At 36.0% G+C, this 288,358-nt stretch overlaps 8 protein-coding genes and 1 long non-coding RNA gene across 12 annotated transcripts in view; 5 read left to right on the top strand and 4 right to left on the bottom strand.

Annotated features, from left to right (window-relative positions):
- Positions 1–2,315, top strand: part of LOC137392834 (nose resistant to fluoxetine protein 6-like) — a 20,396-nt gene extending 18,081 nt beyond the window's left edge. Inside the window, 1 exon segment of the mRNA XM_068079168.1 lies at positions 1,518–2,315. Coding sequence (XP_067935269.1) covers positions 1,518–1,649 — 132 coding nt within the window. The 3' untranslated portion in view covers positions 1,650–2,315.
- Positions 2,316–9,049: 6,734 nt separating this feature from the next.
- On the top strand, positions 9,050–34,243 carry LOC137392833 (nose resistant to fluoxetine protein 6-like). 2 transcript variants are annotated; one of them, XM_068079166.1, is made up of 14 exons: positions 9,050–9,177; positions 9,369–9,719; positions 9,826–10,002; positions 10,474–10,627; positions 12,215–12,414; positions 16,004–16,171; positions 19,215–19,416; positions 20,439–20,607; positions 21,801–21,880; positions 22,259–22,384; positions 25,087–25,219; positions 27,604–27,793; positions 31,867–32,009; positions 33,350–34,243. In XM_068079166.1, exons 2-14 carry the CDS (start codon positions 9,404–9,406, stop codon positions 33,479–33,481), a joined length of 2,190 nt encoding a protein of 729 aa, XP_067935267.1. In that variant the 5' UTR covers positions 9,050–9,177; positions 9,369–9,403; the 3' UTR covers positions 33,482–34,243. The 2 variants fall into 2 exon arrangements, with proteins under 2 accessions (XP_067935267.1, XP_067935268.1); XM_068079167.1 differs by having other exon boundaries at positions 9,062–9,173.
- A 1,772-nt stretch (positions 34,244–36,015) lies between these two features.
- Positions 36,016–50,442, bottom strand: LOC137392797 (pre-mRNA-splicing factor 18-like). Its single transcript, XM_068079127.1, has 10 exons — positions 50,352–50,442; positions 45,801–45,908; positions 45,340–45,430; positions 44,634–44,858; positions 43,786–43,899; positions 42,754–42,897; positions 41,574–41,642; positions 41,336–41,476; positions 38,772–38,999; positions 36,016–36,532 (listed from the first exon to the last, which is right to left on the bottom strand). Exons 3-10 carry the CDS (start codon positions 45,400–45,402, stop codon positions 36,440–36,442), a joined length of 1,077 nt encoding a protein of 358 aa, XP_067935228.1. The 5' UTR covers positions 45,403–45,430; positions 45,801–45,908; positions 50,352–50,442; the 3' UTR covers positions 36,016–36,439.
- Positions 50,443–50,797: 355 nt separating this feature from the next.
- LOC137394668 (etoposide-induced protein 2.4 homolog) lies at positions 50,798–67,347 on the top strand. The gene is made up of 10 exons (XM_068081425.1): positions 50,798–50,915; positions 55,122–55,335; positions 57,503–57,560; positions 58,029–58,098; positions 59,088–59,209; positions 59,414–59,530; positions 61,464–61,575; positions 62,839–62,950; positions 63,745–63,819; positions 66,863–67,347. The coding sequence occupies exons 2-10, from the start codon at positions 55,130–55,132 to the stop codon at positions 66,963–66,965; spliced, it is 975 nt and encodes a 324-aa protein (XP_067937526.1). The 5' UTR covers positions 50,798–50,915; positions 55,122–55,129; the 3' UTR covers positions 66,966–67,347.
- Positions 67,348–78,697: 11,350 nt separating this feature from the next.
- LOC137393254 (WASH complex subunit 1-like) lies at positions 78,698–90,191 on the top strand. Of its 3 annotated transcripts, none has more exons than XM_068079715.1 (9): positions 78,698–78,792; positions 80,123–80,392; positions 82,392–82,568; positions 83,954–84,060; positions 85,109–85,320; positions 86,515–86,787; positions 87,702–87,898; positions 89,577–89,691; positions 89,849–90,191. In XM_068079715.1, exons 2-9 carry the CDS (start codon positions 80,144–80,146, stop codon positions 89,983–89,985), a joined length of 1,467 nt encoding a protein of 488 aa, XP_067935816.1. In that variant the 5' UTR covers positions 78,698–78,792; positions 80,123–80,143; the 3' UTR covers positions 89,986–90,191. The 3 variants fall into 3 exon arrangements, with proteins under 3 accessions (XP_067935816.1, XP_067935818.1, XP_067935817.1); XM_068079717.1 differs by having other exon boundaries at positions 78,710–78,792; positions 80,130–80,392; XM_068079716.1 differs by having other exon boundaries at positions 78,738–78,810.
- Positions 90,192–97,109: 6,918 nt separating this feature from the next.
- LOC137394404 (mucin-1-like) lies at positions 97,110–122,772 on the bottom strand. The gene is made up of 6 exons (XM_068081120.1): positions 122,704–122,772; positions 119,237–119,452; positions 107,376–107,498; positions 104,422–105,427; positions 98,058–98,183; positions 97,110–97,693 (listed from the first exon to the last, which is right to left on the bottom strand). Exons 1-6 carry the CDS (start codon positions 122,770–122,772, stop codon positions 97,110–97,112), a joined length of 2,124 nt encoding a protein of 707 aa, XP_067937221.1.
- Positions 122,773–146,511: 23,739 nt separating this feature from the next.
- LOC137394865 (uncharacterized) lies at positions 146,512–150,180 on the bottom strand. Its single transcript, XM_068081638.1, has 4 exons — positions 149,963–150,180; positions 149,134–149,261; positions 148,730–148,873; positions 146,512–146,991 (listed from the first exon to the last, which is right to left on the bottom strand). The coding sequence occupies exons 1-4, from the start codon at positions 150,098–150,100 to the stop codon at positions 146,916–146,918; spliced, it is 486 nt and encodes a 161-aa protein (XP_067937739.1). The 5' UTR covers positions 150,101–150,180; the 3' UTR covers positions 146,512–146,915.
- Positions 150,181–223,356: 73,176 nt separating this feature from the next.
- LOC137394405 (uncharacterized) lies at positions 223,357–224,283 on the bottom strand. The gene has a single exon (XM_068081122.1). The coding sequence runs from the start codon at positions 224,281–224,283 to the stop codon at positions 223,357–223,359; it is 927 nt and encodes a 308-aa protein (XP_067937223.1).
- Positions 224,284–263,630: 39,347 nt separating this feature from the next.
- On the top strand, positions 263,631–267,821 carry LOC137394851 (uncharacterized). Its single transcript, XR_010978393.1, has 3 exons — positions 263,631–264,155; positions 266,405–266,525; positions 267,176–267,821. It is a non-coding gene; the product is annotated as an uncharacterized lncRNA (long non-coding RNA).
- Positions 267,822–288,358: the final 20,537 nt, after the last annotated feature.

Here is a 288,358-nt window from a genome sequence, read left to right on the forward strand (position 1 = left end):
GCGAGCATCTATGTTTGATACGGGGTCTTCGGCAAAACCCGAAGTGTTTGTCATAAACTAGTACTACGATAAGTTTTATATTGAGCTTTGTATTGGCCTTTCAATTCACGTGAGAACATCACGTGACAAGACGATAACCAAATTTCGTGGTTGCGTCATCGAAATAAAGAGATTCCAATCTACGGCGGCTTTTCGTTTTTGAGCTTTTAAGAGCTTTTAATCACATTTCCACATATTTGGCACTTACAACACAACAGAGTAAAACATGGTGAATCTTTTGATACCAGATAACTGTAATATGAATTTTGTTGCAAATCAACCATTAACCTTTTAGATAGTCGATTGTAGCTGTTTGCAGCTCGTGTATTTCTGTTCGAAATGAAATGCTTCCGACTATTAATTAGCAGTACAATAATAGCAATATTAAAACTTTATATTTTACTAATGTTTATTATAGACAGCATATAACTCTGAACTTCACATAACATTTTGCCAGTCAAAACCATGTAAATAACACTCTTTCTCGAGTTCAAAACTTTATAATTTTCTTCAAATATTTTTTTTCTTCTAAAATGCTTATACTCAGTTACTGGAAACGAAGTTGAAAATTGATGTCGCTGTTTATATTTGTGCACTGCTCTCAGTTGTCTACAGTTCATAGCAGTATTAATAATAGCATCAAACAATACCTCGTATGTTGATTACATATAATGCTAAGGATACTACCAGTGAACTTCTGACCTGTTCTGTGTGTGACCTTGATCAGTACGGAGTGGAACCTTTTTATTACAAAATGCCTTAAAGGAGAGTAAATAAGGTTCGACCTTCAGGGGGTTCACTCTCAACTTTCATCCCAAAGGGCATGACAAAAAAAGCTCTTTTAAGGGGTGTTTTTTGGTGGCCAGACACTCTAGAGTGTTTTCATAAAAAGGTGTTTTTTAGCTTGGTGCAGTGGATAGGGGTCAAACGTGTCTCATTGATTTCCACACAGTGGAAAGGGGTATTCATGAACAAAAAAAGGGGCAATTAGTCTGTGGTGATGAAGTGATAAGGGGTAGTCTTTATTAATGCGTAAGTCAGTGGAAAGGGTGCATTTTATAAGATCTCAGACTAGCCCTTGAGGATGAATAAAAGAGAGCGAAACCCCTGGGGTTCGACCATTGTAAGAATGCAGTATTTGCATGGTGTAATCTGACAATATTGATGTAAACTTCACTGAATTTTTATCAACTCTACATTCCATAATAGTGGAATGAAATGATAGATATGATACATCTGGTCTACTTGTTGGCATTTTATGGCTCTATAACACCTTGTACTACCTGTTATCTGTTTAGCCTGTTTAGTCTGTTTATGTAACACTACAGGGATGTTTTGTGATCGGATTAAGCTGTTATTCTCTCTGGTTAAGCTCTCCAGCAAGCAGAACTTCTACTATGAAAGCGTGTAGAGGAAGAGAGACCTGTTTAATTGTCATTTGATTCTTTGATCTATCAGATATTGTTTGTTTATTGTAGATCTACATGTTTGCTGGCTACCTAACTCTCTCATATGCAGTTGGCTTCCTTTTTTCTCTCGTCTTTGAAGCTCCCTTCATGCTGATAGACAAAAAGTACCTGACTGGAAAACTATCTAAATCTATCAAGTGAAGACAACTATGAAACATGATGAGTCTATGAACAGTGTCAGCATTTCTTTTGTAAAATGAATGAATAGATAATTTATGAAATGCCTAGTCATCTCTAACTTAGTTCACAATGAATTACTCTCCGTTTACAGCCGTTAGCTCAGAACCAGCCACCAACTTGTATTTTTAGTCAACTTTAATGAAGATTCACTAACAAAACAAACATCTGTTGAAATCTCTGGAGTTGTGTGCTCTCAATTACTTTGGCTAAATAAAAATGCATACCATAAGATGAGCATTAGCTTATTTGCATCACCCTTCTCTAAAGAATTATTTTTCATAGCTTTATCCAATGTTTTACCTCAATAGTTTTGCTCAATGGTGTTGACTGGCATTGTTTTACCAGACTAGGGGATGAATAGTTGGTTATTAACAAATCCTTTGAATATCGTTAAGAGTTACGTTATGTAAATCCTCTGTGCTGTCAATACTTAGATGTATTAAGATTGATCTATTTTCCGAGCGTGTGTAACCCTGTTCTGCGGCCAGATTTTGCTATATTTTTATATAGCAGTTCTTAATTTTCTTCCATGATTTCAAACAATTTCTAGTTTCTTGAACATTTATGGATTATATTTCCTTTGCGACTTCAACTAGGCTTTATTAAAATATAATATATGTAGTATGTGATAGTAACAATGGCAGTATTTGTCATAATTGCTATACACGTCATGAAGTTAGCATACAAATAATCTTAGCAAACGGCTTTGCGAAGGCAAGGGTAGATAACTTCAACTACCTACCAGAGCTCACTCTCCAGCTACTTCCTGCCCAAAGCTACCTGACCTTTTACTTATGAAGAGTCTGTCTAGCTGATCACAACATTGGTTGTTAATTAGAATCTGAAAAGTCAACATTCGGCTATCTGGCAGAAAATCAGATGCAATGCATGCTGGGCCCTTACTAGCGTAACAATTTCCAGAATGAGTGAGCAAAAACTCAACTTCTAAAATTATTGTGATAATTTTTGTTTTTGTGATTTGTGATAGCTGCAGTGCATAGTGCAAAGCTGCCTATGCCAAACTACAAAATACCCAAAATATTACATTGCGGTGTTAAGACCTTGAACAATCCTACATGGGCTAGAGAGCTATTTATTTAACAATAGAACTAAATACTAGTAGATAACAATATAAATAAAGTGTACCAGGTACCTTTTCAGTCAGTGTAGATACATCTGAGCCTGTGCCGAAGGTAAAAATAACTTCTCTCTCATTAAACTTGAGGTTTCTAACTATTGTCTCATCTAGTCATTCATTGTCAGATTCTGAAAATCTAACCCTCCTGCTAGGACCTCTATAACAACTACTTACCCATTCCCTGCTACCTTTGTCAGTATCGCTACTATAGCTACTGCAGTTACTCCTGCTACTAGGTCTAGTACGTCTGTTGTACTTGCAGTCCTGTGTGATATGCCCTTTCTTACTACATATATAACACTTAGCTTCAGAGCAATCACGTACCCTATGACCCGATTCTTTGCACTGATAGCAAGCAGGCTCACTCATAGGGGAGGATTGTCTATCAAGTTTCATGCTAAGGTGCTTATGCTTATATTTATGGCTATGCCTATTCCTATAGTCATACAGATCAGCAAACCTATCTTTTCAAAGCCATCTTGGTGTACACCTACGTCACCAGAATCCCCTGATGATCAACTACAGTCCCTAGAAAATGTTTCTTACCAAGCTTTATTCTCCTTTGTCTATCTTTGTTTCCTTTTAATCTTATTAACCTCCTTTGGATTCTCAGAACCACAACTATTAGTATCATTGGACTCTATAGCTGCAGTACTTTTATTCAAAGTCATTCCCTTTGCTCTTTCTAAAATACCTTCTGAATCTTGGGCAAGTTGTCTAGCTCTAATAATGCAAGAAGTTTAATGCGACCGCAAAAATTATCTTGACATTCAGGTTTACCCATTTGTAGAATGGTAAGTTCCACACATAAACCAAATTCTGATAGCCAAGACTTAGAAGAATTAGCCGCATCACTAGAGTTAATAATTAACCTGGGAAAGTCATTCACATCAAACCTAAATGCGGCCGTCGAACGCCGCATTCTCTATTGCTTATCAAAAGTAATTAAAACACTTACCCTCACTCTTCACAAAAAAAAAACAAACAATCATCAACCCTTCTACCTCAAATGCTCACGTGAAAATGTAATCACTAATCACTGTCAACACTCTCACTGAATCTACCGTCCTCCGCAAACCAAGTTTGCCTACGACGCCATGATGCATCCTATTGGTCACTTACCGCTAGGTTTTTAAATTTTAGTCCTAATTTTTTAACTGATTCGGCCAATTCGGCAGAATTAGCCGAATCGGTTAAAAAATTACTCATATTTCCAAAATATGAGTCGTAACACTTACTGAACATTAATTAACAAATAAGGTGTTATATATGCGTCTATGCACATTATAGGTTCCGAGGCTACAGAGGCTTGTCAGAACCCGGATTAGGATGTCGTCTGACGTAAAAAAGCTAGATCCCACTATATATTGGGAGATCAGGCAGAGCGCTTTCTTTTATACATGATTCTGCTGAATTTGCCAAATTGGCTGTATTGGCTGGCATTTGCTGATATCGGCCGACATCTGTCAATATCGGTCGGCATCTGCTGTTTTTATAATATAATAGCATATTACCCGGAGTTGCATGGGTATTAAAAATCAGCTTATAAACAATAAACGGAATGTAGTTGCCTGCTACTTGCCATTAACCTGGCACATTGTCAATAGCAAATTTGAGTAAGTTTACTAATAAGAGCTAACTACTTGCGCTCACGGTTGAGCGCGCATAAAATTGCGCTATTACTCTCCATGACGTTGCGCTGTAACGGAAAGCGGCCGGTATTTGCACCCATATAACGACATATTGCCTAATGAATCTATCACGCTTGTGTAGCTTAATTGGTAAGAGATTGGCCTGGCCAGAGGGAGAGTCCGAGATCAGATCTTCTGCGATACAGACTTTTAAATCCAAGATGTTCATAGCTTTAGCCAAACATCCCGAAGGACATACAGACAGATCAAATTTGAGATTTATATATATAGATAAGGACACCCCAATTTTAGAGGAGAACAAAATCGGTAGCAAAGTCAGTCAGAGATTTAGATCTGATATACACGTATTTATAATGATACTCTATGAATTGGAGATTATTTTATTTTATGTCGGTAATAAATGAACTTGTGTAAGTGCACAGTTGAATAGAAGTCAAGCAGTGTCACCTTCAATATAGATATGAACTAGTGCCTCCACTCTTTCACCATGTTACAACTTAATATAAATTATGAGGGTGCAGCTGCAATCTTACTGTTCACATACTCCTCTAACACATACATTTATATACGTACATGTATTATGATGGTTGCTACACTAATTGGCATTTCACCTTTGACTACTATAGGTTGCAGACTCATATGAATGAGAGTTGTAAATTTTGATCGATACGCATGGGGTAGTTGGTAAGCTTCTCATCCTGCTACAATATGACCAAAGTATAATACTAAAACAGCCATTACCATATCTCTATAAAGAGCCAAAAAAAAACATAAGTCAAGATGTACATGTAACATACTTTTATAAGCAAATATTTATATCAGACACCAAATATATATATTCAGATGGTTGATAATATCAGGTACCTTTACAAGCATTATTATTTATTTTCAGCTTTTCATGCTAAAAGTCAAACTACACAATCACAAAAAGTAACTTCTAACAAAAGTTCAATATTGATATTTCAATTTGTTTCATATTATATTACATTATCATATTATATTTTATAATTATAATTTGCTTCATACACCTTATTCTATATTTTATTAGCTGCATTTTCTGTGAACCAGATTGTTACAAAAAAGTTTACTGGATGTCTTGATACAAAAATTGTTTTAAAAACCTTAAGATGCCTTATTTGTATTTAGCATTTCAAAACAAACATATTGATATAAATAGATTTTGGTATGAGTGCAAATGTGTATAAAACATCGCTGCGAGAACCATGAGGTCAGATCATGAAGTCGAGTGCTAGAACAGAGTGTGAGTCAACTAGAAACTGAAGGTGTGATAACTAAACAGTTTGATAGTTTTCTAAAGAAATGAAGAAGTATTGATATTTCACGAGTGGTCTTCAATTGAAAACAAAATCACGTCAAAAGAAAAAAACTAAAACAAATTCACAAGCTGTTTCTCTTTGAGTCCATCAACAGAGGCTTTGGAATACTGTTAGCTCAACACCAACTAGTGACTATTAACTTGTATAACACAACACCAACTAGTGACTATTAACTTGTATAACACAACAGCAACTAGTGACTATTAACTTGTATAACACAACAGCGACTAGTGACTATTAACTTGTATAACACAACAACAACTAGTGACTATTAACTTGTATAACACAACAGCGACTAGTGACTATTAACTTGTATAACACAACAGCAACTAGTGACTATTAACTTGTATAACACAACAGCAACTAGTGACTATTAACTTGTATAACACAACAGCAACTAGTGACAATTAACTTGAATAACACAACAGCAACTAGTGACTATTAACTTGTATAACACAACAGCAAACTAGTGACTATTAACTTGTATAACACAACAGCAACTAGTGACTATTAACTTGTATAACACAACACCAACTAGTGACTATTAACTTGTATAACACAACAGCAACTAGTGACTATTAACTTGTATAACACAACACCAACTAGTGACTATTAACTTGTATAACACAACAGCGACTAGTGACTATTAACTTGTATAACACAACACCAACTAGTGACTATTAACTTGTATAACACAACAGCAACTAGTGACTATTAACTTGTATAACACAACAGCAACTAGTGACTATTAACTTGTATAACACAACAGCAACTAGTGACTATTAACTTGTATAACACAACAGCAACTAGTGACTATTAACTTGTATAACACAACAGCAACTAGTGACTATTAACTTGTATAACACAACAGCAACTAGTGACTATTAACTTGTATAACACAACAGCAACTAGTGACTATTAACTTGTATAACACAACAGCAACTAGTGACTATTAACTTGTATAACACAACAGCAACTAGTGACTATTAACTTGTATAACACAACAGCGACTAGTGACTATTAACTTGTATAACACAACAGCGACTAGTGACTATTAACTTGTATAACACAACAGCAACTAGTGACTATTAACTTGTATAACACAACAGCAACTAGTGACTATTAACTTGTATAACACAACAGCAACTAGTGACTATTAACTTGTATAACACAACAGCAACTAGTGACTATTAACTTGTATAACACAACAGCGACTAGTGACTATTAACTTGTATAACACAACAGCGACTAGTGACTATTAACTTGTATAACACAACAGCGACTAGTGACTATTAACTTGTATAACACAACAGCGACTAGTGACTATTAACTTGTGTAGCTGGAGGAATACATTCACCATCAAATGCTGCTGATTGGTAATAATTTTATTTCAATTTTCTCGTTAAGAGCCTCAAATTAAATGAAAGGAGCCTGAAAACTTTCTTTTTGTTTCTTTTTGTTATAATATTTACATGTGTCACCAGGTTGATAAAATTAACAAGATTGATCTGTTGTTGGAAATAACCAACTTTATTTACATGTAGTATCTGTAAGTATAATGTAGTACCCCATCAAAACATGAAGTAATCTGGTTGAATAACTTGTAGATTAGGATTATTTCTTGCTGCAGGGCACTGCCTGCTAATGTACAAAAACAAAACTTCTAAACAATTCTAAAATAGACATCTGCACTCCACACTAGTTGCACAATCATGAAAAACTTCATAATGAGTCATGCATTTATGATCAAGTAGAGAACATAATCAAATAAATTATGCGGTAGTCAAAGCAAACCATGCTATAGACCCACAAACAACAAAAAGTCTACACGTAACAAAATTATCAGGAACAAAAGCAAAGGTAAGTAATAATTAAGCCATGCATACATTTATATGTGCTAAACACGTACAGCTACACCTAAAATTTGGGACAATATTGATGAAATCTATTAATTTTTTTAGTTTTACTTTTTTTGAATCTCATTTGCAACTAAATGATCGAAACTACATGAACATATTTTGTTCCCCTTTTATTTGACCTTTGACCTGCGTTTGAACTTTCCATCCTACTCCATACAATCTCTAAGGTCTCTGAGTAGGGCGAGGCCACAGAGAGTTGAAAAGGAAATGAGTTTTAATTGCAGGCACAAACAGGCACGATGCACACACAGATTCAGAGTTCAAAAGCTATTTTAATGCTACCTGATTATTTTAATATTTGGTAATGCTGCAGACCTTAGCTGCCTCTCATAGTTATAACATAAATGTCCCTCATATTTCTACTGATTTCACTTAGAAAAATATTTGTCTACAAAGCTTTTTAGGTGCTGAGGCTATCATCAAGGTTCATAACGTGTGCAGCAGCGCTTGTTAACAAATAAACAGCTGCTCTCATAAATATGTTTTGTTTTCTGTTAATAGTTTTACTGAAAACTCATTGTTTAAATATGGTTAACTTAATCAATTGCAATACAATAAACATTTGGCTAACTGCTTGAGAACAAAGACAAAAAGTAATGCTGTTAGTTATTTAAAAGAAAATTAAAATGCTTGTTTTTTGTTGTTTTTATTTTCAGTTGAAACTTGTCACAAAATTTTGGTTATATCTATTTTCGACGCATCATGAAATGAACTTAAGATTAAAAAATGGTTATATGTCTTTTAGGTCATCTTCATTTGAAACAGTCGTTGGCCAAGCTTAACTGGTCAACTTATTTGCATCAAAAACAGATAATTAGAAGAGCATTGGGAAAAAAGTTTTGAAAGAACATTAGGAATCATAAATTTGAGTTTCTATGTGCAGTTTAGTGTTCACTTTGTGCTTCATTTTTGCGGAGCACCAATTTTAGCTTATACATACATTGCTTGAGTTGAAATTTTTGAAAAAATTCTCCATCAAAGGTAGTAGATTGCATGTGTTCCATATTTTGTTATGTAGATTAGATGTGCACTGTTTTGTTACATAAACTGCAAAATACAAACTCTCCCAACCTCCCTCTTTTGTCTCCCAAAACTGCTTCACATTGTTTCGAGTCAATACATGTAATGTTGAATCTTACTTAAATGAGAAGAGGAGTTGTCTTTTCACGATACATATATTAGGGATGAGCTTATTAAAAGTTTGGTTTTCCCTCTATGAAAAAAATAATTTCTGTAAAGAGTGGGAGCTAAACGATGACTGTGGCTCCGCCCAACTTAGGGTTTTATAATGCTAGTTCTCGAGTTGAACGATTAAACCAATTGAGCTGCCGTGGAGAAAGCCGCAGTTCGGAAAAGGCACCAATATTCGATCAGAGTTTAGTGACTTTTTTACTGCTCGACGTTCATTCCACCAAGTCTGTAAAAGGGATCAGCATATCGTAGGTAGTTATCGTACACGAATCAGTAATTCATTTTAACAACGGCTGAACACTAAAGAAGTTAATAGTTAATTTACTTTAAAACTGAATAATTACATTTGAAGTTATAAGTGTTCAATGTTCAAAATACAGTGCCAGTTACGAGACTATACTGCAATCTGCCTCAATATTTAATAAACGCTCTCTTTGTTGTAGGTTTTCCGCTGCAAAGTCTATCTGTAGATGCCAGAATGATTAACAGATTAAGCCTAATCTCTATAGTCACTCTTTTATTGCCAGTAGCAGTAAGTGCTCAATTTCGGACACACTATGTTCAGCCACATGAAGTGTTTTCCCAACTGCGTGAAGTTGAGGCCAATCTACCATCTCTCACAAGATCATTTAAAGAAGATGAGATGATTATTCGATCAATTGCTGATCCAGAAGCCGTTTTAAGTAGTTGGACTTATTTCAAACATAACATATCTGAAACCTGTGCCAATCAGACGTTGCATCTGTTGAATTCTTTCACAGACCTCGGATTTAATGATTCATGGGGCATACAAAGTAAGCTGTGCTTATTACATCACCGTCTATTGCAACCTTTTACACCATAAAATTTTGCCAAAATATAATATTTTTGGAAAATTTACAAGCAAACTTTGTTTTGCAGTGCTGGACTCGTGGGGCAAGCCAGAAGCAGGTATAACACAGTTGAACATAGTTTGGTTAGGCGACTATGCCGAGTGTGTGGCTGTTGATTCAGGAGGAGACGAATATTCTCGTTTCACTGGGCAATATTGCTCGATTGGCGCTCCTCCAAGCAATGCCATAATGGCTGGGATTCCATGTAAGTGCATCCAATACTCGTTTAATATTCCTGTAATTTTTGCTTTTATTATTGATGACATATTTTCTAACCACTCTTTTTATCCTTTAACTGCTACTGTTTAGGAGCCAGGATATCTACATGTAATCAGTAACAATATGGTCTAAGGTAGCCAATGGTGTAAGCATCTCAAATCTGTTACCAATGTTTAAATTTTGACTTATCATTATTCTTATATGCTTGAATATTCTCTTTTCAAATCAGGCCTTTAAAGAGCCCAAGCTGGATGTATGTACAATAATGTAAAAGATAAAGGGTATAAACTCTTTTACATGACAGAAACCACGGTATATGGCTACACCAGTACATGATTTACAACATCTTTAATTAGACCTGACAATGGTTGACAGAGGGTGAAACTAACAGTAAGAATTCTATTACTATCATGCATTGATGAATAGCTGAAAATATTTTTCCTATTTTGTTTGCTAGCATCAATTAATATTGGTGGATGTTTTCCTTCTGGCTGTTCGGAAAAAGACATACATGAGATGCTAGCGGCACTACCAGGTAACACCACTGCCGGCCTCAGTGTAGACTGCCAGGTGAATGATCTACCTTACTCAACAGGAGCTATAGTAACTATGTAAGTTGTACAATATTTTCATTTGTGATATAATCTTACTGCATCTTACTGGTTCAATGTCCTGCTGAGGGCTCATCACACGGTTAGTATCGCCTGCACTTTGTGTTCTCAACAACAAACTGCTATTGAGAAGAGACTGTCAACTGGAAAGAAAGTAATTTATCTAGAAATGGAGATTAAGTTTGAGGATTGGAAGTAGAAATAGCTGATAGATAACCTTCACACTAACGTGTGCAGGTTATATCGAATGCTAGCAGTGAGCTCTGCGTTGCCTGTAATACCTTTCATTTTCAATCAAATAGCCTGCAGATGGGTCTTGGCTGATAGATAACTTTCACCTTTCAGTAGCGAGATTTTAGGAATTAGAAAGTTTTGAAATCAAATGTCTTTAGCAACCCGGCGGAAGGCGTCTGCATACAAAATGTGCAAACGCATAGCATTCACGTGGACTAACAGACAGACAGATTATGACGGAGTGACCTCAAGAATATTTGTATTATTTGCAGCAGCAGAAAAATGAGGCTAAGAATGGATACCATCTAATTATGGTGATAATCAAAATCTAAATAGGTTACAGCACTTTGAAATAAATGCCAATGTTTTTGTGGAAGACTAACTAGCAATAAGATTTGCCAAATCTGATTAATAGTACCATAGAGGTAGCATAGAGAGGTGTCATGGTAGAGTGGTATCATATAGCTGTAAAAAGGAAGGCATGAAATTAGATGGCTCTTAATAACTGGATGAGTTTTGCAAGTGCCTCTCGTCTGGGCCCATGCGGTGTCCCATCTGGTCACACCAATATCCGTGCTGTATGTTTCAATGGTCTCAAATCTTATCAGGTGGTTTAAGAAATTATCTGTGACCACATTATAGGACAGCAAAGACTTGTATATTCAACGTGGAAGAGATAGCATAGGTGGTGGTTGCATGGACATTGACCTCTCCGCTCACATGACATTACATCACGCTCATATCATGTCCTTGTCATGTTTCGAAGAGGCCAGTGAGTGCTGTTATAGTGGAATGGGTCCTATCAGAGAGATAAGCCAGTTGGCAGATCAAGATTATGACCTCTGTTAGTAATGATGATGAAAGTGTATTTCCGTATTTGAAAGTGTATTCCGTCAATTTTGTCGCGGGAATATTATTGCTGTAGATATGAAGCCAGCCACAGGATTAGCCTAGTGGTGAGACACCATTTAACAGTGTACAACAATCAATAAGTCAGTTGATTGACAGTGTTACATAGATCAGTATTACATAGATCATTGGAACATTTCATAACAGGCAGGGCGCAGTTGTGCAGCTCTGTTTGCTTAACGATATCGTGTTCTGCTTGCTTTCAAGTCTCTCTCCATATGAATCAGTATGTGTCCTGTGTAAGCTGCTGTCCCTCCCTTCTATTGTTCGGCTTTTTAAAATTAGTCTGCGAGGTCCGTCAGTCATGAAAATACGACGCCAATGAAACTCCAACATAGACTGCGGCCTGATGAAATTATATTTCTACCATGTTGACGGCTTCAGTTCAAGGTCAAATTTGATGGGGTCACCTACATGCAATGATCTTCTCATCGCTTTTTGCAGAGTTCTCTACTGCATCATGGGATGTATTTGTATTGCCGGAACCTTCTACGACTTCATGTTCATAATCACTACTGTAACACCGCCGGAGAAGCCTGAAGAGAATGGTCGAGAAGACGAGCATATGGTTAACGGGGTTGCCCAGAATGATGACACTGTAGTACTTGTTCGTTCTACCGAGAAGACCGCTGAGAGAAAACATGGTTAGTGACACATTCCTAAAATTATAATTTTTATAATTATTTCTAAGGTCATTTGCAGGTCATAAGTTTCCAAAAAATTGGTCCAGAGGAGTAGTTTGTTCATCGATCTGCCTATAACCTATAAGTTATAATAATTCTTTAAGGTGATTTTTTTTATCTCAAATAACTGACTGTGAAAGCAAATTTGAATGTCAGTATGCAGCGATCCCAGGCTTTCTAAAATGAAAAAAATTAAATTCATTTATAATAATTAGTCGATTAGTTAATAAAAATATTAATTAATACATCACAATTGTCTTGATTTGTTCAGCTAAGGGCCATGAAAGAAATTCACCTTGACAGGTAAGCATACCAAATTTAGCAATACGCATAGAGAATGTTTTATGAAAATAAGAAATGTGCACATTGGCCCTAAGGCTAGCCTTTTACACAATGAAGAAGTATATGCTTAGCTAAATGAAGTTTCTGATTATATTGTTTACATTTAAGTCCAGGTAATTGAATAAACAAAAACATATCATCTTGTTGCTAATGTTCATAAAATAAACATTTACATTAGAGGTATCATTCTAATGCTGCAGCTAAAGACAGACTTTCCGTGGTTACCCCATTAGTTTTTGTATATTAATAATGTGCTTATTCGACGTGTTTTCTTATTCATATAAAATACGGAATTTGTTTAAAGGTTGACTTGCAACAAAATTCACATTACAGTTATTTGTTATCAAAAGATTCACCATGTCTTACTCTGTTGTGTTGTAAGTGCCAAATATGTGGAAATGTGACTACAAGCTCTTAAAAGCTCAAAAACGAAAAGCCACCCTAGATTGGAATTTCTTTATTTTGATGACATAACCACGAAATTTGGTTATCGTCTTTTCACGTATGTTCTCACGTGAATTGAAAGGCCAATACAAAGCTCAATATAAAACTTATCGTAGTACTAGTTTATGACAAACACTTCGGGTTTTACCGAAAACCCTGTATCAAATATAGATGCTCGCTACTTTACAGTTTCGTTTCGGCCTGGTCTAATCGGCAAGTCGTAATCTGATCATGTGACCCAATACTGCGCAAATAATTTCTGCAGTACTTTTCGATTATCACAAGTGACCAACAGGCTCGTCATGATTATCAGACAATGATATGTACTCCTTCAAGCTAAGGCTAAAAAATTCAACGGATTTTTACTTTAAGTTATAAGATATCACTGCTAAAAGTGACAGCATTACGATGACGATAGAGCAGACGCGCAAGAACAATAGATATAGTTTTATTGAATGCGTGAAGTATATTTGTGAAAATATTTCGACGAATAAGGTTGCAAGAAAGTGTAAACGGAAACCATCTCTCACAACTACATCACATTTGAGCTGTTTTGGAAGGGGAATCCAAACTACGGCGATCTCGTGTGACTGCGATTTTTTGTTCATTTTTTAGCTTTTAAGAGCTTGTAATCACATATTTTGCACCTACAACACAACAGAGTAAGACATGGTGAATCTTTCCATATCAAATAACGGTAATGTGAATTTTGTTGCCAGTCAACCTTTAAGTTTGTCGGTTCTCCTGTATTGTTTAGTACTACTTTTGACTGACAGCGAGTGTTAAATCATATGTGATACATCTATTGATTGTAAGCTGCGCTAATTTTCTCCTTTTGATAGGCAACTCCCTATAAACAACCTGTACCATTTGTGTAACAATAACTGTGAAATGTAAAAGATTTTATAGTCGAAACCAAATAATGTGTTAGTCCGATGAGACATCATATTACTTGTTTTGTCTAGTTTTATTTTATTTTGACCTCATCAAATAATATTGTAACAAATAATGTTGCAGTCAGCGAAGTGGTGTTTTGATTTACCGGTTCATTCTTGATAACATTGATAACCGTAAAACTACAAGTCAAACAATTTACTACAGCAGCATTTCCAACAACATTTAAACGTATCCAAAATTATTTGTCAACAGCAACCTATATTAAACGTTATGTTTCAAAATTTACTCTTTACACAGTAGTACAAATCTGTTGATACACGTACCTGTGTTCAGGTCTTCGCTGAATACGTAGGTAGAATGTCTAAGTGTCTAAGTAGTGTATTGTACGATGTGATAATCTCAAGATTGAGCTAGTTAGCCACTATTTCAGACTATGTTCTTTAATATACCTGTAGCTGCATCCACCATTGACTGACCTCTATCAAATTTTTCGTAATTTATATACTATTTCAAAAAATAGCGTAAGGATTAGCTGTTTGCTTGTTGAAAAATACAAAGGACAACTGTATGTAAACTCCTTGATCATAGCATTCTATTTATAAACGAGAAGCAGAAAGGTTACACAAGTGCACCAGCAGTCGATAGCACGCTCTAGTACCTTTGAACTCTCGCTGCTACAAATAATACAATATAACACAAATAATATTGTTTTATACATTGTACTTTATTAAACCTTTTATAACAAAACACCAGCATTTTGAGCATTTATTGTATCAGACCCATCATACATGTGCTGAGTATGAGTAATTTTAGATAAAGTTTAAATGTTTAACTATGAGACGAAATTTGTTATGATTCCTTTATGGAAACTAGACATATGGTTTGCACTGTGTTTTTTTTTGTTATCATTAAATGCTTAGGTACCGTAGGGTTGTATTGTGAGCTTCTACACCACCAGGAGCACACAACTTCTTAGTGTACATACACTTTCCGGCAGTTACTCACTAGCAGCCGCCATAAAAATCAAACAAACTGATAATTGGTTTAGTGGCTGGTAGTACTTATTCAACACCCTTGTCTCTGATTACGGACCACCCATAGATAATATATCTCTCCAAATACTATGACAAAACTGGATAGTTGGTTATCTCGAATATAAAGATTTGATCGGTTGGGGTGCTTGTTTACTGGAGGTGCTATGTGTCATAGAAAAGCTTTAGAATTTTCAATTCAACTCAGTAAAGGTACTGACCAATACACAAGCACGAAATTTGTGATGGAGATTTTTTGATTTTAGAAAACCAATCATATGATTAATGTAATTACTTACAGCCTTTTCAACTTGCGTTTCAACCGAACAAAAAGAGTTAAAAGAAGCTAAGAATGTTGTCTATTCTCTCGTACATGTGAACAGTTTCTCTATTGTGGCAATTCAGGCAACCGCATCTTGATTAAAGCAAAAAGGTTCCTCAGCTGTGTTGATGTTTATCAGGCTATAGACTTGAAATAAATAATTTACCAGGTCCGGAATTCATTAGGTAAGAGAAAGGAACTCACAGCTGATGATCTTTATTAGTGTAAAATACTGTTTTCTGTTCAGTAGTTGATCTGTAAAAGAGTATATGCAGTTTCAGATTTTTTAAAGAAAAAATTAGCCGATACCGATTCAGGTACTTAACACCCATATCGGCACCGATACCAAAATTGGGGCAACTCTACTTGCAACCCCGTGACAACCCGCAATGACCTTGCGATTGTTAAGCAGGTGTATGATCCTTGTCTAATATCACTAAAGGTGAGATTTACAAAATCAAGTAGCACATCCGTATCTCTATCAGTAGTTCACTAATCACCTGGATTGTTGCAGGACCTTTTGGAGAGTTCCTCATGTGCTTCTCTCTCTACACTAACGGCTACAAACTCCTGAGTACTGCCCAGGGGGCTGGTGCTCTCTCTTCCATCAATGGCATCAGGTTTATCAGCATGACATGGGTAGTGCTTGGCCACACTATCGTCTTTTCCGCCTCATCTATAAGTATGTTTACATGTTTGCACCATACTGCTGCTGATGGACTGATCTTGGTTGTGTTACTGGGTGATCAGCGTTAGTAGCTGAACCAACTTCTTGTTTTTAACGAACTTCGTACTAGTTGTAGCCAATATGAGTCGTTACCCTTTATGCTGTCCTCTCTTTCAGCCAATGTAACATAATTATCGTTTTGAAGAGGTAATGAGCCTCTTGTCTGTCTTACTAGCAGGCAGTCATACATGTGTGATGCACAGAATATTCCAGTTATGTCGTTGTTAAAGATGACCCTATACAAAGTTTATTGAGCGTTTTAACCACGATCAAGTTTTATCGATTTTAATCTTAAAACAACCTGGCAGTCAAATCACCTCAAGCATCAAAAACAATCTACTATATAAACGGCAATCGTTGTGTGTGTGTGTATGTGTCCGCCTTATAGAGTACCGTACTTTTCGCACTAATACTCGCTACTAGGCATCTAGGGGGCATAAACAGGAATCTCTGGTTAGTACATGTCTCTATACATAACCTATTCATTTGCCGTTTTCACACAAAAATGACATAATAATTACAACTCTATGGCTTTCTTTTAGCTTCATGACACCCGATGCTTTTTTGTCCTCGACGTATTAGGGCTAATTTATTTTCGGCAAAACGATATCGAAAATAGACTCTCTCGATATTAGAACTCGGCGATTGAATTTTATTAACTCTATGAAACACGATACCGTTTTTGTAAACCTCTATTTTTGGCTTTTCTCAAGGTTCAATTGCTAAATCACTGTTAATGTCACTACTTTTCACGCGGACAGTTGCATCATCTCGAGTAGGTATAGCATCCAGATTCCCTCACCTTCGATCAGACAAAGACACTACAATATTTTATTTTTTACATAACATATCGTCGTACCAGTATCGTCGTATTCAGAGTTTTGATGGATAGCTGTTGGTGGAACAGTAACATTTTTATACACACACTTCTATGCAAGAATTGTTATTATTAATTCAACATATTCACAAATTTTTTTTTTCTCAGTTCGTATTGATTGTATCATTACCGAGTCATCTCATATTGTAATCGTAGCAGAACAGACTCAATTTAGCTATTACTTGCTAATTATTTCACTGTTACATCTAAACCATTTTATAGTTGTCTTATTCTTAAAATTTATTTGACCTGCACGAAACATTTTTCTCATGATATAAAGTTTGAAAGTTACAGTTGTTTGACAAAGTTTGATAAACTTTACAGTTGGTTTTATTTTCTCTTTATTTCAACTACACAAAACACTTCTTTTATGATACGTAGTTTGAATGTTAGAATGGCAAATGTTGTTATATATGTTAAATACAAATAGATTTTCTGTGAAAAGACTTTTTTATTACCCAGGTACAAGTACAGCTTATGGTGTAAAATGTTGAAAAAATACTTTACCGAAGTTGTTTTCTCGCCTTGGAGTGGATTAAAATTTACATTTTTTTATTTTAATGGGAAAAATTGTTTCGGATCTCGAACCACTCGGTTTTCGAACTACCTTCTGGAACTGAATATGTTCGAGAACTGAGGTTCCACTATACGTTATCAAAAGATATAGGTCGCTGAAAGTTATGAAATTTTAAATTTACATTGGTTTGAAAACCTTTACAGTTGTTTTATTCTCTCTCTTAATTTATTTCAACTACACAAAACACTTCTTTTATGATACGTAGTTTGAAAGTTAGAATGGCAAATGTTGTTATATGTTAAATACAAATCAATTTTCTGTGCAAAGACTCTTTTTACTACCCGGGCAACACCGGGTAGCACAGCTAGCCTTGGGGCTGTGACGTCACTCGGGGATGCGCGGGAGACCTTTTTCGCCCCTTTTTCCAGATGAATGAGTTGGCGAGTGCGAGGCGATTGATTGCAAAGCTATTGAGTGCTAGGTGATTGGTTGCGAGACGATTGGTTGCGAGTGCAAGGTGATTGATTGCAAGGCGAGGGCAAGGCGATTGATCGCTAGGCGAGTGGGAGGTGATTGCAAGGTGAGTGCGAGGCGATTGATTGCGAGGCGATTGATTGCGAGAAGAGTGCTAGGCAATTGATTGCGAGGCGATTGGTTGCGAGACGATTGGTTGCGAGTGCAAGGTGATTGATTGCAAGGCGAGTGCAAGGCGATTGATTGCGAGGCGAGTGGGAGGTGATTGCAAGGTGAGTGCGAGGCGATTGATTGCGAGACGATTGATTGTGAGAAGAGTGTTAGGCAATTGATTGCGAGGCGATTGGTTGCGAGACGATTGGTTGCGAGTGCAAGGTGATTGATTGCAAGGCGAGTGCGAGGCGATTGATTGCAAGGCGAGTGCGAGGCGACTGATTGCGAGGCAACTGATTGCGAGGCAACTGATTGCGAGGCGATTGATTGCGAGGCGAGTGGGAGGTGATTGCAAGGCGGGTGCGGGCCGATTGATTGCAAGGTGATTGATTGCGAGGCGAGCGCAATCAACTGTCAATTGTCAACTGCTCGGCGGGTAAAGACTGGTCAGCCGAGGCAGGGGCTCAGCGGCAGAAGTGCGCGATCGTCAACTGCAAATATAGACGAGGGTGAACGGATGCATGAATCTAGACACATGAATCTAGAATATTTACTAGATTTTACACGCATCTAGCTGTAAGACACATTGCAGATTTCCATTGTTCTCCCCAACATTGACATGTATATGTGCATGCATTCTCTGATCAGGACAACTATTTCAGTAGACTGTATATTTGGAGTTGTTTTACAGTATGAAAGACAACTCTCAATAAACCTTATGTTGCACATGAATCTGTTCCTGTAGACGGGTAATGCAGCTAGTCACAAATAATAGAAAAATTCTGATACTTTCTGATAAAATCTACTAAGATTTTGTGTAAGTTCATCTTTAATCAAAGAGAAGAAAATTTTTAGAACTTGAAAATTACCTGAAATCACTCCTGTAATTGTAGTTCTGTTTGTTTATGGTTGCCATAGTGATGTAAACAGCCATAGCCATACCCAATGTTGATGATTTCTTTATAACATCTTTGTAGGTAATATTTTGGCTGTCTTCGGCTGGTTCCAAGACTGGCCATTTATGGTCATCCTCAACGCAACTGTCTCTGTTGACAGTTTTTTTGTACTGAGCGCTGTACTTACCACTTACCTCTTTCTCAAGGATCTCGAACGTAAGAAGCCTGGAACACTCAAGTTCCTCATATCTGTTCCTGTCATGTACCTGCACAGATACCTCAGGTTCGTGTATTTGTCTTTTACGCACAGACTTATTATCAGACACATCAGACATTATACCATTTTCCATTATACCATTTGATGTCTATTTGTGAATTTAGCTGCTCAGGTTGATCTAGTCATATAAGTTACGAGTATAGAAATAGGCTAGCTTTGCCAGTTTTAGTTGTTGACCGCTCTATAATTGGCTAATATATTTCATCAGCTTGTAAACTCTTTTATTAACCTCAATTGACTCACCCTCATGGACATCTGTTCGTCGATATCCTCAGCCAATCGGCTTGGTCTGGAACCTTCTTACCTTTATGAAAGTAGTTGCAGCAAATATGAGTCGTTTCCCCTTTATGCTGCCCTCTCTTTCAGCCAATTCTAATGTAATTATTGTTTCGAAGATGCAGTGTGCCTCTTGTCTGTCTTATTAGCAGGCAGCCATACATGTGTGATGCACAGAATATTCCAGTTATGTCGTTGTTAAAGATGCACTCACACAAAGTTTATTGAGTATTTTATCTGCGATCAAGTTTTGTTGATTTTAATCTTGAAACATTCTGGCAGTCAGATCACCTCTATCATCAGTAACAATTGCAAATGATGAAAACAATACTGATATTTTCTTATAGAATCTACTGAAACTTTGTATAAGGTTGTCTTTAATCAAGAAGAAGGAAGTTTTTAGAACTTGTGAGTTGTCTGAAATCACTCCTGTAATCTATGATGGTGATGATGATGATAATGATAAAAACAATACTGATACTTTCCTGATAAATTCTCCAAGAATTGTGTGAGTTCATTTTTAAGGACTTGTATGCTGTTATCACATCAGCCTTAGTGGTAGAGAATCTACTGTCTGTTATCACATCAGCCTTAGTGCTAGAGAATCTACTGTCTGTTATCACATCAGCCTTAGTGCTAGAGAATCTACTGTCTGCCATTTCACAGCATAATTATGTTGCGAGATGAAGTAGTTATAAGTTGAAACCTGTGAGTTTCAAACATCGAGGGTATACTTTGGTTTTCTAACACAGGTTGACACCAGCCTATGGATTTATGATTCTACTGTACACGTGCCTCGGGCTTTACATGTTCAACGGGCCGCTCAAGCCACCCCACACTGATGCTACAGATAAGTACTGCGTGACCAACTGGTGGGGTGCCATCTTCTATGTCAACAATGTTATAGAGTCTGATAAAGGGGTGAGCCCTTCATGCTTAATTTCCTATTGCTGGTGAAGATTCCTGTGGAATGTTGTGCAAAGAATAATATTTTCATGAAAGCATCTTTGAATTATAGAACACAATGTTACCTGTATGTGTCAGTTACCTTGTGCATCAGTTACCTTGTATGTCAGTTACTTTGTATGTCAGTTACCTTGTGTGTTAGTTACCTTGTGTGTCAGTTACCTTGTGTGTCAGTTATCTTGTGTGTCAGTTACCTTGTGTGTCAGTTACCTTGTGTGTCAGTTACCTTGTGTGTCAGTTACCTTGTGTGTCAGTTATCTTGTGTGTCAGTTACCTTGTATGTCAGTTACCTTGTGTGTCAGTTACCTTGTGTGTCAGTTACCTTGTGTGTCAGTTACCTTGTGTGTCAGTTATCTTGTGTGTCAGTTACCTTGTGTGTCAGTTACCTTGTGTGTCAGTTACCTTGTGTGTCAGTTACCTTGTGTGTCAGTTACCTTGTGTGTCAGTTATCTTGTGTGTCAGTTACCTTGTGTGTCAGTTACCTTGTGCATCAGTTACCTTGTATGTCAGTTACCTTGTGTGTCAGTTGCCTTGTGTGTCAGTTACCTTGTATGTCAGTTACCTTGTGTGTTAGTTACCTTGGGTGCCAGTTACCTTGTGTGTCAGTTGCCTTGTGTGTCAGTTACCTTGTGTGTCAGTTACCTTGTGTGTTAGTTACCTTGTGTGTCAGTTACCTTGTGTGTCAGTTATCTTGTGTGTCAGTTACCTTGTGTGTCAGTTACCTTGTGCATCAGTTACCTTGTATGTCAGTTACCTTGTGTGTCAGTTACCTTGTGTGCCAGTTACCTTATGTGTCAGTTAGCTTGTGTGTTAGTTAGCTTGTGTGTCAGTTATCTTGTGCTTTGCATCATTGTGGCAGTAATTTTACATTGCGCGCCATGTATAAGCATGCTGAATTTACTAAATTTAAAAAACTGACTCCAAACAAACTGAAGCTCTTGAAGCGATTTAGTATAGTTTCTGTACTGAATTGAACCAGCAGAGGAATTAGAGCAACATCTTCAACGGATTATATTACCTTGTATATATTATATTATATATATTATTATATTACCTTGTATGTGCTGGACGAGCATTTGCTTTCAAATATGTAGCTCTGTATGACTCGCGTCACCCAAACTTTACCCAGACATACCTTGGTTTTGTAGTGCGCTGCTTGGGGGTGGTACCTTTCTAATGACTTCCAGTTCTTCCTCGTCACTCCATTTATCGTTTATCTTATGCACTTGTAAGTAGAAACAACACTTTCTTCTTCATGCTAGCATATCATTGGTCAGTTAATACAAGCATTTGTACATATTTATCAAGCTTATCCCGTTATATTGCTTGCTCCTTGTCATTCAGATTATATTTTGTTTGATATCATCAATTGAAGGTTTAGTTTTTTAATCAGAACCATTGAAAAGTGCCATTGGTATGCCTGTATAATTTTTGACCAAATTTTGAGTCTCTTATGTATGGCTGTTACATTCTTTGGACATCCATATCATGTTTTCATGGGTCATATTTCTTTCGCAGTTCTTGTTATTTTTTACTTTGAAATGATTTGATAACCATTTCAAGTACATGTATGTTGAGTTGAGTCTGACTGCCATGTCTGCTGCAGGGTGCCAGTAGCTGGTTTCATTGTCAGCATAGTACTGGTCATCATAAGTGCCATCACTGCAACCGCTGTCTCCGCTGTGCATGACTTTGGTATGGGTGTGGGCGGAGCTAGAGATCCAAATGCTGGGTAAGCTTAACATAGAGTGTCAAATACTTTTGTTTCCGTAATGATTAACGACTTACTCGAAGGTCCTCTTTAGGTCATGCGCAGGTAAAACTATCTGTTAACACTATATTGTTAACACTATTTTGTTAACACTATATTGTTAATACTATATTGTTAATCAGTCTTTTATATACTAGAAATTCCACTGTCATACAGCCCACGACCAAAGAGATATTGGAAAAAAGAAAGGATACTGATGGTTGAGAAATGCAATATTAGCAGTCAAATGGCACTGCAGTGCAATAGGATAACTGCAATGGTAGCTGTAATGTACTGGGTGTGGGTGTTATTATATACAACAAACAGCAATAATGAAAGGAGAAGATTATATGTTTATATCTCTCCCCCTGCAATAGGAGAAATGCAATATTGTCCAATATTAGAAGTAAAGTGCACTGATATTATTAGAGTAACCAATATTATTAATATAGTTGTAATATAAAACCAATGCACAATTTTGTTTACATTTCAAAACGTCACAGCTAACAATATCAAGAAATGATATTTTTATAGATTTTTAGAAAATCTATTTAAAAAAATGTTTGGTCATGACAAACAGCAATAATGAAAGGAAAAGATTATATGTTTATATCTCTCCCCCTTTGCAATAGGAGAAATGCAATATTAAAATAAAATGCACTGGTATTGTTAGAATAACCAATATTATTAATATAGTAATACAGTAATAATAGAAAACCAATGAACAATTTTGTTTACATTTAAAAACGTCATAGCTAACAATATCAAGATGTATCAAAAAGAATATCCAAACTTAGTAATAGTAATGCAGTAATAATAGAAAACCAATACACAATTTTGTTTACATTTCGAAACATCATAGATAACAATATCAAGAAGTATCAAGAAGAATATCCAAACTTATAATTAAATATCGTAATCTCATAAGAATCGTTAGAAAAAAATATCATCGTCATTTCCTTTACTTACACTGCGTTGGACATCAGTTAGAACACCAAAGTACTCAAATGTGTCTAAAATGTCAGATACTTTGAAATCGGCAAAAATCAAATGATTTCAGTACTCCTACATTAATTACAGAAACCTTCGGCAATTCGACAATGCTATAGACTGGTGAAATGTGCACGTTTTTTTGGTGTGAAATTCGCACGACTTAATCGTTTTATTCCCTGTCGCTCGACGTTTCAATTTCGGGTCTTAACTTTGATAAAAGTGAGGCTTAGCAAGTTTTAATAACGATTTTCGTCCAAATAAATCTGTCTATTTGTGTATAATCCGATCAGATGGGTAAGTTTTAAGATAATGCCGACGGTTTACAAAGACTTGGTAACATATTTAAATAAGTTTGTATGTGTTTTGTATCGTTATTATACTTTAACGACTCTACAAAACGATGGTTAAATTTGTTGATGAAATTTTGATACAAGGGTTTGTCTCATTGTTGATGAATAATTTTCAAGAGTTGTGTGCACATGTGCATTTATAATAAATCTTCCAACCAATCGCTTCGCTCTTGTTTGGTCGTGGGAAAATCACAAAATTTCAGGTCATTTGTAGTATGAGTTTTCTTGTAACTGGCTAAATATGCATGCATATTTAGTGACAGCTCGGAAAATCCCAAAGGTTTTACCAGTCATGTGATGATATATAAATATAACTCTGCGTTATTGTTTACAAAATGTTAGTCCGAGTTCTTAGATATTCAATCAACCACGATCTATTTTCAAAATGAAGATCTTTCGCTAAAAGTTTGTGCAAAACATATCAGTGGTACATTCATGCAGGTATTGATAGCGTGTAGGGAAACTAGCAGGAGATTTGATCTTCAGTGACAAACTCCTTTACACATTGTGAGATTATTTAACTTCTTAGAGGTCTCCAAACTCCTTGAAAGGATGATACTGTTAAAATGACAATGCATATATATATACATGTATGTATACTTGCTGAATATCTGGTGTTGCACGGGTATTGAAAACCAGCTTATAAACAGTGGCAGGCAATGTAGTTGCCATTGGCTAATCGGAATAAGCTAGTATCCGTATCGCTGAAGTTACGAATAAGAGCTGTGAGAGCAAGCTTAAGTTGCTTAAGTAACACGGAGTTGCTATGCTTATTTTAACCCAGATAGTGACTTACATCGCCTGACTAATTCTTTGCATCTCGTGTGGCCTAATGGGTTAGTTTCTCGCCTTGTGAACGGGAGGTTCTGAGATTAACTATTGTGCAATATGAATTTTCATTACTAGATATTAACCAGCTAGAGCTGGATAAATGAATGACAAACTTTAAGGTTAATATATATATAGATGTAATGTTGGAACACTGTTAATTCATTGCTCAGTTACCCTAAACAATAGTGCAAAATTGTAATGTAATGACTGGTAGATGCCTTAGTTGTTTTGAGCATTTCTATTTTAGCCAGTTTAAGAAAACTGATGCTCTAAATGACCTGAATCATTGTTATTCTACATGAGAGACTCTGTTTAAAAACACAGTGTTAACAGTTTGTTTTACCTGAACACATCCTAACAATACATTAAACATGTATAGCTATAGAGCTCCTGCCGCATTATGTAATTATGTTACATTTGTTGTGTGAGTGCCATCTGACAGAGTACCCGGTCTATCTCTTTATCCAGCTACCTAGAGATTGTTAATAATGTTTATACTTACTGTTACAGGGCTGCCACTGCCCAGGCAGACTACATGAGGGATTACTACTTTGCTCCATGGGTTCGATACCAATCTTTTGGGGTCGGTGTTGTCTTTGGATTCCTTCTATGGCGATTCCACGGAAAAATAAAAATTCCAATAGTAGGTTAATCTCAATATTCTGTCTGACTTTACATCCATCGTTAGACAGGAGATTACCCAATTACAAACTTTTTATGTTTTTTTTTCAAGGTCCTGAGCTTTTTAGACCATTTTAGTAGTTCTGCGGATCTTTTCGCTAAATTAGTGGCAGTCATGTTAACCTCCAATGTGAATGTTGGTCACTCTCATATCTCTTTCCTTACTTCGTAATTTTTTAGCTGGGATGTAATTAATTTTCGGACACGGGCCGGCATTTTTTACCATAGTTTCAAAAGTACATATTAATCCAATTTCTACAACATGAAAATGAGCGAGTTCAGTACATTTTTGGCTACTAGTTTTAATGGACTAGATGGACTAGTTTTAACAAGTGTAAATATAGGTACTAATATTTTTAAATTTGATTAAAATTCGAAATAAAATCAGAAATTTTCCGTGAAATATCTCTCTCCACTCTCCTTTCTCTAGAAACATTAGGTACAACTAAATCACAGTCACCATCTAAATCATCAGATTCTCTGCTACTTTTACTACCAAATGAGGTCTCGAAGTCCTACTGAGATCAAATAGTTGCAGCATTTTATGCACAAAGTCGAGACATACTTTTTACACGATTGGCATCCATCTGGTTGAAAAAACACTGTATTAAACCATTTTATTTTTAATATTTTTAGGTTTGAAATGAGTGTAATAAATGGGTCAGATAAAAAGCCATTTTGTTTACACTTGGCAAAAAAGAAATGATAGGTCTACTCCTAGTACAAGTGAAGCATTACCACTTTTTTAAATGACGCATTGAGTGGCTTTTAAAGTGGCATTCTGTGTGGAATAAATCATCTCACATGTCATTGAAGTGGCGCGCCATAGCGAAAGAGTTAACCAATCACAATAAAGTAGCGATTATCTACTTGACACTCCTTGACTGACCGGTATGGCTAAATATTTATGGAGATCCACTCACTCGCAATAAACACGGCACTAGCGAAATCTGTCAAACTTGTTTGCGTAACAGCTGGCAGAAAGTGGCTGCAAGTTGTTGAAGTAGAGGATTTGTGATAAATATTTTGCCATGCCTCTTACCGGGCCACAATGTCCTTTTACCAGGTAGCTTATTGTGTTTAATAGTTGCTTTTGACTCGCAAGGTTTAACTCTTGAAAGTCGGAATTAATTTTCAAATCGATTTCAAGTTGATATGGCCATATATAATCTTTTATAACTTGATAAGTAATTGGTATATCTTCAAACTGAAGCTTGCATCTTATTCAGCACAAAATCTCCTTTCTAATGATACATAAATAGCTAATTTTACTAAATTCTTCCATTCCATAATAATAATTGGAAAAATGATTTATGAGAAATGATTTCTAAATCGCCCCTAAAATGCAGGAGATTATGGGCTATAAGAACAGAAAATAATGTTACGCATGTTTTGTGACCTCTCATTTTAATCATGTACATCCTAGTGAGCACTGAAACCTTGTCATCATAGTAGCTTTATTATTTTACACTACGGAGGACATGTTCCCAAGTTATGAGTAGGATTGTAGAAATTGTGTGATCAATGCTCTTTTGTATTCTTTGAAGCATAGAGTGGGGAGCTTCTTTGTAAGTTTTTTACAAAATAAAAGTGTCAACTTGGGATATTTGTAAGCTATTTAAAAAAATTCGTTTCTAGACATAAAACTTACAGAAAGACTTCCGAAACCAAAAAGGGCCTGTATAAAATTATGACGGGTAAGGGTAACTTACCATTCAGATCGGTTGATCACAAACTTTCTAAAGCGCTTTTGGTTGCAGCAGAATCAGAAAATCTTGAAGATTTCACATAACAACAATCACGTCGACTGTGTCACTCATTTCACAGCAATAAAAACATTAAACTGGATACCTGGCTATGGCAATTAAGCTTTCGTTTTGATTACAGATTTTGGAAAAATAATAAAACCACTTAATTTGCTGATATAAGATTTAAAATAGGGTGTATCCTGTGGAGAACACAACTAAAAAGGTTATTTAGCTACTGTTAGTGGTTGCTATGCGACAAGAAAATGAACTGCGCAACGCCAGAGAGCCGCTGGGAGCGGTTTGCCGACTTTAAAGAGTTAGGAGCTTATGAGAAGTCGTTGTTGAGGGTCAGACTTTCACAGCTTGTACTAATTTGCAGTTGTAGATATATGCTTACAGACGATTAAGTTTAGCTGCAATAAGCAACTCACTCATTTAATAACTAAACTAATTGAAAAAAAACACAACACAGCTTAACTATTTTAAAACAAATAGTCCACCTCCTAGTGGACGAATCAGACAGAGGACTCTACGACTTGTTACTTTATCTGATAGGGTAGTTTGTATGAGTACTGAGTTATGCCATTGCATGTTTTAGATTGTGAACTTGGCCTTGTGGGCAGCCAGTGGGTGTATTATGCTTCTCGTTCTCTATGCTAACTACCCTGTTGTGTCTAACAAGCGAATCGCAACTCCTGCTGAAGCAGCCATCTTTAACGGCTGGTCAAGGACTGCATGGTCAGTAGCGCTCGGTTACATCATTCTTGCCTGCTGCACTGGACACGGAGGTAAGAGTTGTTTTCTCGTTGGTAACTACTGTCAAACTGTGTACCTTGCCTTATTAGGGGCTCTTGATCTGATAGGGCTTCAAAGGTTGGGTTTGACTCTTAATACTCTGAGATATTGCGCTTTTTGGCTATTTCAAATTAGTTCATTCTTAGGTATCGTTCTCAGTTCTGGCTCGACACATAGTAGTTGTTAGCATCTAAGTTCACCATTTCATGAACAGTAGGTAATCATGAGATACCTTGTTAAATATGAACAGTAGGTAATCATGAGATACCTTGTTAAATATGAACAGTAGGTAATCATGAGAAACCTTGTTAAATATGAACAGTAGGTAATCATGAGATACCTTGTTAAATATGAACAGTAGGTAATCATGAGATACCTTGTTAAATATGAACAGTAGGTAATCATGAGATACCTTGTTAAATATGAACAGTAGGTAATCATGAGATACCTTGTTAAATATGAACAGTAGGTAATCATGAGATACCTTGTTAAATATGAACAGTAGGTAATCATGAGATACCTTGTTAAATATGAACAGTAGGTAATCATGAGATACCTTGTTAAATATGAACAGTAGGTAATCATGAGATACCTTGTTAAATATGAACAGTAGGTAATCATGAGATACCTTGTTAAATATGAACAGTAGGTAATCATGAGATACCTTGTTAAATATGAACAGTAGGTAATCATGAGATACCTTGTTAAATATGAACAGTAGGTAATCATGAGATACCTTGTTAAATATGAACAGTAGGTAATCATGAGAAACCTTGTTAAATATGAACAGTAGGTAATCATGAGATACCTTGTTAAATATGAACAGTAGGTAATCATGAGATACCTTGTTAAATATGAACAGTAGGTAATCATGAGATACCTTGTTAAATATGAACAGTAGGTAATCATGAGATACCTTGTTAAATATGAACAGTAGGTAATCATGAGATACCTTGTTAAATATGAACAGTAGGTAATCATGAGATACCTTGTTAAATATGAACAGTAGGTAATCATGAGATACCTTGTTAAATATGAACAGTAGGTAATCATGAGAAACCTTGTTAAATATGAACAGTAGGTAATCATGAGATACCTTGTTAAATATGAACAGTAGGTAATCATGAGATACCTTGTTAAATATGAACAGTAGGTAATCATGAGATACCTTGTTAAATATGAACAGTAGGTAATCATGAGATACCTTGTTAAATATGAACAGTAGGTAATCATGAGATACCTTGTTAAATATGAACAGTAGGTAATCATGAGATACCTTGTTAAATATGAACAGTAGGTAATCATGAGATACCTTGTTAAATATGAACAGTAGGTAATCATGAGATACCTTGTTAAATATGAACAGTAGGTAATCATGAGATACCTTGTTAAATATGAACAGTAGGTAATCATGAGATACCTTGTTAAATATGAACAGTAGGTAATCATGAGAAACCTTGTTAAATATGAACAGTAGGTAATCATGAGATACCTTGTTAAATATGAACAGTAGGTAATCATGAGATACCTTGTTAAATATGAACAGTAGGTAATCATGAGATACCTTGTTAAATATGAACAGTAGGTAATCATGAGATACCTTGTTAAATATGAACAGTAGGTAATCATGAGATACCTTGTTAAATATGAACAGTAGGTAATCATGAGATACCTTGTTAAATATGAACAGTAGGTAATCATGAGATACCTTGTTAAATATGAACAGTAGGTAATCATGAGAAACCTTGTTAAATATGAACAGTAGGTAATCATGAGATACCTTGTTAAATATGAACAGTAGGTAATCATGAGATACCTTGTTAAATATGAACAGTAGGTAATCATGAGATACCTTGTTAAATATGAACAGTAGGTAATCATGAGATACCTTGTTAAATATGAACAGTAGGTAATCATGAGATACCTTGTTAAATATGAACAGTAGGTAATCATGAGATACCTTGTTAAATATGAACAGTAGGTAATCATGAGATACCTTGTTAAATATGAACAGTAGGTAATCATGAGATACCTTGTTAAATATGAACAGTAGGTAATCATGAGATACCTTGTTAAATATGAACAGTAGGTAATCATGAGATACCTTGTTAAATATGAACAGTAGGTAATCATGAGATACCTTGTTAAATATGAACAGTAGGTAATCATGAGAAACCTTGTTAAATATGAACAGTAGGTAATCATGAGATACCTTGTTAAATATGAACAGTAGGTAATCATGAGATACCTTGTTAAATATGAACAGTAGGTAATCATGAGATACCTTGTTAAATATGAACAGTAGGTAATCATGAGATACCTTGTTAAATATGAACAGTAGGTAATCATGAGATACCTTGTTAAATATGAACAGTAGGTAATCATGAGATACCTTGTTAAATATGAACAGTAGGTAATCATGAGATACCTTGTTAAATATGAACAGTAGGTAATCATGAGATACCTTGTTAAATATGAACAGTAGGTAATCATGAGATACCTTGTTAAATATGAACAGTAGGTAATCATGAGATACCTTGTTAAATATGAACAGTAGGTAATCATGAGATACCTTGTTAAATATGAACAGTAGGTAATCATGAGATACCTTGTTAAATATGAACAGTAGGTAATCATGAGATACCTTGTTAAATATGAACAGTAGGTAATCATGAGATACCTTGTTAAATATGAACAGTAGGTAATCATGAGATACCTTGTTAAATATGAACAGTAGGTAATCATGAGAAACCTTGTTAAATATGAACAGTAGGTAATCATGAGATACCTTGTTAAATATGAACAGTAGGTAATCATGAGATACCTTGTTAAATATGAACAGTAGGTAATCATGAGATACCTTGTTAAATATGAACAGTAGGTAATCATGAGATACCTTGTTAAATATGAACAGTAGGTAATCATGAGATACCTTGTTAAATATGAACAGTAGGTAATCATGAGATACCTTGTTAAATATGAACAGTAGGTAATCATGAGATACCTTGTTAAATATGAACAGTAGGTAATCATGAGAAACCTTGTTAAATATGAACAGTAGGTAATCATGAGATACCTTGTTAAATATGAACAGTAGGTAATCATGAGATACCTTGTTAAATATGAACAGTAGGTAATCATGAGATACCTTGTTAAATATGAACAGTAGGTAATCATGAGATACCTTGTTAAATATGAACAGTAGGTAATCATGAGATACCTTGTTAAATATGAACAGTAGGTAATCATGAGATACCTTGTTAAATATGAACAGTAGGTAATCATGAGATACCTTGTTAAATATGAACAGTAGGTAATCATGAGATACCTTGTTAAATATGAACAGTAGGTAATCATGAGATACCTTGTTAAATATGAACAGTAGGTAATCATGAGAAACCTTGTTAAATATGAACAGTAGGTAATCATGAGAAACCTTGTTAAATATGAACAGTAGGTAATCATGAGATACCTTGTTAAATATGAACTTAGACAAATTGTTAGTAGATTTTATCAAAAACCTTTGGTATCTTATTATCATTTGCGATTTTTATGATGTTTGAGGTGATCTGACTGCCAAAATGTTTCAAGATTAAAATCAACCTTGACAAAACTTGAGCAGGTAAAATGCTCAATTTGATCTTTTAATTTTGTGCAAGTTAATCTTTAACAGGAAGTTGTGGAAAATATAATATAATTGTGCTATATAATATAATAAATATAATATAGCTGTGCTATATAATATAATAAATATAATATAATGAATTGGCAAAGTACTCAATAGTTAACTAGACCTTTGAGTAGACTCAACGAAGGTGACACGACTCTTGTTTGTTGAAACCAATAATAAAAGGCTGACTCCAAAACATTGGTATTTTCATGAAAAATAACGCCAGGTGCTCACATCACCAAGTTGATATCTATACATTTTCCAATGCTGGCAGTCGGTGAGACTAGCATCATCTGCTATCTTATGATTGTGTGTAGTGCGCTGATATAACTGTATATAAAGTATACGTTTGTTATCACCCTTGAATAGCCTTAGAACCTTGAACATTTTTTGTAGGATGGGTTAATGAGTTTTTATCTTGGCCTGCCTTTGTCCCCCTCGGCCGCATGACATACTGCGCATATCTTGTTCATCCTGTTATCATGACTGTCATGTCTATGGCTAGTCTTAGTAAAGTCAAGTGGACTCAAATCACCCTTGTAAGTATTAGCAACTTGCTAGTTGTATCACTTTGCCAGTTGTGAGTATTTCATCACTAAGTGTAAATGATACTAAATATTAATAGTTGTTACAGTTACTTTGCTAGTTGTTGCCAGTACAATGCCAATCACTATAGGGTTGTCTATAAGGTACTAAATGCACTGCTTGTAGATACTCGTTGCTTGTTTTTCTAGCTACAGTTTTCTCACATAAGCAGATAGTTGATAGGCAAGCTTGCTGACAGAATATTGTTTACATTCTGTTCAATAACTCCTATTAAAAAGAAACTGCAGACTCCTTCAAGAAATGTGGAGTTGCGAACTCTTTGATTAACTTTAGTTAATCCTGATTACCTCGCTTATTATTGTCAAATTTTCACTATTTGTGTTATAATGTCTATTCAATTTATTTTATTCACGTGTTTACTAAAGTATTTGAGGGATGAAGTCATATCCTTAACTTTTTAGATAGTTGATTGTAGCTGTTTGCAGCTCGTGTATTTCTGTTCGAAATGAAATGCCTCCGGCTATCAATTTGCAGTACAATAATAGCAATATTAAAACTTTTTATATTTTACTAATGTTTATTATAGACAGCATATAACTCTGAACTTCACATAACATATTGCCAGTCAAAACCATGTAAATAACACTCTTTCTCAAGTTCAAAACTACCATGCTCTTTAAATGTTTTTTCTAGAGTGCTTATACTCAGCTACTGGTGTTGGAAACAAAGTTGAAAATTGATGTCGCTGTTTATATTTGTGCACTGCTCTCTGCTGTCTACAGTTCATAGCAGTATAATGACATCAAACAATAGCTCATATATTGATTAGATTGATAGATTGATTAGACTTGTTCTGTCCGTGACCTTGATCAGTGTTTGTTTCCATTACCAGTAACGGAGTAAAACCTTTTTTTATCAAACTTTTTTTATCCTTTTTTTACAAAATATCTTGAAGGAGAGTAAATAATGTTCAACCACTGTAACTATTGTAAGAATGCAGTATTTGCATGGTGTAATCTGACAATATTGATGTAAACTTCATTGAATTTTTATCAACTCTACATTCCATCATGGTGGAATGAAATGATAGGTATGATACGTCTGGTCTACTTGCTGGCATTTTATGGCTCTATAACACCTTGTACTATCTGTTATCTGTTTAGCCTGTTTATGAAACACTACAGGGAAGTTTGTGATTGGATTAAGCTGTTATTCTCTATGTGTAAGCTCCCCAGCAAGCAAAACTTCTACTATGAAAGCGTGCAGAGGGAGAGAGACCTGTTTAATTGTCATTTGATTCTTTGATCTATCAGATATTATTTGTTTATTGTAGATCTACATGTTTGCTGGCTACCTAACTCTTTCGTACGCAGTTGGATTCCTCTTTTCTCTCGTCTTTGAAGCTCCCTTCATGCTGATAGACAAAAAGTACCTGACAGGAAGACTATCTAAATCTATTAAGTGAAGACGACTATGAAACATAACGAGTCTACAGACAGTGTCAGCATTTCTTTTGTAAAATGAATGAATAGATAATTTATGAAATGAGCGATCGACACCATATTTAACATAGATCACTATTAATTACTCTCTGTTGACAGCCGTTAGCTCAAAACCAGCCCTCAACTTGCATTTTTAGTAAACATTAAGATTCAGTAGTAAAGCAAACATTTGTGGAAATCTCTGGAGTTGGGTGCTCTCAATCACTTCTTTATCTAATTAAAAATGCATATCATGAGATGAGCACTAGCTTATTTGCATCATCCTTCCCTTGAAACTTTTTTTTTAGCTTTATTCAATGTTTTACCTCAATAGTTTTGCTCAAAGCATGTACTGTTCATTCGTTATAGATAGTGTTGGTGGTATTATTTTACCAGACTAGGGGATGAATAGTTGGTTATTAACAAATCCTTTGAATATCGTTAAGAGTTACGTTATGTGAATGCTCTGCGCTGCCAATACTTATACATATTAAGATTGATCTATTTTCCAAGTGTGTGTAACCCTGTTCTGCGGCCAGATTTTGCGATATTTTTATATAGCAGTTCTTAATTTTCTTCTATGATTTCAAACAATTTCTAATTTTTTGAACATTTATGGATTATATTTCCTTTGTGACTTCAACTAGGCTCCATTATAATATAATATAGTATGTAATAGTAATAATAGTAATATTTGTCATAATTGCTATATGTGTCATGAGGTTAGCATGCAAATAAACTTAGCATACGGATTTAGTCACTTCACAAAGGCAAGGGTAGATAACTTTACTTACTTACCAGAGCTCACTTTCCACTTTCTCACTTACCAGAGCTCACCAGAGACCACAACTTCAGCTACTTCCTGCCTAAAGCTACACGACCCTCTACTTATGAAGGGAGTTATTCTCTCCCTTACTGGGCCCTTACTATCATAACAATCTCTCAGAATGATGAGTGAGCAAAAACTCAACTTCTAAAGTTATTGTGATGAATTGTCCTTTTGTGATTTGTGATAGCTGCAGTGCATAGTGAAGAGCTGCCTATGCCAAACTACAAAATACATCAAATATTACATTGCAGTGTTAATTAATACCTTGAACAATCCTACATGGGCTAGAGAGCTGTTTATTTAACAATAGAACTAAATACTAGTAGATGAAAATATGAATAAAGTGTACCAGGTACCTTTTCAGTCAGTGTAGATACATCTGAAGAACTAAATACCTCCCATAAAGTTCCTTACAGAGTAATTGTGCTTTGGACAGTACAGCCAAGCCAAAATAAGTGAAATCACTAAATGTTTATAAGATGTGGAATTTACAAAGTTTGCACACGCTATACATTTGGTTATAAATTTTGATAATTTTATGGCGTTCTCGATCATTGCCTCCTAGATGTCTATTTTTTCCATTCTTTAAAACTTGTTTAGTCATTGGTCTTAGTTGTTCAGATAATACAATCTATCGTTTTGTAGTTTTGCCAATTTACCCAATAGGATGACATTATTTTATATCAAGTTATACATGTACATGGCTGGTTGTTGTCCCAAAATCTTTTGAGCTCAGGCAATGATGAAGCATTACAGAATGTCATTGACTTCCTTCCGCAAAAGTTCTTTTCATGAGTAAGATATGAGCTCTATGATCTCCTAATAGCTTGTTAGAGAATTGTAGAGCCTAGCTTGTACTCAACTGGCGGTCAAAATTGGGATTTGAGGTTGTAGGGGTGAGGATTACATGTACTAAATATGAAATGATAAAGTTAGTTACAGAAAACCACTGACTTCCACAACCTAGTGCACCTACGTGTAACTGTTGTAATGAGCATCTAATATTTGCACGTCTCAAAGGTGAGACGACTCATGACTGTATCTTCATAGATGGTGCTTAATTTTCACCTACATTAGCTTTGCGCAAGATGAATAAGTGATGATATTAGAAAAACTGAGCAGTTGTATTTGTGTCTGAAATTTTTTTGAACATTAAATCTTGTGATCTTTTACTATTAAAAAAATAAAGCTACCGTCTCAGCTAAATACGTATCTTACAAAACCTAGTAACTGTAAAATACAAACACCAAATTTTCTATTAATATTTATGTCACAGGTTTGTTTGTAGCGGGAGTATCATTATTCCAAATGATTAAAAATGACATTTTAGCGCGAATAGCATTCAAGTTGTGTGGTTAGTTTTTACCTATAACTACTCTCATGAAAGAATATTCTAATCTACATGTAGACGTGGGGAGTAAAACACTGTTAGGTTGTGTGTATAAATACTTGTTCAATCTATGTGGAGTTTCTCATATAATTTGATATAATAGTTTTTGTTAAAATGATCTGTTTTAACCAGACGTTTATGCTAGTTTAACACTAAACTTTTCTAGCACAGCTTTAAACTGTTTAAACAATAACATTTTTTTCATATGATTCATGTGACCACGGTAACATGGTGACACTTGTAATGACAAGTCCATAGAGTAATGTAAATTTAATAAATCACCGTCATGATTGGCTACATAATACTATTTACAGTGTTTATTCAACCATAACTGACCAACCAATTGGCACCAACGATGAGAAAGCACCAATGAGAACGCTTAATACGTTTAATAAAAAGTGGGAAAGTAGATAATGAACTTCTGATCGTACCATGGAAATTCCACCAGTCACATTCAGCATGAGGAGAAACACAGCTACTGTACAAAGCTGAAGTTTATTCTGTATAATATACATGTTTTGATGACTACACATCTATAAGTATACACAAACAGTTGTATATGATGAATGGAGACTGTAACAAGTAAGAAAGTTTAAAACGCTACAAGCTTTACATTATTCAATGGAGACTATATGTAAATGATGACAGAATAGGCTGATACTAGCAAAATAAAGGAAAAAAGCATTTTGATCAACAGAAAGTCAGCTTGAATTGGAAGTGGTGTCAGGTGGTGGCAGGTGGCCTCTCATAATTGACCATACGAGAGAGATTTCCAGGGAAATATTTTTGTGCTTTTGTCATCAATCTTTTGACAGCCTATCAAAGAGTTAGATAAAATACTAAAATTGAGTGTGAAACTGCAACATCATGTAAATATATATTTTACGTACACACTATATGCTTGCAAAATATATACTGTATATATACATGCAGTATGAATATCCTATACACGCATGGTATTACTAGAAATTTCACTATCATACAGCCCACGACCAAAGTGATATTGGAAAAAAGAAAGGGTACTGATGGTTGAGAAATGCAATACTTACTATATACATATACATACACATACATTGTATATAAATAAAAGGTATAACTTATATATAAATATGTATGGTGAATGTATATATTATGTAAGATAAGTATATATAGTTATTTATCGTACTTTTATGTTCAGAAGTAATTCTACTACTAAATCTAAATAGGATAAAGTAAAATTTAAAACTACAAAAATAATTGTTTACTTTTGTAAAGTAAAAAAATTACTGCTCTACGTAATTTCTGGAGTCTAATTTTTCTTCACTAGAAAAAAGGCCACCTGACGAGCTACACTGCGAAACAAATTTGTAGCAAATAAAAATTTGACTTCCCAGATACGTAAGTATTATGTAAGATATATTATATCTGAATTTGTATAGAGCAAGTCCAGGCAGATACAAACAGCATATTAACAAACATCACTAATGAGTAACCAAACACAGTTGAATAACTCAATTGTTTTGGGAAGTATAAATATGGCGCTGTATTTGGCTCAGTACACATAATAGATTGGAATGTTCTGGTTATTCTGAAAACATGTGATGCACCAAGTTACTTGTTTACGTGTCACACGACTACACGGATATGGCTAGTGAAAGCTAGCGAACAGTGATGATACCGATGCTGGCGACACAGCATCCTACAGTGTGCAAGTTTTATAAGAATATAATAAATAATGATAGAGTTGGTAAAGAAAGACTAGCTAAATGACTCCTTAGATTGATTAGATGATGACTTCATTTATCTGTTATACAGAGAGTGAGAGAACACATACCAGTTAGCTCTAATACTGAACAATGACCATAAAGGCTGGTTCACACTATGTCGCTGTATCTCGGTGTTGATGCCACAATACTTTGGTGATTGTCGATGATAACAATGTTCACACTATCACAAACCCATCCGTGTTTACATCAGGAAATACTCCGTGACTTAGTGTTCTCATTTTCTTCACAACTAACCACAGCAGAGTTTAGGCATCAGATGAATAATTACAAGTTGCCATAGTACACATCTGCTGACTGAGATTTGGTTAGAAAAGGAAGACACTCTGGTAGTCATTCAACCATTGTATCTGCCTCTAACCATCTTAACACGTCTCACTCGGTAGATGTGGCCTTCATCAGTGGCTTTTGAATGTTAATAACCATAGATCTGTCGCTTTGGTCCAGGAATGAATTACTGAATTAACCAAATACTTTAAACTAAATTATGTGTTCACTTTAATTATCTTGTTAAAAATGACCTCTAGTTGGAGGGCTTTTGACTAAAGAAAACACAGCGGTCGGGTTATTTCTCAAAATCTTTAAGGCTGGTTCAGACTATATCGCCGTATCTTGGTGTTGATATATTGATGCCACAATACTTGGTGATCGTCGATGATAGCGATGTTCACACTATCACAAACCCATCCGTGTTTACATCAGCAAATACTCCGTGACGTAGTGTTCTCATTTTTCTTTTTAAGTTTTCCTGAAGAAACATCTTTGTTTTCGCATGACTGAAATCAAATACTAGTCCTGCAGCAGCCGTCATAAATGGAAAAAAATAATATGCCATCGCCGAAATGGTTCACATTTGAAAGGCGGTCGTCGATACTCGGTGAAAGATCGGGAAAGTTTGACAGCTGCTTCATCGATACCATCGGTTTATGGTTCACATAATCGACGATGAGCGCCAAAAGGAAAACGCTGACATACGGCGATATAGTGTGAACCAGCCTTTCGAGTTTCTGGTTAGAACTTTGTGTAATACACCTGTACTCTTATTTATTCACTTTCTGAAGCCATTATTTCTAGAGACATTGAACTCTGGTGACATTGAGTTCAAGTGAAAATATGTCCTAGAGATACCTAATTCTATAAATGCACGCTATACACGCTGAGCTGTGGAGATATGGAGTTGTAGAAACAAAGAGTTCTAGTGCCAATCAGTTCTCAAAACTATGAGCTCCAGAGTCAATCAGTTCTTAAAACTATGAGCTCTAGAGACGATGAATTCTGGAAACGGCGACTACCTGGATATATTTTCTTTGAGTTTCATCGTTTAGCACATGAGCAACATTCTTGTCATTGATCTTCTCTCGGCCCTTTCTAGCGTGAATGCCGACCATGGTAACACCGATTGGCCACGGAGCATTGCCTATAGCCATCTCCATGTACGCCTCATTTGCGGCTATGTAGTCACGTACCAATAGATGTTTGCACACATCTACCAGTCGGGCTAAGATATCAGGAGAGCATGACTACAACAAAGTGACCAGTAGCAATGGATGATCATTTCTGTGAAACAAATATTTACACGTATAGAGTGTAAATAATCTTCACTAGTGCTTCGTTGTGTATAATGACTAAAGTGTGAAAGTAATGGTGAAATTAATGGAAAAGTGCTCAGACCAATCGCGTGTGTGACAAACATCCTTCCATAGCTGCTGAATGATTTGCAGAAACAAATGGTGCATTCAATGTACTAGAGAACTAATTAAAGATGATAAACCATAAAAGGTTTTATTTTGAGGTGAATAATAGTATTTTCCCATGTTGACAAGCCCAATAGTACTAAAACCAATGTGTAATGGATTGATCTACTTAACTGTGTTGCTTATAAACAGGAAAAATTAATGAAAATGAAGCATAAATAGAATTGAAGCATGAAATATCATGCATGATCTTAAAAATAGAGAAAATAAAAGCGCAATAACAACGCTATTTTGTGATAAAATCGCGCTTTTTTGAGTTCACCTTTCTCGGCGTTCAACCTATTAAACATTCGGTAACAAGCTACGAACAACTTTAAATAACTTATCTACCTTTCATAAAAAACTGAAATTATTTTGAAGGCTGAATTTAGATAACAATGGGTTTTAAGACACTATCTCTATCATTCTAAATCGTTCTAAACATCCCTAACTTCCATTCCTAAAAAGCTAGGCTACGTCACATATTTATGGACGGAGCTTTTTGTGCCAATCGTGCTGTTTTCGAGACCGACATTGAAATGCTGTAAAAAAGCCTTCATGGCTTTGAAAGTTACTTGACCAATCTTTATTATGAGTACAAAATTGGAATCAGCGTGTCTGATTTACCTCGCAAATATGATAAAAGTTGTATGTGACAGTTATGGTTTAAATAGAATCAAAGCGTGAAATATCATAAGCATAAATAATTAAAAATGACATTTCAACACGCATGACATGCAAGATGTGTGGTTAGTTTCTTCATCTATAACTATGACCACTCTTATATGAGGATATTCTAAACTAGACATGTGGGGAGTAGCCCACTGTAGGTGAGACAGTGTGCATATATACCTGTTCCTTTCATGTGGAACTTTGCAGATAATTTGGTAGACTAAGGTTTTTCTGTAAAAGTCATCTGTTTTAGCAGAGCCATGAGTTAGTTTAACACCAAACTTGTTATTATACATCTTCAAGTTATTCAAGCAATGATACAATTTTTCTTATGATTCATGTGGCCATAGTAAATGATTCAGTCTTGGTATATCATAGACATCTATAATGACAAGCACATAGATTAATTCAAGGTAGAGCTTTTCACATAATAACGTTGTAGAATAGAGTTTTGCTGTTAGAACAATCAATTTTTATCGGAGTGAGCAATCCACAGACATGAAAAAGAATGTATCTTTTAAATGTTAGAAATCAGTAAGAGTAGAGAAATTACAGGCAGTTAAGTTAGTAGGTTATACTGTGGCTGAACTAGTAGCCTGGGAGTAAAAGAAACCGGTTTACATGCAATAATAGAGATTTGTGTCTATCTTAACAACTACACCTTGTATCAAGCGGATACAATGGACCCTCGCCATACGATTATAATTTGTGTTGGCATCGTAAGGTGAAAATGTCGTATACAGTGGTATAAAAACCCATAGTAATCATCTAATGCAAACAAGGTAAAACCATAAAACTTTATATAAGTGCTGTACATATTACAAATTAATAACAAAATAGTATATTAACCTTAGTAACTATAGTTACTGACAGTAACTTTAGTGTATTTAATACATGTAGTTATGATCTACAATAAAGTTTTTATTGCAATAGAATCATTTTTTTCCTTTAACATCATTATTATTCTTAGGACCCATGGCTAATGAATTAAAATTATATATGTAGCTATATACGTATAATGAATTAAAGTTATAGTAAATATTATATTAAACGATAAAATGCACAATAAATCTTCACTTCGCTCACTTTTTATTAATTTCCATTTCACTCACGCAATATCAAGTATTTACGCAACATGAAAACATGAAGAATGCTGAACAAAAAGAAATTGAGTATGGCATAAAGTAATTGAGTATTGAGTATATTTTTCAGATTTCTGGTATCTTTTTCAGGCGTTGGGAAAAGGATTCCGGCTAATAGCATTTGGGCATAGGCGTGATTCCAACGTATTCAACACCCCGACTGCCAAACTCAAATTTCAAGAGACATTTTTGTTGATGTCGTATAGCGAAAAAAATGACGCAATGAAGAATCGAAAAAACAATGTGTTTCACATTGTAAGGCAGAAAAGCCATAAAACGAGGAGGTCGTAACCCGGGGGTGCACTGTACCTTATTCTTAAAGCTTCTCATGAGAGGCTTGAGGTAGGAAACAGTCTGCGAGTGAGTGGCTGTGTCTATCTTTCCCTGCCGACTCCTTTTGGCTTCTTCCTCTCGAGAGTTCAAATCTTCACCCCATTTTTGGAGAATGAACTGTCAGAAGAAAAATTAAACGCTCTTAATGAAAAAAATCCCTTAAAACTAGAGGCATTCATGGGAACTTTAAGGTCACGTACTGCAGACAACCAACCTTAAAGAACATCATGATACGTTCCTGTTCATTTTCGGAATTATGTTCTTCCAGCTCTTCCGCCATGCGCTGTAACATGGTAAAACATATAGGAGCTCTTGACGTTGCATGTACTCAACTTAACGATGAGTTGCATGTACTCAACTTAACGATGAGTGAAAGCTAAGAAAATCCCAAAAACTACAAACTATTCAGAATACAACTACAACAAACAGTTCTATTATATAACAATTTCAAAAAGATTTGACTGCACCATCAGGGTCAGCGGGATAAAAACGATAAGGCATATCTATGGCTCGATAGTTTTAATCTCTAAATACACGATTCACAGTCGATATGATGCTACTAATATACAGTCGATATGATGCTACTAATATACAGTCGATATGATGCTACTAATATACAGTCGATATGATGCTACTAGTATACAGTCGATATGATGCTACTAGTATACAGTCGATATGATGCTACTAGTATACAGTCGATATGATGCTACTAGTATACAGTCGATATGATGCTACTAATATCTTAAACTGTTAGAAGAGCCTTACAACAAACCAGATCAAATCTGCTGAAGCGAAAGCAGTAAGACGATCGATAGCGGTAAGCATGACTAACTTCTTCTTTAGCTGACTTCATAGTCATCAAAGAACACAATTCCGACATGTTGTGTAATAAATGCAAATCTATTTGCATCCAAAAAACGAAATGTTTCAAAAACACTTACAAAAAGGACATTTTGTCTAACAAATACTTATGCGTTTCTGCTAGGAACAAAAGATCTCACAATATCAGACTAAGAAATCAATACAAAATTGAACTATAGCATTTGATTTTTTCTTCAAAGCAATGATTGGCAGGCTACGAGATATAAAGACTGAGATCTAGTCAAGTACAATTGGCTGCCATTGTGGTTATACAAGACTTACCCTACCATAGAAATAGACAAACAATCACTCATATATATTATATATATATATATATAGTAGGATACTAACCCTACGAAGTTAGCTAAAATTCAATACGCTTAAAATAAATAACAAGATCTTTAGCCACTGCGACGCCCATAAGCGAGGCCCGTAAGCGAGTAAATGGTAAGTTGCAATATTAAAGCTAACCAGACCAATTAAAATGTGCAACCAATTCATAACGCAATACATGTGTATATCAAGGAACATACTGGCATGTCCTCTTCAACCATGCCTGAGTCCCTAAAGTGCACATTGTAGGCATTGCGGGCGGCCTGCTCCGAGCCCATTGACATTTCATTCAAGTACTGCTGGTCAACTTTGTCCAAAGCTGCTTTAAAATCATTTTTAAGACCCTGAAAAAACAAAAACAAATACCGATAATATATAATATAAGCAGTACATATATATTAAATTATTAATTGTATATTAATTGTAAAAAAAATTCCCTAGCCACCCAGAGTATATAATGTACACAATACATAAGCTACAACAATGAACCTTTACCAACAATACACACTCACTGACCAATTGTAACATCGAAGGGCTGAGCAAAACCAAAACACACATATACTGGAGCAACACAAGACCAAATTTCGTTAGCCAAATAATCCAGTTAATTGATTCCTATTTTTTCATTTGTGATCGCTCTGCTAAAACTTTATTATCCCTCAGAGCCAGTGTATTAACTACTTTTACTCAATTATAAAAATTCCAACAAACTGTCTCAGCTTGTATTGAAGACACTAGTAAGAGAAGTTATGGAACTGTAAATAAGCTTACAAAAATTTACTGACCTGCATTTGTTTTTATTTATTTTCTAAACTTAGAGGCTAATATCTCGTGTGAGAATTTCACGTATAAAAATTTAATTTATAGGAAATAGATATGTCATGCTTTGTTTTTCATTAATTTAAATAAAATATAATTTTTTATACGGGATAACAAGCTAAAAAATTATATTTTGGATGTAAAACATCGTTTACTTAAATTTTTTTGTTTATCACTGATTTTACGCAAAATTATTATGAAAGGAAAGGCAACTCTTAGTAAATCGCCAAAATAATACAAAATATCAAAATTACAACAAAAAAGCATCAAAACTATTATATTTTGGAAGGAATAACTCAAGGATACAACTGCACTAGGCAAGTAAAATGTGAAGCAATGAGATCCTTGTTTAACACACTCTAGCCTAAGAGCACTAGAGAATATAATAAAATTAGGAGGCGTAGGTTAAATACCTTATTAACTTCAGGTTCAAGCAACTCAAGTTTTTTGATACGCAGGTAAGCTTCATGTTCATTCTCACCAAACAATAAGATTGGCTCATTCCTTTCTCTGAGTCGGCGAATCACCTGCCATGACATAAAGAATACTACCTTGTATGCATAAAAGTTCTACATATGGCTGCACGACTGATTCTACCTCCTATGAATGTAAACAACACTATTCTAGTATCAAGCAACTGTCCTAGCTCCGACATGCTTGTCAGTCAGTAAGTTTCCATAGACAGTGGCACTTTGAATATTGCTACGTCATAATTGTTATATCAGCTGACTCTTCCTGAGAATGCAATATTTGAGGGTCTCTAAAAATGAAGTTGTTAACTTAAAAATATGCTTCACACTTTCATGTTCCAGGCCTTTCAAGGCCTGAAATTTGTCTGACATTTGTCAATCGTGACTTTACCAATGTCAACGAAAGCTCACAAACTAGAGATTTGGAGGCTAGCTTTTTGAGACAGAACTACCATTACAGTAGAAAATTTGAATGTCACCAATTTGATACGAAAATGTGTTCAAAAGATGTTTTCAAGAAAACAAAAATCACATAGGAGTAAAATTTCGTACTTCCATCATTGACTTATTTTAAAAATCTTGAATAATTCAACACCAGATCATAGACAGTTGGCAGAAGTTAGATATAGAATATGTATGGCTACAAGTGCTTCGATTGTCTGAATGTCTCACGAGCCATTGAACAAAACATTGTTAGTCGAATGTACATAATAGGTTTTCATAACTGCTAACTTTCAAAACGTTTGCCAACCTTACAAGCAAATTTTTGACTAGAATTTAAAGGTAGGTACCTCCTTTCTTGACAGAACGGGCTTTGATGTGAATGATTCCTGTTCCTCCCCAGCAACTGCCTCCGCCTGCTGTTTCTCATTAGCCTTACCAGGTGAGCCTACAGGGACAGGAGAAGCTGTGAGACGAGCTCTCTTCGCTTGAAATTCTTCCTGACGTTTTTCAGCGAGCTCTCCTCTCTTAAAATATTTCTTGGTTCCCTGTTGCGGGGCCGTATTGTCAGCTAGCTAACATGAAGATAGGTAATACAAGAATATGAAGAATGTAGGTACAAAAGGTAAAGAACGTGAGAAAGGACCTTCAACTAATTCCCGCAATGCCAATAAAGTAATACAAACCAAGTTTCTATCATGTTTCCATTGATCAACATACCATATTACAATAACTCATAAAACCAGCAGCAGAGAGTTGTAACGTATATCTCTACAGAAACTCCGTTCATTAACTTTTAATCTACTACATACAAAAGTAACTTGATTTTCTGTAAACTTACATTAGTAAATTTACAACAAATCACATCATTGAAAAGGTCAATCCCTTGATGAATATATATGAAGGTAACACCAAAGGGATATAATTTGAATATGTTACTAGTAATATAGCAAAATATTAGGCCGAGAGATACAGCAAAATTTCTAAAATTATTAATAAGATGAAATTTCGGAACTCCTCCTTTGTCAGATCTACAGGCGAACAAGTTGTTCTTACCAAGCTATTGTCTTTTGCCAGCTGCTTTTTTTTCCTCTCAAGCTCTGCTTTCAGGATGTCCATGTTAGCCTTGACTCCAATAGCCTACAATCTGTACACAAAAACCTCGGTTAATTCATCAACCAACAGCCGACTACCAGTGAAAGGTTTAGATAACAAGAATACTTGCCAGTATGAACGTGTGCCTTATTTTTATAGATGATTAGAGAACGTATGACAGTCAGCTGAAGGTAATTATGCTAAAAAGTTGACTAGGTTGAGTATGTACTCCGAGTACATGATTCTTGAACTAAATAGCTTCGTTGATATTGGTCAGCAAAAGATAGTCCATAAGTTTTTTACAACTTTTTTTTATAACTTTTTTACAATAGTTTTTTACAAGGTGCAACAGTTTTTTACACAATTTGATTGCGCACTAGGTTATCAAAATAAAACATATCAGAATGAAAAATTCTGCATACCTTTAACTAGAGCAAAAACCGAATGTCTCCATTCAGTTACCAGTTACTAGATGATTGCTTAGACTGATCACAAGATGACCAACAACTTCCCAGAGTAGAGAGCTTTTCCTGCAATATTGCAATATTACATCTACAAGCTATAATAGACAGCAACAGATATCCCATGCGATGTTTGTACAGCAAGCAAGTGTCATATAACTAGAAGACTAAAACAAAAACCTGTTTGAATGAGAGGAACACCGTTGATATTTACTGATATCTCAGCCATACACACTAGCACACTATACCACACTATTTTCCAGTAAATTGAGGAGCAGATCGAAGACACCCTAAGCAACCTGGTACAATAGATACTCCCATAACGTATACCTTTTATAACAAAATTCCACATACTTTAAAGAATTTATGTGAAGTTTTTGCTTTGTACAAACGTAAAGAATCTCATATAACATAAAGTGTCAAGTTGGTGCAAATTCCCAAAATGGATTTCAATCTTGTGATTAGAAAAAATCTCATGATTAGCCTTAAAATGTCGCTTCCTCTCTTGCCGCACTTGAGAGAAAAAACAACGTATAGGGCGTGCTATCATATACCAGTGCTCTGCCAATCTAGTTCGCCATTACAGATCGTCTGGTGTGTCGACAAAGCACAAAAAATAAGTAGTTGCAGAATAATGCAGAAAGACGATCTAGCAGTGTAGGAGTGTCGATATAGCAAGCTGAGCGTCATGAGTTTTAGTCTCATCGAAAGCAATCTTATATCCTAACATCGAACCCTCGCGACGAATGATCAGAAGTTCCCGGAACAGATCATTAACGTTGAGGGACAATCTGCTGTTTATGATTTATTTGAAAAATATCTTCTTATTGATAAAAATTGTAATCATTTAATTGAAGAATAGTTGAGATAATATATTAAAATAATATTCTGAAAAGAAAGACTGGATAATCAGTCTTTCGGGGAATATATAACTTGAATGTGCATCTTCTAAATCTTATTACAAAAAATGTATATTTATGTATTTTTCATCTGTCATGAAAACAGAACTTACTCAAGAATTCTATGATACTTTTATAAACTATCATAGCTAACACTTGAGTGCCCCACAGTACACACCATCAACAGAATACAATACATTTCTAACATTGGTAAATGTAGGCGTGAAGAAGCCTCACCCATACTAACAGTTCTAGATGGCTACAAAATACATTTTAAAGCATTTTATAGTAAAACATGTAGCAAAGAGTACAAGACGAGATAGGCATAATCTTTACAACTAGCCAATGTTTCTGGTTTGATCGTAACAGATGGCTTAAGAGTGTATTAAAATTCAACTATTCCTCCATGCGTTTTTAAACTGTTTGAGGCCTGCTGAAAAAATGGTTCATATTGTAAGATAATAAGTTCCACTTCCTCATGGCGTGTGCGTGTCACTAGTCTGAGAAAACTACCTTCTCATTACATGTGCGTGTCACTAGTCCGAGAAAACTCCAAACATTTTTATATTTTTTGGCTGATTTCGTCCAAACTTCCCATGCATATGCTTCGTAGCTTCTGTCAGGTCGTCAAAAATATTTGGTTTCAAAAACTCTTTGGTTTCTGAGAACCAGCCTCTCACACACCAGTCTGATTAAAAGCTATAGATGTGCCTTCACACGCAATATACACAACTGTTCTCAATGAATGCGCTCATGGATTGCTGTTGTGAAATCCGTGTAGAAGTTTGTTTTGAAAACCTGTATGCATGTTGAAAGCTATGTGATTAAACATGAAAAAATCTTGGACAAAACTGAGCCTAATTCTAGTTGTAAGATACAACAAAAAGGCATCGACAAGGTACATGGGTTATAATAAAATATTTTGGCATTTCATTGACATAACTAAGACAGGAAGCAATCCTAAACTGAACATTGTATGACACTAGCTGTGGATCAAAATGTACCTAATCACTAATCAACAGGATGCCCGTAAAAAGGTCAGTTTTCTATCCATTACAGTTATTTAACTTGTAACTACTCTAACTATGCAATTTGTAAACAGGGCGAAACATTGAATGCTTTGGATAAGTTTAACAAAGAAATACCTTGACATACGGGTGTCCCAACGTGGGAGAAATTTGAGATACAAAAAATGATCCGAGAAAATTTTACATTTAGCTGTAAGACTAAACAAATTTGAGATACAAGCATAGGAGATGGTTCTCTATGAGGCCACTAGGATGGTAGAGTGTACGAGAGGTCGCTTACAATGACAGCGTCACTCGGTTTTTCTCGGCGGATCAGCTTAAAAAGGTTTTAAACAGTGAAAAGCGGAATCGCTAAAAGTGAAAGCGAGGCAAGGAGCAGGGCTGTAAGAAGATAACAAGAAAGTAAACGAAGATGAAATAAGAATTAAATTTAGTGCAAAATTAAAACTGTTTTTCAAGTGTTTTTTCAAGTGCATAGTAACCTAAATTCATTTAAATTAAATTTAAATGTTATATTATGTTATGTAGCATCTGAAAAGTGTAGCGCACGAAACGTGTTGCTGTTGGGTCTCTCTTACACCGCCATTACCCGTTACTCCCTGTCTGAAAGACAAGAACTCCATACAGTACTGTATATAACAAGGTTACATTTCATTGCAGAACATAACCACTAGGTAGGTATTTGTTACTTTGTGACCGCAGGTATTGAATTAGAACGAATAAAAACACATTTTTCATCGTAATATCCGGTTTTAGGCAATTTTTTAGAGAGTTGGAATAAATTAATTAGTATTTAGCTAGTTTATATAGAAAAAATTGATTTGAGATAGAAGAGAATTGACATGCAAGCTTTCTCCCGGAATGCATTAAGCTAATATGTCGAGGTTTGACTGTAATCACATCCATTTGCTTCAAAACTGTTGCAACTTTTGATATGATCAGCAACCTTTAACCATGTTTGGGCCTGGAACCATGATGTCTACTTACAGAATAGTTGTAAGATTCAAGATACATATATCTTGATCGTAGATGTATTACGAGTTCAATCATCTTAAAATGATTCAATTGGGAACATTTAGTGAACGCATTCTACTGTCATAATTTTTAAATAGAAGTATAACTGATGCTTTTTACCACACTGTAAAAAGCTGGATAGCTGACAAAGATTTTCAGTGCTTTGTAACTGTGACAAGTTTGAGCAATGGGGTAGAGAGTTGGTCATGGCTAAAAACTTGTTTAAAATCTAACTGATTAAAAAAGTTAGACATGAAAATGAACGTGAAAGTCACGCTCAAGCATCAGTCTATATAAACATTCTGAACAAAACCACAGAATGCAATATAAATGCTCCAAACTATCAGCATGACTTGAGCCTATATTAAATACTGAGCTTTTGGTATGAACAATGTAGAAGTGACCCTTGACATCTTCGTTAGCAAAGAGCTTCTATTATTTCCTTGATTGAGGGCCTTTAAATGCTGTAGCAAAACAGAGCAAAGATGCAACTCATAGCGCCTAGTTCATTCTAAAAACCACGTATATTCTTAGCCGAGTCCTACTGCCTTCGCACAATTTTTTTTAGTTTGTCTTAAGCTTTGTAGGTTAATTGAACATAGTGCCTATATAGCATGCCATGTTTGGTGACAGCAGCCTGTAAATCATGAGCTATTTCTTTATAAAAGAAAAGTTTATATACATAATGATGTGATGCCTTGTGCTATGTGTTTAATCAAATATGGGCTGATCGAAGTGAACTCATTAATGCTTTTTGTGTGACAAGCTAGTTTGTAAGAAATGCCTATGGCTACAAATAACAAAGTCTCGCATATTATTCAAAACTATGTAGATTTCAAAAGAAGTGGTAATTTAATAGAGCGGATCGAAAAGCTGCAGTTTGCAAAGTTGAAATATCTTCTGTTGTTTCTGTCTGGTCCTGTCTTTTCTGCTTATTGGCCATTGAGTGACATACCTGCCAACTCTCACACATTGGACTCTTACATTGGAGACTCACGCAATCACCCCAAAGAAAAAATGAAAATGCGTGAGAAATGCGTGAGATTTTTGCCCCAATTTCCACAATTTTATATATACTATCATTGATACATCAATTGCCCCAAAACCAAATCTCACACATTGTCCCACTCTTGGGTTGGCAGGTCTGTTGAGTGATGATGTTGAGGCTGAGTATACAGAGCTAAAGAAATAGTTGATGATTGCATTTAGTACTGACCCGTTGTTGTCTTACCATCAGTTGCGCAACAGAGTTTTATCAAATGGTGAATCAATGTATACTTAGCTATTCTAAAGCATTTTGTCCATCTAGTAGGTCAGACCAATGCTGAAACGCCTATTAGATATGCATTTTTCTGACAGTTTCCTAGATTGAGCAAAAAGTCTATATAATCCGTCACGTTTTTTCATTTAAAACATTGGGTAGAAACAAAATATTGCCAAGATTTTCTTAAGACTCCAACATGCTTATATGTTCAATGTTTTGAAATAGATCGGTTTCTGAAACCAACTAATTATAAAATATTAGTGACACTCTCTTTCAACCCTTTGTCACAACTAAAACATTACCTTACCCTTGGCACAGGTTTTGAGGGAATTTAGTTTTAAAGATAAAAGGAAGGCTGTGCGAGGTGATTTACGTGTACATGCAGTTCTCTTCGTGGCGAGTTTTGCGTTGATAATGCATAGCTTCATAGCTTTTGATAGCTCGCCAAGTGAACTTAAGACGATCTAGATTTTCAAGCTACGGTAAATTCGATTTAAAACAAATTATTGCGCAGAGCGTCGACTTATCTAAACTAATTAGGCCAGAAGCTTGTAAAGCGAATAGTGTACCGTAAAACAAAAACACTGTTACAAACTGACAAACTTCAGTTGTCAAATTGATTTACTTGCCTTGAACTTGGTTTAGGACCCTATAGAGTTATGCGCGTTCAACATTTTATTCTTATTCTGGATTCGAAAGGTCTGAATTCGTCAATACATTGGAATCTTAAAAAAATTAGGCTAAAATTAATGTGCCAAAGGTAAACAAAGAGCTTTTCAGACTGAAGAGAATGATTATTCATAGATAACCTGCAAGGATCAACAGGCTGTTAGCGAATATGGAAGACTAATAAAAAGCAAGAAAGTTTTGAGTACGTTTGATATTTATTTAAGAATTATTTAAACAGTAACAGAGCTCATCGTCTTTACTTCAACCCACCAGCAAAACGTTCAAAGCATCATATTTTCCAAAGCCAATAATGATCACGAATATTCTCTTATAGAAAGCTACGATTGCTTTATGTATTTGAAAAAAAGTCCTACATATGCTTTCCAATTTTTTTGTGTTTTTAGATTTTAGATGAGCTTAGTTATCGCTAACCATAGGCTATTATTATGCCATGATGCTTTCGATTTTACGCAACGTTTGTTCAAAGAGTTTAGACCTAGTCTTACACATCTGATGCCAACTAACACTTATTAGAACAATTATCAATTGTTTTCTATTCACTGTGTACTGTAAGTGCTACAAATTGTCTCTACAAAACCTACCGTGTTTAACAAATAGCAAGACAAAACCGCTGATGCCCAGTTTTTTTTTATAGCTAGTTGAAGCCGCAGTAATAGCGGATAAAGCATATCAACACCTCACTACAAAATATATAATTGAAGCACTAATTTACCATCTAATTTTATACACACGTATAGCTACTCCAATTATGGAAATTTTTGGTCATTGCAAAGGTATGCATCTACTTTATCAGTTTTTAATCTGTTGATGGTATAATTGCTATTCTGTATGGTATAATTGCCATTCCGTGATGGTGTTTAAATTTTTGAGCTACTTGATAACACCCTAAATGATTTATTCCTGTAGATGTTTCACAGTACGAAAAATGAGCTTTTGATGGTTTTATATATTAATGGCTAATCAACAACACTAAGCTTGATTTACCATATGCATGTAGTATGAATGTAGCATAGCATTTGTAGTATATGTACAGTATATAGCATATGTAGGGTAGCATATATGTAATATAGCATATATAGGGTAGCATATGTGGTATATTATATTTAGTGTATATAGAATATTTAGTACATATATGTAGGCCTATAGTATATTTAGTATACTATATGTAGTATATATAGTATATTTAGTATAGCACATATAGTTGCTGTTGTTATTATTGATTATTTATTTGTTAATTTACATTTTGCATTTTTTCACATCTGTATATAATGCATTAGTTATACTACTTGTACTTTCTACTATGTGTACAGAGTTGTTGTAGGGTTTTAAATGAATTATAGTGTACTTCACATGACAACATATGAAATACATGTTTTATTATTACATAAGTTGTTTTATTAGAAACAGACCCTAATACAAATAAAAACATAAAATTAGCGCCGAAGGCAGCTTAGAAATATTAAACAATAAACTCAGCGTAATATTAAATAACAAGGTTGAAGCAGTTTTCGACCAATAGCTCAAAATTTAAATTGCAAAATGGCTGACAGTGATCCTATTTAAAAAGTTAAGTCTTTGAATTTAACTACTTCAATTTTCACATTTTTAATATTTGTATAACTATGTTTTTTGGTTTGTTCTAACTTATGGCTTAATTTATAAAAGTAATTTCATATATAATATATAAATATATATATCAATTAATATATATATTCATTGCTTATAATTATTATATATTAAATTATAATTATATTAATTATAATTTAATATATATTATATATTAAATTGATACATCATATATGATAATTTAATATATAATTATTATATTACTTGTCATGGAGCAATAGTGTTGAATTATTATGACATCATTAATCAATAGAGTGATGAAAAACACAGCCTATCTTGTTGTCAGCTTTCTCTGCTCTTCTCATGTTCCTCACCTGAAATACTTGTCAACTGCTGTTTCCTGATCAATATTCAATAATTAAGACTTTGATTATGCGTGTTGGATGAGTGATTGATTTATTGCCGGTAGGTATTATTTGCTATATACAAGCGATTTGAATCTTTAGCTATTTTAGTTTTAAATAAAAACTGTGCTTTAAGCACAGCGCTGCCATACCCATAACTGTTGTGTTTTTAATACATGACATCAGTCACTCTGTACAAGCTTTACCAAAAGTCCAATTTGAAGCTTCTCACTGTCATACACAAATTATGCAGTTCATTATTCGTAGTGGATATAAGAAGAGTTTTCGTGGACCCTTTAATGTGCTATATAAAGAAGATGACTCCATTAGTCATGTTGTAACATTATAGAGTGGTATGATGTACAGGTAATAGTCAAAGGATACAAAAACTAAAGGTAATTTAATTTGACTCGTTATCAATTAACGGTTTACATACTCTACTACGCTAGGAGGCGCATTCCCCTACCATGGTCTGCCACACTTATTTCTAATATTGGGGTTGTAGCTAGTAATACAGCATAAACTAGGAAGGTGCCATGCAGCCTGATTCATACTAGCATATAAGCAATGACTAGTGACAGGGAAGGCAGGTACTATGATCATTATTCCCTACGCAAAAGAGTTTAAACCGAGTTTGAGAAGTGAGCGATTAACTCTACCTAGATAGTAGAGAATAGATAGAGAAGCATAGGCAATTTTCATTTGCATGAATGTACTCTAGGGAATTTTTAAATGTTATGTTAATTTTTCAGACGTTTTGATCAAACTTATGAATAGTAAACTATGTTCAACATAATACTTACGGTTTGTCATCAGTACTAGTCTAGGTCTCACCTGGCTCGCTGGGATAGTTTTTCAAGGTGTTTTTAACTCATTTTTTGCAGATACATCTGATTTTTAATGCATTAAACTTTACTGCTAGAAGAATATCTTGTCAACTTGTCCATATCATTGATGTATATTATGGATTTATATCATAGATGTATAACATTGATGTATATTATAGATGTATATCATAGGTGTATATCATAGATGTATATCATAAATGTATATCATGGATGTATATCATGGATGTATATCATGGATGTATATCATGGATGTATATCATGGATGTATATCATGGATGTATATCATAGATGTATATCATAGATGTATATCATAGATGTATATCATAGATGTATATCATAGGTGTATATTATGGGTGTATATCATAGATGTATATCATAGATGTATATCATAGATGTATATCATAGATGTATATCATAGATGTATATCATGGATGTATATCATAGATGTATATCATGGATGTATATCATAGATGTATATCATAGATGTATATCATGGATGTATATCGTAGATGTATATCGTAGATGTATATCGTAGATGTATATCATGTTTATGTAGATACGAAACAAATTTGCATGAGATGATCGATGTCTGTTTTTATAAGATACGAGCGTGACAATTCGTTTTTCTATCAATACTGGTACTATTTTTCTAACATACACATAATGACATAATATTTATTGCTATCAATTTCTTTTCTACTTCGTTAAAACTGCTTGTTTTGATCAACAAAAAGACTACACTACCACATGTAATTACCGCCTTTCTACGCAGTGTGACATTGGTAACTAAATTTTAATAAAAATAAGTTATAAAGTTATTATAACATTCATAATATAACGTTATATATATATAACGTATAAATAACATATAAAATATCATACTAGTAGTACGATATCTATAATATTTCTACAATATTATTATAATAGTAATATTATTCGCAAATATATATAATAATATGGCTGTCTATCAGAAATCAACAATGACTTGCATCTTAGCGATGCATGCTTCGAGCAGTATGATAGAGAAGAGACGACCCAGCTCTCAGTATCTACCGCTTCCGAAACGGTCAGATTAACCTGAATTGATGTCTTTGCGACGCGTCCAGTCTGACAGAGCCAGGTAGTCATTTCATTTGCTTAATGTGCAAAGGATAGAGGTGGATCTTCAACGTTCCTATGTTGCCAGTGTGGTAAACGAGACGGGGCCTCCAAGTTATGGTCTAGATCCAAAAGACCCAACAATTTGGGGTTTACAGCTTGCTGAGAGCTGTTTGTCAGATTGGTCATTAAGCAGGAGGTCGAACCACCAACCCCATGATTAACAATCAAAGGCGCTACCACTAGACCACCCTGACACCCCTAGTAATTGCATATAATATAGTATGCACTATATACGAATTAATATACTACTAATATTATTAGCATATACTAATAATATATTATATTAATTGTACTATAAGTATTAACAACCAACTCTGATCTAAAGAGCTTACAGGTTTATGTAGTTGTTAGTTTTAATTAAAATTTTACCTGCTCACTCAATGCTGATTAATGTTTTGGTTCGCCCAGGTTGGAATATGGCTGACGTACTTCGCAGTTTCCTAGGCTATCTCTTACAAGGCTTGAGGGACTGTTTGTATGGATTTTATGGAGTGTACAAGGTAGATGTAAGTGTGAAGAAGTCTCGACCGGAGATCCCTGTCGGCGTCCTCAGACAAAGGCGGGAAATGGAAGGTCGAGCCAAGGAGACTGTAGCCCCAGTTCCTGAACAATCAACATCAAAGTGAGTGAATGAGCGAGCTTTGGGGTTGGACCTTTAGTATAAACCAACTGGTCAAAGACTTTCTGGTGCCAGATTTTTTACACCAAAGCAGTTATTTATTTATTTTATGCTTATATAAAGTAAATAAATAACACGATGATAATAACAAGAAAATGCAACAAACATTATTTTATTCATCAAGCTTCACACATCATACTTTTTTCTTTGAAAGACAAAAAATAAACAGAAGTTATATTGTAAAGGTCTGGCCCCGGTAGCTGAGCCAGCTTTACTTCCCTAGCAAGGCAGTGCAGTCTGAACACTGGGCCTTCCCCTCGTCGGCCTGCCTGACACACCTAGTGGTCGGATCAGGCCGCGGCGGGCTGTCCTCAGTTCAGGCTCACTTGGAAGGCTAGCACGGCCTGCTCTCTGAGACCCTATCTTGGCTAATTTAGGTCCCTGGCTAGCTTACTGGAGGGCCTGATCTCCAATGCTATCGCATTTCTGATCAGGTCCGATCGTAACGCAGCCAACCCCCTAGCCTTCCTTAGGTGTCTCCCCAAAGCAGTTCGTGCTTGAAGCCAGATCAGTTCTGGCAGAAAGATCCTTATTCAGCCAACCAGGCAGGCATCAAACACAGACAGTTTGTAAGAATAAGTATATAGTGTATTTAACGTATCTCAGCACATGTACAACTCCGTCTTGACAGTATCAAATCCGTAAGAAGAATCCCAAAGAGTTGGCCTATGCCTTCTCCTTTTATACTATTTGCTCCGCCCACAATTATATAACATTCATTGTTTCACATCAGGCCTGTGAGGCAGGCCCAGACAATAGGCATAATGGGGTGCTAGCAGGCCTGTGAAGCAGGCCCAAAAATGTAGTATTATATAACAGTAGAAATAGAAATAGGTTAAGACATATACAACAGGTTATGGTCAACAGTTAACAGGTTAAGAAATATACATAAGTGACTAGGCATAATGTTAACAGGTTAAGAAATATACATAAGTGACTAGGTTTAGAATAGTCCCGTCCTCCACAATATTTTATGCTGGAGTATTTCAGCACTCGTTCAGTTGATAATTTCACTCGACGTTTTATTGCACATTAATTATGAGCAGCTTCAATTGATGCAGCTGGTGCTCTGTGGCTATGCTGGTCTATTTTGTTAATCACTTCATCATCTTTAGTGTAGATTCTTCCTTTACATGAATTTTTACGCTCACATCGCCAAAATTTGATTCCAGGATTCCGTGAACTACATCTGTAAAATACGTAAATGTATCCGCTATGTACAAATCTTTTTTTCATTTTTACTCAAAATTTGTTGAGCCATAAGTCACAATGAAAGATGGATAAATTCTGAACTTCTAACCTGTGCCAAAAGGTGCTACACCAGAAATGGTTGCACGCCAAAAGGTCCTGCACCAGAAATCGTCACGCCAAAAAGTCCTGTTCTGGACATTGTCACGCCAAAAATTCCTGTACCAGAAATTGTCATGCCAAAAAGTCTTGTGCCAGAAATCGTCATGCCAAAAAAGGCTAGTCCTGTAAAGCAACTACCCTTTGGTTAGCTAAATATTATACATATACATAGATGGCTTGATCAATTATTTTAATCTGGGCTAAGTGGTCATACATGATGTACGAGGAAACTGAATCTTTTTTGTATATAGTATGTATTGTATATATTGTGTCTTTGTTGAATATCAAAATACAATCTTACTATAGTAAAAGCTGTGTCCATCCAAAGCCACGGTTGTGGTTGGAAAAAAAATTGAATCATATGGGATTTAAACCTACTACATATAGGTATGCCTCTCAGCACGGTACAACCTGCCCCAATCATTCCCTTCCCATAATAGTAGAATTATTGTGCACATTTTTATTACCTATGCTATATTGACACACGTGATAATCTCCCACAGCCCATCGGACTGCCAGGGCACTAGTTAATATAGTCAGCTAAGAATTGAAAGAGTGTTATCATTTTCTGGGTCAACTTCTAAAGATAAACTTATGAGTTTATTCACTAAGCTATTACAATATTTCTTCTTATGGCTGATAATCATCCTTATCAGTTGTTCGGCTACATTTTCTAGATTACCTCAGTAAAATAGTCACCGAAATTTATGCACAGGTTATGCTAAAGTAGTTTGCTGATCTTTTTCTTTGCCTTTCTCAGGATCACAGTTCTACCAACAATTCTACGATGCTGTCTCGCTAATGGAGGAATCATTGCAGTGAGTCTTAGAGGCAATATCCTCTGTTTTGCCAGAATGGCATTTAAACCAACCTAGGTTTTTCTATACTTTGCAGAGTCATAACAACTATTTACTAACTTTCCATACAGCATAGTGTAGAGACACCTGGGTGTCACTAAAGTGTCACGCTGGGCTGACAAGCAGATCAGGTTTTTATAGGGCGCCATAGTAGATGCCTTATGTCAAGGCGTGTGTCTGCATATAAAACAGCAGAAAAGCAAGACCAATGCGCGTGCACAAACGCTACGCCGTCAGTCGCTATGGCCAGTTCCATGGCACACAACAAACAGCAACACTGAACCATGACAGAAAGAAACTGTTTCTATGATAGCATTGCAGGGCCATATAGATGGAGGGGGGGGGGGGTCGCTACACTCTCGCTATATATAGGAACTTAGCATAACAAGTATTACAACCAGCCTGGAGTAATATGCTATTGTTTTGTAGTCACAAGTATTCATGTTCAGTTTTGTTGGACTTCCCTTGTTGGAAAAACTCCTCCAGCTATTACTTCAAGGTAAATGACTCATTACCCACCAGCCTGTTGTTCAAACTTTTTGATTTATGCTAGCAAGTGCTTGTTTGACTACTAAAGGCAGTTTGTATCCTGTTGTATTGGTGAATAGTGCTAGCAGGTACTTGTTTGGCTACTCAAGGCGGTTTGTATCCTGTTGTATTGGTGAATAGTGCTAGCAGGTGCTTGTTAGACTACTAAAGACAGTTTGTATCCTGTTGTATTGGTGAATAGTGCTAGCAGGTACTTGTTTGGCTACTCAAGGCGGTTTGTATCCTGTTGTATTGGTGAATAGTGCTAGCAGGTGCTTGTTAGACTACTAAATACAGTTTGTACCCTGTTGTATTGGTGAATAGTGCTAGCAGGTGCTTGTTAGACTACTAAAACAGTTTGTACCCTGTTGTATTGGTGAATAGTGCTAGCAGGTGCTTGTTAGACTACTGAAGACAATTTGTACCCTGCTGTATTGGTGAATAGTGCTAGCAGGTGCTTGTTAGACTACTGAAGACAATTTGTACCCTGTTGTATTGGTAAATAGTGCTAGCAGGCGCTTGTGTGACTACTGAAGACAATTTGTACTCTGTTGTGCTCACCCATGCTCATATGAAATATGAGAATATTTTTTTCAATTTGTTGAAGACCTAAATTGATATAATTTAGTGGAAATTGTAGTGTTTTTGACTAAGACTTTCTAGATGTACTTGAACAGTGAAGTGACAGTGTAAATATTTGCTATTGTTGAAAAGGGCAGACGGACATAAATTCAGTAAAATGTAGGAGTGCTTGTGTTGTTAGTTGCTGATGCTTGACCAAATGCGAAGCTGGTAAGGGAACTTGTATCCCTAAGAGCTGATATATTATTGATTTGTAAGGAATACATAGATAACGATTCCCTACTTATCACTGGATCTAGTTTATTTGTCGTAAATGCATCCAACCAGACTAACCCTGTGGGGACCAGCGATTTTTAATTGACCTGTTTATGAGTACAGATCACGCAACAGCCACACAGGCATGGGAATATTTAGAGATGATTATCAGTTCCATCGTTAATACTTTCTGGGTCTACCCTCTCTGGCTCATCACACGCGCTACCAATGTCATCTGGTTCCAGGTTAGTCTTGCAGTCAGAACTGAATCTATTAACAAGTACCTCTTCAGAGCCTTCACATGATGTTTCTATTAATAAAGTGGTAAAAATAGGCAGACATGCGTATATATGAGTACGTCTTTTGGTGATTAAATTTGTTAAACAAAATTCGCAAATCAGTTATCGGGATGTGATGTAAAGCCTGTGATTTACCATGTATTTACTCAGGATGTTGCGGATGCTGCCTGGAAGCACACTGGCAAAAAGAGAAAGTCTCAGGGAATATCTACACTTATATCAGATTTATTATACAACACAATAGCCCAGCTTATATTCATCCTGCAGGTAATTATTAGTTGCTTGGGGAGAAGGTTCTCAGGCTGCCTCTCAGCATTTTTGCAACAGACTGAAAGTGATGAGTTTGCATGTTTTTGTGGTTTCAATAGTTTTCTACACACTTTGTGTCTATTCCTGAACATGGTATTGATAAGCTGTAAACAGGCAAGTTATGGTAGATGCCTTTTGAAAAAAATATAAAACCATGTTAAATGATGCACTTTTTGATTATGTGGTTTTTGGAGTGTGTTGAATTATTATGACATCATTAATCAACAGAGTGATGAAAAACACAGCCTATCTTGTTGCCAACCTTCTCTGCTCTTTTCATGTTCCTCTACTGAAATACTTGTCAACTACCGTTTCCTGATCAATATACTTTGATGATGCGTGTTGGATGAGTGATTGATTTATTACCGGTAGATATTATTTGCTATATACAAGCCGATTTGAATTTCTAACTATTTTGATTCTAAAGGAAAAACTGTGCTTTAAGCACAGCGCTGCCATACCCATAACTGTTGTGTTTTTAATACATGGCATCAGTCACTCTGTACAAGCTTTACCAAAAATCCCATTTGAAGCTTCATAACTCGCTTTCTCCTGGACTCTAGAAGGATGTATTTTATATTTTATTGTAATTTAGACCACCTAATATTTCAAAAGCCATGAATTTTAATTTAAGAAATCTGCATATCGTTTAGTCTTTGCGTCTGTTACTAATCATGTTTTGAGCGCTTACAAAATGAAAGGGAGAATGGCCAAAAGTTGAAACTGTTCAACAAATTAACCGATATTAACAAACCATAAATGAACTAAAATTTTGTTTACTGTATAAAAGTCTAGGCACACCGACACTGCATGCTGTTCATATTTAGTGTCTTTAAAGAGAACTGGCTGTGCCTCTCGACAATCTGTTCAATTTTATCAACTATTCACTGATATATATGCTGATATTGTAGATATTCTTACAAGCCATATTATGGCTCGTATAAAAGGTAGAGCTAATTTTTAATGCTTTGCTTTGAATTCTTATGCTATTTTTTTAAATTTACCGAAAGTTTTGACCCATAGATATTGGCTGTCAATACAATGTAGAAATTGTGGCTTTAGATGAATTTCACATTTGCTCTGGCTCAAAAGAACAAAGGCTTTTTTGTAGTTTAGTTGAAAAGATATTTGCCTTCAATCACTTCTGGCGAGCCTGGCTTCATGATTTTTGCAAAAATAAAAAAAATTGAGGCGCTGTAGTAGTAAGAAAAATAAAAAATGGAGATGGCAGCAAAACTTACGTAACTGTGAAACAACAGCAATGTTAGTTAATTGCTTAGCAGTTTCCTTAGTTATTATTCTAATCTAGCTTTATCATGTGGTTAACATGACAATAAAATTAATTTAGTTTTTTTAATCAAAAATGTATATTTTGAATGCGACACTTTTTAAATCTTTAAGGAATTAGTGTGTACCATCTCAATGATACCTCATGTAACTAGCATGAAGTTCTGTCATATTTTATGTTGAATTCCTTTTAAATATAATTTGTTTAAGCATGCTAACCTTACCTTGTGGGAAAATAAAAATGAATAGAGTTTCAATAGACAGTCAAACATCTCACATAGCTGAATTTCACAGCTTTTAGCATAGATATAGTTCTTTTGATAGCTTTAGTTTGTCCTGCATCACATGTATCCTCTCACTAACACCTATGGCGTCTTTTCAAGGACAAATTTTATCTTAGTATGGTCAGCCGTACAGCTGTTAAGGAAAACAGCCAGAAAAACAGGCTAAGAACAATGTATTAGCAAAACAATTTAACAATTAGAGCCAGCTAAAGTGCTCCTAGGAAATTAGGAATGCCTGTAATGCTTTTCTAAGAACAACTTGAAATGCGAATGTTATGTCTGTTTGGGTACCACCAACATGCTAAGTTGGTTGTTCATAGGGCACAATGTTGGAGAAGATACCATTACCGTATATTGGTAAGCTTGTTGGGGTCTTCCATGTTAGTCTGCTCACGTCTCTCTACGCCTTCGAGTACAGATGGATAGTAGAAGGTCAGTAAGCTTAGTATGTACCTTTTGGTCGCTGAATTTCATTCAAAAATTTTCCAAGAGTAGTTTTTTAAATTGTAACCATCATCTATAGTATTTCTTAAAATTCAGTGTGTCAAATAACTTGTGTGCATATCTAAGTACACTATTTTATACACATCTAGTTCTGACTGGGGTTTAGGGTTGTGCATCTTCATTCAAAATAAAGTTTTCAATTGGATACCAGTTGTAATATTTACTACCTTATTTGACAATACTTGGTAATTGGTGGGTGTCGAGGCATCAGAGCCAATAGAAGATATGTGCTTGTTTAGTGACAGCATGTATCATCATGCCTTTGCTAATACTCCGACATCTCACACATTGGAGGTGGTAAAACAGTTGTTGCTATGGTGATAACCAAATAAGGGTCACCCCAGGATGTGTTCGTCACTCTTGTAAGATGCATAGCTCATTAAATTTACTGAATAATGTGTGTGTAACTTTGAAGAGTCTAGTTGAAATCTGTTAAAATTGTCAGAACTGGTCATGAACTTGGCGTTAGAAAGGTCTGTTTATGAATCAAAAAGTCTGTGTGGATGAAAGAATAGGTTTTTGGTGTTCATCAAACCATTTGTTCATGGATTTCTTGAGTAATCAACCTTATAATTATAATTCACCTTATAATTCACAACTTACATATCTCTAAGTTAAGTTACAATAAGTTGCACTACATATCCCTAAACACCTACTTGATGCCTCCTCATCTTGTTGAACATACTGAATCCGACCAGATTCATAAGCAGGGGTAGTGCTTTCACCCAACTGTTCTGTATTGAAAAATAAAATATGACTTCTTTACATTCAAACAGATATGTTTTTCTCTGGAGTAAGAAATGAACTGTGCATTAATACCACTGTGTTCAAAGAACAAAACCAATACAATGAATAAACTACAACAAATTACATATCTTTTCATAAAGACATGTACCTTCATTACCATTACCAGTACCTTCATTACCTTACCATTCATGCTGTTAACTAGGAATGTTGATGTTCTCAAAATGGAATGATAATGTTTGCTAAATATCTTAGCTGAATATTACTTGTTGTTGGTGTGTCACCCATGTCTTTGCTGAATATTACTTGCTGTTGTAGGTGTACTATCCATATCTTAGCTGAATATTACTTGCTGTTGTAGGTGTACCATTCATATCTTAGCTGAATATTACTTGCTGTTGTAGGTGTGCCATCCATATCTTAGCTGAATATTACTTGCTGTTGTAGGTGTGCCATTTGCTGCAAGAATTAGGAAAATTGAGTGTCAATGGCCATATTTCTTTGGGTTTGGTCTTCCAGTCGGAGTTCTGATGACATTCTCTACCACGTTATGGCTGAAGTGAGTTGTGTGCTCCTGTATGACCTTTCTTTACTAGATATCAATTAACTTGAAATGATTTTTAATTAGCAAAATTTTGAATTTGATGCCATGGAGAAAAAAAGTTGCATTGCAATTAAAATTTTATTCAACATTTTAAAAATCGAATCTTAACCCTCCTGTCAAGCAAGTGCGTTGCAAATAAGTATTGAAACATCAAAAGTTCATACAATCTGTAATTACTTTTTGCTAACATTAGACAAATGCTTGCACATACCATTCAGATAGTTATGTGGAATAAAGGCATGCAGATAGTACAGATGTTGAACTATATTGACCATCAGCATGTATATTACTGAAACTAGCTGAGAAGGGAAAGTCTTACATGACTGATGTGCTTTACTTACGAATAACTGTAGCTAAATCTTTGTTGTTGTCAAACTTCGATTATCAATGATGATAAACTCCCCAGCGACTGGTTTTCATGCAGTGATCGAAACTGGAAAATTATCGCTTGTGTACACAACACAACTTCAAGGTCTTCTAAATTGAATTGATGGTAGTATATATATTTGCACACTCTTGGTTCTGGCATTAAACTAAACGGTTTTCTGTTGGATACCTTCTTTCTTACACCGTGCACAGCTTCTAAGTCTTTTCTATCACTATTGGTCAGCACTGCGTATTTTGTTTAGAACCAATGTTGAGAATTACTCGTTTAGTCGTTAACAATTTTTCTGAAAAGCCTTTTAGTAGCTACAAGGAAGATTAGAACATGTACATGCATGCACTCTGACCTCTACCTTCCATTGTAGTGGCTGCCTCTTTGCCGTCGTATTCCCGTTGCTCATCGTCAGCGCTCATGAAGCCACTGCAATAAGGCAAAGCTTGTAAGTCTAACATTCTTTTGCGTTTTCTCAAATGACTACCCAGTAGTAGTAGTAGCAGTAATGGTGGTAGTAGTAATATTAGTAGTAGTTGTAGCAGTAGTATCAGTAGTGGTAACAGTAGTAGTAGCGATAGTAGCAGCGATAGTTGTAGTAGTGGTAATAGCAGTAGTGTTAGTGATGGTAGTAGTAGTAATAGTACTGGTGGTAGTAGTAGTAACAGTAGTAGTAGTAGTATCAGTAGTGGTAACAGTAGTAGTAGTGGTAGCAATAGTATATAAGTAATGATGATCGGAACAGTATTAGCGCAAGTAGTAGTAACAGCAGTATCAGTAGTAGTAGTGATGGTAGTAGTAGTAATAGTACTGGTGGTAGTAGTAGGGGTAGTAACAGTAGTAGTATCAGTAGTGGTAACAGTAGTGGTAACAGTAGTAGTAGTATCGGTAGTAGAAGTAATGTTAGGAGTAGTAGTAGTTGTAGGAGTAGTAGTGGTAGGAGTAGTGGTAGTACAAGTAGTAACAGTATTATCAGTAGTTGTATTGGTAGTAGTATTGTTAGTAGTAGTAGTAGTGATAGTATTATGGCTAGTAGAAGTAGTACTATTAGTAGTAGTAGTAATAATAGTAGTAGTGGTGGTCCTTTGTTTACATCTCAGCTGAAAGTTATTTGATTTTATGCGCGCTGTATCCTAATCAGTATGTATAATCAGTGTATAATCGTGTGCAAAACATGTACCTAATCTTTGTTAGCTGTCAATTTCTTGTTGGCTCAACTTTCAGGCTGACCCTGTCTCTTGGTTACGATACTAGCGAGTTTGGTTAGCTGTAACTAACTAAATATAGAACTGACAGGCATACGACCTTTTTAACAAAAAACAACTATTTTTCTAACATGTTGATGTTGAGTTTTTAAGTTTGTTATCAACTTAATATTTAGACGAAAAAAGTGAATGTCTCACTTCGATATATTCTTACTCGGTATTCATCCCGATGTCACAAGCGCACGGTCATGGATTTAGATGAATTTAGTTCCACACGTGACCATAGATTTTGAATAAATAACATCTTAGAATTGGCTATGTATGAGCTACAATGTGAAGAAACAGAGATAGCTTATGTAGGCATCATTGGCATTCTTGCTTAGATTAATCTTCAGTTTGTGTGCCGTATCTAAAAGTGGTCTCAGTAACACATATTAATTATACAAACTAAACTAAGAAGAAAGGTCTGGGTTGCTTTAGCAATGAAGTTATCCACTTAAAAAAGATCAATCTTGTGACAACTCCGCTCATTCTGTTGACTTTTTATGCGAATCAGTGACCTTGTTTTCACCTTATACTGATGATTACTCTATGGCTATACTGAGTGTGGTTACTGTGGTATCTAGCTCTCCTGTGGAGAATCAGTGGTTTAAATCCCTCTGGCTCCTAATCAACACCCGGTTGAGTGTCTCTTAGGTCATTAAAACTCACAAACCCCTGACCAAGTTCAGGCGACTCGAGCAGAGCAAATCAAGCTCTTGTCATACATGTAGATGGATTGCACCTACAGTGAGCAGGTCAAGACTACACATTCAAACCTCTGCTTGTTATTGCCCTGACATATGAATTTTTCAACATGTGAAACTCAAGCAAATTTTTTACTTTACTACTTAAGTAATTTCCAGCATCCTATTTTCTAGAGGTTCTCGAAAGATCGTAAACAAAAATAAGTGGCCAAAAGTGAAAATTGAAAACAAAGCAAAAATGTTTACATAAGTATAAAAAGTATATAAGCTAAATTAGTGTGAACTTTACATATTTTTAAGTCAAGTTACAATAAGTTGCACTACATATCCCTAAACACCTACTTGATGCCTCTTCATCTTGTTGAACATACTGAACCCGACCAGATTCATAAGCAGGGGTAGTGCTTTCACCCAACTGTTCTGTATTGAACAATAAAAGATGACTTCTTTACATTCAAACAGATATGCTTTTCTCTGGAGTTTGAAATGAACTGTGCATTAATACCACTGTGTTCAAAGAACAAAACCAATACAATGCATAAACTACAACAATTTACATATCTTCTCATAAAGACATGAGCTTGCAAATCAGTGAGACTTCTGTCACTTATGAGAGACTTCTACCGAGCTATTGAGACTGAGTTGCCCCCCCTACAGTTTGATCAAACCCAGGCTAAAAATTGCTGTTATAAATATAGCGACAATAAAAAGAGCTGTTATTTTTGATAAATAGCTTATTATGGTTTATTATCTCTCTAGAATGCATTTGTTTGATGGTCATGTGATCGTTTGATGGTCATGTGATCGTTTGATGGTCATGTGATCATTTGATGGTCATGTGATCGTTTGATGGTCATGTGATTGTTTGCAGTATTTTTAAAGAAGCAATTATAAGATTTGGGCCGAGGAATGAACTAAATGCATTACTATGTATTCTTGTGGCACAATTTGATCCAACATAAAACAGTTTTGATATGCAAAGCAAGTCACTGAATAAATTACCTTATGTAGATATTTGCTGACAGTTAGTGCAGGTGCTTCGTAAAAAAATTCTTTGGCTGGTTTATTAGCTGTTTTTCCTTTGTATGAGGGTCTGATGTCGGTCTAATCCTGTTGTGCCCAGCCTCTAGTTAGGCTTGGAGTTTTAGTTAGTCATAGCTTACAGCTTACATTCATTAGATGCACACAAAAATGCTACTCAGGTGGCTCTATAAGGCATGCTCCATTAGGCAACATAAAGCATTTTTAGGTGGTGAAAATCTATTCTTCCAACTTAACCTTGATTCGCAGTTTAACTCTGTAAAGATGCTTATTAAAAAACAATTTTTAACATATATTTTGCGGTAATAATTATTCTTCAACTCTCTTAAATTTACCATATTTTACATCACTATCAAGTATAAACCATTATTGCTGACCAGTATATTCGATTCAACATGAATTTGAAAGTATGGTGACTTGGTTTTGAGATAATATTTTAATGTTTGTTATGAATTGCATGAGATGACAACATGTTTTTCTAGTTTTCAAATTTTTCTAGTGACTTCTCTCTGCCGATCTTCAACGCTGTCATAAAAGCTACTGATGTTGTTGTTAACTCACTTATTTCCCTGGCGAGCCGTCCAAGGAGAGACAATCCCTGACAATCAACCTTCCTGTCATATCATATCTCTTATTAGATTTGTGCACTCTAGAGTATTGTTAATTGGAAATGTGGTAAGAATATACCACATTCTTATTGTGAGCTTATTGCATGAGAATAGGATTCCATTGTTTGCTAAAAACTATTTATATTATGAGCTCATATAGCCTCAGCATCTATCTGTGTGTTTGTGCGGGTTTGTAAGTTGCTCCTACCAATGTGCATTAGTCAATTAATTGGTGCTAGGAACCATGTTATAAGTATTTGTGTCACAGTATTCCTTTACTACTGTTGAATTTTAAGAATATATTTGTTACACAAGCTGTGTGTCTGTTGTTGCCAGGGATTCCTTTTATTGTCAGTCCTACAGCTCGCAGTCGTGTTTAAGGATCAACATACACAATTTTAGCAGATTCTACTTGAAAGTATTAATATTTTATCATCTATATATTTATATTTTATTATTTTAGTATTGGTGTTTTTTATCACCTGAGATTACTTTGATGCTTGAGGTGATCTGACTGCCAGGATGTTTCAAGTTGACAAAAGTTTATCACGATTAAAACGCTCAGAAAAAAATGCGTGCAAAATATCATTATTGTTATCATTGCGATAGTGGATATTGACTATTGCGTTCAAGTTGCAGGTTAAACCGTTTGTATTCGGTCGTTCCTTTTACAACTATGCATGTAATAATTGCATTTTCACTTGATCTGGGTGTTGCAACTATGACTAAATTTTATCAATTTTAATCCTGAAACATCCTGGCAGTCAGATCTCCTCAAACATCAAAACAATCGCATATGATAGAAAAATACCAATGCTTTATGATAAAATCTACTAAAATTTTGGGTAAGTTCATCTTTAAGAGGTCAGTTCTCAGGAACCAGAATTCAATAGCTTTGAAACCAAATATGTCTGGTAACCTGATAAAAAGCATGGAGCATGAACATATGAAGTTGGGATGAAATTGGCCAAACTGTAAATCATTGTTTATGCAGACTAACAGACAGACACAAAAACACATGCAGTAGTGTGCATCACTAACAACACTACTGGCACACATGCACAGACATGCAGACAAAATGGGATTTGTTAATATATATTGTGATAAAATATTTTTTACCAATTGTGATAGTCATATGAAAATAAATTTAATTCCAGCATTTACACACCCATTTGTTACCAACTAACATAATGTAACATCTAGATGTACTATACATCCTGAACAGCATAGGGGACCATAATTAAGTTCTATCGTACAGTTTAAAAATGGACCCTGAAGTTGTAAAAGTAATTATGATATGATTTGCTTGAGATAGCTGTTAAACATGTATTTGGTTAAACTGTTTGTTTAGCGCAGGACCCTGAACTATTAGCAAGGTGAAGCCATTCAACCAGCTTACCAATTCGCTGCCTTGCATCTGAAGCCATCAAAAGTACCCCTGCAATTGTCTACCTAAAATTCACTATGAGCTACGTAACAGTGTATCAAAGTCTGTGTCTGCTGTGTTCTCACTGTAATGTGCTTTATTCCAGTACTGAGTTTACAATGAATTGGTAAAAGACATCCCAAGTATATATATGTATAGAAAGCTGTTATAGCAAAAGTATTATCCTTGAATTATACAATAAGCAAGTAAACTTATTATATACTTATTCCATAAACAACCAGCTATGTATAATACTATAATGACATAGTAAATTTTATTCACAATGTAAAGCATTGATTGTCCATTCTAATGTCCTAACAGTGTCAGTTGTCAGGTAAACGTGTATCGGACAAAGTCAAGAAAAAACTGCCACATGAGATTGTTGGTCAACCACCATTTCTAATTCAGTCGCAATGTGATGCATTTTTATACATAATGAGTATTCGACCCCACAATATCTTAAGTAACACCAGATACCATGAATTTGTCTTTGTTAATTTTTTGTAGCTATAAAACGAACTGATTGTCCAAGTATCTGCTGTGCTCTGTCATTGATGTATGATGTAAAATAAGCAATTTTACAACCAACAGCGGATAGAGCCAACAATATTGGGTTAATTTAATTCGCTGCTACAAAATATATAAAGGATTACTTTGCAAAAAAACTTAGTAGTGATTATGGGTCTGATGTAGAAGAACTGAGTTTAATAAAAAGATGATGAATGACATTCCATATATTAGTATATATTGGTTATATATTCCATATATTAATAACTAGTCATAAGCTGATTTACTCTAAAGATTTTGAAGATAACAAAAGTTGTGACATCTACCAATGATATACAGCCCCCAAGGATAGCCGGCGGCTCTCATGTGGGCGGGGTTTAATGATGGAGCTCTGTTAGGATTGTGCTAGCCTGGGTTTCGGAGCAAACACAACTCTGGCGGGGCGGTCGCGTTGCCTTGTTAAGTTTTGGAAAACACGAATCGCTGTTATCGTTTCATTAGCTCATTCAGTCAGTAGACCCCGCGGTTCACAATAATAAACAACGATAAAAGACTTTGTCATTTTATATTAGGGATGGCAAAATATTGATCAAAAACTAGGAAAAAAAGGCCGTTGTTCGGGTAATTTCATGTAAATTATATTCAACTATAAGCATATACTATGACCTTTACCAATTTTAAAATTACTAAAAGTAGGTAATTTGCAATGTTTTATTTTGCATGGATTCATTATTTTGGTTAGGTATCACCCCTCCATTGTAGAAATTCAAGGTTTGCTATTGTGAACCGCGGGGTCTACTGACTGAATGAGCTAATGAAACGATAACAGCGAGTCGTGTTTTCCAAAACTTAACAAGGCAACCCGACCGCCCCGCGAGAGTTGTGTTTGCTCCGAAACCCAGGCTAGCACAATCCTAACAGAGCTCCATCATTAAACCCCGTCTTATGATAGCCGCCGGCTATCCTTGGGGGGCTGTATACCATTGCATCTACACAATGAAATTCTGCTATGAAATGAATGGCATCTATGGTTAATATTTTGAGAGAAAATGCAATTTATTTTCAAGTTATTTTCTTCTAGAATTATAGCTGTTGTTTGATTAGGTTGTTGAGACCTGGGCTCCACATATATCCGAGGTCACAACAGTTGCTTGGGCTCTATATGTATCTGAAGTCACAGCAGTTGCCTGGGCTTCCCATATATCTGTAGTCACAGCAGTTGCCTGAGCTCCACATATATCTGAAGTAACAGCAGTTGCCTGGGCTCTACATATATCTGAAGTCACAGCAGTTGCCTGGGCTCCACCGATATCCGAGGTTGTGACAGTTGCAGGTAATCACAGAAGTTATGAGAAGTTAATGATGCCGTGGTTGGCAATATATAAAGGAGGAGAAAAAGGACAAAGCCCTTCTTTAAGACTGTTACTCTATTTATACAATTTAAGACTCTCTATTTATACAGCGTTAACTATATATTCATGCTAAATAGGTATAAGAAATAGTTTTTGTTGAATGCTTAAAGCTTTACATTCAAGTCTCTTTTTTTCTAGCCCTACTATATTTTTCAAAAGTCTGATACCGTACTTTGAGTAGTTCTACACAATTGATTTACAATACTAAACAGACAATGCATCATCTTCCTTTTCTTAGTTTTGAGGTTGTTAGCTAGACTGCCATGCAACCGCCATGGCAAGTAAATATTCAATTTTTAAAATACCTTGCGCTCTAAAGGAATGGCTCATAATATGGACACTGCCAATAGGTACAACCAATGGCTGACCCCCAAGAGCCCCATTAAAAGTTAGTAGCTGATCGATTTATTGGAGTCACGTAAACATCTTATGTGAGTCATCGATAAATGCCTTTCGTGATTTTATCAATGCATTTTCTTTGAAATGTAATGAATATATTTAATTGAGATGCGCCGAGCACTCAACAACCTTTGTCCTAAAACAAAAGCAAATTATTGGAATAGTAATGAACATTATTTTTTTGTTTAACTCGAGGTACATATACTGGCACAAAACGTGACCAAAGGTATAGCGGATAAAAGAGAGCTTAAACGGTGTTGTGGAATCGCAAGTATGCCTAAATCAAAATCATCAACATCAGAACCTTCAACAGAGTAAGTATGGAATTGGAAGGTGAACGCTGAGAGGTAGATCTTTTATTCTTCGTCCCTCTTAATATTCCAGTCACACTAGCTAGTACTATACTATTACTACATAAGAAAGAACAGGAAGAGCCACATTCAATTAGCTTAGGTAGTTTATCACGCTTGTCAGCAAGAATGATTTACAAAAAAGTAATAAAGATATCACAACCTCAAACATAAGTTGAATTTTTGACTGTGGCGTTACAATTATAAGTTATTAAGTTAGGCAGATGCTTTTGAATATAAGTCGACATATTCCTTTGCTTAATTAATTTGCAAATAATAAACGTCTTGTTAGCTTCACTATAGGAAAAGCATAGAGTTTCGGAAGAAACAATGAAATATTTGCAATAATAATCTCGTCGAGCTATTAGTATCGCTACGAGCCACTCTAACATCACATATTTTTTGTGTCATTGCAGGAGTAAGTGCAAGGTATCAGATGGCAAATTAATTTGCAATACTGGAAAAAACACCAGCGTTTATGTAACAGGAAATCCTCCTATTGGTAAAAAAGCGGGCCGGATAGAGGTTGGTGTTCAATTCCGGTTCTAACAGTTTCTGGAAGAGAAAGAGGCAGCATTTATAATAATTGTCTGATGCAAACAACAACTTACTCTTCTACATGCTTTCTTAACACTTCAACAGGAGAGGAGCTTCATTTGAACATTTGTATGTGTTTATAATCAAGATACCATATATATCACCAGTGTTCTAGTTAGTATATGATGATGCTAGGGAGTTGCCTTGCTTTGAATAAATATCTTTAATATACAACATATCTTTCTCAATGCTGTGTTTATGGCTGCTCAGTGACTCAGCGGTATAGGTAACGCTTCAAACAAGAGACGGTGACCAGACAGGAGTCATAACGCAAAATTTTGTTATAAATTGATTAGATTTTAAACAACCAAGATGTTCCAAGTGTGGTACACCAAGTATACACCTGAGCAACCCATCACTCAGGAGTTGTAAAAAAAACATCTAAAAGTTATTAGGCTTACAGCTTTTCTTCTTTGAAAGCACAGAGAAGGTATTCAGTGAGCCCGCAGCCAAGCAATGGTATGGTATCATAGCTATTCATATACGTAAATCTACATATATCTTTCATCTACAGAACTGACAGTGTAGTGGTAGCCTTGACGAGAGATAGAATAAAATGCGGAAACTCTATTAAACTCCGCATTTCATTGTGGAGACTGTGAAAGGTTCAATAACTAAGATAGGTTTGTCATTTTAAGCTTTTGGTTGCTTGCTGTTCTTGTTTTATGTAGTCCCAAATGTGTCTGGTTATGTTCGGCTACTGATATTCATACCTTTGGTCATCTATAGCTTATTGAGATACCGACTAGTCATTTACCTAAATCTACATATCTTTCACCAAGTAACTTGTTGTTGCTGTAGGCTTTCGTGTGCTGACTACTAATTACTAAAAGACATGCCTTTTGTTGACAAAAAAGTAAACTTGATCTAATTGACTTACAAATAGGTAAGTAATCTCTGCCCTTGAAAAAGGCTATGGTTTCATGTTTAATATCAGAACCATGTACTGATAACAGTCTTGTAGGAAATGATAAGGATAATGTTTCCTCGCACTCTGTTTCATGACAATTATCTGAAGAACTGAGCGCACTATATTTGGCTATACCCTCAACAGTAATTATGTCATTTCTCATGTGACTTGTCATTTCTACGTCATGTGACTATGTCATTTCTCATCTGTAAACTTGCTAAAGTGTTTACCGGTTGCAAATGAATTGTCGTAGTCTATGAATAAATTTGGATTGCTGAGTATGTGGGTCACCGGGTTGATAAGATGAGCAACGTTGATTTGCCGTTGAAATACAACTAAGCTTATTTACATATAGAAGCAAAATAGGTTTGCTTCTTGCTGCAGAGCTCTGCTTACCTATATAAAAAGCATAACTTCTAACATGTGTTTTCTACATCAATTGATCAATCATCAATCATGAGAAATACATGATGACTCATACAGTGGTCAAGTACAGAATGTATTCAATTAAGCTATGCAGTAGTGACAGCCAACCATGCTATATGTCCACAAACAACACAAAGTGCCAGCCACATGTGACAAAATTATCAAAAACAAAAGCAAAGGTGAGTAATAATTAAACCATGCATACATTTATATGTGCAAAACATTAAGTAACCTGATTGAGTAATTTCTGAAATAGGATTTATTCTTGCTGCAGAGCACTGCCTGCCTATATAAAAAGCAAAACTTCTATAAAATTCCTGAGTGAACATTCGTTTTGTACATCAATTGATCAATCATGAGAAATACATGATGACTCATACAGTGGTCAAGTACAGAATGTATTCAATTAAGCTATGCAGTAGTGACAGCAAACCATGCTATATGCCCACAAATAACACAAAGTGCCAGCTACATGTGACAAAATTATCAGAAACAAAAACAAAGGAGAGTATAATAATAAAATTACATGTATCGTAAAACCTCAATTTGCACGCCATGGCACTATATTTTTTAACCGGAGTGGCGCTTTATTAAATGTGAAATTTAAATACCTGGTGCATGCATTTTTCAAATAGCTCGTCAGAATTTTGGAAGATAAATTTAACCCTTTTACAGGCAAAGCGAATGTTGCCTATATTTTGCACTTTCCTTCGAGTGGAACGACATTAACCCTTTTGGATAAAAATCTGCTGTAACTTATCTTCAACTTTTCAAATATCTCTAAATAAATATACATTGGGAAGCTGAGAAATATCTCTACCATTTGATATCTACTGCTTGCAATTAACCTGCGATGATATTATAACCCTGCGTTGCATTTTGTTGGAGCTTTCAAGTTTTGATTTTATTCTAAATTTGAAGACAAATCTTTATTTTATAACTATATTTAACAATGTTGTATAAAAAGTTCATTGTACTCATTGATCTGTTTGCTACAGTTAGGCAGCCAAAACTGGCTTTTTATATGCAATAGAAGAGTGGTTATGAGTGTCAATCCTTTGTAAAATAAGTTTAGATAGGCGCAATGGAGCTATAAAATAATATGCTATAAATCTACAATTTTATAAGTTATATAATAATTATTTATTGAGTGTCACAAAGACATGTATATATTTAAAAACAAGTGACATAAACAAATCATAATACGTACAAAAATGAACACTAGCATTTTTGAAACAAAATACTTGCATCGTTTGCTCGACTAGTTGCGTTCTGATGGTTGCCATTGTTCAGAACCATTTCATCTTGCTTTGACTGTTCAATACCTTCCACAGTGTCTTCTGACCCCAACTAATCTTATGCTCTGTGTAACTAGTCGGTATTAGCGTCCAAATTTTTTTTTTAGCAGAGTAAAACTTGCGCGTCGCCAAATTTCAAAAAAAGCTTAAGCTTTGCACCTGTTCAAACAGAAATTTAGCCTTAGTTTTTTAATTGCTAAACCGTTTTTCACATACATCAAAGTTTCAAGACCGCGTTAAATAAGAGACTGATATTAGCCTAATACAGCTATTAGTTATTTTTATGGTATTGCTTTGAAATTTTCAACGAAAAAACCGTAAATATTTTGAGTTGAAAAACAGACTTTGATACGAACAGAAACAATTAAAAACTGAAATGTTATCAAGTAACTGAGTCATTATTAGTACGATTTTGTGGACACTATTTTACTGGTCACTTACTATTATGGGTTTGTAAAGACCTAAGAATGTCAAAGTGGCAGTCAATTAGAGGTGGCGTTTAAATAAAGGTAGTGTTCAAATAGAGGTTTTACGATACATGTGCAACGAAGACCACAATTTGTGCCGATGTGCGTTGTTGCCCTTAAATCAACTACTAGACTATTGTTCATGTTGTCTGATTTTACATGTCTTTACTTGTTATATATTTTAATGTTTAATTATACGTCCTCTCAGCTATTGATCCTATAAACTAGCTAAAGATAATGAGCTTCAACAACAGAACTTGAAATAAAAGCTAAGGTACATTGATATACATGTAGCTCAAGTCAGACAGTGCATAAACTCAATGGCTCAGCTTGACAAATTAGTTAACTCATTTGCAAACATCCGCGAGTTAACTCGCGAAATACATCGTAGCTATATAGGCACCCAACTTGAGTTATCTCGCCTTGGAAACTTACCCATTCCATGTACAGTTATTTATAAGTAATAGAAGAAAACTTTTAATTAGTTCAAAAGAAAAATTTTTGGTTAATCAGGAAAACTAACAAATTTGCCTCAATGATATCTCTAGCCACAGTTATTGCCAAAATAGTATCCCGATACGATTGTCTACCTAAACCGGAAGTCTTTGCAGTGACTTTAAGTTTTACTGTTCGCGATCAATTTTTTCCACCCAGAAGTGAATATGCAGATTCCGAAGTGGTAAGACATTGAAAGACTGCATAAATCAAATTGAAACATTTTTAACCTTTCAAAGTTTTTATTGTTTTTTAATTCTACCAATTTGAATCGTTATGCTCAAATGAAAATGCACTTTTTAGGCAGTCAGCTATTATAGTGTAAAGGAATTTGCTGGCCTTTACTTGGCACGATCTAGACTATTTCATAAAGAAATAAATTGCGTGTGGTTTTGTTCAATTTTTTATTAGAGAAGGAAAATCCACTAGCCGAGGAGCGTACGGCCATTTGCTCTGCTCAACTAAATGAGCGCACTCCTTTATATATAATAATATCACCCGTTCCGGCAAATGGTTAGAATACCTGCTAACAAGGTGAATAAACAGGATCGCTAGTGCGTTGGTATGACAGCAACTTAAGTGACGATAAATGATAGCATAACGTGTAAAACAACGATATAATAAAAAGGACATACAATAAAATAAGACAACACATGAGTGACAACAAGTGACAGCACAACGAGTAAAACAATGATAAATTAAAAAGGACAACACATACAATAAAATAAAAAATGTAACATCATGGCCCGGCGTCACCACAATAGTCAGCCTAAAGTTATCATTCACTTTCGATAGGATCATATTGGTTCTTAGCGCTGTCTATGAAGTCTGATAAGTCAAGAACAGAGTTATTGAACATATTTTTATTATTTGGAACATGTTTATGACAGTTTATTTGAGTTATATTGTCATGTAGATTAGCTATGTTTTGGTTCGAAGGATGATACTTCCAAAGAAAAGTTCGAAATTAGAGTTTCATGATTTTCATGTTCATGACTAACTGTATATGCATAAATAATATTCATATCTGTGTATTGTATGTAATAAATCAGCAATTTTAGTCAAACTTTGTATATTTTGCAAATGTTATGGCACAAGTCTAACTTTGTTTTACCAAATAACAATTTTTTCAAAATCGGAAATTTTCTGAAACTACCTTCTTTGAGACACAGATCTATATGAAAAGGATATGAGTTGTCTATATGAATGTAATATCATTTGAAAGAAAAAGAGACTTGGTTGGTTCTTGTGAAACTTGAAAGAGGAAATTATCTCTTGTAGTAATAATTTTAATTACGCAACTTTCTTAAAAATGAGCGGTATTTGGGACTAATCGCCTGGAAATTAGTCGAGTGCGAATGAGTTAAAAAGCTACAGGCATCGTCAGAGAGAACATTTCTAGCCATACCATGAGCGTTTATATAGAAGTTTTATTCTGGAAACATGCAGCATTCATGGTTGTCAGTAAATCGTTGAATAGAAGTTACTGCTGCTAATTGTAAGTATATTGTTGGTTTTTGTTTTACACTTATGTGTTTTTGCTGCTTTTCACATTTCACACTTTTGGTGTTGTATCTCTAAATTGTACAGGTCACAAACCTTCTTAATAAAATGTCATGAAAAAAGACTTACAAAAACAATTCCATTCCATCACAAGTAGTATGTCTTGTTGCGACACTTTATGATAGTAAATACATGTAATACTTAATCTGATTGGACACATACTTGTCCTGTCTTAAGACTTCACAAGCTCTGACCTGTTCAGATTACTGTCCACTGTGGTTAGGTTTGGCAGGTAATTGCTGCAATGAACCTGAAGATGTTAAAACACTGGCACTTTCTGTTCTCAATGTCCCAATTGACCTGTATTTGTGTTCAAAATGTTCCGAAATAAAAACAATTGTAATTACAATAATAATTATTTAGGTCTGTGTAAAGGGCATATTAGCCGACTATTATTTCAAGTTCAAGCAAAAGTAAAAACAGAGTTATCCATTCATTATTGAGTAAAGCACTGCTCGGAGTAAGTGTATCAATCAAGATTTGTGGTTGTTATTGTCAACACACATATATCAACACTGCATGTGACAACACGGTATTTCCCTGCTCAACAAGCCTTGGAGCCAGCATCTAAATATTTCAGACGCTGAGCAAACATTTTAACAGGTTGAAAGTTGGGAAAGACAATTAAACTCTGTGTGGTACTAGCTTATAGTGCACTGTTTATTAATCCCTATTGAGTGATCTTTTAATCTAGATGTGTTTTATTGTACTCTTTTATGTGTGTGTTTAATTTTCCTTACATCTATTATGTATTGCCTATAAATTAAAACAAAGCACTTTATCTACCTATAACATTATAGACTAACTAGGTGAATGCCCTGCGTTGCACGGGTAATAAAACACAGTTTATAAACATTACCTTCATTACCTTACCTACTACGTTACCTGTACACTACATTACAGGGCCAGTAACCAGTGTTGTCACATATTGCTAGCCCTGTAAGCTCTGCCCACTGCATAATTATGTAGGTAGGTGCATTACAACAAAAACTCATCTTCATGCACAATACAAAACTAAAAACTCCAAACTATCTCTGAATCTCGCGAGCATATTTGGAAGCGATGTTACGGTTACTGGAAATCTTTTATATTGCATCAGCAAGCAGGTTACAGCGGCTAGGTTGACAACTTATATATTGTACAGACAGGCAACATTAGTGGGCTTTATTGGCAACCTTCTCGATTGCATCAGCCATATAGTCATGTCCCTCCGACCATTTCCACCACAGGACCCTATAGGAGTTGCCATCTCTTTGACCAGGGTACGATGATCGGACGACTCCTTTTCAAAATTTTAACTGGCACTACATCAAACCTATAGCATTTTAAATAGAATTGTGCTGACTAATTTAGAGCATGAAAACTCTTGTTTTGTTGTTACCTTAGCAGCTTGCCCTTACTCCTGCAAAAGTTCATTTCAACCTTTTTGCCACATACACGATAGATTTGACTGACATATTCCTACACTGTACATATCTTATTTATATGCCCTTTATATGTAAGTCTACACCCATTTCACCAGCCATATTCCTGAGCTATAAACAAACATGGAAACTCGACATGAAAGCAAAATAATGTCTAAGAACTATGGAAGTAACATGTGGCCACATGTATTTGCGATTCTGCGGGCAGGTCTATGTAAGACGAGGAGGCAGACGACTTACGGCAAGTTTCCTGTCTTTGGACATCCTTTTAGATCATCGGGAAAGTAAATCTCTCGTATGTAATTGCTCTACAGACCGTTCTGCGTAAATATGACGGAAACTCTTGTGATGGGACGCATGACAGCTCTAGCTGTGTATCATAACTTGATATCTGAATATTGACAGCCGACCCGTAATAACTACTAAACGAATCCCAGCATTTTTAGTGTTACAAGGCCACAACCAGGAGGCGTAGAAGAAATTCATTCGATTACCTAGCGTATTAATAGAGTTTATGGTTCTGCATACCGAGAGCAGAGAGATTCTTGTATGTGTTTGTGAAAGAATTGAGTTGCTACTTTATTACAACCGGTTAACAAATATGCCATGACTAAATTACTTTCGTGCTCAATATTAACACTTATCTATCTACAATGTCGGCAAAACGACACCTGACAACTGGGTAACATATCAAACCGAGCTTGAGCCAAGGCCACGACCATAGGCAATTTTTACTATTTATATTAATTTAATTGTTTAACTGTTCTTTGAGCTTATATGGAAGGCAACTGTATGTATGTATCAAAAGTATGGTCGCTCCGGGAGTTTTGATAGAGATTTCGAAAATTCGAGAGTTTACAGCACAATATTCTGAGCATTTTATGGTGTTTTGTGTCAGATGACGTAAAAAGATGTAACGGAATTTTTGATGCACTGCTTATTCATTACTTTTGAATGCTCGGTAGTACTAGAAAGCATGAAAACGGGGAATAAATATAAATTTATGTGTCTTCAATTATCATTAAATATAGACGAATTTTCGACTAATGCGCCGCTCAATTCGTTTTCTTTCGAACACACTAGAGCTAATGCAAGTTGTCTATGTCTTAAATTTATGTTATCAGCCAGCATTTGGTAGTTATGTCATGCTGAGGATTACGGCTAAGGTTAGTGGCAGTGTGTTAGTGTATTGATAATATGTGTGGCGAATGGAAGATCTTTGATTTAAGTTCTCCAACTATTAGTGGTAGGAAGCTGTTCTTTTAGGCCAATTTCTGACCATATATTGTCTGTGTTTCTTTATTGGCCATGGCTCTAGTAGAAACCATGGATGCCGGTCAATATTTTATCAGGTCATCCTATAAACTTGACAGTGCTGTGTGTTTCTCTTCGTTAGTTAAAATTCGAAATAGGAATATCTTGTTTTCTTGTGTCTTTCAGCAAGTGTGTCAATTGGTTTTTTATGTCGGTAAAATGAAGAGTAGAGTTTGATTAGGTTACTGATGATGCACGTGAGTGGGCATGAAACATTTTTGTTAATTTTGCTCTATATATACATGTATGTGGCAACAAGCAATGAAGTAGTCGATGTATTGAAAAGTTAAAAAAGTTTTTGTTTCAGTTGCAATAGCTCATTCATCTATATCATAGTATACAGCAATGCTAAAGGAATTAGCTTTGCTACTAGACAAATATATAACATAAATAATTTTTATGCTTGCTATCGCACCCAATAGACTAAATGGTGCTATCGCACCAAATGCTTGCTATTCACCAAGTTGCGTTTTTTTCTGGATTTAATTCGACAAACCATTTTTGTGTAAAAAACGAATAAATATTTATTTGCCTGCTTTAATTTGTTCATATCTTTTATTCAGCATGCAGGTTAAGTTTGGCTGATGAAAGGCTTGATAATGCAGAACAGCCCATACAGGGTTCAGCTGCTTGCCAGTGACCTCCAGCATGAGGAGCTTATTCACCAGGTCGCCGAATCTCTTGATCAGTTGAAATGTGTCATTGATGATGTTTTTTCAAATGTGGAGAAGAAGCTGGCCACAAACAAGTCTAGACTTGCCCGCATTGATGAAAGAGCTAGGCTTGTCCGACTCAAGGTTGACAAACTTAAAGGCCGGAAGAAGGCCACTCAGGTTAGTTATTTTTAGTAGGCTACTAAGGCTCTAATTCTGAAAGTTATCTGGTGAAAACACTCATGATCAACCTCTTTATAATATGTATGATAGAATAGGTTCAATAAATTCTGTTGTAAACAAAAATAAAATAAATTTTGGGTTTTACAATTAACTAAGTTTTTAAAATAAATACTTTTAGAACTAAAATTTTTCGAAATGAACAACTTTTAAAAATTGTCTTTTTTGTCTTAAAGCACATAAATTACATAATTTTTTTATTATATATTTCAATACATCAGTCTTGGCTTTCGAATGAGCCTATATTCAATACACAAAAAATAATAGAACTATGAAAAACGGGGTGTCAAAAGTACGTCCTGCAAAAAAAAACACTTGGTTCAGGTACTCAAAATGTGGCGTCATAATTCTCATTTAGCCTTAGGTCGTCGATCCCTTTCGCTGCCATTGAGGCTGCGTTTTTCTGTGACAATCGGTGCTGTTAAACCCGGAGAGCGCTAATAATAAACTAAGATTCTAGATAATCAACAATGCCAGCGATCGTGCTAACGCCCGACAAATACAAACACATGTTCTGGGTTAATTAATTATGCTTCAATAAATGTACTGTCGTTGATAAAGGTAATGAAATCACATCGATTAAATTATGACCTGCGGTTGTGGTTGCATGGCCCTAGGACTAAATGTCAATCCCACTTTCGCCGATCACTTTCGCGAGATCACGCAATGCTTGAAATTAATTAGTCTCAGTCGTCACCCTTAACATCGCATTACAAATAAAGAGCTAGTGCATAATATCATCGGGAAAATATAGTATGGTTCTTAGAGTCTGAGGTACTTATCATGGAAATAATATGTACATGGAGAACTAATGACACTGATTCCTTTGTCATCTTCATTCGTTCTCTGGAGTTGTCCTACCTTCGTCTGCCACTAGCGTCATTATCGTCACTTTCGTAGTTGATAAATAAGCGGTAAGAGCAAAAAACAACGAATACGAGAATTGTGATGTCACAATTTTCGAGACTATGCCAGTAAACTTTTTCGTGATAGAGCTCTGGAAAAAATCCTATAAACACCAACCAATGTCTGTCTCACCATGGCAAACAATAGCTCATTCGAAAGCCAAGACTCTGATGTATTGAAATATACAATAAAAAAATTATGTAATTTATGTGCTTTAACCGTATTTCTCTAGTTCATAATATTTACAATGTGTGTTATGAGTCGCTTTTTAATGAGTCGCTTTAAGCAAGTTGGTGCGACTGTTGAAACAGTATAGATGGTGACTCGTGACATCACCATAATATTAATGGAGGGGAGCTAGTGAGGAAGGGCGGAGGTTAGGGAAGAGAGGATAGGTTAAAGGAGAGGAAACTATGAAAGGGAATATAATTGTGTGTGTCAGCAGAGATCGAGTATTATGTCTGCTTAGGTTACTGCAAGTGCAAGCAGAGGCTGAGCATGTTTTCAAGAGCTTTGTTACATAAGTAAGGGCTCTGTGGTTCTGGCTGCACACGTCTGAGTCCGGTGGCAAGGGAACCTTGTCCACTAGAGACATGACAAGTGGCAGAGAGCAATTTAAGGCTGGATGTCATCCCATGTCACCACCAGTGGCCTCTCCTTGGGAATTCCATGTCACCACTAGTGGCCTCTCCTTGGGAATTCCATGTCACCACCAGTGGCCTCTCCTTGGGAATTCCATGTCACCACCAGTGGCCTCTCCTTGGAAATTTAACCCCAAACCTGTTGCTTGCAGATCAGGGGCTCTAGAGCACTAGGGCACTAGGCCCCGGCTGCTCAACAATGTTGTTGTTAAAGGGTAGAGACAAACACAGTCTTCAATTTTCATTAGTCTTACTTTACAGGGATTGTCTACTGAAGTTGTCTACTTATTTAAAGATACTTCCTGGTTTTTAACACTCATAAACTTTTACTTTGAAAAATATTCTTTGAATTGGTTGTACTTTAGTATTTACGCAGTCTGTCTAACTAACAGGTATTCTCAAGTGCCAAGTACCCCGGTGCAGATATGTCTCATGTCTACGAGACTATGTTCAGTGAGAAAGGCGCGTCGCTGCCAAAGAAACGGGTACATTATAAAATGAAGGACCGACAGCACTTTCCTCCTACTGATGAGAACATTAATGACAAGCATAAATTCTACAGTGTCAAGGTTAGTGAGTTGCGCTTGGAGATCAATTTAAGAGAATTATATTGTACGATTTGATCTTTATACCAATATATAGATAGTATTAAATTTACAGCAACAGAGTCTGAACTCGGTTATTTCAATGCGAGTATAAATTTGTTGCTGCCCTTATTGTCAGCATGAAATCATCAAGCTACTTGCATCTGATGAAACAGTTGGAAGAAAAGTATCCGAAGGAACTTCTTGCAGCAGATTTTTTTAGGAAAGCAGCTGGTTGATAGAATTACTGTTGTAATCGCACAATCTGACTATCTGCTGCACGAGTCTTTCCCATCAGATGTTTTAGATTTTGTTGAAGCAAATTCAGCGCTTCGAATATTGAGATAAAAATTTTGCGATTGTATCTTAAGCCTGTTCCTATTTACGCTGCAAACACCGGTATCAGGATCGCAGGGCTATTGGCGGTGAAATGAGAACCTACGCGCCGAGTACCGCCGGTAGTTGCTGCTGGCAGTCAACGTAAGAGTTCACCGCTGTTCAACTTTTGCAAGGAGCAGCAGGCAAAACATTCCCATCAAGCAGCCATTTTCATGCGATAATCAGGGACGATTAGTTTTTAGTTTTCGAGATAGTTTTATGTGATTGTAAGCCGCCGAGCCTAGCGCCGTAAGTGTTTTGCTGCGTGAGATTACCTCTGGGGTCTGCAGCCGATATGGCAGCCAAGTTTTACTCAGTCATGGTAAAGCCCTATAATTCTGTACTATCTCAAGTACTAGCTTAAGGGTGTCACCCGTACATCTGATGGTGTCAACGCTGGGCTCAGCATGTTGGTATTTGTATCACTGGCCTCACATTGACTAATTCTGTTTGCATCATGATGAGCTCCTGGAAATGACTAGCTATTATTATTATGATGGTTTGTTTTATAATTAATAAATTTAGACTAAGATCTTTTATAATAGCCTGAAGTGTATACAACTTTATTGGCGAATGCAGGCATTACTAAAAACAATTTTTCTATCTTTGATGCAGTGAAACGATATCTCGGCGATGTTACATGTTTATCATTCTTTTTTATTAACATACTTGTCATTAATACCGATGGCTCTACTACGAGTTCTATGTTTAATTAGGGTTTCAAAGTAATCAAGGTCAATCATGCAAGCTGTTGGCAGCACTGATAGGATGTTGGCAACACTGATAAAATGTTTTGTAGATTTGTATTTTATCTAATTTATGTAGCCAAAAATTTGTGGTTCCTGTTTTTGCTTTTTCTGAAAATTGGCCGTGCTACTTGTGCTCTTCTGATGAAAGTATAATATCAGTTGTTGGCGTTTTTTGTAATAGCAGATTATATTACCACTATTCTTTTAAAGAAACTGGGTCATTAATTTCTTTAATGCCTACAGGTGGCAACGCAGAAGCCCTTAGATTTATCCAGCGAAGGTCTCGGCCGGTTACCTAGCAATATTGACTCTATCAATTCTCTGCTTCTCTTCAACACAACGGAAAATCCGTAAGCACTCTCTTCTATTTCGCCTATAATTGGGTTTCTTTAAATTCTCAATTAAAAATCGTATTTTAGTAATCTAAGTAACTTGTAGATTATTCTAATGATTATATCTGAATAAGTGGCCATCATCTGTAATACACACTCAGTAAGTTTCCATTTAGGTGGTGGCGCTGTAAAACCTGGTTGTATAATGGTACATCAAACAATTTGACAGTTTTTCAAACATCGACATTCATTGACATACTGCCGAAGTAAATCGAATAATTGATAACAAAGGTTTTGATGGATCCCAGTATATTCTAGTGGAAAAATTAAAATTTTAAAAGTTTTTAAAAGAGTTGTAAAATTTCAATTCTTCCAGTTTTAAAAGTAAAAATTATTGGCTTTTAAAACTGAAAGAGATCCAATTTTAAAAGTAAAGATTGCTATAGTTTCGTTCTTGTTATGCAATTTTTTTCAATTCACTTGGTTGGAATGCCCCCAAAAATGTATAGTGTTGGGTTTTGTGTCCAACAGCGTTCACCGATTTACCCTAATTTTTCATACATCTCAGTCAAAAAATTCTAATTCATTCTTTGACACACAAACACGTCCCTCTGCGTCAACACACTGGATCCTTTACTACCATCAGTTCAAGGAAACTATGATTATTAAAGTATTTTCGTGCAACCAAAACTCTGGACAAACTTTCATAGTCCGCAATCTTAGTATAGAGGTACTCTATTGGCACCCCTTATTAGTGCAGAGTACATACAGGTTACAGCTTTCCTAGTTTTTTGGTTGACATATTTTCGTGGAAAAAGCTTGCTTTTTATACCTCAGCAGAGGCTGTGATTCCAGGGCTTGGTTTTCTGGTGGATAGAGCAGCACACAAGTTTTTTGTAGGTTCCTCATTGAGAAATGAAATGTTTCAACAAGAGAATCTCTCAGTTTCAAATAACCATATTTAAAAGATTAAGTGATGGTTGTGCTACTATGAAGCATTATCTTTCAAAATGTAATGTAATGCTTCATTCCAACGTTACTCTTCTTTAACACACCTTGTTTATAGCTACAACAAGTATGTGATGCTAGATCCTAGAGGTGTAGTGACAAAGATCAGGGACTCTGTAACTGATGAAGCCTTTGGACCAGCTGATGCACCAACCACAATAGCTCTAGGAGAAGAGGCTATTAGTCAGAAGCAAGAAACATACATTTACCGGCCCGACTTGGGAGAAGTACCGCTAATATCTGTCCCAGATTCTCTACCTGATCTATTAGGTATGATTTCAGTGTCTAGACTTGTTACTTCTAGTTCTAATTTAGGGAATGCTAACATGGTACCCGAGATTTTTATCTTTTTAAATGGTTACCCACGAGTGAGAGACCTACCGTGTCGTTGATGGCTCCGCGTTGCTACTAGCTGAAGGAAAAAGAGATCTTTAAACAGGAAGACATCTTAACATGGTTAGACTTAACCAACACGTAACTAATACAAAAAACTATTGTCTGCAGTGCTGGAATACTGAGCTACTTGCACCATGGCATTAAGCATTTAGAGGACTCCTAAAGAAGTTTCCTGTTTCTTTTGTTTGCTAATAGCTTTTTTCCACAATTGATTTGGCAGCAATTATAATGATGTTAACAGACAGTCCTCAAAAATACTGAAAACAAAAATTTATTGAGATGGATCGCTGCCAGGGTTGTTTGCGAGGGTTTTTGGCGGAGGTTGTTGGCGAGGGTTGTTGGCGAGGGTTGTTGGCGAGGGTTGTTGGCGAGGGTTGTTGGCGAGGGTTGTTGGCGAGGGTTGTTGGCGAGGATTGTTGGCGAGGGTTGTTGGCGAGGGTTGTTTGCGAGGGTTGTTGGCGAGGGTTGTTGGCGAGGGTTGTTGGCGAGGGTTGTTGGCGGAGGTTGTTGGCGAGGGTTGTTGGCCAAGGTTGTTGGCGAGGGTTGTTGGCGAGGGTTGTCGGTGAGGGTTGTGGGCTTTTACAAGATGCAGGATATTGTTGCTATATTGAAAGCTATATATATATTGTATTATATTATATATATATTGTTTCTATATTGTTGCTATATAGAAACTGTATTGCTCATTCTTCATTATAATAAGAGCTGTGTCTGGCTGTCCAAAACCACACTAAAAGTGCGAGGAAAAAAGATTTTCTCACACGGGAATCAAACCCGGGGCATCAAGTTTAAAGGCAAGCCCATTACCACTGCACCACTCAATCACCATGTCACTGTTCGGGATAATCATACTGATTACTCATGAGGATCTCTTAAACTGCACGAGACTAGCAAACATAATAGTATAATATAGTGCTCAACTATATTTCAGGCTGGTTTATATGATTCGAAATCAACACGTAGCTTACCAGGAGACCTTTTCTAGATAAGTCTTTTAGCATTTCGACTGCATTACCGACAAGAGGTTATAGACTGTGGACCACATTACACTCATGCCATTGCTTTTAGATGTTGCTGATGATTTGATTTATGGAGCGGAAACAGGCCCTTCAATTGCTCCATCTGTCTTCAGCCAAGCTGACTTGCCAGAGCTTCCTGCTGTCGTAGAAGAAAACACCCATCAGCCACTTCCAGGTTCTGCTCCACCTCCTCCACCACCTAGTAATATTGCTCCGCCTCCTCCTCCACCACCAGCTGCAGCTCCGCCTCCTCCAGCAAATGTTCCGCCTCCACCCACTGGCGTACCGCCTCCTCCGCCAGGACCTCCACCTCCACCAGCAGGTTATTTTTTACTCTTAAACGTAAGATAATGACATGCTAGATGTGTATTTAGTTGCTTGAGGTGGTATAGTTGGTCAAGTGGTGGCATGATAGAGTTAGTAGAGTGCTGCATGGTACATTAGGTAGAATATTGAGTGGTGTCAAGGTTGAGTGTCAAGGTTGAGTGTCAGTTATAATATTTATACCAAACAGTTTTTGCCAAATTTCTAACGCTCAAATGTTGGGACTTTCCTAAATACCGCTGCGTCTGTTCTTATATGTCCATTTTGTAAAGATTAATGGATTCCCTATGAGGAGCTAGTGAACTGTTCATCCGCTATGTTAGCTCCAGTCATTTGGCTGCCTTCAAATCATACTGAGTTGTTTCAGTCTAGAGACGAGGTGTCAACACATCTAGCTTCTGTACTCTTGACTTATAAACAGCCATTCTACATCCCTAGAATATGTATCGGCATTTTCACTTGTAATAGTAATATTATATACTATTTTACTGTACACTATGGCTAAATAGGTAAATGATTAACAAACTACCCAAGCATTCTAGGTATCGGGTCATCACAATTTAGAGTTTTCTTCTCTGTTTGTTTGCGTTCATAATTATATAGCTGATTAACCAGCCCTATGATCAACTTTAAACTTTAAAATGCGACATAGAGTAAACAATAGAGTAAACAAGAGTTTTAATGAGGGAAATCATTGATTATTTTACCTCTTTCATACATCCCAAGGAAGTTCTGTAAGACTTTCTACATAAATAAGTATAATATAATGTATTGTTTATTACAAGCATGTTTTGTCTTCCTCTATGACAAAATACAATATTTTAAAACATTCATTGCAATGTTATCGAAATATATTACTGCTATGCCTAACTCATCATTAACTTATCTCATCAACTACCACTGATGTTGCAGCAGCACCTCCAACTCCTATGGAAAATCCTCCGTCAATGCCTGCTGCCTCAACAGATGCTGTCCCTGCACCACCTATATCGGCACCTGAACCCAAGGCTGATGATGCAGAAGGAGGAGGAGGGGGCAGAGGTGACCTTTTAGATGCTATCAGAAATGCTGGAGGCAAGGCTAAGCTAAAGAAAGCGTCTGAAAGAAAGGTACTTTTTGTCCCACTAACAACAACATGACTTGCTGAGTTGTGTTTAGGACTACAGTCTTACCTCGACATATGTGTGCTCCAACATACGTGTGCTCCAACATACGTGTGCCCCAACATACGTGTGCCCCAACATACGTGTGCCCCAACATACGTGTGCCCCAACATACGTGTGCCCCAACATACGTGTGCCCCAACATACGTGTGCCCGAACATACGTGTGCCCAAACATACGTGTGCCCCAACATACGTGTGCCCCAACATACGTGTGCCCCAACATACGTGTGCCCCAACATACGTGTGCCCGAACATACGTGTGCCCCAACATACGTGTGCCCCAACATACGTGTGCCCCAACATATGAGAAAATCGAGATACGAGCAAAGTTGTAAGTTTCCGGCTTGAGATATGAAAAATCTTTGAGATATGAACCAGTTCTCGTCTTCTGGATGGCCACTAAATGGCCAAGTATGTCAGAGGCCTTTTGCAAAAACAGCATAGCTCAGTCATGCTGGTCGAATCAATTTGAAAAAGGTTTCAAGAAGGTTGGCTAAAAGTTATAGTAAACGCGAGGCAAAAAGCCTTGAGCCGGAAACAGATAATACAAAATTAAGACCAAACAAAATTAAATTGGAGTTTAGTAAAATATTAAAACTTAGCTGTGTGTGTTTCGTAAGTTAAATTCAAAGTTTATGTTAAGTTACGTGGCGTTACAAAAGTGTAGTTTCCTGCACTCATTGCTGTAAATTCTCTCTCAAGTCGCCGTTAGCTACCTGTCTGTCTTTAAGGTAAGAATTCCATACAGTTCTGTACATAGTGATGTTACATTTTATTGCAGATCACAACTACTAAATAAGCATTTGTTACTTTGTAAGCGTAGGTACTGAATTGAAACAATTAAAAACATGTTTTTCATTATAGTATCTTGTTTTTAAGATTTTTTATAGTATGAGAGCTAATTAATTTGTCCTTAGTTATTTTATATTGGAAACCTTGCATTGGTATATGAAAGCATTGACAAACGAGCATTGACATCGACAACGCAAATGGGTTCCAGAACGCATTTGTGTACATTAATGTTGAGGTATGACTGTAACTGTAAAATATAACCATCTGGTTGTTCGGTCTGGGGATAGGATGTGTAGTTGAGGGCAACAGAACGGAACTCTCTATCAACTTATTAGAACTCTCTACTAACTTATTAGAACTCTCTACTAACTTATTAGAACTCTCTACTAACCAGTAGCAGAATTGTGTGATTTTTAACTCGGTTTGTCAGCTTGCATGCTTAGATTTATGAGGTGTATGGATTTTACAAGTTTGAAGATGAAAAAAACTAGTTTATTCTTAGTTATTTTGAGGTGAGTTTATAATTTACCTGTATTAGTCTGTCATTTACTTAATGGTACATTAGAGAGATGCTAGCAATAGGTTTTAGTGCTGCCTTTAGAATAACTAACAATGTTTAAGATCTTATCAACCCTGACTACTATCTCAATTTGAAACTGAATTGATTTCTGTTGAAAAAGTTGCAAGTTTTAAGATAAAGCGTTACAGAACTTGTGTAGATTTTCTATCAGCTGATGCTATGTTTCCTGTTGTGTCAACATTTACCAATTTACATGAAATTCCTTCAGTTATATCAGACATTGGAATGCGGTATGTCAGAATTTTTTCAGGTTGAGAAGAAGAAAGAGAAAGTTGCATCTGGTGGAGGAGGAATGGATCTGATGTCAGACTTGGCAAGCAAGATTGCTCTCAGGAGACGAGGCATCGCCGGTTCCTCCAACACTGGTAGGACTTCCTGTTTTATGTTCGCTCCATCTAATGATCTCCCTCATTACCTTCTATAGAGATTCTCTCTGACAACAACCAATGTATTTCGTTATTCACTCTACAGTGACTTAGCCCTTTTGTTTTTGTTATCATTTCTCTAATGCTTTCTGTTTAGCTGCCAAAGAACCCGACTCCATTGCCCCGCCTCAACCAGTAGCCCCACCCACTGATATGATGTCCAAGATGTCAGAGCTGATACCCTACAACCCTGTGGCTGATGATAAGGATGATGATGATGAGTGGGAAAATTAACATATCTCTGCTCATGTGAAATTGTCCTCTCCTGCATCTTTTATATTACTTTCTATGACTCATCCTCAACATAAATATGCATATTATTTACTAAGATTGTAAATGCTCATAAATTAACTTTTTGAAAAAAGTTTTGCAAATAGTATTCATGCCTGTTTAAATGATTGTCTTTTGAGAAGAAAATAAAGAATATATTTATCACTGTTTGGAGTCGATTTGTGGGTATTAGAAAGGGAAGACGATTATCAATAGGTATCAATAATGCTCTAATATAACTATACATGCTCTCTCCTAATTACTCCAGTGAGCCTATGCTAAAGCCAATACATCATTCAATTGTACTTGGTAGTGTAATACCACTCTAGCTCTTGGTACATGTGGATATACAAATACATTGATGTATCATGGTCTACTATCCATCTACTTCTGGTATCCTGATTTCCTGCTAGCACCTTGCCATTGCAGGCGTGATACTGACAAAAGCATTCAGCTCATGGTAATCTATGAATGAGATCATTTTGTTTTTCTGTGGCTAAATATTATTAAAAATGTTATGAAAACATCAACAAGCCTATCCTACTACACTGTCTCACAGCCCACCATTAGCTAGCTAAAAACCTAAAACAAGTTGTATGACAACCTGTGCCATTTAGGTTCTCAATTAGCCAGTAGAGATGTTAAAAAAATTCACAGTAGAGACTTTCTCAACGCCTCAGAATTATTATACGAGGGTCAGTCAATAAGTAGTGGGAGTTTTGTCACAACTTCTGTTCTATTTTATCTAGCAAATTAATGTTTTCTAGACTTTTTATAAGTAGGAGTTGTCATCACACCCCCTTTTGGATATTACTTACTGTATATGTGAACTGGCTGTCACGCTGAAAGCATGCTCACTCATAGAGCAAAGAGCTGTTATAAGATTTTTAGCAGCTGATAGTGTAAGACCAAGTATCATACATGGTACAATGAAGAACTAGGCGAGGAAAGCTGTATGTCACAAACAAGCTGCTATAGATAGGACGGTTGATAAATTTCAAAATATGTGAGAAGAATTTACCTATGAGCCAAGAAATGGTAGACCAGTGGATGTTGTTAACTCTACACACAGTAGATGAGGTAAAAAAGCTTATTAACTTTGATATAAGACTCACTACAGATGATGTTGCTGAGACCATGAACATTTTACATAAAACTGCACATAATATTGTCCATGCACAGCTAGCCTTCAACAAAGTCAGCGCACGCTGGATACCCAACATGTTGACTGATGTTAATTGATCACAAAGCGCACTGTGTTATGGCTGCCAGAGAGTGCATAAAAAGACTCGGACTAAAAAGGCATGCTTTATTATTTAGGATTGTAACCACAGGTGAAAGCTTGATGTGCCATTTTCAACCAGAATCAAAAAGAAATTGAAGAGAAGCAATGGAGTGGAAGGGTACGGCTTTTTCTGTAAAGAAGAAGTTCAAATCCCAGAAGATACACGAACAGTAAGGCTCACAGTATACTGGGCTGGAAAAGGTCCTAGAACTTGGGATTTCAAAAGCCAAAGAAATTCTCAGAAATACTGTGAGCTTCTGTCTGTGGTGAAGCGTGACATAAAAACAGATACCGCCAGGCTAGAGGTATAGTGTTTCACCAGGGTAATGCTCGCTCGCATATCACTAGCCAAAATTGAGGAACTGGGCTAGGAGGTGTTCGCGCACAATTCTTATTGTCCAAATCTACTACTACTAAGGAACTTTCATTTTTTTGAACTGTTGAAGAACCACATGAGAGACAAGCACTTCACTACTGATGCAGCCGCCATTGAAGCTGCGCGCATTCTTTAAAACTTATTACCAGACTTTTATTCTGCAGGAAGAGAGAACCTTGTAGAAATGTAGAACAAGTGTATAGAAACTATGTTGATAAGGGAAAAAATGTAAAGCTCTTATTGTAATAAAATGCGGAGAAAATTTTTACTGACTCTTGTATGCATACGCAATATTTATGTAGCATATCATAAATGTTATATTGTGTTCACAATCACACTTGAAAAATTTTAACCTTTGAATCAAAGCTTAATTGTTAGTGTTTGATAAAAGGAATAATCAAATAATGGCTTTGCAGTAGCATATATGTGCTGTTTTCCTACAAATGCAGGTTTTTGCTTAAGAAATATAATCAGAAGTGAGAATTTGCTTATTTGTATTTTAATTCTTAAAAATGTAAATCACATAAAAATAGTAATTTTCCAAAAAGTCACTTCAATCAAGTATTTAATAGTCCAGATAGCTTGCAATACTAGTGGATAGTTTACAGTTTGGTAGAATATTTCAACTTTGATAATTAGTCACTTGCACAAGAATTGATTTCAAAAGTCAGAACTCAGGGTGAGTAAGGATAAAAGTAGTAGGAGGAGAATGGTACATCTGTTGAGGCTGGCTGAAGAAATCGGGGCGGCTAAAAAGAGAAGCAGAAAAAAATTCAAAAGAATGAAGTTAGGTTATCAAGCGTTTTGTTTTGAACGCGGTACTCAGCCAATGACTACAGTTTGACATTGCAGATGTTAAACCTTCTTTCCACATGTATTTCGTTCTTTTGCTTATAGCTATACTTTAGATATCCGCAGAACGCAAATAATCTATTCTGAGAAAGTTTACGTTATAGTTATTTGATGTTACATGAAGTGTTAGATACATGTGCATATGTTATAGGTATTTGATGTTACATGGAGTGTTAGATACATGTACATAACCTAATTTTTTTCAATATTTTCCCAAGCTCACTTTTTTGGCTCTTCAAAAAAATTAAGGCCAGCTTGTTAATTTAATGACTGTAGGTAACTGTAGTATTATTGGTTTGTATTGATGACTTTTGCCTTTTTTCATTGGTTTCGGGTCTATAATTATGGTAATTTTATCTTAATTTATGGAGAACGCACACCTTCAATGGCGATTTAAATCAATCTTTTTGCAGTTTTTTTACAGCTAAGTTTATGTTTGAAAATTGTCTAAAATAAAACAAAAAAAATAAGAGGTACTCCAAATATCCAGAAGCGCCTGTTTTCTGTTTAAAAGAAAACGATTCGTTTAAAACCAACAATGAGACTTTCATTATTCTAATTGATTTTGAAAACATGAACCAACTTGAAATTTTATGTTATATAGAAGGTTTACGATGCGATGCAAAAACATTACATAAAATATTTAAGTTTAGTGGAATTTATGTAGGAGGCTTTCGTTATAAGAGTATTTACTGTACTCAAATTTAGCTTTGTGAGTCGAAATATATGTTGTTCCAGTTTTGTCACAGGGCTAAAGTGTGAGACTGATTTAATACCAAGTATGAAGTCTAACAGATAAAACATGGTAATAACTTTCCTTTTAATCAAGTAGCAAACACGCCTTGAATAGCTTTAATATTTCTTGCATCACCTAACACTAACATCAAGATGATTAGAGAAAAGGCTGAGGTCGAACCGTTTAACCTGAATAATCAAGCACCATAACTTCTCATCGGTGTCATCAACAAACTAGTAAATTATAGTTGACAACGCTGAAATATCTAAACTGTTGGCATGATTGCACTTCCGTTTGACTCAAGTGTTTCAACCATAGTCATATTTTGCTGACTTTAATCTTAAAACATCCTCGCAATCAAGTTACTTCAAACATCAAAAACAATTGCAAATGATAGAAAAATATTGAGAATTTCGGATAAACTTCACTAAACTTTTTTGTGAGTGCATCTTTGAGCAGCCGTTATTTCAAAATAATCTTAACCAACAATAATTGAAATATTGAACAAATTAAAGATTTTAGATTGGTAAATTGTGTATGATTCGTACACCTCTGAGCTAAGAAGTCTAAAATTCTCACTAATGATAAAACGCCTCACTTTTCAGAAAAAAAATCGTTAAGTTAACTTGTTGGTGAGCTATTTAAAACAACATTAAAAAATTAATCATCATATAAAAATATATTCGTAAGATCTTGACTATCATTTACCCAGTCGTAGACAAATGACAAAGAAAATTAAACAAAGCTTTGTATAAATACTATTGACCAACTTGACTAACAATGTTGCAAAAATTACATCAACTTTTCAATATTTGAATTTAATTACAATGTGTTGAAAGTAAGTCTAACTCTGTGATATATGTTCATGAACAAAATTGTTATGGCTATTGAGCTATAAGGGATTGTGACAATTATGAGATAATAGTTTATGGCTATAGTAATCCTTTTGCTTATAATAATTGTTTACATCTGAAACAAGATAGCTATATAGCGCTTTATTGTATTTTTACCATATACTAAGCTAATATTTATAAAGCTACTTTTGGTTCCATATAAATACCCACAACATTTTCAGTTCACGTTGTGTGTTTCCGTCAGTGAATAAACTACATTACAATCTACACTACTTCAGGCTTCAATTCTTGACAAGAATACAACTTTACCCTGAAACATATGCACTCTTTTGATGAGCTGTCACCAGTATTTAGTGAACTAAACATAAATGATCCTTGTTATTAAAATTTCATAATAGATAATGTTGAACGTAGAAAGCTAGCATTTTGTTTAAATTCATTACAAAACCCTTTCAAAAAAATTTTATAGAGTATGATGAACAACCTTTTTTTACACAATATACTGTAAGTTTTTGAGCTGGATAATTTTTTTATCGGTCTCTAATATGCCAGACTAGCAAAGTTTTAAGCCCTGCCAGTTATTCAATTCGAGATAAAATTATTTACAGACTCAAAAAACAGTGTGAAGAATATATCTTAGTTTTAAAGTAATGGTCTAAAAAGCTTATCTGGTCAATTTCTTTGTATTTTAATAATTTATTAACAGGCTTTATCGTTTGCTTGACATCATTAAAACTTTGTTATGACCGTATTTGGCGTCTAATAGTTGCTTCAGCTGTTTATAATAAATATTGATGAAGCTTTAAGTAAAAATTCTTTTTGTTTTAAACGTATTTTTATAAACGGCTTGTAAGTAAAACAAATTCTTCAAACAGGTTTTTGGTGTGCTCTTTGAATTTCATGAAAATAAATTTGACTTTTGTCAACTTTTGTGAGTTTAAAAAGCTAAAACTTGAATAGCTTTAATAAGCTGAATAATTGGATAGCCTTGTATTCACAAATTTGTGAATCGAAAGTTATTTTCTTTTTACCGTTAATAACATTTTTCTGAAAAACAACATTGACCACTATCCTGCTGTTTACAATGCGGATACTAGACACTTACAAACACAGACATTGCATGTTATTGGGCAATAGTATTTCGCTTGAGCTGAGCTGAGGCACTGGTCAAAGTAAAGTCCACCTTCGAGGCAATCTTTTGGCTCTAGTACATTCAAGCAGTCGACTAAAAATATAAAACATTTCATAGTTTGCAACGACTTAAAATATAATGATAGAAGGTTTCTCTTGCAAATTTCCGCATAAATCCGCATGCTAAGCGGAGTATAGATGGATTCGCAAATCTTTTTCGAATCAATTATGCTTGTGAATCATGGATACTCCATGATTCGCAAGCAGATATGCCATGATTCGCAAAATAATTCTATGATTCCACTCTCTCAGTTTATTCCATTCTAAACATATTCACGCTTCACCCGCTTTTATTTCGATTTGAGCAGGCTATTAGCGGCGAAATGGGAACCTACGCGTCGGGTACCGCTGGTAGTTGCCGGCGACAACGCATTAGTTTAGCGCTGTTAAAATTTCGCAAAAGGCTGCAGGCAAAACCTTCCTGAAATGCACTGTACGGGTGAAAGTCACCATTACAGAAACGGCATGGCGAGCGAACATTTTATTTGACTATGTTGCGATTATGTTTAGCGATGCAGCTTATATGTGAACATTGAACATATGCCGTCGAGCCTTACATAGCAAACGCTTGCTGCGCAAGTTACTGCCGGAGTCTCACAATCGATATGGGAACCAGGCTTTAGCGTGACAAAACTGCGTAGTTATTTATAGAGACCTTAATTAGGTAAATGACTCTATAGCACTATGGAGTCATAGTCATATTATGGTACTTGATCTATGGGGTCAAATGCTACCATTAAACGCGCATCGCATCGTGCGGGCGTTCATTGAAACACTCAATTTGAAAGTAATGCAACTTGCACACTTACCCGTTACATGACGTTAGTATTTAACCGATGTTATTAATATGTGTACAATTATTCTACTGTATTGCAAACAGGCTTAGTGGGTTACTTGCCGATCCCGTGAACTAGATGTACCGAGTACAGACACATTGCGCAATGGGTTTTTCATTCCTAACAATTTATTGTTATAACAGGACACACAAATGACAGATCAGCAGACCAACATTGAGATTTTTAGATCTACACTATACACATGTAGCTGCAGCTTTGCTTCCTTTAAAAGTTTTTTTTTGGTTTTTCACTGTAACAATAGTTGCATCACAAATAGAACACCACAAGTTAATAAGGAATGTTTATGCTTTCTGTAAAAGAGAAACTATTGAGACTAGTTGAATGAACGAGTTGATCGCAGGTTAAAATTATTACAGACCTTTTTGTTCACAAGTGTTGCATGTGAATGGACAGTTGTATCGGGCCTGGCTTGTGCTGGTACATTGACCATAATGGAGTCCACCTTCTCTGCAATCCTCTGATTCTGTCAATTCAGAACTCAAACAGTCGACTGAAATATAAAAGTTATATATTAATTTATAAAGTTTCTAGTTACAAAATCTAAGTGTTATTTAAAGATGAACTTACAGAAAGATTTACTACATTTTATAAAAAAGTATTAGTAATTTTTTATTATTTGCAAATGTTTTTGACGTTTGAGATGGCCAGGATCTGATGGCCAGGATATTTCAATATTAAAATTGACAGAACTTGACTGCAATTAAAACTCTCAGATCAACCAAAACAGTGATTATGACATTTATCGTTGCAAAGAGATCGACAAAATAGAAACTGTAAAAAAATTGAACCATAGCAATAGCCGATATCAACTATAGCAACGATAGCAACTAGTAACATCATTTCGCAAGGTTTTTCTGGGCGTTTTAATTGCGATCTCGTGTTTTAATCGCAAATTTTGTTGATCTTAATCTTGAAAAATTTTGGTATTCAGATCACTTCAAACATTATAAACATTGTTTAGGATAAAAAAATTTATGTTGTCTAATAATGTAGAAGTGGAAGGAACAGGTGGAGCAGTGGAATGAACAGATGGAGCAGAAGAAGGAATAGATGGCGCATCGAAAGGAACAGATGGAGCAGTGGAAAGAACAGATGGGGCAGCGGAAGGAACAGATGGAGCAGAAGAAGAAACAGATGGAACAGCAGAATGAACAGATGGAGCAGCGGAAGGAACAGATGGAGCAGAAGAAGAAATAGATGGCGCATCAAAAGGAACAGATGGAGCAGTGGAAGGAACAGATGGGGCAGCAAAAAGAACAGATGGAGCAGAAAAAGAAATAGATGGAACAGCAGAATGAACAGATGGAGCAGCGGAAGGAACAGATGGAACAGTGAAAAGAACAGGTGGAGCAGAGGATGGAACAGATTGAGCAGTGGAAGGAACAGGTGGAGCAGCGCAAGGAGCAGATGGAGCAGATGAAGGAACAGGTGGAGCAGTGGAAGGAACAAGTGGAGCAGAGGAAGGAACAGATGGAGCAGAGGACTTAGCAGATGGATCAGTGAAAAGAAGAGAATAAACAGCTGAAGGAGATATTAATGAATGAGGAATAAAACAGGACGAGCCACTCCTTGTTTTACCACTTCTCATCCAAACAAGCAGCTGTAGATTACTTGTTTTGCTTCTGGACATACATAAGAGCTAGTTCTTTTACTGATGACAATGTACCACAAATTTTTCCAACCAATCATTCAAAAGTTATTTTCAAGCTGTTGAATAATTGGTCAGATCAACTCAGCCAAAGCATAACATGCGGAATGTGTGTCAAGTCCCTATACAGGGGTGTGTGAGAAATCACACAAATTACCTGTTTGGAAAAAACAAGCGATGAATATGAGGCACTTGAGTAATCAACATTCGTAAACCTGAAACATTAGAATTTTGTACCTCTTGGCTGACAAATGTCACATGTTAGAGGACAGTTGTATTGCGCCTGAATCAAATCATCACAGTGGCCAAAATATATTCCACCTTCTTGGCAATCGTCAGATTCAACAACTGCGGAACAGTCCACTAAAACAATTCAGAGCATGTTGTGCAACATACCATGACATGTAACATTACTTAATGTTACCATTACTTAATTCTGAGCTGGTATAGTAAAATTTGTGATTTACCACATCATAAATTCATTGCTTTCAAGTTTAACAGGTAAAGGTTGAGTTAGAGCTTAACGATTTCTAAAAATCATCAGACGATTTGACTATTACAATCGACGAATCCCATATATCGTGAATTGTCTATTTATGGACAAATGGTAATATATTGCAATATTATTATTATGTAAAAAACTTGTAAACTTTTGTCAAAAGTTATTTATATCTTTTAACTCAATAAAAACTGTTTTGTGTTCATAATAATTAGAAACATTTAGTTCATGAATTCCCGTGTGCGTGGAAGGGAAGGCCATTCAATGAGCTATAAGACTAGAAGGTCTCGTGCATTTTAGTTCCAGTGTCACTCACTCTGAAAATTGTCAGGTGTGAGGTGATCCCCATTACACCATTATCGTTTACCCGATTGGCGATATCTTCTTGAATGATGCCAATCTTTAAATCGGCTACCTTAATAATTGTCAGTGTACAATAAAATCCCCATATTATGAAGCTCTACATTGAGCATGCGAAAGGTTGTAAAATCTGCATTAGGATTATTTTCTTTATTGCAAGGAAACATAAAACATGACTTACCTTCACACCTTTCTGGAGTATTCCAAGGATGAGCACAAATACATTCACACGTGAAAATGTTCAAGGTACTTCCATTCTCGCAGGTTTTCTCCATGCAGTCTGTAAAAAACTCCCTCATCAGCCGTGAATAGCCAACTCAATTAGACTGACCTAGGTTACGTTTAAACATATTCTAGGTGCTGAGAAAACCTGGACATAATTTTCTGTTACATTTAATTTCAATTTAAGGTTTGTTCACCTTTTGCGGTTCAATATTGCTTATGCTTTGTTTTATTTACATTTTCATTCCTAATAAATACTTTAATCTCAAGCAATACTAATCTAAGCAATCTGTGGCCAATGTATGTGCCACTTTTATAAATCAGTGATTTCCTAAGGAGTTAATGAGCCACACAAACTCCAATTTTAAAATGAGTATAATCTGTATTTAAAATTTTCATTAACACGTGTTATGATTTTTAGACATTTTTGTTACACTGCTCAAAAAATACAGCTAGTAGTATCATAGTATGTAGTCTATAATGATAATAAAGATCATAATATTTATTATTATAACAATGATAATGAAAAAAAATTGTTAAACAAGTATTTATCATCAAACATCATCATCATGCCCTAATTATTGCATCATCACACCCTATTTATTACATCATCACACCCTATTTATTACATCTTCACACCCTATTTATTACATCATCAATCATACCCTATTTATTACATCATCATACCCTATTTATTACATCATCATACCCTTTTTATTACATCATCATACCCTATTCATTACACCATCATACCCTATTTATTACATCTTCACACCCTATTTATTGCATCATCAATCATACCCTATTTATTACATCATCATACCCTATTTATTACACTTTCATACCCTATTTATTACATCATCATACCCTATTTGATACACTTTCATACCCTATTTATTACATCATCACACCCTATTTATTACATCATCATCAAACTTTATTTATTATATCATCATACCCTATTTATTACATCATCAAACCCTATTTATTACATCATCATCACACCTTATTTATTACATTATCATACCCATTTGTCACACCATTATGCTCTACAAAATACAATACCATAATTGTTATGTCATAATACTTTTGTTATTTTAGTAATAAGAGAAACAACTTTTAACACTTAAAACTAAACACTAAGTATTAAAAGAATTAAAGATGAATATTATCTTCACCTCAAAAAAATTTGAACTGACGCTGAAAGAAGATGAATAAGTTGCAATGTCATCAAAAAGGCTGTTAAGTGATCTTTCAAAGGGTTATTAGAATAGTAATAACCACAGGACCTGACATTTTTTATAAAACTTTACCAAGACATTGAATTTGCCTTTATTTGTTCTAGACAAAAAATTAAGTGGCATTATTTTATTATTATTTTGTGATAGTAATAAATATTTCAGGCTTTGTATGTAGTGTAAACTTTTTTCAAATGTTGCAAAAATATTCTGCAAAGTTGTGGTTGATGAAGATTTGTTTTTGCATGAGATAATCAATTTTTAGTTGCAATACATTAATTCTAAAAATTTTTGCAGTATGGAAAAAGTTTATACTGTTTTCTTGAAAAGAATTACATATTTAGATAAATATTGCTCCTTTAGCAAAATTGAGGTTGCTTGACACTTTTATCAACTAGAAAACATTTGTATCATGCAAAAACTTGGGAATTTTTTTGCATTACCTTTAACATAATGTAAAAAAGTTCACTCACATCTTTAGTGTTTTATTATAAATCTCAAAGCATTATCTATTACATCATCAGTAAAACTTGCATAAATTATTTGCCTTCTAGTATTGAAGATAACGACACAGATAATGACCACACATTTATAATGGTTGATTAATTGATAAAAAATATCAAAATTAACACAAATATGCGATGTTTAGTTAATATTTTAATTTACTATTTTATGTTAGTACTTCTGTTTTAATAATAACAGAAAACGAATAGTAACTTAGAACCTATTGAAACATTTTACAGTTAATGGGTTGGAGCCATCTGTCAAGATACCAAACTAAGAAATGTTTGAGATCTCAATTAAAGTTTGTCTAATAGTCTGGTACATTGAGACCATCTGTCATAGCCTTAGACTGATTCATAATAGTATTGTGTATACGCACGCTACTTCTCACTGAGGCACACTAAACGAATTGGGCTATTTAAGTGTTTAAAATAGCAGCAATCAGAGATATACAAGTGAGTGTTTGGTGTTTTAGAGTCTTTTAATGCTGATATGTTGTTATACCAGCATTTAATAAAAAGACTACAGCTGAGTTCTGTTGTTGTGAAATAGGAAACACCCGTTCAAGAATAATCTATGCACTGTATTGATTATTTAAATTTTTATTATTATATATTATAATAAATATTATAATAAATGTTTATAATATATTACAATACATTATAACTATATTTGTAATATATTTTATATTATAAATATAATATAACTATTATAGTATATTTTCAAATTTTTATTAATTATTATTAAATTATTAATATATTAATAATTTTTATCCAAGTGTAAAAAACAAGTCATTAAAGCTTTCAGACTTTGACACCAGTGAAGAAAAACTGATGAAAGAAATAGGAGGTCAACCAAAGGATTTCTAAATGTACATTCACCAAATCACCGCTGATTTTTTGTTTTTGTATCTTTTTTGTCAGAGTGCAAACATCTGTTATGCTTTTTGAGTAAATTAAATATTTTATTAGTTTGTATAAGTCATGTGAGACTGAAACAGTAGACTGGCAAAGCCAAAGTCTAAAACTGAACGAAAACTTTTCTGTGAACTTGGAAAGTTGAGAAGTTTTAGAATATTGTGTACATTGAGCACTGCATGTGTTAGGACTGCTACTACCATCATTTTTCTTAGTAAAAGAATTAGAAAAGCACCAAACGCCAAAACCAGAGAACATTCTTAGTGGCTGTTAGTTAGATAACTACACACATTCTCACACGATGTTTGGTTGAGACTAGACTAATTTGAACAGACCTTTTGGCGAACATACGTCGCATGAGATTGGACAGTGGTAATAGGCGTAACCAGATTCAAGACATTTGCCAGAATAGCTTCCTCCTTCTCCACATTCCTCGGGTTCAGTTATATCAAAACAGTCCTCCGGAGCTGAGAATAGAAAAACTAGTGAGTGCTACTTGTACATGTAAAAGCTGCAAGTAGTAAAAAAGATGTACAGCTACTAGTATTACAAAAAAATTGGTAAAAGTCAATTTAAACATTAAGCCAAAAGCATCAGTAATTAGTATCCTTTCTTCATTAAAAATAATACCTATAAAATGCTTTTTGATTTTTTCCTTTTCTACAATTTATCACTGTTTCAGAGATCTTGATTTTCAAAGTATATTAATTGATCACAGCGACTGTACAAGATTAAAGACAAGCGATGCTTATAAAACACAATACTTTAAACTAATAAAGGTCAAAGTTCACTGCTGCTAAGTTATTCTATAAATATTTATTTGACTTTTATAAATTGGTTTCAAATGTTATAAACCTGAAGCTGGTAGAACACTTGTGAGTGACCGGTGACGGTGGTGCGGCTGGTGTTCCCGGTGCTACCGGTGCTCACTCATCTGGGTGATACCATAACTGGGTCTGTTTTCTGCAAACTGCCGGCCGGACTGTCCAGATGCTAGTCTTAAACTATCAGACAATCCCTTTTTGCTTTATGTTTGTATTTTAGTTATTTTCTATGTTTTACCTATAAATTACACTCAATAAAGGATAGCAAAAAAGCATGGTCAGTAGAAACTGTTTCACTTATTAATTAAAAAAACTAACATTCTGTAAAGCATCACAAACCAAATGAATGACATAGAGCTGTTATAACTACAATTGTTGAGGATTATGGTTGATGCTATTTAGCCTAACTTCTGTCATAGTTAAATAGCATTATTATTTCTACCGTTTTTCTCAGCGCTTTCGATTGTAATTCGTTGATTCTTTAAATGATGCTTTATGAAGTACAAAATAGAGACAGCGACACAATTTAGGGAAAGGCAGGTAAGTTTTGCCAACACATAATGAGTATCGCAGGTTTATTTTTGGGAATTCCCCTCTAAAATAGTTGAGAAGTAGGATATGGCAACTATCTTGCTGCTTGTGCTTCAATTGTCGTCAAACTGGTAAATGAGTTGTTATCAAATTTTTATATCTTGGGCTAAAAAGTGAACTCTAAACTAAAAGTTTGAGCGAAACTTTTTTTAAATGCTGTTGATAGAATGCACATTATTGGCACATTTATTTAGTTAATCATTCTAAATATATGTGCCATTGCGCTGATGTGCTGTACTTATTGAGAATGTTGTTACAGCTCACACTGCTTTACTAGCAATACAATTTGTTACTAAACTCTTTTAGGGGTAAGTTGTGCCCTCATGATTGGGACAAGTTGTGCCATCATGATTGGGGTAAATTGTGCCATTACGATCGGGGTAAATTATGCCATCATGATTGGGGTTAGTTGTGCTATTATGATTGGGGTTAGTTGTGCCATCATGATCGGGGTAAATTGTGCCATTATAATTGGGGTTAATTGTTCCATCATGATTGGGGTAAAATGTGCCATCATGATTGGGGTAAGTTGTGCCATCATGATTGGGGTAAATTGTGCCATTACGATCGGGGTAAATTATGCCATCATGATTGGGGTAAGTTGTGCCATCATGATTGGGGTAAATTATGCCATCATGATTGGGGTAAGTTGTGCCATCATGATTGGGGTAAGTTGTGCCATCATGATTGGGATTAGTTGTGCCATTATGATTGGGGTAAGTTGTGCCATCATGATTGGGATTAGTTGTGCCATCATGATTGGGGTTAGTTGTGCCATCATGATCGGGGTAAGTTGTGCCATCACAATTGGGGTTAGTTGTGCCATCATGATTGGGGTAAGTTGTGCCATCATGATTGGGGTTAGTTGTGCCATCATGATTGGGGTAAGTTGTGCCATCATGATCGGGGTAAGTTGTGCCATCATGATTGGGATTAGTTGTGCCATTATGATTGGGGTAAGTTGTGCCATCATGATTGGGATTAGTTGTGCCATCATGATTGGGGTTAGTTGTGCCATCATGATCGGGGTAAGTTGTGCCATCACAATTGGGGTTAGTTGTGCCATCATGATTGGGGTAAGTTGTGCCATCATGATTGGGGTTAGTTGTGCCATCATGATTGGGGTAAGTTGTGCCATCACTATTGGGGTAAATTGTGCCATCACAATTGGGGTTAGTTGTGCCATCATGATCGGGGTAAGTTGTGCCATCATGATTGGGATTAGTTGTGCCATCATGATTGGGGTAAGTTGTGCCATCATGATTGGGGTAAGTTGTGCCATCACAATTGGGGTAAGTTGTGCCATCATAATTGGGGTTAGTTGTGCCATCATGATTGGGGTAAGTTGTGCCATCACTATTGGGGTAAATTGTGCCATCATGATTGGGGTTAGTTGTGCCATCATGATCGGGGTAAGTTGTGCCATCATGATTGGGTTAGTTATGCCATCATGATCGGGGTAAGTTGTGCCATCATGATCGGGGTAAGTTGTGCCATCATGATTGGGGTAAGTTGTGCCATCATGATCGGGGTAAGTTGTGCCATCATAATTGGGGTTAGTTGTGCCATCATGATTGGGGTAAGTTGTGCCATCACAATTGGGGTAAGTTGTGCCATCACTATTGGGGTAAATTGTGCCATCATGATTGGGGTTAGTTGTGCCATCATGATCGGGGTAAGTTGTGCTATCATGATTGGGGTTAGTTGTGCCATCATGATTGGGGTAAGTTGTGCCATCACAATTGGGGTTAGTTGTGCCATCATGATTGGGGTAAATTGTGCCATCATGATCGGGGTAAATTGTGCCATCATGATTGGGATAAAGTGTGCCATCACTATTGGGGTAAGTTGTGCCATCATGATTGGGGTTAGTTGTTCCATCATGATTGGGGTAAGTTGTGCCATCACAATTGGGGTTAGTTGTGCCATCATGATTGGGGTTAGTTGTGCCATCACAATTGGGGTTAGTTGTGCCATCATGATTGGGGTAAATTGTGCCATCATGATCGGGGTAAATTGTGCCATCATGATTGGGGTAAAGTGTGCCATCACTATTGGGGTAAGTTGTGCCATCATGATTGGGGTTAGTTTTTTCATCATGATTGGGGTAAGTTGTGCCATCACAATTGGGATTAGTTGTGCCATCATGATTGGGGTAAATTGTGCCATCATGATTGGGGCAAGTTGTGCCATCATGATTGGGGTTAGTTGTTCCATCATGATTGGGGTAAGTTGTGCCATCACAATTGGGGTTAGTTGTGCCATCATGATTGGGGTAAATTGTGCCATCATGATTGGGGTTAGTTGTGCCATCATGATCGAGGTTAGTTGTGCCATAATGATTGGGGTAACTTGTGCCATCATGATTGGGGTAAGTCGTGCCATCACTATTGGGGTTAGTTGTTCCATCATGATTGGGGTAAATTGTGCCATCATGATCGGGTAAGTTGCACTATGACTCAACTTATCCCATGACATTTGATTGCAGTAGAGTGATATGGCTTTTGTAGTTTAGACTCCTGTACAATCACAGTAGCTCTAGCAAGACTGCTGTACAGTCAAGGTAGCTCTAGCAAAATGCCTGTACATTCGAGGTAGCTCTAAGATTTCTGTAAATGGCTTGCTAAACCCCAAAAGTAAATGTTTCTACCTTTGGGAGATGGGAACTTCATGTTCTTTCTTATAGTCAATTTCACAAAATTGAATGTTTGCGCATGGTGTTCTTTACTGAGCTAATTATATTGTGTTACTCTGTGTTTTATAAAGTCGGTCACATAGCCCACTTGCTATAAAATAGCTGTGATGAGTTGCCTGCTCTACTGTGAAGGAATTTAAACTAGGCTTTACATACAAACATGAGACCATTCCTTCGAATGAAGTTGAATTGTACTGATCTTTAATTGGAAAGCAAGTTTTTTTTATCTGACAAAATAATACCGGGATTCTGCGTAAAAAAGCTGTTACTAACCTATTGGGTCACAATTCCTGCATGTGATTGGACATTGGTATTGAGCTTGGCTTGAGCGCAGACACTGGTCAAAATAAAGTCCTCCTTCTCTACAATCGTCAGATTCATCAACTGTAGAACAGTTCACTAAAATAAGAAATTATCAAAACAGAGCTGAACATCAAAAAAGAGATATTGCCAGTCAATGCTATGCTTGTAGGCAAGATTTGCTTTTAATCATACATAACTGATATTTTAATTCTCAAGTACTAGATATCCATGGCGTGTTGATTTTATTTGTATTTACCAAAAGATGCACCCAACAATCGTATTGCTAAGTCTTTTAATCTTTTGTCAAAAGAGATAAGATCTATTTATATCTAAACTTGGTAGTTTTAAGTCTTCTTTCTATAAATTCTCGTTTTTGCATTTATGAGACCACACGGTGACACATTTTTTATTTATTGATATTTTATTTACTGTTTTTGTAAAACACGTTTTCTATGAAAACAATTATGGCTTTTAAGCAGAGAACATTCTTATAGAATTTGGTAGTTTCAAGTCTTCCTTCTAGAATTTTGTTTTTCTATTTAAAACACTACATGGTAACACCTCTTTTATTTATTGATATTCGTATTTACTGTAATTTTAATAAAACACGTTTTCTATAAAAACAATTATAGCCTTTCAAATGAAAGTATACGCGCTATATAATGAGATTTTAGATTTTTGTCTAAACACACTTGATGGAATATGCTTCTGTATATTTGTAAATAAAAACAGCGGTGGCTTAGCTTTCTCAAGTTCCTGTCCAAAAAGACCGTTAAGACAGGAAATGTATACCACTTAAAGTTGCTCTCTCGATCAAGTCAGTAATGCAGATTAGTGCTCACACACTAAGTTACAATAACATCGAAAAGACTGTCAGCGATCTTTCAAAGAATAATTTATTTAGTAGCAGCCACAAGACCTGGCGCTTTTTGCCAAAATTTACCAACACATTATTCTACACAAAATATTAAGTGGCATTACTTTGTTACTGTTCTTCTAGTAATTATCAGTGTTTGTCTGTTGTTTGTGTGTCCAGTTACACCGATTAAAATCTATGAACAAAAAATCTGCTTTGCACTAGTATTAATCTAAAAACTACCAGTTCTGAAAACATGCAAGCGAACCACTATGGTACATTGTTCATACTATGGTATAACTGTGCACATGCTTATGCAACGCTTGCAAAAATATAATTGGTTACTAATAGCACGCTTGAAGATCATGATTGCGTAAAAGATTATGATGCGTAACGTCAAGCTGGGGATGCAGTTCTTGTTATAGTAAAGATTTAGACTAGTTTAAGTTACTCAAATTCATTGGACAACTATTTCATTACTCATGCAGTACTGGGAATTCATCTAGTTGAATTGATAAACAAATAGTAAAAAAGTCTTCTACACACCTTGTATGTTACAGATGTTGCATGCAAGTGGGCAATTGTATCGTGTCTCTTCAGAGCTCGTACACTGGCCATCACTTGTGTTATTGTCGCAATCAGCAGGTTCAACAACCGCAGTACAATCCACTAAAACCAGCAAAATTTAACATTAGATAGAGTGAGTAATTGCCAAAACTTTTTTGCATGATTAATTAAGATGTTCTTAAACTAAACTTTTCAGCAATAATATTAAAATTGCATCTTACTAAATGAATCAACACACAAAAGTAAGTGACAGTTTCAGCATAGCATCATTTAAATAATAACAGAACGTAACATCCAGGTTTGATAAAATTTTCTTCTAATCCACTGGAGTGGTTACAGACTATGACAACCTTTAGTAAAGATCATATTGGAAATATCTTAAATCATTGAAAACTTTCACTAAATAATTGCCTTCTTTTGTGTTATGAATTTTATTGGAGACTAAAACTTTGTCAACCATTAAAAAGTTCTTGGATAAACAACACTCTCTCTGTGTATCACGTTCTGTGAGAATGTAGGCGATCATGGTTCTACCCCTTCCCTCATAACCATGACTTTTCCTGGCAGGTTTTAACAGGGGTTTGCTAATGCCTTCTGGTAGGTATTTTTATTGAGACACCATCTCAAACTAAGCTGGCTGTTGGCTCGCAAAGGAGCCCATCCGTCTTTTGTTAGGCTTTATTGTATTTAGTCTTGCCGGGGTGCTAGCCACTCTCCTCATCAACACTGGAGTCAATTTTGTTGCCAACAACCCAACCGGATTTGTCACAAGAGCTACTGTGACTGGATGCCCTTCCCAACATGACCAATGTTCCTTACGTGACTTGAATCACTGATCTGTTAATCATAAGTCAGTGCCCTAAACAACACTACTGACACATAAAACCCATTTTAATCTCAAAAGAAATATTGGTAGAAATATAGCCCATGTGTTACACAAGTTTTACATTGTTGAATAATTTTTGATATCAAAAAATACCAAAAATGGTACACTTTACTTACCGTCACATTCGTCACCGATATCCCACTCGTGAGCGCAAATACACTGGCACGTGTGCCTGTTCAGGAAGCCTCCGTTTTTGCAGAATTTCTCTCCACAGTCTGTGAAATTTTTCATAGTGTTAAGCATTTGAAAGAATTGCAAACAAAGTTTTATGAAAAACTGCGACATGGATAACTATGAAGGTGGTGAAATGGAAACTTTGCGTTTAAAATCTCATTTTGAATGTTTAATAAAAACATACGTAACAAATTATATCATCGCAAAAATTACGTGAAACAAATACAATCGCCTTTAAACACAACTTGAGCTGGAGCTTTCAACCATTTGTATAACAGCATTGAACTAACTTTGTTGTTGTTATTGGCAGCCATTGCTAGTACAAACTTTGTGTTACTCTCAATAGGTACAAATGCCGAAGAATAAATTTATAGGATTACTGTATTAACCACTTTTATGAATTACTATTTTAAGCAACTTATAATGATTAACCTCTGAGCTTGAGATGTTTTCTATTGTAAAGCGAGCAATATTTTTAGAGTTTTATAAGATCAAAGTCAGCATACCTTCAACCAATTAAAAACTAAAGTACTCAGGAGTAAAGATTAGATACACCTGTATATTAGTAAAGCTGAACTAGTAGCAACTGCTCTAAAGAAACTAATAAAAACCGTTCACACAGAACACCGTTCACCGTTACACAAACTGCTGGATAGGATTGTAAGGCTGTTTTGAGCTCACACTTATGGTTCGGTGTAAAATCTTCGCCAACCAAAACTTTCATTAAAAAATATATATTTGAGTAATGTACACTGTGCATGTAACAATCACATGTAAAAGACTGACTCTATAAAGCTAAAAATGCTTCTTTTATATAGAAACTGTGATGGCATGATTGATATCAAAACGTAAACTTTGCCAAACGCAACTTGGTATATGTGGCACAACGTTTGCCAAAATATACATTACATTTTTTAGACACGAATAGAATAACTGCCACTCAAGAACGAATATATCATTAGATTGGTATCAAGAATAAACCTTGAAGGCAAACACATGATGAGACTGTTAATTTTAGACATAGTTCATAGCAATGTCAGCAATGACTGTCAATATAGATAAAACAGTAAACATCACATGGCCTGTGTAAATGAGTGACTACTGGGAATGTCACAGACATGCTGTCATAAAGAGATAATGGTTGTCTAATAAATGTCTAGCTGACAACGGATTGCTAAGATTGACATATTCAGATCAACACTAATAAATTTTTCTGAATAACTCATTCTTCTTCTTTGAGATATGTTAATATCTTACAGAACATTATTTTTTTAATACACTAGTTCTAGTTTGGAAGTTTTTGTGTTGTCAAAAACAGATATCCAGTTGGTATTAAGAAAAGAAAATTTGCTTTGGATATTCCGTCACTAAAATGGTTGTTTCCTTTTCACAGTATTACTAATTTTCCCATAACACTATGATTTGTTATACATAAAAATAATTTAACAAAGTGATCTATGGTGTCACTAGTTTCCCATGGTGCTTAACAAAATATATCATAGACAAGTTGCAGCATTTTAACAATCTATGTATAGGTTATGGCTGTTAAAACTGTAAACTTTTATCTAAAAAGTACTCAATATACCCTGAAGAAATTGAGGCTAACATTCTATTTGAAGATGGCTGATGTAGCCAAATATTTGAACAACCATCATCATTCCTATAAGAATAAAACTGTTACAAACCTCTCTGCTCACAAATGTTGCAAGTAAGGGGACAGTTGTATTGGGCTTGACTGGAAGTCAGACATTGACCATAGTATTGCCCTCCTTCTCGACAATCCGCTGATTCAACTACAGCACTGCAGTTTACTATATGTAAAAAAGTTAAGGTTGAGCAGTGTATAATAATTATAAAAAATATGTTATATTTGAGCAGTGTATAATAATTATAAAGAATATGTTATATTTGAGCAGTGTATAATAATTATAAAGAGTATGTTATATTTGAGCAGTGTATAATAATTATAAAAATATGTTATATTTGAGCAGTGTATAATAATTATAAAGAGTATGTTATATTTGAGCAGTGTATAATAATTATAAAAATATGTTATATTTGAGCAGTGTATAATAATTATAAAGAGTATGTTGTATTTGAGCAGTGTATAATAATTATAAAGAATATGTTATATTTGAGCAGTGTATAATAATTATAAAGAGTATGTTATATTTGAGCAGTGTATAATAATTATAAAGAATATGTTATATTTGAGCAGTGTATAATAATTATAAAGAATATGTTATATTTGAGCAGTGTATAATAATTATAAAGAGTATGTTGTATTTGAGCAGTGTATAATAATTATAAAGAATATGTTATATTTGAGCAGTGTATAATAATTATAAAGAATATGTTATATTTGAGCAGTGTATAATAATTATAAAGAATATGTTATATTTGAGCAGTGTATAATAATTATAAAGAGTATGTTGTATTTGAGCAGTGTATAATAATTATAAAGAATATGTTATATTTGAGCAGTGTATAATAATTATAAAGAATATGTTATATTTGAGCAGTGTATAATAATTATAAAGAATATGTTATATTTGAGCAGTGTATAATAATTATAAAGAGTATGTTATATTTGAGCAGTGTATAATAATTATAAAGAGTATGTTATATTTGAGCAGTGTATAATAATTATAAAGAATATGTTATATTTGAGCAGTGTATAATAATTATAAAGAATATGTTATATTTGAGCAGTGTATAATAATTATAAAGAGTATGTTATATTTGAGCAGTGTATAATAATTATAAAGAGTATGTTATATTTGAGCAGTGTATAATAATTATAAAAAATATGTTATATTTGAGCAGTGTATAATAATTATAAAGAATATGTTATATTTGAGCAGTGTATAATAATTATAAAGAATATGTTATATTTGAGCAGTGTATAATAATTATAAAAATATGTTGTATTTGAGCAGTGTATAATAATTATAAAGAATATGTTGTATTTGAGCAGTGTATAATAATTATAAAGAATATGTTATATTTGAGCAGTGTATAATAATTATGAAAATATGTTATATCATATGTTAATGCTCAGGCTGCAAATAAATACTTTTCAGGCTGTTTTAAAAAACTGAGCTTGGGAAGATTTGTAATTGTTTATTCATCAGAATGTTTCATTCTGTTATAATTGTTTCAATTTATTTGTTACACGTATAAAAATACCATAAAAACTTATTTGATAGTTGTTAAAATTATTTAACATAGTTAATAAGCCATAGTCTTAGCTTTAAGCAAATTTTTAAACAAAATTTCGCAGTAACCCTCTATCTATCTATCTATCTATCTATCTATCTATCTATCTATCTATCTATCTATCTATCTATCTATCTATCTGTCTATCTATCTGTCTATCTATATATATCTATCTATCTATCTATCTATCTATCTATCTATCTATCTATCTATCTATCTATCTATCTATCTATCTACCTACATGTATCTATATATCTCTTTATCTATCTCTCAACCTATATATTTATCTATCTATCTATCTATCTATCTATCTATCTCTCTATCTATCTATCTATCTATCTATCTATCTATCTATCTATCTATCTATCTATCTACCTATCTATCTATATATCTATCTATCTATCTATCTATTTACCTGTCTATCTAATGCTTCGTTTTGTAAGCAGCTCATCTTATGAATTCACATGGTATATGAAATCTCGTGTTTGGTTACGCTGCAATATTATATGTCAATTTTTGACAAACTGTTCCAAGCTATCAATATTACACAGATGTTGATAGACAGGAGTTGACTAGCCTTATACCAAGTTTGTTGCTAGCCTAAATAGGGTTTCTACAAGAAAAGATGTCATGCACATTTGGTTACCTGTACTTGGCTTATGAGCTTTCTTAAGAGCCTTTGGCACCACGCTCTTTTTCGATACGCTGTGTAGGTTGCTTTAAAATAACCTACATGTATATCTAGCCAAAGCACAACAGATAGAAAACTCTAATGATGGTAAAGTATTCCATCTTGTAGTAAATGCCCGTTAACACAAAGTAAAAGAGAAAAAGTAGTTGAGTCCAGTTTGAAAAATCATCTATCACAATCAATGGACATCTACGGAAAGCTGTACCAGTACGTAACAAACTTGTTTATTAAAACGCTATCTCAGGAGTGAATACACTACAAGTAGTAATCATTACATGGACAGGCGATGGCCTAGTTACAGAAGTATTAGTGTAAGAAGCTGCAACAAAACTGTTCCAACTCGAGAGAACTTCAAGATAAAAGAATTCATGACATGAAATTCCTTGTTAATAAAAATGGTAATTGCAGCTGTTGCTGTTCTACTGCAGGTTTTCCACGCAGTACATTACATTTTTCTCTTAAACGAGTCTTTTCAGAATCAAAAAATAATTTAGCACTTTTATATACTACCGAACATAGCGATTTGTACTTTTTACCTTGGCATTGGTCTGGAATATTCCATGGATTAGCGCAATCACATTCACAATCCTTGGTAAGGGTTCCACCATTTTCGCAAGCTTTTCCTCTGCAATCTGTAAAATCCTCAAACTATTTTCTAGCTATTTTAATTGCTGCTAAAAAACTTGATTAGAACAAAGTTAGTAATTTTTGGCTAAAAGTGTCAGTTTTGTATCATAGTAACTATAAACCGGATTGGTGCAAAACCAAAATGACAAGAAAAAAGTGAAAACAAATGCTATCATTTGAGCCAGACGCTAAATATCATCTTACCACAAAGATTGTCAGCACTACAATGATGGGGGCAATCTTTGCATACACTTCCAACCTTGAATGCATCTCTCCAGTTATCCGTGTAGTATCTGCAATATTGTATTTTCATTATATCATGCAATTTTAATTAATCAAAAAAGCTACGCTCCACCTTTGGGAGAATTACACGAGCTTAGCAGATTGTTGAGTATTTGATAATAAGATTCTTTTAAATAGTATGATAATAATTAACCAGGGATATATAATAGAATTGTAAAAACTTCATCAAAATTACTTTGGTGCTTTTACCACCAAGATATATCTGCTGCTGATATTACTAAACATTTATAATCAAGATTGAGGTCCTTCACTCAAAAGGTCATGTTAAGTGACAGGTTACAGACCTATAGAAATTATCTTATTAATTGTTGCTTACATTATATAGAAAATTATCTTTCCTTTAATATACCAATTACTATCACATATTGTAGTATAGTCAACCATTGTTCATAGAGTTGTCACCTATACCCAGTATTCCTTTTTTTCTTTCTCTTTTTGATGTAATACCTCCATGAGCTGACAATACAATTTAATACTGCAATACAAGTCTGATGGGATCTTCACATTCAACAAGTAAGAGGTAGTTAATGAATTGCTTTATCATATCTGTACTTAAATAAAAGTAAACAATTATTTGCATGCATTGAGCGAATACAAAAGTATGTTAATAGCTTATTTTGAAAGTAGTTATGCCTTGCAAAAACCTTTATTTCTGTCACAGTTTGTTGTTAGCAATGACCAGACGTGCTAAACGCATTGCAGTTTCAAATTTTTACTCATTGTAGATCTATGAAATCTGGGCAAATTTTACTGAACATTACTATTGTATTTGAGAACAACTAAGTTTAATAATAATGATTGCCTTGATTTGTACCTTGCGGTTGTCTTTCTTACCAAAAACAGAAGCGCTAAACTGCACTTGAGTGAATACAAAAAAACACGTAAATCAAATAGAGTGAACAAAGATACTAATAACATAACATTTCTCCTTTTCACAGAGAGGTGTCATACAAAATTCTGGCAGGCCACAGTCTACGATTCATAATCCTTAAGATAATGGTTGTTGCGTTCGACAAGTGGTGAGAGTTAAGTCCGGTATCAATTTAACTGGACTGAGAGTTTCGAATCGGGTGCTTGGAGTGGTTGAGTTATTTTTGGCCTATACAATACTGGTGGGGCCTGAATTAGGATTTGTTTAACATGATTACAGCTGTCAACATTAGGCACTGGGTCTGCCGCGATGTATGGTGTCGTGTTCTTCTGGCGTAATTGGTCCTGGTGTCTTCAAACACATAGTTGGTTTTCAGTAGCATCTTGTACACGATGCATACTTTGTTCATTGGCTTGTACTGTGGTACCTGGTAACCACTTCTAGTTGAGTTAGTCCGGTATAATTGGTATTACACCAGCCCCCTTGGGATGTACTTGGTAGCTTCCTCAGGAGTGGTTATTCTCACATTTTTCTTTGGCTTCAACAAATCAAGCTGTGTCCTTACGTTGAGACCCATCCGCATTTCAGCTGGTGTCATTTTAGTAGACGTATTAACATTTGTACGGCACTTCAAAAGAAACTGGTCAGTGTGTAACTGGGAAGTTCCTGAGTTGTTCTGTATGACTGCTTAAATTACTGAATAAAGCTTCTGCTTGTTTGTTACTTTTGTGATGGTAAGGAGCCATAGTAATGTGCTGTATGTCATCACTGTCTATAAAACACTTAAACCCAGCAGAAGAAAACTGTGGTCCATTGTCGCTGACCATAATCTGCGGGAGACACATTATGGCTAACAAGGTTTGCAGTAACATAACTGTAAACCGAGTAGTAGTGATGCGCATGTGAAACAACTCTGGCCTCTTTGAGAAAAAGTCCACTACAATAAGAAACATGAAGTTGTTCATTGAGCCTGCGAAGTCAATGTGAAGCCTCTTCCACGGAGCCTCAGCTGGTGTCCAATGATGAGTATCGGCCCGAAGTGCCTTGTGGTGCGCATTGCACTGTAGGCAAGATAGAGCCACCATTTCTATTTCATGGTCAAATACGGACCACCACATGTAGTTGTGCGCTGGTGTCTTCACCCTCACTATACACCGGTGACTAGTAACTCTTCTAGTAGGATGGACCGCAGAGAAAGGGGAACATAATCAAACGTGACTATCACATTTAGCAGCGGTCTGGAGAAGATTCTTTTTGGCCTTTTCTTTAATTTTTAATTTTGAATTTCTTCTATTAATTTTTATTCTTCAATTTTTCTTTTTGGGTTTTTTAAAACTTTGTTAAAATTCTATGCTGTCTTCTGGCCTAACATTTGTTTTTGTTGATTCTGTTGATATCAATGTCCAAACAAATGTGTTTAGCAGAGCAGGAGTTTTTATGTGTAGCCATTTTTAATACTTTTTATGGAACCAAAGAGAAATCTTTAACAACACATTAATTTTAGCACAAAACATAGCCTTAAAATAATAGCAAAAATGCAGAAAATGAAATTCCTTTTCATTATTAATAAAAAATTTATCATAAAATTCTGCGAGCTTATTTTACCAGAAGTCTAAAAACTAAGGAGATTGTTGCACTTTGAGGTCATAAAAATAAGTTTTTAGCTTTGAAAGTGGCAAGAGTATTATACTTGAGTAAGCGCTATATTTGAGTTATTGTATTAAACGAATGAAAAAATTGAACACAGTAACATCGGCGTTTTAAACTTTCGGTAAAGTCAAATATACCATAAGACCGCTAACTGAACTCCACCTTTATTTGAACGCCACCTCTATTTGCCCGCCACTCTGACAGAAGGGTTGTAAAACAAAGCACCATGGCATTCAATTAAAAGTTTTGCGGTAATACTGGGATAAACTACTTGGTTTTGGAGTTATCACTTCTCTCATTCTGTGGCTTTAGAAAATTTAGTTCTTATATCATTGTATTGATATTAGTGAGCTCATGGTTTGACCCGAGCGGTTTTGCATTCAAGAAAGCACCAGTGTTGCAAAACGAGGACACTTGTGTTGATTTTTGTATTAATGTTTCAGTTACGGTATTTCTTATACTAATAAATTTCCCAAAAAATACACACTCACTAAATAAAGCCACCATAAACTTTATTGTATTATAGCGCTCGACTATTTTTTATATATTCATTTATCTAACACTCGTTTTAATTGGGCAAATCTTTATAACTACTGTCCAGGGATTTAGTTAATCATATCTTTTAGTGTTTTAATTGGTATTTCTATTTGTTAATTAATATTTAGTAAGTGCTACGTAAAAATTCTATTTTGGAATCCCTAATATCTGCCAAATCAGCTGTATTGGCTGTATAAGCTGTATTGGTTAGCATCTACTGATATCGGCCGACATCTGACGTTTTTATTACGTATAAGGAAGGCACAATTTTGAGGAAGACAAGACTGGTGGTAGAGCTAGTCAAAGGTTGATATTTAATTTATATAATGGTATTCTACGATTTCAAGACTATTTTATTTTATCTCATCAATAAATGAACTTCTGCAAGTGCACAGTTGAATAGAAGTCAAGCAGTGTTAACTTCAATATAGACATAAACAAGTGCCAGTATTCTTTCACTATAGTGTTCATATACATGTAGTTGTTTTGTGTCTATTACATCACACTTTTTCCTGTTCACCCCCACAAAGCTTCATTCTGCCAAATTTCCAATTTTTGTGTTCCAAAAGTCTTTACAAGAAAATAAATATTTACTGATTAAATTTGCATATTTCTCATAAAAGGCTGTTTTAATTTTATATTACAACAGTATTTTTAGCAATGGTTTGATGTCATTGCTCAAGTTAAAAACTGCACGCGCATACATGTAGTATGCACTGTACTACTGTAGCACTCTGTTGTGATGTACAACAACTTATCAAAGAATGTACATGTATGTAAAAGCTCTCTTACGCTGGTCCGTAGTTGCAGACGTAACTGTGGAAGTGTGCACCCAAGCACTCAGTATAACCACAGCCTAATTTTGAAGAAGAGGCCCAAATCATCTGAAATGGAAAATAAAACATAGAAAAGGTGGAAGCTGCAGAAACTCGCTTTAAATCATATTATTATTAGTGTCACCCTTGGATTCACTGCTCAACGGCATTTTGTAAAAGTCCTGAAACTGCACACAACTTGTTCTGAAAACATATTTATTTTATTTAATACTGCAAAAATTTTAGCTAAGATTAGCTCAAAAAGATCTGCATCTTTTTCTCAAATACCTTTTCTATGAAAAACATGAAAAACAACCTATTAAGCACAAAAATGTATTTGACAATTGCAACTTTTTAAAAAGTTGTAGCTTAAGATACAAATGCCTGCAAAAGGTATTCTTCATAGCAATATGAATCATGAATATATTTTAATATGTAATAATAAATATAATATTAAATATTTTAGCAATGGCAGCCGCAGTTTGAGTGTTATTGTATAGCGATTGTAAAACTGTATAGTAAAATTCTTGCATGATAGCTTTGCTAATGAAATGAATTAGCTTACTGCTAAAGTGTCAAGGTAATTAAAAACATCCTAATTGCATTTTTGATTGATCTGAGCATTTTAATCTAGATTAAATTTTATAAATTCTAATCTTAAAACATCCTGGCAGACAGATCACCTCAAAAATCAAAAACAATTGTAAGTGATGGAAAAAATACCAGTAATTTCTGATACAATATACTAATATTTGTTTAAGTTCACCTTTAAATATCCACTTGACCTGATTGCTTAGGTTAGATATTCATATAACCTAAATACATAACTTGAATATTCATATAACCTAAATACATAACTTGAATATTCATATAACCTAAATACATAACTTGAATATTCATATAACCTAAATACATAACTTGAATATTCATATAACCTAAATACATAACTTGAATATTCATATAACCTAAATACTATACATAACTTGAATATTCAGATAACCTAAATACATAAATTGAATGTTCATAAAACATAATTACATAACTTGATTATTGATAAAACCTAAATACATAACTTAAATATTCATATAATTTAAATACATAACTTGAATAGTCATAAAACCTAAATACATAACTTGAATGTTCATATAACCTAAATACATAACTTGAATATCCATTTGACCTACATAACAATTTCAGATCAAACAGCCATTTACTCACATTTCAGGCAGAGTCGTACAACTATTCAAAGGTTTCTGAAAAGTTGAAAGCTTAGCTACTGATCACTCTTTAACTATTGAAATGGTATTTGGAAAGTTTGCAAAGTTTTTAAACACTTCTATCAGGTAGTTTAGTAGACACACCTAATTTAGTTATAATAAAATACTGCCTCATAATTTCAGGTTCCACTATAGCTTTAAGATATGGTGTTGTAATTGTTTGGTGTTGATTATTAAAGTAGAAAATTTAAAAGTCGTCACAATTTAAAGAGACATTGTCAATCGTATACAAGATATAATCGTGTAATGGCAATTTATCTCACATCTTACGATTTTCAAAGTGAGCGATACTGGAACTAAAACACACAGGCCTTCCAGTTTTATAATACGCTTATTTCATGGCCTTCCACGCACACGGGCATTTATGAAATAGATGTACTAACTATCACGAACTCTGAACAGTTTTTTTTTAAATTAGAAAATACAAAAAAAATATTAACATAAATTTGCAAATTTTTTCACATAATAATATCGCGCTATATTGCGAATAGTCTGTTTGCAATACTAAATCGAATCACCTGTTGATTTTTGGAAATCGTGAAGCTCTAGGTGCCTCACCATGTGATGCGGATAAATACATGTAAATGTAAATGATTTAGCAATCTGTTGTGTCTGACAAAATTAATGTTTAGAAACTTTATAGAATATAATATCTGATTAATGAGTTGGTCAGCCATATATAATAAATAGGTTTATTATATTTATGAGGTCAGCTCATGACATCAATAACTGTAAATGGCCATGTTTGTGTTCTCTGAAAGCATCATAAACATGGATATGCAGTACTTACCCGAAAGTATTCCTGACCTGAGTACCAGGTAATATCTGGCACAGTTGAGCTACGATGCCATTGTTGCACAACGTCAAGCCATTTTCCTTCCCTGTTGCCTGCTGTGGTTTGACTAATTGCAAATCGTCCAGGAATGCTAGCGTTTGTCTCAGCTCCAAGTCCATCGCAGGCGTCTGCCCATCTTTGTGCCAATCTTGCAAGCTCATTATCCCACACCTAAGGATCATATAGCAACTTATGTAATACAGATACATGTACAAGTACATCTCTCTCTTTTCTCACCTTGAGTTACGCATGTCTGACTACGGACTCATTCTCCTGGTTATTTTAAAAAAGTGAGTGACCTGTTTTTTATGTCTTTTCTCACAAAAATGATCTTTTGGAGAATTGAACCATCTGTTGCTCACATGTTAGTCGTGGGGGGGGGGGTGGGAGAGGGGGCACAGAAGCATTTTTTTGTCATTCTTTGCCAAGGAGACAAGACAATGATGTATAACGAGTCTTAAGTTTAATAGATAGAATAAAGCATCCCATACCTTATTTATCATACCTACCGGAGATATTGTTGCCAAGCAGTGATTATTTGCCACTAAAAGTTGAGTAGAAAGACATAAATAAGATTTTCTTTGCGCCATGCGCATTTAGCCAAATCAGCCAATCAGCTCCGTAAACATAAATCTATGCCTTTTTTTAATGCGGCGCGTATTCACTTTCACTGATAACACATAGGTCCTTAGTCTGTTTCCACAATCGCTCTGTTAAAAAACTGCCGTCAGCATTGGTAGTAGCAGTGAAAATTTAATATCTCTAATTAAATTGATTACCACAGCTAGCTATTATGGATTACATAATTCATTATAACCAAGTTCTACTAAGCCAACAATGTTGAGTGTGCCATCCTAAATCCGATCTCTATGGACCTATCGATCCTACATCACAAGCTGGACACAGGTATGTAATTAGTTTTATCGATGAGCACTCAAGCATGATGTTCACCTATTGCTTGCGATCTAAAAGTGATGCCGTAGAGGGCTTAAAACGTTTTCTCGCAGATGTAGCACCTATAGGATATAGCACCTCAAATCGCAGATTTACAAAAAGTCGAGTATAATGAAACTCGACAACCTACCATAACAAGACCAAAGCGAGTAACTAACATTCCACCATATCTTGAAAAAAACTATGACTTATCATATACAACGACTACAAATTATGCATATTCTGCCATCACACACATGCCGACTACATATGAAGAAGCAGGGAATTCACCTAAAGCTGCAATGTAGAGCGCAGCAATGGACACGGAGTTATCGACTCTCAATGGAAACAAAACATGGGAGATAGTAAAACACCTACCTAGCCGTTCTCAAACAAAAGGCAAGTGGGTTTACACCCTAAAACAAGGAAAGGATGTAAACGATATCAAATACAAGACACGCTATGTTGCTTGCGGCTACTCACAAAAGCAAGGACTCGATTATAATGAGACATTCTCACCCACAACCAGATTCACATCAATTCGGGCTTTATTACAAAAAAGCAGCGAATGAGCACTTACACATTCACCAAATAGATGATAAAGGTGCATATCTCAACGTCCCTATAGACAAGGAAATATATGTTTAACAACCTCCAGGATATGAAGTACCCAGCAACAATGACAATCAATTCTCATGTTTATTAAAGAAGTCACTCTATGGGCTAAACAAAGGAGATGTAATTGGAACAACACTTTAACGAAATATCTTCTCACTGAAGGATTTAATTCTAGTGTAATAGATCCATGTACATATGTTAAAACATTTGAAGATGATGACTACGATATACTACTACTCTGGGTAGATGATATACTCATTGCGGGTAGAAAGCTCAAAACCATAGAGAAGGTTAAAGATGTGGTTGCATCAAAAAGGTCAATTTAATGAAATTAAGACCAATAAAAGGCTAAAACATCCGCTACAATTTTATGTCATTTTGGTTTTTATAAACTAACCCTGTCCAGGGATATAAGTGTTTGAATGAGGCCATCTTTTAAAAAGCTCAGATTCGAGCGAACGCTTCATTCATGACGTAACGAGTGATACATGTGAAAAAAGTCCACAAGCGATAAATATAAGATCTCTTCTTTAGCCAACCAACAGCACAAAATTTTTATATAGGTCATAATAAACGTTATCACTCGTAAAACGCGTTGTCTGTGATCTCGAAGTTAAGGATTTTACTCTATTATTAGATCACATCAACATCAATATTTACTAAATTAATTAACACCGTTACTTTAATAAATTACTCGATCGACACGTTTTATTGACGAACAACAGAGTTTTAAAAATGCTTCCAGTTCTTGAGAAGGTGACTCTGAGTTTTCTGAGCATCAGCTAGTTAAAGTTTGGGGCAAACAGCTTATAGTTAAAGCTGACAGGTGTCAGCAGCGTTATGCTGCTGAGTAATATAGGAGAATGGAAGTAAATTTATCTTTTACTTTGAATCTCTTATAGATATACTGATATGTTTACATTCAGATTATATTTTCCTGTTTGAGACTATAATGTAATTTTTTGAGCACGAGTGCGAGATGTGGATGCACAGTGGGTTCTTGACGGCTTCTTTTTAATCTATAGCATCTAGAAATACAATGGCTTAGATTGTTGAATATAATAAAGGTAATAATTTTAATACTCATTAATAAATTTACTAATTAATAAAATTATAAATTTTTGCTATCACCAATCATCATTTCATAATTTTTTTATTGTTTCACCTATAGCTATAATATTTGCTTCAAATTTTCTTTGGCAGTTTTAGCTAGTAAATTAGATTTATGATTAGACTTCAAATTTTTAGACTTTAGTTCAGGGATGGGCAACCTTTTCAAGAAAAGGGCTATTTTGCAAAATGTAACTATTGTCGAGGGCCGCATCATACAACCCTGATTTGGTATTTTCTGTCTTTATTAAAATTTCAAAAAGTAGCACATAATATACAACTTGAATACAATACAAGAATAAACATGTATGTATTGGATTTATAAATGACAGTAGACAGTAGATAAAGTATGGAGATACGAAATATAATACTTTTATAATATTCATAGTTAGTGAGAAGCTTGGTGTTTTGAGCCAATTCGTTAATGTTAGGTTCTATTCTTGATGTGCACAGACGCAAACTATGCAGCAGATGACTGTCAGTCAGGTTGCTTCTCAGTTTGCTTTTGATATGCTTCATTTTGGAAAACAGTTGCTCACAGGTATATGTACTTCCAAACATGCAGACAAATCTTCTGGCAAACTGCTTTAAATTACAGTAATCTGCAGTTGGTAAGGACTTATAAAAGTCAACTAGGTGCATCTCTTTGAAATTTTGGATGAGAATGTCATCCTCCTGCAGCGCATTCAGTTCAAGCTGGAGCTGGATGGCTGCTGAGCTTATCTCACAAGTACAAGGCAATGAGAAGATGGTCATCTCACTTCTGAGACTTCTGAACTCTGTAAAACGAGAGGAAATCTCCTCTTGAAGTACTGCCACTCTCTGAGCATAGCTATTCAGGATCTCATTTTTGCAATTAAAGACAAATTTAAGGGTGGGAAAGTGATCAACTTTTTCTTCACGCAGACTTTGTTGAGCTGGTGGCCATAATAGGCCGATGTAAGCAGATTAATTCTGATGATTTATTTTTAGCAACAAGTACAAAGCATTGCCGAACAGAAACAGGAAACAGAAATGTGATTCACACAATCGTAATACATGAATAGATTGGAGTTGCCTACTCCGTACCGAGAGCATAATTCCTAATTAATAGTGAATATACTATTTATCACATGTCTAGCATACAGTGCCAGATTGTCAGTTCAACATGCCCCCTCAAGCTGGAGCTCGTGTGTTTGGTTGTAATGAGCAATTCGACCAAGTGGTTTTGTTAGAAGGTCAGCTAGGTTGCTCTTAGTATCGACGTGTACATACGATATAGCAGTTTGTTGTCGAACGAAATGGAAACGGATGTCGATATGCTTAGTGCGGCTATGTTTGCTGGCCGTGTCCTTAGTTAGTGCAATAGCACTTTGGTTGTCAACATGTATAATAGTAGGATTAGATTGTGGCATACCAAGAGAAGAACACAGTTGTCGTAAATACAATGCCTCTTTGGTGCCTTCTGCAATCGCCATATATTCAGCTTCGCTGGATGATAATGCAACAGTAGGTTGCTTACGCGATTTCCAGCTAATGGGTGTGCCTCCGAGATTAAAGAGGTACCCTGTGGTTGAGCGTCTGTCATCGCAGTCACCACCCCAGTCAGAATCAGTAAAGCCTAGCAATGTGCCATTAGTTGGTGTGAATGTGAGAGAGTATGATTTTGTAGCTTTTATGTAGCGCAGAACTCTTTTCACAGCAGCAACATGTGACTTAGTTGGTTTCTCTAAAAATTGAGAAAGCTTGGAAACGATCCAACTGATATCAGGTCGGGTTCCTGTCATTAGGTATATAAGGCTTCCTATAGCTTGGCGGTATGGAAAGTTAGTGTCGATATTGTCGGTATCAGTAGCCTTTCTGAGTGTTAATGTATTCTCGGCTGGCGTTTTAGCTGGCTTACAGTCTGTCATGTTGAAACGCTTGAGTATCGCTTCTGCATAACGTTCTTGACACATTTGGTAATTGCCGCTAGCTAGTCGTTGAAAATCAATGCCTAAGAACCATTGTAACTTACCACGGTCATCCATTCTAAACTTGTCATGTAGGGATTGCTTTGTGGTAGTTATCAGCTCTTGGCGGTTGCTTCCAACTATGATGTCGTCTACCCAGAATAAAATGATTATCTGATCATCTCCATCTTGTTTAGTGTATAAACATGGATCAATATCATTGGCAGCGTAGCCTATAGATTTCAGATAGTCGGTTAGCGTGGTGTGCCAGTTCCTGCCACTCTGTTTTAGTCCATATAGTGACTTGTTTAGATGACATGTGAGATGTGTGTTTCTGGCATCCACTTGCTCATATCCAGGAGGCTGCTGTACATAGATATCTTTGTCTATAAGAGCATTTAAGTATGCACCCTTTACATCAAGTTGATGTAGGTGTAAGTTCTCATTTACAGCTTTCTGTAGTAGAGTTCGAATAGATGTGAACCTAGTAGTAGGCGAATAAGTCTCGTCATAGTCTATACCCTTTATCTGTGAATAGCCTCGGGCCACATACCTTGCTTTGTACTGTATCTTGTCTGGTTGACTACTTTGTTTAATGGTGTACACCCAGCGGCCTTTGGTCTCCTCACGATTGACAGGAAGAGGTTTTATGGTCCATGTATCATTAGCTTGCAGTGTAGATATTTCAGCGTCCATTGCAGCTTTCCACTGAGTAGAGTTATCAGATTTGATTGCCTCTTCATAAGTCGTTGGTATGAGAGGAACCAGGTTTGTAGTGTATGCATAATCAGTTGCTGACAGATAATAATCAGATAGATAAGGTGGAGTTTTCCTCTCTCTACGTGGTCTGGTAGCTACATGAATGGAAGTTGTCTGCTCAGTACTATGGTCAGCTTGCTGTAGTGTTACTGGCTGGTTCACTGGCTCAGGTTCCTGGTCCGAAGGCATGGTACCAGAATCATTGTCCCTTGTTATGGCTTGACTTGTACCACGGAGAGGCATGCTACACGGATCTACCTCAGGCATTTCATGGTTTCGGGAGCTGTTATCATGTATAGTGACATTACGCGTCGTGATGACTTTGTTGTCACTGAGTACATAATATCCATGGTTTTGCAGATTGACACCTAAGTATATTCCTACATTCCCACGTTTATCTAGCTTTTGTTTGTATCCGTCAATGTGGTGGGTACAAGGGGAACCAAAATTATGAAGTTTTGACATGTCGGGTTTTGCGTTAGTAAATAACTCGTAGGCTGTAGACTTAGTGCGTCTTTGATAGCTCCTGTTTCTCAGATATTGAGCATGTCGCACAGCGTAGGACCAGTAGCTTTTAGGAAGCTCTGTATCCGCTAACAAGCATCTTGACATTTCTAGTAGCGAACGCCAAGACCTCTCGGATTTTCCATTCTGATATGGAGTATGGGGTGCCGTAGTTGTGTGTTTAATACTATTTGATAACAGTATCTTCTTGAATGAGTCAGACATGTACTCACCTCCATTGTCACTGTGTAGTTCCTTTACCTTTCCAATAGGTGCAATGTCTGCGAGAAACTGTTGTAGCGCAATGTGTGCTTCACTTTTAGCTCGTAGTAGATAGATAAATATCATGCTTGAATATTCGTCAATAAAGTTCATGATATAATGATGTCCTTCTCTAGAAGATGGTGATATGGGACCACATAGGTCTGAGTGTACACGCTCTAGAGGTTTTGTAGCATAGATAGGAGGATTGTCATGTGACTTTGGTAGACGTGTCATTTTGTTAGTGGTGCATGTAGTACATGTTGGAGTTGATGTAGTTTGGCTTACTTTCATACCAAGTGTTACTTTTTGTAGGTTGAGAACATCTTCGTGGTTTAAGTGTCCTAGGGCTACATGCCATTCATCTAGTGACTTCGTAACATTGGCTGATTCGTCAGCGGTGTTGATAGTTGATGGCGTATCGGATACAGTGTGTAAGTAGTACAGTTTACCGTGTTGGGCTATGTCGAAATCTGTACCGTTAGCTGTGAGTTTGGTGTTATCTTTCGCAAATGTTATTTCCGCACCAGTTTGCACAGCAGATTGCACCGAAAACAAACTAACTGGAAACTCAGGGGCTAGTAGTGCATCATTTAGTGTCACATTATGTTGCCTGCCTTTAGAATCGATTATGGTAAATTTAGCTTTACCTTTGGCTGTCACCAATTCATTTGTCTTGTGTCCATCTGCCATTTGTATGAAATGTCGCTTCGGGTCGAAACTTCTATCGTAAGATACAAAATGGCTGGAGTTGTTGACCATGTGGCATGTGGCCCCACAGTCTACTAATAGTTTATTGTCATTGTGATATATTGTGTTGGCGTATTCAGTGTCATCTGCGCTGATGGTGAATGAGAATTCGGTTGATTCTGTAGCAGTATTTGCAGTTGAGTTAGAACCTGTTTTATGGGCTCGTTCTTTGGTACGACATACCTTTTCAATATGTCCCTGCCTTAGCCAGAAGGTACATTTCAGTTTAGACTTAGAACGGCATTCAGATGAAGTGTGATTGGACTTACCACATGCCATACATCTTGGTTGTGTAGTAGTGGCATTGGCAGTAGCACACGGTTGTTGTTTTCTTATTGTAGATCGAGTCGCTAGTGCAGATGCTGTTTGTGATGCAAGACGCATTGCTTCGGTATTAGCATAGTTGTGGACGGCAGCTTTGAAGTCTGATAAAGACTTTGCTTTGTCTAGCTGTGTGTGTATGACCACAAATGGCTTATATGCTTCTGGTAAACCTTTTAGTATCATAGCAATGATGAGATTGTCGGAAATGGTTTCCTTTGCACTTCTCAAGCCTGTAGCTGCACGCTCAGCTCTGATAATAAAGTCAGTAATATCCTCGTTATCGTGCATACGTAAGGTTGTAAGTTCTTCATATAGTGTTAATACTCGCGGCTTTTCTATAGACGCGTAATGTTGTCTTAGTACTTTGAGAGCATCTCTGCCATTGTCTTTGGCATCATTCATAATTAATTGTAATGATCTCTCATCCAGAACTTGAACCAGTTCTGCATATGCTGTTCTGTTCTTGGTAGGAAAATCACTATCATCATCATCGTCTCCTTTAGGTAATATGGCTTTGTATACTGCCCTATCCTGTGTGTAGAGATAATTGATGAATCTCGTTTCCCATATTGTGTATGATTGCTGATTTCCATCAAAATATAGTCTGCTTCTAGCACTGGGCCCATAACCTGTTGAGCTGGTGGCCATAATAGGCCGATGTAAGCAGATTAATTCTGATGATTTATTTTTAGCAACAAGTACAAAGCATTGCCGAACAGAAACAGGAAACAGAAATGTGATTCACACAATCGTAATACATGAATAGATTGGAGTTGCCTACTCCGTACCGAGAGCATAATTCCTAATTAATAGTGAATATACTATTTATCACATGTCTAGCATACAGTGCCAGATTGTCAGTTCAACAGACTTTGCTCATAGAGCTGAAGATCTCTTTCAAATGTTCGGAGTTGCTTAAACAAGTCATGTACCAACTTGTCTTGTCCTTGAAGCCTCACGTTGAGTTGAGATAATTTTTGAGAGATATCATTTAAGAACGCGAAGTCCATTGGCCAGAAAGGATTACACAGTTCTTGAGGCTCCTTTCATTTCAACTTCAGAAATAAAATGGTCTCATCTAGTAATAGCCAGAAACGTTGCAATGTTGATGCTCTGCTAAGCCAGCAAACCTCTGTAAAATAAACAACATTCTCAGACTGGCTGTCCAGGTGTCTCAAGAACTCCTGAAACTCTGTGGTTTAGTTCTCATGAGCGTATGTAATTTATTGTTTTTACTACTACTGAGTTGACATGATCCATATTGATAATTTTTGCGCTCAGGTTCTCCTGGTGTATCATGCAATGAACTGCAATAACATCTGGCTGGAGCTCACGTACTTTAGCTATAAGACCATTGTGACACCCTATCATGGATGGTGCACCATCTGTACACAGTGAGACACATTTGCTGAAGTCCTCAATTCCCGTTGTCTGTAGTGACGCTTGAACACCTTCAAATATATCTACACCTCTTGTAGTGCCTTTCAACGAGTTTAAGTCGAGAAGTTCCTGAGTTACATTGAAATCCTTATCTACAGCTCGAATAAATACAGCCAGCTGTGCTGTATCCCTGATTACTGTACTCTCATCAAATGCAAGTATAGCATTCAATATCACCCAGCTCATCATAGCATTCAATATCACCTAGTTTCACCTTTAATTGATATGCTATGTCTGAGCCCATATCTTCTACTCGTCTGACTATTGTGTGGCGTGAAAGAGATACATCTGAAACACTTTTTAGCATTTGTGAGCACTTAACTTCAGCAAGTTTCAGAAAGCACTCTTTTACTATTTCACCATCAGAAAATGTCTTTTGGTGTTCGGTGAGAATCTTTGCAATCTCAAAGCTCACTATAGTATTGGCAATGTCAACCTCACGTGATTGAGTTAACACTTGCTGCTGCGCTTTCAGGCTTTTTGTCAACTTTTCTGCAAGTTGCCTTTTCTTCTCTGTGTTGTATCTGCCATACTTTTCACCATGATTTGTTTCAAAATGTCTTCTAATGTTGTATTCCTTGGTTTGAGCTGCTGAATTCTGGCAGATTAAACATACGGTCTTGTTATGTACTGATGTAAACAAGTATTTATCCTGCCATTCAGTATTGAATTTTTTGTTTTCTTCAGCCACAGTTCTTTTTCTTTTAGTAGCCATGATGACTAGACAGCACTTAATTATTAATCAACAGTTAGGTAACTGTTAAAGTAAATTGACCAATAACAGGCAAGAACAAACAACCAATCATTGAAAGGGAATGGCTATTTGTAAACAACTACATTATTGCAGTGTATGCTATGTGTAAAACAAACCTGTAACTGTGATCTAAATACATGTATAGAAATATCACAGATCACGGATTGAATGATAAATAGATGGCGTCTTTTCAGTAAGTACATGTATGTACGTTATATAACACTATCTATGACTACTCTGCTAAAGTTTAAAGCCAACTGAAGATTCTAGTTGATGTGAGGGACACTACACTTTGCTTTCAACAAAATCTCACCACTATGTAGCATTTTTTATATTTAGTGCATTGTACTCATTCAAACGCATCTATATATGCAAAATTACTGGGAGGGGTGGAAGGGTCGCACAATAAATGGCAAAGGGCCACATGCGGCCCGCGGGCCACACGTTGTCCGTCCTGCTTTAGATGTTCACTTTTCACTTGTAGAACGTGAGGAAAATTGATTGATCAATGCACATCTTTCACTTCCAGAACTGAAGCTTCAAATCATTGGCTTGGCGTACTTATGCTTTTGTTAAACGTACATGTATATTCATTTTTAAAATTACACCCGCAATCTATCTAACTCTCAATTTGAAAGCTTCTAGTAGATACGCGTTAAAATGACGTATCTATGAATGACATATATTTATTGCACTTGTTTTATTGATTACAGGATGTTTATGTGGTCCAACCAGCGAAGCAGCTTTGTCAGTGTGGAAACTGCCATAAGTGGGAAAGAGAGACTTGAATGTGTGCTGCACAAACCCTGATATGTTTTGTTTGAGTTTGCTGCAGGAGATGAATTTGTCTTATTGCATGATCTGAAACTATGTGAGTGGCCTTAACTTGGATGGATAGTTTTAATAAAAGTTTAATGCCGAGATGAAAATTTTTTGACTTGTAAAAATTATATAGTAAAAAAAAAATATTGTTAAAGATAATGCAAAACATGATTTGCAAAACATTGAATACATCATAGCCCCGTTGCCACCTATTCTGAAATCTTGTCTGATAGATTGATTTATGAAGTGTAATCAGAGCTGTATTGACAGGTACTTTTGCATAGCTCGACCATTCGTTTAGTATGTACTTGAATCAACTAATCAAATGTGACCAGTGAATCTTTTTTACAAATTGATACCAATAATGACTTGACAACATTGACTATACAATGTGCATGACTTTTTATGGATGCAGTTGGTTTCTTCACATATTCTTTTCAAAGACGCAGCTTGCTTGTTTTACTTAATAACCAGTTTCCGGTGTGGGTAGCGACAGAACTGCGCCAATACAAAGACCTTATTCTACAAAGTTTGCATGAAATAAGTACCATAGACCGGTAGAATTGGTAGTTGGTAATAAGATGTTTACACAGCATTTAGAGGAAGCTAATATGACAAGTTTTTAATTTCCCTTATTTGAGGCGTTTGAGACATTCATAATAATGTATCTGTAGCTGGATTAAAAATTTTATTCTAGCCAGCATGAGCAAATACAAAATAAAATATATGCCAATAGAGCCGAGTAGGACTAAACTTTTATCACAATAGCCGATGTGAATACGAGAGATAGAGACAGGTTGTATCACTCGTTACATCATTTCGGGCAAGTCGGAGCATGCTTTTTGGCCTGAGTTTTTTACTGCAATCAATCTTTTCAATTTTAATCTTCAAATATCTTGAAAATGAGATCGCCTAACACAACAAAAAACCTATCAACTGATGGACAAACAAATTCTTTTAAAATCAACTAAAATTTGGAGCCATCATATCTTTAAACAGACACTAACAAAAGCATTCAGAAAGGATGATTGTGGTGAACTCAGATAGTTTCTAGGCATTGACTTTATGAAAACCGATGACGGATTTATAATGAGCCAGGAACGCTATGTCAAAAACATGCTTAGTAAGTTAAACATGTCAGACTGCAATTCAGTCAGCACACCCACTGTACCAAAGCTATCATTACTTAAACCTAAAGCAGACACAAGCGCATTGCACCCATATAGGGAGGCAGCAGGAGGCCTTATATACCTGATGACAGAGACTAGATCAGATATCAGCTGAATCACTTTAAAGCTTTCACAATTCCTCCGGAACTACGATAAGTCACATATAGCCGCACTCAAACCTGTTTTAGGTATTTGAAAAGAATACAATCATATAGCCTAAAATTTGTGAAAAGCGAGTGCAGCGAGTTGATACAATATGCCGATGCGGATTGGGCAAACGATCTTGATGACAGACTTTCTACTACTGAATACCTATTCACTGTCGGCAGTAGGGCAAGCCCTATAAACTGGAACACCAAGAAGCAACCTACTGTTGCTCTGTCCACCTGCGAAGTTGAGTACATGGCTTTAACGGAGACAACAAAGGAAATGCTTTACCTAAAGCAGTTTGTGATGTCTATGTTTGTGATGTCTGACCTCAGCACACACTTAACATTATATATATATATATAAATATATATATATAAATAAATATATATATATATTGACAACCAAGGTGCAAGCGCACTTACATCACAGGCGAAAGCTCAACGTAAACTTTCGAAGCATGTAGACATTAAATACCATTTCGTCAAGGAGCAGACTGAAGTGGGATACGAATATGTATGCTCTAATGACAACCTAGCAGATGTTTTGATAAAGCCATTGAGAGTACAAAAACATTGTGAAAGTATACATCGACTTAGGATGGAGAGGGGGTGTTGAGTGTGCCATCCTAAATTTGAGTTGTCTGCCCATCCCAGTAGTAATCAAGAGAAGAAAATAAATACTTATATGTTTATTTTAGCTATGTGCGTAGCATAGACATGCGATACTTGCTCCTTTTATTACACATTATAAACTATGTTTTTTTTGTAACTGGATGTTCTGTAAACATGCTTTATCTCTTCATTACGAATAATAGAGCAATGAGCAATTTTGTTTGTTAATTCACATTATTAATCCGAATATTGACAATCAATCAAACAAAAACATGGCATCATTGAGCAATAACTCAACAAACAAGCCTTACTAACGGAAAAAGCCGATAATGTAAAGTTTATCATGAGATGTGGAGCACCATCTACAAACAGTCAGAGAGGTCTATAGCAAACCATTTAAAGTCATCGTAGCAACATGCAGTGTTTGTCTTATGCAAATACCACGGTAGCCACACTGAATACTTGACGAAGATTGCTAGTGAGTTGAAATAACAAAGAGCTTTTCAAGTTGCAAAGAATCTCAAACCCCTGAAGAACCTAAAGTAAGATCATATCAAACTCATTTATTTAATACTTCGATTAGTAATCTAACGATTCATCAATCTCGGATTGAATGCATTGCTTCATTGAAAATCTTGCTTTTCCTTCACCTAATCCTGTATTTTCTAAATAAAGCGGCTTCTTGCTTGAGTATTGTTTGTTGGTGTTTACTGTAGTCAGCTGGATCAATAAGTGATAGGTGTTGATTATAATTAATCACTGTCAAACTTCTCAGGCCATATTTTACATATTGGTTTTAAACTATACAATAACTGCTCTCTGTCATAGGTATTGTTGCTGTGTCTTTAGACACTCAATAGCTTAACTCAATTTGTTTAATTTTTTTAGGCGAAGACGACAGCACATAACATAATTTTTAACATAACATTATCAGCTACTTACATTATTGGGTTTCATAAATAGAATACCTATTGCATATTTTTTTAATAAACCAGTAATATTGGACTATTTGTTATATAGCATGCTTCTGCTGATCATTATTAAGACTTAGCTCACCTATTTCTGAAATGGGAGATCGTATTGCTCTTTGAAATATCAAACCACTTTCAACACAAAATGTAGTACCTTCATGCAATTCCATGATTATTGTTTAACTGATGGCTTGGTTAATTTTAAATTACTATACTGTGTCATGCAGAACTTATACTGTATTGTTGTGTTATTACATTACATTCTGGTGTATCATATTATAATAACTGTATTAAGTTATATTGTATTGAACTGCGTTGCAAATATGTGTTGCATTATGTTGTGCAATATTATTTATTGATACATTTTTCATTGTATTTTATTTTATTGCGTTATATAGTATTGTTATTGTGTTCACATATCAATTATTACCTTACAGAAGTATGCGATATATGATTTAACTAAATATTGTTGTGGCAAGAGCTAAAGGGTGCCCATCTATTCTTTCCATGTAGGGCTATGCACATTGCCTACACATCTAAATCAGTCCTGTACCTCTTCCTATTTTTAAGTTTTAAATTTATAGCTACATGCTTTAATAGACTGGTTTTTCTGATAGGTCATGATAGATAAATATTGCACCATAAACGTAACCTCTTATATGTCTATATGATAATTTTGTATTTTGAACTCATTGTCTGTAATGGATGGGATTCTTTACTTTGTAGTTAACTGCCAGAGACTCAATATGACAGACATTTCTTGCCGTCATCTTAGCTACTGGTTTGCCAGGAACCCTCTTCATACTTTTCACAATGGGACCTGTACAGCTACTGATTGATGGGCTACAGATTGGGTACACTGGTTGTGACACAGAACAACTAGCAAATAATGTTTCATTTTTTAAATGAAATTATTATATTGCTGGGCAACGTGTGGAAAGCATAAAATAATTATTATGTTTCTTTTAGTACTTTTTGTTGGTACATGCTATTTATTTTTTATTTAATTGGCATTTAATATATGCAAATTCTTTTGCTTAATTTTACATTTATTGTACACAATATTGTTGCAGTATGTCCGATGACAACTAACTTTCTGGATGATTAATTAATTGATATCGTAGGACTTTGTATGTGTATCTTGGTACATTGTATGATTATTATATGATATAGCTTGCTTACCAAGGTACACAGTCTGGATGTCATGATACGTCAAAAAGTTTTAATTTTCAATTGCAACTTTCAGTATTGCAAAGTATATTTAATAAAATTATTACATTTAATCTTAAAGCTCATCATCACCGTCTAATTGATTACCATCCTCAATCCGTCGTTCGTTTCATTGTTGCAGCCAACACAGCCACATAGACTTGTGCAAACTCTTTTTGCATAGGCAACTTGTTCATTAGACAAACTGTTGCTGCTTGATAATTGACCCTAATTAAATGCTGACGGAGAAAAACCTCTTGATGGAGGATTTTTTTCATAAGATGCCCTTGATGAGAACAAACTGTATCTGACATCGGTTAGACTTGTAGATTCAGGCTGACCATAAAGATGCAGTGTTGAGCGTGTTAGTTCATTAAACAACTCTTTATTCATTAGAATGTGGTATTTGATTATAGCGAATTATGCAATCCATCATAGCTAGCTTTGGAAATCAGTATAAATAGTGAATTGAAGTTTTGGACTATTACTACCAATGCTGACCATTCACTGGGCCTGACCGGAAACAGACTACAAACCTAATTGCTATTGGGGTAAATTAATACCCCCTACCACAACATGATGTAAATGTAGATCTACAGCTCTGGTAAGCTGGTTTGACAGACTGCACACGGCAGGTAAATTTTTTATTATTTTTGTGTTATTACTCACCATTTAATGGCCAATTACTCCTAGCTTATCAACTAAAATAGCAGTAAGAGATTAGATTAACAATGACTAGGTTAGAAACATGCTAAAAGTATTAAGCTACCATAGACCCTATCTTTTGCCTCCTGTTGACACGACAATGCCCTATGGCCCCCAGACTATGTTAGGCTGTCGTAATCACATGTGATCCCATGTTGCAATCTGCGAGAACTATATTTTAAATATTTGTGTGACTAATACTGCTAGTCATTATCCTGTATAGCTAGTCTATTGTTCTGTTATTATCCTTTATAGCTGTTACTATTTTCTGTTCATTTGTTGTTTAGTCAGTCAAACATACAAAGGTATACATCCTGAACTCTCAACTGTCTCATATATTGCAATGACTAATACTTACTGCAAACAACTTAACATGGTGTCAGGACTTTGGGACCACGTCTACTATACAGTGAGGAGTCCATGCTTTATGGACATGGCTGATAGCGGTTCTCTCCGGCCATCTTCAAATTTCTTGGCAGGGTACTCTGTTCAATTCTGAGTGACGCTAGGAGGAATTTGACAGCGTGGTTGGAGCACTTTGACTTTTATTTGACAGCAACAGAAAATAATGCTAAAGAAGAGAGTGTGCAGGTGGCTACTCTACTCACAATCCTTGGAGCCGAAGGTCAGGAGCTACTGTAGACATTTAACTTATCAGTGACTAACAAAAAAAAGATAAAACCTGTCAAAGCTGCATTTACTAGTTACTTCGCTGTCAAAGTCAAAGAAGAGTGTGAACGGTACAGGTTTTATGGTCGGGTACAACAGACAGACGAACCGTCTGATGGGTTTTTATTCTTAGTCAGAAGCATAGTCACAGCATGCAACTTTCATGAGGCAAAGAAACATAAAGCTCTGAGAGACAGAATTGTGATTGGTTTTAGATCAGAGCCAGTAAGAGGTGAGCTGTCTAACGTAACAGAACAGCTTACTTTAGCTAAGTGCATCGAAGTTTGTCAAAGGTTTGGGGCAACAAAGCAGTACATGAATGGTTACAAGATGTACAGAACCAGAAAAATACAGAACTAATTGCCAAGGCGCACACCATTGATGTGCAACAAACAGGCAGCTCAGGCCTATCAATTGGTCAGTAACCATATTGTGGCTAGCAACAGAGGATAGTAACTAATTGCAATGCTGTGGTGTCACACTTGGCTAGAAAATGTCCAGCATACGACAAATTCTGCAAAAGTTGCCACAAGAAAGGACATTTTAGCAGAGTATGCAAGTCGACGCCTTCAGGAAACACAACTCTCACTAACTCTGGCAAGCTACATGAAGTAAAAAAGTCAGTCAAACACTAAATAATAGTATATATAATAGCTAACTATGAGGTCAATAAACTCAAAATTAAAGTACCCACTGGTGCCACTTGTAACGTAATGCCCAAATCAATTTACGATAGCTTGGCTTTAGCAATACTAAAATAGAGAAGCATAGCCAAGCATTAACTTCATTCAGTAGACACACACTCACGGTAGAAGGAAAAGTAGTGCTCATGCTTGAACACAGGCATACTTTTACCATACATAATTTTATAATTATTGAGCAAGGAGAGACAACCATTTTGGGCCTCTCTAGCTGTATCACTATAATTTTAGTAGAAGCTGCATGTGCTGTAGCCAATAATTCTGTTGCATCTGATTTTACTGACATTTTTGAAGGATTTTGCAAATTACCTAGCATGTATACCTTGACACTCAAGAAGGGTAGCAAACCAGTAGCACAGAGCTCTAGGAGGGTTCCATTTAGTTTGAGAAATTCATTAAAACCAAAGCTATTATTGATATGCCCATCCTAAGTGCCCAGAGAATTTGAGTAGGTTTTTAGGCATGGCCACATACTTGAGCAAATATTGCTTCAGTTTGGCTGAAGTTACAGCTCCCCTTAGGAATCTGGTAAAAGAGATGTTCAGTGGTCTTGGAGAACTGAACTATAAAATTCACTTGAACAGTCAAAGTCATTACTTAGTAGCGGTCAGTTACTCAAAATGTTTGATTCTAATTAACTAATCACATGAAGTGTTTATAGCTCACAAAATGGTATAGGAGCAACTATTCTGCAAAATAGTCAGCCAGTTGAATTTGCAAGTTGTAACTTAACTAGTGCCCAGAAAGCCTACGTACAAATAGAAAAATAATTTCTAGCTGTAAAACATGGGTTAACTAGGTTTCATCAATAGATTTATGGTCAGAAAATAGTAGTGGAAACTGATCATTTACTATTTCTTGGCATCAAGAAAAAAGGGTTGAGCGACCCTCACACCTAGGTTACACAGAATGAGACTTCAAACTCAACTGTATGACTATGTCCTGATTTACAAACCTGGCAGCATGATGTTTATTGCTGATGCTTTGAGTAGGGTTTACCTCGGTGGCTACTGCCCAGACAGTGCAAACTTAGTAGGTATTATGAGCAAATGATATAACCACTGGAATTTTGTCAAACCAAACACACCGATGAAAGCTTTATCAAAGCCACCATAGACGATCCTACTTTAGAAACACCCAAATCATACATAGTAAATGGCTGGCCATGTTTAGAACCCGTAAAACCATTTTGGAATGTGATACAACACTTGAGTGTACATAATGATATTGTGCTAAAAGGCAGTCAGTTAGTGGTACCAATATCTCTCAGGTGAACCACTATCAATGCCATATACAATGGCCACCTTGGAACTTCTAAGTGTGTGTGTGTGTGTGTGCGTGCGTGCGTGCGTGCGTGCGTGCGTGTGTGTATTTTCATCAACAGAAACAATACAGAAAAATAAACTGCGTATTAGTAAATATATCAGGTTAATTACAAATTAGTGAGAAAATGAAAAGAGTATAGCAAAATTCACTCAACCTGAGCACGAGATAATGATGATGGAGCCATAGGTGCGCTGTAGCCCAGCTAATGTTGCGCAAGCCCCAAAAAAGTGCATTGAAAGAGCTAAAAGTTCAGTTTACTGGCCAAGCTATGTTGGCAATATTACAGATTTAGTTGATGCTTGTGAGGCATGCAAAGAGAATGCCAAAGCAAACAATAAGGCCGCACTTGAACCTTATGAAATTCTTGACTACTCTATGCAAACAGTCAACATCGACATTTTCTAGCTAGCAGGCATCGAATACTTGGTTACTGTAGATAGAAAGTTCTACATCCAAGCAGATAATTGAATTGCTAAAACAACAGTTCTTGAACTTTGGCAAGCCTGAAACCTTGGTATCAGACAATGCATCATACTTTAGCTCACTTGAATTAAAATATTTTAATGATGCTTATGATGTCAGTCATATAACTGTTAGCCCACATTGTTCTAGATCAAATGAACTGACTGAGTGTATGATACATGTATGATCAAAAGCAGCCTGCTTTTCCTCCTTTCCTATCCAATTTTCACATTTTTTTCAACCTGTGCAAAGAATATGTCGTGATAGCAAAGCTTGGATTATACTGCCAGTAGTATTCTGCTGTGCCCAGAAAGCCCTTCAGCTCCCTGAGCCCCTAGAGGTCAGCCATTCTCGCACCGCTCTTGTTTTCTCATTTTAGTAGCTACACCTTTCTTGGTTACCACATGGCCCAGGAATTATGCTTGTGACTGGAAAAGCCTGAACTTGGCTGGCTTGTGCTTGAGCCGGCAGGTGGGAGTCAAAGTCTGGTGCAATGACTATGATATCATCTAAGAAGAGTAGCAGTGCTTGCCGCTGCAAGCAGTGCAACACTCACTCCATCAGCTTCTGGAAAGCAGCTGAGACAAAACTAAGTTCAAATGGCAAGACCACATTTACTTTCACAAACCGCAACGGGCTGCAAACGCTGAATTTTATCTATGTGTCAGTGCATCTAAAGACACATGCCAGTAGTTACTGACCAGATCCATCATACTGAAGGGCTTGCGGCCATTGTTGAATCTGAACTGTCAAAGCAGTTCAGGTTCTTAGCAGCTAATTATCATGGCCGTGTACAAAAATTCCTAAATGTTGAGGTTCTGAATGAAATTATGTTAATTGAAAGTTATGTCAACAAACATGAGAATGAAACAACAAAGATTTTCAGAACTTACCATTTTCTGCATGTTTGTAGCATTTTCTCTTGCTCGAAACTCATTGTGCTTGGTTAAAATGAGTTCCTGGTCTTGAGCAGAGATCCCTGAAAAATATTAAACCTTTTACATGTAGCTTAAAATAGGGCATAGGCTATTTACACCTAATCTAATAGTATAAACATTTTGACTGTTTATCCTAGTATAGACTTGTTACCTTCAAAATATTTCAGCGTTTTAAGTAAAATATCTGATTCAATACTTTGCTTAAATTATCTGCAACTATGATATCAATGAACAATTTAGATAGGATAGTTTAAAAACAGAGAGCAGCTGTAGGTCAATGGTGACAACAGTGGTTAAACCGGCTCTCATTTTGGCATCCCAACTTGGATGAGGAGTGTGGCTAACAGCGTTGCTGGACTCAAAACGAAACATGACATAAGATGGAGGGCATACAGCAAAACAACAGTCAGATAACTAAAAATAGTGTCTCAGTAAAACCACCCAACAGAAGGAAATGGTAAACCACTGTTGACACCTGCCAAGAACAGCCATGGCTATAGGAAATGGGAAGAACCATGATTGCCTATGTCCTCACAGGACATGGTACTTAGAGAGTGAGAGAGTTAAAAACAGTTTCGAACTTTTCAACTTCAAACAAAAAGATATACAACTATTTTGTGTCACTGAAATTTACACCCATAAATAAATCTTAGATAGATATTTTTTATCTACAGCTACAGACAACTTACCTGAATTGACTGCCTTGTTAGATTTTTTAAGACAACCTGTATGTTGACTGCTGAAGCGAAAATATTTCTCTGATATGCAGTCTTCAACAACCACCTACAAGCACACCATTGAATATATAAACAGAGAAACCGAAAATATTGGCTGCTACGAAAGACAAGAGAGTGAAAAAGTATAGATGTTCTAACCTTCACGTATAGAGGATTCGTGGCACAGTGGTTAAGAGAGCCTTATAAACTTGTGAACAGCGGACTAAAGTTAAATGCCTGAAAAAGGCCACAGTCAACAACAGGAAGGGTCTTTAGAGGTTGACTTGCAAGAAAATTCACATTAGAGTTATTTGGTATCAGAAGATTCACCATGTCTTAATCTGCGGTGTTGTAGGTGAAAATTTGTGGAAATGTGATTACAAGCTCTTAAAAGCTCAAAATGAACAGTTAATGGCAGCCATCACAAAAACACCGTAGGTTGAAATCCCTTTCAAAATTGGCTCAAATGGGACGTAGCTGAACATGATGTTCTTATGTTTACACTTTCATGCAACCTCATTCGTCGAAAATGCCTAAAAATACCAATCAGTAACTAGATGGCTCTGTAACCTTAAGCTGTCCTTGCTGCCAAACCAGCTCATACAGATTAGTATGCGCAGTTCTAAAGGATCCGTTGCAACTCTTTACTCCTTCACACTTAAGAGAACCAACCACTTTGAGTTGAGAGAATGAATTTATTTAATGAAGCACATGCAGAGTGTATTACAATATGAGGAGCAATATTGCCAGAGTGATGTCCTGATGATGTGCTTTTGGTGGGGCTCTTATGCATTCTTATATACTTGAAGGCTAGCCACTCTTATCAGAGGGCCAGATGGTTATACTTCTTCTGACTGGCCTTTGGCCGGTTTGGTTCAGCTGGAGTTGTTCTCTCGGTCCGGCTGGGTTGAGTCATAGGTCTTTAGTGTAGCAGCATCTGATACACACTGACAGGCAACTGCCTAACTCGGGTTCAGTGAGGAAATTTGGTAAAGAAGTTCTCGTATCACTAAAAGACCAAAATGGGTTCCTAGTGTATTTTCACACGATGTCTGATGTCAACATTTTGTGCAAGTTAAAGATAAACTTGCACAAAATTTTAATAGATTTTATTGAAAAAACTGACATAATTGTGGTTAAAAAGCTCAGAAGAAAAATACGTGCGAAATGATGTTGCTTGTTTTTATTGTTGCAATAGTTGATATCGGCTATTGTGTTCCAGTTGAAGCGTTACGTGTCTCTATTCTGTTGGTCTTTTTGCAATTATAGACGTCCTAATCACAATTTTGCTTGATCTGAGCGTTTTACATGGAATCTAGTTTTGTCAATTTTATCGTGGAGCATCCTGCCAGTTAGATCACCTCAAACATAAAAAATAGCAAATGATAGAAAAATAACGATTCTTTCTGATGACATCTGCTACAATTTTGTGCAGATTCATCTTTAAACGCTAAAAATTATTCTAAACTTTTGTAAGGCTGTTAAGTGTGTATCGAGAGGTTCTCAGGCTGTTGAGTGTGTCTCGAAAGGTTCTCAGGCTGTTGAGTGTGTCTCGAGAGGTTCTCAGGCTGTTGAGTGTGTCTCGAGATGTTCGCAGGCTGTTAAGTGTGTCTCGAGATGTTCACAGGCTGTTAAGTGTGTCTCGAGAGGTTCTCAGGCTGCTAAGTGTGTCTCGAGAGGTTCTCAGACTGCTAAGTGTGTCTCGAGAGGTTCTCAGGCATGCAGAAGAAGCACAGAGAATATGGGTTCAACTATTCTAATGATTAGCTTAAGTGCAGTGTTGGCCTTTGAGGCAGCCTTTAGCATTAGTCAGTTTTTGTGAGATACATCATCACTATTTCCTCTAATGCTAATGTTAGTTAAAACATGCTGTTACTGTCAGCTGGTAACTGTGACTCTGACTGTTAATTGGTAGCGTTCACTGTTACCAATAACTGCTAACTGTTAACCATAACTATTAACTGGTAACTTATGGTTTTAACTAGTAGTGGTAATTGTCAACTGTAACTGTTTACTGTAACTCTTAACCATTAACTTTTAATTATACATGTTAACTGTAACTGATAACTGCTACTGTTAACCACTGTTAGCAAGAGCAAGCTACTCACCTGAATTGAAGGCATGACAAAGAGTAACACTAGTAAGCTCATGTATAGTAGCTCCATTTTGAGTCCCTGAAGATCCTTGGAGTCATGAACTGATTGTCAACAGTCAGAAACTCAATAGATTTACTTCTGGCATGATCTGAAAAGAAACTGATCTTAACCCTATTTATTCAGCTGGCATCTGAAAATTACTGATGGGGTCAAACCTACCTAAAATGTTTAGTTTTTTTGGAAGTTTCGAGTTTACTCTGTTATACCGCAGTTGTCACATTGTTACCATGGATGTGTTAGAACTAATATTATAAATGTGTCACAAATACTTTAAAAGACTATAAACTTTAAAGTCAGAGTAATAATAATTATTCTATAAATGGTTTTTTAAGTGAAGTTGGTAATGTTGTAAAGGATAAAATGAAAATGTTACTTTTATAAGGAAATCATTTTTGATTAAATGAAAATTGATACAATGTCAATTTTACCTGCAACCTGCAACGTTGCAACTAACGCTGCAGCTTGAACACAATATAACCAACATCAATAATTAAAGACAGGCAGCCCCCAACTAGTGAAATTACTTTGGCATGTATTTTTCTTCTGAGCATTTTAATTGCAGTAAAGTTTTTCAATTTTAATCTTGAAACATCCTGGCAGCCATCAGATCACTTCAAACAAAAAATCAATGACAAATATTCTTTCCGCATCTTTGCATTTTCTTGCTTTGTTGCTAAATGTTTATTTGAAGTAAACTGTAGGCTTTAAGATATTTCATGGTTTTTGTCCTCATTTTTACAGAACAGTTTCAGGTTTTCAACTCATTTCAACTTACATGTACATGATATGAACTAATTGCATACAATATCTAACAATTATTATGAAAATATTATTGCCAGCTGCTCTAACAATTATCCACCTAATAGCCGTTCCCTTAGCAAAGGAAGGTATTTTAAACACTATATCAAACTATTTATTTGATTTTTGTGCCTAACTGTTGCCCTTTTTATTTTTATCGTTCTATAATTTTTGCATGGCATAACTTGTAAAAACATTTCTGTTTAAAATAAGATTATCATTGCTAAAGTAATTTAAATGCTGAATCGAGAATGAACAGCCTTTCCTACAACAAATAGGGTACGAGCTTGAGTTTCTTATTTTTCGAATAGACTGCTACCTACAAAGTTCTTGTTAGCAAATAGGCAGCTTTATTGACGATTTAAATTAGCGAGAACTATGCCTACATAAATAAGTTCTCCCTCAGCCTGTGTATGACTAGCCTCAACTTATTTTGTACAATACATACAATTATGTTAAACCGTATAATTCTAAAAGCAATTATATTAAAACATAAGAGCCTGGCAGCATATCTTAAGAAACGCTGCTACACTACCTATTATAAATGATGACAGAACAAGAAATTCTTATGGCTAATATCACTGGGTACACCCATTGCTATAATAGGTGGTAGGGCTGCCTTTCCACTGAGTACAAACCAGGCTGGCCTTCACCTTTTTAAAAAAATAGACTATAAAGCAAAGAGTTCTCTTGCATGGGCTGTAAAAGTTAAGTAATATTTACTTCCTGTAGCTGTTATAGCTTTTCATAAATGTTCCGTAATAATAAAAACTAGTTTGTAACAAATGAAAAACTAACACAGAGAGTCTCTTTCCACCGTCTGACTAACATGAATAATAGTCATAATTCTGTTCACACTAAAATGCTAATCTATTTGCTTGGTCGTAGAAAATTTTACTCACCTAACTATAGCAGCTGCTAGGGTAAGCTTTGGAATCATGAGCTCTCAAGAATAAATTACATTGAAACTGTCCAGCATAAGTCAATGCAAAGAGCATTTTATTTGAAAAATGTTTCAGCAAATAATAATGACCTCATTAATTCCTGTGCAGAAAAAATATTTTAAATAAACAGATTTCTTGCACAATTAAACAGATTTTTTAAAACCAATATTATACTTAATGAGATACAAAACTCAAGAAACTAATGATGAAAACGCAAAATAAAGTGCTTAAAAATCTTCAATGCTGCCCGACTCTTGGAATCACTTGCCTCTAGTTTCAGTTTTTATTTGTAACACCTTTTTTGAGTTGATCTTGGCTGAATGTCAATGGCTGAATCAATCATGTGACAAGAAGTTTTAGAGGATGGTAACAGAAGGAATTGAAGAAAAACAGAGCGGGGGCAGACGACGGCTGACCTACTTGGGAAGTGTAAGTAAATGGATAGCCACTCATTTACCATAAAGCTTTGAGAAAGAAAAAGCGAGAGGGCAAGATAGTGAGATAGCGAGAGAGCGAAAGAGTGAGAGAATAAGAGAATGAGAGAATGAGAAAGCGAGAGAACGAGAGAGTAAGAGAACAAGAGAACGAAAGAACGACAGAGTGAGATAATGAAAGAGAGCGAAACGATGAGAGAGTGAGATAGCAAAAGAGAGAGAGCAAGAAAACGAGAGAGCGCAAGAGAGAGAGAGTTGAAAATAGCCAGAGCGAGATAGCGATAGAGCTAGATAACGAGAGAGTTAGAGAACGAGAGAACGAGAGAGTGAGATAATGAAAGACAGCAAGACAACTAAAGAGTGAGAGAGCAAAAGAGAGAGAGTTAAAAAGAACAAGGATTAGGAAGTGGTGGAGAACCATGATTGCCCACGTTCTCTCAAAACATGGCCCTGAGAGAGGTAGAGTGTTAATGCTTAGATTTTTCTCAAGTTGTTAGACTTGATACCTGCAGATTCCTAATTTCACATTAGCGATCCCATAAAAATATTACATAGTAATACAAAACCATCTCATAGATTGTATTAAACCTCTATAGCTGTATCATAAGTTTTCTCAAACAGTTTTTACAGAGTTGCAGAAGTTGATTGTGTCTATTACATTGGCTCCATGTATTCTGCTCTCAGCAGGAAACAGTGGAGGTGAACTCATGTAATTGTTTAGCATTCTTTAACTTTAAACATGATTTTATGCTTCTTGATGTTTGGTCCCAGACTTCATCCAAAACAAAAAATTATAACAACAAAATAATTTTCCATTTGTTTATAACTGTCTTAGCTTTTTTGTTAGTTCTTTATTTCAAAGAAAAACTCTTTGTATTCTTTAGACTAAGACACCAGCAATAATTATAGTCCATATCGTTAATTTGATTAGTTATAACTGTTAACAACATATTTGATTAATTATAACTGTTAACAACATATTTGATTAGTTATAACTGTTAACAACATATTTGATTAGTGATAGCTGGTAACAAAACCTGTCTGGTCCTTTTTGGGAACCCCAAGATTTGTGCAAGCCTATGCAAAAATAAGCTGTCTGCTGACGCAACTAGCAAAAGAAGATGCCAAGTTTGAATGAACAAATGAATGCCAATGTGTACAAACAGTACAGCTGAATATGACCTGGCCAGTGTTGATGATGTTATCATTAAAGCTCATGAACTGAAGTGGTTGATGCAGAAATGGCCATATAATAGACTATAAACTAGAGGCTATAGAAGAGTAGTCTCACACTGAGGGTTAGAAACTAACCACAAACTATGTGTATGAAAGGGTGTAATTGATACAGATGATAAATGAGTAATTAAAGTTATCCTATAAAACGGTGGAAACGAGAATTTCAACATAAAAAAGAAAAAAGGTAGCACAACTAATATGTGAAATGATAGGGCAACAAGCACTATTGAGAGTAGGAAAGAACCAGCTGTCAAACTGATTCTTTTCAAAAGATTATAAAAAGAGATCGACAAGTGGACTCAACAGAAATCAGAGCGATTGGGCTGTAGCAGACATTAGTAGCAACCCAAAAGGAGGACAGTGGTCTCAAAAGGATGTACACTTAGTTGCAAGGGGAACACCAGCTAAAAAAACCACTTGAAACCGATGAAGCTTTCATGAAAAACTAGAAATAACAGGAGTAATTAAGACTAAGTCAAGAGGAGGTGCCCTCAACAAGAAACCATTATGAAAGAGAAGAACACAACTATTAATACCCAGGACAGGGGCATAGTGAAGAAGGAACAAACAGTAGTTCTAATATCATCATATCAACAATATCATCAGCTGTATATATCTGCTGGCTGTATATATCTGCTATTGAAGGACAAATCAATACACATAGAAAAAGTTTCAGACACAGAACATAAGGGAAATGATATTCAGATGAATCAGTGAGTTGAATAGGCATTCTTAATGCAGTAAATAGACATTTCATAGCTTTTGTTGTATTGTTTGCCTCATTTTTTGCAATTGAAATGCAAGGACTGATCTTCTGCTAGTCAAGAGGTATATAGTGCCCAACTATCTTTTATATTTATGTCTCTAACACTCTTTGGTTTGGAAAATACTTATAATTACCATCCGATACTCTAGTTAATCATATTTTTTAGTGTTTTAGTTGGGTTTCCTATTTGTTAGTTTATGCTCATAAAGTTTTGACTCATACTTTGGAATTCAGCATCAGCCGTATCCGTAGTATCAGCTGCTGTATCAGCTGGTATCTGCCATTTTTATCATATATAAGGAAGCCCCAATTTTGGAGGAAGACAGATCGGTAGTAGAGTAAGTCAGAGATTGAGATCTGATACATATATAATTATACAGTTGTAATCCATAGTTTGGAAACTATTTTGTCAGCAATAAATAAACCTGTGAAAATACACAGATGAATAGAAGTCAAGCAGTATTATATTCAATATAGATACTAACATAGCACCAGTATACCCTTTGGCTACAATAAGCACATCAACTGATATTATAGAACTAGTTTATTGCAAGATCTACTCAAGACAGACTCAAAACAGAGACTGTTTTTTGCAAAACTTTATTTTAAAACGGTATTTTGCAAAGCCTGTAACGATACTCTTGGCTCTCTTGTAACAAATAGCTTTAAGTGGTAGACAAGTATATTAATCTTATTGTGTGTGACTTCAAAATCAGAGAGATTTCTGTTTTATTTGTTGTACAGTTCTATTGTGGTTCAATGAATTTATTAAATGTCTAAGAAACTTAGAATTGGTTGACCATCTACGGCCTATGAATGAGTTTCTAAATGCTAAAACAGACTACAGTGATTCACCTGCATATTATCTTGCTTTCATGGTTTGCTTGTTAACATGTGAATAAGAGTTCTTTTCACAAGGTTTGTATACAATGAATAATTCTAATGCTATTCATGGCATGTGTAGATAATTCCAATCCTCAACATAAACAAACAAACTTTAGTGTAAAGTATGTTTGTTGGAAGCAAGTATAAACTAATGCTCTGTATTGCATCATATAGTAGCTTAAAAATGATGGAAAAATGCAAAATGCACACAAATATTATTCTACAGATTATAGGTTTATCAAAACTGTGCAGTCATCAGGTAAGAATTAATAAGAATTAACAATAAAATATAAAAATACCATATAACCACCTTAAGATATCAATCAGCAATATAACATGTGATTCTTAGGAACTCATTTGGTTATTTAGAGTTGAAAAACTGAGATATACAAAGAAATAAAAGCTTGCATAAAATATTTTTAAGAAGTTTTCCCAGAGAGTGGAGAAGATTATATTATATAATAAAAAATAGATGACGGAACTTCTGACAGCAAATTTACTTCCATCAACACTCCAGAACTCGGAAGTTCTATTTACCAAACTTGTATGTTCTCTACTCTCTTCCATATTCTCTCAGCCTCTTTATTCTTTCTTGAGATTAGTGATTTTAATGTCTCCCTCTACTGTATTGTCCACCAGCATGGAGAGAGTTTCATCTCTGAAAGAATTTCAACATTACCAGAAGAACTCAATACCATTATATCAAGTTAAGGTCAAAACATGATGAACATAAATGTAATTATGTAAAGACAAATTAATAATAGACAAAGTAATAACACACACATAAACTAGGTCAGTGTTTTAGAGTCTAACACTCTAATAATCCTATAAACTGCTAAAAGGGTCAATCTTACTGGAATGTTAACCTACTACGTATAGTTGTTGTGCATAGCAATTGATAAACACGAACACATTAGAATAATCAATAAACTCACATGTTTATGGGTCACATATACATGTATTTCTCTAAAACTTACTCAAAAAGGTTAATCACTAATGATGCAAAGCTGCTCTAAAAGTGTTACACTCTATTAAATGCATATTGGTTAAGTTTCTTGTAGATTTATGTCACACCATCTACCTGTGCTTTAAAATATTTTTGTAATACTGATGCAACATTTTGCATTCATCTATAGAAATGCTAAGTCACCTGATTACGTGATTAGAGTAGTAGGCCTACATACTATGGTTGGTAGTTATTCACATTATCAAGCTCTGGCAGTTCCATTAACCTGAAGGTGAAAATAATAGGAACATTTATGTCTTTCACATAGTGTTTTGTGATCTGATTCAGAGCACAAAGATCAAAGTCTAATATGGGTATTCAGAAATCAAGTTTAAGGTTTTATCTAAAATTCAGGAAAGAGTAATGAAAATATTTTTACCAGGTAAAGCCGAAGTGTTTGTGCATTTTATTAGACCCAGGCATTATTATAGTCAACCACCAGCTCTTCAGCCAGGAATTTTTAGAGGTACAAGGGCTGGCAAGAGCTGCAGGATAGTTATTATTTGCAAAATGGCCAATATTAACTTCTTGACTACTGTCGCATAGACTTGAATGAGACCTACAGTATTACTAGAAATGTTTTCAAAAAGTTTGACAATAATGAGGTTTTTGCCATTATTTATCAGAAAACCGACTGACAAACTAACATCCTCAGAAGGTAAACTACTAGCTGATGAATGCATACTTCACTGATTTATCTCATTCAGCAGGTTATAACATATAGAGCTAGAAGTTTCAGTCAGCTCCCAAGGTATGAGTAAACAGTGTAATAGTCATCAGTTTGTTAATATTGGTTACTAGTAGTAGACAGCTTCCTAGTCTAAAAGGATCTTCTTCATCCCTCTGAGTCTAGCTTCACTTTTTTTCTCTCTGTTCAAAAATTCAGCTACATAACTTATATGATTTTTTAACTGACATTCAACTCAGCTGCAAAAAGTTGATCCACATTTGTTTCAGCTAAAAACTTCGGAAACGTATTGCTAAAATAAACATTTTATTTCAAAGTATATCTATATTTAATAATAAACTTTCTTACGATAATGGCCAATAAACTAAATAAAAAAAGTAAGTGTGACTCAGGTGTTAAAACTAACAAGGATACAAATAGAATAAACAGATGGGCCATTTATTACATGGAGTGAGGGTTAGTAGAGTTACTTTCTCTACTTATGGTTTTGGTAGAAGTATAGAAATAGGTAGTAGGTTTTGTGAAAAACTAAACTGATTTATGTAGTTCTGACCGCTTATTAATTTAACAACCTACAAATGATAGCAAGTTAAATACTTTCAATATATAAATATATCAAATAAAAGTGAATAAAAACTATATGAAAGCAGAAACAAATTTTGAAAAACTTTGTATATTTATTCAGTTTTTAGATGTTCTTACATTGACTGCTGAACCTGAAGCTCATCTATACTATCATCCTTATTATCGTGTGTTGGTAAGACATTGGTGGATGACACAGATGGAGCAATAGCAGCATCAGCTTTATATCTCTCTTGATCTTTTCTGGGTACTGTTGAGTTTGGCCTGTTGGAAAAAGTGATAAGCAACTTCAAAAGAGAAACTGATTTATGTAGCTGTTCATAGTCTCTGTCAATATACTATATATGATTTGAATATATGATTATACCTTAGAGCTTTTGAAAAGTTCATCAATAAGCCATAATGAAGAAAGCTGAGTACACCTTCAAATAAACAAATTATCAAAAGGACAATATAACACAAAACATAAATGTTTGACTTGTTTTCTACAGTCATTTAAATTTATAGCTTTCACACTGACTTACTGCTCATCCAGAGAACTGTCTTCATCATCAGAAGGCCGTTTTGGAGGTATGTGACGAGGTGGTGCAGGTGCCCGTATATTTAGGTTATAACCTTTTAGAGGTGGTGGCATTGACACACCTTTGCAAGGCTGTTTAAAAATAAAATAGGTTTAGAAACCGCAAAATACAAGCCAGCTTTATAATAATACAAGTCTTGTATTTCATGAAATAAAAACTTAAAAATACATACAAATATCATTATTCTATTACAACTAACACAGGATATTTGACAAATAGAAAATTTATTAGTTACACAAAATTTTTTTTCACAATGATCTTCAAATTCAAGTAACAGCCTTTTTGTAGCTTTATAAATAGTCTGTTGTAGGAGTTTTGTTATTAAAATTAGAAAGTTTAAAAAAAATGCTGTCTGTTGATCTCTATTGTTATAACATTAAGTAAAATGAGTGGATTGAATCATGGAGCATAAAATATGAATTTTAAAAACACAGGTTTTTGTATAGTAATCAAATTTAGCTAAAGAAATTGCTGATTTTTCTTATGAATCAGATGGTTTATGATTTTGAAACTATAACTATAAAGATTTATGCAAAATGAATTAGGCTTTTTAACAGCCTTTTTAAGAGTTTTGCAATAATTATATTTATACACCAAAAATTTCAACTGTTAATAAAATCACTAGTGATAATATTTAAAGATAGTTTTTGAACTTGAATATAGAAGTAGAATAGAATGTTGGTTTGTTTTATTGAGAGTTAGAGAACTACTAATATATACAAGTTTGTATAAGGGTTGCTGAAATATCTAGAATATTTATATAATGTCTTACTAATGTTTCATGTCTTCTGTTAGAATGTCTTGAAAGACATGTGTGGCTTCGTGATATCCTAAAGTTTAGACAGCCTGGAGTTATCTCTCCATCATCATCCTTATGATTGCTTTTGATGCAACTGGTGCTGGTGCCCATTTTGCTGTTTGTAACTTCTCTTTCTAGTGTTTTTGCATTTACTTTTCAACCAAGACCTTGTGTTTAACTGATTTAATTCGCCATTTCAACTTCCTAAAATAGAGATGAAAAAGAGGAAATTGTAACTATACTGCTGAATGGAAGTTAGTCATAGTGAGAGTTATTTTCACCTACCATGGTCTCTAGAAACAAACTGAATTTTCTGATTTGAGTTTACTACCTACTACTACAATTTTTAGGTCATGAATGTTTAAATACATAATTAAAAATATTTGCTCTTGTGTTATATGACTGCTATGGGTCAAACGGTGCTGATTTAATAAAAAACAAATCCTTGTTTGTCTGTTATTATAAAAAGTTTTGCTTTATGTTCTACTTATAATTGGGCCAGCTATTTGTGATAGGCGAAGGATGTCCGAAAATCATTTCCATCTGATGTCTCTGCCTTGTTTGACCACAAACTGGCTTCACTTTGGCCGATCCACTAAGACAAACAATTGACGCGAAGCTCTGTCTTTTGTGCACTTAAGGGCTACCGACTGACCAAAAACTGTTTAGGGTCTGACTTATCGGGCCACCAGTGGAATCTGAGGCCTAGTAGAGAGTCACCAGCAGAGCCTGACATCACATCAGTTCTACCACTTTTATGGTGGGAGGCACTTTAATGCAGTTGGCTAGTTTCGATGCAGTTTAGCCTTTGCCATATGGCCTTTTTTGGTCCTCCCCGGCCAGCTCTTTTCAGATGCACTTTCCATCCTTGAATACGATAAATTTGCACTGATGACAGTTCTTCAAGGTCTGTCTGCTGAGCATATGCCTGTTTTCATGCTTCTGGGTGGCTCGGTCCTTTAGTGTGTACCAAGACCCAGCTAGCATTTTTAGCCAAAAAGCCACATGGTTGGTGGGCTCCTTCCTCCAATATAACCATCAAACAGAAATGCGACCTATCTAGCAAAGTTTGACCTTTCAAGTATTGCCTGAAACACGTTACAGCTTTGATTACTGCTTGCAACTCTTCATGTAACGCAACAGTAATTTTCTGTAGGTTTCAGAGATTGGCTGTAGTAAATGATCACCTTCTCTTCACCTACATTATCTGTACCTGGGCTAGAGCGGCCTCACACTGTGTCCACTTGTGTGAGTATCTAGGATATAACATTTTAGGATTAGAACAGGCTCGGTGGTGATACTGTCTTTAAGGCACTCGAAGTCTGCTTGTTTTTCTCCAGACAAGTTTCAAGGTTTTCCCTTGGCTGTCAGCATATGTAGTAATTACGCTATTGCGGTGAACTGCTGGTAGTACTCAACAGTACCTAAGAACCCTAGTATCTCTTCAGTTCTCCAAAGCACCGGACACACTCTCACCACCTCTACTTTGGCTAGGTCAGTTGAAACTTCGTTCTTGTTGATGATGGGCTGAGATATTAGAGGTTAAGCTGAAAAAACTCTCCCTTGGGTGACTTCAGCTTAAACTTGGCTCCAAAGGGTGTCGTTAGTTGCCACAGGACCTCCTCGAGACGGTACAGGAGCACTTTGGATAATATCGCCTACATACAACAAAAGGTGCCCCCATGAAGTCTGTACAGCACACGCTTTATTAGCCTCTTGAATGTAACCACATGCAAAGTCAATTCAAATAGAAAGACCTCCCTCTTCCAGAGACCCAAGATAGTGGCAAAAAATCAATGTTTCTTGTGCGACAGAATCTAGAGGCACTTGTTAGAATTTGCTGACCTGGTCAAGTGTACTAAAAACCAGCTGTCATCTATCCAAGGGAAAGGTATGCATCCTGTTTAGTAACAGCATTTAGAAATCGGTAGTTGATGCAAAATCACTGCTGCTCTTTTTTCCATATTAGCACCACTACGGAGCACTAGGCTTTTCCATCGAGCTTGATGAGGCTTCTCTGTAGGAGGTCATGCAACTCTCTTTCTGTCTCTGCTTTTTTCTTTGGTCTAAGCCGGTAGTGGCTAGCAAATTGGCTGAGTACATTTTTTAAACGTGGTGAAATGTTTGACCATGGAGGCTCGCCTCATGTTTCCATCATTTGTGTTAAAGACACGTTGTAACGAGGCAGTAGTTCAGCCAATAGGTTGCCAGTAGGTTTTGGTGATTGAATCAAGCAGCATAAAACAGGGCTTCTAAGCCTCCCTATGATACTGTTCTTTCCTTTGTATTCTCCTTCCAGATCCCTTCACCGTCCACCTGCTAGTTTTTAATTATTTGTAGATGCCTATGATCACGCTGAACCTAATGGTTAGAGGTTGCCCTTTAAAGGTGAGACACATGTAAACATCTGGCCATGTGGATTGAGACGATTCAGGCTGATAACCAGAGACAAACCATCGAGATGGCTTGTTATTGGTTTGAGAGGACTGTACTTCTTGATGGTGATCCAGTAGCAGATGGCCATCTCTGTTTGAACCGGTATCACTACCTCCCGTTCCATTTAGATTTTAGTTTGCAGTAGGCAAGCTGTTGATCCATACAGATCAGTGGATTTCCTTCTACTCGTACCACTGGCTGCTCAAACTCCAAAGAGTATTAGATAGTGATCAGGACCAGTATTTCTAAGATGAGATTCTTGTTAATCTAATTTATCACAAAGAGCTCAGCAGTCTTTGTTTCTTGAGCCCAAGCAAAGCTGGCTCAGGCTTGTCTAAATAGTTTTTTTGAGCTGAAACGGACTTGACCATTCCAGCAGCTGGTGCTCGACTAGCTTCACTAACTCCGTCACTTTTAGGGTTGGCATCTAGCTTAGTTCTTTGCCCATGCACTGTGATGGTGAGGCCGGGAGAGAAAAAGGTAGATCGTGCAAGGAGGTGTGTAGACAATCGTTGGGTACAGTTTCGTGGCTTGGCTAGAGCTTGAATCATCTAAAGGCTGATCATAGTGCTAGGTGGTCCCAGAGGTATTTTCCATCTGAGCCTCATTTTTTCTTGCCATTCTACAGTAGGTCCATTCATTGGTTTTTTCATTGGCCTCAGGTCAGGTTGCCAATTTTCAAAAAATGGGGCCTTCGTACAACTAGCAGCTGTTATTACTGTTGTGTCTTTCGGTCTCTATTCTCTATCTGTAACTTATTCGGTCACAAGGAGGAGTAAAGACCCTCATTGAGTACAGTTTCAGGATTAGGCTGAAGCTAGATCTACTCACTATCTGATAATAGTTTTGGGTAGTTACAGAGCCATTTTCCACTTTAACCTCCCCTTGTCTTGATCTTCAAGTAGACTCATCAGTTGGTTCGCCATTGGTCCCTGTTGATGATGCAAACGATCTGAAAAATAGAGCTTTGGTGCAACTTGCAGCTGAAGCTAGTGATGTGGCCTCCAATTGCTTCTTTGGACTAGCTTCCTCTAATTGAGGCAATTCCTTTTGGGTACTGAGTATTCTTTTCCCTCACAACTCCAGCAGAATGTGGTTGCTGTGTTATCTCTTTGGTAGGGCCAAGTCAATCTGAAAGGCTTTTGATATTTTATGCCAACTGCTGCACTATATGAGCAAATCAGCCAATGGCATCTTATCACCAGCTTATCTCATCACATTTATCTGGCTAGGTGGCTTCTCATTGAAATATTTGATAGAAGTGCTGGTTGGCTGGTATTTTCCTGCTTTTATTTATAAGTATTCATTACCAACCTTTATGGTGTCTGCCAGTGTGAGGGTGTAAAGGGGTGCTGTAGAAAAAAATGGATCAGCGAGTTGCCGAGCATTTTCATTGACATGTTGGCCCAGTGTGGGTTGAGCGGGTCTCCGTACACAATACAGACCAGCAGCTCCACTTATATGGCATGTGTCTGTAGTTTCGTTAAAAGCGTTCCATTTTACTGAGCTGATTTGGCGCTGGGCTTGTCTGGGTGACAGCCAGGACTGAGCTCGCAGTGTGTTTAACATGGTTTCTGTGGCTCTGGTTCATTCGCAATCTTTCAATTAATCCTTCAAAGCTTTTTTCATCATTAGCAAGGTTGTTATTTCAGTCCATTGGTTTGCATCTGCCACCTTTTGAACTAAGTAATGAAGTACATGACAACTCTAATCTCCGTGTCCTGGAGCACCTTAACATGATGCACCGGCATCTTGGCGTCAACATCAATCAATCCATGTCTTTGAACAGCCAGTCTGTGTCTTGTTCCATGCTCTTGGCATGCATTTTGGTCATTTTGCAGAGGTTTCCTTTGAGTACAAAGTTATCAAATTAAAGGTAAGAAGTGTTTGAGTTGTTTTCTTCTCCCGAGTTACTTACTACAGCTTTTAGTCAGGAATTACTCAGGTGTTAAACTACCAGATCTAAACTCTCAAGATTTTACCAGGTTTGTCCAGAGTTTCCTTCAAACTGCCATCTTCAAAACAGTGTTAGGAAGTTCTTTCAGTAATGAGTTTTGCATGGATCTTGGGATTGCATGATACCACTGCTGCCATTAGAGTAAAGGAAGCCTGAAAGACTCCTTTACTAATCTCAATCAACTGCAAAGTGATGAATCAGTATAGATATTTACATTTGGTAAGTAAGCATATGCACCGAAGCACATGTAGTGATACTGTGTCTGCTTCATGCTTTCTATTCCTTTATATAAGGCTCTCTGATAGGTATGCTCCATCCTTTTGTATCTGGTTTTTTGTTGGCATCCTGACAAAGTTGAGCCGAGTTGAACCATGCTGAGTGAAAGCAAGCAGAGCTGAACTAAGCCGAGTCTATAGGCTGGTTTAAACACAGTGAAGGCTGGTTACCAACACAACACCATGAAGTACATTTCACTGTACATGAAGTGTGTAACCGTACTAGCTAATGCAAACAATTATACACATTTGTATAAATTAGATCAATAAAGTGTAAAATGTGAGTTGTTTTTACCTTGTTTCATGACAATTATAAAAACGCCAGTTAACTTTTAGACTGGAGCTTTTTGTAGCCCTGACTTGCCTGAGAACACAGAACTAAATACATGCATCCATTGATCATGTGTTCTAAAGACCTGTGATGTTAAAAACAAAGAAGTTTACGTGACTTATTTACCAAATTTTATAAGCACATTCCTTTGCATTGTATAATACAGATATGGCCTTGTATATGTCATGCCTTTTTTAAACTATCAACATTAATGATTCAAAAAATTAAAAAAGGTCTGTTAAAAATATTTTTATGTGTTGTACGGTTGTATTGATGGTGCTTTAAACTTGTTCAGTATAAAAAAATATAATCTTAATTGGATAATTTACTATATTTTTCATTTACGAACCTATTGAAAAATCCGGGAATTTACTATTTGCATCGAATGTAGATGCAGTGAGATGGGTTAGTGTTTATTTATAATGTTAGGCTTCTGCAAAAGCATCTAACACAATAACGATGTTTGATTGTAGAAATAAAGATCAACTGAAAAACAGCTTTAAAACCATAACCAGTTCAAGGAGTATTCTTGTTTACAATAAAAAGGCCTGGCTGTTAACAACACATTTATTCATGTAATACTAAAACAGAAATATGCATATATTTAAAATTGTGTGTAGTCTCTGCACGTTAAATGTGCAACATCATGTGAATAACCTATTGTCAAATAGTTATTTTCACATTTACATATGTAAAGGTTTTGTGCCACCCTTACTTTCCTCCACTAGTACAAGACTCGTGCATGAGTTTATACATATATTTTTTGCTTAGTTCATGTTGTACAAGAATGCTCAAGTAACAGGCAATGAACAGGCTCAGAATAGCTCTACTCTCCAGCACAAATGTTCAGGCTTATATATGTAGTGGGTAGGTCACGCTTCTCGTTCTGCTTGGCTAGGCGTGACCCGGCTCGGCTTCGGTTTGGCTCTACTCAGCTCGGTTCGGCTTAGCTTGGCTCTACTCGGCTAGACTTGGCTCTGACTGGCTTAATTCTCACCTCGTTATTCTGCCTAAATGAGCACAGCCTGGCTCGGCTTAGCTCAGCCCTAAACTCAGCTCTCAGTGGATCACATTCCAAAACACTCTCCCCTCTATTGGTGATCACGGTCTCCAATCTAGACCTTGGGAGAGAGCTTATGGTAGCTACTCGGCAGACCTCTTCTTCTTCTGTCAGGGTTCTGTCTAGGTCCTCGTCATCTGCTTCAGAAACAGCTTGTTCGGGGCAGCTCGTGCTGGCCTTGACAGTCGCCTCTTTCCACTCCTGATCTCCCTTGGGTGCTGCCACACCTACCGGCTCCGGTGCACCCAGTGCTTCCTTAGCTTCTTTCAAGCTATTTGTGACTGAAGTCAATAAATCCTGTAGTGAAGTGTTACCTTTGCTGTCAATCTTCTCGAGTGTTCTAACGTCGTCTAGAAAAAACGAGTGTTTTAAAAGGAATGCTTTGGTCGCGTCCATGATGACCGTTTTACTGCCTTCCTGTTTGACCTCTGAACCGTTTTCAGAAAATTCCATGGAGTAACATACCCCCATCTCTGTACCGTTCCGGCTTCCTAGTAGTCCGGGCCGGTCTCAGATTGTGCCGAACTGGAGCTGATGGGACTTCTGGAGTTGATGGGATTTCTGGAATCGCGGTTTCTCCAGCCTCCTCTGGGTTTGATTCCAGTTCTTCTGGAACTTCTTCTTTTAGTGGTACCGGATGGATTTTTACTGAACTCGGTCTTTGGCGCTCTCCTTCCTTCGGTCCGGCCGGGTTCTCTTTGGAAGTTGTCCCCTGGCTTTGTTTTTCTGCGGCCTCCATCAAAAATTGTTCCCAGTTGGGGGTGGCATCATTGGCACTGGGCAGCTCCCCACTTCCTCCGGCTTTCTCTCCGGCCTGCTGGGTCGAGCCTCTTTCATGTTCAGGCCCCTCCTTGGCACCAGAGTAGCCGGGACTTGTCCCAGTCTCTCTGGGCAAGCATGGTAGGGCTTCAGCTTTGCCTCGCTCTAGATGGAAGACTGGCCCTGTCGCTCCACCAGTTATGTGTGGTTGCCCCAGGCCTTTAGGACCAAGTATAGTCCCACAAACTTTGCCTGCAGCTTGGAATTTTCTCCCCGTTTTCAGCATTTGTTTGTGAGCTATACCCAGTTGCCTGGGGTGTGCAGCGGTGGCTTCTCCCGGTTCTCCTGTCTCACCTCTATTTGGCTTTGTCATAGTGCCTCGTGTACCATTTGTAGCCTTCACTGCAACTTGAGGGCCTGCTCGTGGGCAAGAAAAAACTCGGTCGGTAGGGGGTGACTCTCCAGCTGGTTTGGCAACTTCAGCTCCCGTCCCAGCATCAGCATGTTAGCTGTTTCTCTGGTTGTGGAGTGGGGGTGCCTCGGTATGCCCTCATCAACTGGGGAAGCAACAGATCCTATTCGTCCTGTCTCCACCTCAGGAGTAATGCCCTCAAGGAATCTCTGAGCCCTCGGTTAGTCTGTTCCACGATTCTATTGGCCTGTGGGTGGTTAAGAGTGGTATGTGTCTTCTCAACGTTTCAGAGTTGGCACAGTTCGGCCATCAATTGGCTCTTGAACTGCACCCCTGGTCTGTGTGGATCTGCTCTAGAAGCTCCAGGTAACAGAACACCCGCTCGTCCAGCGTGTTCGCGACCACCAGTGCAGTGGCATCAGGCAGTGCCAGTGCATCTTGCTATTGGGTGAAGTGGTCGATGAAGACCAGCACCCACTTGTTTCTTCTTGGAGTGGCCGAAAATGGCCTGACCAGATCCACGGCCTCCTTTTGCCAGGGTCTTCCAGCGTAGAGCCTCCGTTTCCCTCCGGCGTCTTTGTCCTCCATGCTTTGCGGCCTGGCACACCTCGCAATTTTTGATGAGCAGTCTGACTGTGGATGTCAGTCTGGACCAGTACCAGGTCAGCTAGAGATGGCTTGTCGTCTTTCCCACCCCAGAGTGGGCCAGGGCATGTGTTTACCATACCGTGATTTCCCGCATGGCTGGCGAACAAATGGCCCACCAGCGCGGACCTACAGGACCATGCGTGCCTCCAGCGCGCCGTCCTGTTGTTTTTGCAAAGAGCCCTGCATGTGATACAGTATAGCCAGCTCTCTGCTTCCGTCATCCAGGTGTTCCGCCAATACCTCCTCTCCTGTGGCGATTGCCCGGCACATAATGACCACCAGTCCCTGTGCGGTGGCCTGTAGCCTTGCCCGCTCGCCCTTCTGTGTTAACTTCCTTGGCAGGGCTGGTAGCCCCTCGGGAGTACCACCGTCACTCAGGTTCAATCTCGCCACTGTTGGGGCGGGAGTCCCATGCAAACTGCCGGTCGGCAGCTCGAGGTATGCAACGTTGTCCAGGATCAATTTTGCTCTGTTGAGGGTGGGAGTCTCATCCAGGCAACTGGTTGGTACCAACGCGACTAACGGCCCCTGCTCCTGTTAACTCCTTCCATAAAGAGCCTCCATCCCTCTTTTCAATGCTCGCGCATTGCCGGCAGTCCTCGCAGGTTTGCCTACCCAGCCCATCTGCGTTTCCATAGCGAGTTCCTGACTGGTGTTCCAGAATGTAGCAGAACTCTGCCAGGATCTCGAGCCACCTAGCCACCTGGTTTGAAAGTTCCCTCCTCCTACACAACCACCGGAGTGAAGGGTGGTTCTTCCGTGGGAGGAACTCCTGACCATACAGATAAGGCCAAAAGTGCTTAACTGCCTTGACTACCGCAAGCAATTCTTGTCGAATGACGCAGTAATTGCGTTCCGAGGAGGTGAAGGTTTTGCTGTTGCAGGCAATGACCCTTGCAAAGCCCTCCTGTACTTGGGAAAGCACGGCCCCAAACTCCACATCTGCTGGCATCCGCGTCCAAGATCTACTGCTTCCGGAGTCCAGGTAGCCCAAGATCGGGGCGGTGCTGATACTGTCCTTCAGCTTGTTGAAGGCGAGCTGTTCTCCTTCTGTCCATCTCCAAGGCTCTCCTTTTGCAGTCAGCCGGCGCAAGGGATGTGCTATAGTTGCAAACTCTGGGATGTACTGTCGGCAGTAACCGACAGTCCCGAGGAATTCTTGGAGTTCCTTCCCTCCGTGCAGGTTCGGCCACTCCGGGATTGCCTGTACCTTGTCGGGGCCTGTAGAGACTCCATTCTGGCTCACTATGTGATCCACGTAGCGGACCTGGGGTAGCAACAGTTTGCATTTGAATGGTTTTAGTTTCAGTCCGGCCTTGCGAAGTCTCTGGAAAACCTCCTCCAGCTGATGTAAGTGCGTATCGAAGTCCGGGGCAATGACTATAATATCATCAAGATACAGTAGCAGCGTTCTCCAATAGAGGCCATGTAAAACGCGTTCCATGAGCCTTTGGAAGGTGGCTGGGGCAAACGTCAGTTTGAAAGGCAACACCTTCCACTTCCACAATCCGGACCGTGTTCAGAAGGCCGACTTCTCCTGCGCTTCTGCATCCAGGGGTACCTGCCAATACCCGCTCACCAGGTCGAGCGTGCTGAGGTAGCGGCAGCCAGACAGGGCATCCAGGCTGTCGTCGATCTTGGGTAGAGGGTAAGCATCCTGCTCGGTAATGGCGTTCAAACGCCGGAAGCCTATGCAGAAGCGCCGCTTCCCATCCTTTTTTTAACCAACGCTACGGGGAAGCTCCAAGCTCTTCTAGCTGGTTCGATAAGCCACCTTTTAAGTAGATCCTGAACCTGTCTCTCGGCCTCTGCCTCCTTCTTTGGTTTGAGTCTGTGGGGAGGGGGGAGGGTTGCTGGATTGGCCGAGGGCCCTCCTTAAGTGAAATGGAATGTTCTACCTTGAAGGTCCTCCCTACGTCGTCGTCACCCGTGCTGAACACGGTGGCATATCGACTCAGCAAGGAGGCCAACCTCGCCGTTTGGCCTGTTTCCTTACAGTTTGGCGGGGCTGCCTGAAACAACTCTTCAAGGTGAGCCAGCACTCCATTGATTGAAGTTGGACTGGCTTCATACAATAAGGGGTCGTCCTCTTAGACTTGCGGAGTCTCTACCCCCCATGTAAGTGCTGATAGTGGATCTGGACCGGAAGGTCAATGGCTGCTCCGTAGCATTCATGCAGCGGGTGATGACCCGTCCCTTGAGTCCCGACTAATTCAGGCTACTTGCTACTGGGGGACTGTCAGAAAATCCTTCAATCAGTCCCATGGGGCAGTAATTTCGTGTGGTGGTGCGACAGTGTATCGCCATCTTCGTCTGGGCAAAAACCACCATCTCCCTGATCACCTGTACCTTGCTTTGTAGCAGCCATCTATGCCGATCTGTGCAGACGAGCTGCCTGCCATCCACTCGGACCACTGGTTGCTCAAACTCAAGAGAGCACTGATGGGCCACGAAGAATGGCATTCCGAGTATGGCATCCTTGCTTAGGCGGCTGACCACAAAGACTCCCTCCGTCCTTATGTCCCTCAGACAGATGGTCAAACGGATTATCTCATAGAAGGGGAGCTAATAACCAGTGGATGTCACTATCCTCGAGTTGGTCCTGTACGGCTCCTGGCAATTGGTCAAAGACCTGCTTATTGATCAGGTTTGTGGTGCATCCTGTGTCTAAAAGAAACTGGATGGGCCGCCCCTCCACTCTTCCTGGAAGGAAATAGCTGGTGTAGTGAGGTCGGCTGAGGGCTTGTGCCCTAGTGGTGTCTTCCAAGACATCTTCCGTGAGGCCTGAGAGACTTCCTTTCCGCGGTGGGTCGGAGTTGGTCTCTCGGGCCGTCCCACGTTCGGGGTTGATCCGTGGCTCTTGTGATTGCAATCCCCAAGGTGGAGAAGAGGTTGGTCCTGCTGCTTTCAAGGCAGGCTTCCGACCATCCAGTCCAATGGAGGTGGTTCTCAATGTCTGGGGTGGAGGGGTTTGGGGGTCACCCTCCTTTGTCTCGGGCTACGTCTCTGCCGTTTGCACAGAGGGGCGTAGGCAGTATCCGGGACAAGGGAAATGTTCAGACTGGCCTCACTCAAAGACTGGTAGTTTTTCGTGTCTCCACAGGCCTTTCCTGTGCATGAAATTTCCTCGGTCTAGTCCTTGCTGGTTGAGACCAACCATTGGCTGTCACCGAATCCCGTGTAGTCCTAATGTGTTTCCGGGGTTGTTTGGCCTTGGCACAACCAGTAGTTGGAGCTACCGCTGTGGTCTCTCTTCGTTTCCCGAAGCCGGTTTTGAGTAGCCCGGGCAATTCTTCCGTACATGCCCTGGTTGGCCACAACCCCAGCAAAGTGTAGCTGGCTAATTCCTCCTCTCGGTTGGAGTGTGGACCTGCTCCAAGGGCCGTTCCATTTTTTCCATGAAAGATTGGACTAGCCAGGCTAGTCGTCCAATGACATCGATTTCGGCCGAATTCACCTGGTCAGAGGCTCTTCCCTCCAGGACCCATACCGAAAATCCGGTAGATTTGCGCTCACTTTGCTGGATCTGGAGATAATCATTTTCGGCCTGTACAGCGCCAGCTAGTGTGGATGTATGTACCACCAACAGATGGGGCTGCAGGGCAGGGTCCCTTTGTGAGCTGCAAAAGGTCTCCATGGCCATGCCATTCCGGTGTCGATTTGGCAGGTCCCATACGCAATGCGCACCAGCCTCTCAACCTCCATAGCATGCTCCTGAAGCATTGTTCCTTCCTCTCGCCTAAGGGCATTAAGCTGGCTTAGCGCCTGTCTAGCGAGTAGCCCGAATCTTGCCCGGAGGGCATTGAAGATGGCCTCCTGGTCCTCGGCCCACCCGCAGTCATCAGCCTGTTCGCCCAGTGCATCTCGGAGAGGCAACAGCGTTGCTCCTTCTGTCCACTGGTTGGCGTCGGCTTCCTTCATGAAGTGGGCAATGAAGTCTTCCACATCTCTCTTTCCAGTGTACTGGGGAGTCTTGAAGCACGGTGCCGGTTCCTGCACCATTGGCAGCTGTAATGCCCGTTCTAGTGCTTCGACTAGTCGGTCAGGTCCCGGATCAGCGCTTCGTGCTCTACTATTGGCCATGTTTGGCTTTCACTAGGTTTCTGCTCCCTTTCTAGAGCAGTGCCTCTACTGAGTCCGTGGCCGTCGGTTTTTTTTTGGGTTCTTCCTGTTGCCAGGAAGTTCTTCCAGTAAGAGCAACGCTGCTTCCTCAGGCAAGTCCTATTAGAGCCTTCAATAGGTTTCTGCTCCTGGAGCAGTGCATCTACTGAGTCCAATATTACAGGGCTTTCTACAGCTTTCTCTAGGTTTTTTCCTTGTCCAGGAAGTTCCTCTAGTAGGAGCAGTGTCGCCTTTTTTTAGGCAGCCTAGTTCATCCAGAGTCTAGTGATCCTGATACGAGTCTTTAGGTAGAGTTTTTGGGATCATCAGAGATTCCACTGCTGCCACCAGTGTAAAAGTTTTGTGCCACCTTTACTCTCCTCCACTAGTACAAGACTTGGTGCATGAGTTTATACATATATTTTCTGCTTAGTTCATAAGTTGTACAAGAATGCTCAAGTAGCAGGCAATGAACAGGCCAAGAACCGCTCTGCTCTCTAGCACAAATGTTCAGGCTTATATGGCGGGTAGGCCCTGCCTCTCGTTCTGCTTGGCTGGGCTTGATCTGGCTCGGCTTTGGCTTAGTTTGGCTCTAGCCAGCTCGGCTCAGCTTAGCTTGTCTCTACTCGGCTTGACTTGGCTTGGCTCTGACTGGCTTAACTCTCAACTCGTCATTCTGCCTGACTGAGCACAGCCCAGCTTAGCTTAGCTCAGCCCTAGGCTCAGCTCTCAGTGGATCACATTCCACAACACATATACAGACCATCAAGACAATGTTGCTATATAGTGTCTGGTGATAATGATACCAAAACACTAATAATTCATTGCTTATGTTTAAAACAATGCAAGTAGGTATTATACTTAGGTCTGTTTATTAGTTGTTGCATTAATTGAGCATGTTGTTTGAGTTACAGCTTACAAATAAAATTTAATATAATGCTATGACATTCAATGGCAGGTACCACCTTCCATTTAATCATATAATATATTTCTCAATGTCGGTGTGTCACTCCAGCTATAGCTGTTAAAATCTTGGAATGAAGAATTCATAGAAAGAATAAAGAAAGAAGATTTGATCTCGGACCTTCCAGTTCACCAGTCCAATGCCTTCATATTCAGCCACACAAGCTTGATAGATCCCTAGGCAATGTATGTCGCTATACAGGAGCAAATATGCAACAGCTTTCCATTACTACACATGGTGATGGCGTAACGTCATCAGAAGCTTACTCAAATTATTCATTGGCAATGTGCTAGGCAAATAACAAATGGCAGACAACTGTTCTTACCTCTCATTGTTTATAAGTTGATTTTAAATACCCGAGTAAAGGCTGATAGCACAGCTAGTTACTGACATAAGTGGCTCACAAACTTACAGGCAAATAAGCATGAACTTGCGACAGCAATATCTTTACAATTGTGACTGTTTGTATACATACATGTATATTTAGTTCTCATGACCAGCTAATTGAAGGGAGAAGAACTTAGTAATCTATATAACTTAGTATCTATATAGTTTATCTTAGAACTTTTAAATATTCAATTTCATATTACACTTTTTTGTTGGACTGGGCTTGATACTTACTGAGCGATCCCATACCCTACATACAAGCAAAGGTTGTATGCCAGAATTTTAGTTGATCAGCACAAAGCTTCTCATTCTAGCATAGTGATTGGCTCATACAACAGTTTATAGATAAAATTTAACTAGGCTCTAGGAGCTATAAAATGGAATGTTAATTTTGAGCTTCAGAATGTAGTTGGAGTTGTCTACTTTTATAATTGTTAGTCGAGAGCCAAACTATCACACAGTAGTGCTACACTAACCAAACATTATCATCTCATACTAAAACTTTCCAAAACTATTTAATTTAATACAATAGTGGATAAATCTGACAACAGAACACTGTTGGAGTTACTTTCTCCTAAAATACAACTAAGTTTGGCAACATAAAAAGAGTTGAAAAAGGCTTTGTATAACTTTAAAAGGAATGTCCTCAAATGTAAAGTTTACTATAATGTTAAGTAAAAACTATGGTAACTTGAATGATTAAATACAATTACTATTAGTTTATAGTTTACGTAAACAGAGACTACGAATCTGGTGAGGCTGAAAGGTTAACTGATAATTAGCATTTTCAATAACCATCATATTCTTGTGTGAATGTAAAATAAATGAAAATATAAACATAGACACAGGTTGATAAAATATTATAAAGTTGATAGGAAGAGTCTGACCATTTAGTGAATGGTTGATGAACTTTTTTGCTTCAAGTTCATTTGCATGAACTATAAATATCTACGCTAGTATGGTTATGTTTGCATATTCTATCACATATATGCGTGTAAATATTTATAATTACCATAAACCACAGTTACATCTGTTGCAAAAACTCAAAACAACTTGTCATTTTTTATTGATAGGGTATCTAACCGACCCCAACAAAGAAATTCTTTAACTTGATGAATCATGTTCATAATAGTTCTATATTTTCACATGAGAACAACACTTACTTTAGTTTAAAGTCGCTATGGTTAGTTTGTTATACTAAGGCTTTTGTAAAACTCAGAATTTTTAAGATAAGTTTATCACAAGATGAAAGACAAAGTTCATGGACGTAAACATAACATAGTAGCAGCTTCCTAGTTGTTAAAGGAAAAGATAGGTAGTATTGGAAGTTGTGCTGGATACCATCTACATGTGATGTGTGTTTAAGTTTGGTTACATATATGTCTTTACTTTACATCTTGCACCCATTTCATCTGTCTTTCTTCCTTAGAGTTATAATATCTAAAGTTATAAATAGTTTTGAGTAATTGCTGTAGCTAAGCGATTCTTTTAAATTAAACACTCTGGTTTTAACTCACTGCTCTTTTTATACCCAAGTCTGTGAATCGTACAACTCTTCTGTCTCACATCATATGAACCTTTCACACTACCTCTTAGTCTATAGGTGAAGTTGGCAGCTGTGGAAGTTACACAGTGCAATATAAACTAGGAAAAGCAACCTTGGCAGTGCTTACTAGCTGTGAAAAGCTTCTTCATTTTTTTACTCTATAGCCTTAGTACATGACTCCTCATTTTCTTTATATATCTGAATATGAGTATACAGCATCAGTATTTCATCTTAACTGTACAACAGGCTAAGGTGATACGGAGCTGATCAATAACCATATATGTATATATATGTATTTGAGTACCTAAAGCAGGGTGTAAAGTACTAGTATATGCAGCTCTAGTCTAACTAGTTGACTATATGTGAAAAATCCTTACCAAAGTTTCCAGTGTCCCTTTACTATGATCTGTTTGTAAATAAATCACCCCTGTATTCACTGAAGCACTACCATGTATTCTAACAATGACAGCCACCTAACAGAATAGAAAACATCTTTTTAGAATTTATTGAACCGTGCTAAAGACTTGGAATCTATTTGGATTGGCTAGAAAGCTTATGAAATGTGTCTCATTGGATGGTAGCTACATGCTGAGCTTTCAGATTTGTTTCTCCATGACTCAATCGCTCTCTTGCAAGTATACAGCATTCATGAAATTAGGCTAGTGAACTGGTTTTACAAAAACTTAGAAATAACAAACAAGATTTGTATGAATTCATATGATTATGCGTTTCACTAACCCTAAAAGCTGTTCGTCAACTACTGGATTTGCCTTGACATAGGAATAAAAACAAGGCTTCTCGGCCATAATGGCCATTGGATCACAAAACTACAATTGTTTTACAGAGCCTGCATATGATCTGAGATGCCCTCCTGTGATTACGGTCGTGCCAAGAATAGACTAACTTGTGCAGAAGAAACAGTTGCATCTGTCACATTAAATTATATTTATTTGTTTATGTACTGATATTATAGCATAATAAATACTGGCAATTCAACAAAATAAATTATTTTAGAGCAAGATAGTATGTTTATTTATTGATGTTATGGTAAATAAATGATATCGTATAATATAAAGTAAATAAGTCACTCAAACTAAACTAGATGAATTTAATGCTTAAGGAATACTATTGAAAATATTAATTTGTATTAAAATATCAATACATTGTAATTAAAATTGTGTCAAGAATAAAGTAGAGGGATTTGTGCAGAAGAAGCAGTTGTATCTGTTACATTAAATTGTATTTATTTGTTTATTTATTGATGTTATGGTATCAAAAATACTGGCAGTTAAACAAAATAGGTTATTTTGATACCAGATGGTATGTGATATTACACAGAGGTTGAGTAACACTGATCTTACAGTGTACAGATGTATTTCCTAAATACCGAAAATAGATTACAACAATGTACATCTATAGTATCTTGATTTCATGGCATGAAATGTAAATAGGAATTATCTTTACAAAGCTTTACCGTATTTAAAATGAGCAATTCTATTCCCTATTCATACTATGTGTAGATAAATTCAAACTCAAGGTAAACAGACAAATTTCAATGTAAATTATTGTTACCCAAACCATGTACAACATACAACTTGGTATTGCATCGTATAGCAGTCAGATAATCATTGGAAAACATTAGCTACGCAAAAATATTAATCCACAGACTATAAATTTATTAAAACTGTAGAGTAAATATATTTTCTCAGTTTATTGTTTATGCTTTAAATACATGTAACAGATATTTTACTTTATACACTCTAAACTCACTAAAATCATCTAGTTATTCATCCTAAAAACCTAAAATGCAAATTATTAAAAGATTGCATAAGAAAAATTTTTGTGAAACGTTCACAGAAAAGGAAAAAAAAACAATATATATGACTATAACAATAACAAATAGACGAAGCAACTTCTGACAGCTAAGGTACTTTTATCAACACTTCAGAACTTTTAATATTTATGTCCTAAACTTGTCTACTCTATTCTTTCTTCTATACTCTTTCAGTCTTTCTAATCATTCTTGAAATTAGTGATTTTATTGTCTCTTTTTACAGTTTTGTGCATCGACATGGACAAAGTTTTTTTTCTCCGAAAGAAGTTCAACACTACCAGAATTACTCAATACAATAATATCAGGTTAAGGTCAAACATGATGAACATACAACTATGTAAAGACAAATAATAGAAAAAGTAATAACAAAAACTCAAAATAGGTCAGTGTTTTAGAGTCTAACTTTGTAACGATCCTCTAAACTGCTAACATTATCAATAGTACTCAAAAAATACATGCATGTACTTGGCTACACATATTAAATGTTTAAAAAATATTGTATACTATTTACCAAGTACTTGCATACTATAAAATACAAGTATTTGGTAATTAAAAACTCAATGGTTGTCGTGCATAGCAAGTGATAAACGCAAATACTTGTTAAAATTTTTAATAGACTCATCTGCTTCCGGGACAAATATACCCGTACTACTCCAATATTTGCTCAAAATAGTTAGTTATTCACCAATAATGCAAAGCTGCTCTGAGAACATTCTATAGTATCAAATGCATATTCATTAAGTTTACTGCAGATTTATGTCACACCATCTACAAGTACTTTAAAATATTTTTGTAACACTGATGCAAAATTTGAATTAATCTATAAAAGGACTAAATTACTATATTTAGTCATATAACAAAACAAATTACATGATTAGAGTAGTACTTACTGTATTACTTGCATTATCAAGCTCTGAAGGTTGTGGTACCCTGAAAATGAGAGAAATAAAAATTAGAGTTGCCCCGATTTCAATATTGGAATCGGTATCGGTGCCGATATGGGTGTTAAGTATCTGAATCGGTATCGGCCGATATTTTCTTAAAAAATCGAAAACTTCAGATACTTTTTGCAGATAAACTATTTAGCAGAAAACCGTATTTTAGCCTGATGCTCTAATCAAAAATCATCAGCTGCAAGTTCCTTACTTTCACCTAATGAATTCCAAGCCTGTCACACAATCTATTTCATGTCTATAGCCTGATAAACGTCAACACAGCCGAGGAATCTTTTGGCTTTAGACAGGACGTAATCAACAAGTGCAGTATTTCCCAATTACAGCGATATGATTTATTGCAGCCAATCACGAACAAGAGACCCATGATGGAAACAAGAATGCGTGCGGTGTAACATTTCTATGTACTAGCATTACGAAAGTAATTTGAGCAGTCAATGCATAAAGTTATTTACAGTACGTATCTCTCTTGATCCTGATGATATGATGTATCGTTTGCATCGCATAAAATAACCTGAGTGGTGTTAAATAACGTGCAGGTACATACCTTGATACGACACTGTAGAATAAGCCGATCTGTGAGTTGCCGTATAGCTTATATGTCATATCACCGAGAAGCCAATCAAGCTGTTAATCTGATAGCTTTAATACCATGGCAAAAGCATCACTTACCTTGACTTGTCTCACCATTGCCTTAGACATCATTAGGCTACATAATACCTCAAAACACGATTACACACTATGCCCCCTCTCCTAGGAAAAAGCCACCTCGGAAGATCCTAATTTCATATATTGTTATTTCCAATAAAGTTACAAACTTCCAAGATCAAAACTACAATTTTCCTTTTATCCCAAATACTCTATCATCTCCTTCGCTTCCCAAGGACTCTTCCTCTGCAGCTAGGTCAAGGGTCTTGGACTCCTCTTGACCAGTGCAGGCATCTATCGTACTGACAGGCTTGCTGCTTTTATAAACCCTGGGGTCTCAAAAGACTCCTCCAGGGAGCTTTTAGCAACGCCTACAGTTTCCACCCTGGCTTTCTCCGCACTCAAGCTTTCCTCCCTGGAATCGCCCTCCAGGCTTGGATTACAAGAGCCAGGTCCAGCAGCCTTCTCTGCTTAAGCATAGGCGCCGGCAGAAACGCTGTCCACCGCGGGCCTAGCCTTCGCAAATCTAGCGGGCAAACGGGCTTTCACCTTGGCCATTTCAACTAAGACGCCTTGGAGGGCGACAGAGCTCTCATACTCCTCACTCAATTCTATTTCCTCCTTCTCTAACTCCCTAATCTGCTCCTCAAACCTGCGCTGTAACCTCTCTCTCCTTAACCTAATATTTTTCCTTTTCTCCTCAAATTTATTCTCATCTAAAAAGCTGTCGCTTTCTATTTCGTCTAAAAACTCATTCACTTTGTTCAATATAGAGGCTTTCTGAACTTTTCCACTGTTCTTTATTACACCGGCATAACTAGCGCCAGATCGAGAAATTGATTCACTAGCTGACATTATGTCTAATTCTCTTTCAGCTTGATCCTTAAGACCAGACACCATTGGTTTGGGTGTTAATAAACGCTTAAGTTCCATATTTTCCTTCAAGTTCATTTTAAAACCATGAAAAACGTCAAGAAACTCCTTTTGGTCAAAATCATCTTTGCACATACTATTAATGTCAAGCAATTTTAGCTGATGTAACTCATGTAATCCTAAAAGATTTTTTCTAGAACCTGTTAAAACATACACGGAAGTGTCGACTGACCTAAAAGTGCTTCTGATTTCAACTTTACAAATTCCAGCTACAGATAGAGAAGATTCATCTGCACTATATATACTACGTTCAGGTTTACTCAAACCCAGACCAAGCATTTTACTAGTCTCTTCTGTTACCGTAGAAACTTCTGCTCCTGTATCGAGTGTAAACTCAAAATTTTCCCATTTACTTTTAAAACTTGTTTAATGTCACTACTACATAGCCCATCTTTATTGCTTTTGGTGAGTCTCACTCTATGTGGACTTTTTCTAAAACTCATACTTTGTCTACTAGACTTATACCTATCCCCTGATGGGCTTCTACTACTACCACTGCTGCTATATCTCTTACAATCACGTCTAGACTCTCGTCTTTCAAGACACTTGTTGCGAGGAAAATCCTTAGAAATGTGACCTCTCTTTGAACAAACATAGCACCTAGCACTCGAGCAATCCCTAACATGATGTCCTTCCCTGTTACAAGCAAAGCAAATAATACTTCTAGCAGGGGAATTATATCGTCTAGGTGATGACCTTTTATAACTTTGCCTACCTCTCCACCCAGGTGAAAAGGTGTCAGATCTAGCACTACCTGAATTATCTCTCCTAGGCAGCCTATAACTAGAACGCTCATCATGAGATTTCTCAATCTTTCTAGAAACGCGGCAAACAGGTGCAAGAAAACTACTGTCACTAGATTCCACCTTGATATCTCTCTTAGCACCACTGATAATAGATTCTGATTCTCTAGCTAAATGTCTAGCTTTCAACCTATTAGATAACTGCTCCCAAGTTAAGTCAGTCTTTTGCATTAGCCCTTTTCTGGCACCGGAATCACGCAAGCCATTCACTGCTAAAGCTACACAAAAGCGCTGCCTTAAATCATCATTACCATCACCGAAGTTCATATCTCTACTCGACTTTTCCACTCTCACCAAGTATTCTCTCTCTTCTTCCCCTAAAGCCTGTGAGACAGTAACAAACTTTATCGTTCTCACAAACACACTCTCCTCCCTCTCATAATGACCTCTCAAAAGATTTAAAGCCGTTTGATAAGCATCAGCTGCTTGGCTCGCAATATCAAACCCTATGCTTCTCAGTAACTCCATTCCTCTGCTACCAATAGCGCCCAGTAAAACTAACAGCTTAGTCCTCCCCGCAAAGAGTGGGACCCCACCTTCAGTATTATCCATACGGAACGAAGTAAGCTCGCACGCAACCTCAAACTCACTAAGCAAAGACTTAAAAGAACTAGAGACGTTTCCGCTATCTAGCCTCAACTTAGGGAAAACACCAACACCTAGCTGTCTAGCAGCCATAATCGCACACAACTATGACAACCACTTTTGACACACCTAACAATTAACACCTCGAGGAATCACTATAGCACTACTACGATAATGCTACTCCACTACCTATACAACGTGGCAACCCAAATCTATAAATAACAATCGCCTACCCGAACAACGCTGCGACACAATAGCGTTACTAATTAATATTACCAACCCTCAACGATATATTAGAACAACACAGTATAATAACACCCCTCAATTAATTAATGTAACAACACAGTATCCTGCCTACAACGCCATGTTAAATAACGTGCAGGTACATACCTTGATACGACACTGTAGAATAAGCCGATCTGTGAGTTGCTGTATAGCTTATATGTCATAGCACCGAGAAGCCAATCAAGCTGTTAATCTGATAGCTTTAATACCATGGCAAAAGCATCACTTACCTTGACTTGTCTCACCATTGCCTTAGACATCATTAGGCTACATAATACCTCAAAACACGATTACACACCAAGTGGCTTATCGGTATTTAGCCTGTCCTCCATCATCTGTTGCAAGTGAATCCTTCTTCAGTACGACTGGCTACATCGCTAGTGATGGAAGATAAGGACGTCTTAAGGTGTAAACACACTAGGCGATTTTATCGCGAGCGTCATGAGGAGGGCGGAGATATCGCTAGCGTGTGCATAAACACACTTGAGCGATTCACTAGCAAGCGATATAATGGGCACGCCCACAAACTGCCAATAAAATTCCGTATCATTAGTTTCTTCGGAGTTGTTAATAAATTTAGGTCAGTCAATATGGCGCCGTCTAAGCGACAACGTAAACAACTTACGCGTTTGTTATTAAACCTATCTCACTTTCACGGATTGTACACTGCCTACACTACAAGGAGACATAAGAAAAACGATTATTGCATTTTTAACTGTAATATTTTTCACTATTTTGATACATATTTTATTTTGTAGTGTTTTTTATATTTAGGCCTAATGTATTAAATATTTACCGTTCTCAAGATGGTCAACCTGTGCAACGATGATTCCAAATGTTGGTTTTCAATTTGGATTTTTTGTAATTTTTGTTTGTTATGGTGCACATGACTGGGAGTGCTATTATTAAATTTATGAACAATTCAGTGCTCGTTCTGAAGATGTTTCAATATTAACAAAATAGCAAATTGTCGCTGCTGTACGTTGGTGAACATCGATAAGAAATAATTACCCGCCATAAAATTGCATTCTGGTAAAATCCAACCAATCGAAATGCATCTCGCTAGCGATAAAGTTGTGCAGAGAAAGTCTAGCGTTATCGCTCTGGATGAGCACGCTGGGTGAATTCTAGCGCAGATTAGCGCCACGCAGCGCGATATCGCTCTAAATATCGTCTAGTGTGTTTATACCTTCACTGAGATAATTGAATCACTAACGGTAATTTAGATAAACGTTTATTTGCTCTAAGCTTGTACCGGTGCATCAGTTCGTTCAGCAGTAGAAGACAGACTTCATTATCACAGAGAAAGATGTACCGCTAACAGTAATTACCATTATTAATAGCAGATTATAAGAAACATGGACTGTTTTGTTATTAGATGCACGGTATGTCTGTATGTGAATTTAATATACATGTATATATTTTTCCATAAATACAAACAAATAAATGCATCAATATTTATATTTTCTTTGCATTAAATTTATATTTGCATAATAAAATTAATGATTATCTATGCAACACAAAAGATCTGAATCGGTATCTGAATCGGATTATTTTTCTATAAGAATCGGTATATCGGATCGGTATCTGAATCGGCTGGTGAAGTTAGAATCGGGGCATCTTTAATAAAAATAATTTGATTTTGTGATTTAATTCTGACCTCAGAAAACCGAGTTCAGTGCGTGTTTCAGAATCCATATTCAATATGTCATTAAAAACACTTATCAGAATAACAAAGATATTTCTATAAAATAACAACATTCGATGCAAGATAAATCATTTTATACTACTTTATAAAATAAAGTAAAAGTGTTCATGTATTTTATTAGACACAGGCTCTTCAGACTCTGATAACAACAAAATAAGAACATATCAACTTACACATTGTTATACTCAGCATCCTGCACTTCAGCCATTACCTCACTAGTCATTTCTGGAGGTACAATTATAGGAGCTGCAGGATTTTCGTTGTCAATATTCACTCCCCTCCTGCTATCACCTTGACTTGAGTGAGGCCTACAATATTGCAAGAAATGTTTTCAAAAGGTCTGGCAACAATGGGGTCTTTTCCATTATTTAGAAGAAAACAGACAAACAAACCTTTTATAGCAGGTTATAAATTATATGTAGAACTGGAAGTTTCAGTCAGCTACCAAGGTATGAGTAAGCAGTGTGATAGTCATCAATTTGTTACTAACTGTTACTGGCAGTTGACAGATGTCTAGTCCAAAAAGTTGCCCCTGTCCCTTTCAGCCTAATTTCAAGTTTTCTCTCGATACTAAAAATCCACAGAATTTATATACCTGCTTTGGCTGACATATTCATCTCAGCTGCAGAAAGTTGATGAAAATCTGTTTCATTTAAAAACTCAATAAACGTTTTGGTAAAACAAACCTTTTGATGCAAAATACCTCTATATTATCTTTAGCAGTAGAACTTTCTAGAGATAATGGTTGAGAAACTAAATAAAAAAACAAGTGCTGTAGTTGTGGCACAGGTGTTAAGATATACAGTCATACAAATAGAACAAATAGATATGCCATTAGTAGACATTAGTAGCCATTAGTATAACATGGATTGCTAAAGTTACTTTCACTACTGATGATTCTAGTAAAAGTATTAAATAAGTTGGTAGGCAAAAGGTGAGCGGCTAACCTGACCTATATAACAGTGCTGACTGTTTGTTAATTTAACAGCAGATGGCAGCAAACTGAATAAACTCCAAAATTAAAAAAACATTATAAAAAGTGAACAAAGACTATATAAAGACAGAAACTAATTTTTGACAAAGATTGTATATTAAGTTTTTAGATGTTCTTACACTGACTGCTGACTCTGAGGCTCATCTATATCATCACCATTGTTTTGGTGGGTTGGTAGGAAGTGTGTGGATGCAACAGATGGAGCAATAGCAGCATCAGCTTTGTATCTCTTCTGACCATTACTAGATATTGTTGCATCAGACTGTAGCTGCTCATATTTTCTGTAAATACAGTATTTGATTAGACCTTAAAAGGTTCAAAGAGTTTGTCAATAAGTTTTAATAAAATAAATAAAGTAGACCTTGAAGTTGAAAATTTATCGCTAGTAATAGAAAACAATAAAACAAAAACTCAAGTGTTACAATGGTGATATACAGTTGTTTAATCTTATTATCTTTATGCTGACTCACTGTTCATCATGAGAACTGTCTTCATCAGCAGAAGGTCGTTCTAGAGGTATGTTATGAGGTGGTGCAGGAGGGCATATATTCAGATGATAACCTTTTAGAGGTGGTGGGAATGATAAACCGCTTGAAGGCTGTTTAAACTGTGTAATCTTATTATCTTTATGCTGACTCACTGTTCACCATGAGAACTGTCTTCATCATCAGAAGGTCGTATTGGAGGTATGTGATGAGGTGGTGCAGGTGCAGGTATGTTTGTATTATAATGTATACAAGAAGCTGGAGTAGGTGGACCCTGCTTAAATGTATCATTGTGTTGTGTCAAAAATCACCAAATACTAATCAGTGTTATGACAACACAAGCTTTAAATGTCATGAAATAAGAACTTGAAAATACTGTATTATTGTTGAACATAGAAAATTACTATTCTAGTAAAATTAGCATAAGATATGTTATATTAATAGATAATTTACTAAAAATGCATTCTTAAAATATTTTTCTTATGATATTCCCAAATATCAGATAACATTAGTTTTTTTACAGCTATAAATAGTCTGTTGAAAAGGTTCTGTCATTAACATTAGATGTTTGTAAAAGTTTGCTGTCTATTTCTCTCTTTCGCTTATTATTTCTCTCTGTCATTATAGGAAACATGAGTAGATTGAATCGTGTAACAATCATTATGAATTTTAGAAGTACAGGTTTTTCTAAAGCAATTTGAATAAATAATTAGGTATGAAAATTACTGAATTTTTTGTGTGAATCAAATAGTGTATAATTTTCAACTAATACTTATGATTTTAAAGTAACAACTAAATTAGTCTTTTAACAGCCAAGTTTTTTGCTAATGTTCTATTTATAGACAAAGGTTTTAAAAATCAATATCGATGATGGATGAAGATAGCTTTTGGACTTTAGGGCAGCCATTGAATATATGGTTTGTTATGATGTACAGGTTTTTATAAAAAAGATAACATATCTATAATACTACTATAATTTTTTACTGATGAAAATTGTAGGACTAAACATAATAATTTCTCACCGGACTAGGAACAAAATCGCTTGTAAGGTTATCAAATAGTCGACGTTTTCTGGGTGTTAAATGGCCTGAGCTGCTTTGAAAGCCTGGGGACACTGAAGAGACAAAATGACTTGAAGTGTTCTCCGCATCCTCCTGGCATGAAGATTTTGGGAGAATTACAAGGCTTGGAATGCTTGGAGTTTTCTCTCCATTATCATCTTGGCTAGTAACTTTATTGCGGCTAGTGTTGTTTATTTCGCTTTTGCTTTCAAATGATGTACTTCGTAATTTTAAAGAATCGATTACAAATTTTAAAATTTTCAAGATGACTGAGCTCTGTTTCTACTGAAACATTACAATGTAGTCTAGTAATGATAGCAGCTCAACTAGAAACAATTTGTTTACAAAACATTGAATCATGCTAAATAATTGACAGCTATTCTGGTTGGTTGAATGTTTCCCCTTGACTGGTATTGCCACACTGGCATACTATACCATGCCTGGAGTCTCTGGTTGCAAGTTGGGGTTGCAAATGTTAAGCGACTCGTTATGAACACCTGAGGGTTTGGGGGCGATGTAAACCTCCCAACGGAGTTCGGGGGCAGCGGCCCAAAGCTCTGGACCTTTTAAGCATTAACAACTCTCAAAGTATGCATAAATGCAATCAATTGTAAGGATCAAAATCTACATCAATATATTGTTTATGGTTCACGGTAGGCAAAACCTTTTCTTTATTCAACGAGTGATGTAAAACACATGACACTGTAAGGGACATTGACTGAAAAAGAGCTATTACTTCTTTACTGCAATAGCTCGTGATCAGTCACTGTGTCCATGGCAGAAATCTTTCCCAACTCATTCTGTATCTATTTCAACGTCTTTATATATTAGTAGTATTATTAGTATTATTATTATCTTTAATATTAGTAGTTTATTTAGACGAGCCTGCCCCATAGTGCTCCTCATCGATGTTTTGATTTGCTTCAATACAGAAAGGGATCACTCACTCGCAAGTTTGGGGTCTTCTTCACACTCCCACTATAAACAACAAAGTTCAGTTTCCAAGTCTTAACAAAGTCTCACAAGGTCACTCATTTGTCGAGATCACCACGGAGGCAATATAAAAGCTAGTTGCTAGTAAATTAGTTGTTGAAAATTTCAAATGAATGAGCTTAGACTGCAATTCTTAGTACTTAGCCGCCAAAGATCACTAAAAGGTTGAGACAGTTCAGTAGCCCAGCCGCCCCGGGGAATATGAGCCTGTACTATACTACTACATTTAGTATAGTATAGTAGTAGTATAGTATACTACATATACTATACTACTACACAGAATTAGCAACAGGAAACAAGTACAACTGGTTTTACAATACCTTACAAATAACAAGGAAAGATTCATATGGAGGAGAACATGTGAACAATTGTTGGAAAGTTTTCAGGGCAACTTTTGACTTCATAATTAACCACTTTTGTAGAAATAAGCATTTGAACTATTATTAAACTTTTTTCAGCCCTTCCCATATCTCATCAGCTCCAACAATCCAACTGATCTGCAATGACAAACTGCCCGGTTTATCTACATGTACTAGAGTTATCTCTTCTGAAAAATCTGCTTTGCAGCTTCAATAGCATATAATATAGTATACATGTATATAATATGTGTTATATATAGTATAATGTACAAAACATATATTATATATTTTACAACTTCACATGAGTAAACATTTACGACCAATCCAAAATAACATGCTTTACATCTGATCAGTTGTTTCATTTAAAAAACCTATCGAGTGTAGTCTGTAAAAAGGTGTTTTATCCTTATATATCCGCATATAATCACTCTTACAATATGCATTTGGCATGTTGTGTCGATCTTTAGTAAATTTTTATCGCTAATACTTTGTTACGTTTTTAGTTTGGTCGTAACTTAGCTGACGTGTTAGCGACCCCATTAATCAGGTTTTATACGATTTCCTAATCAGTTCCATTATACGGTACAGGGGAAATGTATGTACACAATATACATATGAGGAGCGCTTTACTCGCTAGGAAGGCAGAGTAGTCGTAGCTCCACGACTAATGTAAATTCCTTCAGATTGAAATGAACCAAAGTTTGTTTTAATCCGAAGGAATTTACATAAATAACAACCAAAGTTTGTTCCTTCGGCAAAAAAACAGTTCGAGTTAATGATGTTAAGTTCGAGTTACCTCAAACAATTTATTATTACGTATGAACGGACCAAAGAATCCGTTGGAGTTAACAATGTGTTCGAAATATCCGTGGCCGAGTTATCCATGTTTAACTGTATATTCTAAGCATTCTGTGGCAGTCAAGCAGCAACTTTATTTTAGTATTCTGATAAACCGAACCTTGCGCCTCCATACAGTATTACAAGCATACAATATCATTCCTGCATTGACAAAGTAGCCTGAGAGCTTAAAAAGTGAATCTTTGCTCTAGTTTTTAAGATTAGCTGTAGTTAAACAGTTGTATTAAGAAATATCTTATTGGTAGACAGTAATCTCAGTGATATTTGGCAAACTGGTGCACAAAAACATTTTAAAAAGCAATGATATTGCATTATCATTACCTGTTTCATAACAGCAAGCCAACAAACTTTAATTTCATCAATTATTACCAAACAGGTCAGAGCAACTCCTCAAAATGGCTTCAAATGAAAATATAATTAGCTTTTTGCTTTCTGTATGACTGCATTGTAATGATATATAGTAACTTCCACCTGTCTCTTGAGTGCTTGTTTCATTGACATTAGGCTTACCTCCTACAACCCTCTGACTTCCCACTGATTGGCTTAGGAGGTGGCCTTTTAGAATAAGCTGGTTCTCCTTTAACTCCAGCTGGTTTGTTTTCTGGATAGTCTAAAAAGTAAAAAAAAACGTAGGTATGTTAAAAATAAAAGTATATGAACCCTAAGTACAAAATACAATTACATGTATTTTGTTATTATATATAACTAGTTTTCTTTAGGTGGGTTGTTCCTCTTCCTCGGCATAATGTATAATCTTTGTGTGGGTTTGTGAGCAGGAGAAATATGTGTGGGCTCTAGTATAAGGAACTATGACTGTCGTTACATGTTAGTTGATTGCCTTTACCTGTCTATTTATGACTCACTCGGAAGTCATGTGACACCCCAGGATTCCTCTTTGTTATTTGTAGAAGCTTAAATATGTTTACATTACACATAAGCATCGGTATCACTTTCAGAGTGGATTCAGCGCTGACATGTACGTTAATGTAGACTTGCTAATAGTAGTAGTAGTAATGTTAGTAATAATAGTAGTATTTGTAGTAGTGACAGTATTTATTACTGGCACTATTATAGCAGTGGCACTATTATAGTGGTAGCAGTAGTACCAATAGTAGTACTAATAGCAGTATTAGTATTAGTAGTTGTAGTAGCAGTAGTAGTATTAGTAGAAGTAGTAGTTGTTGTTGTTGTAGTAGTATTAGTAGTAGTATTAGTAGTGGTAGAAGTGATAATAGTAGTATTAGTAGCAGCAATAGTAGTGATAGTAGTGGTAGTAGTAGTAGTAGTAATGGTAGTAGTAGTAACAGTAGTAGTAGTGGTAGTAACAGTAGTAGTAGTGGTAGTAACAGTAGTAGTAGTTGTGGTAGTAACAGTAGTAGTAGTAGTGGTAGTAGTAGTAGTAGTAGTAGTATAGATAGTAGTGATACTAATAGTGGAAGCTGTAGTAGTAGTGCCAGTAGTAGTAGAAGCTGTAGTAGCTGTAATAGAGTACAACATGTTAAACTTTTATCAAATTATGCTCTATGTAGCCTTTTAAGATTCCTAACTGGATGACATGAATTGTTGAAGCTTTAACTTTGTACATAGTTATGTCATCGATCCATACTACCATTACATAACTTGTTCGGTCATTTGTTACTTATCTAGGAACTCTTTGGTAGTATAAAGGAATAAAAATCATGGTAATTTTTCACTAAACATGCTAATGAAGCTTTCATTATGAGACAACCAATAGACTTCATAATACTTTGGTTTCAGAGGATTAGTTCTATTTAGGTAAGTATTCTCAAACTTGAAAATTCAAAGCAGCGGTCAGCGATATTAATACAAGTTAAGATTCTATCATTGAGTCTTCAGATAAGATCTCACATGTTATTACAGTTATGTCCATATAATTGCTATAACACCGCAATGTCAGTGTTACTCATGAATTTTGTTGTACAGATTTTGCTAAAAAGCGCCATTGTGACAAAAATGCCTTTGTTCTCATTTTTGCTTCATAATGCTGCTGATGCCTGTCAGCTCTAAATATTGGCTGCCTGTCCCAACCTTTCATTATCTGATGCTCATAAACGCTGAAGTATCTTTACTGGAACTAAAGGCCATGCTATAATTCTGTTGTTGATCAATAGACCATATCAATTCAGCGCTTGGTAGTGCTAATCATAAGAGATTGAGATGCTTGATGGTCGTGTATAACCAGTAACTACCGTATTTAATGTTATTGCATCACATGTCGCTGGATATTATTAGTAACACGTGCACTTCATATACTGCCGCGCACTTCATATACTGCCGCTGTTAGAAGAAACTAGGGAGTCATTTACTTATCATTTACTTTACTTATTTTGGATTTCCAAAGTCACTTAGTTATTCATAGAATACAGAATTTCCTTTAGATAAAATTCTTGTATCCTGTTTGAATTCTGTGAGTGAATCAATTCATGTATTTCTGTGCTGCCAAACCGTCTTGTAAAATAGCTAATTATCTATTGACCTTGTTGACATTGATCTTGGGGGGGATTTACTGCATAGAACAATAGAAGTCTGTGTTCTTCATACATTACACTGAATGATAAGAAAAAAAGGAGTTGTTATCACTGACCTGTGTTACATAAGTTTTAGTACAAATATTTTGCAATTCACCAGTTTAGTTGTGGATAATCTTTTTCTTTCAATAACTAGCCTTGTACCAATGGTATCCAAAAAAGCATCCTTGATAAACTTGTTTGACTATGTAAAACTTTACTTTTTAAGGAGTTTGCGCTAAAGAACTTTATCAGCCATAGACTTATTAAGTATAGATAATAAGTCTATGTCATCAGCTGATAAGTTTGATTCACAATAAACAATCTTTAAGGAATCATAGAGATACCTTTATTCATAGAGATTTATAAAGAATCACTTGTAATATTTCTAAACACTCTGATTCTCATCTGCACAAGTATTTTAGCATAGTATTTTTACCTTCAACTATCCAATATATTTGGATTACGTTTTTTCCCAGTTTTTCCAATATTTGCTTCTGTCTTTTATCAGTTATTGGTGTTGGTGTTTATCATATCATACAATACACAAATTAATAATAAATCTATCAAAAAACGTTCGACAAAATAAGTATATTTCTTAAAACAACTGAAATTATCGCAAACTAGTCATATTCTGCTATGCGCTCGAATTGAATAACAAATATTATTTGCTAATCAAAGCATTAAAATTGACATCAATATTTTAGTCATTATTAAAGATTTGAAGCAATTGCCATAACAATTGCCATTGACAAAACCTTTATAGTAAATAATAACATAGGTGCTAAGGAGATTTGCTGTATTTCAGTGTTAAGTGGTCTTGATTATATGAGAGTCGCATATTAGCTTTGATAATAGGAATTATCAAACAAATTAAAGCTATATATAGCCTATGTAGTTATATATGTATAATGACTTAAAGTTTAAAATAAATGTTATATTAAGCCCTTAAATGCACAAATAAAATTTTTCTGTAGCTCACTTTGCACTAATTATCATTTCCCTCATGCATTGTCAAGCATTTATAAAACACAAAGAATGCCGAATTGAGAGAAAATGGGCGAGCTTCGCATTTCTTTCAGGTGTTGTGAGAGGATTTTTGGCGAATAACATATTAAAATTTTTGTTACTCCGACATATTTATCACACTGACCACCAAATTTGAATTTCAAGAGACATTTTTGCTGATGTCATATGGCAAAGCAGGTCGCAACAAGAGGATGAAAAAACATTATGTTCTACACTATAAAATGAAAAAGCCGTAAAACAGGAACGTTGTAACTTGGGGGTGCAATGTACATGTTACAAGTATAATTGTAATTTATTTTAGAAGAAGAGTACAGTGCCTAGTCTGTGACGTACTCTAAAAAACTTCACTCATTGTCATCACATGACAATATTAAAAGTAACAACGGATGGTAGTAAAAAATGATATCTAATTTGAATCTCATTTATGTTCTAAAAGCTGAACATGGCCACTAATGTACCGACCATAGTTGAAGGACAGATTAGTTACATGCCTAGGCCAGAAATTCAGCCCTACTACACTGCGGTGCTTCCACAACAGCCTGCTGTACTGCCTCCAGTTCGACCAGAGGACAGCAGCGATGATGATGACTCACCGCGTGGCAAGTCCAAGTACGTTCTTGTCTGCTAACGTTTTCCTTCAAATTGACAACTATAGTTACAGACCTTTTACCGTAGCTGTCACTGATCTCTTCACTGAAATAGATTTAATGTCGTATAACCTCTGTATTAACACATGCAGTGCATACGTGAGTGTGTCACTAAACAGGTTGTATTGACTACAGGAGTTGGTCTTCTTCAATGACTTGGTATTACAGCAGTATTTTCTAGTTAATAATCTACTTGCTATTCCAAAAGGTCACCATAATTTATAAAAATAGTTATTGGCCAAAAGGTTTCCGTTAACTTTTCCTTTTAGTCAGAGGAATACGGAGTGATGGTGTTTGACTTACGTCATATTTAGAGTAAATCTACAACCTGCAGCAATATAATAGGCAGATTATTATTTATTTAATGAGCCTATTAGCTAGCTGTTAATATACTCATTATGAGCTATTCAGACACACAGTATGAAACTGTAGATATGCTTCTAGTAATATAATATATGGCTAGTCAACCAAGTTTGAAGTGTAGGTACTACATACTATGTAGTGCATAAGTACATCTTTATTTTTAGGTACTAAATACTTATTACATAATGATGGGACTAGGTAGGCATCTTGTAGGGAACATGGGAGAATTGCTCTGAATAGAGTGTGTTTCATGTGCACATCTTTTTATTTTAAAAAAGTGCCTAAGGTTCTTGTGACCCAATAGCCGCAAGACAAGTTTTGGTCTCCATAGTGTCTGGATATTGTTTATTGTGATTACCTTACTCCTAACTCTTGCGCTCTTGCAGCATGTCAAGTTTATTGCTAGTTTTCCATCAGGAGTGTTCAGTTAGATAATTGGGGTTTGGATTTCCTGACTCATTTATCAGCTAAGATCAGTAAATGCCATTAGATCAAAGTTTCCTGCCACTATAAGTTCAGAGGCTTGTCAGACAGCATAAGAGGGTTTTTGGTTGTATAAATAAACACAAAGTCAGCAGGCAGGTGGTTTCTAAAAACAGCTACTCACTTGACAGCACAAAAAATAAATGAGAGTTTAGATTCTTTTTAATGTTTTACTTTCCTCAATAATAGCATATAGTTGTTATTTACCATAGTCACTATGATTAGTAGGTTTATTCATGTTTTTAACTATTTGCAGAGAAGAGAGTGAGTCTGGAGGGTATTGTACTATACTATAAAAGGAATTGGGTTACTCCTCAGCTCCTAAGTGAGACTTCTATCAATATAGAGCCACATAGAGAATAAAGATATCAACAGTTGATTATATTATCTATACATGAGTTATAACTATAACATAATCTCCCCTTTTATTTATTTTGAACAAATAAATTATATTTTGCTAAAGTTGACAATGTAATAGTACAATAGGTAAATACACTTCAAGCTTTAAAGCTGTAAATATAATATTTCATCAACCCCTTTATTACCAGCTTACCTTCAAGGTTGACTTGCAATAAAATTCACATTACAGTTATTTGGTATCAAAAGATTCACCATGTCTTACTCTGTTGTGTTAAAGATGCCAAATATGTGGAAATGTGATTAAAAACTCTTAAAAGTTCAAAAACGAAAAGCCGCCGTGAATCGGAATCTCTTTATTTCGATGGCGTAACCATGAAACTTGGTTATTGTCTTGTAACGTGATTTTCTCACGTGCATTGAAAGGCCAATAACAAGCTCAATATAAAACTTATCGTAGAACTAGTTTAAGACAAACACTTCGAGTTTTACCGAAGACCCCGTATCAAATATAGATGCTCGCTACTTTACAGTTTTGTTTCGGTTTGGTCTAGACGGCAAGTCGTAATCTGATCATGTGACTCAATACTTCGCAAATAATATCCGCAGCACTTTTCGATTATCACAAGTGACCAACAGGCTCGTCATGATTATCAGACAATAATATGTACTCCTTCAAACTAAGGCTAAAAAATTAAACAAATTTTTACGGTAAGTTATAGGATATCCCTGCTAAAAGTGACAGGATTACGATGACGATAAACAGACGCGTAAGAACAATAGCCATGGTTTTATTGAATGCGTGAAGTATATTTGTGAAAATATTTCAATGAATAAGGTTGCATGAAAGTGTAAACAGAAACCATCTCTCACAACTACATCACATTTGAGCCGATTTGGAAAGATAATCCAAACAACGGCGGTTTCGTGTGGCTGCGATTTTCTGTTCGTTTTTGAGCTTTTAAGAGCTTGTAATCACCTTTCCACATATGTTGCACCTACAACACAACAGAGTAAGACATGGTGAATCTTTTCATATCAAATAACTGTAATGTGAATTTTGTTGCAAGTAAACCTTTAAAACTCAAAGTATTTGTTTATAGCATCAAACTTTGCTTTAAGATTTTTAAAAACAATTTCACATCTCATTTGTATGAACCTTTTCTTGCTTTTAAATTTAATAAAACTATTTTACTAACATGCTGTCAGAAATGCTGTATGTTTGCAAGAGAACGATGGTGTCAAGATGAAACAAGTCTGTAAGCTTAGCATGTAGCTACCAGCCTAGAGACACATTTTATAAGTTTTCTAGCAAATAACAAAGGTTTCCTTTTTTCCAGCATGGTTCAATATAATTATTGTCAACAGATGTTTCCCATCCAGTTAGACAGAAGTCATGGCTAGAATGTAGAATAATACTCCAGTGAAAGCTGGGTTCATTCATTTACAAACAGATCATAGTTAAGGAACACTAGAAATATTGGTAGGAAACTTTTACATATAGTCAAATAGTTACAATAGAGTTGTAAATACTAGTATTTTAAATCCTCCTTTAAGTAATCAAATATATAGTCATTGACCAGCTCTGTACCACCTTAGCCCGTTGTACAAAGAAGGTGAAATACTCATGGTGTATACTCATATTCAGACACCTAGAAAAAATGGGAAGTGATGTACTAAGGCTATAGAGTGAAATGAAGAACAGAGGAAGAAACCTTTTACAGCTACATGTAGTAAACACTGCCAAGGTTTTTTTCATAGTTTATATTCTACTGTGTAACTGCCATTGTAATAATCTACACCCATTATAGACATAAACATGGGGGTAAACTCACATTTACTACGATACAGGAAGTTGAGTAGTTCACCAACTTGTGCATAGAAAGAGCGGTAGATTAAAATCCAGAGTTTTTAATTTTAAAAGAGATGCCTGTACTACAGCAATTAACCAAAAACTATTCATAACTTCAGATATTAAAACTTGCAAAAAGCCAGATGAAATGAGTGTAAGATGTACAGTATAAACATGTATGTAAGTACACTTAAACACACATCACATGTAGATAGTATCTAGCACAGCTTTCAGTACTACCTTTTCTTTTCCTTTACCAACTAGGAAGCTGCTATTATATAATGTTTATTCATGAATTTTGTCTTTTATCCTGAATGTTCATTTTAAGAATTTCAAGTTTTACCAAAACTTTAGTAGAACAAACTAACCATATGGATTTTTAACTACAGTGAGTTCTGTTTTATGCAAAAATATAAAACTATTATGGACATGATTCATCAAGTTGAAGTTTTTTCTTGTAGAGGTCGATCAAAGCCATCCATTAATCAAAAAATGACAAGTTGTTTTGAGTTTTGGTGACAGCTGGCACTGTGTTGTATATTAAATATAGATATTTATATATGTGGTAGAATCTGTATAAATGTAATCATTGTAGAGCAGGTTTTTATTGTCTACGCAGATGAATTTGAACTAACAAAATTTTTTCGAACTATTCACTAAACCGTCAGACTCTTCTTATTAAAACTATATAAGTCTATGTTAACCTGTTTCCATGTTTATATTTACATTTATTTTACACTCACTCAAGAATATGATGGATTTAGTAGAAGTGTTAATTAATAGTCTTTCACCCTCATCAGCTGGCAACTCTCTGTTTACATAACCTATATACTCACAATAAAGATATACAATCATTCAATTTCCCATAGTTTTCAATTAACATCACAGTAGATTTACCATTTGAGGAAATTATTTTTGAAGTTTTACGAAACTTTTTTCAATTCTGTTTATCTTATCAAACTTATTTATATTTTAGGAGAAGGTAACTCCAACAATATTCTGTTGTCAGACTTATCGACTATATTATTAATAGGAAATAGTCTTGGGCACCTTCAATACGAGACAATAAAATTTGGTTAGTGTAATGTTAGTGTGTGACAGTATGACTTTTGACTAACAGTTGTAAAAGTAGACAACTCTCACTACTTACTGGAGCTCAAAGACACCATGTATTTTCACAGTTCCTAGAGCCTAGTTAACACTCATCTATAACCTTCAGTGTTAGCTAATCATCCCTATGTTAGGATGTGTTTGGTATTTCCAACTAGCTATTAGTTATTACTCAATTACTACTGATTAGACATGAAACTAATTACTAACAATTGTTTATATTGTATTATTCTCAGTAAATATTACATAGAAAAATATTTTTCCTGGATTTTATATGTACACTGTAAATGTCAAAACAAAAATTGCAAAAAGGTTAGTTTGACGATCTTGCACATTTAACTTGCAGTGATTGCATCCTTTTAAAAAATTGTGTGTTGGTTTCAGTATTACATGATTAAATGTGTTGTTAACAGATATGCTTTTTTATAGTATACAATAATACTTCTTGAGGTGGTTAAAGAATTAAAAAAAGATTTTATCGTTGACTGGTGTAGACAGTTACTCATCTCATCATTATTTGATGCAAGTATCAAATTAATCTAATTAACACTTTATTTTACCTACTAAAAATGTTAAATCAACATAAATGAGATTGTTAAAATTTTATACATCATGGCTATAAAGTTTAGAAATTTAACAAAGAAAGCTAGCAAGTGTTTCATATGGCGGTTTTTTTTAGTTTTGAACACCATGCATTTAGGCATTTTGATATTTTCATTTACTAACAATGTTCAAATGTTCTAAAAAAAACTTAGGCAATTTATAGACAAAAAAGGTACTTCTTCTAGTTTAGCAAAACTCAGAATCGAACTAAAAATATGAGAGTTTGACCTGTTTCCTTTGAGTTAAGTAAGATAGTGCAGTAGAGCAAATCATTTTTATTATTACAAAAAATCAAGCATTTGGTTTATTTTGCTAATTTAGAAACTACTTTTGACGCAAAGCAGGAACAGATAATTCTTTAGTTATGTATTACGTCAAGGGAACAATACAGTTAGTAAGACGTTATAGTTATATTCTTGATATATCGGGTGCTCTTATACAAACTTGTATAAATTATGAGTTCTGTAGCTTTCTATAAACTAAAGAAATTATCAATAAAACAGACAAACTCTATTCTACTTCTAACTTGAAGTACAAAAATATTGTCAAATATAAAAAGCATCAACTTTATAAACAGTTGAAATCATTTGCTTATAAATAACAGTTTTGCAAAGTTATAAAAAGGCTGTTAACAGTCTAAATTAATTACATGTTGAAAGTGATGGTTATCATTTTACAATCGTAGGTTATTTGATCCGTATAAAACTCAGCAATTTCTTCCCTAAATGTGATTATTGTAGAATAACGTTTGCTTTTAAATTTGATAAGGGTTATGTTACATGATTCAATTTACTCATATTTTTTTACAATGACAGAGAGAAACAGACAGCAAGCCCATGACAAGCCAGGACTAATATTACAGATTTCGCAGAATTAAAAAAAACTAAAAACTAGGTCTGTTTTTCTTACAATGTTTTGGGTAGTTCTTGCAACAAAATATTTCTATAATATCAGTTGGTGTGCTCATCAATATCTCTTTCTTGGAGACTACTTACAGTACCTAAGGCTAAGTATATCAAAGGAACATGTAATCTTGTAATAAGAATTGTTCTGAGCGCAATGAGATTTTACTCTTCCTGCTCACTGTCATCAGTTCTTCTCTATTACTTATCATAAAATACCAAATTTTCTATCACTTTTGCCCTTTTTATCAAATCAAAACTATGTAGGCTATCAACTCTAATCAAATATTAATTGGGAAATATAATATAGTATATCAGTTTAATCTATGAGAGCAAAGGGAAAGTATTATCTTACTAGTATTTCTATTACTAGTATTTCTAGATCCTGAAAGCTAATTACAAAAGAAATGGCGACACTTTTATAAAATATACCTTCACTAAAATCACCAACATTTTAGTCATTACGAGCATTTCCACAAAGTGCGCTAATACGCTTCACTTATAATTTTAGTAATAATAATAAACAACTTATAATATTAAAGAAATTTTGAAGTCGCTAGATTAACTGAAAATACGTCATAATATATTTGCATGTACATGTAGAGCTTCAAAGGTTTACAGTTGAATATTCAGTTTAAACATAAAATCACACATTGGCTAGTTTTATTTTTAGAACTTCATCTTCTCAAAGTAAAACCACTGACTACAACTATGCTGTACAAATTTAGTAAAGTCAGTCAAGTTTATGTACTAGCAGGTAAGTGAATGAATCAGTATTATTAATACAAATACACAGTATTAAACTGGCTATAAATTATTAGTTGGTGTATTTTGTTCAGACTAGCATTGTGTTTGCTGTTTATTGAAAGCAGATTCACTTCTCACTAAAAAGGAGATATTTCCAGCAAAGCGGCAACCAGTGTATGCTACTGAATTTGTGCACGCCATCATATGGTAATGTTGTCATTGACATGGGATCCAGTGACAACTTGATGACAAGTATAGCAAAGAAGATGGTAAGACGTAATGTTATTTAAATATATATTGTTATATAGACAAACACTTAAATTTATATATAGATTTATTTAAGTTTATTTATAAATAGAATGAGTTGGTGACACTTGTAATAGCATTACAAATCTCATTTGTAACAGAGCTGCAGACTCATTTTGTGCACCAATTAATGAACAAATCAAACTACAATAACCATTAGCATTGTTATAAACATAAGCAATGCGCTATTAGTGCTTCTACTTGGTACCTATCTACTTACCTACTTGGTAAATATCAACGAACATGATCTAAGATGTGCTGTGATTAAGCTTCGGTCAAGAATAGAGCAGCTTGTTCAGAAGAAACAGTTGTATCTGTCACAATAGATAAAGTAGAGTGCATTATGTGTATGATATGAATCTTTCTCATAGTATGTGTTGTAGGGTTTTCATGTCTTACACAATCTTTCACATACATATGATCTCCTTTCGTGTAGAAACGCAGTTCAAATCACTACTCATAACTTGGGGCAGCTCAGCCGGTCTTGTATATCCTTTTGTTGAAGCTATGTACAGGGTTCTGCTTGTTTTATTCTCAGCACTAATTTAAGTTAATTATATTGTTAGCATCGCACAAGTCTGCAGATTTTGCATTTTTTGTGTTAGTAAGCAGAGCTTGTTAACTGATTACTGGTGTCAGCAGGTGACTAGTTCATCTTTTACATCAGCTAAAGTACAAAAACCCAAAATGTTTCCCTCGGCCTGGTTAACAGTTCTGGATCTCCCAGACTTTTGGCGTTTCAGTGATAGTGATTGTTACACTGGTAAACCAAGCATAGATGTTATCTCTCATTTAGCACTCATCCACATAAAATTACAAATGTTGTTGCAATTTACATAAACTTGAACACATTAAAAATCATTTAGAAATTGAACAAAAACACTAATTTGGAAAGTTTATCTGTGCAGCACTTACATGTGTTATCATTTATATTAATAATAACCAACAGAATGTGCACAAACTTAGTGTGTAACAGTGAAAACTTTGATTGGTCAACTGTAGAGGCTTGGGTTTCCAAGGTGATACATATCAGTATTGCATATACATGGTTTAATCTGTAAAATTGTACTTTTTCTTTCGAATTGTTGTAGAAACAATAATTAAAATGTGAGGTTTACAAAAGCTAGCAAATCGAAAGCTATAACTTTGTACTTTTTAACTGGTCATAGTCATCAGTTTTTTTCATACGTGTGCAGCACTGAAAAATGAATGAGAGGGTGCAACTCCCATGCTTGAATGAGAATGCAAAACTCTTATGAATGAATGAAGGAAAGTTATAAAATGAAGTACAGTGCACGCTCAGGATAGGATTACTCTGATATACAATTTTTTGCTCCTAACAAGTGGAGCATGATGATTTTTTTCACCACACTATACAAATCTTGTGCAGTACTAATACATGAACACAATGTGCATTGTGGTACTGACATCCCAATACACAGTGTATGGTGATATTTACTTGCTTTTTCATACAGTTTATAATATTAAATAAGTCTTAAAGTAGTTAGATTAACTTTACTTAAAGTAATTAGATGAACTTGAAAGAAATCATAATACAGTCAAACATGGATAACTCGAACTTCACGGGACCGAGCGTAAGTGTTCGAGTTATCAGAGCGTTCAAGTTATCAGAGCACTGTCACAAGTCCATGTATTTATTTATTTATTAGTAGATACATGTACATACACAAACTGTCATATAAATCAAAAGCATAAACGGCTTGTTTCAAATTAAATACTTCGAATGTAAAGTTTAAAACTTTTTTATCAAAGAGTATAGAGATTTTTTTATCACTCGAGATTGTTTGTTGCTTGAGGTGATGTTATTGCCAGGACGTTTTTTAGATTAAAATTGGCAAAACTTGATTATTGTTGAAATGCTCAGAAGAAAAGACATCATTTTCTTTTGAGCATTTTAACCAAGATCAAATTTGCCGATTTTTCTTGAAGTTTATGCGAAGGTTACCTCACTTTTCCTTGCTTCCAAAGGCCATTACTAAAGGGATGTTTGGTAAAAATCAAATTTCACCAAACCTGTAGAAAAGTCATTGACAAAAATATTTTGCCGATTGTGGTAATAACGACGCCTATGAATTACGAAAAGTTGAGGTTTACCTCTATGGCTTGGAATGAAGTGATCTTCTAAAGCGATAACAACCGTTTCGGTAGCCTTTGGGCAAAAAACTGTTCGAGTTAACAGAGTTGAGGTCAAATTATCTAAAGCAATTTATCATGACGTGGGAACGGACCAAAGAAACCGTTCGAGTTAACCATTTGTTCGAGCTATCCGAGGGGGAATTATCCATGTTTGACTGTATATATGCATGTAGAGCTTCAAAGGTTTACATTTGAATACTTAGTTTGAAGAGAATTTTACAAGTAAGCTAATTTCATTTTTACAAGTCTTACTATGTGTTCTCAAAGTAAAACCACTGATTACAACTAAGCTCTACCATTTTAGTAAAGTAAGTCAAGTGTATATACTAGCAGGTAAGTGAATAGATCAGTATTATGAATACAACTAGCATCAATTAGGTCAATGTCACTAAATGTTAAAATAGAAATTCCCATTTAGACTCATTAGATTGGCATTTTCATCCGCTTTTAAAATTTACTCAAGTTGCACTTTACTGGTAAAAAGTTTGAATAGAAAATATCTGTAGCACTTTGGACTTATCTTCTCTGTTGCTAATTAATCAATACAACACAATAAGAACTAGGGATGAAGTGCATTAGACAAAAATAATGTTCACCTAACAATATGTCTGTGAAATGTTGGACAACACATTAATAATGACTCTTGCATCTAGTGGTGTATACCAGTTACTAAGTGAATGCCCTATGCACTATGTCTATTTTGCTTGGCAAATTTATGGATAATTGACATATGCATAATTTACCGTTCTAAGTTTTAAATAAATACCTTCTGTTTATTTCTGTGTACTGTGTTTATTTTTATGTAACTCTTACTGTACCGGTAGCAGTGCCTACTTCAACTCTTTACTGATTACAATAGTCTTTTTGGTCATGTGAGTTAAGCATTTCTCTTCAAATATGAGCACACATATTTCTTCCGGTATGGCTTCGCGCTTAAATGTAAAGCCATTAAAGATTGGCAGGGGTATCACCATAATGATTTCATTGTATAGCAATGTAGCCATTTGGTTTAAAAATAGCCTGCTTGTCTGCAGAGCTAAAGGTCCTGAGTTCAAATCTAGTGCAACATGGATTTTCATTCCTGTATCACTATAACTGAACACATGAATGACAGACAGATGACCCACAAACACTATGACGTATATGTGTTGAATAAGTAGGAGACACTTTTAATAGCATTATGGTAATTCTTATTTGTAAATGAAACAGCGTGCTGAATTAATGCAGCTTTTAATAAAAAAATCAAAATACAATAGCTAATTGCACTGTTTTAAACATAGAAAATGCATTATTAGTGTTTCACTTAGTATCATTTTCAGAGAACATTATATTGAAACAATGTAAAAAAGTGAAAAGGAGATTTTTATTTAAAAAAATGAATTTATAAATTCAATTTTCAGGTATTTGAATATATATATTATTATATATATTATTAATATACTATATATAGAACATACATAATATATATTATATATAATATATAATAATATATATAATAATATAATATATACTATATATAATGTATATTTTCAATTCTTTCATGTATTTAAATATATAAGTCAACACTTTGCCATAAGGCTAGTCACATGACCTTGAATTTTTAACTGTCAGTGACAACACGCCCTTTTAGAGGGCGTGTTGTCATGGAATAGTTGAGCGGAATAGTTGCCCCTTGTCACAAACTACACTAACGTCATTGAATAAAAAAGTAGAAACTACAGCTATTGGCTGTCTGGTTGTAACAAAACTAAAGTAACTTTACCTCTAGAATGCTTTCATAGCTAACGAGAAGTACAAGGGTTTTTCTTCTGAGCAGTTGTGCTATGATATTCCACAAAAAAGTTTCCAATGTGGTTTGTAATCACATTACCATAAAATCATCAAACTTTATGTTTTGGTATTAAGATTTTGTTAGAGTTATTTCTATTATCCAAAGTAATATCTAGTTACAATATTGATAATTGGTTTATTACTGCCTATCAATTATTGATAATTGACTTATTACTATGTATGATTGTAATTTTAAAAAATACTCTCCAAAAATGTTTCTAGTTTACTTTTTAATGAATTGACCGAACACTATATTGCAGTAGATTGAGTATAGATTAGGTGAATAAAGTCAATGTTTGTTCATGGTAATTGCTATACCGCCTTTGCATGGTATTGAAATGAACTTATAAAATAACTTTGCTCTGCCATAGATAAGAGTAATTTACTTGCTTCATTAAGGAATAAAAATATTTATATTCTCTAAGGTGGATGTTTGTTCGGAGCAACAATTGTATATCTTTTGTACAGTATTAGCTGTTTGCTTATTCAACTATCTGCTCTATCTGTCAATTCAGTTACAGTCTAACAAAATCTCACTCAGCCATAGCAAAAGGTAGGCTAGAGGGTTTCGTGTACAGAGTAAACCTATGAAAGTGTTGAATCTTTTACCAATCAGAACTCACTAAATAAAGCATTTAATAATAGGACTAACCACTGAATAACAATGTCTTGCATCATGCAGGATTTTAATAGAGGGTGTTTTATCAGAGAAATAGCATTAGACAGTGAACTAGTCTCTGTTATCTACTTGTGTTTCATGTCGACCAAATTGGACAAAATTGAAATGCAAAGTCAAGACTTTAAGACTTTAACCTAGTTAAAGTTAAACCTCTGACAGAAATTCCACTAGGTAGAGCAGATGAGTCTGTATATTTGTCTGTTTTTGAAATGCAAAAATGCTCTAAAAAGTTCATATTTTCCTGTTTTTTTTACTTTTTCACTTTCCTTAGCATATTCATTGAACGAAGGTCATTTATTTCTTTTAGTTTCCCCACTTTGTTGGGTAGTTAAATACAAAGGTTCATGAAGGAAAGTCGTTTTTGTGAATTGTACTTTCATAGTTATGCACTTAGAGAAAAATGACCTTGCAATTGCCTCCTTTACATTTAAATCAACCTAATAATAGAGTAGACAACTCTTTATATAACTACCAACTTATACACATCTTATTAAGGCTTTCCATGTAATGCGAATGTTTTACAAAACCTCCAACCCAGTAGTAGGATTATCAACAATATTACATCAATAAGATTATATCAATAATATTACATGTATATTAATAGTATTAGATCTGTAATATCACATCACTAATATTATATCAGTAATATAACATCAACAAAATTATTCATTTTTCTTATTCTGCATGGTAAGTGCTGTTAGGTGGGCAAATCAACAGCATTCTTAAAAATATCTCTTATGTTTTCAAGAATACTATTCAATTTTTTGTCTTAGAACAATCTTGATAAAATTGTAATATCTATCACACAAACGCCGTTTTAACAGAATTTCATATTTTCACACTGTGAGTTTGAATATAGTGTGTAGAAAAAAAAAAACTGTTCTAGAAATATCTAAGTCAATGGTTTCCAAATGAATCTAAGAACACAGGAAGTAATAATTTTTAGGTAATATTAAAGAAACGGAACGGTATAAGGATAATGCTCTTATCTATAAATGTTGTGCTTTTAACCATAAAAGGTATAACAAATTTGGTTTAACCAAATAGAGTAGTTTGTTAAGCTTATACCAATATGAAAGTTTATAGAGAGCACTGTATGTATTCAGAGATTCTAAGTTATACATGCTCAAGTTTCTTTGATGTAAACCCTACTTAGGCTAGACGGCTGTATATACAGTGTTTGCTACTTAGTTTAATACAAAGGTTTTCATTTAAAAGCAAAACTAAAAACATCAGAAACAGAAAACACAGACCACAAAATGGACAAGAATGGAAGCACCAGCCGCAATAAACATAATGACCAAGATGATTGTGGGAAGGGCTTTCTAGGACTTTCAAAGCCTTCACAGGTTTCTATCCTTCTACACCCTTCATGCCTTCCAAGACCTCTGGCAATTTCAGTAAGATAATATAGAATTGCTCTACATATACCAGTTACACTTATATCATCCTGCATATACTAGAAGTCGTAACAAACTATCTATTCTACCAATCATAAAACATCTGATTTACAGGAAAAAATCAACAAGTTTCCTGTTTAATTTTTTTTATAAAAATCTATACTTTTAAAACTTATCAAGTTTATGTTTAGTAGTGTTTTCTATAACGACACAGAAAAAAAAACAGCAAGCTTTCCAAACCTTTAAATGTCAATTGGCGAACCTCCATGACAAACTATTTATGAAACTGTTAAAAAGCTAATGTTTTTTGACATTTGAGATTTTCATGAGAAAAAACATATTTTATGAATGTGCTCTTAGTAAATTTTCTATTACCGTAAATACCGGTGAAAAAAACAATAGGCCTACTATGTATAGGAGGCAGTGGATGTTTGACCCAAAAATGATAGAAAAAACTGTGTAACTATGCATAAGATACATCCCAATTTTAGCCCTAAAATTCATTAATCTTTATAGAAACAGAGGTGTTTCATATAAATTTTAAAATATAATGTCAAATGATTTTACAAAAATTCGTCATGTCGAATGGTTTCACAAAACATTCATCATGTCAAATGATTAAATGACAATTTTTAAGAAAATGTTTCTCCTCTAACAAGAGTCAAATACTACTCCATGATCGGTCGCTATCACATTTTCATGCACGCATTGGCAGTGTAAAGATTCTACTTATTATCAGTAGTTTTAAAGATATCAGCTCATTATTACCCTTCAACATGGCAAAGACAACACAAGAGAGCTTTACTTCAAAGTGTAAAATGGAAGTGATCAAGTACGCGAAAGTCGATGGAAGCCGGGCAGCTGAACAACAATTTAGTTTGACAGAATGCGGGATCAAAAAATGAAGAAATGCCGAAAGTACAATAAAAGAAATTCGAAAGGTAAAGTGGGCAAACAGAGGCTCAAAGGCTCACCATTCTAACCTGAAAAATTCACTCATGAAATGGATTCGAGATACTTGTTAAGACTGCCTGGGGGTCAGCACTAGTGTTGGGCCGGTATATAATTTAGTGCCGGATAGGATATCTGTGCACTTTTTTATCGGTTTTTCCGGTGTCGGTATCCTCAGTATTTACCATCTTCAGCATCCTTTGCCAACTAAGAAAGTTCGGTATTGTCGGTATTGTAGTTCGGTATATGGTTTTCAGTAAGTGTTTAACTTCAGCTTACCTACTGCCCATTTTTATATAACGCAGGTGGGGGATGAATCAAATATAAAACGTATAAATATATCAAACTTATCAAATATCAAACGGGGGTTTTATCAAATATAAAACGTAATATACATTTTATATTTGATAAAATATGAAACGTATATTACGTTTTACATTTTATCAATGTAAGACATAATATAATACTAGATACCTATAGGTAAGCGTAGGAATGTTTGTTGAAGAAAGAGTTATAATATAATTCGGATGTGTTGTGTTTTCAGAATGTCTGAGAAAAAAGTTGTGATTGCCAATGTGCTCTGAGCGACTCTTTTTAATAAGCGTGTTCCTCAAAGATGCGTTTTTGCTATTAACCATAACATCGATTGACGCGCAAATTTTCTTTTTCATTTTTCTCAATTCTTTCTCATTTCTTTCTCATTCCGTTACATAGCGATTGTGGGCAAAACGTAAAATGACCTCTTTCATAAGCAGCTCATTGTGCAGGAGATTCTCCAGTGCACACGTCGCTGGTAATCCTGTAGCCTGTCAAATACAAAAATCTTTCTGGATAACCAATTACCGATAGGCTTTCGCAGATGAATACCGATCATATTAAACCGGCCGCGGATAACTAGATGTCTCCGAAAATGATTGGTTTTCCGAATACCGATAATCACTCGGTGTCGGTAAGAGCGGATAACTTCTTACCGGCCCAACACTAGTTAGCACCACTAATGTTTGTTTACAAGCTCTGGGTTTTGAGAAAGAGCAAAGCATTGCAGAATTCAAGGCGTTGATGAACTGGTGCTGGACATTCTTTGCAAAAATTACCTATCAATAAGATGAAGAGCTACCATTAGTCAGCAACTATCCAGCGACCACAAAGAATTATTGATAAAATTTCAAATTTCAAACACTGAAAAGTCTCCGGCTCTCCGCTGACTGTAAGCATTAAAAGTGCAAGGTCTGTCAAGCTGTCAAGATCGACTCGTAATGAAAAGAACTGGTTCACCGTGATGCTTAGGTGTATGGCTAATTGTACGAAGTTACCACCGTACATCGTCTTGAAGAGGAAAACCACGCCCAAAAACAAGTTTATGAGGAGTGTGATAATCAGGAGGCAAGAACAAGGATGGTTCAGTGACAGCTTAATGAACAACTGCTGAAAGCGGTATGGATAAAATACAAAGGTGGTCAGGAGAAACAGTGATCGATACTGATGTTAGAGGCCTTTCGATGCTGTACAACCAGGAATGTTAATTCCAAACTGAAGTGGCACAATACAGACCTAATCGTCACCTCCGGCGGCATGACTAGTATTCTGCAACCGATAGAGGTAGAAGTGAATAAGCCATTCAAGGCAGCATTAAAGCAGAAATGGACCAATCGGATGATTAATAGAGAGCATACTTTCACCAAGGGCGGCAACATGAGGAAAGTCGACACGCCTACGATCTGCTAATGGGTAGTAGACCCTGGAAAGAATTTTCAATCAAGATCGTGGTGAAGGGATTCAAGAAAGGTTTTATTAGGAACATGTTTAACGAAATTCTCTGAATAGACACCCAGACAACGATGATGACGATGAAAGGGAGGAAAGGCTAAACTATCATGTTGATTTTATTACACAGCAAGGATAAGCTGCTTTGTTGAATGATGACAGTGATGACGAGGATCAATATTGATAATAATTGATAGAAAGTTTGAAATTTTTATAATAAATTTTCGATATAATGATAAATACATAATTTTTATAAAAAAGTATCCATGGATAAGGCGCACCTGAGTTTTAGGTCAACTTAAAAAAATACAACCTATGCGCGAGTATATACGATAATATTATATATCCTATGTTAAGTTTGTTTGAATAATAATATTTATGTTCAATAATACTACATTATGTCCACGTTCTTATTTCATGACATACAAAACTTGTGTTCTCCTAACACTGATATGTATTTGGTGAATTTTGGCTTAATGATATATTTAAACAGAATGTAATTACTCCAGCACATCGAATAGTTAATAATCCAGATATACAAATGTATAATATTTCTATGTATTTTCATGCTTTTTTCATGACATACAAGGCTTGTGCTGTCATAGCGGTGTTTTGCATTTGGTGTTTCCTATATCAATAGTATTTCGAAACAGGTGCCCAGAAGTGTGAGATCAATACCTCCTATAGATTATCAACCAAAAGTATCGGAGCCTGAACCACCTTGTCACATACCTCCAAAACAACCTTCTCACAATGAAGACACTTCTCAAGATGAACAGTGAGTCAGAGTGAACAGGATAAAATTAGACATCTGTAGAATACAATTGTAATCCTTGGGTTTTTTATTGGGTATTGCATCTATTGATAACATGTTTATATCAAGATGTACTCTGTTCGTTTTATTAAGACTTATTGACAATCTTTTCAAAACTTGTAACGTCTAACCATATATTCACAAAGAGTACGGACAGCTACGGGGTCTACCTCAAGAGCACTTAGCTATTATCAAAAAAGATATAAACCTAAGGCTACTATTGCTCCATCTGTGTCATCAACCAACTTCCTACCAACACACTATAATAATGATGTTAATATAGATGAGCCTCAGGGTCAGCAGTCAGTGTAAGAACATTTAAAGAATTAGTAAATATGCAAAGATTGTCAAGTTTGGTTTCTGCTTCCATATAGTTTTTAGTGGTTAATTTTGTTGAGTTTGTGAATTTGAAGTTTATCCAGTTTGCTTTTATCTTCTGCTAAATTATTAAGCAGTCAGAATGGCTATATATATGTAAGTATAGTCTCTCACAATACCTACTACTTCTCTCAATATTTCTACCAAAAATGTAAGTACAGAGTGTAACTTTAGTAACCGTCACTCTATGTGTCTGATGGCCCACCTATTTATTTTAATTCTATCCTTGAAGGTTTTCACATCTGAGTCAAATTGATTTGTTTTTATTTAGTTTTTGGACCATTATATCCAAAAGATTTCTATTTAAAAAATAATATAGAGGTACTTTGCAACAACAAAAACAGCACTTGGTCGCAATATTTTTTGAGCTTCCTGCTGAAACAATTTTAAATCAACTTTTTACAGCTGATATGAATGTCTACAGCTGATATGAATATGTCTACAGCTTATATGATTATGTCTACAGCTGATATAAATATGTCTACAGCTGATATGAATATGTTTACAGTTGCTATGAATATATCTACAATTGATTTGAATACGCCTACAGTTGATATGAATATGTTTACTGCTGATATGAATATGTCTACAGCTGATATGATTATGTCTACAGCTGATACAAATATGTCTACAGCTGATATGAATATGTCTACAGCTTATATGATTATGTCTACAGCTGATATAAATATGTTTACAGCTGTTATGAATATGTTTACAGTTGCTATGAATATTATCTACAATTGATTTGAATACGCCTACAGTTGATATGAAAATGTTTACAGCTACTTAGAATATGTCTGCAGATGATATGAATATGTCTACAGCTGATATGAATATGTCTACAGCTGATATGATTATGTCTACAGCTGATACAAATATGTCTACAGCTGATATGAATATGTCTACAGCTTATATGATTATGTCTACAGCTGATATAAATATGTCTACAGCTGTTATGAATATGTTTACAGTTGCTATGAATATATCTACAATTGATTTGAATACGCCTACAGTTGATTTGAAAATGTTTACAGCTACTTAGAATATGTCTGCAGATGATATGAATATGTCTACAGCTGATATGAACATGTCTATAGCTGATATGAATACTCTACAGCTGATATGAATCCTCTACAGCTGATATGAATATGTCTACAGCTGATATGAATCCTCTACAGCTGATATGAATATGTCTACAGCTGATATGAACATGTCTATAGCTGATATTATTATGTCTACAGCTGATGTGAATATGTCTACAGCTGATATGAACATGTCTATAGCTGATATGAATCCTCTACAGCTGATATGAATCCTCTACAGCTGATATGAATATGTCTACAGCTGATATGAATCCTCTACAGCTGATATGAATATGTCTACAGCTGATATGATTATGTCTACAACTGATATGAATAGGTCGGCTAAAACAATTATATCGGATCAGTAGCTGATTTTTGCATAAAAAGAAAAAGTGAAATTAGACTCAGAGAGATAGAGACAATTTTCTTAGACTAGACAGCTGTCTAATATTAGTAACTGATATTAACCAAGTGATTACTATTACACTGTTTACTCATAACTGATACTCATGTTCTGAAAACATTTCAAGTACTATTTTAGGTCTCGTTCAAGCTCACTTTATAGTAATAGGAGATTGAATATTGGTTGCCCTACCCCTATTAACCACCCTGCACCTTCTACCATAGTACCGCCAGAAGTACTTGGTAAAGGAGTTGCTGAAGAGCAAGATGCTGGGCAAAATATTGTGTAAGTTAATATGTTGTTATCTTGTTTTTTTTCAGAGACTGAATAGCCTGAGCCTGATAAAATGCATGAATATGTTTTTACTACTGTACTTGGTAAAAGATCTTTGTTATTCTTTAAAGTATTTTAATAAAATCTAGAACATGGATTCTGGAACACACATTGAACTTGGGCAGAATCAGACCACAAAATCAAATGTGTTAAAAACATAAAAGTTTTTATTATTCTCACCTTTCATGTACTGCAACCTCTAGAGCAGTACAATTTGAACAATCAGCAAATGTAGTAAGTACAACTCTAGTCATGTAATTTGTTTCACCAGCTTCTAAAAGTGCTTTAATGGTTTGTGAGCTTTTATTTAAAAATTCACCAATAATTTAAATATTTCTAAAGCTTCATATTCATCATCAGTAAACATTTTAATTTTGACAGAATCTATGAAAAAAACTTACCATAGCTTTATTGCCAAGTACTTTGACTTTAGATGTAATGTTAGTTTTTAAAATATGGCCCTATTCTGTTAGAATTTTATTAAACTACTCATTCTGACAAGTTTCATACAAAATTTAATTGTTTTAAAATGCTAATTATAGTAAATCAGTGTTTCTATGAAAGAATGGAGGCTGTTGGTTTGCTAATACAAAACATTTTTTTTCATGTAGATGGTATGACATAAATCTAAAATAAGCCTAATAAATGACTAATTGATGAAGTGTAAAACTCTTAAAGCAGTTTTACATTATTTTTTAAGAAAGTTTTTCCAAGTAAACTTTGGTAAAATATATGTGACTCATAAACATGTGAGTTTATTGAAAATTTAAAAATTTGCTTTTCTACCCATTGCTATGCACAACAACTATTAAGTATGTATTTACTTATCAGCATAACTTTCAAGTACCATTGATCATGTTAACAGTTCATAGGGCTATTAGAGTGTTAGACTCTAAAACACTGACCTAGTTTATGTCTGTGTTATTACTTTGTCTATTATTTGTCTTTACATAATTACATGTTTATCATGTTTGACCTTAACTTGATATTATTGTATTGAGTCATTCTGGTAATCTTGAAATTCTTTCAGAGAGGAAAAACTCTGTCCCTGCCGGTGCACAATACTGTAAAAGGAGACATTAAAATCACTAATATCAAGAAAGATTAGAGAGACTGAGAGAGTACGGAAAAGAGCAAAGAGTATGCAAGTTTGTTACATAAACCTTAAAAATTCTTGAAGGTTTATGAAAGCAACTTTGTTATTTGAATTTGCTTCATTTATTTGCTATTACTGCCATATACTATTTTTTTTATTTCCTGTGAACATTTTCCAAAACAAATTCTTTTGAAAACTGCTATTAATTTTTGTTTTCTCTATGTTACAGTTAAATTTGTAATCAGTTTTTTAACATTTTACTAATGACAAAATTGCTACATTTAGTGACTTTCTCTGTACTTTTCAGTTTTTCAACTTTAAATAACCAAATGAGTTACTAAGAAACAAAAGTAATTTTTTTATTGGTAACTTAAGATGGTTGTACGATACTTTTATATCTCACTGTTAATTCTTATCATTTCTTACTTGATGACTCTACAATTCTCACCCGCTGACTCTACAGTTTGGATGAACTTATAAACTGTACTATTCTTATTATATATCTTATATTTTCTAATGATTATTTAGCCACTATATGATGTAATAAAAAGAATTAGGTTGCATTTGGTTCTGGCAAATACAACTTATGCAAAACTTTTTTGTTCATGTTGAGCTTTAGAGTTATCTATCTACACATAACACGCATAGCTAATAAAACAAACTATTTGTAGGTCATTATAAATAGTTGCATAAAAAACCCAAATTCACATGTTAACATGTATGCCATCAAAGCAGGATGAGATTGAGGTAAATTGTTGTAATTCAGTTTCAGTATTTAGGAAATACACCTGCAGATTGTAAGATCAGTGTTTCTCACTTTTGTTATTGCGTACCAGCATTCTCTTTTGTATAATATCACATGCCATACGGGTTCAAAATGAATTATTTTGTTTGGCTGCCAGTATTTCATGTATCATACCATAACACCAATAAGTAAAAAAATAAATGCAATTTAATGACAGATGCAATTGTTTCTTCTGCTCAAGCTGGTTTATTCTTGACACAAACTTTATCTTAGCATACGTGAGATCATGTGAAGGCTCTGTTAGACAATTCTAGCTTGTAGATGTAGTAATCCTTAAGGCTGCGAACCATTACTTTTATTTCTATGATGAGAAATCCCAGTAACTGACAAACAGCTTTTAGGGCTCGTGTAGGATTAGTTAAATCCAAGATCAGATACAAATCTACGAGAGGGCATTCTTTACACATTTGAAGTTGTTGCCACATGGTCACATGAAAGCAAATTGTAATAGAATAAACTTCGCCGACTGATATATTTGTGTACCACTTATAAAGTTATCACAGTTTAGGAACTGCTGCTGTAGATGATCAACAAAATAGAGCTGTATTTTATTATAATCTATTAGAATTGTTAATCAATTTTATTACAGTTTTATTATAAATAAATTATTGATGATAAGCTGATTATAAGCTTATTATTTACAATGAAACAAAACATATTAAAATAATAAAGTTAATTATCAGAACCGAGCACAAGATACAAAAATAAATTGTTTAAGTTTTAATGTTTATAATTACTGTGGGGCAGGAATAGTAGGAGAGTACACATGTTTATCAGATGTAATGAGTTGTCTAACAATAGCATAAATTAGCATGATGACAAAATCCTTACAGAGTTAGTCAACATGGATGATGGTGGTGTTTGTCATGTACAGATATTGGTAGTGTTAATCAGTACACAACATACATGTATACCTTCTATATTAAACCATACAATGAAATTGGTTGTGTATTGATATGTAGATGAGAAAATAGATACTGTTACACTGGTAAACTTATCCTACAGCTGCATCAATGTTTTTGTAAACTCTGTCAACACTATTTTAAAATAGTTTGACATTACATAAAGTTGTTGTAAGTTGTTTAAGTTATTTTAATAATATACATTAGATATGAGAATTGCTAAATATTTAGTTCTGTGATGTGCTGATGTTACTTATTTTATTTTGGACACCATATTAATAAAACATATTTCTTGAGGTGGATTATTTTCTTGATAACACAACTTCAAAGATTTTGCTAATTTAGAAGTTATCTCTTCTTTTTGCAAGGCAAGACGATTCTATGTATATTTGTAGCAACATTAACTTCTGCAGTTACTAAATTGATAGTAAAAGCTGCCAATAACAAACTTATCAAGTGAAGGTCTGCTTTACAGAGACTGTTCTCAATTGGTTAATACTTTATGATTTACAGGCTGTGAATACGCTCGGATTTAATCATAGAGAAAACAGTATCTAACTGTTATGCTTGTATAGCCTACACGTAGCATTATAAAGTGTAGTTTTCGTTTAGTTTTATTTGTCAACAGAATGAGAGCTCATATGAAGAAGACAAAATGCTATACAAGTATATACATGTAAATACTGCCTATCATCGAGTGATATTGTATCAGAGAATGCAATGCCCCAATCAACGTAGTCAAATATAAACTTCATGCACAAATTTTTATATAGTCAATATTTTATATGTTTCAACTTTTACTATGAGAAGAGATCATTTGGTATTGCAAAAAACTGAAATTTTTTTTAGTAGTTCTCACCTTTATACAAACCGGTAGAAAGACCTAGAATGTCAAAAGACACAAAATAAACTTTGCAGATTATCGCTCGTTTGCTATCAACTAGTTTTAAATTAAAAAGTTGCGAAATTTCAGCTCCTGAATGAGAGTTCTTTACCTTTGAGTAGTAGGTAACATGTAATACTACCAAATAAACAAATCCAACTTTGGTTCAGAATAGGTCAAAGAGCAAACGATTGTTTCTTCTTATGAATTACACCAACTCTATGGAATATGAAACAACTTCAGTGGCTGTCTGTTTGTCATCAGACTAAGAATCTTTCCTCCTCAAATGTTTGATATCTATGGAGAAGTAAAGTATTTGTTTTGGCAGACTTATTCGTCCCATCAGAAGACACATCTACATTTCAGGTCCTGAATGAGAGTTCCTCATCTTTAAATAATAGATAATATGTAATATTACTCAATAACCGCTGATCCTTATTGGTGGGTAAGTAAGCTCATCTTCTTTCACATTGGTCACTCTACTCTAAAGTTAGATGATTGAAACTGTGTTGTAGGTAAATCAAATAGATATATCAGTATGTGAGCACTTATTTACCTGCTTGTCACAGTTATTGGTTACTTTTCAGCTTTTTAGAAGTATATTTGGGGCACAAAAGTTACCAAACATTAAAAGATATATGAAACCCTTCTTTCATTTTAAAAATCTTCTTCATTATTAAAAACGCTAATACTCCTTGCGCAATAATACAAAATAAATTTCCCTGTAGTTGAAATAACACATATTTGAGTTATTTATATGTCTACAACTCTAAGCCCTCCGCTACAAAAGAGCTAGGACTATTGTTATAAGTTTTGAACAATTAAAAGAAATGAAAAGCTGTGTCTGTTTATTTGACAATGTTTTGGGAAGTTATTGCAACACCTTAGTTCTATAGTATTACTTGGTGTGGTTATCAACACCTCCCTTTTCTAGACTGGTGACAGTGCTTAAGGCTAACTATAACAATAGAAATGCAATCTTGCAATAAGAATCGTTCTTAGAGCAATTAGCTTTTACTCTTCTTGCTCACTGTCATCAGGGGTTCCCTATTACTTATAACAAAATTTCTATGATTTTTACTTTTTTATGAGGTCAAGACTTTTTTGGCATTTCAATTAAAATTAAACCTTGATTGAGAGCAAGAACACTCTAATCAAATATTGATTGGAAAAAGAAAATAGTATATCAGTTTAACTTATAAGAGAAGAAGAACAAATTGTATCACTAGTTTAAAACCTGAAGAGTTTCTCAAAAAGTGCCAATATAATAAAAAATTAGTTTGACTCAAAAGTTAAGTCTGAAGAAACTCTACAATGAATGATCAGCGTGAGAAAGCACTTGATTTTACAAATTGGCACAAAATAGCAAAAACTTATCAACTTCTGCCCTCATGTATTTGAACTATAATAGACTTTGTTGCTAAACAGCGCAGTAGCAAGCTCACCATAAATTGCTAGTCCCACGACCAAACCAGCGGAAGCGAAGTTTGAGAGTTTTTATGATAAATGCATGTGCATACAACTTACGAAAATTATTCATCAACAACGTCACAACCTTTGTTTTGAAATCTCATCAACAAATTTAACCATCGTTTTGTAGAATCGTTAAAATATAATAACGATACAAAACACATATAAGCCTATTTAAATATGTCACCAAGTCTTTGTAAACCGCCGACAGTATCTTAAAACTTACCCATCTGATTGAATTATACACAAATAGACAGATTAATTTGGCTGAAATCGTTATTAAAACTTGCTAAGCCTTAATTTTTTCAAAATTAAGACCGGAAATTGAAACACCGAGTGACAGAGAATAGAACGATTAAGTCGTGCGCATTTCACGAAAAATAAACGTGCACATTTTACCAGTCTATAGCATTTCCGAATTGCCGAAGGTTTCTGTAGTTAATGTAAGAATGCTGAAATCGTTTCAGTTTTGCCGATTTCAAAGTAACTGACATTTTAGACACTTTTGTGTACTTTGGTATTCTAACTGGTGTCCAACGCAGTGTAAGTAAAGGAAATGACGATGAGATTTTTTTTAACAATTATTATGAGATTATTACAATATTGAATTATAAGTTTGAATGACTACAGAACGATGACTACCTAGTACAGATTTTCTAAAAATCTATATAATTTTCACAACTTCTTGGTATTGTTAGCAATGACGTTTTGAAATGTAAACAAAATTGTGCATTGGTTTTATATAATTACTATATTAATAATATTGGTTATTCTAATAATATTAATGCATTTTACTTCTAATATTGGCCAATATTGCATTTCTCCTATTGCAGGGGGAGAGATATAAACATACAGTATAATCTTTTCCTTTCATTATTGCTGTTTAGTCAGGGGGACTGTGGTTTCCAGTGGGATCCGAATGATTAAAGCATGCCACCTGTCTAGATGCCTTCAGTAGGTCCCAAAGAGCAAGAAAAGTTTTGGTGGCAAATTCTGAGGGGTGTAAGAGAGCGGCCATCTTGGTTTTTCAAAATGGTTGCCAATTAAATATGTTTTTCACCTATAACTCGAGTACGGGACAAATTATGTCATTTCTAAAATAGTAAGCATGATAAATGAGAGAATTGATTCTTTAAAAAAATGATGATAATGAATATGATGATTATGATGATGATGATGATGACGTCACATTTAACAACCCTTCAAGCTTTGTTCACACTACACGTTGCGGCATTCTTCAAAGACAAACCTGGTCTGATTGATAAATACGCTGAAATGGTCCGCCTCCTCAACCAGGCATGTGCAGATGATGATCCCAAAGAGATTCAGAGAGCACATGCAAATATGGTACAAGCAATTGAGTCACTGGGCATCTTGGAAGAGATGAGTGACTTTGATGGTGATTTCTGCAAGAGACCACTAGCACAAGCATTCTGTAGATACATGCAGATGGTATTAGACATGATTGTTTATATCAGGGCAGTACGTACTGGCAACTGGATACTTTACCTTGAGGCAACAGAAGCCTTTGTGAAATATTACTTTCCTCTTGATAAGCTAAACTATGCCCGTCTTATTCCTTTGTATCTAGCAGATATGAAGTCGGTAGCTCAATCAGACCCTGAAATATGGGCGGAGTTCATGGAGGGCAATTGGGTGGTCAACAAGAATGCCGTACCCTTCTGTGCGATTGGCCTGGATCACGCGCTGGAACAGGTAAACAGGTCAATGAAAGTGTCTAGAGGTCTCATTGGAATCACTTTGAATGAATATGCCTGAACAAAATTCTTCCTAGTTGCACCCGAACTTGCTCGAATAGCAGAGGAAGCAGAGACAATCGCCGGCATATCCCCATTCAAGGCTAAGAAGCATCATGAACACACAGAGACAAAAACTGAGCTTCAAGAGCAGAATGTTGATGACCTCACGGAAAGCATCAAAAATTTCACAAATCCGTTTGCAGATGACTGTGATCAAGTGATCAACTTGGTTACAAAAGTAGTTATGTCTGACAAAATACAAGAAGACATCAACAGAAGCACGCATGTTGGAGCAGAACAATTCGCCCTATTTGTTCAAGAGAGGATCACAACAGGACAGGTAAATCTGTGGGCTCCAATGAAGAAGCAGAAATTGCAAATGTGGTCATCAGCTGGAATGAAAGTGAAACTGAGAAATAGTGATCAGGTTGTAGAAATGAAAGAAGACAGGGCACTCTTTGCTCGCTTGCTGATTGTCTCGAAAGCAAGAGATATCAACCTTAAAGATGCAGTTGGAACCTATGAATTTTCAGTTGTGCCAAGGGCCTTGTTTGCCGCGGATGGTTTCCTGTTTTACACCACGTCCAAGAGCGATTTGATGTCCATCCTTGAAGGATTGCCAGGAGACAATTCAATGCCTGATAAAATGGATGACAGGCCTGCTGCCAATACCGCTTCTAAATGTGTTGCAATCATTGACGGAATGACTGATGTCCAATCACTAGATAAACCAGAATGGGTAAAAACATGCCAAGATTTAGCAACTCATTTCATTGAACGTCACTTGGAAAAATACAGCAGCTATGACGAAGTTCATCTTGTGTTTGATCGTTATGATATTGGTCAATCACTGAAGACAGCAACACGTGAAAAGCGACAAGTCAGTGCCAAGACTACCAAATCCATACCCTATCACATCACAGACACAACATCAGTTACTAAGACAAGCATGCAGAGTCTGCTAGCCCATGTGAAAACCAAAGATGAATTAACTGCATATCTAGCCAACAAGATACTTCAACATGCTGAAACAAATGGCAAGTGCCTCGTAGTTGCTTGGCGTGGGACCAAGCAAAAGCCACGCATAGAGAAGTTGAAGGTCTCTCAAGCTTACAAGAAGAAGCAGACACTAAGCTAATTCTGCATTGTGTTAATGCTACAGAAAATGGTGCCACATCAATCAGGATTCATTCGCCAGATACAGACGTTCTCGTTCTAGCCATCAGACGTTATTCAAACCTCTGTAAAGATACATATTTGGTAACAGGAGTCAAAGAAAAGCGTAGAGTAATACCCCTTGCCTCTATCTACAATACCTTGGATGAAAAGAAGGCTGCATGTCTCCCTGGCTTTCATGCACTGTCAGAGGCAGACGTCACTGGACGATTTGCTAGTAAGGGAAAGCGAACATTTTGGAAAATCCTGAAAAAACTTGACTCGGATGATGTCAAGGTGGATGCACTTGCACAGCTTGGTGTTGCAGAAAGACCATCTGAGGCAATCATTGATGCCATTGAAGCATTTATTTGCCAGCGGTATTTGCCCCACACAGAATTGACCAATGTAGCAGATGTACGGTGGTGGCTTTTCAAGAAGAAGCAGGCGCGATCTGAGGGTCTGCCTCCAACTAAAGCTGCACTTTTGCCAGCTATCATGCGAGCCCACTACCAGCTATGATTTGGTACAATGACATCATCCCAAACCCAGAGTTACCACGCCCTGAGCATTATGGCTGAGATTTAGTTGACAACAAATCCAAGCCAGTGACGACATCTTTCCCTCCTACTCCAAACGCCAAAATCCATTTGGTAAAGTGTGAGTGTCACCAGTCCCACTGTGCCAACAACATGTGCAAATGCAGAAATAATGGACTAAGCTGTACAGGACTTAGTGGGTGTTCCATTGATTCAGACGAATGTGAGAATGCAGAAAGTATGGCAGAAAGTATGGAAAATATGATGAGGACAGTGATAATGAACTATAATGCATTATGCTTGTAAGAAACTGTTGTGTCAGGTGCCATTGAGCATTCCACTTTAGCAGAAATTATGTCTTAATACCCCATAATGTTCAGCATTTCAAAGGTTTATGGTATCAAAGTACTTGGCTGTATGGTGCATAAGTTACGTCGAGATAAGTTGAATAATTGTCACAGTTAACGCATGCTCATGCCATTGGCGGCCATTTTGAAAAAAATAATAATTACACTATTAACTCCTATTTGGAGTTTTCTTGAAAATATATAAATTGCATGATAGATGGTGGCACCTTTGAAAAACAGGATGGTTGCTAGCCTTGTTTACCTTAGCAATGTCATACCATGTTTTTGGACTGCTTGGTGTTGTAAATATTGGTATTGCCACCAAAATTGCTTTCATAGCATGTTCACAATTCGAGTTACACATAAAAATGTATTCAAATGGCGGCCATTTTGAAAAACAAGATGGCTGCCAGCCTTCCCTTTTACCCTAGCAATATCAATCCATGTTTTTTTGACTCCATGGTGTTGCAAACATTGGTATTGCCACTAATATTAGCCTCATAGCATGTTCACAACCTGAGTTATATGTAAAAAATTGTATTCAAATGGCGGCCATTTTGAAAAACCAAAATGGCCGCCCTCTTACACCCCTCATAATTTGCCACCAAAACCTTTCTTGCTCTTTGGGACCTACTGAAGGTATCTATATAGGTGGCATGCTTTAATCATTCGGATCTCACGGGATAATCATATTGAACCACAGTCCTCCTGACTAGTTTATTGTATATAATAACACCCACACCCAGTACGTTACAGCTACCGTTGCAGTTATCCTATTGCACTGCAGTGCCATTTGACTGCTAATATTGCATTTCTCAACTATTAGTACCCTTTCTTATTTTCCAATATCACTTTGGTCATGGGCTGTATGACAGTGGAATTTCTAGTTTATATAATTTGTTCAGACTAGCATTATATTTGCTGTTTATTGAAAGCAGTTTCACTTTTCACTAGTTACTTTCAGCAAAGTAGCAACCAGGGTATATTAACTGAATCTGTGGTTATGATTCTATTGACATCGGATCCAGTGATACCTTGATGACAAGTATAGCAAACAAGATTGCGGTACTCACTTGAATGGGGTGTTGATACACAAACACAATGTGTATTGTAGTACTGATATCACGATGCACAGCTGATTGTGGTATTTACTTGCTTTTTATACACCTTAAGTAATATTAATGAAGTCTTAAAGTAGCTACAATGATGAACTGATACATTTTATTCATAAAAAGGGCATTATAATATATATGCGTGTAGAGCTTCAAAGGTTTACAGTTAAATAATTAGTTTGAAGAAAAATTCACACATCAGCTAATTTCATTTCTACAAGTCACATCATATTTTCTCAAAGTAAAACCACTAAATACAACTATGCTCTACAAGTTCAGTAAGTTAGTGTATATACTAGCAGGCAAGTTAATAGATCAGTACTATGTGTACAACTAGCACTTATTGCACTAATATCACTACTTCATCAAATAAAAATCTTCCTTTCAGATTTACATACCTGGTACATTTTCAGATTGACACCCTCATTTGTTTTGAAAATGCATTGCGGTCATGACTTACTGCAAGAAAGTCTGAATGTAAAATATCTGCATCACTTTGAATTTATAATCTCTGTTACTAATTAATCAATACAACACAATATGATCAAAGGATGAAGTGCATAAGGCTGAATTTTTACGTGACACAATAAGTCTGTGAAATGTTGGACAAAATAGTAGTTGTGACTCTTGCATCTAGTGGCATATTCCAGTTACTATGTAGACAGGTGATACCTGCTATAAAGTGGCACAGCACTGTTTTAACTTTTATTTGTAACACAAACTACATGATCAATTAATGCAGGAATAATTGAACAAGCAAAATATAATAGCTACTATTAATAGTGTTTTTATTTGGTAGCATTCTTCGACACGATATGGAAACATTGTAAGTAAAGCTAAGATAGTTTTATTGCTTAAAAGCCCTTTAGCAATTTCTTTTTTATATGCTTAGTTATAGAATTCAAATCTTTGCCATAAGGCTAGTAACATGACCTTGAACTTTTACCTTAAAGTGAGAACACGCCCTTTAAGGTATCTGTATTTTATGATTAAATGGGTTGTTAACGGACATGTTTTTGTTTTGTAATAAGAAATATTTTTTGAGCTGCTTATGGTTTTAAAACTATGTTTTCTATTGAACCTGTGTTTCTATGATCAAACACAAACCATATGTGAGAATATTTCTGTATCAGACAGCATAAGTCAACATGCTTATAAAATATAATGAGCAACTCATGTGAACTCTTCTGTTTTTAATGCCCAAACTCTTCATAACACAAGATCAATGGTCATATCTGTTTGGTTCTGTGCTTTCTGACAAATCAGTTTTACAAGAGGATCCAAAAGTAATATAAAAGTTAACTGATAATTTAATATTTGTAATGAAAAAAGGTTAAAACAACTTTTTAATGTTTGTCCTTTATTGCTATAAAAACAGTTCTCTGTTAATTAAGCTGTAGTTAACAGAGCAAATATATAGTATGATTGTACAAATTAAAACTTGTACAAATTAAAATCAAATTGTACACCAACCAACAAATCCAACTTTGATTCAGGATAGGTCAAAGAGCAAATGATTGTTTTTTCTTATGAAATACACCAACTCTATGGAATATGAAACCACTTTAGTGGCTGTCTGGTTGTCATCAGACTAAGAATTTTTCCTCATCGAGTGTTTTATATCTATGGAGAAGTACAGTATTTGTTTTGGCAGACTTACTCGTCCCATCAGAAGACACATCTACTTACACTGTTTGCACACTGTGCTACTTACACTACGCTCTTTAGAAATACCCACCAGTGTGTATTCCTTGTGTTGCTCTAATGAATTGACACAGCTCTATTGAAAAACCAAGCTTCTATTGTTTTTCATCAAGCAGCAAAGGCATTTCGGCACAATGAAGTAGATAATGTTCATTCATTGAGCAGCTTTTTATAGTTCTTTGTGAAGTATTGATTTCAGTTTGTAACATAACCTCACTCTGCACTAGCAAAGGTAATGTACAGGGTTTGTTAAACAATAAACATTTTTCTATACAATAAGGCAGATGTTTGTTCATAGCAATCACTATAGTTCCTTTGTGTAGTATTAGCTGATAGTTTATTTAACTACCTGCTCTTGTTGTCAATTCATTTACAGTCTGACACAATCTCACTCAGCCATAGCAAAAGGTAGGCTACAGGGTCTTATTTATGAAATAAACCTATGAAAGTTTTGAATCTATTACTAATCAGAACTCATCAAATAAAGCATGTATTAGTAGTACTAACCACCGATTAATAATGTCTTGCATCATGCAGGCTTTTATTAGAGGGTGTTTTATCAGAGAAATAGCATTAGACAGTGAATTAGTCTCTGTTATCTACTTGTGTTCCATGTCAACCATATTGCATAGATGATAAATACAAAGCAATGGTACCCACTCAATAACAAACTCAAATATTTATAAAGAGATTTTGATTAGTATAGTCTCGTATCATTTCGTTTAACATCATCGTTGGTTTTATTTAGAATATTTCTGATACTCTATTTTTTACTGGTAATCACTGAAAGATGTTCTAATTGCTGACTTGTTATCATAACAAAAATAATCTACTTACAACACTATCTAGTTACCGTCCCTTTGTATCAATAATTGAAAGCTGTATTTTGTTTTATTTGTGACATTTCTTGCCCTGTTTGACTCACTCTTGATGATTAGCCACTGTTCTTATTCCAATTTATCTTGTGCCGCTACCAACCCTCAAATTCAAGTCTAGTACCCACCCTCAAAGTCTAGTAAGTTAAACCTTTAACAGATACTGCACCAAGGAGTGAAGATGAGTCTGTACCTTTTCATTTTTTTGAAATGCAAGAATGCTCTGAAATTTTCATGATTATCTCTCTTTTCTGACTTTCTTACTCTTCTTAGCATACTCGTTGAATGACGATCATTCATTTCTTTTAGTTTTGGACTTTGTTGGGTAGTTCAATACAAGAGTTCATGTAAAAAACCATCTCTGTAAATTGTACCGTCATAGTTATGCACTTATAAAAATATGACCTAGGAAGTGTCTGTTTTGCATTTAAATCAACCTAGTAATAAAGCAGACAACTTTTTGTATAACTTTCAACTTATACAATTTTATCAAGGCTTTCCATGTTACGCAAAAGCTTCCCAAAACCTTAAATTCGATAGTCTGATTATCGATAACATTACATCGATAATATTACATTGATATCATTATATCAACAATATTGTATCAATAATATCATGCGAGTAAAAGTACATCAATATTATTACATCATATATATTGTATCAATAATACTATATCAATAATATTATACCATTAACATTATACCAATAGTATTATGCCAATAGTGATTTTACGTCAGCGATATAAAATCAATGATGTTATACCAATAAAAATATATTCAATAATAATATATCAATAATATTTTATATACAACATTATATCAATAGTATTATAGTATTAGCAATAATATACCAATAGCACTACACCAGTAATATTTTATCAATAATATCATATCAACAGTATTATACCAATAAATCTATATTAATGATATTATATCAATAATATGATTAATATAGCTTTATATATTAATCATTTATAGGTTTATATATTTAATCGACAATATTATATCAATAATATCATACTAGTAGTATTATTAATTTTATTTACTTTGATTAAAAAAGGCTGTAAGGTGAATCAAAAGCAGTCATAAACATAAACATTATTTTATTTTTTGAATAACGAAAATAACGAAATATCGTTTTGTTTTAGAACTTTTTTTTCATAAAACTGTGATATCTATCACACAAAACTTGTTTTGACAAAATCACAAAATTTGTTCACTGCGAGTTTGATTATAGTGTATAGAAAGGAAAGGACTTGCACCGGAAATATTTGAATCAATGATTTCCACATAAAATCTAGAAACATAGGAACTAATAATTTCAAGAAAATATTAAGGAAAAGGAAAGGTATGAGGATAATGTTCTTATCTATAAATGTAGGTCTTTAAACCAAATAGGTATGTGTGCATAAAGTATTGCTCCAAGCTTAGACCAATAAGCAAATTTACAAAAAGCACTATATATATTTAGCTATTTCAAGCTATACATGTTCAAGATTTTATGTGAACCCTACTTCAGCTAGATGGCTTTATACAGAAAGTTTATACGACCTAATTAAACACAAAAGCTTTGGTTTAAAAGCAAAGTGCAAAGACCAGAAAGAGAAGTCACAGACCACAAAATGGACCAGGATGGAGACACTAGCCACCATAAAGATAATAACCAGGATGACTGTGAAAAGAGCAGACTTGCAGACTCTCCTAAGTCCTTAAACACTCCCAGCCTTGAAAGAATTAGCAGCCTTTCATGTGTTATAGGAGATGTATGTTAAACTTACTTGCTACTTTTATATTAATATGTATATATTAGAAGTCATAACAAACTGTCTATTCTACCGATCATAAATCATCTGATTTATATGAAAAATCAGGTCTTTTCCTATGTTTAATTACTTTATAAAAAGCTATATTTTCAAAGGTCATAAAGTTTATGTTTAGTTGTGTTTCCTATAATGACAGAGAAAAACAGACAGCAGGCTCTTAAAACCATTGAATGTTGATAACAGAACATCTACAACAGACTATTTACAGCTGTAAAAAAGGCTAATGTTCTCAGAAATTTGGGAATATCATAAGAAAAATACTTTAAGAATGCATTTTTAGTAAATTCTTTATTAACATATCTTAAGCTAATTTCACTAAAATAATAATATTTTATCTTCAATCAAATTACAGTATGTCCAAGTTCTTGTTTCATGACATACAAAACTTGTGTTGTCTTAACACTGATTAGTATTTGGTGATTTTTGACACAACACAATGATACTTTTAAACAGGGTCCACCTACTCCAGCTTCTTGTATACATTATAATACAAACATACCTGCACTTGCACCACCTCACAACATACCTCCAGAACGACCTTCTGATGATGAAGACAGTTCTCAGGATGAACAGTGAGTCAGCATAAAGATAGATAGATTAAACAACTGTAGATCACCAGTCTAACATACGAGTTTTGTTTTATTGTTACTAGTGATGAATTGTTTACTTCAAGGTCTACATTATTCATTTTATTAAGACTTATTGATGAACTCCTTTGAATTTTAAGATAAAATAGTATATTAACAGAGACTATGAACAACTATACAAATCAGTTTCTCCTATGAAGGTTCTTATCAGTTTTTCTCAACAGATCTTACTCAACAGTAACTAGTAATGATGAGGTGAGATATTAAGCTGATGCTGCTATTGCTCCATCTGTGTCATCCACACACTTTCTAAAGACACACCATAATAATGGTGATAATATGGATGAGCCTCAGAGTCAGCAGTCAGTGTAAGAACATGTGAAAAGCTAATAAATATCCACAGTTTGTCAAAATTTGGTTTCTGCCTTTATATTATGGTCTTTCAGGCTCTTTGTGATAGTTTAATAGCCTTGAAGTTTGTTCAATTTGCTGCCATCTGCTGTTAAGTTAACGAACAGTCCGCAGTGCTACATGTATTTAGGTAAGGTTAGCCTCGCACCTTTTACCTACCAATTTTTTCAATAGTTCTACTAGATTCATCAGTTGTGAAAGTAATACTAGTAAACCTCTCTTTATGTTATTGTCACATCTATTAATTCTATGTGTACAGCTGTAAATTTTAATAGCATTGCCACAACTAATTGTTTCTTAGTTAGTTTCTGGACTATTATCTCTAAAAAGTGCTGCTGTCAGAGATGTTGGAAATAATTTTCAACAAAAGCTGAATTTGGTCGTAGCAAAATTTTTCTTGAATTTCCAGCTAATACAATTTTGAATCAGCTTTCTACAGCTGAGATACATACATGTCCGCTAAAGCAAATATATATATAAGTTCTATGGACAAATTTTTGGATAAAGAGAAAAAGTGAAATTAGACATAAAAAGATAGAGGAGATGTTTTTAGACTACACAGCTGTCAACTATTACTAACTGATCTTAATAAAACGATGACTAACACACTCATACATTGGTCGCTGACTCAAACTTCTAGATCTATATTTTATAACTTGCTAGATGAAATAAATATGTAAAATAGATATACATTTATTAGCTAGTAGTTAACCTTCTGAGGATTATAGCTGGTTTGTTTGTTTTTTGTTTAAATGGAGAAAACATCTTTGTTGCTGAACATTTTAAAAAACTAACTCAGGTTTATGTGATAATAGTAAGGAAGTAAATATTGGTCATCCTACAAGTAATCACCATCTTGCGGCTTCTACCAGTGTACCTCCAGAAGTGCTTGGTGGGAGAATGGCTGAAGTGCAGGGTGCAGAGCATAGTGCTATGTAATTTGTTGTTCACATCTTAGGGTTATCAAAGTTTGAATAGCCCGAGTCTAATAAAATACATAAATACTTTTACTTTACTGAATAAAAATATTCTCATTATTCTGGTATGTATTTTACATTAGATAAAACCTTGAACATTACTGAAAAATAAATCAGACTTTGACCTTAGTGTTCTAAATCAGATCACAAAATTAAATGTGCAAAAATGTAAATGCTCCAATTATTCTCACTTTCAGGGTACCGCAACCTCCAGAGCATGACAATGTGAACAACCAGCAACTACAGTAAGTATAACTCTAGTCAGGTAATTTGTATCATCAGCTCCTAGTTTAAAGGTTAGTAAACTTTGAGCCAGAAGATTTAGTTATGATTTAAATATTTCTGAAGCTTTGCATGTATAATAAGCAAACATTTTAATTTTGACAGAGAGCCTACATGTATAACGAAACTTACCATCAGTGTATCTTCAATTACTTTGACTTTAGATGTAATCTAAGTCTATAAAATATGGTCATATTCTGTTAAAATTTTATTAAACTAGACAGTCTGACAAGTTTTATATTAAGCTACACTGTTTTAAGACATTAATTATAGTAATTTAGTGATTCTATTGAATTTAGTGTATTCTGAGTCAAATTGACTTGTTTTTATTTAGTTTTTGGACCATTATATCCAAAAGATTTCTATTTAAAAAATAATATAGAAGTACTTTGCAACAAAAAAACAGGACTTGGTCACAATATTTTTTGAGCTTCCTGCTGAAACAATTTTAAATCAAATTTTTACAGCTGGTATGAATGTCTACAGCTGGTATGAATATGTCTACCGCTGATATGAATATGATTATAGCTGATATGAATCCTTTACAGCTGATATGAATCCTCTACAGCTGATATGAATATCTCTACAGTTGATATGAGTATGTCTACAGCTGACATGAATATGTCTATAGCTGATATGAATATGTCTACAGCTGATATGAATATGTTTACAGTTGCTATGAATATGTCTACAATTGATTTGAATACGCCTACAGTTGATTTGAATATTTTTACAGCTGATATGATTATGTCTACAGCTGATACAAATATGTCTACAGCTGATATGAATATGTCTACAGCTGATATGATTATGTCTACAGCTGATATGAACATGTCTATAGCTGATATGAATCCTCTACAGCTGATATGAATCCTCTACAGCTGATATGAATATGTCTACAGCTGATATGATTATGTCTACAACTGATATGAATAGGTCGGCTAAAACAAATATATCGGATCAGTAACTGATTTTTGCATAAAAAGAAAAAGTGAAATTAGACTCAGAGAGATAGAGGCAATTTTCTTAGACTAGACAGCTGTCTAATATTAGTAACTGATGTTAACCAAGTGATTACTATTACACTGTCTACTCATAACTGATACTCATGTTCTGAAAACATTTCAAGTACTATTTTAGGTCTTGTTCAAGCTCACTTTATAGTAATAGGAGATTGAATATTGGTTGCCCTACCCCTATTAACCACCCTGCACCTTCTACCATGGTACCGTCAGAAGTGCTTGGTAAAGGAGTTGCTGAAGAGCAGACTGCTGGGCAAAATATTGTGTAAGTTAATACGTTGTTATCTTGTTTTTATCAGAAACTGAATAGCCTGAGTCTGATAAAATGCATGAATATGTTTTTACTACTGTACTTGGTAAAAGATCTTTGTTATTCTTTAAAGTATTTTAATGAAATCTTGAACATGGATTCTGGAACACACATTGAACGGGCAGAATCAGACCACAAAATCAAATGTGTTAAAAACATAAAAGCTCTTATTATTCTCACCTTCCTGGTACTGCAACCTCTAGAGCAGTACAATTTGAACAACCAGCAAATGTAGTAAGTACAACTCTAGTCATGTAATTTGTTTCACCAGCTTCTAAAAGTGCTTTAATGGTTTGTGAGCTTTCATTTAAAAATTCACCAATAATTTAAATATTTCTAAAGCTTCATATTCATCATCAGTAAAAATTTTAATTTTGACAGAGTCTATGAAAAAAACTTACCATAGCTTTATTGCCAAGTACTTTGACTTTAGATGTAATCTTAGTTTTTAAAATATGACCCTATTCTGTTAGAATTTTATTGAACTACTCATTCTGACAAGTTTCATACAAAGTTTAGTTGTTTTAAAATGCTAATTATAGTAAATCAGTGTTTCTATGAAAGAATGGAGGCTGTTGGTTTGGTATTACAAAACATTTTTTTTATTCATGTAGCTGGTATGACATAAATCTAAAATAAGCTTAATAAATGACTAATTGATGAAGTGTAAAACTCTTAGAGCAGTTTTGCATTATTTTTTAAAAAAGTTTTTCCAAGAAAACTTTGGTAAAATATATGTGACTCATAAACATGTGAGTTTATTGAAAATTTAACAATTTGTTTTTCTACCTATTGCTATGCACAACAACTATTAAGTATGTATTTACTTATCAGCATAACATTCAAGTACTATTGATCATGTTAACAGTTCATAGGGCTATTAGAGTGTTAGACTCTAAAACACTGACCTAGTTTATGTCTGTGTTATTACTTTGTCTATTATTTGTTTTTACATAATTACATGTTCATCATGTTTGACCTTAACTTGATATGATTGTATTGAGTCATTCTGGTAATCTTAAAATTCTTTCAGGGAGGAAAAACTTTGTCCATGCCGGTGCACAATACTGTAAAAGGAGATAATAAAATCACCAATATCAAGAAAGATTAGAGAAACTGAGAGAGTACGGAAAAGAACAAAGAGTATGCAAGTTTGTTACATAAACCTTAAAAATTCTTGAAGGTTTATGAAAGCAACTTTGTTATTCGAATTTGCTTCATTTATTTGCTATTACTGCCATATATTATTTTTTTATTTCCTGTGAACATTTTCCAAAACAAATTCTTTTGAAAACTGCTATTAATTTTTGTTTTCTCTATGTTGCAGTTAAACTTGTAATCAGTTTTTTAACATTTTACGAATGACAAAATTGCTACATTTAGTGACTTTCTCTGTACTTTTCAGTTTTTCAACTCTAAATAACCAAATGAGTTACTAAGAAGCAAAAGTAATTTTTTTATTGGTAACTTAAGATGGTTGTACGCTACTTTTATATCTCATTGTTAATTCTTACCTATTCTTACCTGATGACTCTACAGTTTGGATGAACTTATAAACTGTAGCATTCTTATTATATACTGTATATTATATTTTCCAATGATTATTTAGCCACTATCTGAGGTAATAAAAAGAATTAGGTTGCATTTGGTTCTGGCAAATACAATTTATGCAAAACTTTTTTGTTTATGTTGAGCTTTAGAGTTATCTACACATAACACGCATAGCTAATAAAACAAACTATTTGTAGGTCATTATAAATAGTTGCATAAAAACCCTTATTCACATGTTAACATGCTAGAATGTTAATTGACATATTAACATGTTAATTAACATGTTAATATGCCATAAAAGCAAGATGATATAGAGGTAAATTGATGTAATCCTGTTTCAGTATTTAGGAAATACATCTGCAGATTGTAAGATCAGTGTTTCTCACTTTCGTTATTGTGTACCACCAGTCTCTTTTGTGTAATATCACATACCATACGGGTTCAAAATAACCTACTTTGTTCAACTGCCAGTATTTATCATACCATAACAGCAATAAGTAAAAAAATAAATACAATTTAATGACAGATGCAATTGTTTCTTCTGCTCAGGCTGGTTTATCCTTGACACAAACTTAATCTTAGCATACGTCAGATCAAGTGAAGGCTCTATTAGACGATTCTAGCTTGTAGATGTGGTAATCCTTAAAGCTGCGAATCGCTACTTTTATTTTTATGTTGAGAGAAATCCCAGTAACTGACAAACAGCTTTTAGGGCTAGTGTAGGGTTTTTGAAATCCATAATCAGACACAAATCAATGAGAGAGTATTTTTTACACATTTGAAGTTGTTGCCACATGATCACACAAAAGAAGGTTGTGATAGAATAAACTCTGCCAACTGATGTATTTGTGTGTCACTTATTAAATTGCCAGTTTAGGAACGGCTGCTGTAGATGCTCAACTAAAATAGAGTTGTGATTTATTATATTCTATCACAATTAATAATTAATTTTATAACAATTTTATTATAAATAAGCATGCTGTTTATTTATAATAAACCAAAACAAATTAATTTAAAACAGTTAAATGTAGTTACCTGAGCAAAGCTCAAGATACCAAAAGCGAATGTGTCAGTTTTAATATTATGATAACTGTGGAACAGGCAAGAACAATAAGAAAGTACACATGTTTATCACCTATGATCAGTCGCCCAACGATAGCATAAATTAACATGATGGGAAAATCATTACAGTTACCGTAAGTCCTTATGCTCAAACTATGTGGCTTCCGGCTTCAGGCTTCAGGCTTCTGGTTCAAGGTCATAAACCGCAGCTAAAGCCAAGTTTTTAAAACTTACGCGAGGCTTAAGGTGCGTTTACATCAGGCCGATTTGTTGGAGTTGTTTCAACTCTGACAAAATCGGCCTGGTGTAAAAGGCAAATCTGTTGTAAAAACTACTTATCTCCGTCACCGACACAAAATCGGTGAAATGCTGCATACTATGTTGGCCCGATTTTGATGGCCGTCCTTGTCGGAGTGAAACAATAAATTGACCAATCATATCTCGTAATATTGCAAAATTTCGCAATTGCACGGGAAAATATAATCATAAAACATGGCTGTTTATTCCGTAGTACCTAAAGACCAGTTAAAACTAGCAATGAAATTACTAAGTTCTGAGCAGTTAATTGCAGAGTTACAACCACGATTTTACATATGGAATCATACGCATCCGGAGCATTTTTCACGGGCTCAAGGACAGTATGTGGAGTTAGCCAAGTCGCTGAACAGCACAGGTTAGTAGTACTAGCAATAGTACGCAGTGCAGTGTTATAGTGTAAACAGTTGAACTAGCAAAGGTAGTAAACACTTAGTAATTAAAAATTATTAATGTTTATGTTAATAGTTAGTTTATTACCTCGAGTTTAATAATAATCGCTTTTATTAGAACCTTTGCCAAACTGCAACCTATTTTCATCAATGTTGATGGTTTTATTAGAGATCACTCACGTTTACCTACACAAGAATTCAATGTGTTAATTATTTATTTTATGTTTTTTGTCTCATTTTAGTTCAAATTGTCAAAGCCAAATATCAAGGGCTACGTACGTACTGACTGAACAAATATAAAAAAGTACTCGGTTCTCAGAGGTCAGGTGCAGGGGCTGGAGATGCTTATCGACCATCTTGGCCATATTACACCAGCCTAATGTTCCTTTCAGCCACAGTGCATGTCAATCAGACTGAGTCTAGTATTGAGATGCCTAGTGAAGGTACGTAGTTCATTTAGAGTTTTACAAATTGTACCTGGTACATTTAACAATACCCACGCTACTATATATGACAAATTGACAAATAACTAATATTCGTCACCTTTTTCAGCACCCACAGGTAGCCAGTCAAGCTGACATGGATATATCAGATTCATTGGTGTCAGCTGTACCAGTTTCCTCGTCTCTCAGCCTCAAGGAATTGAATGGTGAAAGTGCGCCCAAACCTGAAACTGCAGTTCAGGCATCCTGGTCCCTAAAGCGCAAGAGGTCGGAGCCCGAAGAAACTAGAGCTAAAGCTTTAAAAGCTATAACAGACACTATGATGACAGTGCAAGAAAGTAGGAACACAAAATTAGATGAGTTTGACTATGCTGGCAAGATGATTGCTGAGCAGCTCCGCCAAATTTCAAACAAACAAGTAGCCTTGACCGCATTGTTGAAGATTCAACAAATTCTTCATGAGGCTCGGTTTCAAGAGCCTATATATGGTCAATCAGCTGAAGCTGACACTGATCCGAGCTATTTAATATTACAGTGCCAGCAAGTTTTATATATAATCATATGCGTATATTTTCTGCATATATACCTCTTTTATGAGAATACTAAAATTCTCATGTACAACCTGGTTACCTACTGTGCATTTGGTCTATAACTATATATTATATATTAAATGTATCCCTTTTTTGCTATTATTTCAAATATGTAAATGAAACAGTTTATAAAATTATGTTTTTAAATCACTATAAAGGCTAAAATCTGAACATTTCATTTTTTTAATTTGCAACATTTAAAAAAATTGAAATGATCAGAATTCAGCCTACATAATTACAAAAAAATATAATAATTTAACAGCTGCTTCGTTTATATATGTGAAACAAGGAGAAAAATAGGAGTAATTTAATATATAATTTGTGGCCATGGACTAAATTTACAGACTATATTTACAGTGGATAACAAAGTTTGTAAATGAGAATTTTAGTTTCCCAGAGAAGAGGTCCAGTTTATTTTGTACACCACTTTATATGTCATAAGTGTGTGAGAATGTTTTTACAAAGATCAATAGAACTCAAATATTTAATAAACGTGCACTTTAGACACTGTCTGCACCAAATGTTTAACTGCTGTATAGTAGATGGCAAACACCATAATTGCTGCGATCAAATGAGCTCCTGTAGTGTTGGTTGGTGTACACCGAATATAATAATAATTCATCAATCCATGACTGTGGGACCATTGCTTGACAGATCTAAAACATAGGTAATTCTCATTCACTACTGCAAGAGACAGTCTTAGATATGCTCACCAAACTACAGGTAAACCGTGTGAAAAATTTTGAAATGATTGCAATTATTTGTATCACTGCACACAAATTGCTGGTGAGAGATGTCAGAACACAAGTGATGAATTTCAAGCAGCTTAGTTATAAAATGCTTTAAATTAGGCTTACTTGTATCATTGTAACAATGCGTACTCTCTCTGCCACCAGACTGCTCCATCTTTTTTTAGATAATCACAGTACTGTTCCCGAACCATCTTGGCTGCTTCAGTTGGTCTATCGGGTCGAGCTTCAACACTAGGTATAGTGTCTGCTAGATTAGACGGTTCTCGAGGTAATGGTGGCACTGTTCCTTCAGGAGGATGGCAAGCACTACGAATCATATTGTGGAGAGCGCAGCAAGCCAATACAATGGTTCTAGGTTTATCTGGTGGAAGGTCAATCTGACGAAATAAAATTCGCCATGTCGAAGAAAGAATTCCAAAAGAGTTTTCAATTAGTCTTCTAACCTGTGACCAACGGTAATTAAAAATTCTTCTCTCATCTGTCAAAACCCTTTTTGGATATGGTCGCATCAAGTGAGATTTTAAAGGAAAGGCCTCATCGGCTAATATCACATGAGGTAAAGGTTCTTTACATCTTGGCAGCAAGCGGGCAGGCGGTACATCAATATTATTGCTGGTCAATGATGCCTGCAGGGTACTGACTTCAAACACACCTCCATCTGAAGCTCGACCTTGTGCCCCAACATTGACATACGTAAAAGAGTAATTGGCGTCACACATAGCCAGCAAGATAATTGATTCCTGTCCCTTGTAGTTATGGTACTCAGACCCAGCATACCAAGGCTTGTTCATCATGACATGTTTGCCGTCAAGGGCACCGATGGCATTTGGGAAATTCCATTTCTGTTCCAAATCAGTCGAGATGTTGAGCCATTCTTGCACACTAGACAGAGTTTTAATAAAGTCATCTTTTAAACAATGGTATATTGCTCTTGAAGTCTCAGAAATTATTTGTGATAAGCTAGCAACTGAGATGTACCATTCATAATACAGCTGAGTTAAACTAGAGCCGGTAGCTAAATATCTCAATGTTATCATCAATCTTTATTTTGCAGTAATAGCTTCTCTATAGTGGGTATCTAGCTTCTTTATTTCTAGCTCCATTTTTGATAAAACTAAGCAAAACTCTTCTTCAGACTATCGGAAGTAATTTTGGAACGTGCCAACCCGGTTGGACGGTAGCTTGTCATCGCCAGTAGCATCGATTAACTTTAGCGCAGTTGAATAAAAAGCACAATGTATGGTACGTGATTCAGTAATTGGACCGACCCATGGTTTACCCTTTTTCAAATCTTCTTACAAATACACAGAACTTGCAGTAGTACCATCATGTGAAAAGTCGGTTTGGGTCACAAATCGAGAAAAGATTTTCCCGAAACTTAATAGGCAATATATATATGAGCAATCTTTATTGTGGTAATCAATAGTCATATTTTACAATATGATTTCCACAAGGTACCGCAGCAGGTAAACTAACTAAAAAGCAGTGTACAACAAAAAGTATTGTTTAAACAAAAAGTGGACAAACAAAAACTATGTGAAAATAGTTATGCATATCTATGACAACAAATTTCTAGTTATGGAAACAACCAACTTATAATGTTAAAATAGGTAAGACTAGATGGTGAATGGTATTATTGGTCCGAGGATAGTAGGCTTGGTTTGAGTTGGGTTTTAAAAGATTTTAAAGGTGTTGTAGGGTAGAACACATGTAGGCCATAAATAAGATAAGGATGGATAAAATTATAGTAATATAGTCTGGCAATATCAAAGTTCATAAGACGACGAATGTTATAAAATACACGTAGGTTCGATGATATGTTATTTGAAATGAATGAGATGTGAGCTGGTCGATGACAAAGCCAAGTAGTTTAAAAGTAAATTGTTTTGTTAGGGTACTGTCAAATATAGAAATTGTCAGAGGGAAATTCAATGGTGGATTTACTAAGATATAGTGAGATTTCAATAAATATAAGCAATATTTTTTCTAACGGTTGGTCTAACCGGGTACAGTGACAATTAATAAAATTATGTAAATTGAAACATTGGTGAAAAACCGTGAACAATATTGTTAAATTAAATGTTAACAATATGAGTAGCTTAAATAATTGACGATACAATGTATATCCAAATATGAGTATGAGTACGTACCTGTTTTTCTTCGAATTCATCTAAAACTATAACGGCTGCAGCTGCAGCACAACATAGTAGTAAATCGCCGTTGTCTTGTTCCATCATTGAAAAAAATTACTTTTGACGAACTAAATTATTACTATTACTAATAAAAGAATTACTGTAAGAAGCAGTGTGGGCGTGATATGAATCACTAGCAAGGTTGTCGTTTCCGTTTATGGTGATAAGCGCTCAAAATGTAATAGGTATCGATGTTGTATTTAATTGATTAAAATATTGACCCATTTTGTATAATCGGAGTTGGAGTTGGTCCGGTGTAAAAGCCTCTGCAAAAATGTATTACAAATCGTAGACAGACTAGAAGCGGTTCCAACTCTAACTCTATCGGAGTTGAAACAACTCCAACAAATCGGTCTCGTGTAAACGCACCTTTAGGGCAGCTTCTCGATAAATGCGGTCTCTGCTCAGTTCCGCGCTATAACCATAGAATCGCAGTCATGATACACTTTTATGTACGGGAATTTGGCGACCTACTCGTTTATTTTCAACGTCATGTTTATTGAATACTTTAGACTAAAGAAGAATTTATCGCTGTTGTTTAACTCACCGCAGTCATACATGTAGGTTATTAAAACCGTTTCATTCTTGACCGGCATCTTTCCATAAACGTGAAGTCCTCTAACAACGCAATAAAAATCTAGCTGAGAAATGACAAGTAAGTTCATGATGCAAGGGTTTAGGAATTTTAATTTGAAATTGGAAGTAAAAGAAAATTGTTTTCACATGTCCTGATGTAGCCTGTTTCCTTATTCAAAAGGACGTGAACGAGGTATAGCAAATCCCTTCTCAATACTCTTGCACCTGAAGGGGTCAAGGACAACAAAACATCCGTCATTAGCGGTCTGTGGGCATACGCAGCTTGTTGGAGGATTATTTTTTCTTTCGTGAGTCATCTGGTTTTAAGCACAAGCCGCGCGAATTGAGCGTGAGGACTTACGGTAGTCAATATGGATGATGGTGGTGATTATCATGCAACAATATTTGGTAGTGTTAATCAGTACAAAACAGAGATGCAGACCTTATATATTAAACCATTCAAAGAAATTGGTTGTATACTGCTATGTAGATAAGCTATTAGATACTGTTACACCGGTAAACTTATCCTGCAGTTGTATCAACTTTTTTTTAACAACGTCAACCCCACTTTCAAAAGTTTGTTATTACATAAAGTTATTGTAAGTCATTCAAGTCATTTTAATCATATAAATATAAAAAATGCAGAATATTTAGTTGTGTGATGTGTCGATGCTAATTTTTATCTTGAACACGATATTACTAAAGACGTATTTTTTGAGTTTAAACTTTTCTTGATAATACAACTTAAAAAAGCTTGCTCATTTAGAAATTATCTCTTATTTTAGTAAGGTGAGACAACTTTCTTTATTTCTCACTAGCAAAAATAGCATCTGTAGTTACTAAATTGGTAGTGAAAATTGCTGATAGGAAACTTATCAAGTAAAGGTCTGCTTTACAGAGGTTATTCTCAACTGGTTAACATCTTATGATTTACAGGCTGTGAATGTGTTTGGATTTAGTCATAGAGAAAACAGCTTCTAACTGTTATGTTTGTATATTGAATACGTAGCATTAGGAAGTTTCTTATTTATTTAATTTTATTTGTCAACAGGGTGAGAACTCACATAAAGAAGACAAAATGCTATACCAGTATATACAGGGAAATACCACCTATCATTGAGTGATATTGTAGCAGAGAATGCAATGCCTCTGATCAACATGGTCAAATATGAACTTAATGCACAACTTTTATATAGTCAATATTTATATATGTTTTTACTGTTTACTATAAGAGAAGGTAATTGTGTATTACAAAAAGACAAAAAATCTATAAGGTAATTCTCACTTTTATACAAACAGGTAGAATGACATAAAACGCCAAAAAAAAACTTTGCAGGTTATCGAACCCTTGCTATCAACTAAGTTGAAAGGTTGCAAAATTTCAGCTCCTGAATGTTAGTTCTTTATTTTTAAACAGTGGATAGAATGTAATATTACTCAATAACAGCTGATCCTTATTGGTGGGTAAGTAAGCTCATCTTTTTTCCTATTGGTCACTCTAAAGTTAGATGATTGAAACTGTGTTTTAAGTAAATCACATAGAGATATCAGTATGTGAGCACTTATTTACCTGCTTGTCACATTTATTGGATACTTTTTCTACTTTATGTTTAACATTCCGAGTACTAAAGTTATCAAATATTAGAAGGTTTAACAAACACTTCTGTCATATTAAAAATCTTATTTTGTAGTAAGAATGTTAATACTGTCCGTGCCACAATAAAAGAGAAATATCCCTGCTGCTGAAGTAACACAAATTCAGAGTAATTTATATATACAAGTCAGAGCGTTTTGTTACAAAAGAGCTATGACTACTGCTACAAATTTAGCAGATTGCAAGCGATGAAAAACAGTGTCTGTTTTTCTTACAATTTCTTGAGTAGTTTTTGCAACAACTTATTTTTATGATATCAGTTGGTGTGCTTATTAACACCTCTCTCTTTGAGATTGCTTACAGTACTTAAGGCTAAGCACAATAAAAACGTGTTATCTTGTAATAAGAAGAGTTTTTAGTGCAATGATTTTTTACTCTTCCTACTCACTGTTACCAGAGAGTAGGAAGTTGCTTGCTGTTTAAATGAAATATTGATTTGAACAGCAATATCAACTTTAATAAAATATTAATTAGGGACAAGAAAGTCAACTCTAATCAAAAACTGATTGATTTTACATCATATCATACACATATCATTTTCCTATCATAAAAATTATGCATGTCAATTTTGAATGCAACATTTCTCAATGCAAATTTGTGTTACAGATAATAAGTTGACCGAAAAATCGATGATTAGATGAAATGATCGATGACTCTTCAGACTCCCTTGCCATCATGCATTTACCCGTACTGCACGTACCTTAACTTGTGTAATCATTGATTAGGTGAGTCTGTTTACTATACTTCAACTTCTAAAGCCTTTTGTTTCCTGTAATTGACACTTAATAGTTAGTCAGTCAGACAGTAGACAGTCACTCAACCGTAATGAGATTAAATTGATCGTTGTCTTATTCATTGTCTCATTTTGCTAATGATCATCATCATTGTTCTATTGTTACTCATTTTACGGTATTTTCTACACTTTGTAACATATAGCGAGTTTATAGTTAGATATGATTGTTTACATGGCTTTGCTAGGTGTTGGTTTGTGAATTTGTTGATATGATATTTAAACTTTCTTTGCAGTAATTAAGCCAAATTTGTCAGAAAATTTTAATTGTACCTAAACAATAGTACAGCGACTTTAAATAATTAGGTAAGGCCATGAGTTCTACCACTCATTTTCAAAAAAATTTCTATCCTTTGTAACATAGATATATTGCTAGTTTATAGTACCAGATATCAAAAGTTTCCTTTTGTATATTTTTGAGGGAACAGAGGGGCTTATTTGGCAGAGGTCCATAAATTTCTATAATCATATAATATTTGATATCATATAAACACTGTATCTAACCATAATATATATATTCATTTATATATATCTCTATATTTGAAATTCACACAGAGTAAAATAGCCTCTATGCAAATATCCTCAAACTTTAAAGAATGAATATGTCACATAAATAAGATTGGAATTGTTTTACCTTACAGTTTAGTAGTTACAATTTATGCTAATTTTTATACTTTATGGTAATTTTTGTAGCTCATGCTAAATTCATTTTTATTGTCCAATATTAACGTATTTCTTCACAACAGTTGAACTCATTAAAAACAGTCTTTTTCAATAAAGTTTCTCTAGGATTTTATTTAGTCTCAAGTTTTCCCAAAAAACTGACTCCTAGCTGCATGCAGTCCTTGAAAAATATGTTTGAATTATTTTTTACATACCAAATAATATTTTCAAATATGACATTTAAAAAAATAAAAAAGATGAAGTGAAATACTTACTCCAGAATTTTTCTAGATCCTGAATGCTAATAACAAAAGAGATAGCAACACTTTTATAAATTCAGTCGTACTTTTAGTTTGTTGCAGTAGTGCTTAATTCCAACAAGTATATCGGTTTAACCTGAGTGAGCAAAAAGAAAACATTGTATTATTAGTTTAAACGCTGAGGAGTCTATCAGAAAATGTTAATATTATAATAACTAGTTTGACTCTAAATCTTGAAAAAATCTACATAGAATGATCAGCATGAGAAAGTGCTTGATTTTACAATTTGTCACTAAATAGCAAAAAACCTCTTAATTTCTGCTCTCATGTACTTGTACTAGAATAGACTTTATTGCTAAAGAGTACAGTAACAAGCTCACTATAAACTACTAGTTTCTATATTTTGTTCAGAGTAGCATTGTGTTTACTGTTTATTGAAAGTAGTTTAACTTCTCACTAGCAAGAAAATGTTTTAAGCAAAGCGGCAACAAGTGTATGCTAACTGAATCTGTACATGTTATCAAGTGATAATGCTGTCTTTGACATTGCATCCAGGGACAACTTGACAAGTATAGCAAACAATATCTTAATATTTATTGTTATTTAAACAATTATATATTGATATACAGACAAACTCTTAGATTTATATATAAAAATTAATTATTTATAAATTGAATGAGTAGGTGACACTTTTAATAGCGTTATGGTAACTCTTATTTGTAACTCAAACTAGACGCTGAACTAATGCATCCATTAATGAACAACCCAAAATACAATAGCTACTAGCTTTGTTATAAATATAAACAATGCATTATTAGCGTTTTTACTTAGCATCATTTTCAGTGAACAATATATAGAAACTTTGTAAATAGACCTAAAGATATTTAGTTGCTAAAAACACTTAGAAATCTATTTTCTCACATATTTAAAGATAAAAATCAACACTTAGCCATAAGGCTAGTCACATGATACTAGTCAGACCATTTCTGTCCCTGACAATCCATATCATCATATTTATGAAGCATGATGAGGAACCAATGTGAAAATCTCTGTTTTAATACCTAAAAGCTCCATAACATATGATCAATCGTTACAGCTCTTGAGTTCTGTTTTGTGGGCCAAATCAGTTCTGCAAAAATATCCCCCATGCTGTATAATAATCAGAACGTTAACTAACATTTCTATATTTGTAACAAAACAAGGTTAAAACAACTCAATGTTTATAATATTTTCCTATATATGTGTACAAGTATGTAGCTTTCTGGTAAACTGTTGTCAGCAGGGCATAAAGTTATCATTGTACAAACGGTAATAGGATAACTCCAACTCTGGTTCAGGACAGATAAAAAGCAAGTAATCGTTTCTTCCAACAAACTACACCAATTTTCTTGAATGAGAAAGCAGGAACTAAGTATAAACTACTTTATTGGCTGCCTGGTTGTAAGAAAACTAAAGGAACTTTATCGCCAACTATTTTCATATCTAAAGATAAATACATGCGTTTTTTCTGTTCCGGTTTGCTCTGATATTTAACAAAGAAGTTAACAATTCGGTTAATAATCACATTATATGAAATCACCAAAACCTATGTTTGGGCATTAAGACTTTGTTAGAGTTACTCCTTTTATCAATAGTAAAATCTACTTACATTATTGATAATTGAGTTATCACTGGTTATTGGTAATTGTCTTATTACTATGTATGATTGCAAGTTTTAAGAAATACCCTCTAGCAAGTGTCCCTAGTAAACCTTTTAATGAGTTGACAGAACACTATATTGCACCAGAGGGAGTATTGATTAGGTAAATGAGGTATATAATGTTTGTTCATGGTGTTTGTAATATTGTAAAGGTTTTGCGCGACCTTCACTTTTCCTCCACTAGTGCAAGACTCGTGCATGGGTTTATACATATATTTCTGCTTAGTTCACAAGTTGTACAAGAATGATCAAGTAACAGGCAATGAACAGGCCCAAAACAGCTCTGCTCTTCTACACAAATGTTTGAGCTTATATAGCTAGTAAGCTTCGCCTCCATTCTACTTGGCTGGACCTGGCACGGCTCGACTCGGTTTTGACTCGGCACGGCTCTGGCTTGGTTTGGCTCGGCTTGGCTAAACTCTGACCTCATTATTCTGCCTGACTGAGCACAGCATTTTTGCATCCAGGAGTACCTGCCAGTACTCGTTCACCAGGTTGAGCGTGCTGAAACAGCGGCTGCTGGACAGGGCATCCAGGCTGTCGTTGATCCTATGTAGAGGGTAGGCATATCCTGCTCGGTGATGGCATTTAGACGGCGGTAGTTGATGCAGAACGCGGTAGTCAATGCAGAATGTCACTTCTCTTCCTTCTCCCAGACCAACACCATGGGGGGAGCTCCAAGCTCCTCCGGCTGGCTCGATCAGCCCCCGCTTGAACAGATCTTGAACCTGCCTTTCAGGCTCGGCATCCTTCTCCGGTCTGAGTCTGTAGGAGGTTGCTGGATTGGTCAGGTGCCCTCCTTAAGTTGAATAGAATGTTCCACCTCAGTGGTCTTTTCTACGTCGTCGTCACCTGTACTTAACACGATGGTATTTCGACGCAGCAAGGAAGCCAACCTCGCCATTTGACCCGTCTCCTCACAGTTCAGCTGGGCCGCCTTGAACATTTTCTCAAGGTGAGCTGGCACTCCATTGATTGAAGTCGGACCGGCGACACACAGTAAGGGATCATCCTCTTCAACCTGCAGGCTCTCCACTCCCATGTAAGTGCCGATAGTGGCTCTGGACCGGAAAGTCAATGGCCGCTCCGTAGCATTCATGCAGCGGGTGATGACCTGTCCCTTGGGTCTCGGCTGATTTAAACTACTCGCTATCGGAGGTCCGTCGGGAAATCCTCCGATCAGTCCTATGGGGCAGTAATTTTGCGTGGTGATGCAACAGTGTATTGCCATATCTGTTCGGGCGGGAACCACTACCCCCCTTATCACCTGTACCTTGCTCTGTAGCAGCCGCCCATGTCGATCCATGCAGACTAGCTGTCTGCCATTCACTCGGACCACCGGCTGCTCAAATTCGAGAGAGCACCGATGTGCCATGAAGAATGGCATTCCGAGTATGGCATCCTCGCTCAGACGGCTAACCACAAAGACTTCCTCTGTCTATACATCCCTCAGGCAGATGGCCAGACGGATTATCCTATAGAAGGGGAGCGGTGTTTCGTCAGGCAGTAGTTCATCGCTGTCACTCTCCTTGAGTTGGTCCTGTACGGCTCTTGGCAATCGGTCAAAGACCTGCTTATTGATCAGGTTTGTGGTGCATCCTGTGTCTAAAAGAAACTGGACTTTTCACCCCACTTTTCCTGAGAGGAAAAAAGCTGGTGGAGTGAGGTCGGCTGAGAGCTTGTGCGCTAGATTTGTCTTCCAAAACATATTTCGAGAGACCTAGGAGCCTCCCTTTCTGCGGTAGGGCAGGGTCGATCCCTTGGGTCGTCCTACATCCGGAGTAGACCTGCGGCTCCTGTGATTGCCATGCCCAAGGCGAAGAAGGGGTCGGCCCGGCCACTTTTAAGGCAGGCTTCCGACCATCCGGTCCAATGGTGGTGGTTTTCAATGTCTGGGGTGGAAGGGATTTGGGGGTGACCTTCTTTCGTTTTGGGCTAAACCCCTGCTGTTTGCACGGAGAGGCATAGGCAGTATCCGGGACAGTGGGAATGTCCAGATTGGCCTCACTCAAAGACCGGTAGTAGTTTTGTGTCTCCACAGGCCTTTCCTGTGCATGAATTTTTTTCGGCTTAGTTCTTGCTGGTTGAGACCAACCGTCGGCTTTCACTGAATCCTGTGTAGTCCTATTGTGTTTCCGGGGTTGTTTGGCCTTGGTACAACCAGCAGTCGGAGCTACTGCGGTAGCCGTTTTTCCTTTTCCGAAGCCGGTTTGGTGTAGCGAATGTAATTCTTCCGTACATGCCCCGGTTGCCCACATCCTTAACAAAGGGTAGCTGGCTGGCTCCTCTTTTTGGTTAGTGTGCGAACCTGCTCTTGGAGCCGTTCCACCTTGTTCGTGAGAGTTTGGACCAGCTAGGCTAGTCGTCCTACAACATCGGTTTCAGTCGAGTTCACCTGGTCGAAGGTTCCTCCCTCCAGAGTTTGTACCGAAGATCTGGTGAATTTATGCTCGCCTCCTTGGATCTAGAGGTAGTCATTCCCGTCTCGTACAGCGTCAGCCAGTGTGGGCGTATGTACGACCAACAGATGTCGCTGCAAGGCAGGGTCTCTTAGTGAGCTGCAGAAGGTCTCCATAGCCATACTATTTCGGTGTTGATTCGGCAGGTCCCGTATGCTATGCGTACCAACTTCTCGACCTCCATAGCATGCTCCTGAAGTGTCGTCCTTTTTTTCTCGCCTAAGGGTGTTGAGCAGGTTTAGCGCCTGCCTGGCGGAGAGCCCAAATCTTGCCCGGAGGGCATTGAAAATGGCCTCCTGGTCCTCGGCCCCCTTCGCAGTTCTCAGCCTGTGCGCCTAGTGCTTCCCGGAGGTGCAATAGGGTTGCTCCTTCCATCTACTGGTTAGCGTCGACTACCTTCGTGAAGCGAGCAATGAAGTACTCCACATCTCCCTTTCCAGTGTACCGGGGAGCCCTAAAACGTGGTGCCAGTTCCTGAACCTTCGGCATCAGTAGAACAGAACCTGTTCTAGTGCCTCGACTAGTCGGTCGGGTTTGGGGTCAGCACTTCTTGCTCTCCTATTGGCCATGTCTGGCTCTCTGTAGGTTTCTGCTCTCTTCACAGAACAGTGCCTCTACTGTGTCCGTCTGCTCTCTGAGCAGTACATACACTGGGTCCGATACTGCAGGGTTTTCCGCAGCTCTCTCTGGGTTTCTTCCCGTAGGAAGTTGTTCCAGTAGTAGCATGCTGCCTTCTCGGGTAAGTCCTGTTGGAGCTTTCAGCAAGTTTCTGCTCCTGGAGCAGTGCATCTACTGGGTCCGATACCGCACGGCTTTTCACAGCTCTCTCTCTGGGTTTTTTCCTGTTTACAGGAAGTTCTTTCAGTAGGAGCAGTGTCACCGTTTTTTAGGTAGCCCAGTTAATCCAGAGTCAAGTAATTCTCCCAGTGTCCAGTAATCCTGATGTGAGTACTGTGGTGGAGTTCTTGGGATCGTCAGCGGTCCCTCTGCTGCCACCAGTGTAAAGGTTTGTGCGACCTTCACTTTTCCTCCACTAGTACAAGACTCGGTGCATGAGTTTATGAATAGATTTCTGCTTAGTTCATAAGTTGTACAATAATGATCAAGCAACAGGCTATGAACAGGCCCAAAACCGCTCTGCTCTTCTACACAAATGTTCGAGCTAATATAGCTAGTAAGCTTCGCTTCCGTTCTACTTGGCTGGACTCGGCACGGCTCGGCTCGGTCTTGACTCGGCACGGCTCTGGCTTGGCTTAGCTTGGCTAAACTCTGACCTCATTATTCTGCCTAACTGAGCACAGCCCTAGGCTCAGCTCTCAGTGGATCACATTCTACAACAATATCTCTTTTGTGTAGTATTGAAATAAACTTGCAACACAATCTCACTCTGCCATAGCTAACGGTAATTTAATGACTTTATCAATGAATATAAATATTTCAATGCACAAAGGTGGAAAATGTTTGTTATTTGTTTATAGCAACCATTATAACTCATTTGCATAGCGTTAGCTGTTGACTTATTTAACTACCTGCTCTTGTTGTCAATTCATTTACAGTCTAAAATAATCTCACTCAGCCACAGGAAAATGTAGGCTACAGAGTTTCATGTATAGAGTAAACCTATGAAAGTGTTGAATCTCTTACTAATCAGAACTCAGCAGTTAAAGCATGTATAGTAGTACTAACCACTGATTACTAATGTCTTGTATCATGCAGGCTTTTATTAGTGACTATTTTACCAGAGAAATAGTGTTAAACAGTGTACTAGTCTCCGCCATCTACTTGTTGTGTTTTACGTCAATCATTTACAAATATTTCTCAAAGTATGTGTGTATGGGTATTTGTGTATCATTCCGGCTGTAGACCTTAAAATTAAAATTCCTTGTTTGTATGCATTTTAACTCGTGACGAATACCGTGAATGCATCAACAAGTTTTTATTTGAATGCTCTCCCGCTGAGCTAGAACGGCATAGCGTAACGTATACACCATGCATGTGATAATTATTTTAGCCTTGCCTCTACGAGTTATGGTGCCTCTGTTCAGAAATATTTTTGGACCTAAGTATATGCAACGCGATGCTTCTTTGGTGTTTTTTCATTAAGGCTAATTTATTTCGTCCACGATATCATCAATAATTTATCTCGAGCTTAACATTTGGCCATTTGTGTACTGATTACATACAGTAAAACCTCGGTTTTTAAATGCTGCGGTTTTCAACCAACTCAGTTTTTGACAAAATATTTTGAGACTTGTTCTTCCCGAATCTCGAACATAAACTTGGCTTTCGGCCAAACCGGAGCATGAGCATTGGAATTGGAACAGCTTTAGAAACAGCATGAAAGCATTCGTTAACAAACAGTGAAGCGATTTATGCTTCATAAATTCTTTATAAAAAGGGAAAACCATCTGGGATGACGTCTCCTCTACCGAAGAGATTTCCTAGGGAGATAACCCCTACAGTCGAGTTACCCTAAATTGTGTTAGAAGAGGATTCTCCTTCAAAGGTGTGAAGTAAACGCGCCACATTTATATTTTCTTTTTTATACGTTTGTTGATGTAACTGATCTGTTGCATTTTTTTACTGGTTCCTTATTAAGTTCTGCAATTTTTCTTATTGTATCTTAATTTTTAATTTTTATGATGTTTTAAGAGCAAAACATAGGAAATGTTTACTTTTGTTTTCGTTTTCTTTCATCTTAATTAGAAAACCTTTTTAGCATAATTGAAAATGATCTATATCTACCCATTTTTATGTATAGTATGCAGTATACAGTACAGTTTAGGATGAAGTGTGTCAAATACTTTACCGAAGTTGTTTTCTCGCCTTGGAATGGATTAAAATTTACATACATTTATTCTAATGGGAAAAATGTTTCGGATCTCAAACAACGAAAAAGCTGAAAGTTATGAAATTATAAATTTAGAGTGGTTTGAAAACTTTTACAGTTGTTTTTATTTTCTATTTTTATTTATTTCAACTACATAAAACACTTCTCTCATGATATGTAGTTTGAAAGTTAGAATGGCAAATGTTGTTATATGTTAAATACAAATAAATTTTCTGTCCAAAGAGATTTTTATTACCTGCGCAACGCCGGGTAGCACAGCTAGTATTGAATAAAACTGAAATGCAAAGTCGGGTAACAACTTTATAACAAAGTCAAATATTTATAAAGCAATATCAGCTAGTATAGTCTAGTTTTTTTTTAACGTCCGCTTTAATTTTACTTGTGATATTTCTGATATTGTATTTTCTACTGTAAATCATCAGTAGCTGCTCTCATTACTAACTTGTTATCATAGAATAAATAATAAATACTCTATTGTGAAAATCAAATGAAGCACTGAACACTAGACATTCTTTCACTATTTAACTTTTATCATAGATAAGTATTAACTTTAATCACACCAGTCAACGTGGTTTAAAGTAAACTAGACCATCAGACAAACAAAAAAAAGTCTAATCCTCAAACTAATTCTTTCACAATTTGAAAAAAATTAACTTCTGGTTTCAATACCATTTAGTTACTACATGTATTATTTTATAACATGAGTTTAAAACATTGTATTTTTTAGTTTGAGACATTTCTAGCTCTGCATGACTCACCTTTGATGATTAGCCACTGCTCTCAGCTCTATTTGGTGTGTGCTGCTACTCACCCTCAAATTCATTTAAGACTTTAGCACTAATGCATAAATGCTCTAAAAATGTCATGCTTATCTTTCTTTTTTCCAACTTTCTCACTCCTTTTTAGCATACTCATTGAATGACGATCATTCATTTCTTTTAGTTTCTCCACTTTGTTGGGTAGTTCAATACAAGAGTTCATGCATGAAAGTCGTTTTTGTGAATTGTACTTTCATACATATGCACTTATAGAAATATGCCTTGGGAATTGTCTGTTTTATCTTTAAATCAACCCTAGTGATAGGGTAGGAAACTCTTCGTATAACTTCTAACTTATAAGTATCTTATTCAAGCTTTCCATGTTATACAACATTGATGCTTCTAAAAACCCAAAATTCAATATGGTAGTATGATTATCAATAATATTGCATCAACAATATTATATCAATAATAGTATACCAATAAAGTTGTATCAACAATATTATATTAATGTTGTTCCATCAATAACATTATACTAATAATATTATACCAACCATATTATATCAATCAAATTATGTATGTCAACAGTATGATACCAGTAATATTATATCAACAATATTATATCAACTGTATTAAGTCAACATTATTATATCAATAGTATTATACCAATAATGTTTTACCAATAATATTATATGAATAATATTATATTAAAGTTATCATAACAATTATATTACATCAACAACATTATATCAATAATCTGGTTACTAGTAGTACTACTTGTTTTGTTTACTCTGTAAAGTGGGTCAATCAAAGGCATTGATAAACATAATAGCTATTTTATGTTTATTTAAATAATATCCATATTTTGTTTCAGTATATTCTTTATGAAATTGTAATATCTATCTCACAAACATTTTTTTGACAAAATTGCAAATCTGGGCAAAGTGAATTTGAGTATAGTGTGCAGAGAGGAAAGAACTCATAACAGAAATATATGTCACTGGTTTCTTCATAAAATCTTGAAGTACGGGAAGCAATAATTTCTAGAAAATATTAAAGAAAGGGAAAGGCGTGAGGGTAATGTACTTATCTATACATGTAGTGCTTTAAACTAAATAGGTATGTCTGTATAGAGTGTTTTGCCAAGTTTACACTAATATACACATTTATAGTCATACACTATATGTATTTAGAGATTCCATGTTATACATGTTCAAGTTTTTTTGATGTAAATCCTACTTAGGCTCGACGGCTGCATGTACAAAGTGTGTGCTACTTAGTTAAATACGACAGTTTTGGTTTAAAAGCAAAAGTGCAAACACCAGAAAGAGAAGACACAGACCATAGAATGGACCAAGATGGAGGCACCAGCCACAATAAAGATAACGACCAGAATGATTATGGAGAGAGCACTTCGCAGCTAGCAGGCACTCCTTTGGTTCCACCCTCTCTCAGCCCTCTATGCCCTCCACTCCCTAATGATCAGGATGATTGTGAAAAGAGCAGACTTGCAGACTCTCCTACATCCTTTAGTATTCCCAGGCTTCTAAGCATTCCCAGGCTTCCAAGAAATAACAGCCTTATGCGCCCTACGCGCATTGTAAGAAATGTACGTATTTTACTCCTACCAGCTATTCTTATACTAATATGTATATATTAGGAGTCGTAACAAACTATCTAGTCTACCGATCATAAAACATCTGTTTCATATGAACAAGTCAGCAATTTTCCTAAGTTTAGTTACTTTTTAAAAAGCTGCACTTTCAAAACATCTGAAGTTTATGTTTAGTCGTGTTTCCTAGAATAGCAGAGAGAAACAAACAACAGGCTTTTAAAACCTTTGAATGTTAATAGCAGAATGTTTACAACAGTCTATTTATAGCTGTAAAAAAGGTTAATTTTATCTTACATTTGAGATCTTCATAAGAAAAGTATTTTGTGAATGCATTTTGAATAAATTTTCTATTAATATAAAATATCTTATGTTACTTTTACTACAATATTTTATGTTCAATCATATTACCATGCGTTCAAGTTTTTATTTCATGATATGCCAAACTTGTGTTGTCATAACACTGATTTGTATTTATTGATTTTTGACACAATGATACATTTAAACAGGGTCCACTTCTTTCAGCATTTTGTATGCATTATAATCGAAATATACGAGCACCTGCACCACCTCATTCTACACCACCAGTACGACCTTCTGATGATGAAGACAGTTCTCAAGATGAACAGTAACTACAAGTAAAGATAATAAGACTAAACAGCCGTAGATCACCATTCTAACACTTGAGTTTTTGTTTTATGGTTTTTTGTTAATAGCAATAAATTGTTTACGTGAAGTTCTTTTTTATTGGTTTTATTAGGACTTATTGATGAACTCCTTGAAATTTTAAGGTATAATAGAATATTGACAGAAAACGAACAGCTGCATAAATAGTTTCCCCTTTGAAGTTGCTTATCATTTTTCCCAACAGATCTGACTCAACAGTATACCTAGCAATGATCAGGAAAGATATAAAGCTAATGCTGCTACTGCTCTATCTGTGTCATCCACCAACCTACTACCAACACACCAAAATAATGATGATAATATAGATGAGCCTCAGGGTCAGCAGTCTGTGTAAGAGCATCTAAAGACTTAGTAAATATGCAAAGATTGTCAGATTTGGTTTCTGCTTTTATATAGTCTTTCTTCAATTTCTTTTTTATTGATATTAAAATTCAAAGTCTATTTAGTTTGCTACCATCATTGCTTCAGTTAAATTGACAAACTGTCCAAATAGTGATATAGTTTAATTTAGTCTCTCACATTTACTACTACTTGTTTCAATACTTTTACTTGAATCATCAGTAGTGAAAGTGACACTAGTACCTTTCTTTTTATAGGATTGTTATGTTCCTGTATGAATAATAACACAAGATGTGGTTTATTCACTCTCATAGTATGTATTGTACTGTTGCCTTCCAGACCTAGTTTATATAAGCCTCAGCTATGGCTATCTAATAAATAGCTAAACAAAAGCATTACTTGTATTAGAATATTTTAGCTATATTAGAATAGATAGCGCAAATTTAGCTTGACTTAAGCTTTATGATGGCAATCTAACACCTCCTCACTAGTCTGGAGATAATATGAACAGACGAAACGTTACGGATAAAATTGTGTTTGCCGTCTCCTTCTAGATGACCTACGTAGATTATCTGGTCCATAATCACTGTGTAGAGGATGTCTAGGATTTGGTCTCTTTGGTTGACGCACTGGTTCTTCGGGAGGTACTGGAATAGGTAGCCTGTCACTATTTTTATCTGATGTTTGAAATATATCTCCAGGGTGTAGGTCTTCTTCTGTGCTAAATCCATTTGTAGTTGTTCTACATGTCTCCTCCATGTAGGTCCGCGTGGCCATACTCTAACATTAACACTTTGCTGGCCATAGACTTTAGTCACTAATGCTGGAACCCATCGAGGCTGATTAGATCTTTTAGGGCCACAGTATAACGCATAGCATGGATCTCCAACTTGATAGCTGTGAATCTTGTTTACTGTGTCATTCAGAAGCTGTGTATTTTTAGATTGTTTTCCTTGAGCCGAATGGGCTGGTGATGGAATAATTGTGTCAATTTTGCATCGGATTTGCCTTCCATGTAGCAGTTGGCTTGGTGAATATCCAGTCTCTAAAGGTGTTCTTCTATAATGCATCAAGAATTCTAATAATGCTGCATTAGGTGGTAGAGTAGACTTTTTCAAAGCTTGTTTAAATGATTGCACCATTCTCTCAGCAGCTCCATTTGTTGCAGGATGATAAGGAGCTCCTGATAAATGTGTAATTCCTCTTTCTTTGCACCACTGTTGAAACTCTTCTGATTTAAAGGTAGTAGCATTGTCTGTAACTAATGTGTGTGGATAGCCAAAGTGTGAAAAATCTTGTTCTAAAAGATCAGTAGTTGATTTTGTCGATGTAGAACTGGTCCTGTGAATGCAAGGATATTTAGTGTAAGCATCTGTGAGAACTAGTCAGTTACTTCCCATAAAGTTGACAGCATGATCTAAGTGTAAACGACTCCATGGTTTCTCTGGTAGCATCCACGGATGTACAGGATACTTTGAAGGTAGTCTCTGATTTTCAGCACACGGTATACACAACTTGCTTGTCTCTGCAATGTCAGCATCCATTCTAGGCCAGTAGACCGCTGTGCGTGCTAGCTGCTTCATCCTTTGTATCCCAAAATGTCCGAGATGCAATATCTTCAGTACTTCTTTTTGTAAGCTGGTAGGAATTACTACTCTGTTTCCATAGAGTAGACAACCATTACACACCGATAGTGAGTTTTCTAACTTTCTAAATTCTTTGATTTCAGAAGTAGCTGGAGTTGCTTCCTCTCGATGTGGCCATCCTTCTGTTGTATATCTCATGACTGTAGAGATAACAATGTCTTTAGAAGATTCCTTGACTATTACTCCTGGATCTGTAGGGTTAAGTTGAGCTCCAATAGTTTTAATAGTGCAAATAATGCCTACGTCAGCATCGTCTTCCTCTCTGTCAAACTCAACATCTGGTCCAACAGGTAGCCGACTAAGAGCATCTGCATTCCCATGTTTGTTAGTCTTTCTATATTCAATTTCATATTCATATTGACTGAGTAAGAGAGCCCATCTTGCTAATCGGTTAGCAGCAAGTGCAGGAGTTCCTTTGTTAGGTGCAAACATAGATGTCAATGCTCGATGGTCCGTAATGATGGTGAATTTTCTGCCATAGAGAAATTGGTGAAACTTCTTCAACGCAAATATGATAGCTAGTGCCTCTTTTTGAATCTGACCATATTTTCTTTGGGTCGCCGTCAATGTTTTAGAAGCATGCATAATAGGTCTTTCACTATTATCCTCATATCTGTGAAATAAGACAGCTCCAATTCCTTTTTCGGAAGCATCACATGCTATTCCTATAGGCAGCTTTGAGTTGAAATGTGTAAGAACTGTGTCAGCAGTCAGCAGTTGCTTTAGCTGAAGAAAACTGGTTTCCTGTTCTGCACTCCACTTCCACTGCACATTTTTTTCTAGTTAGCTGGTGTAATGGTTCTGTAATCGTTGATAGGTTAGGTAGGAATTTGCTGTAGAACTGTACTGATCCAAGGAATGAACGTAAACTGTTTATGTTAGTTGGGGCAGGCATCTGTTTAACAGCATCTGCTTTTAGTCCTTTAGAAATTCCTTTTGCTGAAAGGTTATGACCAAGATATTCTACCGAGGGTTGAGCAAAATGGCATTTTTCTTTACGACATCGTAAACCTTTCTCATTCAGTCTTGCAAGTAGTTGTCGCAAATTCTGTAAATGACTTGTAGCATCAGTACCACTAACCAGTATATCATCTAAATATACAGCTACCCCTGGTAGATCAGCTGTCAATTGTTCCATTATTTCCTGAAAATATCCAGGTGCTGAACTGATTCCAAACGGAAGTCTCATCTGTAGTAGTACTCCTTTTTGAGTGCTAAGAGCAAGCTTTTTCTGACTGTTTGGTCCCAGGGGGATTTGGTTGTATGCATCCGCTAGATCAATTTTAGTATATCCGTATCCTCCTCCTAACTTGTTCATCAGGTCTTCGGGTAAAGGTATAGGCTGTCGGTGAGTCTCTAATTGTGGATTGACTGTTTGTGAGTAGTCTCCACATACTCTGATCGATCTTTGATGACTGTTGGAAATTTGCGCTTTCCTGACCGGAACTACAGGCGTACCATATTGATTAAACTGTACTGGTTTCCAGATTCCTCTTTGAATTCCAGTTTCGTAGGCTAGATTTAATTCATCTTGAATAGCAAATGGAACAGGTCGAGGTTTGTGAAACACTGGTTTTGCATCTGCCTTGAATTTTATTTCTAGCTCATAATCCTTTAAACAGCCTAGATCGTTGTTAAATAGATCAGGAAATTCATTGCAGAGTTGCTCGCAAGATTGTTGTAGACTTTTGTCAGCCGTTTCCTGGTCTACTAATTTACAAGTCGTAGTAGTTTGTTGGCTGAGCAGGTTGTCTATTGATATCCCCAATAGTTTGATTGCTCCTCGTCCTATCAGGTTGAGATTTGGAACCCGGCTAACTACAAAGTTCAAAGCAATAGGATTTCCCTTTACGGTTTTAGTATTCAGCTGGCACTGTCCAATTACTTCAATAGGATGTTTTGAAGCAGATTCGTAGTTTGTCGTTGTTGTAGAGAGTACAGGTTTTCCAAGTTTACACCAGACTTCCTCAGTAATGAAGTTGTCACAGGCTCCTGTATCTAACTCCATCTCGATGATCTGCTCTTCTATCTCAATACTCTTTTGAAGTTGTTCCATATGTATTCTTCGAATAGTTTTAAGCTGTTGTTTTGGTATAGATTTCTGTGCTATAGGCCTTTTATGAGTAGTTGCTTTTCTTTTTCGGCAGGCAACTCTTAGATGTCCTAACTTCTGGCAAAAATTACATGTAGCAGATCTGTATGGACATTCCTTAGCAGTATGTGTAGTTTTATTGCATCTGTAGCAATTGAAAGTTGTCTGTCTTGCTTCTTTGTAGTTTGAAGTTCCTGGTGGTGTCTTAGTTCTATGATCTGGTTGTACCTTGTTAACTTTTTGTTGCTCTCCATATACGGTTTCTTTGGCTATCTTGGCTGCATCCTCCGTTTCTGTCGCAATTTCAATAGCTATTTTAAAAGATAGCTCAGTTTCTTTTACTTTGAACAGTGCTTTGAGAACTGCTTCATTATTTACTGAGCAGACAAACCGTGTTCTCATAGCTTCATCTAATGGATCATCAATATTAGAAAAGTCACATGTGGTCGCTTCCTGTCTAATTCTATTCGCTAATTCATGAATAGTTTCTCCAGGTTTCCTTTTCATAGTACTCCAGAATTTATAACGCTTGCGTACTAAAAATCGTGTGGGATCATATTGTTCTTTTAAGAAATTATCTATTTCTTCCATGGTAACTTCCTTTATAAGTTTTGGGGTCTCCAGTTGGCTAGCCATGTTGCTGATCTGTTTGTAAAGAACAGGTGACTGATTAATTAAGAGCACGTTAGCTTTCCTCTCCTCAGGTATAGAGTGAGCTGCTACAAAAGTGTCATATCGATTCATGTAATCAGTCAATAGTTCGGTAGCTGGATCATACTCTGAAAACTTGGGTAAAGCTGCCGATGGTGCTAGCTTCGCTGCTGTCTCGGTTTGACCTTTCACCAGTAGTTCCATGAGTTTCCTATTTTCTTCCAGATAAGCTTGTTGTTGCTCTTGATGAGCTTTTTGTTGCTCCTCCATCTTTAGGTTTTGAGCCGTAATGACTTCGATTAACTTATCCACTTCCGAAGACATACTTGTATATACTGAGAATGCTGTATAGGTTCCGGGTTATATTCTTGTAAGAATATCAGTTTTACTGCTCAAGAATATCCCGTCCTTGTTGCCAATAACTTCTGTTATGTTCCTGTATGAATAATAACACAAGATGTGGTTTATTCACTCTCATAGTATGTATTGTACTGTTGCCTTCCAGACCTAGTTTATATAAGCCTCAGCTATGGCTATCTAATAAATAGCTAAACAAAAGCATTACTTGTATTAGAATATTTTAGCTATATTAGAATAGATAGCGCAAATTTAGCTTGACTTAAGCTTTATGATGGCAATCTAACAAGGATTAATGTTACATCTTTTTGCAGATAAATGGAACTTTTAGCTCTATATTTTATAACGTGATGAATGAAATAAATCAGTGAGATATACATTATTTTACATTTATAATTAGTTAGCGTTCTGAGGATGATAGTTTCTATCTTTTTGTTTTTTTGTTAAATAATGGAAGAGACCTCATTGTTGCTAAACCTTTTGAAAGCATTTTGCAATTTCAATTTAAATATTTCTAGCAATATTGTAGGTCTCACTCAAGTCTATGTGATAGGAGTCAGGAAGTGACTGTCGGTCATCCTACAAGTCATAACCGCCCTGCAGATCCTATCACGGCATCTCCAGAAGTGTCTGGTAGAAGATCTGAAGAGCAGGTTGCTGAGCGTAACAATGTGTAAGTTGATATGTTCTTATCCCGTTGTTATCACAGTCTGAATATCCTGGATCTAATAAAATACATGAACAATTTTACTTTATGAAAGTATCATTGTCATTCTGTCATGTGTTTTAGATAAAACCTTGAAATTATGATTTACGTATTAAACTTTGACTTTTGTGTTTTGAATCAGATCACAAGAGAAAATGCGCAAAAATGTAAATGTGCCTGTGACTTTCACTTTCAGGGTACCACAACCTCCAGGACATGATAACATGAACAACCAGCGACTACAGTAAGTACAACTCTAATCCTGTAATTTGTATAATCAGCTTCTACAAGTATTTTCAAGGTTTGTAAACTTGGGTATAGAATATTTTGTCATAATTTAAATACTTCCGAAGCTTCAAATGTATCGTCTGCAAATATTTTATTGTTGACGGAAAGCCTGGTTATATAAAAATTAACCAAAGGTTTATCATCAAGTATTTGGTTTTAGATTTAATCTAAGTCTATAAAATATAGCCATATTCTGTTAGAATTGTAGTAAACTACTCATTCTGACAAGTTACATATAAAGGTTAATTTTTTTTATAAATTAATTATAAATCTTTAGTATTTCTGTGGATGAATGGAGGCTGTTGGCTTAGTATTACAAAAAAGGTATCTAGTACATCTAGATGTTACGACGTAAATCTAATATAAACTTGATAAATATGCATTTGATACAGTTTCAATTCTCAGGGCAGTTTGGCATTAATTTTTATAAAACATTTTTGAGTAACCTTTTGTAAAATATATGCGACTCGTAAATCTGTGAGTTTATTGACAGTTTTAAAATACGCTTGTGTTTACCCCAAGCAGATCTTAAACTATGCACAACAACTATTGAGGGTTTATTTCCCTATTAGCTTACTGTTCAACTAATGTTTATCATGTTAGCAGTTTAGACTAGTGTTAGACTCTAAAACACTGACCTAGTTTATGTTTGTGCTATTACATCGTTTATTCCTTTTCTTTTCATAATTATATGTTTGTCATGTCTGACCTTAACTTGATATGATCATATTGAGTCACTCTGGTAACGTTGAAATTTTTCCGTGAAAGAAACTCTGGCAAATTCGGTGCACAATACAGTAAACACGTACAAAAACAATCACTTATTTCAAAAAAATTAGAAAGACTGAGAGTATTGAAGAAAACAGATAGTATATAAATTCGGACACAAAGTTTAAGAGTTCTGGAGTGTTGATGAAAGTAACTTTGCTTTCAGAATTTGCTCATCTATTTGCTATTATTATTGTCATGTATTCTTTCCTCACTTTCTGTGAACGCTTTCTAAAACATATTCGTGGCCAAAACACTAATAATTTTTTGATTCCATATGTTACAATTAAGTTTTCAATCAGTTTTTAAAATTTGAATAATGGTGACATTGTTAAATTTGGTGGAATGATCTGTACTTTTCAGTTTTTAAACTCTAAATAATCAAATGAGTAACTAAGAACAGCTCTAGTCATGTATCTTGTACTATCAGCTTTTAGAAGTATTTTAAAGAATTGATCTAGAAGATTTAGTTACAATTTAAATTTTTTTAAAGCTTCTCAGGTTTTGTCAGCAAATATTTTAATTTGACAGAATGTCTATAAAGAAACTTACCATAGGTTTATCATCAAATACTTTGACTTTAGAAGTACTATAAATCTATAAAATATGGTCATATTCTGTTAGAATTTGTTTAAACTACACAGTTTGACCAGTTTCACATGCAGTTTCATAGCTTTTAGATATTAATTATAATAATGTAGGGATTCTGTCAAAGATTGGAAGCTGTTGGCTTGGTATTACAAAAAGGTTTTTTAGTACATGTAGATGGTACTGCAAACAAAAAAGTCGGTTCCTTTCGCTTCCTACTTGGCAGTCAGAAGCAACACCAAGTGTTAAGAACAATGAAATATATTTTTACTAAAGAAGATATATTTAATTTTACATGCATGGCCTGAATGTGGCTGTCATAAACCCCATTCAAAGCACGCATAGAGGGTGCACATACCGTTCTGGCAAAACAATTGAATCTTCTTCCTTTTATACATTGACTTTTGGTTTCTAGCTCCAATTCTCTCTTTTGTTCTACACATGGTCTTTCTTCTACGGTCTTCTCCTTGGTTTCTTCTCGATTTTTTTTTTTTAAAGCCTGAGTGCCCTTACTGGAGGCCGAGCCTCCCTCAATGCCTCAAAAACTTTGCCCGAAGAGAGTAGTGACCAGGAGGCCTATCACTGCGGCCCTGATCACAGCCTTTTCCATAACACTGTTCCCAGTGGAGGACCTGAGGGCTGTTGAGTCCAAGCTAGGAGGAGATAGCAGCTGTGACCAGAGCTGCCGCTGCCGGGTACCAAACTTCAACTTGACCACATCGGTCTCTGCAAACGTTGGTCAGTTCCTTTCAGGTGCCAAGCCCTGATAAGCTTGCTCATTTGCAGGGCCATGCTGACACGTGCCGCTAATGTCTGCTCTCCTCAAGCAGCTGCCAGACCCTCTCTTCTTGTCATTTGTATGGCTCCTCATCAGCCAGTAAAACTCTTGACAGAGTAGTCAGTCATTCTACCAGACCTTCGAGCTCTGTCGACAAGGTGAAGACGTGCTTTGGCTGCGTCATCATCGTGGTCGCCCTCTTTTTGAATGGTAAATCATGTGCTCCTTGCTGTGTTGTGTTCAATGAAGTTCTCAACCTGCGGGTTCACAACCTGCAGGTTGCCCTTTTTCAATGTTCCTCGGTTCTCTGGTCGGTAGTAGACTGGGCCGCCACCTCTCTAAAAAGGCGGTCAACCATGGTCAGTGTTGGTTGGCAAGACAGTATCTCTAGGTCAACTAGCCACCCGTGGGCACACAGAAAAAGTTGCCAGCGAGCCCAGTTGACCAGGTACACTGCTCTGTCACACTTGGCAGTTTGGTAGGACTTTATGTAAGCCATCAACAGGCTCCTCGATGTATGCTAATAGCGGAAGGGGCAGACATACATGACAAACTGTTGCACTATGTGCTGCCTGCTTCCGCGCACTCCTGTAGTGACAATGCTGAGGCCATATGCACCTGGCTCTTGTAATGCATCTTCAATACAGTTCTAGGTTTCACCCCTAACATACCATTTCGTTTGCACTGTCTTCTTCTTTGTCGTTGCAAGCTTAATTTTGAGCTCACATAGAGGTGGCTATGAGAGGTTGGCAACCGAAATGGCTCAGTCTCAACAACACATATAAGACATGAACTGGCTTGTGAGCCAACTCAACCCTCTTCTCTTCTTCCACCCAATCATGTCGTTCATGAATTTCCAGCAAAGACAGAGTAGGTAAACTTTTTGGCATCTTCTTTAATGGCATGGTGTATGCCAGAACCTTCTGTTGTATCGCAGCTAGAGTGTCAACCAGGTGTGTTTTAACTCGAGCCTATCTGCTGATAACAGATTGGCTTGGATTAGCCAGATGACCATCTGCTTTTCTCTGAAACTGTGTGTGCTTGCACAAAACTTTTCAACATCTCCCCCACATATTCATAGAAGGCTGAGTCTCTGATGGTAGAGGAATGAACTTCAGCTGGTCAGGAATTTGCATCTTTTGTCCAAGCATCCGCATGTTGGTAATTCCTCCAGTGAGCAATTGTGGCATCTACTATATGCTTGCATCAGTTAAGGAAGCAACCTGTCCTAGTTCTCGCAAAGTGCACAGGTTCGGGGCTCGCAAGGTGTCACCCAGCTGTCGATTGTTTTGCTCAACCACACTGTTAGCTTGCGGGTGATATGATGTGGTGTGAGTTTTCTCTAGCTGCCAAAGTTGCCACAGCTCAGTCATCAGTTGACTCTCAAACTGTGCACCCTGATTAGTGTATACATATTTGCTCTGGTAAACCAATGTAGCAAAACACTCGTTTGTTGAACACACTCGCCATCACTGGAGCTGTAGCCTATACGAGCGCTTGTGCATCCTGCTTAATCGTAACATAGTTCATTAGCACCAGTATCTACTTATTCCATCTCGACGTCTCCGGCATCAATTCACCAGTTTCACGGCCCCTTTCTGCCAGGGGCACCCATCTTAAGAGTCTAAGCCTGTTGTCAGCTACATTGGTGCTACCGTGGTTTGCCGCCTGACAGACCCCACTGCTCTTGATCAGTCTTCTCATTGTGGCTGTCATCCCTGGCTAGTGCCAAGTCAGTTGCAGCTGGCTGATTGTCTTATTCACCCTAGAGTGAGTGAGGGCATGAGTCTGCCAAACAACCATTTTTCTAAAGGCTGGTGAGCATAATGTATACCATTGTGGCTGACCATAAAGAGTGGTTCAGGGTTCCAGTACCCAGCTAAATTGTAGCCTGAGAAACGGACAAGTTTTATGCATCTGGCAGAGTTCTAAACCTCTTAGCGTCAACTGACTCTGATTCATCTCCTCAACTGCTTAAATGCTTGGCACCTAGTGACCACTGGTCCTCTGCCAGAGACTTGCATGTGTGCTATCTCCTTTTTTCTGTTGTCTTGAATTCCATGCTGCATAGTCCTAGGATGGTATCAATTACTCAATGGCTGGTCCCCCAGGCTGTCGTAACATTGAATTGGCCTATTCGATCATTTGTTTTGTTTGCAGTTTTGGCGCCTCTAGCACAGCGAGTGGGTTTTTCTCAAATCCATTGGAAAGGCGCTGGCTTTCCAAAGCAAGTTCTCTGCAAGTCAGTTTTTAGCCTCTCAGCTCGATGAGCTGGTCTTCGCAGGTCTGTCGGCTGAGTTCATCAGTGTTCCCATGAAACAGAGTAGCCTGGTGCTGTAGTATAAACTGAAAATCTCTCAGGCTCTCCAAGCAATTGGAGACTTGGTTTGTAGGCTGCTTGTGGTGACACAGTCACTGTGAAAAGGCGTTATATGTTTGTAGGAAGAACTGCACACTGTAAAAGTGTGGGCAGAAGATTTATTTTGCCATGAAAAACAGCTCTTTTTGAGTCACACAGTAACTTCTCTCTAGGATGCTCAGTGCCTACTCCTTTGTACCTAAAATAGACCTGCCCTACTCCAAAAGCCATTGGCATCCGTCTCTAAGATAGATGGCCAACTCAAATCCGAATAACCCAACATCAAGCATAAAAGAGGTCCTTTTTCAGCTTGCTAAAAACCGCTTGCTGGTGTAGGCTCCCGACTCACTCCTCTCCCTTGCTCGTGAGTTGGTTAAGAGACCAGACTACTGTGGTGAAGTCGGGTATTCAATGTTATTACTACCATATCATTTTCAAAAATCCCTGTAGTTCCCAGAGCCTCTCAAGGCCAGCCATTGACAGATCGCCTGTGTTTTCCTCGGGTTTGGTAGCTAACCCCTCTGAGCTCACTGCATGGCCTAGCTACTGAACTTGCAATTGGTGAAGCTCACATTTAAAGGGCTTTTATTTCAGATCGACTTTTTGCAGCTGCTGAAACACCTCCTCTATCTGCTGCAAGTAGGTGTTAACATTTGTGGCAATCACTATTACATCATGCGAGTAAAGTAGCAGCGTCTTTCAGTGCAATCCATGTAACATCCAATCTATCAACTTCTACAAGGTGGCTAGTGACAAGATGAAAGTTGGCCAGATGCAGATTGGAGCGCTTAGCAAAGGCTAACTTTTTTTGTGAATTTCTGTCCAGCAGGACCTGCTAGTTGCCACTGACCAGCTCCAGTGTGCTAAAGTACTTGCCGCCAGACAGCAAATAAAGGCTGTCATTGATTTGGAAAAATTGGTGGGCGTATAGCTCAGTGACTGTGTTCAGCTGCTAGTAATCAATGCAGAATCACAGCTTTCCGTTCTTCTTTCAGATAAGTACCACCAAATATTTCCCCGTGCAACCAAACGGTGCAATGAGCCCTTTTCCAATGGCCATCAGACTTGACGATCAGCCTCCACCTTTTTCTCAGGGCTCAGCCAGAGTGGTGGTTGGTGGATAGGAGGGATTTCCTATTTGAGTGGAATAGAATGTTCCATTTTGGAGGTCTGGCCCATATCTCCATCTCTAGTGCTGAATGTGCCTTGGTAGCGTGTCAGCAATATTGCCGGTCATTCAGCCCTAGTCAGTCCTGTCCCAGCTCTGTACATTTACGTTAGGCCACAACATAGAGATCTACTAGGTGGGCTGGTAATCTTTCCTTTGGCATGTCTACACCCGGAGGTGTGATCCCCGAGTCAAAGAAGGATAGTTTGTCATCCATTTGGTCGTCTTCTACCCCAATGTATATGTACATACCAACTCTACTACCGGCTTGAAAGTGAAGTAGCATGTCCATCAAATTGAAGCCTCGTGCCATGACACTTTCCTTTTGCCCAGGCCGGTTGAAGCTCGTGGCCAGTGATTTACCATCCAGACACCTCCTCAAATCCTCCAAACCGCTATTAGTTCTACATCGTCACCTTGCTCAAAATGACCATCTCAGATCTGGCTGGCAACACCAGGTCATGTACAATTTAAACTTTATAAAGCAGCTACCAGTCTCAGCTGTCAATACAGGTTAAAAGGCGATTGTCCATAGATACTACAGGCTGCTGGAACTCTATGGCTTACTGTTGGGCAACCAGAAATTACATTCATAAATATCATAATTGCTATTCTAGCTCACCGCAAAAACAACCTCTGTCTTTACATCCCGAAGCCATATCAGTAGTCGTATGACTCTGTACAAAAGCAGCTTAGTATCATCAGCCAAGATTTTGTGGCTGTCACCTTCAAACACATGCTTGATTAGCAGGTTTGTGGTAAACCCAGAGTCAAACATAAAGTCCACGAATCGCCCTTCCAACTTCAGAGGAATGAAGGAACTTGTAGAGTAAAGACCGACTGACCAATGTGGTGTGGGTCTGCCAGTCTGACGTCCTTTTTACTGCCCTCAAGGCAAGACCCTGTTGCCAAATTTTCCGATGTGGGCTCTTGAAGTGCTGCATTGGGTTTTCGATGGTGTACCAGCAGGTTTTTCCCCACTGATTCTTCGGTGTACTCTTGGCTAGGCAGCCTGGCGCAGCTTGGCTTGAGAATGTCGAGCCTTTTTTTGTGGGATCAAAACTCCAGATCTTCCAGGGCATGACAAGTTTAGTTTCCAAAATTTTTTAGTTTCCAAGTTTAATTTCCAAGTTTAGTTACCAAGAACCACAATTGAAGTTTCTTCTACTGCCAGTCTGGCAGGGAAAGATCTTCTTTTTTTTGGCTCTTTATTTTGGCCCCAGTGCTCCTGAGCTGGAACCCTTGGTCAGATATTTTCAATGAGTCCTGGCTTGGCATGCTGTTACAATGGGCCTTTGACACAGAGTAGACTGATTTTCTTTTGCCGCAGCAATAGGGGTTTGGAGAATTAATGTAACCAATAGTTGGCACTACTGTTGCTGATTGTTGCCATTTCTGCAATGTACTGGCTTGTTAGAACAACGCTGGTGCACATGCCTAAAGTCCCACAGCTTCAGTACTGTTAAAACCTTAGCTCCTTATTCTCCTGGAGCCGATTTTTTCTTGTTGCCGCTGCTGCAATTGTTGTGTCAGCGGCTGTGTTAACCAGGTCGGCTGACTAAATGCCTGGTTCTGTACCACAACTGCCTGTTCCTTGAAGCTTCATGCATAGCCTAAATATCAGTAAATTTTCTGTTTTTAAGCATAATCTGCAAGAACACACGCATTGCGAGCAGGTGTCGCTGCAGGCTGGCAAAAATGACTGAGCTAGAAAACAGCTCCTTGGCCATGTCCGTCCTTTAGGGGCCCCATAGGTCATTGTATGCTACCCAGACCAGCCTTTCTACTTGGCAGGCATACTCCTCAAGAAAGGTATCTTCATCTCATCTCAGGGTGCTCAGTTTATTGCGAGCCTGCCTGACTGGGAGGGCGAACTCGGCGCAAAGCACATTGGAGACTACTTTCACAAGGTTGGCTTATCGCAGTCCTCGGTCTCTTCCTTTAAATCTTCTAGAGGTGCAGTAGGCCAGCTTCCTCAGTCTAAGCATTGACTCCGGCTATGCTCTAGAATTGGCTGATAAAATACTTCGTATCTCTAGTTCCTGGGTACTGAGGTACCTTGAATTGGTGAACGAAAGCCTGAGCCCGGGGTGCCAAAGACACCCATTCAAGGACCTCCACCAGCCATTCCGGCCCTGGATTTACACTCTCTGAGTGTTGACCGTTCATATTTTATTTAATAAATGAAAATTTCGCTGAGCTCTAGGAAGCACAGGTTATACACCACAGCTTAGAAAACTTATGGAAATCTTGCTTCTCATTGGAGAAAGCTCACCAAACTCTGGAGTGAAGTTGCTCACGCAACGAGGCCTATCAAAATTATGGAAAATTTTCTCCCATTGGAAAAAGATAACAAACCTCCAGGGCGGCGCTGCTCACGCGAGACTGCCTCCCGAGTTCAGGGAATTTTTTTTCCTTCATTCATTCAAGCAGTGCTTTTCCAGCCCTAAGACACAGGGAAGCTGTCTTTAGCACTAGCTCGACAGAGATCAGAGATGTTTCTGCTTGTTGACTCAGTCTTGTGGAGTCGGAATCTCCCAATCCTATTGCTACCACTAGTGTAAAAGAAACTGTCGGTTCCCTTTATTCTCCACAAAGCAGTCAAACAACAACATTGAGTGTTAAACGTCAACAGAAAATGTACTTACTAAATAAATATGTAAGTTTACACGCATGACAGGCAATAATCCACATTCAAAACATGCAGAGAGGGTGTTCATACCACTCCGCCAAAATGATCAAATCTTCTTTTTGACCTTTGTCTTTGTTTTACTCCCGGTTTCTCTTAGATGGTTTTTCTTCTTGGTCTCTCGGTTTCTTCTATCAGTAGCCCAAGTGCCCAAACAGTGGCCAAGCCTTATTCATTATCCTGAAGACTCGACCCTACCGCTCGACCCTAGGCTTCCTGGTGGCCAGAAAGCCTGTTACTACAGCCCTGATCATAGCACTCTGTCGTAACACTGTGACATGAATCTAAAATAAACTTAATAAATGTGCATAATTGTCTATAAAAAGTCTTATGAGTAAATTTGGGAAAAATATGAGTGAGTCGTAAATATGTGAGTTTATTGAAAATTTAAAATTGGCTTGTGTTTACCACTAGCTATGCCCAAAAACTATTGAGTATGTACTTACGTATCAGCTTAACATTGAAGGACTATTGATAATGTTAGCAGTTTATAGGACTATTAGGGTGTTAGACTCTAAAAAACTGACCTAGTTTATGTTTGTGTTATTACTTTGTCTATTTTTTGTCTTTACATAATTATATGTTCATCATGTTTGACCTTAACTTGATACTATTGTATTGAGTCATTCTGGTAATGTAAAAATGTCCATGTCTGCACAAAAGTATTTAGATTCACAAAAATAGATAAGGTTTGTTCATAGCAACCATGATAATTCTTTGTATAGCATTAGCAGTTTGCTTATGTACATGCAACTACCTGCTCTCGTTGTCAATTCATTTCCAGCCTACCATAATCTCACTCAGTCATAGCAAAAGGTAGGCCATAGGGTTTCATGTATAGAATAAAATATATCATTAACATTATATCGGTAATACTATAGCAATAATATTATATCAATAATATTATATCAATATTATATCAATAGTAGTAATCTTTTTGTTTGCTCTGAATAAAAACTGCTGTGAAAGGGGTGAATACAGTCCTAAACATAAAATTATTTCCTGTTTTAATAATATTCATATTTGTTTTAAAGTTTTTTTAGAAAATTGTAATGTCTATCACACGAATAATGTTCAGACAAAACCGCCATTTTGTGCAATGCCAGCTTGAGTGTATTGTGTAGAAAGGAAAGAACTTGTACCAGGAATATCTAAGTCAATGGTTTCTACAAAAAGTCTAGAAACACAAGAAATAATAATTTCTAAAAAAATAATAAAGAAATGAAAAGTCAGGGGGGTAGTGTTCTCATCAAAACATGTAGTGCTTTTAACCACATAGGTATAGCTGTACATAGTGTTTTGTCAAGGTTATACCAATATGCACATTTACAGAAAGCACTACGTGTATTTAGAGCTGACCGAGTTGACTGAGTGTATGTCTGTGTTATTAATTTGTCTATTATTTGTCTTTACGTAAATATATGTTCACCATGTTCGACCTTAACTTGATATGATTGTGTTGAGTCCTTCTAACAATGTTGAAATTCTTTTAGAGAAGAAAAACTTTGTCCTTGTCGGTGCACAGTACTTTAAATGAAGACAACAAAATGAATAATTTTCAAGAAAGATTAAAGAGACTGAGAGTATGGAAGAGAACATACAAGTTTGGGACATAAAACTCAAAAGTTTTGGAATGTTGAAGAAAGTAACTTTGTTGTCAGAATTTGCTTCATCTGTTTGTTATTATTATTGTCATGCATTCTTTTTTAAGTTTCTGTAAACACTTCTCAAAACAAATTCTCACGCAAACCGCTCCTAGTTTTTTTTTTCAAGTGTTAGAAGTAAATTTTGTAATCAGTTTTTTTTCATTTTATTAATGACAACATGGGTATATTTAGTGAATTTTTATGGGTTTTCAATAATAATATGATTATAATAAAATATATAATAACAATAATATTTAAGTGATCACAACATGGCTATATTTAGTGGGTTTTTCTGTATTTTTACTTTCTCAACTCTAAACAACCAGATAAGTAGGCCTAACTATGAAGCAAAAGTTATATATAAATTTTGCTTGTACAATGTATATAGCAATATGTCGTTTATTGGTCACTTAAGATAGATTTATGGTACTTTTATATTTCATTGTTAATTCGTAGCAATTCTTAGCTGATTACTCGGCAGTTTGCATGAACATATATTCTGTAGACTTTTCTTATTATATATTTTATGTTTTCCAATTATTATTTAGCCACTATATAGTGTAATACATAGCACTAGATTACATTTTTGCTGGTAAATATAATTTAGGATCAACTTATTCCGTTTACGCAGCGATTTGGAGTTATCTACACATATCATGCATAGCAAATAAAATAAACTACAGTATTTATTATTCATTATAGATAGTCACGTGAAAATTTTTTATTTCCATGTTAACATGCATGCCATGAAATCAATATAATATAACGGCAAGTTGTTGTATACCATTTTCAGTATTTAAGTAATGCATCTGTAGACTGTAAGGTCAGTGTTTCTCAACTTCCTCCTGTTGTATACTTATTTGGTACTACCAGTCTCTTGTGTGTAGTATTATATACCATCTGACAATTTAAAATAGCCTACTTTTGTATCTCTATAAAATCTCACTTAATCTTCATTTGATGCAAATAAAAAATTGGCTATCTGATTATCGCTTTATTTTTCATACTAAAGGGCTTTAAATCAACTTAAATAGGAATGCACCAATCACAAAAATGATAGCTATAAAATTTGGAAATTTAGCAAAGAAAGCTAGCAAGTGTTGCATATGATATTGTAAACTTTGAACACCATGCACCTGGGCTTTATACCTTTTACTACTTCAACAATGTTTAGTTGTTTCAAAAAATTTAAGCACCGATAGTACTTGCTCTAACTGAGCGAAAGTTACCTGGTAAACTCAAAAGTAAACTAAAATATATGAAAGTTTGACCTGTTTACCTTGAGTTAAGTACGGTATTATAGTAAAGCAAAACCTTTTCATTATAAGAAAAAACCAGCCTTTGGTTTTTCTTGCTATTTCGGCAACGCCTTTTCACACGTGTCAGTCATGGAAATCAGGGGCAGATAGCTCTCTAATTATGTACTTAAACATTCATGAACTAGAAATAGTTTTAGTAGGTTCTTTATATATCTGAATATGAGTGTGCAGCATCAGTATTCCATCTTCACTGTACAACAGGCTAAGGGGATAGAGATCTGATCAATAACTATATATTTGATCAATTAAATAGGGTGTACAGTATTTACAGAGTTTACAGTACTAGTATTTACAGCTCTAGTGTAACTAGTTGACTATATGTATAAGTTTCTTACCAATATTTCCAGCATCCTTTACTATGATCTGTTTGTAGATGGCTGAGCTCTGTTTCTACCACAGGTGTCCTTTAGCGGGGATATTGCCGAAGCTGAGGCCGGGCTGTAGTCTACACACACAAAAAAACAACAAAGGTCCACCTAGTTATGAGCAAAAACAAAAGTATCCATCCAAATATCTCACCAATCCGAGTGCAGCACACACAAAAACTAAACCAATCGACAGCGCCCCCCATCATGTCAAAATATTCCAAGTTTTAAGTCTTGTCTTGCACAACTCACCTTATGGTTAGTCAAAACTTGTCCCAAAGTCCTTAATAATTTGAGACTGTCTAATATCCGTTTTAGAAATGGTCGCCGCTAGCCTAACCTAACGTTCTGATTCAACATCTTAGTAACTATCGGGGCATTGCTGAGTTCTCCCGATCTTTTTGAGTCCCTCTTAAGTTTTGTTTACAATAGCGTTAACCCGATGTTGATTGGTTCTTGCATGCTTAAGAAAGATTCAAAAAGATCAGGAGCACTCAGCAATGCCCCGATAGTTACTAAGATGTTGAATCAGAACGTTAGGCTAGGCTAGCGGCAACCATTTCTAAAACGGATATTAGACAGTCTCAAATTAATAAGGACTTTGGGACAAGTTTTGACAAACCATAAGGTGAGTTGTGCAAGAGATGACTTGAAACTTGGAATATTTTGACATGATGGGTGGCGCTGTCGATTGGTTTAGTTTTTGTGTGTGCTGCTCATCGGATTGGTGAGATATTTGAATGGATACTTTTTTTTTGCTCAGAACTACATGGACCTTTGTTGTTATTTTGTGTGGGTAGACTACGGCCCGGTCTCCGCTTCGGCAATATCCCCGCTAAAGGACACCTGTGGTTTCTACTGAAACATTACAATGTAGTCTAGTAATGATAGCAGCTCAACTGGAAACAATCTGTTTACAATACATTGAATCATGCTAAATAATTGACAGCTATTCTGATTGGTTGAATATTCTCCCTTGACTGGTATTGCCACACTGGCATACTATACCAGGCCTGTTACTATTCCCTGGTTGCAAGTTGGGGTTGCAAATGTTAGGCAACTAGTTTTGAACACCTGAGGGCTTCGGGGGCGCTGTAAGCCCCCCAGCGGGGTTTGGAGCAGCTGCCCAAAGCTCTGGACCTTTTAAGCATGAACAACCCTCAAAGTATGCATAAATGCAATCAATTGTAAGCATCAAAATCTACATAAATATATTGTGTATGGTTCACGGCAAGCAAAACTTTTCTTTATTCAACGAGTGGTGTAAAACTCATGACACTGTAAGGGGCATTGACAGAAAAAGAGCTATTACTTCTTTACTGCAATAGCTTGTGAACTGTCATTGTGTCCATGACAGAAATATTTCACAACTCATTCTATATCTATTTCAACGTCTTTATTTATTAGTAGTATTATTAGTATTATTATTATCTTTAATATTAGTAGTTTATTTAGACGAGCCTGCCCCATAGTGCTCCTCATCGATGTTTTGATTCGCTTCAATGCAGAAAGGGATCACTTGAAAATTTCAAGTGAATGAGCTTAGACTGCATTTCTTAGTACTTAGCCGCCAAGGCTGGGGCGGTTCAGCCGCCCAGTCACCCTGGGGAATACGGGCCTGTACATGTAGTATAGTGTAGTAGTAGTATAGTATACTACTTATACTATACTACTATACAGAATTAGCGACAGGAAACAAGTAAAACTGGTTTTACAATGCCTCAAAAATAGCAAAAAAAATTCATATGGAGGAGGACATGGTAAAAATTTTTGGAAAGTTTTCAGGGAAATTTTGACTTTATAATTAACCACTTTTGTAGAAATAAGCATTTGAACTTTTATTAAAATCTTTTTATCAGCCCTTCATATACCTCATCAGTTCCAACAAACCAACTGATCGGCAAGAACAAACTGCCTGGTTTGTCTACTAGAGTTAACTCCTTTGAAAAATCTGTTTTACAGCTTCAATAGCATATAGTATAATGTACACTAGAAATCCCCCTGCCATACAGCCCACGACCAATTTGATATTAGAAAAAAGAAAGGGTACTGATGGTTGAGAAATGCAATATTAGCAGTCAAATGGCACTGCGGTGCAATAGGATAACTGCAATGGTAGCTGTAATGTAGTGGGCGTGGGTGTTATTATATGTACAACAAACAGCAATAATGAAAGGAAAGGATTATATGTTTATATCTCTCCCCCTGCAATAGGAGAAATGCAATATTGGCCAATATTAGAAGTAAAATGCACTGATATTATTAGAGTAACCAATATTAATAATATAGTAATACAGTAATAATAGAAAACCAATGCACAATTTTGTTTACATTTCAAAACGTCACAGCTAATAATATCAAGAAGTTGTGATATTTATATAGATTTTTAGAAAATCTGTACTACGTAGTCATTGTTCTATAGTCATCCAAACTTATAATGAAATACAGTAATACTTCAACTTACGAGTGCTCCAACGTATGAGAAACTTGAGATACAAGCTAGCTTTTAAGCAAGTTTTAGCACTAACGTATGAGCCATGCTTGAGATACGAGCACGTGAGACAGTTGCCAAGTATGCCGGAGATGTTTTATGAGAACAGCATCACTCTGTATTTCTAACTGCTCAGGTTATACTTTTGTACCGTGTTTTTTGTGTGCGATTTTCCGTGCATAATTATGTAAATTAAAATTACTGTGAGTAGACCAAAAGTTTGCCAGTAAAATGAAAGATAATGCAAAGAAAAAGCAAATGATAACAATTGATATTAAACGGAAAATTATTAAAAAATATGCGAAATGTGTATGCGTGACTGAGCTAGCTCAGCAATATGACCGAAAAACATCCTACAATTATCAAACAGAAGGACTATATTCAGGACATTTAGTTCGCAAAAGGACTAACCATAGTTTCTAAACGGCGCAGCGATATTCACGGCCGCTGATTGAGAGACTGCTCAGGCATGGGATAAAAAGATAAACAATTGGCCGGTAACAGCGTAACTGAAACGATGCTATGTGAAAAGGCCGGTGCTATCTATCAAAACTATAAAAATATACGTTCGGACAAGTTGGCTAGTGGTCGTGCCGTAACCCTTTCTGACGACACATGTGCTCGTTTTAATCGCAACATGTTGAAAAGGCGACAAAGGCAAACGTCCTCAGATAGGTTTATCTTAAAACGGCCGGCTAGTCGTGAAAGCGAAACAAAGGAAAAATTAGCTAACTAGCGAGAAACTTCAAACTATGAACGCCAAAGAAATTTTAATTACGTTAAGTTAAAAATGAAAGTTTGCTTTTAGATTTGCTTCTAAGTTTGTCTTTTAAGACTTTGATTAAATCCAAATTTATCAAAGTCAACTGTTGTAATGAAGGATAACTTATATCTCCCTCTCGGGCCAATGCTAGCGTTATCTGCTGTTGTAGGTATTTAATTTTACATTTTAATTAATCACATTTCCTTGCATTATTTGTCATTTGTTGCTTTTTGAAAGCATGTGGTAAGTTAGGACAATAACCAACATGTTCTTTCTGTTACAATATCTTGTTTTGAGTGTTTTATTTGCATTTTTTAGGGTATGGAAACCAATCAATATCTATTTAATTGTTCTATATATAAATAAATTGCACCAACATGCGAGTAAATTGACATACGAGCTCAGTCTCGGACCGCATTAAGCTCGTAAGTCGAAGTATGACTGTATTGTAATAAGCTTATAAGAATCGTTAGAAAAAATATCATCATCATTTCCTTTACTTTCACTGCGTTGGACATCAGTTAGAATACCCAAGTACTCAAAAGTGTCTAAAATGTTAGTTACTTTGAAATCGGCAAAAAGAAACGATTTCTGTACTTCTACGTTAATTACAAAAACCTTCGGCAAGCTAGATTTCTGGGTTCCTTTTTTGAGTCTGTCTTTGTCAAAGATGATGGCCAATTACCTGAAATAAAACCAGTGGATATACCTAAAGATAAAACTGGCTTGATAATTTCTAGAGAAGGAGTATTTGACCTGTTGCGAAATCTAGAGGAAAGTAAAACTGGTGGACCTGATTATTTGTCTAGTAAAGTCTTAAAACTGTTTTCTCGCATTATAGCTCCATGTCTTACGGAGAATTTTCAATACTCGTTAGACAGTTACACAATACCATCAATCTGGAAAGTTGCTAGGGTCATACCTATTTATAAAAAAGGAAATAAAGAATTACCCACTAACTACAGACCAGTGTCTTTGACTTGCATTACTTGTAAACTTCTCGAACGTATTTTATCTTCTAAAATTCATGTTCATTTAAACACATATAACATTTTGCACGATAGTCAGCATGGATTTAGAAGTGGAAGATCCTGTGATTCCCAGCTTGTTTATACAATTAACGATCTTGCTTCTAATCTGGATAATAGAATTATTACAGATGTAATCATATTAGATTTTTCTAAGGCATTTGATACTGTGAATCATCGTAAACTTTTACTCAAACTCAACTATTACGGTATAAATGAAAATCTTATTTTTTGGATAGAGAATTTTTTATCGAACCGAAGGCAATTTGTTTCCGTGGAAGATGCCAACTCTCCATTTTGTCCAATTAACTCAGGAGTGCCCCAAGGGTCAGTTATGGGACCCCTTCTTTTTTTATTGTATGTTAATGACTTGCCAAACCTTATGGTGTCAGAATGCCGACTGTTTGCTGACAATACTCTTTTATTTAATTCCCGCGTCAACAAAGCGGTATTGCAACAAGACCTTAGGGTACTCCAAAAGTATTTTAATGAGTGGCAATTGGCTTTTAATGTTTCTAAATGTGCTGTTCTTTCAGTTGGAGAGTCGAGTTCAAAAGCAAGTTATTTTTTATGTGACCAACGTTTAGACAATGTTGATTCACATCCATATCTTGGCATTGAGTTGCAAAATAACCTGAAATGGGAAATTCACTATGTAAAAATAATAAGCAAAGCTAATAGAACATTACATATGCTAAGGAGAGTTTTAAAGCATGCTGACACAAAACTCGGCAGATTGCTTATTTTTCTTTGGTGAGGCCACTTTTAGAGTACGGTTGCACGGTATGGGACCCGTTTATGAAAAAAGATATCAAAAGATTTGAGAAAATACAGAACACCGCTTTAAGGTTCATTTTTAAACTAAAGGGGCAAATTAGCTTTACAGAAATAAGAGCAAATACAGGGATCGAGAGTTTAGCTAAACGGCGAAAAGATATTAGGTGTGCATTTTATTTAAAATCAGTGGAAAGAAACTTTACGGTCCCTGATTTTAAAAATACTATTAAGTACCACAACACTCGACAGAAAACAGGTCTGTTTGTGCCAACAATCCGGACAAATGCGTTTTTTAATTCTTTTTGACCGAGAACAACTCGAGACTTGATAAGTTTTTAGTAAAGAATTTTTGTAATAAAAGAGTTCCCACGCCTTTCCTTCTTTCTAGAAGGGTGTAGTGGGAAAATTTTAGATTAGATTAGATTAGAATTTGACAATGCTATAGACTAGTGAAATGTGCATGCTATTTTTTCGTTAAATCCGCACGACTCAATGTTTCTATTCTCTGTTGCTCGGCGTTTTGTTTGCCTGTCTTAATTTTAATAAAAGTAAAGCTTAGCAAGTTTTAATAACGATTTTCGGCCAAATTAAACTGTCTATTTATGTATAATCCGTTCAGATGGGTAAGTTTTAAAATACTGTTGACACTTTTCAAAGACTTGGTAATATATTTAAATAGGTTTATATGTGTTTTGTATCATTATTATACTTAAACGACTCTACAAAAAATGGTTAAAATTGTTGATGAGATTTTGGTACAAGGGTTTGCAACGTTGTTGATGAATAATTTTCGTAAGTTGTGTGCACATGCATTTATCATAAAAACTCTCAAACATTTGCTCCGCTCGTTTGGTCGTGGGAGAATATAATTTATATATAGTATAATGTACAAGATATATATTGTATATATTGTAATGTACAGCATATATATATTATACATAATATAATGTACAACGTATAAATAAGGTACAGTAGAATGTACAAAATGTGTATTATATGTAGTATAATATACAATATATATTATATATAGCATAATGTACAACATACATATATATAATATAATGTACAATATATACTGTACATATTGTACATATTGTAGTTAAACACATGAATAAATCTATTAGTCACAGAAACTCTGGTAAATAACAAATTGTTATTTACTATTATAAAAAAGTAAAACAATCTTATGCTGTCTGAAAAGTCTTTGACCTTATGGCAGCAACCCAAAAACCTTGAACTAATAGCATTCATTGGTCTTAGCTAATACGTTTTTTCTTAAGAAAGTCTTTTTAGCAGCTGACGTTTCAGGCGCGAAATTCAGTAATCTCCCGCTTGATGACGATTAATTTCCCCGCCAAGATCACTTCCATTTAGAACTCGCCGTGTGAATGCGAGCTTACTGTTTCGGTGCTGATCTCTGAACATACTGACCGCATTTAGCTGTTATTTCTGTCTTTCTACCCTGTGAGTTATATACGAATCGTGGCTATTTCATGCTTTTATTCGGCTTTTTTTGTTATCAAAATGTTATTATTTTTGTTGTTTTATGTGACATTTTACAAATAGTGGATGAGCCTTTCGACATGCAGACTTCTTTGCACTGGAGTCCTCAATTATTGAGTGGAATCTATGTTCAAAATACTTTCATCTACAGTTACAAAAGCAGTATTCTTCATATCTTTAATTTCGTTTTTTTTCAGCAATTCAATTGGGCGAAAGCACATGATTATTGATAAATAAGCTCTTTAACAACTTGACTTTTTTAGATGTCCTGAAGCGGAGAGTGGTCGCCTATCAGGGAAGGCTGTTATAAAGATAGGATCAGTGACCCTAGCATGTCAGCATGGAGCAGACCATGATGCTGGAAAGAAATTGAGATTAAAGTTAGCTGTGAGTAAGCTCTTCATACCTCACAACAATGATGACTACAGGTGTCCTTTAGCGGGATGTTGCGGAGGACGGGCCGTAGTCTACACACACAAAACAACAACAAAGGTCCACGTAGTTATGATCAAAAACAAAAGTATCCACCCAAATATCTCACCAGTCCGATGAGCAGCACACACAAAAACTAAACCAATCGACAGAGCCACCCATCGTGTCAAAATATTCTAAGTTTCAAGTCATGTCTTGCACAACTCACCTTATGGTTTCTCAAAACTTGTCCTAAAGTCCCTATTAATTTGAGACTGTCCGATTGCTGTGTTAGAAACGTCCTGATTCAACATCTCACTAACTATCAGACCATTGCGAAAAGAGGGAATCAGAAAGTTCGGGAGAACTCAGCAATGCCCCGATTGTTACTGAGATGTTGAATTATAACGCTAGGCTAGCGGCGACAATTTTTAAACTCTTTCTTGAGTTGTGCAAGACATGACTTGAATTTTGGAATATTTTGACATGATGGGTGGCTCTGTCGATTGGTTTAGTTTTTGTGTGTGCTGCTCATCGGACTGGTGAGATATTTGGGTGGATACTTTTGTTTTTGCTCATAACTATGTGGACCTTAGTTGTTGTTTTGTGTGTGTAGACTACGGCCTCGGCTTCGGCAATATCCCGCTAAAGGACACCTGTGATGATGACCTACTCTTGGCTTTGTGTGACCAATTGATCAAACCATGTTTTTTCAATGCACTCTGGCTTGAACAATGTAAATGATACTGGGCAAGAAATATAACACAACATAGATCTTAGATATATACATGCATTACATATCCTACTGTTAGATATGTACTGCATGTAGTACATTGTAATGTTACATTTTTTGCAGATCATAATCACTAAATACACTAAAGCTATAGCAATTACTATAAGTTTCTATACCACTCTATATGAAATTTTGACCTTATGATGCCAGCACTCAAACGAAACAAAATCATATGGCGAGGATCAACTGTACTAGATTTCTTAGCTTTCATTATCTTTGTTAAGTCATGTATATATACAGTCAAACATGGATAACTCGAACTTCACGGGACTGAGCAAAAGTGTTCGAATTATCAGAGCGTTCAAGTTATCAGAGCACTGTCACAAGTCCATGTATTTACTTATTTATTAGTAGATACATGTACATATGCAAACTATAATATAAATCAAAAGCACAAATGGCTTGTTTCAAATTAAATGCTTCTAATGTAAAGTTTAAAACGTTTTTATCAAAAAGTATAGAGATTTTTCTATCGCTTGAGATTGGTTTGTTGTTTGAGGTGATGTTATTGCCAAGACGTTTTTTTAGATTGACATTGGCAAAACTTGATCGTTGTTGAAATGCTCAAAAGAAAAGACATCTTTTTCTTTTGAGCGTTTTACCCACCATCAATTTTGCCGATTTTTCTTGAAGTTTAATGCAACTTCAAGAAAAAGTTACCAAAGAAAAATCCCTTACTTTACCTGGGATTCGTTAAGAGCAACACTCCGAGGCAGTTCAATTAAAAGTTTTACGAGGTTTAACGGTACATTGTATATCACTCACGCTTTTTGAATGGATACTTATTGAATGTACACACGTATTCTGTGTTTAGGTCAAACGATGAATAGTTTTTTTAGCTAAGACAACGTATACGTTTAATAAAAACATTTTTTAAGACGTTTTAAACATTCAACATTCCGACGTTGATTCAACACGGAATCAACGTCGGAAAACTATTCGTCACGGGCTAGCCGGGTCACGCACTGAAGGATTTTCGCCACGCACATACAAAACAACATGCTTTCTTTGTTTTGTATGTGCGTGGCGAAAATCCTTGCGCGCGTGACCCGGCAAGCCCGTGCTATTAATCGTATAGCAGTATAAATCAAATTTGACCAAACCTTTAGAAAAGTCGTTGACAAAATTATTTTGCCGATGGTGGTAATAACAACGCTTATGAATTACGAAAAGATGAGGTTTACCTCTATGGCTTTGAATAAAGTGATTTTCTAAAGTGATAACAACCGTTTCGGTAGCCGTTGGGCAAAAAAACAGTTCGAATTAACAGTGTTGAGTTCGAGTTATCTATAGCAATTTATCATTACGTGGGAACGGACCAAAGAAACCGTTCGAATTAACCATGTGTTCGAGCTATCCGTGGACGAGTTATCCATGTTTGACTGTATATGACTATATTGTCAAGTGATGGGAAGTTCTCATTGTTTTACAGATCCTGCACACTAATGGGAATCATTGGCTGGCTTGCACCTACATTGGATCTAGTACATTTGCATGGCTATTTGATTCTCTTGCCTTTGACCTTGACGATCAAGCTCTGAAAGGGATTGCCGGTAAGTGTTTGTGCAAACAAGATACAAAGCTTGCTCTTACTCCATTTTTTAAAGGTGTTTGCCATGATTGTACACTGCATCATAAGATAGAGACTGATATTTAAACTTAAAATGATTTGTCCTGCCTAAATCCATAAAGCCAAGTCGGGTAAAAATTGACATTGAACCATAACTTGGCCGACTCGCAGGAGATTGATCAATAACTTGGCTAACAGATCATGCCCTAGATCTGAATTTCGGGTTCTCATGATTTCTTGGAGAGAAGTCACAAATGTTGCTCGAATCAACACTTTGCATCTGTAACACAGACAGGTAAACATAGTGGTACTGTGTTTCGATCAAGAAAAGTGTTACCTCACAGACTTTTGCGCGTTTGCTAATTAAATACATTTATGTTATGCACCTGTCTGGATACATTATTCATTCATTTTTTCAAAACTACAGTTTGCACTTGGTTTTACATGCAATTTCACACAAGACCCTGGCACCACATCTGCGGCTCCGATGGGAAAGTGTGCATATATGTGGATATGCTATATGATTATAAATTCTTCGTAATATTTGGATATATTTGTGCAAATAGGGGTTCTTGCCATTCCCAAGTTGAGCTCAGTGCCAAAACTGTTTCCTAATACCTAAATTTGTTTTAGATTTCCTCTCACAAATGAGTCTTGTCTCAACAAACGACTTAAGGTCGTGTCCAGAAAATTTTCGATTCTACCACTGACCATTACATTGCATCAGGCGATAAATGGATGCCTAGTCAGAAAGGTGATGGTCGAAACCGCTGTTGCCGACAGACTACAAGTTGAATTCACAGACTTAGTCACAATTAAAGAAAAGACTATTATATATACACTTCGCAAGAACCATTGTGTTGACATAAACTACCAATATCGGCTTCCCATTTCTGTCACTGTTGATGGGTTTAGCTCATGTTCTTTGAAATTTTGTTTGAATTTTAGATCTTGACAATTACAAAGCATAAGGTTCATACGCTATACTAGATTTTGTATGAGTATTCTGTGTATTTGTAACCGGGTGTATATGATTATGAAATTGTAATAGTTGTTACGAAATCTAAAGAGTTATCAGTACAAACTCTGGTGGAATTCTAATCGGCATCTTTCTGTTCATACATATTATATTATCATCGAAATATGAGTCAGCTTTATATAAAAAATAAAACAGTGTTAAAAGACTGAATGATATGTGAATAGCTTTACACAATATGCTACCTAACTTTTCCTATTTTTTGTTAGTTACATCACCCCCCCTTCATAGTTTCCTTATTTACCACAAACAATGTAAAAGCTCTATTGTGTTCATGTGAATTATTATAAATTTTTTAGGTTTAACCAATTTTATTTTGAGACATATTTTAAAACAAGAAATTTTAAAGTAACTTTTGTGTGAGTGTGCTCTATACCGCATGCGAATGGTTTTGCTTACTGAAAGGTTCTGAACTTCAAATAAATAGAATACAAATGTATCTAGAATACAAATGTATTTAGTAAATTGATGTCTATACTGCACCAGCAAAAGCATAAAGATTTTGATATTGTATATGTGAGGTATGATTTATCAGTGATCACCGTCAACAGTTTTCAGCAGTAATAATACAATAATTTTAAATAAAAAGCCAAAACAGAATTTACTTGAAGTTTTCTTTTGGAGAAACAACCCTTTGAAAATGTGACATCTTGTATTTTTGGAGGAGAAACAACTCTGTAAAAGCAGTTACAACCTCTGCAGCAAGCAGAGGTTGCATGCACTTTATTTTTGTGCGTATCTTGTAGTGGAATCATAGCCTTATAAGCTAGGGAAATCGCCAAATTAATCTTCCCCTTAATTTGAAATACATGTAGTTGCTATAATGTTCCTATTATCAATGCTCGGGTTTGTTTATTATTTAGAATTTCCCGCCTGGTGACGACAATTACGAAGTATCCCATCGACTGAACAACCTGGCATGATTGTCCGGCGAACGGTAACATTAATTTATATTAACTTTCCCGCCTCTAAACGTCAGCTGCGAAAAAGACTTTCGACAAAAATAGCTCCATGATTGGCCGGCGAACGGTAACACTAATTTATATTAACTTTCCCGCCTAAAAACGTCAGCTGCGAAAAAGCCTTTCGATCAAAACAGCCACATGATTGGCTGATGAACGATAACGCTAATTATATTAAATTTCCCGCCTGCAAACGTCAGCTGCTAAAAAGCCTTTCTTAAGAAACTCCCTAGCTAATAACTATGTCAGGGAATGAAAACTTCTGTTATCTGACTAAATACAACAGCTAGAGAGTTAGCAATAAACCCAACTTGCTTCAGGTGTGAGGAGTAGGGTAAACACAATAAACAATGTCCACAGACTGTAGATACTGAAACGGGTCTGCTGGGTGTTGTGGTCAGCCTAGCCTTAGGCACTCTTTTAAAATTTAATGGTGTACATGAGAGGCGTACCCTATTCGAAGCAATTTTCACATGTTCTACCAATGTGTTCTCCCTGCATGTGTTCCCCGATGTTATACTGTCATTATGTAATAAGTATTTAGTACCTAAAAATAAGGATGAACTTACAAAGTGTTAGACTCATTCTCACAGTTTTCTGATCTTATCAGAGGTCTTACAGGTAGTTGACTTTGCGTTGCTTGCTTGATAGGATACTGATGACTTTCAGCACTCACTTTCAATTTCAACTTGTCATCAGGTAAAGTTGTACATTGACTACAATGAAGTATATGTTACTTGTATATTTGAAAGCTAAACAACAACTGACTTACTACATAAATGAGACAAGAGAGTATAAGGATTATTACATAAGAATTACGTAACAGATGAGTGAGTCAATATGAACAAAGAGTATGACAACGGCTGTATACAAATACAAGATAATGACGGTGGTCAATGTCAACACCTAGTACATATTTAACACTCCCACATAGTTTTGACATGCAAACTTATTAATCCGTTAGCCCCATGTTCTGTCGATGTACTACTGAATGGTCTCTGCATAGGAGTTTAGTTAAATGTTGACTTGCAACAGAATTCACATTACAGTTATTTGGTATCAAAAGATTTACCATGTCTTACTCTTAAAGGTGCCAAATATGTGGAAATGTGATTAAAAGCTCTTAAAAGCTCAGAAACGAAAAAATGCTGTAGATTGGAATCTCTTTATTTCGATGACGTAGCCATGAAATTTGGTTATTGTCTTGTCATGATGTTTACGTGAATTGAAAGGCCAATAAAAAGCTCAATATAAAACTTATCGTAGCACTAGTTTAGGACAAACACTTCGGGTTTTATCGAAGACCCCGTATCAAATATAGATGCTCGCTACTTTACAGTTTTGCTTCGGTTTGGTCTAATCGGCAAGTCGTAATCTGATCATGAGACCCAATACTTCGCAAATAATTTCTGCAGCACTTTTCGATTTTCCCAAGTGACCAACAGGCTTGTCATGATTATCAGACAATGATATGTACTTCTTCAAACTAAGGCTAAAAAATTAAATGATGTTTTACGGTAAGTTATTGGATAACACTGCTAAAAGTGACAGCAATACGATGACGATAAAACAGACACAAAAGGACAATAGACATGGTTTTATTGAATGCGTGAAGTATATTTGTGAAAATATTTCCACGAAAAAGGTTGCATGAAAGTGTAAACAGAAACCATCTCTCACAACTACATCACCTTTGAGCCGTTTTGGAAAGAGAATCCAAACTACGACGGTCTTGTGTGGCTGCGATTTTCTGTTCGTTTTTGAGCTTTTAAGAGCTTGTAATCACCTTTCCACATAGTTTTCACCTACAACACAACAGAGTAAGACATGGTGAAACATTTGATATCAAATAACTGTAATGTGAATTTTGTTGCAAGTCAACCAATATATTGGCAGTCATATCGGCAGATGGACAGTATGTAATACGAATGTGTCCTTTTGCAACAGCTTCTCTCAGAAAGTGATATTTGATGTCAATATGTTTTGTTCAGGATTTTGTTCCAGTGTTCTTAGCTATAGCAATTGCTGCTTGATTGTCAACCATGCATATTGTAGGCATATGAGCATCCTTGTCACCAATGTCATTAAGTAACTTATGTAACCACATTGCTTCTTGTGTTGCATAAAATAACGACACATATTCAGCTTCTGACATTGAGACGGCTACAGTATTTTGACATTTGCTTTGTCAGATTACAGCTCTACCTGACATTACGAACACATTACCTGAAGTAGAACGTCGATTATCTAAGTCTCCAGCCCAGTTTCCATCAGAATAACCAATGACATTAGCTTCATTTGACTTGTTGTAGCAAAGTTTCGTTGTCAGTGTCCCTTTGATATAGCGTATGATTCACTTTACAGTGGTAATATGAGCTTCTGTTGTACCTGAGTTGTACTTTGACACTTCACTTACTGCTTGTGCTATATCTGGACGTGTTGCACCTGAAGCATATAAAAGAGAACCAACCATTGCTCGATACTTTCTTGAATCCACAGGCTTACTGATTCCATCATTTTTTATGAGTTTAACAGTTACATGTATGTCTGCTGGTGTGAATACCAGGTTTGAGTCTTGCATACCAAAGCGATTGATGACTTGCTGGATATAGTAATGTTAATCTAGAGAAATTGAAGATTCTTGTTGTTCAATATTAACACCCAAGCAATAGTGCAGTTGTCCTAAGTCTTTCATTTTAAACTGATGTGAGAGAGCATGCTTCACTTGCATTAATGATGCATCGTCATCCATCATTATAAAGAGATCGCCATTGTATACAGCCATTATAGTTTTGATGCCTGAATTGCTATCTCTAACATATACGCATGTGTCAGTAGTGGATTGATACAAATCTATAGACTTCAAAAAACTATCTAAAGCAAGATTCCAGCATCTAGGGGATTGCTTCTGTCTAAAGATAGACTTGTTGAGTTTACACACAAGATGTTCAGATCCAGGTTTAATAAAACTTTCTGGTCGAGACACGTAGACTTGTTCATCAAGTTTGCCATTCAAAAAGGCAGTTGCAACGTCCATTTAATAAATGTACATGTTGCGACAAAGGCCATATGCCAGTAGCGTATGAATTGCTGCAAAACCAACAACAGGCGAGAATGTCTCATGATAGTCTATTCCGTGCTGCTGTGAATAACCCTTAACCATTAGTCGACCTTTGAATCACTATACAGTTCCGTCACCTCGATGTTTAGCTTTAAACACCCACTTGCATCCAACAGCACTACGTCCTCAAGGTAACTCTGTAAGATTCCAGGTATTATTATCTATCAGTGACTGATACTCACGCCTAGCAGCTTCTATCCATTCTTTATGTTGAGAGCTTTGTTTTGCCTCTGAGAATGTCTCTGGTTCAATTATGTGACCAGCTTGATGAGTGACATGTTTAGCCTGGCTTACATACTCATCAATTCTATAGCAAACCGGAGGTCTACATTTGCGAGCAGATATGTGTCACTGTTGCCCTTCACCAATGCATTGCCCAGATAGGTTAGGAGTTGTCTGTTCATTTACTGAATATTCTACAACAATAGATTCCTGCTTTGTGTATTGGTCACATGATGGTTTAATGGTATTTGTCAGGTTTGTTTCATCAAGTACCATGTCTCGCCTAGTAGTGACTTTACCAGTCGATTCATCAAGCAGGCGGTATGCCTTTGACTGTTTGCTGTATCCTATAAACTATAGCTTCTGGCCCTTCTTGTCAAGTTTCTGTCGCAGTTGATCTGGAACATGAGCATAAGCAATACATCCAAACATCCTTAGATTGTCTATGTTGGGCTTGTGTTCATAACACTTCTCATACAGTGTGAGATCATGCTTGTGTCAGGAAGTGGGAAGCCGATTTCTAATGTAGGCAGCAGTAGAAATGGCCTCAGCCCAGTATTGCTTTGACAATTTAGCATGGCACAACATTGAACGTGCTGCTTCACACAGAGTTCTATTCATTCACTCAGCAACACCAATTTATTCTGGTGAGTAGGCTGATGCGAGTTCATGATGTATACCTTTAGCTTTCAAGTAGTCAGTAAATTCCTGAAACAAGTATTCAGGCCCCCTCTATCTGATCTCAATGTTTGAAAGGTTTCTCCAGATTGCTTGGCTGTATGTACTTCAAACTCATTGAACTTCTCAGGTACCTCAGAACTGTTTCTAAAACAATACACAGCACAGCATCTAGAAAAATTGTTTATAAAGGTAACAAAATATTTACTACCTCCAATTGATTCTGTTTCCATTTTACAAGCGTCAGAATGTACTAGTTCTAGCTTATGGGTAGCCTTGATATCTCCCACAAATTTGAAGGGTTCACGAGTCATCTTCCCTTCAGCACAGCCTTCACAGAAGGAAATGTCCATTGCAGGTAAGCTTGTAGCACAGACTATATTTCCTTTGCTCACTTTTTTCAGAGTAGAGTTATTCACATGTAATAGGCGTTGATGCCAAATTTCTGCGCTAGCAGTGTTTGCATATTGAGTTTCAATTTTTACACAGTCTAGACTGAACAGCTTATTAGCTAATAATCACATGACCTTACTTCGCCCACTAGCATCCTTAATCCAACATCAAGTATGGCCGAACTGAACAATGTAGCCTTTCTGAGTGGCAGCTCGAGCTGAAAATAAATTGCTAGCTAGCTGAGGGACATGAAGTACATTGTAAAATGCAGCTGCACGTTGAACTCTACAATTGAGCTTTAGCATCACTTTTACAACACCAACTCCCACAGCTTCAACTGTTCGACCATCACCTAGGCTGACCATTTTTATCTGTTCTAGCATCTTGTAGCTATTAAAACTTGCTCAGAGTCAATTAGCTAGGGAGAGCTACTGTGCAATGAAAATGTGTAGCCATAATGAGTGATAAATGTAAACCCGTTGTCTACACATCCATTGTCATTTTTACGTTCAAAATGGTTTTGCAGCCGCTTCCATGCTACATCAGGTGCTTCTGTATCTGTTATTAAGTAGAGAAGTTCAGTACTAACAAATAGAGCAATTACTGAGAAAGCCTTACGATACCTGGATTTAAAAGCAGTTTTCAGTGCTTGATCAGCCGATTCTTCTGGTGCTTTTTCAGTACCATTCACGATATCGTATAGATTCTTTACCAGCAAAATGTGTTTCATCTGGAACTTCCATGTCTGATAGTTATGACTGTCCAATTTATCTATTGTCTATTTATCACTATCCATTGTAGAATGAGAGGTAGAATCTAAGTTCTGGTTCAGTAGTCCTTGTTTCACTGTTCATGGTATCAATTGTTTAACTCCTGGTTCACTAGTCGTTGGTCAGTCAGTATTTATATATTAGCAAGACTGTCCACTATTATACTAAATAATGATCAACATTTTAGTATAATAGCATATTGTCCTTTTTCTGGTATCAAACTAATGTACAACTTCTGTGGTTGCCTGACTGGGCCCATAGCCTGTTACTTCTATATTTGAAAGCTAAACAGCAACTGACTTACTACATAAGTGAGACAAGAGAGTAAAAGGATTATTACATAACAATTACATAACATATGAGTAAGTCAATATGAACAAAGAGTCTGACAAAGGCTAGATACAAATACAAGATAATGACGGTGGTCAATGTCAACAACTAGTACATATTCAACAGTATAAATTATAGATTGATTTATAGATTTACTGTATATTTTTGCTCCTGATCAACAGAAACAGTTTAATATATTTCAAGCATTTTTGTGACAGTCAAACAGCAGCTTTATTTTAGTATTTGGATAAACAGAACCTTACGCCTTCATACAGTATTACAAGCATATATGTAATATCATTCCTGCATTGAAGAAGTAGCCTGAGAACTTAAGTGAATCTTTGCTCTAGTTTTTAAGATTAGCTGTAGGCATGCAGTTGTATTAAAAATGATCTTTTTGGTTGACAGTAATCTCAGTGGTATTTGGCAAACTGGTGCACAAAAGCATTTTAAAAAGTAATGATATAGCATTATCATTACCTGTTTCATAACAGCAAGTCAACAAACTTTAATTTCATCAATTATTGCCAAACAAGTCAGAACAACTCCTCAAAATGGCTTCAAATGAAAATATAATTAGTTTTTTGCTTTCTGTATGACTGCATTGTAATGATATTTAGTAACTTCCAACTGTCTCCTGAGTGCTTGTTTCATTGACATTAGGCTGACCTCTTACAACTCTCTGACTTCCCACTGATTGGCTTATGAGGTGGCCTTTTAGAATAAGCTGGTTCTCCTCTAACTCCACCTGGTTTATCTGGATAGTCCAAAAAGTAAGAAAACAAGCAGATATGTTAAAAATAAAAGTATATGAACACCAAGTACAAAATACAATTGCATTTTTGTTGCCATTATATATAAGTAGTTTTCTTTAGGTGTGTTGCTCCACTTCCTTGACATAATGTATAATCTTTGTGTGGGTTTGTGAGCAGGAGAAATATGTGTGAGCTCTAGTATAAAGAACTGTGTCTGTTGTTACATGTTAGTTGTTTGTCTTTATTTGTTTATTTATGACTCACTGGAAAGTCATGTGACACCCGATGATTCCTCTTTGTTATCCCATGACCAAATGAGCGGATGCGAAGGTAGGGAGTTTTTATGATAAATGCATGTGCACACAACTTACGAAAATTATTCATCAACAATGAGACGAACCCTTGTATTAAAATTTCATCAACAAATTTAACCATCGCTTTGTAGATTAGTTAAAGTATAATAACGATACAAAACACATATAGGCCTATTTAAATATGTTACCAAGTCTTTGTAAATTATCGAAATTCTCTTAAAACTTACCCATCTGATCGGATTATACACAAATAGACAGATTAATTTGGCCGAAAATCGTTATTAAAACTTGCTAAGCCTCACTTTTATAAAAGTTAAGACCGCAAATTGAAACACCGAGCGACAGAGAATAAAGCGATTAAGTCTTGCGCATTTCACGAAAAAATAGCATGCATTTTTCACCAGTCTATAGAATTGTCAAATTGCCGAAGGTTTCAGCAATTAACACAGGAGTACAGAAATTGTTTCATTTTTGCCGATTTCAATTTTTTCATTTTCATTTGCCGGCACATTTGAGTACTTTCGTATTCTAACTGATGTCTAACGCAGTATAAGTAAAGGAAATGATGATGATAATTTTTTAACGGTTCTTATGAGATTATTACAATAATTAATTATAAGTTTGGATGACTACAGAACAATGAATACGTAGTACAGACTTTCTAAAAATCTATATAAATATCACAACTTCTTGATATTGTTAGCTATGACGTTTTGAAATGTAAACAGAATTGTACATTGGTTTTATATTATTATTATATTAATAATATTGGTTATTCTAATAATATCAGTGCATTTTACTTTTAATATTGGCCAATATTGCATTTCTTTTTTTGCAGGAGAGATATAAACATAATTTTTTCCTTTCATTATTGCTATTTGTTGTATATAATAACACCCACACCCATTACATTACAGAGCTACCATTGCAGTTATCCTATTTGACTGTTAATATTGCATTTCTCAACCCTCAGTACCCTTTCTTTTTTCCAATATCACTTTGGTCGTGGGCTGTATGACAGTGGAATTTCTAGTTTGTAGAAGCTTAAATATGTTTACTTCACACATAAACATCAGTATCACTTTCAGAGTCGATTCAGCGCTGACATGTAAGTTAATGTAGACTTGCTAATAGTAGTGGTAGTAACGTTAGTAATAATAGTAGTATTTGCAGTAGTGGCAGTATTTATTACTGGCACTATTATAGTAGTGGCACTATTATAGTAGTGGCACTATTATAGTGATAACAGTAATACTAATAGTAGTACTAGTAGTAGTATTAGTAGTAGTAGTGGTAGTAGCATCAGTAGTAGTATTAGTAGTAGTAGTAGTTGTAGTAGTAATAGTAGTAGTATTAGTAGTGGTAGAAGTGATAATAGTAGTAGTAGTAGCAGCAGCAGCAATAGTAGTAGTAGTAGTAATAGTAACAGTAGTAGTAGTGGTAGTAACATAGTAACAGTAATAGTAGTAGTAATAGTAGTAGTAGTAGTAGTGGTAGTAACAGTAGTAGTAGTTGTGGTAGTAACAGTAGTAGTAGTAGTAGTATAGATATTAGTGATACTAATAGTAGAAGCTGTAGTAGTAGTGTTAGTAGTAGTAGAAGCTGTAGTAGTAGTAGTAGTAGTAGTAGTAGTAGTAGTAGAAGCTGTAGTAGCTGTAATAGAGTACAACATGTTAAACCTTTATCAAATTATGCTCTATGTAGGCTTTTAAGATTCCTAACTGAACGACATGAATTGTTGAAGCTTTAACTTTGTACATAGTTATGTCATCGATCCATACTACCATTACATAACTTGTTCGGTCATTTGTTACTTATCTAGAAACTTTTTGGTAGTATAAAAAAATAGAAATCATGGTAATTTTTCACTAAACACGCTAATGAAACCTTCATTATGAGACAACCAATAGACTTCATAATACTTTGGTTTCAGAGGATTAGTTCTATTCAGGCAAGTATTCTCAAATTTGAAAATTCAAAGCAGCGGTCAGCGATATTAATACAAGTTAGCCTTCTATCATTGAGTCTTCAGATAAGATCTCACATGTTATTACAATTCTGTCCATATAATTGCTATAACACCGTAATGTCAGTGTTCCTCATGAATTTTGTTGTACAGATTTTGGTGAAAGCACCATTGTGACAAAAATGCCTTTGTTCTCATTTTTGCCTCATAATGCTGCTGATGCCTGTCAGCTCTAATTGTTTCCTGTCCACCCCAATCTCTCATCATCTGATGCTCATAAACGCTGAAGTATCTTTACTGGAACTAAAGGCCATGCTATAATTCTGTTGTTGATCAATAGACCATATCAATTCAGCGCTTGCCAGTGCTAATCATAAGAGATTGAGATGCTTGATGGTCCTGTATAACCAGTAACTACCGTATTTAATGTTATTGCATCACATGTCGCTGGATATTATTAGTAACACGTGCACTTTATATACTGCCGCGCACTTCATATACTGCCGTGCACTTCATATACTGCCGTGCACTTTATATACTGCTGTGCACTTCATATACTGCCGTGCACTTCATATACTGCCGTGCACTTCATATACTGCCGTGCACTTCATATACTACCGTGCACTTCATATACTGCCGTGCACTTCATATACTGCCGTGCACTTCATATACTGCCGTGCACTTCATATACTGCCGTGCACTTCATATACTGCCGTGCACTTCATATACTGCCGTGCACTTCATATACTGCCGTGCACTTCATATACTGCCGTGCACTTCATATACTGCCGTGCACTTTATATACTGCCGTGCACTTCATATACTGCCGTGCACTTCATATACTGCCGTGCACTTCATATACTGCCGTGCACTTCATATACTGCCGTGCACTTCATATACTGCCGTGCACTTCATATACTGCCGTGCACTTCATATACTGCCGTGCACTTCATATACTGCCGTGCACTTCATATACTGCCATGCACTTCATATACTGCCATGCACTTCATATACTGCCGTGCACTTCATATACTGCCGTGCACTTCATATACTGCCGTGCACTTCATATACTGCCGTGCACTTCATATACTGCCGTGCACTTCATATACTGCCGTGCACTTCATATACTGCCATGCACTTCATATACTGCCGTGCACTTCATATACTGCCGTGCACTTCATATACTGCCGTGCACTTCATATACTGCCGTGCACTTCATATACTGCCGTGCACTTCATATACTGCCGCGCACTTCATATACTGCCGCGCACTTCATATACTGCCGTGCACTTCATATACTGCCGTGCACTTCATATACTGCCGTGCACTTCATATACTGCCGTGCACTTCATATACTGCCATGCACTTCATATACTGCCGCGCACTTCATATACTGCCGCGCACTTCATATACTGCCGTGCACTTCATATACTGCCATGCACTTCATATACTGCCATGCACTTCATATACTGCCATGCACTTCATATACTGCCATGCACTTCATATACTGCCATGCACTTTATATACTGCCATGCACTTCATATACTGCCGTGCACTTCATATACTGCCGTGCACTTCATATACTGCCATGCACTTCATATACTGCCGTGCACTTCATATACTGCCGTGCACTTCATATACTGCCGTGCACTTCATATACTGCCATGCACTTCATATACTGCCATGCACTTCATATACTGCCATGCACTTCATATACTGCCATGCACTTCATATACTGCCGTGCACTTCATATACTGCCGTGCACTTCATATACTGCCGTGCACTTCATATACTGCCGTGCACTTCATATACTGCCGTGCACTTCATATACTGCCATGCGCTTCATATACTGCCGCGCACTTCATATACTGCCGTGCACTTCATATACTGCCGTGCACTTCATATACTGCCATGCACTTCATATACTGCCATGCACTTCATATACTGCCATGCACTTCATATACTGCCATGCACTTCATATACTGCCATGCACTTCATATACTGCCGTGCACTTCATATACTGCCGTGCACTTCATATACTGCCATGCACTTCATATACTGCCATGCACTTCATATACTGCCGTGCACTTCATATACTGCCGTGCACTTCATATACTGCCATGCACTTCATATACTGCCATGCACTTCATATACTGCCATGCACTTCATATACTGCCGTGCACTTCATATACTGCCATGCACTTCATATACTGCCATGCACTTCATATACTGCCGTGCACTTCATATACTGCCATGCACTTCATATACTGCCGTGCACTTCATATACTGCCGTGCACTTCATATACTGCCATGCACTTCATATACTGCCATGCACTTCATATACTGCCGTGCACTTCATATACTGCCGTGCACTTCATATACTGCCGTGCACTTCATATACTGCCGTGCACTTCATATACTGCCGTGCACTTCATATACTGCCGTGCACTTCATATACTGCCGTGCACTTCATATACTGCCGTGCACTTCATATACTGCCATGCACTTCATATACTGCCATGCACTTCATATACTGCCGTGCACTTCATATACTGCCGTGCACTTCATATACTGCCGTGCACTTCATATACTGCCGAGCACTTCATATACTGCCATGCACTTCATATACTGCCATGCACTTCATATACTGCCATGCACTTCATATACTGCCGCGCACTTCATATACTGCCGTGCACTTCATATACTGCCGTGCACTTCATATACTGCCATGCACTTCATATACTGCCATGCACTTCATATACTGCCATGCACTTCATATACTGCCATGCACTTCATATACTGCCATGCATTTCATATACTGCCGCGCACTTCATATACTGCCGTGCACTTCATATACTGCCATGCACTTCATATACTGCCGTGCACTTCATATACTGCCATGCACTTCATATACTGCCATGCACTTCATATACTGCCATGCACTTCATATACTGCCATGCACTTCATATACTGCCATGCACTTCATATACTGCCGTGCACTTCATATACTGCCATGCACTTCATATACTACCGTGCACTTCATATACTGCCGTGCACTTCATATACTGCCGTGCACTTCATATACTGCCGTGCACTTCATATAATGCCGTGCACTTCATATACTGCCATGCACTTCATATACTGCCGTGCACTTCATATACTGCCATGCACTTCATATACTGCCATGCACTTCATATACTGCCATGCACTTCATATACTGCCATGCACTTCATATACTGCCGTGCACTTCATATACTGCCGTGCACTTCATATACTGCCATGCACTTCATATACTGCCGTGCACTTCATATACTGCCGTGCACTTCATATACTGCCATGCACTTCATATACTGCCGTGCACTTCATATACTGCCGTGCACTTCATATACTGCCGTGCACTTCATATATTGCCGTGCACTTCATATACTGCCGTGCACTTCATATACTGCCGTGCACTTCATATACTGCCGTGCACTTCATATACTGCCGTGCACTTCATATACTGCCGTGCACTTCATATACTGCCGTGCACTTCATATACTGCCGTGCACTTCATATACTGCCGTGCACTTCATATACTGCCGTGCACTTCATATACTGCCGTGCACTTCATATACTGCCATGCACTTCATATACTGCCATGCACTTCATATACTGCCGTGCACTTCATATACTGCCGTGCACTTCATATACTGCCATGCACTTCATATACTGCCGTGCACTTCATACACTGCCGTGCACTTCATATACTGCCATGCACTTCATATACTGCCGTGCACTTCATATACTGCCATGCACTTCATATACTGCCATGCACTTCATATACTGCCGTGCACTTCATATACTGCCGTGCACTTCATATACTGCCGTGCACTTCATATACTGCCGTGCACTTCATATACTGCCGTGCACTTCATATACTGCCGTGCACTTCATATACTGCCGTGCACTTCATATACTGCCGTGCACTTCATATACTGCCATGCACTTCATATACTGCCGTGCACTTCATATACTGCCGTGCACTTCATATACTGCCGTGCACTTCATATACTGCCGTGCACTTCATATACTGCCGTGCACTTCATATACTGCCATGCACTTCATATACTGCCGTGCACTTCATATACTGCCATGCACTTCATATACTGCCGTGCACTTCATATACTGCCGTGCACTTCATATACTGCCGTGCACTTCATATACTGCCATGCACTTCATATACTGCCGTGCACTTCATATACTGCCGTGCACTTCATATACTGCCATGCACTTCATATACTGCCGTGCACTTCATATACTGCCGTGCACTTCATATACTGCCATGCACTTCATATACTGCCATGCACTCCATATACTGCCGTGCACTTCATATACTGCCATGCACTTCATATACTGCCGTGCACTTCATATACTGCCGTGCACTTCATATACTGCCGTGCACTTCATATACTGCCGTGCACTTCATATACTGCCGTGCACTTCATATACTGCCGTGCACTTCGTATACTGCCATGCACTTCATATACTGCCGTGCACTTCATATACTGCCATGCACTTCATATACTGCCATGCACTTCATATACTGCCATGCACTTCATATACTGCCGTGCACTTCATATACTGCCGTGCACTTCATATACTGCCGTGCACTTCATATACTGCCATGCACTTCATATACTGTCATGCACTTCATATACTGCCATGCACTTCATATACTGCCATGCACTTCATATACTGCCATGCACTTCATATACTGCCATGCACTTCATATACTGCCGTGCACTTCATATACTGCCGTGCACTTCATATACTGCCGTGCACTTCATATACTGCCATGCACTTCATATACTGCCGTGCACTTCATATACTGCCATGCACTTCATATACTGCCGTGCACTTCATATACTGCCGTGCACTTCATATACTGCCATGCACTTCATATACTGCCGTGCACTTCATATACTGCCGTGCACTTCATATACTGCCATGCATTTCATATACTGCCGTGCACTTCATATACTGCCGTGCACTTCATATACTGCCATGCACTTCATATACTGCCGTGCACTTCATATACTGCCGTGCACTTCATATACTGCCATGCACTTCATATACTGCCGTGCACTTCATATACTGCCGTGCACTTCATATACTGCCATGCACTTCATATACTGCCATGCACTTCATATACTGCCATGCACTTCATATACTGCCATGCACTTCATATACTGCCATGCACTTCATATACTGCCATGCACTTCATATACTGCCGTGCACTTCATATACTGCCGTGCACTTCATATACTGCCGTGCACTTCATATACTGCCATGCACTTCATATACTGCCGTGCACTTCATATACTGCCATGCACTTCATATACTGCCGTGCACTTCATATACTGCCGTGCACTTCATATACTGCCATGCACTTCATATACTGCCGTGCACTTCATATACTGCCGTGCACTTCATATACTGCCATGCACTTCATATACTGCCGTGCACTTCATATACTGCCGTGCACTTCATATACTGCCATGCACTTCATATACTGCCGTGCACTTCATATACTGCCGTGCACTTCATATACTGCTGCTGTTAGAAGAAACTAGGGAGTCATTTACTTATCATTTACTTTACTTATTTTGGATTTCCAAAGTCACTCAGTTATTCATAGAATACAAAATTTCCTTTAGATAAAATTCTTGTATCCTGTTTGAATTGTGTGAGTGAATCAATTCATGTATTTTTTTACTGCCAAACAGTCTTGTAAAATGGCTAATTATCTATTGACCTCGTTGACATTGATCTTGTGGGTGTATTTACTGCATAGAACAATAGAAGTCTGTGTTCTTCATACATTACACTGAATGATAAGAAAAAAAGGAGTTGTTATATCACTGACCTGTGTTACATAAGTTTTAGTACAAATATTTTGCGATTCACCAGTTTAGTTGTGGATAATCTTTTTCTTTCAATAACTAGCCTTGTACCATTGGTATCCAAAAAAGCATCCTTGATAAACTTGTTTGACTATGTAAAACTTAACTACTTTTTAAGGAGTTTGCGCTAAAGAACTTTATCAGCCATAGACTTATTAAGTATAGATAATAAGTCTATGTCATCAGCTGATAAGTTTGATTCACAATAAACAATCCTTAAGGAATCATAGAGATACCTTTATTCCTAGAGATTTCTAAAGAATCACTTGTAATATTTCTAAACACTCTGATTCTCATCTGCACAAGTATTTTAGCATAGTATTTTTACCTTCAACTATCTAATATATTTGGATTACTTTTTTTCCCAGTTTTTCCAATATTTGCTTCTGTCTTTTATCAGTTATTAGTGTTGGTGTTTATCATATCATACAATACACAAATTAATAATAAATCTATCAAAAAACGTTCGACAAAATAAGTATATTTCTTAAAACAACTGAAATTATCGCAAACTAGTCATATTCTGCTATGTGCTCGAATTGAATAACAAATATTATTCGCTAATCAAAGCATTAAAATTGACATCAATATTTTAGTCATTATTAAAGATTTGAAGCATTGTGCCATAACAATTGCCATTGACAAAACCTTTATAGTAAATAATACCATAGGTGCTAAGGAGATTTGCTGTATTTCAGTGTTAAGTGGTCTTGATTATATGAGAGTCCCATATTAGCTTTGATAATAGGAATTATCAAACAAATTTAAGCTATATATAGCCTATGTAGTTATATATGTATAATGACTTACAGTTTAAAATAAATGTTATATTAAGCCCTTAAATGCACAAATGAAATTTTTCTGTAGCTCACTTTGCACTAATTATCATTTCCCTCATGCATTGTCAAGCATTTATAAAACACAAAGAATGCCGAATTGAGTGAAAATGGGCGAGCTTCGCATTTCTTTCAGGTGTTGTGAGAGGATTTTTGGCGAATAACATATTAAAATTTTTGTTACTCCGACATATTTATCACACTGACCACCAAATTTGAATTTCAAGAGACATTTTTGCTGATGTCATATGGCAAAGCAGGTCGCAACAAGAGGATGAAAAAACATTATGTTCTACACTATAAAATGAAAAAGCCGTAAAACAGGAATGTTGTAACTTGGGGGTGCAATGTACATGTTACAAGTACAATTGTAATTTATTTTAAAAGAAGAGTACAGTGCCTAGTCTGTGACGTACTCTAAAAAACTTCACTCATTATCATCACATGACAATATTAAAAGTAACAACGGATGGTAGTAAAAAGTGATATCTAATTTGAATCTCATTTATGTTCTAAAAGCTGAACATGGCCACTAATGTACCGACCAGAGTTGAAGGACACGTTAGTTACATGCCTAGGCCAGAAATTCAGCCCTACTACACTGCGGTGCTTCCACAACAGCCTGTTGTACTGCCTCCAGTTCGACCAGAGGACAGCAGCGATGATGATGACTCACAGCGTGGCAAGTCAAAGTACGTTCTTGTCTGCTAACGTTTTCCTTCAAATTAACAACTATAGTTACAGATATTTTACAGTAGCTGTCACTGATCTCTTCACTGAAATAGATTTAATGTCATATAACCTCTGTATTAACACATGCAGTGCATACGTGAGTGTGTCACTAAACAGGTTGTATTGACTACAGGAGTTGGTCTTCTTCAATGATTTGGTATTACAGCAGTGTTTTCTAATTGATAATCTACTTGCTATTCCAAAAGGGCACCATAATTTATAAAAATAGTTATTGGCCAAAAGGTTTCTATTAACTTTTCCTTTTAGTCAGAAAAATACGGAGTGATGGTGTTTGACTTACGTCATATTTAGAGTAAATCTACAACCTGCAGCAATATAATAGGCAGATTATCATTTATCTAATAAACCTATTAGCTAGCTGGTAATATACTCATTGTGAGCTATTCAGACACACAGTATGGAACTGTATATATGCTTCTAGTAATATGACATATGGCTAGTCAACCAAGTTTGAAGTGTAAGTACTACATACTATGTAGTGCATAAGTACATCTCTATTTTTAGGTACTAAATACTTATTACATTATGATGAGACTAGGTATAGGCATCTTGTAGGAAACATGGAAGAATTGTTCTGAATAGAGTGTGTTTCTTGTGCACACCTTTTTATTTTAAAAGAGTGCCTAGGGTTCTGGTGACCCAACAGCCGCAAGACAATTTTTGGTTTTCATACTGTCTGGACATTGTTTGTTGTGTTCATCTTACTCCTAACTCTTGCGTTCCTGCAGCATGTCAAGTTTATTGCTAGTTTTCTATCAGCTGCATAGTGTTCAGTTAGATAATTGGAGTTTGAATTTCCTGACTCATTTATCAGCTAAGATCAGTAAATGCCATTAGATCAGAGTTTCCTGCCACCATAAATTCAGAAGCTTGTCAGACAGCATAAGAGGGTTTCTGGTTGTATAAATAAACACAAAGTCAGCAGGCAGGTGGTTTCTAAAAACAGCTACTCACTTGACAGCACAAAAAATAAATGAGAGTTTAGATTCTTTTTAATGTTTTACTTTCCTCAATAATAACATATAGTTGTTATTTACTATAGTCACTATGATTAGTAGGTTTATTCATGTTTTTAACTATTTGCAGAGAAGAGAGTGAGTCTGGAGGGTATTGTACTATACTATAAAAGGAATTGGGTTACTCCTCAGCTCCTAAGTGAGACTTCTATCAATATAGAGCTACATAGAGAATAAAGATATCAGCAGTTGATTATATTATCTATACATGAGTTATAACTATAACATAATCTCCCCTTTTATTTATTTTAGACAAATAAATTATATTTGGCTAAAGTTAACAATGTAATAATACAATAGGTAAACACACTTCAAGCTTTAAAGCTGTAAATAAAATATTTCATCAACCCTTTTATTACCAGCTTACCTTAAAGGTTGACTTGCAATAAAATTCACATTACAGTTATTTGGTATCAAAAGATTCACCATGTCTTACTCTGTTGTGTTAAAGGTGCCAAATATGTGGAAATGTGATTAAAAACTCTTAAAAGCTCAAAAACGAAAAGCCGCCGTAGATCGGAATCTCTTTATTACGATGGCGTAACCATGAAATTTAGATAAACAGACGCGTAAGAACAATAGACATGGTTTTATTGAATGCGTGAAGTATATTTGTGAAAATATTTCCACAAATGAGGTTGCATGAAAGTGTAAACAGAAACCATCTCTCACAACTAAATCACATTTGAGCCGATTTGGAAAGAGAATCCAAACAACGGCGGTCTCGTGTGGCTGCGATTTTCTGTTCGTTTTTGAGCTTTTAAGAGCTTTTAATCACCTTTCCACATATTTTGCACCTACAACACAACAGAGTAAGACATGGTGAATCTTTTCATATCAAATAACTGTGATGTGAATTTTGTTGCAAGTCAACCTTTAAAACTCAAAGTATTCGTTTATAGCATCAAACTTTGCTTTAGGATTTTTAAAAACAATTTTACATCTCATTTGTATGAACCTTTTCTTGCTTTTAAATTTAATAAAACTATTTTACTAAAATGCTGTCAGAAATGCTGTATGTTTGCAAGAGAACGATGGTGTCAAGATGAAACAAGTCTGTAAGCTTAGCATGTAGCTACCATCCTAGAGACACATTTTATAAGTTTTCTAGCAAATAACAAAGGTTTCCTTTTCTCCAGCATGGTTCAATATAGTTATTGTCAACAGATGTTTCCCATCCAGTTAGACAGAAGTCATGGCTAGAATATAGAATAATACTCCAGTGAAAGCAGGGTTCATTCATTTACAAACATATCATAGTTAAGGAACACTAGAAATATTGGTAGGAAACTTTTACATATAGTCAAATAGTTACAATAGAGTTGTAAATACTAGTATTTTAAATCCTCCTTTAAGTAATCAAATATATAGTCATTGACTAGCTCTGTACCACCTTAGCCCGTTGTACAAAGAAGGTGAAATACTGATGGTGTATACTCATATTCAGACACCTAGAAAATATGGGAAGTGATGTACTAAGGCTATAGAGTGAAATGAAGAACAGAGGAAGAAACTTTTTACAGCTACAGTGGTGTGCATAAACTTGGAATCACATTGTTTTGTTTACTCTATATCGAATGGATCTTCCATTTGCTTTCTACTTTCCCCCCAATTATGATGCCATGCCCAATATTATATATCAATCTGATCAGCAGAAGATGTCCTTTCAAACAATGCATTGATTGATTTAAAACGGGAGCTCATAGAGAAGATTATTCATGCTTGGCATCACATCATCACTCCTGAAGAGCTCAGAAAGTTGGTAAACAGCATGCCTCGACGGTGTCAGATGGTGATCAAGAACAAGGGCTGGCCAATAAAATACTAATGCTCAGCTCAAGACACCTTACCAGTCCTTCTGAAGACCAACAATAACCCAACGGCCCTTTTCAGGGCCACCAATTTGTATAAAAGAGTTTGTTTGTATCCTATTTTATCAATTTTCACTAACAACATTCATAGCCTGCAATAAGTCTGCCTTTCGGTAGGTCCACCCCCAGCGATAAAAATCTGAGAATATTTTTGAATATTTGGCATCATCTTGTTCTTCAGAATTTTCCCTTTCAAATGATATATATATTGATGTGGTTGAGGCACTTAACTCCAAAGAATTTCTTAGACAACAGCATATAAACATACATATTTGAAGATTTAACTGGTGATTCCAAGTTTATGCACACCACTGTAGTAAACACTGCCAAGGTTTTTTTCATAGTTTATATTCTACTGTGTAATTGCCATTGTAATAATCTACACCCATTATAGACATAAACATGGGGTAAACTCACATATACTACGAGACAGGAAGTTGAGTAGTTCACCAACTTGTGCATAGAAAGAGCGATAGATTAAAATCCAGAGTTTTTAATTTTAAAGGAGATGCCTGTACTACAGCAATTAACCAAAAACTATTCATAACTTCAGATATTAAAACTTGTAAAAAGCCAGATGAAGTGAGTGTAAGATGTACAGTATAAACATGTATGTAGCTACACTTAAACACACATCACATGTAGATGGTATCTAGCACAGCTTCCAATACTACCTATTCTCTTCCTTTAACAGCTAGGAAGCTGCTATAATATAACCTTTATTCATGAACTTTGTCTTTTATCCTGAATGTTCATTTTAAGAATTTCAAGTTTTACCAAAACTTTAGTAGAACAAATTGACCATATGGATTTTTAACTACAGTGAGTTTTGTTTTTATGCAAAAATA

This window comes from Watersipora subatra, chromosome 4 (genome assembly GCF_963576615.1).
Source record: "Watersipora subatra chromosome 4, tzWatSuba1.1, whole genome shotgun sequence".
In the NCBI taxonomy this organism is placed as follows: domain Eukaryota; kingdom Metazoa; phylum Bryozoa; class Gymnolaemata; order Cheilostomatida; family Watersiporidae; genus Watersipora; species Watersipora subatra.

Coding starts and splice junctions, on each gene's coding strand:
- LOC137392797 (XM_068079127.1), bottom strand. CDS start 45,402: ATGGACATCCTGAAAGCAGAGCTTGAGAGGAAAAAAAAGCAGCTGGCA. Junction 44,859..45,339: donor TGGCAAAAGACAATAGCTTG/GTAAGAACAACT, acceptor TCTTCATGTTAG/CTAGCTGACAATACGGCCCC. Junction 42,898..43,785: donor TTGAACCTGAAGTTAATAAG/GTATTTAACCTA, acceptor TTGTTTTTTCAG/GGTCTTAAAAATGATTTTAA.
- LOC137394865 (XM_068081638.1), bottom strand. CDS start 150,100: ATGGGCACCAGCACCAGTTGCATCAAAAGCAATCATAAGGATGATGAT. Junction 149,262..149,962: donor ACAGAAGACATGAAACATTA/GTAAGACATTAT, acceptor ATTTTTAAACAG/CCTTGCAAAGGTGTGTCAAT. Junction 146,992..148,729: donor CTTCAGGTTCAGCAGTCAAT/GTAAGAACATCT, acceptor AAATTCTTTCAG/AGATGAAACTCTCTCCATGC.
- LOC137394405 (XM_068081122.1), bottom strand. CDS start 224,283: ATGATAACATTGAGATATTTAGCTACCGGCTCTAGTTTAACTCAGCTG.
- LOC137394404 (XM_068081120.1), bottom strand. CDS start 122,772: ATGCTCAGAGAGTGGCAGTACTTCAAGAGGAGATTTCCTCTCGTTTTA. Junction 119,453..122,703: donor AGAGTTCAGAAGTCTCAGAA/GTGAGATGACCA, acceptor TATGATCCTTAG/GTGTGGGATAATGAGCTTGC. Junction 105,428..107,375: donor CAACATCTGTAACATACAAG/GTGTGTAGAAGA, acceptor GTTGAGTCATAG/TGCAACTTACCCGATCATGA.
- LOC137392833 (XM_068079166.1), top strand. CDS start 9,404: ATGATTAACAGATTAAGCCTAATCTCTATAGTCACTCTTTTATTGCCA. Junction 10,628..12,214: donor ACAGGAGCTATAGTAACTAT/GTAAGTTGTACA, acceptor CGCTTTTTGCAG/AGTTCTCTACTGCATCATGG. Junction 25,220..27,603: donor GAAAAATAAAAATTCCAATA/GTAGGTTAATCT, acceptor TGCATGTTTTAG/ATTGTGAACTTGGCCTTGTG.
- LOC137393254 (XM_068079715.1), top strand. CDS start 80,144: ATGAAAGGCTTGATAATGCAGAACAGCCCATACAGGGTTCAGCTGCTT. Junction 87,899..89,576: donor AGAAAGCGTCTGAAAGAAAG/GTACTTTTTGTC, acceptor GAATTTTTTCAG/GTTGAGAAGAAGAAAGAGAA. Junction 89,692..89,848: donor CGCCGGTTCCTCCAACACTG/GTAGGACTTCCT, acceptor CTTTCTGTTTAG/CTGCCAAAGAACCCGACTCC.
- LOC137394668 (XM_068081425.1), top strand. CDS start 55,130: ATGGCTGACGTACTTCGCAGTTTCCTAGGCTATCTCTTACAAGGCTTG. Junction 58,099..59,087: donor CCTCCAGCTATTACTTCAAG/GTAAATGACTCA, acceptor TTATGAGTACAG/ATCACGCAACAGCCACACAG. Junction 61,576..62,838: donor GTACAGATGGATAGTAGAAG/GTCAGTAAGCTT, acceptor TTGCTGTTGTAG/GTGTGCCATTTGCTGCAAGA.